This window comes from Prionailurus bengalensis, chromosome B1, assembly GCF_016509475.1.
Source record: "Prionailurus bengalensis isolate Pbe53 chromosome B1, Fcat_Pben_1.1_paternal_pri, whole genome shotgun sequence".
Lineage (NCBI taxonomy): Eukaryota > Metazoa > Chordata > Mammalia > Carnivora > Felidae > Prionailurus > Prionailurus bengalensis.
This window is the reverse complement of record NC_057344.1, coordinates 88,856,073-89,111,863: the sequence shown is the minus strand read 5'-3', so window position 1 is coordinate 89,111,863 and position 255,791 is coordinate 88,856,073. Positions and strand designations below refer to the sequence as shown.

At 35.7% G+C, this 255,791-nt stretch overlaps 1 long non-coding RNA gene and 1 pseudogene across 1 annotated transcript; both read right to left on the bottom strand.

The window, feature by feature from the left end:
• Positions 1-84,254: 84,254 nt before the first annotated feature.
• Positions 84,255-204,592, bottom strand: LOC122476122. The gene is made up of 4 exons (XR_006295395.1): positions 203,776-204,592; positions 165,820-165,914; positions 102,284-102,477; positions 84,255-86,144 (listed from the first exon to the last, which is right to left on the bottom strand). It is a non-coding gene; the product is annotated as an uncharacterized LOC122476122 (long non-coding RNA).
• On the bottom strand, positions 195,594-197,923 carry LOC122476112 (annotated as a pseudogene).
• Positions 204,593-255,791: the final 51,199 nt, after the last annotated feature.

Sequence of the window (255,791 nt, the reverse complement as noted above, 5' to 3'; positions counted from 1 at the left end):
CGAACTCATGGACCGCGAGATCGTGACCTGGCTGAAGTCGGACGCTTAACCGACTGCGCCACCCAGGCGCCCCTAATCTACTTTAAATTGTGCTTAGAACAGTTAGCATTCACCTAGAGTTAGGCAAATTAATCTAATGCAAAACTTATTTTATCAAATGTTGGTACGCCTGGGTGGCTCAGGTCGTTGAGCATCTAACCTCGCCTCAGGTCATGATCTCGTAGTTGGTGAGTTCGAGCCCCTCATTGGGCTCTGTGCTGACAGCTTGGAGCCTGGAGCCTGCTTCAGATTCTGTCTGTCTCTCTCTCTCTGCCCCTCCCCCACTCATGCTCTCTCTCTCTCTCTCTCTCTCTCTGTCAAAAATAAACAAACATCAAAAAAAAAATTAAGTATTGAATATCTCATGTAATCTGTTAAATACCATACTGAAAGTGAAACACATAGTGGGTATGGAAGCTTCTAAGTGTCCTGGTTGCTTACCATCATGATCACATGGCTGGCTGGGTTTTGCACTTCATTGCCACTGCCCAGCATCATGAGAAAGCACCAAATGTTACTAGCCCACAAAAATATCAAAATTTAAAATTTCTACTGAACGTGTATCATTTTTTCACCATAATAAAGTAAAAAAAATGCAAGTTGAACCATCATAAGTCATCGACCATGTGTATATGTATTTTTATTTTGCTAACCTCCAAATCACTTTTATCATTTATACTAGTTATTTTTTTTCTAAAGCAGAGTCTGACTTGTAGTAGATGTGATTTTGTACTATAAAACCAACATAAAGGTTTTTCTACGTATTCAAATAATCAAATAAATGTAAATGCTACATACTGCAATTACTTTTAAGTTTCCAAAAACCTCAAACTTACAGGTGACCTTTAAATTCTTCATTAAATAAATTATTTTTTTGTGAGTCTCACATGAAATTATTTGTTCTCAGTATGACAACTTCCTTTCTGTCACTAATACATGCATGAGCTAGTTTTCCCACAAGTGGAGAGATATAAAAACTTGTTCAAATATGATGTTACTCAGTAAGGGGTAATGTAAAATCTGAAAGTACCCTGTCTCTTTAGTCTTCCACTGTTATGTATTTCTTTAATTGAAAGACATTAAATAGAGCTTCAGCAGGGGAGAATGAAATAAAATAGTGATTCTTTTGCAATTGGTGGAAAACAGTATAATAACCATATATGAGTCTTACACAATTCTTTAGTATATTTCTTTTCAAAGGACATTCTCAGTGCATATTCACACTTTGATTTTGAATTGAGTTTCTGGATGTGAATCTTTAAATGACGTTCATCAAAGTGCAATCTGCCTCAATCTTTTCCAGTATGCTAGATAATTATATTAATTATCCCAGTATACTCTGAAAATGCTTTTATTAATATGACCTCTGTATATAACACTAATAATTTCATTTTTCTTTTATGTATTTATTTATTTTGAGAGAGAGAGAGAGAGGAGAGAGAGAGAGGAGAGAGTGGATGTACAAACATGAATGGTGGAAAGGGCAGAGAGAGAGAAGAGAGAGAATTGCAAGCAAGCTTGGCATACTGTCAGCACAAAGCCTGATGTGGGGCTTTGAACTCACGAACCATGAGATCATGACCTGAGCTGAAATCAAGAGTCAGACACTTAACTGATGGAGCCACTCAGGCTCCCTTAATTTCTCCTTTTCTAAAGAAGAAATTGTAGCATTTGGTGCCTAATGAAGAAATAAACATGATTTCAATTCTGCATGATATGAGAGACCTAAAATACAATCTCTTACTTCTATAAGTGGAATAAAACACTGCATTTTCTTAATCTTTAATATATTTTAAATTAATAATTAATTTTCATGCTATTAAAAACTCTTATATAACCTCTGAGGATATGACATTTATCAAATTGTGGTAATCCTCTATATTGAATGAGAAATTGCCTGTTAGACATTTCAGTCTTCACGGGATAAGAAAAATAGGGAAAGTTCTCTACCTGTGTCACTTGTTTTATTGGTACATCCTTTCCCTTATTTAAACCTAGTTCATGAAAACAGTGTTTCTTTTAACATAAATGTAAGCGAAATATATTCAATAAGCATAATAATAAAATGGAAAAAAAATCTAGGGTAGAAAAAATGATTTATGAATTTTGGTTCTCTCCCACTGTCAACAAAATATTAACTTTAAAACAGAAAATAATAGTTAAATTTCATATATATATGTATATATATATACATATATACATATATATACATATACATATATATATGTGTGTGTGTGTGTGTGTGTATAAACACACTGAATTGAGTAAGTGTACCTGTTTTAGATTCATGCATTGAAAATATCTTCCCAGAACCTAATCCATGGAGATGCAATAGTGAATGAGAGAAAAATCCTTTCCTTGCAGACCTCTTGTTCTAGTTAGGGAGAATAAAATAAACAAATATATTAGCATGTCAGTTATTGGCAAATGCAAAGAAGAAAAAGAATAAAATTTAAGAATATTATATCGGCTGGGGCACCTGGGTGGCTCAGTTGGCTAAAGCATCCAACTCTTGATTTCATAGTTTCATGATCTCACACCTCATGACATCGAGCCTCACATTGGGCTTTGCACTGAATGTGCAGAGCCTGTTTGGGATTCTCTCTCTGCCCCTCTCCCCTCTCAAAACAACTAAGTAAACATTAAAAAAAAATACTTCGTAGGGTCAAAACTTGTTAAATATTGTAAGGCCCTCAAAAATGTCCTTTTATCTTGTTTTCATTCTTATTCTCCTGTCAATAGTGAATCACTTTTTCACAATATATACTCAAAATCCTCTTTCTCTAGTTACTGTCTCCATAGAATTAGCTAATATAAGTTCTTGCTGATTGATTAGTCTACTGTACGTAGTAAAAGTTTGATACGATACTTTATCAAACAATTGATCAATTAACTATGCCATATGAAACAGAATGAAGAAAAGAAGTGATCATCTCAACTGAGGCAGAAAAAGCATTTGATAAAATTCAACACTATTTCATGATACTAATACTCAACAAATTGGGATTAAAATTATACTAACTGAACACAATAAAAGCCAAATATGAAAACCCAAAGCAAACATGATACTCAATGCTAAGCAATTGAATTTTTTTCCTCTAGGATCAGGAACAAGAGAAGGATTCCAGCTTTTACCACTATTCATCATAGCACTGAAAGTTCTAGCCAGGCCAATTAGTCTAAGATGAGAAATAAAATTGTCCAAATTAAAAAGGAAACAGTAAATTATTTCTGTTTGCAGATGATATGATCTTATACACACAAAATCCTAGGGTTTACAAACACACACACACACACACACACACACACACACATACACACACACAGAATTTAAAACTAAAAATTCAGTGAAGTATCATGATACAAAGTCAACACATAAAAATCAGTTCCATTGTTACTTACTAACAATGAACAATCCGTGAATGAATTTAGAAAGGCAATTCCATTTACAATAGTATTAAAGAGAATAAAACAGGAATTAGCCAAAGAGGTAAGAGATGCATAATTTAAAATACATTACTGAAAGAAATTAAAGACATAAAGAAATGGAAAAAAAAGCCATGTATATGCATTGTACAACTTAACACTGCTAAGATGTCAATATTGTCCAAAGATCAGTACAATCTCAATCAAAATCCCAACGAAATATTTTTCAGAGATAGAAAAACTCATCCTATAATTCACATGGAATCTCAAGAGACCTTGAATGGCCAGACAATCCTGAAAAAGAACAAAGCTAGAAGCTTCATACTTCCTGATTTCAAAATTTGCTACAAACCTGCAATAATCAAAACAATGTGTAGTACTGTTATAAAGATAGACATATAGACCAATGGGATGGAATAGGAGGCCCAGAAATAAACTTTCACATATATGGTCAAATGATATTTGAGAAGAATGCCAAGACCATTCACTGGGGATAGGATTAGTCTTTTCAACAAATGATCTGGGGAAATCTGGATATCTACACGGAAAACAATGAAATTGAATCATTACCTAACACAATATACAGTAACTAACTCAAAATTAGTCCATGATCTAAATGTAGCACCTAATATTATAAAATTATTAGAAGAAAACATAAGGCAAATTCTCATAACATTGGATTTGGCAATAATTTTTTAGAGATGATATCAAAGTAACTTTCAACGAAAGAAAAAATAGAGAAATTGGGCCTCATAATCATTAAAAAACTTTTGTGCATCAACGGACACTATCAACAGCATGAAAAAGAGACCATTGAATGGGAGAAAATATTTACAAATCATATATCTGATAAGATATTAATATTCAGAATAGAGAACACCTAAAACTCCACAGCAAAAAAACAAATAACCTATTCAAAAATAAGCAAAGGACTTAGACATTTCTCTTTAATAATCAAAGCAAATACTACTGTCCTAAAGATAGATATATAGACTAATGGAATAGAAAATAAATCCCAGAAAAGAACCCTTGCGTATATAGTCAAATTACTTTTGACAGGAGTGCCGAGGCCATTCATTGAGAATTGGATAGTCTTTTCAACATAATCTGTTGGTTATGAAGTGAAAAAATTGGAATTCTTGTTCACTATTAGTGGGAATGCAAAATGGCAAAAACCTTTGCAGAAAACAGTGTGGTGGGTCCTCAAAAAAAAAATTAAAAATAGGATTATTATTATATGATCCAGCAATTCTGCTTCTGGTTATATACCAAAAGATTGAAAACTGGGTCTCAAAAAAGATATTTATGCACTCATGTTCAACTACAACAGGTTAACCTTGAAAATGCTAAGTTAAATAAGCAAGTCACAAAAAGACAAATATGGCCTAATCTAAATACGTACATGATGTAATTAGAGCAGTCAAATCACAGAGACAGAAAGTGGAGGTGGTGGCCATCAGCTGGGGCATTGGGAGAATGGGGAGTTGCTTAATTGATACAGAATTTTAGGTTTGTAAGATAAAATGGTTCTGGAAATGGACGGTGGTGATAGTCGCAGAGCGATATGAAAGTACTTCATACCACTGAACTATACAGTTATAAATGGTATGATCATAAATGCTCTGTTAGTGTATTTCACCACAATAAAATAATTGAAAAATCATATATTGATTTGTGTATAAATATGGAACTCCACATCTAACTGTTGAAAAACATTTTGGCAGGAAATGAGATTTGGATAGAATTGTCAATAATGACCCTAAAATTAGCATTATTACTAGCAATTATTAGTAGCAATTATTTCTACTTATTGATGGAACAGAAAAATAGATTTCAATATAATTCTACGCATGACTTTACGCTTGACTTCCATATGAAAATAAATGGAAAACATATAATCAGACATATTTTAATAAAATACTATAAAAACTTAGAGAAATAATAACTGATGATAGCTTTGAATCAATTATTTCCATGTCTGACCATTTTTGTTATTAATGACTTGGACTAGAGCATATCAAATGATTATTTTAATGTTCAGAGTAATAAATAAAAACAGAAATGATATTGACTAGACTTATGGAATAGGTAGACATAAGTCTTTAGTTGATAATGCCAGAAACACATGTTATATTGTATAATATACTTGCAAACTTCAAATTCTTAATTCAAAAATGAATTAGAATGCACTACGTGATAGAGTCAAAGCAAACACTCAGGTGCTCCCCATGTCCAGTTCTTACATGCCACTGCTGGGAATTTTGGCATATCACTTCACCTCTATTTTGTAGATTCCCCACGTATTTGGTATTGGAGGTAATTTTCCATCTCTGTAGTCGGATTATAAACTTCCCTTGCCACTTCTTCCCAAATTGCACTATTCTGTCTGTCAAAAACATCTGGGCTGAGTAAGAAAATAATACTGCTCTATTAAAAAAAAAAAAAGGAATCTAGAAATGTGAACTATTTGATTACACTAAAATAGAAAGTTTAAACTAATCATTTGCTAATCTTCTCACATCTTCTTTGAAACAGCTTTTGATGAAAAGGTTAGCAGAAACATCAAATTTGTGGGTTCTGAATGGTTTGTTTGCTGGGAAAACATACACAGTATTTTCTAAATGTGTTGTTAAGTAAACTATGGTTGATTTCAGTGAAATTATTTTGGTTTCAAGAGGGATTCTGCATAAATACTCACAAACTGAACTAAATTCCTTTCAACATCAAACTACATTTGAGTTAGTTCAGTGTTAGCCATTTTTAAAATGTAAACAAAAAATTCTAAAATCACAGAATTTGGATCCAAAAATGTAAAATGTTCTTGTGTATCTAAATTGCTCATTGCCTTATGTTGCTGAGAAAGAACTGTTAAAAACTCATTTCCTCTAATGAGTTTCTTAGGATCAAGTGTAAATTAAAATGCACCAGAGATATAATGCTTATGCTCTTTTGGTTATGAAGTTATTTTCCCCACATATTGTCTGCCAGGCTTTGAAAAGCAGAGGTGCCTACTTTAAACTTTATGTTAACTGATGCCAAATAGAAGAGTGGCATATGCCTCTCAAAGCACTGGAGAAGATGAGCAAAATTTAAACATAAGTCACATAGCAAGAGATAGAAGAAAAAAAATAAATCCAAGAATAAAAAAGGAATAAATAAGAGAAACACAATTATTTACTTATTTATTCATTTATTTATTTATTTATTTTGGAGAGACAGAGACAGAGACAGAGTGCAAGCGGGGGAGGGGCAGAGAGAGGGAATCCAAAGTAGGCTCCAGGCTCTGAGCTGTCAGCACAAAGCCCAACGCGGAGCTCCAACCCACACACTGCGAGATCATGACCTGAGCCCAAGTCAGACACTTAACTGACTGAGCCACCCAAGTGCCCTAAGAAACACAATTATAAAGTCACTAATACCAAGTATGTAAATTACAACTGTAAAAATAAAAAAAAAAAAAATTTTGACTCCCCCTTTAAAATGGCACTATTGCATTGGATTTTGTAAAGATCTAAATATATGCTGCCTACAAAATATACACCTAAAACAACGGAGTTATGGGGTTCCTGGGTGGCTTAGGTGGTTAAGTGTCTGGCTTCGACTCAGGTCATGATCTCATGGTTTGTGAGTTCGAGCCCTACATGGGATCTCTGTTGCCAGCACAGAGCCTACTTTGGATTCTTTGTACCCACTCCTCTCTTTGCCCCTCCCCCATTGGCACTCTCTCTGTCTCTCTCAAAATAAATAAAATAATTTAAAAAAACGGAGATGTGTATTCAAAAAGAAAAGGATAAATACGCATAAACAAGAATAAGCATAGGTAGTAAAATTAATCTCAGCCAAAGCACAACTTAAGATAAAATCACCAGAGAGAATAAAGATGTCCATTTAATAAGGATAAAATTTATAATTCCCATTAAGTATATACTATTCATAAAATTGAAGTTAAATAACATAACCTGAAAATATATGAGGCAAAAGTGTATGGATCAAAGAATAGGATTTGTTGCAGGTTTTGTTCAATGCAAAGCAGATTTTGAAGTAATTTCGTGTTTAGAATATTTGTTAAGGAAGACCCTAGAAGGAAGGAAGAAAAAGCTGAAATAGGCAAAGAAGTCAAGTTAGATTCAGGCCTTACAGCTTCAGCCAGTACCATGGGGGCAGGGGAGAGGTTATGAAGTTGAAATAGCATTTAATAGTTGTCCCTATTAAGGTATTCTTTATACTCCCACCTCCACTACTCGATGGATCTGGGCTACCACCTCCGATCATGACAGGGTAAAATGGTTCTCTACAACTGAAGTAATTCCTGAACAGACTGTAGCTAACTGCCTTCTGCTGCCAACACTCCCTGAAGCTGTGGCAACAAACCCTTCCTTGAAGGGGGATCTTGGGTAGTATATCTGTGTGTCCTCCATGGTTTACTCCACTCAGATCCAATTCTACATATACATTCAGGAAACAGTTCTCTAAGACTGTTGAGTCTTTCTTCTTGAAGGGAACTTAGACAAGTAAGGAGGATGAACCACATCCCGCATGATGACAGCTCATTTCAGGGGGATGGTGATACTTATTTTCGCCCTACTCTACCATCCCTTTACCTTCCATTACCACCGCTGATGGCTTAGCTGATGGGCTGAACCAGATCTTCATCCCTGAGGGGTCTGGGACTCTGGCCACCATGTCATCCTCATGCCAATTGTACATTTACTATCAAAATTAGAGAAGGGATATTAGGCAGTACACAAGCAGATTGTCTCTGTACAGACATACTTCTCCCTGACTCCATTGATTTCTAGCAATTCTTCTTCTCCTAAGTATCACAATCAAACACCTGGGAAAATGGTCATTCTTCTTGGTGCCTGATGACTTGTGGACAAAAATGAGCCTCTGTTCAAGTGGTAGCCACAGCTCAACGGGGTTTTGTTGTGTTCCAGGCAAAAATGTCCCTCCTTTGGAAACTAGGACCTTTAATGCTGTGAAGACAAGAAGACAAATTTGTTAAGAAAGTTATTAGGACTGGTTATACTGATTACAATTAGGGTTACTACTGTTTTAATTACTTAATATGGAAGCCTGTATAATCTTCCTATTTGGTCTAAGAACTACATAAAGGTCTTTGTGAGAAGGTATATTGCATCCTGAAGAATGACTCTCTGTCCTTTTATTTATTTTATTATTTTTTAATGTTTATTTATTTTTGACAGAGAGAGAGAGAGAGAGAGAGAGAGAGAGAGAGACAGCGCATGAGTGGGGGAGGGGCAGAGAGAGAGGGAGACACAGAATCCAAAGCAGGCTCCAGGCTCTGAGCTGTCAGCACAGAGCCTGCCATGGGGCTTGAACTCACAGACCACGAGATCGTGACCTGAGCCAAAGTCAGACGCTCAACCAACTAAGCCACCCAGAAGCCCCTGACTTTCTTTCCTTTTAAATAATCATTTCAGAGGTGACAACTCAGCTGTGACTTCAGCATGCTTTCCTAATGCTGTATCAATGTGGCAACTTTCAGCTGGTGTGGTATATAATAAAGCCAGGGGATGCCGTTATTGTGGGGTAATTCACCATATTCTTCACTCTACAGTGACTTCTCTGGATAAACCCAATGATATGGGGGATCCCATGTCAGTGAATCAAATACTTCATGAGTCTTCAAAAACTGGTGGTAGTTGAAAAACTGAGTATAGAGAAGGCAAAATCATATCTGGAAATTGTATCTATTCCTATTGGAATAAATTTCTGAGCTTCCAGGTTGGAAGTAACCCCAAATGTCAACTTGGCACAGAATGGCTTATTGACCTCCTCAAAGAATGATGCTATTATAGGATTTTAGTATTGCTCTCTGTTGCTGAAAGTCTAAACATTTGGGGTGGCAGTAGCTAGAACAGTCTTGGCAGGTGAGGGCCCATGCTGTTAGGTTTGAGTATCATCTCCATATCTGCCACTGTGACCACTTTTTAAAATGTGTTTACCATGTCATGTCAGACATAGGATTGCTGATGACAAAAGATGACTGACTCCATTTAAGTATAATATACAAGCATCTTCACATCTCTTTTCTACCCCCATATGTCCATCTACATGACTTTGCCTTAAACAGCTGCATCCCTGGAGCACCTGGGTAACTCAGTCGGTTAAGCATCTGACTCTTGATTTTGGCTCAGGTCATGATTTCATTATTTGTGAGATTGAGCCCAGTGTTTGGTTCTGCACTGACAGTGTGGAGCCTGCTTGGGATTCTCTGTCTCCCTCTCTCTCTGCTCGTCCATGCTCACTCTCTCTCTTTTTCTCTCTCCCCAAAATAAATATTTAAAAAACAAAAAACAAAACATCTTTGCTTCTGACCTAACTGCTCTCTTTCCAGGCCCCCGCCAGACTATCTGCTACTAATAATGAGTTTTTATATATTCTAACCTTTAAGCGCTTCTTCCACACTAAATGAATGACTGCATGTGCAGCCTAAATCTCTACCCATTGGGATATACTTCCCTTGCTTCTGTCTTTCAAGGCCAACCCTGAATGAGCTTGTAGTGAAGTTGCTGATTATTTTTACCTTGCTCCCACATTTCAGCTAATTCGTGTATAAAACGAGATGGATCATTTTCCTCCTCAGTCAACTGGTTATGATGTGCCTTTTGTTTGGCCACAGGTAGGTATAAGCTAAGGAAATAGGGATAGATTACAGAGTCTGGGCTTCTTACACATGCAGTTTGCCCGGGCCTTCCAGTCTTGCTCATACTCAATGTTAGATGTAGATCTCCCACTTTTCAATGTATTATTCTTGGGCCCACCTAGACTTGATGGAGCTGACAGAACCCATTTCATGATGGACAATCCCAGAACCATAGTAAATCTGTATCCCATGACCAAGTGTTCTAAATTTCAAGAAGCCTAGCCGAAAAACAGAAGTTGTTTTCAAAACATGTATAATTCTCTACTTCAAGTGGCATTCCATTGTTCCCAAAGCATTGTGATTTCTGTGCTGGGGCAGGTCATAGATTCCCTATGACAACTTTATCAACCACTAATCTCTCTAATACAGTAGAATCTGTGAAATTCTAGGGACCTAGTTGAAGGGCTCTTGACTTTGCAACATGAATCTGATGCAGAAATTTTCCTACTCTGGGTCCCACTGTAAGCTTGTAGCCTTTTACTAACCTGGTTTATGATCAAGAACGATATGATAGAATATGCTGTCCCTAGAAACCAGATAAGCTTAATAAGAGTTATGCTTCATGATTTGGTGGAAAATGGTGTAGTTTTACTTTGGATGATAAGTTAAGTGTGCTCCTGACAACTAGACCTCTAAAAAGTTATTGATATGGAAGGTTCCTATGTCCTTTTTGGGTCTCCTACTAACCAAAATGTATGGTGTCTTTTCAAGGCTTCCAAATACTGGGTAATTCCTGCTTATCCATCCTGATTATATTATGTAATCAACGTAGTGGACAAATGTGAAAGTCTACAGGATGTTCAGAGATTCCAAACCTCTTTGAACCATGTTATGACATAATAGGAGATTTCACATAGCCTTGGAGCAAAAACATTAATGCAAACCATGTCTATTTCATACTAAAGCCAATTATTTCAGAGTCTTTTTTCAGACAGAAATTTTAAAAGATTATTTGCCACTTCAATGGATGCATATTATATACTTGTGGTTTTATTTACCTGCTTTAGCAAAGATACTGCTGCATCCAACATGGTAACTGCAACAGAGCCTACACCTAGAGTTTGCAATCACAAAGTTTGCATAAAGTCTAAAACCTTTCAAGATCTGTCTTGTTTTGGCAGGAGTCAGACTAGGAAATTAAATGGAGACATGATAGGGATTATCACCCTTGCCAGTCTTTTTTTATGTCTTTAAAGGTGGCCTTAATTTCTATAATACACCCTACTATGAAAGGTGATGTTATTTATGAATTACTCTTCTAGCTGGAGATAGAGAAGTTGATTCCCAAGGCTATCACTTAGCCTACTATGATAGCTCCTACCCCACAGGCCAAAGAACGAATGTGAGAGTTGTACCAACATCAAAGCATGTCTGTACCTATTATTCATTCAGGGGTCAGAGTAATTTGTAGATTCAATGCTATCACCAGGATTCACCTGGACTCCATTTATTACCTGCCTCTCATATGCTCTCACTCTAACCAACGGGTCATGACAATTCTTGGAGTAGCTGAGTATCAATGTCAACTCTGACCCTGTAATCCATAGTCTTCAAAATATTTGAGTAGTCCCTTTCATTCAGTGTGTATTTATTCAAGTAAATTAATACAGGCACCTTTGGGGAACAACTGGGGGAATCATTATTGTGCATATATGCTATGGTGTTGTAGGTTCTTTCTCCTGGGAATCTATTCTCTCTTTAAATTAGTGGATAATGAGGGGCGCCTGGGTGGCTCAGTCAGTTGAGTGTCCGACTTCAGCTCAGGTCATGATCTCACGGTTCATGGGTTCATGGGCCTGAGCCCAGCATCGGGCTCTGTGCTGACAGCTCAGAGCCTGGACCTGCTTCAGATTCTGTGTCTTCCTCTATCTCTCTTCCCCTCCCCTGCTCACACTCTGTCAATCTCTCTCAAAAAAATAAACAAACATTAAAATAATTTTTTAAATAAATAAATAAATTAGTGGATAATGGGACCAAAACTTCTTCAGATCTGGAAACTCAACAAGAAACCATGAATTTCTATTTTTGTGATAGCCCTTATTCTCCTGATCATGCCTCCTTGTTTTCTTCTGATAGTATAACTTGAGAAGCACCCCTTTTAGTTATTCTAGTTTTTGTTTGTTTGTTTTGGTTGGTTGGTTGTTATACATTATAGTTGCTGAATACCTCTGAAGCTGATAAATGAATAGAAACTGGAACATCATTGCATCTTTAATTCGTAATGCAAGAAGAGTGAAACTAGTCAGTGGCGTCACATAAAAATGTTACTTTGGAGGGTCAGAATTGTTCTGTGTGTTTCCAGCAGCATGGGAATTTGCTGGAGATGTCAGCATATGAGAACCATAGTTACGATTTCTCCAAAATATGTATATGTGTGTACTTAGAATCTGGCTAATATCTCTCAAAATAAATTTCTTCCTGCTTCTTTTTTAAATTTTTTCCCCTCTGAACCAGATATGAAAATCAAACAAATTGTTTGAATGCAAATAAGACATCTGAGGATCTTCCCTGAAAGGGAGGAGCATGTCACTGTGAGGAACGGAAAGCTTAAGCAACATGGTTAGTAAAGAAAGTTTTTCTTATTTCTACCATCAGGAACCACCTGTTAGTTCCCTCATTCCTTGGAAGACCTCTTTGTGTTCTCTCATGTGTCCGATTTCAGAAATGAATTTTTCTTTATCATTTATACCTTTGTCTGAATTTATATCAAGATGAACTCTTTCAAATTCAGTATTTTTTGCCTGAGCAATGCCAAACAGATTTAAGTTATCATAAAACATGTGATTATTGCAAACTGTTTCTCCTGATGATTCTTTATTCCAATTATCAGTTACTCTGGGCATATACTCCATAAGCTAATTTAATACATCTTATTTTTGTATGAAAGAGAAAGCTGTTTTTGTTATTGTCATTTTGTTGCACCCTAATCCCTCACAACTGGTCTATTTCCTGATCATCTGCTTTGTCACGTTGACAAATTGTAGTGCCTCAATAATTTTTATTATTGCTTTTATCTTCACTGTGCTCTCTTCTATGTATTTTTTTGTTTTAGTTTCTAAATTAACATTTTTGTGTATTCAGATTCATCCGGCCATCTAATGCTGATTTCCTGCTTATTTTCCATTTAAGTACTTCTCATTCAGATATTACTACATTTAGATTCATAAAGAAAGAAAACTCAGACTATTAACCATATATCATGAATCCAATTCACCCTTTAACTAATCTACATTGTTTTTAAACAAAATGAAACACAGAACTGTTGTTCAGATGTTTATCTTATGGGTTTTTCTAGATATATTAAATAAGTTGTATCAAATATCTATATAGATTCTAATATATTAGTGTCAACAATATATAAAGATTATATTGCCATTTTCTTAAGTCTTTGTGAAATTAAATTATATAAACTTTTTTTCCCCAGTTACCTGATTTTTTTTTCATTTTTTTTTTTTAACGTTTATTTATTTTTGGGACAGAGAGAGACAGAGCATGAACAGGGAAGGGGCAGAGAGAGAGGGAGACACAGAATCGGAAACAGGCTCCAGGCTCCGAGCCATCAGCCCAGAGCCTGACGCGGGGCTCGAACTCACGGCCCGCGAGATCGTGACCTGGCTGAAGTCGGACGCTTAACCGACAGCGCCACCCAGGCGCCCCACCTGATCCTTATTTAGTAAATTTCAAGTGATTATATAGCATTGTATTGGAAACTGGTGAAAGTAGATTTTATCTCTGGTTGTGCCATTAAATTGCTATGACCTTGTATAAACTACTTCCTGTGTATGAAAAAATAATTTTTAATTAGCCAAATGACTCAGCAGTCATATCCTATTCATTTCATATGAAGAGAATGCAAATGCCCCTCCAAAAGCGAATGCTAGTGAAAGTACTCTAGAAATATGCTATACTTTGATTTACAAATAGTGTTAACAAACTTTAAAAGCCAAACTCAGTGAGTATTCTATATTATGCTCATATTTAAATATATGTCGGTAGGGGCGCCTGGGTGGCTCAGTCGGTTAAGCATCTGACTTCAGCTCAGGTCACCATCTCACAGTCCATGAGTTCGAGCCCGCGTAGGGTTCTGTGCTGAAAGCTCAGAGCCTGGAAACTGCTTGGGATTCTGCGTGTCCCTCTCTCTCTGCCCCTCCCCTGCTCATGCTCTGTTTGTCTCTCTCTTAAATAAAAAACATTTAATAAATAAATAAATAAATAAATAAATGTTGGTGGCTGGAGACACCTTTTTATATAGTTTAAGTATTTTCCACAGTTGTTATCAACTAAAATCTAATCTCTAAGAGGACACCATGTTTAGTATCAATATAAGAAAAATTCTTGTTATATTAATTAGGTTTAAAAAAAGAGTGTTAGCAAATTTCTTATTCTTATTTTACCTACTCAGTAATAAGTGACACATTTGCCATTTGGTATCTTTCAAACCTTATTTGAAATATAGAGGAAATATACTTCAATCTACATTTCCACAGGGTGGGGGGAAACGGTAACCAATGAAAAATGTCTTGTTTCAAAAACCAGCACTTGTGTATGAATTATAACAATAATTGAATTTTAAGTTATGATTTATTTTTAGTGAAATCAGTTGTAAGAGAATATTTTCACTGGGGTAGACTGAGCATCAAGTACAGGCAAACTTTAACTGTAAGATATTTCCTCAATTCTGCACTTCGTCGTGAGAAACATTTTATTGTAATTATATAGAATTTATAATACAAATAAACTAAAAAATCACTACTCATTACACAATTGTATGTGTCTGTGTGTATGTTTGTGTTCATATTTTGACCGCTCTGGCTTGTTTTGGTTTATTTAGAGTAGTCAAACTGCATAAAATAATTATAGAATTACCCAGTATGATGGTCAGTTTTATGTGTCAACTTAATACCTGTCAAATACCAGGCTAGATGTTGCTGGAAGGATATTTTTATTTTTATTTTTTTTTTTAATTTTTTTTTTCAGCGTTTATTTATTTTTGGGACAGAGAGAGACAGAGCATGAACGGGGGAGGGGCAGAGAGAGAAGGAGACACAGAATCAGAAACAGGCTCCAGGCTCTGAGCCATCAGCCCAGAGCCCGACACGGGGCCCGAACTCACGGACCGCGAGATCGTGACCTGGCTGAAGTCCGACGCTTAACCGACTGCGCCACCCAGGCGCCCCTGGAAGGATATTTTTAGTTGTAAGTAATTGGCACACTTTATATAAAGCATATTGCCTTCCATAATTTGGACAGTTCTTATCTAATCAGTTGAATGTCTTTAGAGAAGAAAGACTTAAAGATTTAAGAGAAAAAGGAATTCTGTCTCCAGACTGCTTTTGGATTAGAGATTAAAGCATCAACTCTTTCCTGAGTCTTCAGTCTGTCAGTCTGTCCAACAAACTTTGGCCATGCTAGCCCCATAATAAAGTAAGCCAATCCCTTAAAATTAATTAGTCAATCGATCAGTCTCTCACTTATTCTCTCACACATGAGCACAGACACACACACGTGTGTGTGTGTGTGTGTGTGTGTGTGATGCATTTAGACACACACATACATTTCCTACTGATTCTGATTTTTTGGACTATAACTAATACACTAGTACACAGAAATCTGCTGGGAGAAGGGAGAGAGAGATTGAGGGAGGGAGGAAGAGAGAGACAGAATGAGAATGAACTATGGAGAAGCTATACTTGTTTAACTGATCTATTTCTTTGTAATAAGAAATAGCCACCATTCACAACTTACTCTACAGAGGAAAAACAGTTAACATGAGGACACAACTGATTATACAGTGTGTTTATAATATTGTAACCTGGAATTTTCATTTTAATAAATTTTATAGGACTAGTAATAGGCATTTAAAGAAATTTTCCAGCCAAAGTCAAAGGTATGAAAAGGGACAGTCCAATACATCAGGAAAGGAAAATAAATGTGTCACACCAGTTTTTTTTTTTTTCAAAACAAATAAACGGTAAGGTAAATAAAATACCCTCATGTCATGGCAGCAGGTAAATGCTGACTATGTTTTTCTAAAAATAAATATTCTGCACACATTGATAATTTATATTTTGGGGGGGTATGAACATCTGTTGTTTAATCATTGTTTTTACAGTAGAGCAAATGCAAAGCATATTTTACCTTAATTAACTCATTAAGGGGAAAATAGCCAAAAGCATAAGGCTTTGGAGAACAATGATTTTAACCACATCATAGGAATAGAAGAGTACCTTGTTCTCTTTATAGCTGTGTTATAGCTCCCCAAGTAATTCAATTACTGTATAGCATTGAACCATATCTGCAGAGTATTAAGTGTAGTTAAGCGTTCCAGTCTCTAGAGGTCTCTGCACATCACTTTTTCACTCACTGACATCCTTGCATACCATCAACTTTTCTAAAACAAGCACAACAGTGTGTCCACAGAACTACGGCTCTCCAATGAACTCAGACAAGTTCTTCACTCATGGTTTGGCCTCACCCTCATATACTGGAGGAGAAATAACAAGAATGTAAGAAAAGCCAAAAAGATTCCAGAAGAAAAAAAAATTACCTGTTATTTTGTTAATCTATACAAGAAAGATCTTTCCTTCTTCGTGTCATTATCTCAGGTGTCCCTAGTCTGGAATTGTTTCCGCTACTTTAAGTGTTTCTAAAAGTATAATAGCATTCCGTTATTCCTTTTAAGATTAGATACAGTATACAAAGATGAATTCAAATCAACAAATACTATTTGTTTATCCTATTAGGTGCTTTAGGATGGGAAAGACAAACAAATACCATATTCTTGCATACAATTCACAGAATGCAACATGGGTGCTGATTCCCACACTGAAAGATGACCTACCCTTTCAACACCCTCCTATCTTCCTGAAATAAAATCTCATGGCATCAGAACTTGAGACTTGTGTATAAATTAGCATCTGTCACTGTGACTGAAATCCTGAGAAAAATAGAGACTCCTCTTCAAGGCCTAAATTTTATTTTGCTGCGTCTCATTAACATATGTCAAGTTGGCCGGCCCCTCCTCCCTAGGAATCTGGTTCATGAGAAAGGTTATACCACTTTGTGTGGCTTGCAAAGCACAGCATATTTATCACTTGGGCGTGTATGCCAGCAGAAAACAAACAGAACATTTTGATGTAGTAATAAGAAAGAATCTCAGTCCATAGGAGATTTACCAAAGCTGGGATAAAGGGCTGCTTTATTGCGACGTACTATTCAGGACCTTTAGTATAGCATTATTTTCTATTTTGATCACATCCATTATTCATGACCAAATATTCCTTTGATTATTTAAAGCTTAGTATCTGCCAGACACTACGTATAACACCTATATTATCTCACTTAATCCTTATAGCAATGTGTAGAGTAAGTAGTATCATTAATCACTACATTTTGAAAATAAGGAAACTGGGGTGCCTGGGTAGCTCAGTTGGTTAAGTGTCTGACTCTTGGTTTCTGCTCAGGTCATGATCTCACAGTTCATGAGTTTGAGCCCCAAGTTGGGCTCTGTGCTTACGGCGAGAAGCCTGCTTGGGATTCTCTGTCTCCCTCTCTCTCTGCCTCAATCTCTCTCTCTCTCTCTCTCTCTCTCTCTCTCTCTCTCTCTCTCTTTCTCTCTCTAAGATAAATAAATTAAAAAATAGAATAAAACATTAAAAACTAAAAGTGAGGAAACTAAGGTGGTAGAAGCTAAGACATTTTCTCAAGGTTTTCTAAGTAAATGATGCTGATGAAATTCCAACCCATTCAATTTGTCTCCAAAACCTGCACTCTTAACCCTTATAAACTACAATCTTTCAAATACTAAACCCTAACACAAGTTACAAGAAGAAGAAATGGATCAACCCGTTGTATCATCTAAAGGAAACATTTTTCCAAGTTCATGTGCTTAGACCAGAGCAAAACAAACAAACAAAAATAGCAGTAAAAATAAAACCTCAGAAGTTTCTTTTTTTTTTTTTTTTTTTGGATTTTTTTTTTTTTCTGAAATTTATTGACAAATTGGTTTCCATACAACACCCAGTGCTCATCCCAAAAGGTGCCCTCCTCAATACCCATCACCCACCCTCTCCTCCCTCCCACCCCCCATCAACCCTCAGTTTGTTCTCAGTTTTTAACAGTCTCTTATGCTTTGGCTCTCTCCCATTCTAACCTCTTTTTTTTTTTTCCTTCCCCTCCCCCATGCGTTCCTGTGAAGTTTCTCAGGATCCACATAAGAGTGAAACCATATGGTATCTGTCTTTCTCTGTATGGCTTATTTCACTTAGCATCACACTCTCCAGTTCCATCCACGTTGCTACAAAAGGCCATATTTCATTTTTTCTCATTGCCACGTAATATTCCATTGTGTATATAAACCACAATTTCTTTATCCATTCATCAGTTGATGGACATTTAGGCTCTTTCCATAATTTGGCTATTGTTGAGAGTGCTGCTATGAACATTGGGGTACAAGTGGCCCTATGCATCAGTGCTCCTGTATCCCTTGGATAAATTCCTAGCAGTGCTATTGCTGGGTCATAGGGTAGGTCTATTTTTAATTTTCTGAGGAACCTCCACACTGCTTTCCAGAGCGGCTGCACCAATTTGCATTCCCACCAACAGTGCAACAGGGTTCCCGTTTCTCCACATCCTCTCCAGCATCTATAGTCTCCTGATTTGTTCATTTTGGCCACTCTGACTGGCGTGAGGTGATACCTGAGTGTGGTTTTGATTTGTATTTCCCTGATAAGGAGCGACGCTGAACATCTTTTCATGTGCCTGTTGGCCATCTGGATGTCTTCTTTAGAGAAGTGTCTATTCATGTTTTCTGCCCATTTCTTCACTGGGTTATTTGTTTTTCGGGTGTGGAGTTTGGTGAGCTCTTTATAGATTTTGGATACTAGCCCTTTGTCCGATATGTCATTTGCGAATATCTTTTCCCATTCCGTTGGTTGCCTTTTAGTTTTGTTGGTTGTTTCCTTTGCTGTGCAGAAGCTTTTTATCTTCATAAGGTCCCAGTAATTCACTTTTGCTTTTAATTCCCTTGCCTTTGGGGATGTGTCGAGTAAGAGATTGCTACGGCTGAGGTCAGAGAGGTCTTTTCCTGCTTTCTCCTCTAAGGTTTTGATGGTTTCCTGTCTCACATTGAGGTCCTTTATCCATTTTGAGTTTATTTTTGTGAATGGTGTGAGAAAGTGGTCTAGTTTCAAGCTTCTGCATGTTGCTGTCCAGTTCTCCCAGCACCATTTGTTAAAGAGGCTGTCTTTTTTCCATTGGATGTTCTTTCCTGCTTTGTCAAAGATGAGTTGGCCATACGTTTGTGGGTCTAGTTCTGGGGTTTCTATTCTATTCCATTGGTCTATGTGTCTGTTTTGGTGCCAATACCATGCTGTCTTGATGATGACAGCTTTGTAGTAGAGGCTAAAGTCTGGGATTGTGATGCCTCCTGCTTTGGTCTTCTTCTTCAAAATTCCTTTGGCTATTCGGGGCCTTTTGTGGTTCCATATGAATTTTAGGATTGCTTGTTCTAGTTTCAAGAAGAATGCTGGTGCAATTTTGATTGGGATTGCATTGAATGTGTAGATAGCTTTGGGTAGTATTGACATTTTGACAATATTTATTTTTCCAATCCATGAGCAGGGAATGTCTTTCCATTTCTTTAAATCTTCTTCAATTTCCTTCAGAAGCTTTCTATAGTTTTCAGCATACAGATCCTTTACATCTTTGGTTAGATTTATTCCTAGGTATTTTATGCTTCTTGGTGCAATTGTGAATGGGATCAGTTTCTTTATTTGTCTTTCTGTTGCTTCATTGTTAGTGTATAAGAATGCAACTGATTTCTGTACATTGATTTTGTATCCTGCAACTTTGCTGAATTCCTGTATCAGTTCTAGCAGACTTTTGGTGGAGTCTATCGGATTTTCCATGTATAATATCATGTCATCTGCAAAAAGCGAAAGCTTGACTTCATCTTTGCCAATTTTGATGCCTTTGATTTCCTTTTGTTGTCTGATTGCTGATGCTAGAACTTCCAGCACTATGTTAAACAGCAGCGGTGAGAGTGGGCATCCTTGTCGTGTTCCTGATCTCAGGGATAAAACCTCAGAAGTTTCTACATCACTAGCATCTCTGATAGAACAGTTAAATTACACTGTGCTGTTAAATATAGACTTCTCTCTGCCTAGATATAAATATTAAAGTAGCATTCATTTATTTCTTACATTTTTACTTCTTAGTCAAGAAGACATGTCACAGAAACACATATAATATACATAAAATTTTCTTGTGTTCAATGGAATGTCTAAGGTAAATAATCAAAGTATACCTATAATGTTGTTTATGTATTCCCAAAGAGACATTTTCACTGTGATTTTACACACTTTTACCTAATTTCCTTTCCTTTTATGCCATTCGAGAGATTAGGAGAGAGGGAGAAGGACAGGGGTAGAAAAAGAGAGAGAGAGAGAGAGAGAGAGAGAGAGAGAGAGAGAGGGAGAGGGAGAGGGTGGGAGGGAGGGAGATGTGGAACATCTATATTTATTTAACTTATCTTTTTTGGTTGCAGGAAATAATAATCAACATTCACAATTTAGGGTACAGAGTAAAAAACAGTTAAAATGTGGGAAAAAACTGATAATATTTGTAAACTGCGTTATATCAATATTTTATGGATATTAAAAGTGAAGGCATGAGTTTAACTGAAATTCAAATAAAAAATTTATCCCTTGCTTTTTGTGAGACATTTGGCAACTTCTCCAGTAGTCTGTTTCCTAGTCGTGTCATCTATAAAATGGGGAAAACAACAATACCTACTTGATTACACTGTGAGAATGAAATAAAATAAATCTTAGCAGAATGACAGGCCATAAATGTTAATTTTAATAATACTGTGTTGATGATGGTGGTGTTTTGTATCTAGTATTTATAATTAAGCTTCATATTTGTAATATAAATGATTGCCATAATCTCTCATTTCTTCCTATTCTCGTGATGGTATTGTGGATTCTCAGTAGATGACTTTACAACTATTTTAATAAAAAGAATGAGATCTCAAATGAGGAGATTGGAACCTGGCCTCATACCAGAGGCAAGCTTGATAATCCTTTCCAGTAGCTTTTATCTCTCATTTCTCTCCACATGTTGCTGTGACTTAATATAAACTTTAACATGTCCTTCTTGCTGGTGATTACTAACCTTAAAATCAATTCTGATCCTTCTGATGTATCAAAAACTCAACAGACAAAAATAATAAAATAATTTTCATCCACAAATCTTTTAAGTTAGCAATATCACTAGTCTTCCAGGTTCCAAACCCAAAAACACCCTGGAAATCATTTTACTGGTAACTCTCCTTAATTACTACATTTCCTTAATTACTACATTTATTAAATCCTCATAAAAATGTGCTTTTATTTTTTTTTTATTTTTTTATTTTGCAAATCAAAACCACAATGAATTATCACCTTATACTGTAAGAATGGCTGGAATAAAAACGGCAAGAAATAACGAGGGGTGGCATGGATGTGGAGAAAAAGGAACCATTGTGCTCTGCTGGTAGGAATGTAAATTGGTGCAACCATTGTGGAAAACAGTATGGAGATTCCTCAAAAACCTAAAATAGAACCACCATATGATTCAATAATTCCACTACTGGGTATTTACCCAAGGAAAACAAACATTGATTCAAACATATATATGCACCCCCCCATGTTTATTGCAGTATTATTTAGAATAGCCAAGTTATGGAAGGAATCCAAATGTCCACCAATAGATAAATGGATAAAGAAGAGATCACACACACACACACACACACACACACACACACGACTATTATTCAGCTATGAAAAGCGATGAGATCTTGCCATTTGCAACAATATGGATGGACCTATAGGATTATGCTAGGTGAAATAAGTCAGACAGAGAGAGACCAATACCGTATGATTTCACTTGTATATGGAATCTAAAAAACAAATGAATAAGCAAATAAAGAGCAGAGTAGGACTTGTAAATACAGAGAACAAACTGATGGTTGTCAAAGGTAGTGGGGAGGTAGGTGGGCCAAATGGGTGAAATGGAGTGGGAAATACAGGCTTCCAGTTATGGAACGAATAAATCATAGGAATAAAAAGTACAGCATAAGGAATATAGTCAGTTGCATTGGAATAGCCTTGTTTGGTGACAGATTAATACAGTGTAGATTAATCATTTTGTTGTACATCTGAAACAAATGTAACGTTATGCATCAACTATACTAAAAATGTTATTTTCTAATTGCAGTATCTTATTTCATTTTCTCCATACTAGCAAAACTAATCACATGCAGTTCATTATCCCCTCACACATACCTGTTGATACAAAGCCTTAATTTTTTAACAAATATTACTTAAAAACCTTGGGGCGCCTGGGTGGCTCAGTCAGTTGAGCGTCCAACTTCAGCTCAGGTCATGATCTCACAGTTTGTGAGTTCGAGCCCCGCATTGGGCTCTGTGCTGACAGTTCAGAGCCTGGAGCCTGCTTCGGATTCTGTGTCTCCCTCTCTCTCTGCCCCTCCCCCACTTGTGCTCTGTCTCTCTGTGTCTCTCAAAAATAAATAAAAATGTTAAAAAAATTTTTTTAATAAAAAAAATAAAAAATGAAAACCTGATAGCTAATCAATTGACTCTAGCTATTGGAAGCTATAAAGAAAAATACAATGTAAAAACTTAGTTCTTAGATACAAGGAGTTTAAAATCTAGGTAAAGAGACAAAAAAATCCAAATATACTAAACTACAAATAGAATAGAATTTTCAAAAAACACCACCACCATCACCACCACAAAAAGAGTGAATAAGGATAAGAAATAAGAGCTACTAAGTGGAAGCTCGTTCTAATTAAATCTGATGCAATTAGCAAAGGTTTTGATATTGGCCTTAAAATATAGGTAGAAGTTGCATGGGTATAATAATCAAAAACTTTCCTGGAAAAGAATGCCATATGTACTAAGATATGGTAGAAAAACCAGCCCCCCATGCTGTTTATCTATGGAATAGTATCTTTACCATTCTATTTTTTTTTTTAATTTTTTTTTCAACGTTTATTTATTTTTGGGACAGAGAGAGACAGAGCATGAATGGGGGAGGGGCAGAGAGAGAGGGAGACACAGAATCGGAAACAGGCTCTAGGCTCCAGGCTCCGAGCCATCAGCCCAGAGCCTGACGCGGGGCTCGAACTCACGGCCGCGAGATCGTGACCTGGCTGAAGTCGGACGCTTAACCGACTGCGCCACCCAGGCGCCCCAATTTACCATTCTATTTTTGAGCAGATTTGAAAGCAGAGGAACCTCTGGATAACTTTTCCACAAGGTCTCATGAATTGTTTTGGTATACTTAGATGACACAGATCAGAAAAAATGAAAGATCACACTAATACTTACAAAATGAAGTTCCACCTTACATTTAAAATAAGCTGATCATGAACACAGTTCCTGAAAATATATATTTGAGGAGAGATGGAGTTTCTTTATCAACTTAGAAGTTATAAAAAGAAAAACATAATCTGCCCAGTGTTTAAAATTTGCTGCAGAGTTGTCTTAACATGAAAGTTGATGCCATATTTATATATTTACAATATATGGGAACATTGAGACAGATTTCATCTAATACCTGCATAAATTTTCCTGAAAATACGCTAACATTTTAAGAAGAATGAAATCGCACGAAATGGTAGATGGTTGTATTCATTTGCCTTTTCTGTAACAATGAACTCCTGCACTGTCGTTCTTGTAAAGCCAGGATTTGAGAAACTGTATATGAAGTTCACATACCATTCTATTCTAATACTTGCCCATTATCTGACACCATATGGTATCTCAAACATCTCTGGCCTAATTTGAACAAAATATACTTAATGATCTCCACAAATGCTTTCAAATTTTTGTATTTTACCACCATCAAAAGGTATTTAAATAGGCGGCAATCAATCCTCAGTAAGATCTCAAGTTTCTACCATATTAGTCCTTATTTGTTTGACCTTGTTTATGTTCTTACTCCCCCATCCTTTGAAATCTAATCTTTAAATAACCCACTTAGACATCTCTGGTATTAATATTTCTCCCAGAAAATATGATTTTCTGTTCAGGCAAATTGGATTTCCAATGATATTATTAATCTTTCTACAATTTCCCAGACTTCTGGCTCTCATTTCTTCTTTTAATTTATAAACACTTGCATTTGTCTATGCCCTTGACATACTAAAACAGATGGAGTTTCTATCCTAAATCGTGAGCATTACTAAGCAAATGCAAGTGGCAGTTAGCTGTAACCTTGCAATCTTTATAAATATGCACCCACAAATAAATTTAAATATAATTTCTTCAGTTTACTACAGAAAATAAATGATTTGAGAAGACTAATTAGCTACATCAACCACTTCACGCACACACATGCCTAAATCATGCTAGTTGAAATACCCGGAGTTTTAAATTTCTAACAAAAGAACAGGAGAGGGTGGGGAAGAGATTAGTAAATGGGTAGATGATAGATAGACAACTATAGATAAAATAAAATTGAATTACATTTAAGTTTAGCTTCTTTTTCTATGTATTGACTCCATTTTCTTTTGTGTCTGAGATGACAGATAGTTTTTTCAAAACTAGCTTTCACTTTATTTCCAGTTGTGGCATGTTTAGTTGATGATGGTAGAACACAACACACACCAGTGTTCCACAGATTTTGAAAAGCACCCTGTCCTCAATTATCACAATAAATTAGACAATTAAACGAAATAATGCCCAGACACTTTGTATATTTTGAGATTTTAAAGGAATTTTTAGCAATTGATTTTATAAATATGTAAGATAGATTTACCCATTCCAAAATCTCAATAATTGTTTCATCAGAACCAATTTCACATTATTTTTATTTATTTACTTTTTTTTTCAGAAGGTGGAAATTTTATATGAAATCAACAAATTGCTGAATTACTCAAGGTTTTTTAAATTTGCTTTTTAAACTTCTCAATAATTGCTTTTGCCCTACCCTTAATAACTTTAGGTGCAGAAATGCAGCGTTTTCTGAACCCCCAATCCAGCTTCTCATAGGGAAGGGCTAAGTCATAGTTAATCTCCCACCCAACTCATATTTACCTTAATGGAAAGGAAGGAGGCTTATATTTTTAGTTTGGTATGCCATTATATATTAAGGTTAAAAACTAGTGTACGTTTGCAAAGGCAATGGTGGCTTAGGGTGATATTGTAAATATTGTAGATATTGTAAATTATAAATTGTATTGGATATTGTAAGTTAGCTTATTTACCTACTCAAGTTATCACTTTATTTCCAATTGTGGCATATTTAGTTGATGATGTTAGAACATAAGACACACCAGTGTTCACTGATTTTGAAAAGCACCTTGTCCCCAATTATCACAATACATTAGAGAATTAAAGGACACACTGTCATAGTTTTCAGAATTAAGAAATTCTGAATTTCTTATGTCATAAAGGAAGCCCAAGCCAGCCTAACAGGTAGCATTATCTTGAGGGATCACCACAGACTGTTGTGTGGTCCAGATTGCAAGTACAGGACATTTTCATAACGGACTCCTGAAGTATTATTCAGGATAAACTTCCAATTGTCTAGAAGGCTTGTGCAGGTCAATGCTGTAGCTATTAACCACACTGAGCACTTCCAATGTGGCAAGTCCACACTGGGGTATTCTGTAAGTGTAAAATACACAGCAGAAGTTGAAGATAGTACCAAAAAAGAAATAGAATGTAAAATGTATAACATTAATAATTTTATATTGATTAAACATTGAAATTATAATACATATTTTAGATATATCAGGTCAAGTAAAATTATTACAATTAATTTTATGCTTCTTTTTACTTTATTGTTATGGCTGCTAGAAATTTTGAAATTACATATGCGGCTCACATTTAGGGCTGGAATTCTATTTCAACTGGACAGTGATGGTCTAGACTATATGCTCTTTAAAGAGAGGGTCCACTCCAGTCTTGTTTTAATTTTTTTTTAACGTTTATTCATTTTAGAGAGAGTGAGAGAGAGAGAGAGTATGAGTAGGGGAGGGGCAGAGAGAGAGGGAGACACAGAATCCAAAGCAGGCTCCAGGCTCTGAGCTGTCAGCACAGAGCCTGATGTGGGGCTCGAACCCACAAACCGTGAGATCATGACCTGAGCTGAAGTCAACGCTTAATCAACGGAGCCACCCATGCGCCCCGACTCATGTCTTGTTTTAAATGATAGTATATAATATGAATTATTAATAAATGCGTTGAATACATTATTAGTGAATGCCAAACAAGCCTTACAATCAGGGTACCCTCTTCCCTGAACATTTCTGGAGACATCCTGAAAATCCTTTGTTCTTTTTTTCCTTTGCCTTTTTATTGCAAACTGTTATCCTTCTGTGTCCTTTTAGCATCAACCACGATTCGATTAATATTTCACGGTTATCCACTTTCAGATGTGTTAATATACAAATGCTCTCCTATTTTAAGCTCTAGTCCCTTGAATGGCTTAAAGTCTCCTTAATCTCCTAATCAATTAATTGCATTTTCTTCCTTAGCGTGATATGCTTGGATAGTCTCCTGTCAAATCAGCATCATCCGTAGCCTCTTCAAAGGCAAAAAGAACTACATTTCCCAGAATCTCTTTCTCTGTATAGTTCCAGATTCCAGGTTGGAATCAGTCAACAAAAGATGTTTTCTTGAGATTTGTAAGACAGAAAAGGCTTAGAAGATTGTTTTCCCAAGTCAGTTAAAGGATGATAAATGGGCAAAAGGATGTTCAAAGCTTCTTGTAAGTAAACTTTTCTTTAAGGAAAATAAATAAAACTGCAAATACAAAATTAATAGGGCCACTCCCACAGTAGGGCCCATGACAAGAAAAGAGTCCTAAAGTTCAAACTTTATTAACTTCGCTGTGAGTCCACCCCTGTGCCAGTTCTTTCTGTCACCAACGCTGATGGAAGAGCTCCTTCTTTACTGAATATATTTATTTTTAAATTAAGTTAAACTCTTTCTAGATATTTATTGCCTATATAATAACATAAGCAAGAGCTCAACTTATTATACACATTGTACACATTATATATTCCTAATGTATATAGGAACACACTTTTTCATGTGCTGATAAAATGAAAGCAGATGAAAAAAAATTGCCACTAAATTGCATCACTTTATATATCCATCTGCCAGAAGTGGGGTCCACAAAATTCTGATCATCTTCCTGTGGATATGGATGAACTCTGTGCTCCTAATACTCTTGTGTCCTCTGGATTCCACCTTATCTTGTTATATAAGAACAGTGATTCATGTTTCTTTTTTCCCTATGAGTAATTCTCATGAATGTTCAGATATGTCATTATTATTTATTATTTCTCTTCTAGATTAAAAAAAATCCCTTGACATCACTTTCTCCTTTCCCTTTATGTCAACTTCCTATGAAGTGTCACTTATACTGTCTCTATGTGACTTGCTCTTCTCTTGTTTTCTTTTGAGACCATTCTAATAGCTTCTATTAGCCATATGTTCACCAAAATTCTTGTGTGTGTGTGTGTGTGTGTGTGTGTGTGTGACTTCTTTACAAGTCATCAGGGACTATCAATATTGCTAAGTCTAATAGTAATTTATTTTCTGTCACCAACCTATTTGATGTGTATACATTGTTTCATCCCAGAGATTACTCCATTCTTCTTTAAACCCTTCCTTGACTTAACTGTTTTTGATCACTTCCAATCACACTACTGTCCTCAGTTTCCTCCAACATCACCAGCCACTCCTTTCGGTCTCTAGTCTTTCCTACCAGTTAATATTGGAATGTTCAAGGACTCAATTCTTACACACAGATACTCTCTCTCACTATATATATATATACACTATATATATAGTGTGTGTATAAATATATAATATATATATACTATATATATACATTATATATATACACTATATATATACATACATAGTATATATATATATATACACACACTATATATAGTCTTCTTGAGTGATATCGTCCAGCTCCAGTTAAATGGCATATCTATGCAGATAACTTCAAAATTTATAACTTTACCACAGACATTTTTCCTGAATTCCAGAAAGATATATATATATATATATATATATATATATATATATATAAACATATATGCCAACATTTATACCTACATACGTTCATAGTCAAGTAACAGACCAATTAAATTTAACATATTCCAAACTGAACTTCTCACCTTTACCAGATCCAATCTGCTCTTACTGCCTTTCCTGTTACACAAATGGCAATTTCATTCTTCTGGTTCATCAGGGCAACATTCTTAAATTCATCCTTGATACTTCTTTTTTTTCATATTTCACAGCAAATCTAGCAGCAAATCTTTCAAAACTAACAAGAACCCAACCACTTCTCATCACCTCTACACTAAAAGCCACCATCACCTCACCTGGACTATTGCCATATCTTAAAGCAATATTTTGCTTGGTCTAGAGTCGACCAACATCACAGCGTTCACAACCCATAATGATTCTGGTAGTATATAATTTAGTGCATGCTAAAAACTTGTTAACATCTTCCTGTATGATTTATTAAAGCCGAACGATCCTGCAATACTCTAAAAAGCTTTCAAAAATTGGATCCCAGTTAACCATTTTGCCTTCAATTTCTATTATTCTCTTCTTCCTTGTGTTCTTCCTCATCACAGGCAACATCTTCCTGAGCTGAACGGGCATGCCTTTGCCTGGAACTTTCCCCTGGAGATCTACAGATTCCATTTGACAATCCTCTCATGAATATCCACTTTTCACATTCAGACCTCCTTAAAAGTGTATGCGTCTGCAGCTTTACTGAGACTCAGAATTTAAATATCTTCAAAGCTATGACTTAACTTCAATGAAATAATAAAATGCTGTTTTAAGTGTTATTTGAAGCTTGCGGTTTTATAAAATTAGAATTCAAGGAGAAGAGTTGAAATGACAAAACTCTGTAAATTTTACATTTTACAAATATTGATGGAAATGAAATTTTAATGTTAGAGACTCAGTGTGTAGGGGGAAAGAAAGCATGTAGATTAATAATTGATGGGCATAATTTTGTTTTCCAAATACCCTTTCTATTGTTACCATATAATGCTGGAAAACTTCTGCAACTGTCAGATCAGTTGCCAGAATCCCAGAGTTTAGAAGAGAAAGTGTCTGTCTCCCCTTACTCATAAATCAGCACTGTCTTTATAAAAATAATGTTAATGAAAGACTAGCACAAAGCAAAACAAACAAAAAAAGAAACAAAACCACACACACAAACAGAGAAAGGCCATAGCAATGACAGATAAATAAAGGCCAAGAACAACTGACTAGTACAAGCCTCAAGTACTGTTAATACTATACTTCCTGAGTGCTTTTTCTTACCAGCAGAGTAAAGTGCACATGTATGAATAATGAGACATATTCAGTCAAACTGAGACACACAGTATGAATAATTCTTAGGTTGGAAGGAAAGGCCACTTGAAAATATTTTTGACTACGCAAATTAGTTGAGGCTTGAGGCTTGTAGGAAAATAATGGTATAATTTTCTCATAAGTATAGCTAATAAAAGAAGGATTAAGAAATACAAATGGCACCATAAGCTTAGCAGATCTCCATATAAATTAACTGATTCATGGGTAGAATTTCAGAATAAAACATGGAATAATTATTCTGATTCACATTCCCATGTTGCTTATTGAAGGTAGGGATAGGGGGGTGCTTGCTCAATGCAAGCATACATTAATAGAGGTGTTAAGAAAAGCTCTCATTTCCCTCAAGATGGAAGGATTCTGACATTATGTAATCAAAATAAAATCTGGTTTGTGATGAATAACCCAGAGTTTTATGCAGAGAATTCTTAATTACACTTCATAAAGCTTCTACATAAAACAGATCTTGCACGTTTTATAAAAATCTGGAAATGCAACTATATAATAAATTTATAAAACCCTAGATTTTTTTGAAATTTATTTTTGAGAGTTAGAGGCAGAGTGTGAGTGGGGGATGGGCAGAGAGAGAGGGAGACACAGAATCCAAAGCAGGCTCCAAGCTGCTCCAAGCTGAACTGTCAGCACAGAGTCCCACGTGGGGCTCGAAACCACAAACTGTGAGATGATGACCTGAGCCGAAGTTGGCTGCTCAACTGACTGAGCCATACAGGTGCCCCTAAAACCCTAGATTTTTAAGAATAGGGAGAGAAGTGAAATGACAAACACTATATTTTATTTTCGCTGGGCATATTATTTATTCAAGTGATACATGTTTTATTCTTCAATAAGTAAATACATACATATGGCAGAAATAAATACTTTAATCTTTATAAACTATCAGAAGCGTCTTCCACATTATTTACTCCCCTCATTTTCACTTTATCTTTCGCTATATTTTTATGATTAGAATCATTAGCATATACTTTTTTTTTCAGATACTGTCAGGTGTAGGACAACTGAGATCAGACATAAACAAAGAATAATTTATTGTTCCCCAGTGCTGATTAGCAAAAAACATAATAATGTATATTGTTCACCCCATTCCTTGACTTATTTTTCTTGAAATAAAAATTTAAGATGACAATGTGTTTTCCTTGAGCAAATATGTGGTGTCAAAATACATTTTGGGGGAAACAACAAGGGTCAGCAAAACCCTACTTATTTATTTATCTATTTATTTTATTTATGTATTATTTTTATTTTGAGAGAGAGAGAGTGGAAGTGTGTGAGTGTGAGCAGGGGAGGCGCAGAGAGAGAGGGAGAGAGAGAATCCAAGCAGGCTCTGCACTGTCAACACAGAGCCAATGTGGGGCTCGATCTCATGAACCATGAGATATCATGACTTGAGCTGAAATTAAGAGTCAGACAATTAATCAACTGAGCCATTCCGGTGTGCCAAACCCTATCGTTTTTTAAAAGTCAATATCTAAAGTTAGAATAGAAGTAAACTGTAAGAAACTTTTTTTCAAGTATCCATCCAGTCTAATTATTTGTTTATTATTTGTCTATAATTATTTGTTTATTATAATTATTATTATTTGCTTTTGAAAGTACACACCTAAATTTACAAAAGGCATTGCTCATAAGGCTACTTGTAGACTCAGAGTTTAGGGAAGGTTTTACTTTTCATGTTTGACCTAATCATAATTAATGCCTTCTAAGCAAGTCAAGAGCAATAGTCTATTACATAAAAATAATGTCAAATTGCCTTCAGTGACAGATACATAATCATAAGCAAAGGAAATATATGCTCCATGTTTTTTCAACATTTCAGATTTATACAGGGGGCTAACAAAGCACATAAAGTATAAAAATAAAGACCTACCACTGCATTAATATAGAACACTAAACAACGGTGGAGATCTAAAAATATGGGACAAATATTGAAAGTAAGATATTTCTGAACATTCATACTACCTGATTGAATTGGAATTTTAATTGAATGAGTGTCATCATGCAGTATACATCCAAAGTTTTACAATTTTACCTAAATCTAACCAGCAAACAAATTGTTGAGAATTTATTACATGCAAAGTCTTTATTAGTCAGTGACTCTGAGTCAATTTATGCCCTTGATTTATTCCCTAATGATCAGTCATGTGTAAAGTCATGAAATTCAGATTGAAAAAGAGCTACAGGAAAACAACCAGGTTATTATTGAAGGATAAGGGAGAAATTCATTTTATCTGGGGTTCTACCAAACTTTTATCTGGAATCACAGCCAATCCAGGTTTTGGCCAAACAGTGGAAGATCTTGAATACCAAGCACGGGATGATCAGGCTTTCTTCTGTGCGCAATAGGACACAATAAAGATTTGTTTGGGTTTGTTATAGGTTATTTGCTTTAAATATGTGAATGTAGAGGCAATGTGGAAAATGATGCAGAAAGACAAAAGAGAAAGTATATAGTTAATTCAGGAGATAATGAGGATCAAACCTGAAGCAACTGCATTAGGTATGGGAAGGAAGAAAGTAATTGGAGTTTCTCATTAGTCTAGTTAGTCTTTTATATTTCTCCTTCTGTATGTATATGCAACTCAATTGTTGATCAATCATCACTGATACCCTTCCTTACATGAACACCGATGGCTCTCAAAGCTACATATCTTTTTCTAAACCTCACCATCCCATGCCAGGCCCAACTGTGTGTTGGGTAGCCCTACATAAAAGTCCAATAGACCAAAGAATCCTCCAGATGGCTAAAATTTAACATCATCATATTTCTCACAATTTTCCCTCTCCTCTATTACCTGCATTTTATTCTTCAAAGAGAAACAAATTTCCCTATTCTCTGTATAATAATCTATCTATCCAATCAAAAGCTGAATATCATAAATCACTCCTCCATCATATTCACATATTTAAAAATTATCATTAGTGTTAAAATTAGGGAAGACTATTAAATAATTCACAAAGAGAAAAAAATAGTTATGCATCATCTCCAAATAAGTTCCATCGCCAAGTATAAACAAAGAAAATAACTATGATTAATTTCTAACTCCTTTTTGATAGCCTGGTCCAAAATATTTATAACTTTTGCATTACAAACTAAGCTTTATTGAGAATAACACTGCTTGAATTCCTAGTCATTAGCAGACAGTGTACTAGTTTTGATGAGCAAGCAATAAAAGATGAAAGTCAAGAAGCAAAGGAAAAATTATTAGTATAAATGAAAATAAAATAACAAATGAAAAAATGTGCATTTGCCCCATAAATTATCTACTACTTTTGATTTTTGTTGTAGGAACACAACATATATAAATTTGATATATGCTACATAATAGTGAAGGATGTCATCAACAAAACAAAGAAGCAACCTACTGAATGGGAGAAGATATTTATAAATCATACACTGATAAGAGATTAATATCCAAAATGTACAAAGAACTTAGGCAAACCTAATATTATAAAGCAAACCAACAAGCAACCTGATTAAAAAGTGATAAGAGAACTTGAGTAGAAATTTTTCCAAAAAAGGCATACGGATGGCCAACAGGCATATGAGAAGATGCTCAACATCACTCATGATCAGGGAAATGGAAATCAAACCCACAATGAGATACCACCTCACACGTGTCAGATTGGCTATTCACAAAAACACAAAAAATAACAAGTGTTGATGAGGGTGTACAGGAAAAGGAAACTTCCTACACTGCTGCTGAGGATATAAACTGCTGTAGCCACTGTGAAAAACAGCATAGAGGGTCCTCAAATAGTTAAAAATAGATCTACCATTTGTTCCAGCAATTCCACTTCTGGGTATTTATCCAAAGAAAACAAAAACACGTATTCAAAGAGATGTATGCACCTCTATGTTCTTTGCTGCATTATATACAATAGCCAAGATATGAGATCAAACTCAGTGTTCATTGATAGATAAATAGATAAAGATGTGGTATATACATACAATGAAGTATCACTTGGTCATAAAAAGAGAATGAAATCTTGACACTTGTGGCAACATGAATGGACCTAGAATGCATTATACTAAGTGAAATAGACAGAGAAAGACAAATACCATATGAATTTGCTTATATGTAGAAATTAAAAACAAAACAAAACAAATGAACGAACAAAACAAAACAGAACAGACACCATAGATACAAGAAACAAACAGTTGGTTACCAAAAGAAAGAGAGGTTGAGAGGTGGACAAAATAGGTGAAGGATATTGAGAGGTATACACATCCAAATATAAAATAAATAACTGATGGGAATTTAATGAACAGCATAGGAAATATAATCAATATTATTATAAGAACTTTGTGTGGTGACAGATGGTAGCTAGACATCATAAGGATCGATTCATAATGTCCCAAAAATATTGAATCACTATTACATGCGCCAGAAATAGTAGGAAAAATTGTATATCAATTATACTTCAATAAAAAATAAGAAAAAAGACAAAAAATGTAAAAAAATAGAAATAATTGTTAGCAGGAACATAGGTTTAACTCAGAAGGGTCTGCATTTCAAACTGTGTAAGAAAATAATGTTTGCCCTTTGATTTTTGCATCCATTCAAGCTAAAGCCAAAAATGTGGCCTGACAGTCTGGCTCACACTCTCTAAATAAATAATAAATAAATAAATAAATAAATAAATAAATAATAAAAGGCTTTTATGTGGAGGGAAAACGGATCTAGTTTCTATCACAACTTTTATAGATAATACATTCTATAAGCATTTAAGAATCAAAAATTTAAAAGTTGGACAAAAAAATCAGTATTAAAAATAATAATGTATTTATCTGATTCCAAGACTCACATTTTGACATTTCTTAGATCAGTGCACATCTTGAATTTTTTACTTTGCATTCAGCACAGTGTCTTCTTTATGAGATACTTTTTTTTTTTTTTAAGTTCTTAATGACCCAGTGCTCATCACAAGTGCACTCTTTAATCCTTTAATCCCCATCACCTATTTCGTCCATTGCCATACCCACTTCCCCTCTGGTACCTATCTGTTTTTCTCTGTAGTTAAGAGTCTGTTTCTTGATTTCTCTCTCTTTCTCTCTCTCTCTTTTCCCCTTTGCTCATTTGTGTTTTTTTTTTTTCTTATAGTATGAGATACTTTTTAAATGATGATGCATTTTACAATTCATGGTATCCTAAAAATCTAGAAAGCAGAATATTAGAAATTCCCTAAATAAATCTTGCCTTTTAAACAGTATATTCTTGAAATATTTCTATTATTTTATACATGTACTTAATTTATTATTTTCATTCTCAATGGAACACAAACTAGCTTAAGAACTGTGAATACAGTGAATCTTAAGATTCATCACCTGAAGCATGACAATCATTTCTAACTTTGCCTCAAAGAAATTCAGAGATGTAAGTTTCTTATCTATCCCATTATCCACTCATTTTATGAGTAATAACATAAAATGAGCTGAAATATTCAAATAATTGTACAAATCCTGCTGTATGAAGATAGCTAGCAGCAGTAGTGTCATTTCATGATTCAAAATAATCATTCATCAGCTAGAATATAAAGTCAAAACTTAGTGCAAAAATAACAAAGATTGTCAATGTTTAATTTATGAATATATATGCTGTATAGAATTTATCATATTGAAATGAATGTCAATGCATACAATTTTATTCCAATTCAACATTTTAGCCCATTGGTTAAAAGATTCATTGTTACATGGTAAATATACACTTAAAAGGTAAAAACTTTCTGGCAGTTTTTAAAATATTTATTTATTTTTGAGACAGAGAGAGACAGAGCATGAGCAGAGGAGGGTAGAGAGAGAGAGAGAGGGAGACACAGAATCCCAAATAGACTCCAGGCTCTGAGCTGTCAGCACAGAGCCTGACACGGCGCTCGAACTCACGAGCTGTGAGATCATGACCTGAGCTGAAGTCAGACACCTAATTGACTGAGCCACCCAGGTGCCCCAAAACTTTCTGGCATTTTGATTGGAATATTTATTATCTGACAAGTTCCTTTGTTCAAGTGCCATGTGATGATTTACTAATATTTTTGTATGCATGGAACACTTTGATTTGAGATTATTAGAGGCACATGTACATGGAAAATATTTACCACATGGAACAGCACAGACACCAATTATGTGCCAGCTCCATTTCTGCCAGCTGAGTATCAGCTCTGATAACAAGATGACAAATAAATATCTGCTTTATTATTAATTCTGACATTGACATTACTGAGGGCATATGCCATGGACCTAATATTTTTGTCTCACTCATAGGTTGAAACCTAATCCCCCATGTGATAGAATTTGGAGGTGGAGCCTTCAGGAGGTCCCTTCATGGATGCAATTAGTGCCCTATGTAAAAGATGCCAGAGAGCTCCCCTGCTGTGTGAGGGTACAGCAAAAAGATTATCATCTATGAATCAAGTAGCAGGTCCTCACCCAACACAGAATCAGCCAGCACCTTGATCTTGAACTTGCTAGCCTCTAGAGCTATGAGGAGTAAATTTCTATTGTTTATAAGTCACCCAATCTATGGTTATTTTTGTTACTACATTAGTTCCAACAAAGATAGCATGATATCTATGTTTTTTTTTCTTTAGAAATTAAGTCACTATTACTGTGTGAGCCTAAGCATAATTCCTTTCCAGTTGCAAAGTGAATTTAACATGGTTTCTTTATGATAGACATATAAGGAAACAGATATTGAGAAATTATGTGACTTCATGAATATCACAATTCTCCAAAAACAAAAGCAGACATGAAAACTAAATCTAATGAATTCAGGCCTAGTGCTCTTTCCATCTGTCTAAGAAAAGTAGTAGTTTAGTAGTAGCAATTATTTCTTAGGATTATGCACACTTTAGATCTCTAACACATAGAATCCTGTGTATCTATGATAACCTATACTTACTATGAAATGTTCGTTTCAAAAACACAGAGAGTGCAGTGGTTGATTTTTTAGACTCTGAAGTCAGATTGCCTGGATTTCAAATCCTCTCAATGCTACTTACTGTCTAGTATATATGATCTAGGTTAAATATTTATCAAGGCCTCCTTTTTCTCATCTGCAAAATGGGAACAGTCATCCCCACCTAACAGGGCTCTTATTAAAAAACAAGAAATGAGAAGCAGTTAGAAAAGTATCTTTCTTATAGAAAATGCTCAGAAATTCTGAGCTACTATGGATTACGATGGTGTTTTAAAACAGATGAGTGGGGGCGCCTGGGTGGCGCAGTCGGTTAAGCGTCCGACTTCAGCCAGGTCACGATCTCACGGTCTGTGAGTTCGAGCTCCGCGTCAGGCTCTGGGCTGATGGCTCAGAGCCTGGAGCCTGTTTCCGATTCTGTGTCTCCCTCTCTCTCTGCCCCTCCCCTGTTCATGCTCTGTCACTCTCTGTCCCAAAAATAAATAAACGTTGAAAAAAAAAACAAAAACAGAAGAGTGCATTGGCATTGAATATAGAATCCAGATTTGTGATATTTGTATTCGGAAAACTGAGTTAGACTGTTGGTTTTGCCACTTATTAGCAACATAAACTTGAGCAATTATTTTGCCTCTTGGGTATTGTTTTCCTTTTCCTTAAATCGGCAAAACAATGTCCTGCCACAACACTGGATTATTTTGGATATCAAATGAGTTAAGAATTATGACAGCATATGTAAACTATAAAGCTTTGTAAGATATAAAGTAAGAAACAAAAAGAAAATGGGAGAGCTACCATAGCCATAATTACTTCTAAGCAATCTAATGTGACCCACAAGTAATTTTTTAGGAGCTGCATGTTTGAGATGGCACTGTAAAATCTTTACCCCATTTGCCTAGCAATAACCACATAGTCCATTAACATCAATGCCAAGAATTTTTTTTAAAAAAAGCAAAGAGAAATATGTACAACCAGATTATCTTGCAAAGAAAACAAACACAATTTTTTTTAATGTTTATTTTTGAGAGAGAGAGAGAGAGAGGGAAAGGCAGAAAGGGAGAGACAGAGAGAAGGGGACAGAAGATCTGAAGCAGGCTCTATGCTGACCGCAGCAAGCCTGATGTGGGGCTTGAATTCACAAAGCCTGAGATCATGACCTGAGCCGAAGTCAGATGTTCAACCAACTGAGCCACCCAGATGCCCTGAAACACAATTTTATTTTTGTGTCGCCACACACTACAACTCCTTAAAATATATTCAGTTGGGTAGTTTTCACCTGTCCCTGAATGAAAGTCGTGGCAGACCCATGGCTTTTCCTTCATTCTTGGTAATAATTGTTCCTATCGTAAATCACATTTCAATTCCAATTTTGAAATTAGAATGGACAATGCCAGATATAAGTTAAAACTTAGAACTTCACTTAGAAATAATATTTTTCCTCTTCCCTAGCACCCACTTCAAACTAATCTTGTCAGGAAAAGAGAAATGGTCTTCTTTCCATTCTCGCCTTTCTCATTATTTCCTTAATTGCTTTTCATTGTCATTCATTGAGAGTCAACTCCAAGTCAGGAGAAGGAGGAGATATGATAGTGTTAGGATTCTTTCTTGGCTGAGTCACTTGGCTGGCCATCTCAAGCTGGGCCTGACAGGATAGATTTCTCCTGAATAGTACCTGCTGGGCTCCTTTCTCCCAAAGTTTCTTGGCTAGGAAGGTTGTATCTCTAGCTTTAATGGTCACTCACGACCTTTTCTTTAGCTCCTCTGTGTCCAGCAATGCATATGAAAGCTCTTTCAATTGAGGACTCCTTACTCATGAGGGGATCTAGGCAAGAGAAAGCAATGCAACCTCAAATCACCAGCTCTCTTCTTTGGAGTTCAAATATGGTCCATGTAAAACACTCAGCTACCCTTTGCTCGAGCAACCTAATACAGTAGACCTCTCAGAATGCACCCACACTCCCTGGCTCTGCTACCCAAGCCAGCCCTATAAGTTTCCCAGCTTGAATCCATCTCTGGGTCAAAGTCTGCTCCAGTCTTCATACTTTCATCAGGTACAAGTTTCTTCTTCTCTCCCAAATGCAACAAGTAGGTCAACATTTACCAAATAGTTCCATTGGCTAGTCCCTCACTAGGGGCTCATTCCCACGACTCTGAGACTCAGAGCAGGCAATCCTTCCCTGCAAAGAAAGCTTCTCCCTAATCCAGTTACCCCTCTTTTATATATTTGAGCTGGCTGTAGGTTCTTAAACCATTTTCTTTTTGGTCTTTATGAAAATGTCTGTTTCAGGGCGCCTAGGTGGTTCAGTCAGTTAAGCCTCCACTTTGGCTCAGGTTATGATCTCATGGCTCGTGAGTTCAAGCTCCACATCGGGCTGTCTGTTGTCAGCATAAAAGCTGCTTCAGACCCTCTGTCCCCCCCACTTTCTCTGCCCCTACCCCTCCCTCTCTCTCTCTCACTCTCTCTCTCTCTCTCTCTCTCTCTCTTTCTAAACAATAATAGAAAATGTCTGTTTCATGTTTGGTGTTGATATCTACTATTGTACTATAAACCTTGAGTCTTGTACATGTGGACACTCCTGCTAGAGCTGCTTGAAGGTGTTCTCATAGCTCTTCAGTATGAAAGGCTGTGTCCTACACGCAGTTTAGGCCATGTGCTTATCAAAGAAGCTCCCCCTGCAAAAAAAAAAAAAAAGTATGATGTGGTATCACATGAAGTCTGCTAAAAAGCAGAAATTATTGCAAGAACTAATTTTCTCACAAATGAAGTAGAGCTCAAAAGGTAGAAATTACAGCGGAGGTTTCCCAAGTGGATAGCAAAAAAATATGTATATTTTATTCATAAGTCAAACCTATGTGGCCAAATAAGCCTTAGAGTATCAACTGAGAGCTTGATTTTCTTCTCCAACCCTGGAAGATATGAATTGACATCTTCTTTCTTAGTGTTACCAAGAAGAATATTTTATAGTACTCCAATAAGCTATCATGATTTTAGAAAGATCTTACCAGTCAAATGCACTTGCCTTCATGCACTAATTTTGTTACTTTATCTTTTATCAGATGTTTTACAGAAAAATATGTGCAGGGCAGCATTAAGCAACAGTAATAACAATAAAATAACTATGCCTAGGAATGACCTGTACTTTCTGAATGTGTGTAAGACTTGGAGTAAATATCTCAGATTTCCTATCTTGGGCATGCATTAAAAAAATGGGATTTCTAAAAGGGAATGATGAATATGTGGACACAGAAAAGGTCTGATTAATCAGGATATGTTCTCAATTTTTCATATAAACACCTGAGGATTGAAAAAATACCTCCTCCTGTGTATGAATCATGAAGGTAGCATATGGCAAGGGATGTTTCTTGAAACCATGAAGCCTAACTCTGAAATTCAATGCCTTTCCAAGATTAAGAAATTACAGTAATTGTAGTAATGGTGGGGTCTTTAGCATGAGTCTAGGAAGATTTTTTTTTTCTAACACATCTGCTCATTTACACATCAAATAATAAGCAGCCTCCAAATTCTCTTCTGTAAAAAAAAAAAAAAAAAGAAAAGAAAAAAAATTGTAGCTATTAAAGAATGGTGGGAAAGGGATGCCTGGGTGGCTCAGTCAGTTAAGAGTCCAGCTCTTGATTTTGGCTCAGGTCATGATCTCATGGTTCGTGAGTTCAACCCCCCATCGGGCTGTACACTGATAGCACAGAGCCTGCTTGGTATTATCTCTTTCCATTTCTCTGCTCTTCCCCTGCTTGTTCTCTCTCTCTGTCTCAAAATAAATAAGTAAACTTAAAAAAAAAAAAGGAACTAATAAGAGACTGTGATTGCTTTAAGAACCTAGGTGCAATAATATATAGTAGGAAAGTTTCACAAAATTGAGTACAAGAAAAATAAGTCTTCTGCAAGAAGCTAGCTTTCATCCCAGTTTTTTCTAAAAATGATTACAAATCCCAGAAACATCAGAGATTGTGAATGGTGACCTGTATGAGCCCTTAAAACCACTGGGCTAATCCTGTCTCTACATGCACACCTATATTGGTGACAATAACATTGCACTGTGCTTGGGTAGGACCCAGTGCACATAGAAAGTGGAACATGCTTTTGCTCTTGTAGCTTGGCCATAGTTTTCTTGAAAAGAACCTCAATTGTTTCCTCTAACTGTATTTATGTCCCAAGTGCCACACCAGCCCCTCACCTGTCACTTCTACTTTTAATTACTTAACCCAAAAGTCATTTCAAGATCAAATGGGAGACTGAAAGTAAATAGCTTAATTCAGTGGTGATTGAATATTAGAGATGAATCTTGCAGAGAGAATGACTCCTAGAAGCTCTCTTTTCCTTAATAAGATCTCAGATTTCCACTAAAATTCCTTTCCAAATTTGAATTAGTCAACATAGAGACAATCAGAGCAGTCTTCATAAAGTGAGGAACTTCAACTACTTTTCAATTCGGCCTTCTTTTGATGCTGGTAAAACAGCAATGAAGAGATACAGAAAATGAGAGTGCAAAGTCCAGCTGAAACCAGAAGCAGCAAGCATTTGAGGTTTTTGTGTTTGCATTTGTTTGTTTGCACTTTTGTTTGGAATGTTTTGGTTTCTGAAAAAAAGGACAACATTTTCACTGTTTCTCAGTAAAAAGCACAAGGTAAAGGCAGAGAGAAATATCCACACAATCTTCACTAAAAGGCTGAAACAATAACTGAGATGATGCAGGGGCACCTGGGTGGCTCAGTTGGTTGAGCAGCCAACTCTTGGTTTCCGGTCAGGTCGCGATTTCACGGTTTTGTGAGTTTGAGCCCCACGTCAGGTTCTGTGCTGACAGAGTAGAGCCCGGTTGGAATTCTCTCCTTCTCTCTCTCTCTCTGTCCCTCCCCCATTTGCACTGTTTCTGTCTCTCTCAAAATAAATAAATAAACTTAATTAAAAAAAATAAGATGAGATCAAGCAGGACAAGGCAACAGAAGATACAGTAACAGGGCAAAGCAAACAGAGAAATTCAAGAACAACACCTGAAATTTGACTTCCTGGTTACATGTAACTAGAGAGTAATATTCATCTTTATCAAGAAAACAAAGCAGACAAAAGCACTGCATCATGTAGTTGGCCGTCTAAACCTATGTCTTAGCCTAAAATCATGTCATTTAACTAGAGTTTGCTTGGAGTTTTATTCAAGGGATTATTTACTTTTCATAGCAACCTTGATTAAAAGAAACAAAAATCATGATACAGAAACTCCCAAGAATCTGTAGAGACCTCCAATCATCCAAGTCCGGGGATTAGTTTGACTGGCTAACATAAGTAGTTCAGCCTTACCAACACATGCCCTCAGTCACAATTTAAACTTTTTCTTTGCTTTAAAAATATTTCTACTGAAGTATTGTGGTTCTTGCATGGGTGAAATAGCAAACAGCTGTGAAAAAATAATTGCATTCCTTTCAGAGTTTCAGACTTACTCTCGGCTTTGATCTTAAATGATCAAGCTTTTGTGGAGGACATGTGCAAATATTTTAGACCTAATATGGAATATCCAGTTTCTTCTTAAAAGAGAAGAGGAAATTAATGGATAACATTCTATACAATTATTTTGTAGTTTTTAAAATTAATGAAATAGCCAAGCAATACTTGTTGAAACTATTGTTACAAGGCAAGAGTGTATTACGGCCATAGATCCATGTTGATGATTAAATCTTGTGAAAATTTTAGATCTGCTTTCTGTTCTCAGAAGATGGAATTTTGACTCTTCTACATTATTTTCTTTATTTGTTAACATTATCTTGGTTCTTCCAAGACGAAGGTGAATGAGGTCAAGTTACTCTGGTTAACCCAGGTGATGAAATATTCTAAGTACACAGTATTGAATGAGGGAAAAAAAGGACAATGTCTCAGCAGGTCTCATGGAGAATTCAAACATCTGTCAGGATACACGAGTAACTTTGCCATTACTGTAATACAGCATATGTACCCTGGTTATTTTCTCCCTACTAAAGATTATGGACATTTATTACAAACACAAGTTCTATCATGAGCTGTGATTATGTCCCTTTATCAATTTTCAACTTAAGACACACATATTGGATATTATTCTAAGACCTTGCTTCTGACTGATTGATAGATAAGTGCCATTGGTTCATTCCCTATTTTCTCTCATAAGTTATAAACCTGAGGCATGGCATTTCTACACTGGAAGACATAGTGGCCTATTTTTTAAGAAAATGTAATTGTACATAGTTAATTGTTGTCACATGTGCTTTCTACCTAAGTTGGGGATGGTCTTATACCACCATAGTCTTCCAGTTATGAACACTGAGTAAATACTTTGCTTCAGTCCCTATGCTGCATACACTGAGTAAAAAAATAAATAAATAGATAAAAACAGAAAACAAATATCCCACCCTCAGAGAACTCAAAAGGACAGAGAAAAAGATATATAGGGAAAAGATTACAAATATATTATGGAAAGAGGAAATGCTAATAGAGATATGTACTAGGTAAAAAATTTGGGAACTGACATATGGAAATCTCATGGACAAAGAGATGGGGAGAGGCTGTGTAGGAAAGATTCCCAGGAGTGATAATATTTAGGGAAAGTGGGATGCAGGTAGGTGTAGGGGCTTCTGGTTGGTGTGGGAAACAATTGTCTTACAAATGATGAGCTCGAGGAAATTCAAATGGATTCTATGGCTGACAAGTAGGATACAAATGACAATACTGTGGAAGATGAATCTGAAACGTTGGGTAGAAGTGAGGTGTTGATGAACCTTTTGCCACATCAGAAGACTTCGATCTCTATCCTATAGGAATGGGGAATAACCATGATTTTAAACAGAGGCTGCACATTATTAAGTATATTGTTTGGCTTTACTTTAGTAACTATCTTACTCAAACCTAAACACTTGGTCTCATTAATTACTACTCTACTTACAGCCCTCTCCAGACACATAGGCATCCTATATTTGAGACCTGTTTCTAGTAATTTGCTTTGCTTGAAATTCTCACTCCATTTCTCTCTTTCAATCCAAGTCCTGTATATATTTTCAAGTCTAACCTAAGAGCATACCATAAATGTTATGCTTTTAGGTTTCATTCTGTCTCTGTGTCCCCAACATACTTTTTCTTTTAAAATAGTGATGATACTTGCACCTTGCAACATTGGGTGTTTTATTATAATTATATGCACTGTTTGTTTATTTAATTCTCATATGTGTCTGGAACAATTCCAGGCCTTCTAATCACAATCTTTGGTGAAATAACCATGGCATGTTTTGCTTTGTTTTGTTTTTAAATAAAATAATCACTGTTAATTCTGTTGAAAAATATCAAATTAAGGAGTCATTATGTAAGGATTTTTTCCCTTTATATAAATATACACATCAAGAACAAAGCCATTTTTAAAAACCTATGTATTCTAATTTTGGGGTTGTATATGTTTTCTCAGGCTCCCCACTAAACAGAGTACAAACTGCCAAGGACAGAGATCAATTTTACTTTTTTAACATTTTCATAACCCCTATTGAGTGTTGAGTATATATTAGTTTGTCTTACTTTATACTTTTTCACTTGACTTTTTCATTCTGAATAAATACTATTCATGCAGGACACATCAAAGGTTTTAAGGCAGTATTATCTTTAAGACTGAAAGATGTCTTACTTGAGTTGATCCACATCTGAATTACGACTAAAAACAATGGTGTCTATACTCCAAATGATGGACTGCATATAGTGACTTGTACAGTATGAAAGGGGGAAAATAGTAAATTTGGAGTAGAGGATCCTGACAAACAAAACTTCCTCAAGCAAGTGTTTAAGATCGACATCAACAGTCATAAATCATGTTGATAGTATGTGCCCTTGATATTACGTGATGAAAATGGCACTCTACTTTGCGGTCTTCCTCCCAATAACATATAACCCAGTTTTATCTTAAGGAAACTATCAAAGAAATCCCAGTAGTGGCTTCCTACAAAATATCTAACCAGTACTCTAAAAAACTGTCAAGGTCATCAAAAAATAGGAGAAGGCTGAGAAATTGCTACAATCAAGAGGAGGCTAAAACCACACCAAAACAAAATGTAATGTGGTATCTTGGATGGAATCTTGAAACAGAGAAAGGACATGAGGTTAAAACTAAAGTAAATGTATATAAAACATGGAATTTAATAGCAATGTATCAATATTGATTCATTATTTTAAACAATGCCCCATACTCACATAAGATATTAATAATAGAGGAAACGGTGTAGGCTATATGAGAACTCTACAGACTATGTTTTCAATTTTTTGTAAATCTAAAACCGTTCTAAATATGAAATCTATTAATAAAATACATAAAAATATGAAAAAACAGTCACAGACTAGAAGATATTTGCGATGCACGTAGCTAACAGTGAGCTAGAATCCAAAGAGTATCCAAAGTGTTAAACAGACAGGGAGAGTGGGAGAGGGAGAGAGAAGAGAATAGAAGAGGAGAAGAGAAGAAAGGGGGAGAGGAGAGGAGAGGAGTGGAGAGGAGAGGAGAGGAGAGGAGAGGAGGAGAAGAGAAATAGAGAAAGAGAACCTACCAACCAAGAAGGAAAAAAAATAATTAAAAAAAACTTAGGAAACATGAGGAAAATTTGCATTGAGTAAATTGTCGGCTCTCATGTATCCCAGTGGGATTGTATCTGGTGAAATCATTTTATAGAACAATTTGGCAATAGCAAGAAATTTTGCATGTGCTCTAACTCAATACTTAATAATTCTCTCTCACATGTGCATAGGAGCTATATAAATAAAATTTATTACAGCATTATTTATAATTCTTGGAAGCAACCCAAATGTCTTACTACTGTAGACAGCAAACACTGTGGTATATTTATAAAATAGAATATTATACCACAATTAAAACGAATGAAATCCAGTTACATGTCAATGAGAATAAATCAAGCCTCATCAATTAAAGTTACACAAACAGGAAAAGTAGCTTGAGACTACAATAAAATTGAGATACTTTGTGAAAGTTTAAGAATAGGAAAACAATATTATATTTTACTTTCATATACAAATGCACTATAGTTAGGAGAAAACATCAAATTCATAATTGTGATTAGCTCTGGAGAAGGGGAAAAGGAAGTAGAAAATGAAATTTGAGAAAAGTAAACAGGAGTATTTAGTTTGATGGATTTTTTTAATTTGTTTAACAAAAACTTCTGAAGTAAATATGACAAAGTTGTTATAATAAGTAAGAAAAACAAGCATAATAAAAGAAAATTACATATTGTGTAATTTTGTGTTTTATTGCTCACCATATTTCTGCATATATTAATATATCATCAAATTATAAACATTCATATTTTAAATTTGATAATAAATTTAAGTTTTTGTATAAAAACATACAAATTTTCTTAGTAGCTGATAGAGTTGATGCATTTTTCTCTTTTATCTTTCTTTTTTTAAGCTTTCTCTCTTTTTTATATTGAAGTATAATTAACATACAATGTTATATTAGTTTCAGGTATACAACATATTGAATCAGCAATGCTATATATTAATCATGCTCACCCAGATAAGAGTAGTCACTCTCTGTCACCATACAATATTATGACAGTATTATTGACTATATTCTCTATGATGTACTTTTCATCTCTGGGACTTATTTTATAATGGGAAGTTTGTGCCTTTTAATCCCTAGTATTTCACCTTCCCCAAACCCACCTCATCTCTGGCAATCACCAGTTTATTTTCTATATTTAAGAATCTGTCTTTGGTATTATGTTTATTTGTTTGTTCTGTTTTTCAGTTTTCACAAATAAGTGAAATCATACGGTATTTGTCTTTCTCTGCCTGACTTATTTCACTTTGCATAATACTGTCTAGGTCCATCTGTGCTGTCCCAAATGGCAAGATTCCATTCTTTTCTAGAGCTGAGTAATATTCCACTATATATATATATATATATATATATATATATATATATATCTCACAACTTTTTATTAAGTTTTTTATTTTAATTCCAGTACAGTGTTATATCAGTTTCAGGTGTACAATATAGTGATTCAACAATTTTATACATCATTACTCAATGCTCATTATGATAAGTGTACTTTTAATCCCCTTCACCTATTTCACCCATAAACTTACCCACTTCCCCTCTCCTTTACTTTATTTTAAATGAGTAGTCTGAGTGAAAGTTATTAGTTTTTATATAAAGCATTCCATCCAAGAAAAATAGAATACACATTTTCTTTAAGTACACATAGAAGAATCCTTGGTTAAATCACATAAAAAGAGACATAACAAATATTACAAATTTAAGAAGACTGAAGTCATGCCAAGTATATTTTCAACCACAGTGGTGCAAAATTATAGATAAAGAATAAAATAAAGCTGCAAAATCTACAATGCAATATTAAATAACACACTACTGCACAAGCAATAAGACAATAAGAAAAAAATGGCAAATAATAATATATCTCAAAACAAAAGAATAATAAAACATAATATTCAAAAACCTAGAGGATTCAAGGAAAGCAGGTTTTAGACAGAAATTTATCTGCAAATGTTTGTATTAAGAAAGATCAATAAATAACATTACACCACATGAAACTATTAAAAAAAAGAAAATTGAAATTTAGTAGAGAAGAAAATAACAAAGAAAAATCAGACATAAATATAATAGAGACTAGAATAAGCAATAACATAATCTTGAAAGTAATGACCTGTGTTTTCAGAAAAAAGAAATAAATAAAATTAGCAAAGCCTTAACTACATAACTAAGGGGGAAAAAAGAGAGAGACTCAAAAACCAAAATGAGAAATGGAAGACAGATAATTACAACAGATATCCACAAGAATACATAGTGTGATAACAGATTATTATAAACAATTATACACTAACAAATCAGATAACTTAGAAAATAAAACAGATAATTCCTAAAAATGCACAAGTTACCATGATTTAATCATGGATCTTGAATGCAAGAAATAGGAAACCTTCTTAGACCATAACAATAAGAGTTGAATTAAGAATCAAAAATCTCCCAGCACAGAAACGCCTAAGACCACACGGTGTCACTGGTGAATTCTACCAAACATTAACAAAAAATAATTAATGACAATCTTCATCAAAATCTTACAAATAATGGAATAGAAGGAAAATATTCAAAATCATTCCACGAGGCTAGTAGTACCCTCATAACAAAGCAGTATAAAAACAATGAAAGAACAAAAGAAAGTCTAATTTGTTCCATATAAGTTATTGCTACATCAACTTTCTTTTGACCTCCATTTACATGAAAATGTTTCTCCATCTCCTCACTTTCAATCTGCAGATTTAATTTGATTTAAAATGATTTAAAATTGATTCTTTAGATTTAAAATGATTCTCTTGTAGCAAACATATAGCAAAGCAATTTTCTCTGGACTCTATCTTAGTCAAGCCCACTGACCTTTATAACTCCAGGCTTTAAACCCCACTGATTGTAAGAACTCATGAAATGGAGTCCCTTTCATTTTGCAAGCCAATGGCTTTGGGGAAATGTTTTCCCTATGTATTCCCCTGTGTGCTCCTCTCTCTGGCCCTTCTCTTGAGACCACAGCTCCCTATGGACCATGGCACCTGGGATCTGCTTCTCCCTTAAATCTTGTCTCCACACTTCCTACCTTCTTTGAGGTGACCTCTTCTTTCTTCTTAGTTGTGGAGTTTGTACTGCCAGTCTTCAGGCCTATTTCTGGGGTATTTAGAATGATTTAATAGTTATCTAGCTGTGTTCATGGACGAGAAGAACCTACAGTCATTCTACTTTGCCTCCATCTTTCATAAATGTGAACATAGAGTAAGAAAAGTAGCAAGTACTAGAATTTAGTTCCTTTGGTTTCCTAAAATCTCTTTGAATTTAATATTAGATAAAGATATAATAAATATGGCAAGCTTAAGCTTCTTTTTTAACCTGATTAAAAACCTTTGGAGTGGTTCAATCAGTACAAGGAAAAAGTTTAATAAGGCGTTTTTATTTTTTCCATAGACCTATTTAATTTTAATTGTGCACTAATGTGTTGAATAACAAGATCTGGAACTTATGAAAACTAAATTTGAAGTTAGCTTGAAAGAAGCTTTTAACACATGAAATATATACTATAATAAATACATAGAATTTTTGAAGCAGTCACTTAAATCATTAATTTACACATGTGGAAATGTGTAAATATGGCTAGTATTACGTAGCATGACTATTATTCTTTGAACAACCATGAAACGATAGGTTCGAAAGAAAAGATACTTTGGTGATATGTTTAAGCCGATATCCTAATTTTTAACGAAATGAGCCCTATACACTTTGTGAGTGTTTGTGTTTTATTTTTCCTTCCAAGAAAATATTAAAGAAGATGAAAACCAATAGACCATTTCAATGTTAACTCTGGTTTGTGAAATATGAAAAAAAATAAACAAGGAATGAATGAAAACTCATTATTTTGTCAGATTTCTCTGACTTCTCTAGATTAGAGTTTTCACGATTGGATGTAGTTTAATAGCCAGATGAATGAGTGAATGTACTCTCCTCCTGAATCAATATAAACATAATACATAATGCGAACTTTAAGGACTTATTTCTGAATTTTAGGTAGGCTTAGTGGATTAATGTGTGGTGCTTAGTAAAATAGTTAACCCCATTCATTTTCAAGACCAAATAATACATCCTCAAATGTGAATAGCTTAATAAACATTTTATTTTTATTGATGAAAAAGTGAGTAGGAAAGTGTGTTCTATGTCAGTTTTCACTAGGAAAAATAAATTACTACAAAAAAGGGAGGGGTAATATTTTCAAAGAACATATTGAAACTATAGGGAAGGAAAACCTTTCCCTTCTTCCCTCTTATGTTCCTTTGCCTGCCTAATAATTACATTGAGAGAAGCCGGATTATCAGGAAAAAGACAAATTTCATTTATAAAACAAAGAGGTTTGGACTTGGGTAACTAGTGAAGAAGCAGCGAGGTTTGTTTATATAGCTCTCTCAGCCTTGAACTCCTATCTCTGGCAATAAGGGTGCCTTCTACTCTCCAAGTGCCTGAAGGATACTCTTCACATGGAGAATTTGTGTCCTTTTTTCAAGGGGATAAAGGTGGTTCAGAGTGTTCTTGCACTGGCTGTTTCTTAAGTAACTTTAATTCAAAATAATCAATATGCGTATTTTGGAGTGGTGTATTATGACCCTCCTCAGAACCATATAGACCTGAAAGATGAAGGATGTCTAAAATAAATTTTATGTATAGTGCAAGATGACAGAACAGCATGGAAGTTTTTTTGTATGTCTCCCGTCCTTGAAATACAGCCAGACCTAAAGCATCCTGCACACCTAGAAAACTGATCTGTGGATTAACACAACAATCTGTACAACCTGAACCACAGAATTCATCAGGTACACAGCACAGAGAGGTGAACTGAGGGAGAGAGAGCCATGGAGGGCAGGGAGCTGATTTTGTGTGTGGAGAGAGGACAGAGATGGGGTGGGGGGAGAATATGGGAAAAGCACCCCCCAAAGCAGCTGGAGAGAAAGTGAAAAATTGGAAACAACTGTAGGGACTGAACTAAAAAGGGAGAAAGGAGAAAGGAGAAGGTTTAAATTCCATTAAGACTATAAATAGGGGAAGCACACAGTCTGAAACTCTGTAGCACAATACCTACCAGAGCTCTGGTGTGAAGGATGAATCCCCAGGAGCAGAGTGGAATCCGGTAGTCTTCAGGACACGTGGGGAGAGGCAGTTCCACTGCTGGGAGGACACCTGGTAGAAGCTGTGTGGGTCCCCCAAAATCAAGGCCCCAGTGGACATGGGAGAACAACTACATTGGCTGGTGCTGGAAAAAGGTCATTAAGGGTGAAGCATAGTGCCAGATATGTGTTGTGATTTTCCTTAATCCCTGAAATGCTGCTGCTACACTATCTCATAAACTTTTTCTGGGGGTACTGGCATTTAGCCACAGTCTTTGGGCATCAGCAGCAGCACAGTCCTGCAAAAGTTCCTGGGTGTGGCCGGCACCTAACCATTGCTCGGTGAGACCCTCCTGCAGAGGGGAAGAACAGGCCAAAGCCACAGTCCCTCAGAAGTAAGTGGTCAGGAAAAACAGCTGCATCTGAGACAAAAATCAGGAGGGAGGTGCTGCCTGGAGCTTGGTCACAAACTGTGTAAAAACGGGGAGTGGACAGAAGCTGAAGACAAAGGATGGGTGCCTGATCATGATTGCTGATCGGAGAGAACAAACTTCCATTACTAGAGACTGGTAGCCAGGTGACGCCATTTTCTCCATTCCTGCACATGCGCATATGCACCTACGAGTGCCACAACAATTCACCCCCAGTAAGCTAAGCAGCACCATCTAATAGAGGATGGGGCTGCTACACTAAGCCCCGCCTAACCAGGCCAACCTTGCTCTTCAGGAACACAAGTCTCACTGCCTGCTTAGTTTATGGACTATAATGCACTTCATAGTTTGAATTCTAGGGGCAAATGAAGTAATTTCATGAGTATTTCAGTCTGTTTGCTGGTCCATCTATTCAATTTTCTTTCTTTTCTTTTCTATTTTTTTTTTTTTTTTTTCTTTTTTCTTTTTTCTCTTTTCCATTTTATTTCTTTTTCTTGAATACAGAGAAAAAATTCATTTTATTTTCAATTTTTATTAAAAATATTTTTCTTATTTTTTTCAGTTGTACTTTTTTACTTTTGTGTATTTTTTTTCAAATTTATTTTACTTCCATTATTTCATTTTAGTCTATTTCAGTGTATTCATTTTTGCAAATGATTTCTTTTTTTTTCTTCCCCATTTTTTCTCTAATCTATCAAGCCCCTTACAACACCCAGACCAAAACACACTTAGTACCTAGGATCATTTATTCAATTTTTTCTATGTGTGTGTTTTTTGATTTTTCAATTTTAATATTTTTTAAATTTTTTTAATTTTATTTTTTTTTTACCTCATTAATTCCTTTTCTCCCTTCAAAATGACAAAACGGAAGGAATTCAGCCCCAAAGAAAGAGATGGAAGAAACAACAGCCAGGAACTTAACCAACACAGATACAAGCAAGATGTCTGAACCAGAATTTACAATCACAATAATAAGAACACTAGCTGGAATAGAAAATAGTTTAGCATCCCTTTCTGCAGAGATAAAAGAAGTAAAAGCTAGTCAGGACAAAATAAAAAATGTTATAACTGAGCTGCAATCTCAAATGCATGCCACGGCAGCAAGGATTGATGAGGCAGAACAGAGAATCAGTGATACAGACGACCAACTTATGGAGAATAATGAAGCAGAGAGAAAGAGGGAGATTAAGGCAAAAGAGCACAATTTAAGAATTAGAGAAATCAGTGACTCATTAAAAAGGAACAACATCAGAATTATAGGAGTCCCAGAAGAGGAAGAAAGAGAAATAGGGGTAGAAGTGTTATGTGAGCAAATCATAACAGAAAACTTTCCTAACCTGGGGAAACACACAGACATCAAAATCGAGGAAGCACAGAGGACTCCCATTAGATTCAACAAAAACCGACCATCAATAAGGCATACCATAGTCAAATTCACAAAATACTCAGGCAAGGAGTGACTCATGGAAGCAGCAAGGGAAAAAAGTCCTTAACCTACAAGGGAAGACAGATCAGATCAGGTTTGCAGTAGACCTATCCACAGAAACTTGGCAGGCCAGAAAGGAAGGGCAGGATGTGTTCAATGTGCTGGATCAGAAAAATATGCAGCCAAGAATTCTTTACCCATCAAGGCTGTCATTCAGAAAAGAAGGAGAGATAAAAAGTTTCCGAGGAAAACAAAAATTAAAGCAGTTTGTGACCACTAAGCCAGCCCTGCAAGAAATTTTAAGGGGGACTCTCTGAGGGTAGAAAAGATGAAAACAAGCAAACAACAAATAAAGACCAAAAGCAACAAAGATAAGAAAGGACCAGAGAACACCACCAGAAACTCCAACTCTACAATCATCATAATGGCAATAAATTCATATCTTTCAGTACTCACTCTAAATATCAATGGACTAATTACTCCAATCAAAAGACATAGGGTAACAGAATGGATAAGAAAACAATATCCATCTATATGCTGTTTACAAGAGACCCACTTTAGACCTAAAGACACCTTCAGATTGAAAATAAGGGGATGGAGAACCATCTATTATGCTAATGGTTAACAAAAGAAAGCTGGTGTAGCCATACATATATCAGACACTCTAGACTTTAAAATAAAGACTGTATCAAGAGGGTCTATCCACCAAGAAGACCTAACAGTTATAAACGCTTATGGACCAAATGTGAGAGCACCCAAATATATAAATCAATTTATTGCAAACATAAACACATTGATGGTAATACCATAAGAATGGAGGACTTCAACACCCCACTCACAGCAGTGGACACATCATCCAAGCAAAAAATCAACAATGAAACAATGGATGTGAATGACACACTGGACCAGATGGAATTAACAGATATATTCAGAACATTCCATCCTAAAGCAGTGGAATACCCATTCTTCTCCAGTGCACATAGGGAACGTTCTCCAGAATAGACCACATACTGGGAAAAAAATCAGCCCTTAGCAAGTACAAAAGGATCATACCATGCATATTTTCAAATCAGAACTCTATGAAACTCAAAATCAACTACAAGAAAAAAATTTGAGGCGTTCCTGGGTGACTCAGTCAGTTAAGCGTGCGACTTCAGCTCAGGTCATGATCTCGCGATCTGTGAGTTCAAGCCCCGCGTCAGGCTCTGTGCTGACTGCTCAGAGCCTGGAGCCTGTTTCGGATTCTGTGTCTCCCTCTCTCTCTGACCCTCCCCCATTCATGCTCTGTCTCTCTCTGTCTCAAAAATAAATAAACGTTAAAAATTTTTTTTTAAAAATTGGAAAGGTAACAAATACTAGGAGACTAAAGAATGAATGGGCTAACCAACAAGTTAAAAAGGAAATTAAAAAGTTCATGTAGGCCAATGAAAATGATAACACCACAACCCAAAACCTCTGGGATTCAGGAAAGGTGGTCGTAAGAGGAAAGTACATAGCAATCCAGGTTTTCCTCAAGAAGGAAGAAAGGTTTCAGATACACAATCTAACCTCATGCCTTAAAGAGTTAGAAAAAAAAACATCAAATAAAACCCAAAACCAGAAGAAGACAGGCAATAATAAAGATTAGAGCAGAAATTAATGCTATGGAAATGAAATAAAAACAGTAGAACAAATCAATAAAACCAGAACCTGGTTCTTTGAAAGAATTAACAAAATTGATAAGCCCCTAGCCAGTTTGATCAAAAATAAAAAGGAAAGGACCTAAATAAATAAAATCAAGAATGAAAGAGGAGAAATCACAACCAATACAGCATAAATAAAAACAATAATAAGAGAATATTATGGACAATTATATGCCAATAAAATGGGCAATCTGGAAGAAATGGACAAATTCCAAGAAACACATACACTACCAAACTGAAACAGGAAGACATAGAAAATTTGAACAGACCTATTACCAGTAAAGAAATCGAATTAGTAATCAAAAATGTCCCCCAAAAAACAAGAGTCCAGGACCAGATGACTTTCCAGGGCAATACTACCAAACATTTAAAGAAGAGTTAACACCTATTCTCTTGAAGCTGTTCCAAAAGTAGAAATGGAAGGAAAACTTCCAAACTCTATGAAGCCAGCATTACCTTGATTCCAAAACCAGACAGAGACCCCACTAAAAAGGAGAACTATAGACAATTTCCCTGATGAACATGGATGTAAAAATCCTCAACAAGATATTAGCCAACCGGCTCCAACAATACATTAAAGAAATTATTCACCACGACCAAGTGGGACTTATACCTTGGATGCAGGTCTGGTTCAATATCCCCAAAACAACGTGATTCATCACATCAATAAAAGAAAGGACAAGAACCATATGATCCTCTCAATAGATGCAGAGAAAGCTTTTGACAAAATACAGCATCCTTTTTGATAAAAACCCTCAAAAAGTAGGGATAGAAGGAGAATAATCTTGAGATCAATAAAGCCATATATGTGTGACCCAACGCTAATATCATCCTCAATGGGGAAAAACTGAGAGCTTTCACCCTAAGGTCAGAAACAAGACAGGGATGTCCACTCTTGCCACTGTTATTCAACATAGTATTGGAAGTCTTAGCCTCTGCCATCAGACAACACAAAGAAATAAAAGCCTTCCAAATGAGCCAAGAGGAGGTCAAACTTTCACTCTTCACAGATGACATGATACTCTATATGGAAAACCCAAAAGATTCTACCAAAAAACTGCTAGAATTGATTCATGAATTCAGCAAAGCTGCAGGATATAAAATCAATGCACAGAAATCGGTTGCATTCCTATACATCAACAATGAAGCAACAAAAAGAGAAATCAAGGAATCAATCCCGTTTAAAGTTGCACCAAAAATGATAAATACCTAGGAATAAATCTAACCAAAGAGGTGAAAAATCTATACACTGAAAACTATAGAAAGCTAATGAAAGAAATTGAAGAAGACACAAAAAGGTGTAAAAATATTTAATGCTCCTGGATAGGAAGAGCAAATATTGTTAAAATGTCAATACTACCCAAAGCAATCTACATATTCAATGCAATCCCTATCAATATAAAACCAGCATTCTTCACAGAGCTAGAAAAAATAATCCTAAAATTTGTATGGAACCAGAAAAGACCCCGAATAACCACAGAAATCTCGAAAAAGAAAACCAAAGCAAGAGCATTACAATCCTGGACTTCAAGCTATACTACAAAGCTGTAATCATCAAGACAGTATGGTACTGGCCTAAAAACAGACATATCAATGAAATAGAATAGAGAACCCAGAAATGGACCCACAAATGTGTCTCCAACTAATCCTTGACAAAGCAGGAAGGAGTATCCAATGGAATAAAGACAGTCTCTTCATCAAGTGGTGCTGGGAAAACTAGACAGAGGCATGCAGAAAAATGATCCTGGACAACTTTCTTACACCATGCACAAAAATAAACTCAAAATGGATGAAAGACCTAAATGGAATACAGGAAGTCATCAAAATCCTAGAAGAGAAAGTAGGCAAAAACCTCTTTGATCTTGGTCGCAGCTATTTCTTACTCAACACATCTCCGTAGGCAAGGGAAACAAAAGCAAAAATGAACTACTGGGACCTCATCAAAATAAAAAGCTTCTGCACAGTGAAGGAAACAATCAGCAAAACTAAAAGGCAACCGACAAAATGGGGGAAGATATTTGCAAATGACATATCAGATAAAGGGTTAGTATACAAAATCTATAAAGAACTTAGCAAGCTCAACATCCAAAAAACAAATAATCCAGTGAAGAAATGGGCAAAAGACATGAATAGACACTTCTCCAAAGAAGACATCCAGATGGCCAACAGACACATGAAAAAATGCTCAACATCACTCATCATCAAGGAAATACAAATCAATACAAACCAAAATGAGATACCACCTCACATCTCTCAGAATGGCTAACATGAACAACAGATGTTGTCAAGGATGCGGAGAAAGAGGATCTCTTTTGCATTGCTGCTGGGATTGCAAGCTGGTGCAGCCACTCTAGAAAACAGTACAGAGGTTCCTCAAAAAACTAAAAATAGAACTACTCTACAACTCAGCAATTGCACTACTAGGCATTTATCCATGGAATACAGGTATGCTGTTTCGAAGGGGCACTTCATGTTTATAGCAGCACTATCAACAATAGCCAAAGTATGGAAAGAGCCCAAATGTCCAACGATGGATGAATGGATGAAGAAGATGTGGTGTATATATACAATGGAGTGTTACTTGGCAATCAAAAATAATAAAATCTTGCCATTTGCAACTACATGGATGGAACTAGATGGTATTATGCTAAGCGAAATTAGTCAGAGAAAGACAAGTATCATATGACTTCATTCATATGAGGACTTTAAGACACAGAACAGATGAACATAAGGGTGGGGAAGCAAAAATAATATAAAATCAGGGATGGGGACAAAACATAAGAGACTCTTAAATATGGAGAACAAAAAGAGCGTTATTGGAGGGGTTGTGGGAGGAAGAATGGGCTAAAATGGGTAAAAGCAGTAAGGAATCTACTCCTGAAATCATTGTTGCACTATAAGCTAACTAATTTGGATGTAAATTAAAGAAATGAAATGAAATGAAATGAAATGAAATGAAATGAAATGAAATGAAATGAATTTTATGTATCGCATGGAAATTTGGGTAATGGGGGAAAAAGTTCACTTTTATGAATTTTAACCTAGAGTTTTGTTATAGCAGTGACTCAGATCCTATGGATAGTGGCACCTGGGAGAACAGTTGATTCATTCATTGTTTCATTGAATATATATGATAAACAGCACAATTGTGTTGGTAAAGTTTTGACATTGAGCTGCTCATCTGTTTTTGTAGGAAACAGATAAAAACACAGTTTTCCACAACATTGCCTAGGGGAAGTGCAATATCCAGTCATGGAGAGACAAATTCCTGTAGAAACTGAAAGACCAGCAGAAAGTTTTCTGATGCTGAGACCTGCAGTACTGGTGAAAATGGCCAAGCGAAGACGTGTGTGTGTGTGTGTGTGTGTGTGTGTGTGTGTGTGTGTGTGTTTGAGTTGTGTGACAGAGAAAGAGTTGACCTGAGCTGCAAGTTTTCAAAAGTGAGCTATTTTCTTTATTGCTGAGGCACAGAATTATAGAGTAGGGTGAAAACTATTGTTAAGAGTCCATGAACCTATATATATGTGCCCCAACCACCCATAGAACAAACAATGTCTTTGGATCTTTTATATTTTCAAGTCTATATAATAAAATGTAAGTTTTAATGCTGAAATCAGAATTTCAAGTAGACACTAAAAGTTTAATGACTATGAGGGATAAGAACACATAATTTTGAAGGTAAGAATCTTTCTCTGTGTTGAAAATGTGGAGAATCTCTGATGGATAACATCAATATGGTAAATTTAAAAATGTACTGGAGGGGCGCCTGGGTGGCTCAGTCGGTTGGGCGTCTGACTTTGGCTCAGGTCATGATCTCGCGATTCATGAGTTCGAGCCCCACATTGGGCTCTGTGCTGACAGCTCAGAGCCTGGAGCCTGTTTCAGATTCTGTATCTCCCTCTCTCTGACCCTCCCCTGCTCATGCTCTGTCTCTCTCTGTCTTAAAAATAAATAAAAACATTAAAAAAAATTAAAAAAAATGTACTGGCAAATTTAAATTTAAATCTGATAAATTTAAAAATGTACTGTAGTATCATTAACCATTTTCCTAGGTTGTCTAAAAACCCCAACCATATCAAAGAACATGGTAATACATACTTTCACACAAATTGGGACCATTTTCTACAGGTTAAGAAGTCCAAATATGTTAGATGGATATGTTATATATGTTAATATGTATATATTAAATATGTTAATATGTATATATTAGTAACTGTATGATATCAACATAATGAACAGTATTCTTTGAAATTCATTTTTATTTTCATATTTATGGACAAAATTATATTCATAGGATCAATCACAGCAAAGATAACGTGAATAGAGCATGGTGGTGGATAAGGTAGCTAAAGAAGTGGAATTCAACATTTGTTTGGAAAAGATAAAAGAGCATAACCATCTCTGGTGACTGCAGAAGGTAGAAGACAAATATGTTTTGGATGAGAAACCTAACCTGAGAAACTTGGACCATCAGGGTGGGCTGATTTTAAAGAAAGATCCCTGCCTGAGTTCCTGACAAATAGATAACAGAAAGGAAAAGAAAAATTGAAATGTGAACCAAGTTTCTGAATATGAGGAGAACTGCAGGAGGCATTTCCATCACAAAGCCATGTGTAGCAGGACCACTGGGAGGTGAATTTCAGCATTTGGGACATGAAGTTAGAAGACACTGAAAGAGGAATGGCAGGTAAAAAGTATTGGTATAGATGGACTCCTTTGACAGCCTTACTCCCTCTCATTTTATTATTATTCTTTTCTTCTTCGGTGGATACCTTGGCCTGATTCACATGCTACCAGCTTTGCCTGCCTTTTCTCCGGGCTACTTGCTGCATGTTTCAGGACCACTTCAAAATAGTAAGCTTCAAACAATGGCTTTGGTGGGGCTAGTCTTGTAAGGGTTTTGTTGACACATATTGTAATCAGCTAAGCAATTTTAAGCCACACTGGGGGGAAAAAGTCATTGAGTACCCTGAAAAACTCCTTCCTGCATGGATCCTGCAGGGATCATAATAAAGAAGAGCATAGTGTTTTTTTTTTTCCTTTCTTTGAGTCAGTTTTGGGTGAGCAGTTGTTAAAAATTAAAAGTTCACAATTGAGAATCTTGGAGTGAATTGAAAGGCCCCTTCTCAGTCAAGAAGTAAGAACTAATCTGAAAGCCCATAGGGCCACTCATTATATACACATTTGCTTGTAGTACATCTTGGGAGACTTTACTTGCTATCCAGTGTAATAAAGTCAGAGATTATACAACATGCAATTGTGACTGACATGTGAAAATGTCTGCTGACCTCATTTTTGCAAGGTCCTAAATGACCCTTTTTAATGGTGTTTTCCTGATATATCTGGGGTCCCAGCTTTGCTCAGGATGCAGCACATCTCTTGTGATTACTGAAGCTAGTAATAAGCAAAATATTCCCAGGTGGAACCAGAGGTGCACATCTAATTGTTTGAGAAGTATATTCCTCTCTTTGGTATGATTTTAATCTCTACCTTCTATGCAAAATCAGATTTATTTTAGGAAATAATAAGGATGTGGATTGCTCTGTGATTTGCAGTTTTCAAATTTAGGGAAGACAGTGATACTTGCATAGCCAAAGGGAAGCAGTTTTGTCCTTCACATCCAGTATTATAAGTTGACATTTTTAAACATTATTTATAACCCCAAGATTTTTTAAAGTGACTTTTTCAGTTATTATAAGAATCGAAGATTATTTCTCCATTAAAAGACAATAGATTTATGCAGAAATATGGAGGGGCTGGATGAAAAGGAGGCCAGTCATTGCCAGGTAATTAAAGGACTGGTAGCACCAAACTATGCCAATTAGATGGGTTTATTTATATTTTTATTTTATTTTAGAGAGAGAGCAATCAGGGGAGGGGCAGAGAAAGAGGGAGACAGAAGATCTGAAGCAGGCTCCGCAGTGACAGCCACAAGCCCGATGCAGGGTTTGAACTCACAAACTGCGAGATCATGACCTGAACCTAAGTTGGACACTTAACCGACTGGGCCACACAGGTGCCCCTTGATTAGATGGATTTTAACATAATTTTGGAACATAAACATTGATAACTGGACAATTTTCATTTAAGTGTTGTATTTTAATAAGTGCAAAGAAAATAAATATCATTGAAGTTTGGTTATGAATATACTCATAAAATTTGTTACTGCTGTTGTCTTATAGAAAACTGAGACATATTTTTAATATCCAAGAGTTTAAGCATTCTCCAAATTGTCTTGGGTTTTTTGAGGTCTTTCTAAATGGTCTTTATCCATCAATCCGTGGCAAAGCTACACCTCTCAGTCTCAACCACATTTTCATCAGCTTGCAGGATGAAGTCATAACAGCCCTTGCATTGAAGAGTCTGGAGCAATAGTGACATCAATCCCATATTTCCTTCCAACTATTTTCATTGTTAAAAAAAATAGCTGAAGGTTAAAAGGTGGCCATGCAATCTCTGAAGAACTCCATGTTAACAGCAGAGCAGAGTGGCATGCCATTTATTAACTGTGAGCCATGTAAGCATCAATACTCAGGGGTGTTGATGTCAACTGGGCTAAAGAGAGCCAGGTACTGCAAAACTGAGAAGTCAAGGGGTGCCTGGCCTGGGTGGCTCAGTCAGTTAAGCATCTGGCTTGGGCTAAGGTCATGAATGTACAATATGCGAGTTTGAGCCCCACATCAGGCTCTGTGCTGACAGCTCAGAGTCTGGAGCCTGCTTTGGATTCTGTGTCTCCCTCTTTCTCTGTCCCTCCCCTGCTCATGCTCTCTCTTTCTCTCTCTCAAAAATGAACAAACACTTAAAAAAATAACTGAGAACTCAAATAAGAAAAATTTAAAGTAAAAGATGCATTCAGTTTTGTTCTCCCATCACTATTGCAGCCACTACTTTGCATTTATATAGGCCTTTTTACAGTATTTGGGATAATTTCATCATCATTAAGCAACACTATCAGACTTTTGTAACTTTAGTCCACCATTCTTGTTTAACTTCGGGATAGAATACTTTTCAAAACATCTTCACTCTTGGGGTGCCTGGGTGGCTAAGTTGATTAAGCCTCCAGCTTTGGCTCAGGTTATAATCTCACGGTTCGTGGGCTTGAGCCCCGCATCAGGCTCCGTGCAGACAGCTCAGAGCCTGAAGCCTGCTTCAGATTCTGTGTCTCCCTCTCTCTCTGCCCCTTCCCCATTCGTGCCCTGTCTGTCTCTCTCTCAAAAAACATTAAAAAAAAAAAAAAAACAAAAGCTTCACTCTTTTCAGTTTGCTTCTTTGTTGAAGGTTTTGGAAGGATATAGTAAGCAGACACAATAACAGGCGATTACAAATTAAAATAGCATACATACAGCAAATTATGCCCTTCACTTAAGAGTGAGAACTAGAAAACTTTATTTTTGGTGTTATAAAATTCTTCAACAACCTAGGAATTTTCCACTCAATGTTATGATATCATATAGAATGAATAATCCAGTTTTTATTCACTCAGAAGATTCAGCATAATGTATCAATTTGCTGTAACAGAAAAATATGATATCATTGCAATTGAGTTGCCCTGAGTTTGGAATAAGAATATTAAGAGTAACAGGAGACACTTTAACCAGAGTGATGGTTAGCTATGTTTATTCTGCAAGCCAGTGTGAAATTATTTCCTTTGGGATGTCTAGTATGTAACAAAGTTTGGTGGTTCTAATTTTTTCTGAGATGATTACTCATTTAATCGGTAATGATGGTTTGAAGAAGAATGTCTCATTTTGATTTGGACCGTCCCATATAAAGCAGAGTTCTAAACAGAAACATCTCAGCATTGCAGTCAGAACTCCAATCAAACAGTGTAGAAAGATTACTTTACACCAGCTTTATTCCTCAAATCCTTCATTCTTACCAATGTTTTTTCACATCAAAATCCATCTATATCAATATTATCGAAGGCTATGTTTTTAGGCATGTAAATGAGTGTAGAATTTTTATATTTTATGCCATATTACTAAAATTCTAGGAGATTGCAAAACTTTTGGATAGTTCTTGAAATTCAACATATTTTTTTTCTGAAACCCAACTTGAAAATTGTATATGTCATCACATTTTCTAGCTTTTGTACTCCAAAAGGTATTTATATCACTGTTAAAGTCAAAATTAAAAAGAAAAAAAAGATAGAAAAAAATCCCATTTATTAAGTACCTGTATATTCTTAATATTGTATTAAATATTGTATATATTTAAATGTTCAAATATAAATTATATATGCACAATTTAAATTATAATATATATGCATAATTTCAAATTTGATTCTCAGAAATATGTACTGAACTTAGTAAAACCTTTTCATCTTAGGCATAAAAAATTGCAGTTGAGAATGGCAAAATTATACAGCTGAGATCCTGAAGTATGAGTATTGTTTCTGCCTTTAATGTGAGAGAATAAAGGCTCAGAGAAGTTAAGTGACTTCCCCAAAATGTCATACAGGTTTAGAACTGAAATTAGAAGTCTCCATCCTACCACACCACCCTGCTTACAAGAAATAAGAAGGTAAGACTTTTCTTTATTGACAGCCAATTCTGAATCATTACTGCTTATCACAAAACTCTGTGAACTAAATGTCCTTTATCCTGTATTTTGTTTCATTTGCTTTTTTTTTTCTTTTCAAAGACGGACAGTGATATCTAGAAAAGTTAACTTACTTTACCTAAGGTCAAACAACCAAAACTTCAGATTTGTCTTCAATCCCTATTCTATACGCTTCTCAACTCACTCGATGCCTACTTCAGCAAATAGGACAACATCATGTATTTAGCATTCACTATTGAGGAAATACTGGTAATATGCTCAAATGTCAATTAACAAAACCTTAACATTTAGAGTCGCAAAGCACATGGCAGTGATTCACCTTTGTTGACTCTTTACAGGAGCTCAGAGAGAAGTGGATTGGGGAATTTTCTCATAGCCTTAATAATTTTTCAGAGAAAATGAGTCCTATTGGGTGTTTTGTTTTGTCTTTCCACTCTACAAAATAAACTGGTCAATATTTTGGTCAACTTATAACGGGAAACCATCAACAACCATATCTTTGGGTAGACAATGAACATATTTTCTCTATATAAGAAAATTCCATTCATATCATATCCCAATTATTATAAATCTATAAACAAAACATATATGAGCAAAAGTGAACAACAATAAAACCTATTAATTCCTTCTCTGAATACGTAATAGGTGCTTAATCGTCCTCATTCACACTCTATTTCATTCTAGGAGCAATACTTATGCGGGGAGAGCAAAGACTCATAACAATGATGTGAGGCATTGCAGCACCCCCAACTAAGTTTTACTCATCCCAAGTATAATTATATTCATCATTATTTTCCCTCTATGGAGGTTTTGTTGTATGATAATATTTGAAATTATATTTACACATACTTTTGTAGGCCAAACTATGTTGACCAAAATATTAAACAGGAATACTATACTTGCCATATATTCATCATCAATCGTCATTTATACAGGTTACAAAATACTTCCCCCATAATGGAAAGTCATTTTTCAGGCACAAGTAAAAATGCTTTTCAATTAACTTATTGCTGGTCAGGAGGTTTGAGGGTTATTCTCTAGCTCTCTGCTGGCATCCTCTATCTGAATTCTTTCTTCTACCTTCTTTAAAATTTTCTTGTTTCCAATCTGAACTTAATGATTTTGATACTGTGAGGACTTTCTGAATAAGTTAATGGCTATAAGGTTGAGAGAAACAATAAAGAAATGTGTAGTCATTCTGCCTGTTTACTAAGGGCAGGGATTTGAATCATCCTAAGAGTCATTCATTTAGCTATGGTACTAGACCACACAAAGTAGCTCGAATTACCAGCGTATTACTCGAAAAGTCTGACCTTTCAAGGTATTATAATTGTGGTTCAGTCTTCTATTTTTAGGATGTGTGCTCCTGCAGTTGTTTATAATTCCAAAATATGGATTTCTTAGAAAGAAAATCAAAAACCTTTCTCTCAAGTTTTTTTTTTTAAGTTAAAACAAGAAAAACAGAAGTATCTACATATTTTGATGTAGGTTTCTAAGTGTAAACTGTTAAATATTAGTCATGTTATAATTTACAATCATAATAATAATTACTATTTAAAGGCGTTGCTCAAAGGTTTTGCTTAGTGTTACAAAACTACTCTGTGAAACTTTGTGTGTGTATTTCTGTGCGTTTGTGTGTGTTGTATGTATGCAAAACTATATTATGGTACACATGCTCTTCGATATGCTCTTTTGCTTAACAGTGTATTATATTTTAGGTGTTTTATATGTGGTTTATTTTTTTTTAATTTTTTTTAACGTTTATTTATTTTTGAGACAGAGAGAGACAGAGCATGAACAGGGGAGGGTCAGAGAGAGGGAGACACAGAATCTGAAACAGGCCCCAGGCTCTGAGCTGTCAGCACAGAGCCCGACGCGGGGCTCGAACTCACGGACCATGAGATCATGACCTGAGCCGAAGTCGGACGCTTAACCGACTGAGCCACCCAGGCGCCCCTATATGTGGTTTATTATTCTGCCACAAACTTTTTTATGCCCACACAGCATTTTATCGTATGTATCAATGGCTTCTCCTGCATAAAAATCATTTGGGAGACTGCTTTAAAAATATAGGTTTTCGGGGTGCCTGGATGGCTCACTTGGTTAAGGGTCTGACTCTTGGTTTCAGCTCAGGTCATGATCTCATGGTTTGTGAGTTCGAGCCCCATGTCACGCTCTGAGCTGACAGAGCGGAGCCTGATTAGAACCTTCTCTCTCTCTGTCTCTGACTCTTCCAGGCTTGCTCTCTCACTCTCTCAAAAAATAAATTAAAAAAATAAATCAAAAGAATAGGTTTTCAAGCTTTGCAAGGTGGCAGTATCATAGCTGATGAGGTGTATCCAAGGCATAATTAATTGCTAATCAAAAGTATAGATTTTTGAGATCCACCTCCAGAAATGCTATTCATTTATTTTGAGTGAAATAGAAAAATCTATAGTTTTATCAAGCTCCTCAATTGATTTTGGTGGGCAGAATCTGAGGAGAACTCTTAGTATACTGGTACTGATGTGTTTTTAAATACATCTTTTATTTTCAGACACTTAAACTCTCCAGTTTTTCAAAACTGAAAACTATAATCTTTTGTACACATGACTGGCTGTTCTCCTGAGTTAATTTCTACAAGTGGAATTGTTACACTATTTACTAGGTATTGCTAAATATTACTTCTTTTTTCTGTTACATAATCTCCACCATGTATGCTCAGTGACTAAAATAAATGTAAGTTTATGTTAGTTACTTTTAAATAATATTTCAGAGAATTTTTACTGATGTTATATTTATATTTTTACTTTTACTCAGCATGATAGTTGACCGAATTTCAGTCCACTCAACAAAAAATTAACATTTTAAGATGATTCATACATTTATGTGTTGTTTTCTGTCATATACATCAAGTGTCTATAAAGTCAGCAATTTCTGACTATGTTGTTTACTGCTATATCTCCAACACCATAAACAGTGTCTGATACATGATAGATATTCAAATCTGTTTGCTAAACAGATTTATAAATTATTTTCCCATACATCCTATGAGTAAATTTAAGAAATTTAAGTCATTACCTCCTGGATTCTTCCTTCTCAAATCTCTTCTGTCCCATATTCAGTGAATTGGGAAATTCTGTTGCTTTTGTCCCAAACAACGGATTTTATCCTTCACAATGATTTCACCATTTCTACTTCATGTTTTGAGTCTCCTGAGCATTTGTTTTTTTGTCTGAACAAATTTCCTCAGTCTCTACTTCCAATGCCATCCCATGCTCTACTGTGTAAGCCTTCAAATCTGATACTGAATGGCTGCAGCTTCTTATCTAAGTCTTATTACCAGCTACCCTCTCCTATCCATACATAGTAGGAAGACTCATATCAAACTGTTAGATAGAAACTAGATATGAACAGTGTAAGAAATGCTCGAAGGAAAAGTCCCAAGTTCTAGAGGGGGGAATGACAGACACATAAGCTGGAGGCAAGGACAATGATAAATAGGCTACACATTAGAAGCAGGGTGGGGTGGGGGGGGGGGTTTGGGGAGGGAGAACAGCATCCTGATCTTGTGGCTTCCAAGACCTTGGGACTGACAGACAAAGAGTCACAGGTGCAAAAAATGGGCTCTCCTCTTCACCTCTGCCCCAGGGTAACCACTAGACTCAGCATAATGCATTTGCATTGCAGTTACAGCACCACCACCACCCCCAGCCTCCCCCCTGGCCCAGTGGAGAAAAGCTGCCATGATGTCCCAGTGCAAACCTTTCAAGGTCTAACACTCCACCTCCCAAACTCTGGGAGGGGTTTCCCAAATGATTGGAAACAGCCTCAGTTAGAGACCATCCCATTGTAGATCCTAGCCCCTCCCAGCCCAGAAAGACCCAATAACATCCGATTCCAAAACAACCTAGGGACAGGTTCCACCTAGTGGAATCTGCTCTCCCACCTTGAGAGTATACTTTCCCTCAAATAAACTGTTTTGTGCTTACTACTTTCCTTACTGCTATCTTTACTGGAGCATATATCTTCATGTAAATCTTTTCATGGGGAATCCAAGAATGGGGACCTCCATTCACATAATGCAGACTGTTCCACTGGTAGCAAAACTTCTCATGGAGAATTAACCATCTATTTCTCTGTCTTCAATTTCACTGAACTTTTCTTCTGCCATATGGACATTTCTATGAAGCCCAGTTAATGACATTATTTAATTTAATTTTTAATTTTTTTATTTTTTTCCATGATTTTCATTTCTCTATTTATATTTCTTTTCTATATATTCTTTTGATTGTATATTCTTTTAATTCAACCATATATTTATAACAGCTGATTTACAATGTCTTTATGCTAAATCTCAAACCTGGGGCATCTCATAGTTCTTTCTTTTTTAAAATTTTTTTAAAGTTTATTTATTTTTGAGAGAGAGAGAGAGAGAGAGAGAGAGAGAGAGAACCAGTGGGGGATGGGCAGAGAGAAAGGAACACAGAATCTGAAGCAGGCTTCATGTTCCTAGCTGTCAGCACCTGAGTCCGACTCACAAACCCTGAGTTTATGACCTGAGCTGAAGTCTGACGCTTAACTGACAGCCACCCAGGTGCCCCTCTTTGCTTTTTTTATTATTTTTTAAAGATTTATTTAAATTTTTGGAGAGTGCAAGTTGGGGAGGGGTGGGGAGAGGGGAACAGAGGATCTGAAGTGGACTCTTGTGCTGACAAGCTGACTGACAGCAGTGAGCCCCATGTGGAGCTTGAATTCACAATCTGGGAGATCACGACCTGAACCAAAATCCGAAATCAAACGCTCAACCGACTGCCCCACCCCACCCCGCTTTCTGTTTTTAAAAACGAAATAAAACAAACAAAACAAACAAAACTTATGGCTCTCATTTTTCAGTTTTCTGCATGCCTAATAATGTGTTAATTGTAGTGGACATTATTAATGATACATTATAAGGAATCTATATTATGTTGCTTCCTCCTGAAAATATGCAGGGTTTTTTTTCAAATAATCTTATATAATCTTGGTTTTATGTTTGTTGGATAACTTTGTGGAAAGTCCAATATGTTCCCCCAAAGTCCTGAAAATTGTCAGAACTTAATTTCAAATACCTTCAGGTTGTTTTAGCGTTGGTTTTAGGCTTTTTTTTTTAAGGGTGGCATATAGTAGGTCTTTTCTGGGGCTTGGATTTTACTCCTATGACTCGTGACCTTTCTTTTATATCAGATACATGCAGGAATGTTAATGAGGAGTTAAGATGGTCTCTCTACTCTTGCCTATCAGGACTAATGTCCCCAGGACTACTCGATCCCTAGTATTTCTGTTTACTTTTTAAAACTGTAGCATTTATTCTGTTGTAAGGTTCCTATAGTCTCACCCTGAAAATATGTAACACAGTTCTCACTCAATTTCTCATAGAAAGCCATACACAGCATTTAGGGTCTCCTCTATGCATGACTACTTTTTCTCCCGTGCTCAGATCCAACTGATTTGAACTCTGATTTCTACTTCCTTAGCTCAGTAAAGCCACTGTGTTTTTCTTAATTCCTAGTTTAATACTCTGTTGTTGAAAAACAGTCCTTATCCCTAGAGGCAGGGATACCATGGAACTCACTGCATAAGTTTCTATCTCTCAGGAATAAGTCTTAGATTCCCTATAGTCCAGTTTCTGAAAACAGTTGCTTCATGTTTTTTTCTCCAGTGTTATGGTTATACGGTGGAAGAGATAGTCTGGTACTCATTACTAGGTCATAATCATGTGAAGCCCTCAAAGAAGCTCATCATTACTTATTTTTATTTAATCATTTAATTTTGTAGCCCATAATAGTCTGTCAGTCAACATTTGCTGAAAAAGCGTGTGTGGGAATGTCTGAAAGGAATTTAATAGAAGCATGCTACAAAAACCTCTAAGATGCCATTTAAGATTTAAAAATTATGCACATAAACTCTTTAGTATCTCAATGAATTTCCTTCATTGCAATCATAAAATTCCATCGTTAGCCAATTAATTTTTCATATAGCTCGATGACTGAGGTACATAATTTGCTGATAGAGCAGCATAGATCATTATAGCAGCTTGTTTTTTCAACTAAATCATCTGAAACTATCTATTGATGATCCAGTATTACAGTTTAATAAATAAGATTCCTTGCTCCTTTTTGCATATTTTGCTGTTTCAGTAAATTGTTTAATTATTATGCTTGCCAAATTTTACTGACTAAGCTATATACTTTAGCCCTTGATTTTACATATTTTATTGTTCACATTACGTATTTCACAGACTTATCTCATGCATATTCTAGATTGTTGACAATGTTGTATACATTACCAATTATAAGGGTCAAGTTATCTATTGGATTTTGCTCATTTGCATAATATGTTAAGTGAGCTACATATTTAGTCAAAGTCTGACACCTGCAAAATAATATATATTATACAAATATATATTATTCATAAAGTTTATTAACTTATAGAAAAGTAGTCTTCCTTTCATGTCTTTTATCATTGTACTTTAATATTATTTTGTTTGAAATTATTATGAAAATAACTTCTTTATTTAATTGTATTAGGGTCAAAATTATAAGGGAAATAAATAAGCTGAAACATAAAATTCTAATATCTCAAATTATTTTTAATTATTTAGTGGAAAATTTATGTATTTTGTAGGAAACACGTTGTTTCTGTTATTTATAGAAACAAATCCTTTATAAAAAGGACTTGTTAGGTCTACTCTAATAAAATACCACTGACAAGTTAACTTAAAGAACAGAAATTTATTTTCTCATCGTTCTGGAGGCTACCTTCAAGATCAAGGTTTCAGCAGGTTTGGTGTCTCCCGAGGTCTCTTTACTTGGCTTTCAGATGGCCACGTTTTCTCTGAATACTCACATGTTCTTTCCTCAGTGTACACACAATTTTCGTGTTTCTCTCGGTGTCCTAATCTCTTATTATAAATACATCAATCAGATTGGATTAGGACTCATCCTAATCATCTCTTTTTAACTTATGACTTTAAAGGCCCTATCTCCAAAGCTAGTCACAGTCTACATTCTGATGCATTGGAGGTTGGAGTTTCAAATATAAATTTTGCAGACACAATTCAGTCCATAATACTAACTTTATGATTAGTTACATGATTTTAATATTTCTTATGTACTTCAGAAGAATAATAGAATATTATAAAAACTACTTGGCACGAGTTGTAATTATAGATCTTGTAACTATTGTTATATGGATCTATTTGATTATTCCATAACTATTCTCATTTTATAACATGCTATTTGACCCCACACCTAAAAAAAAATATTTAATGACATTTCAAAAGTGTTTTATATGTAAGTTGTATATTTTATACTATTTAATTCTTATATGAGTGAACTAAAAACCAAGAATGTTAAAGGTAGTTTATTTCAGTTACACCGTACTGGGAATCTCGTATAACTTTATATTCTAGAATTCCTCGAGGTTGTTTCACCTTCACTGTAAAATTAGTTAGAGGAATTTTGGGGAACCTAGTGGCTCAGTCAGTTAAGCCTCCAACTTCAGCTCAGGTCATGATTTCGTGGTTTGTGAGTTCGATCCTCGTGTCAAGCTCTGTGCTGGCAGCTCAGAGCCTGGAGCCTGCTTCAGATTCTGTGTTTCACTCTCTCTCTGCCCCTCCCCTGCTCACACACTCTCTCTATGCCTTTCAAAAATAAATAAACATATAAATAAATACATAAATAAATAAAGGTTTTTTTAGTTAGCTGAAAGAATTTTGATTGTTTGATTTTATAGCTTGAATACTTATATGAAACATTTGTATGTAATTATTTACATATTCCTTCCAAGATTTTAAGTATTAGATTTGAAATTAGAAACATGTTAAGAGAAAAATGTGTAAGGTGTGGAAAATACCTCAAGTTTTGGAATAATGAAAACTTGTCATTTTAATAATTATAGAACTCTTTAATAATGATAATAAGCGATAGAACTCTTAATGGTAGATTTTAAGATGTCATTTGAGATTCCCATGTACAGGTTTAAATCAATCCATGGAAATTATCTGCAAAATTAGGGTTTGTATATGTATGTTTGTTTTTTTCTTCTTTTTGGTGAGTCTCTAGAATTTATCCCATTAGCAAAAAGATTTGGAAAGAAGGATTAAATGCTCCTACCTAAATGTGAAGATAGCTTGTTTCTTTTATTTGAGGGTTATCAGGAAGCTGAAAATTTTGGGAAAAAATTGCTTATTGTAGTTAAATTTGGGGTTGGAGAGGAAGAAGAATAAAGGAAAGAGAGGGTGGTTGCTGCTGGGAAAGTAACAACCCTTCAAGGCCTACAAGTGAGCAGTGTCAACTTCCAAGGTCCTCAAATAAGGCCAATTTCTGGAAAGTGGCCTTATCTGAAGAATAATGAAATTTTCAAAATACAGTATAAATATCATGAACCTCAGGATCTTTGCACATGCTATCTTTACTTCCTAGAATATACTTCTCTCTTTGCATGACTAGATCCTTTTTATCTTTCAGGTCTAAGCATATATTTACCTTCTCAGAGATCTCTCATAGACCAAGTAGGGGCTTGACTCATTGGTCCAACTCTCTTATTATTTTGTATCACATATATGTTTAATTCATGATAGTTTCACAATGAATAACCATTTGTTTATATTCTTGTTTACTTACCAATTGAATGTGATGATAATTAGTACATATTGAGTAATAAGAAAATATTCTATTTTATGAGCATTTGCATCTAGGGTTAGCAAATGATATCTGCACTTGCAATCAATTATTTACAACATAACCTGAGATATCTTCCAAAGATATACATCTGATTTTTTCAGTGTCAGTGAAAACTATTTCAGACATTTTGACTAGGCTTTAGAATAAAGGAAAAGTCCTTGCCTTAGGATACAACACTTACAATTCATAGTCAGATGTTACAACTCTAAAAGTTGAGCCCGGCAGGGCACCTGGGTGGCTCAGTCCATTGAGCATCTGACTTTGGCTGGGTCAAGATCTCCCTGTTTATGGGTTTGAGCCCCATGGCGAGCGGGCTTTGTGCTGACAGTGCAGAGCCAGGAGCCAGCTTCAGGTTTTCTGTCTCCCTCTCTCTCTGCACCTCCTCTGCTCATTCTCTCTCTCTCTCTCTCTCTCTCTCTCAAAATTAAATAAATAATTAAAAAATTAAAATATTAAAGGCTGACTCCCCCAGAGAGCACTAGACCTCTTTTTCCTGTAACCTACCTGTTTATTCTCTGTACTCCAACTGCACCCTATGCATACCTCTAGGATAGCTTTTACTACACTGGAATTTTCTTGGAAAACACCCGTGCTTATTTGCATCTTGTTGCTCAGATCTGACACTTCTCATATAATAGTTACTTGTCATGGACTCTGAGGCTAAAGTTCTTTCTTGTCTAGCAAGAGACGGGACACAGGATTAAAAGGGAGAGATGGCTAATGGCCGGGAAAAGACAAGAGCCCAGAATAAGGGTCCTTGCCCCGTTCTTATTAGGATCAGAAGGCTTACAAACATGGAAATGGATGTGCACAAAGAGACAATAAATCTGTGAACATTAACTCATGGATGTGAGGGAAAGGGGGTCTTGAAGATATTCTGGATTAGGGGTTTGTGTTAATACAAAACAAAATCCTGGCACCTGGCGGCCAGGCAGAAGGTTGTTTACAGCAGACATGAGGCATGTGTCTGTTTATCTTAGTCTAGGGAATGAGACAGAGAGCAAGCAACCTCAGGGTTATCAAGGCACCTTTTCTTTTGCTAATCAGCTCCTCTCTGGACAGCTTCACCAGCAGCACAGCAGTCTATAGCTTGGACCAACTTGGTCCTTCCCTCCTATAAAAGCAGATTTCTGCTATTGTTATTTAATTGGGGCAAGTTTTTGCCCTGCATGCCTAATCTTCCTTACCTCATACACCTTTGTATTGGGGGCCTTCCCCCCTCTCTATTCTGGGGACTTTGCCCCTCCCTCTCGGTTCTGGGGGCCCTGGCCCCTTCCTACTTTATCTGGGGTCCTTGGCCCTCCCTACTTTATTCTGGGGGCCTTATCTTGTTTACCCAAGTTTGGGTGAGAGCATCTAAGGCTTTGTAATTCTTTATACCTTGGTAACCCATCGGCGTAAGTCCAGAGAATTTCTAAGCTTATTCCCCGCAGTTACTCAATCACTTTCTGAAAAACAGATGAATTACTTACACCTATATTTCAAATGTGCTTCAAATACAAATTAACCATCTCACCCCTCACAAATCAGCTTTTTTCCACTCTTGCTATATTAAGGGCATTCTCCTTATCACTTCGAATGGAAATTTTGGAGTCATTTGTAGCTGATTTTTATCTCTCAACCTCCATTCAAACAAAAAGACAATTATATTTCTAAACGATTTCTCTCATCATCTTATTCTTCTTATATCTATTTACACTTCTGTAGTGCTACACCATCTAATCCCCACTATGTCAGGTTGAAATAGATTTGAGAGTTGTGATCTTCATGTTAGTTTATATACTCCCAGGCTTATCACAAATAGCTTTATTTTACAGACCCTCCCCATATTCCCCACCTCCCACTCAATGTGTTTGCATTTGCTGACCTATTCTCCTCCACATCCATTTTATTAAATGTTTAAAAATCAGCTTCATTACTAAGCGCATGAAAATTATCTTTTTTTTCCCAGCTTAATCTTTTCAATTTAATCTCTCTCTTTAATTTAGAATTCTATAGTTCTCTGTTGTATCATTATTGCAATATATTTTGCTTTAGTTTAAGGGCTTTATTTTTTTCCAATTTTTTTCATACTTATACTTCCCCTTACAATGTTCTAATGTCATAAGGAAAGGAAATCCAGCATTTTTGTCTGTCTGCCTGTTGCCTTGTCCAGCATTGTTTGTTGCACATAGTAAGGTCTGAATAATGTTGCTCAAATAGATAAATGAGAATAGTTACCTCAGATCTGACATATAGTCCTTTGTAAGAAGAAAGAAATGAAGGGGCACCTGGGTGGCTCAGTCAGTTGAGAGTTGGACTTTGGCTCAGTTCATGATCTCACCATTCCCAAGTTCCAGCACCGTGTCTGGCTGTGTACTGACAGCTCTGAGCCTGGAGCCTGTTTCAGATTCTGTGTCTCCCTCTCACTCTCTTTCTACCCCTCCCCTAATCACATTCTGTCTCTCTCTCTCAAAAATAAATAAACATTATTTTTTTAAAGGAATGAAAACAGCAGCTATTTCTTTTTATATTTTTTTAAGTTTATTTATTTTGAGAGAGAGAGAGAGAGAGAGAGAGAGAACGCCAAGAAGGCAGAGTCCAAGGTCGGTCTTGATCTCACAAACTATGAGATCAAGACTTAACCGACTGAACCACAAAGGAGCCCCTGAAAACAGCAGCTATTCTTCTTCTAACATAAACCCACTCAATTATAAATATTTCCTGATCTTTATTTAAATAAAAGGCTTTAAATTATTGTCATGCAGATATGTATACTTTGGAACAAAAAATGTTAAGTCAAATAAAGTAATTCATTGCCAACATTTAAAACTGGTAGACTTTAATTTCTAAAGTCTTTTTAAAAGTAGGAAACATATCTGGCAGTACGGAGCAAATATTCATGTATAGCTGAAATTTGCTGGAGATGAGTGGCAACTGACCTATTTAGCAGAGGCTGCTGTGTTTCAGTTTTCCAGACTTCCAAATGACCTATTTACCTTAATTACATCTCTCTCTCTCTCTCTCTCTCTCTCTCTCTCTCTGGTTGGGGAGAGATGTCAGTTGGTATAAATATTTAATTGGAACCTTTTCTCTTATATCCTTGACCTATATGCTTTACTAATAAAGAATAAGATTTCAGGACTTGCGTTTAGAATCAGCGTTTAAATATATAAGTACACTGGCTATCCCACCCAACTGAACGGATGCAGAAAGAAATTGAAAACAGTGCATATAAGGAAGAAACAGAGAAAGCATGGAATAAGCAAAGAGCACGTGCTTATACATTGAAGAAGAAAAACAACAAACATCAAGAAAATGTCCCATACCCCAAACAAGAGACTTAACATACATTATCGCATTACTTAATCTTCACTATAACTGTCTAAGAAATATTCTCTAGCTCTTTCCATTGAAAAGACCTGGAACCAATAACACCGCCCTACCTCTACTGCTCAGGTCTCAATTCTAAATGCCATTTTCCACTAAAAGGAATTAGCGGTCTTTGGAGGAATGGCTGATTCCAAGGCTGGTGCAGGAAAATTTTCCACGCTAAACTGAAATGACTTGATCAGAAAAAGAGGGAGTGTTCAAAGAATGATTGTATGTAACACAGGACTCAGAAACCAGATTGAAGGGTTTCACTGTCTAAATATAAAGATATTTCAGTACCCAAACAAGTAATGAGAGTAGCATTGTATCATACTGAAAAAAATAGGGAAGGTTTAGTCCATATGGGTATCAATTTTGAAATTAACTATTTTAAAGCTCAATATGAAGCAGCATATTAGATGATTAGGTCCCAGCACCCAAAAATTTTTTTGAGTACAAGGGAGACTAATTGGATAAAAACCACAAATACCACTGTCATAGGATCATCAAAATTAATATCACCATAATGGTGAATATTGATATAGAACACCATTTAACAAATGCAGCATGTAGAACAAATGTTCCTTATGATATTCCTGTGGAATCTAATCAAAAGAGAACACTAGAAAACTCTAAATTACAAAATTTCCAGACAACAATCCTTGAAATTGTCAAGGTCTTAAAAGTCAAGGGAAAATTAAGATCCAGCTTTAAATTTAAGGAGACTGAAAAGATACGGAAACTAAATTCAACAGGTGATTTTAAACTGAACAATTTTGCTGTAAAGGACACTGTTGGGACAACTGGTGAAATTTAAAGAATTTGGGAAAAAAATGATAATTAAATAAAAATAATGACTTCTTGATTTTGATGGTTATACTGAAGTTTGACACAAAAATGTTATTGTTTGTAGAGCATCAGATTGGTAACTTACCTTCAAATGGTACAGGGAAATATACTCATTTCTGTTGTGCTTGAAAATTTTCTGTAAGTTCAAAATTATTTCAAATAATTTAAAAATATATTACATATATATTGCAAGCAAAAAATAATTCTTAGATTAAAATAACACACATATATCTTTATAGAAAGGAAGAATTTCTCTTTAATTGAAACAAAATCACTTGCTGATTTCACACTAGCAAACACAGAGCCATGACCATTGACTTTGTTCTTTCTCTTTCTGGTTTGGGATATAATATATATGAAAAGAGAAAAAAGCTAAGGATGTGTTAAGAGTATTTCTTTATATTTTTCCTAATTAAAAAAAAAATGTCACTTAGCTGGATCTCAGTGCAGAGATAGAAAAAAAAGACTATACTTAATTATTTCAAAACTGTTCTATTGTTTTATGTTGCACATGTGACTTCATATTTCACAATCCAAGCAAAAGACCTGTTCCATTGAAGTATCTCCCAGAAGTTTGTTCAGGAAACCAGACTTTTGAGAATGAACAGGTGGTTTGTCTTATACTTTTCAGAGCTGACAGAGTAAGCTGTGTTATCAGGAGGTAGCACAATACCTTGCAATTATAGGGAGCTAAAGTATTTTGTTGTTGAATCAAATAAATTGGTGCAAGTAAAGTGGCAAAAGGCAGACGATGATACAAGGCACAGTCATGAACTTTTCAGCCTGACATATATGAGTTTTACTACTCATTCTCCATCATATTTATATATGAAATCATGGGCCAGTTGACAAACCATTCTGAGTCTTGACTTCATGTTTGGCAAAGCGGAAATATAATATGTCACAGAGCTGTGTTGAGATTAAGTGATATTATAAATGTTAAAGCTGCTGGCACAAGACTGATTTGTTGCTTTTCCTTTTTAAATGGATATGAATTATTGATTAAATTTCATTTCAATAATCTATTTGACAAATAGACTATACTTCCTCATGAATTACTAGGCTCTGGATCGGTGGGATGCCAAAACTGAAGATTATGTGAAGTGTGTCAGATAAATTATATACAGAATCTTTCTTGGTACTGGTGATTCAAATGCAGGACCTCGATGGCCCCGCCAACTTTGTAATAGGATGGTGCTAAACAAAACTGACAGCTAAATGGGTGCCATGCCAGTGCCAAGAAACGTCATCGCTGCCTTGTCTTACTCTCAAGGAATATACAGCTGATCTTATTTTCCATGGATTCTGTATTTGGAAAATCACCTATCACTAACATTTGTAACCCCTAAATTAATACTTATGGTATTCGTGGTCGTTTGTGGCCATTCACAGCGCAGCAAAACCTTGGTCTCTCCCGCTGTGTATGTTCCCAGTTGAGATCAAATGAGGCGAAGCTCTCCCTTCTTGTTTGAACTCTTATATTGTAAACAATTGTCTTTTTCATGGTCAATTTGGTGCCACCTTTTTTCCTTATATTTTGTGCTTTCTCTTGATTGTTTTGCTATTCAAAATGGCTCCCAAGGATAGTGAAATATCCCTCTGCGTCACTCCTACACAGACACAGATCATTGGATTTAGGGCCTACTTGGATAATTCAGGATGATCTTCTCAAGATACTTAATTTAATTATAGCTATCAAAATTAATTCCAAAATAATGTAAAATCACAGTTTCAAGGCATTAGTAGATAACCTTTTAAGGACCATCATTCAACCCGTTATCCTATTTCCTGGGGCTCCATTCCATGTGCAAGATATATCCATCCCATCCCAATATCCCCAGAGGTCTCAATTTATAAACTATAAATTATAAACTATAATTTTATTATATTAAGTTAAACATGTATATAATAATTTCTAGATCAACTGCATAAAAATAAAGCTATGTAAACAGCTATATACAAAAAATACTATGTATATATTAAAATTGAATACTAAAAGAATTTTATCTTACCTTTAAGAAGTCAAGAAAAGGGAAAAGATCAAAATACGGGAGAAAAAATGTGAAAAAATATTAAAATTAAGAATTTAATCCAACATATCAATAACTACATTGAATGAAAATGGTCTTAATATATCAACTTAAAGACCAAGATTGTCAAATTGGATGAAATGTTAAAATTCAATTATATGTGGTCCAAAAGAAAGTTACTTCAAATATAACAACACACATGTATTAAAATTAAAGTATAAAAAATGTATACTATGTAAACACTAATCAAAAAAGCTGGAATGGCTCTATTCATATCAGACAAAGTAGACTTAAAAGCAAAACTATACAATGCAAGAGAATAAGAGGAAAATTACACACTTATATATAAATCTATTAGACAAGGTAACATGACAATCTTAAATTTGGATGCACCAAACAAGGTTTCAAAACACATGAAGCACTAAACTGAAATAACTGAAAGTAAACATATTCACAATTATAGTTGAGGACTTCAACATCCCTTCAGGAACTGATAGAACCACTAGACAAAATCAGTGAGTGTTTTATACTCACTTCGGGATGTAATGTCTATAGCATTGACACAAAAATGATGTAGGGAGAGTCCCATTTATCTGTCCCACACAGATAAATGTAAGTGTGTACAATTATGTGTGTATATAAATGTCTGTATTCAGATAGAAAGATAAAGATGAAGTAAGGAAGGAAAGAAGGAAAAAAGAAAACTATAAAAGAAAGGTTTCTGAAAGCATAACTAGTAAAATATTAAAAACTCTTAAGTCTAGAAAGTAGCATAATATTCATTTCATTCTCTATAAATTTTTTATTAGTTGAACTTTTTTTCTCAACGTTTTTTTATTTATTTTTGGGACAGAGAGAGACAGAGCATGAACGGGGGAGGGGCAGAGAGAGAGGGAGACACAGAATCAGAAACAGGCTCCAGGCTCTGAGCCATCAGCCCAGAGCCTGACGCGGGGCTCGAACTCCCGGACCGCGAGATCGTGACCTGGCTGAAGTCGGACGCTTAACCGACTGCGCCACCCAGGTGCCCCTTATGATAATCATATATTTACATAAATTAAGAATGGAGAGTAATGCTATTTCCAATTTGAAATGTATGACTGCTGAATTACCCTCTGATGACATTATTTGATAATACCATTCAAGTGTTGAAAGTATTTTCCTATCTTAAATTTCGAATAATAATTATTTTTGCAAAGAAAACAAAAAAATTATACTAAATGAACCTTTGAATGAAAAGATATATATATCACTCATATATTGCTTTATTCTCCCTCCTTGGAAATACATTTATTGATACAAAATTTACCATATAAGTTAAGTGTAGTATCAAGTGTTTTTCTGTAAAGCATTTCATCCAATATGAAACATAATAATCTTTAAACAGTATAGCATGGTTATTTTAAGCACTGGGTGTTTTTTTTTTCCTTGTTTCTACTTTTGTCAATTTCTACAGAAATGAAAGTTAAAAGTTATTCAGTTTCTGAAAAGTTTGTTTTACTGTTGCCCATGATCACTGAACTAGAATGCACGTTTGATTATCAATGAAGATAATGTCTATTGAATAATTAAAGGATATTAATCATGTCTTATGGACAAAAATGACTTGTTAGATCACAGGCCAAAAAGAGAAGGTAAAATACTAATTACACATAGGATATTTACATTATTAAACAGCTTAAGAATTTCCAAGAGATAATCATGTTTGCAAATAAGTCCAGTTAAGACCATTGTATGGCAGATACCATTTTTTTTAAAATAAGTACTTTTTATATTGAAATTTTATAAGATTTTCTCCCGAGTTAAAGTCGATCACGACGACATGGCTCATGTAACTATTATGAAAATCAAGACAAGGATTGTTCCATCACCTCAAATATCCCATATGCTACTATTTATAACCATAGAAACCCATCCCTTTCTTCAGACATGGCAACCACTAAAATGTCATGATTGATAGACTCTAATAAGTTTTGTATATATAAAATAAAAAAATTAGAGCAATACTAAATGAGTGATACACTCAAAAACGCTATAGATAAATATAATTCTAAAAAAAAAACATTTAAGCAATCCACTCTAAGGCAAAAAAAAATAGTAAGAAATGAACACAGAGAGAACTAAGGAAAAGCAGAAACAAAAAATATAAAAGCACACTTCAGCCCTAATATGTCACTAATTAAATTAAATGCAAATGGTCTAAATACATCATCTAAAAGAGACTGATTGTCAGAGTGGGTAAAAAACAACGATTAACCAACTTCATACTATTTGTAAGAAACTCATTTCAGTATATAACAGTAGAGGTAAATTGAAAATAAACAGGTATAAAGAGATACATTACACGTATACTACCAAAAGAAAACATGAGTGGCCATAATATTACCAGATAAACTGCAGAGCATAGAGAATTACCAGGAACAGAAAGTAGCATTACATACTGGTAAAAATAAGTCAATCAACTAAGAAGACATCGTGATCCTAAACATGTAAACATCAACCAGAAAATTTCAAAGCACTTAAAGCAAAAACCGAAAGAACTGAAAGAAGACATTTTTAAAATCCACAATTATGGTTAAGAACATCAAATCATCTCACTCAGGAATTACTTAATAGAATATCAACAAGAATATAAAAGAGTTGGACAACACTGCTAGCCAAGAGGATCTAACTTACATTTGTAGAACACTTAGCCCACCAATAGCAGAATTCAGTCTAGAAGTTCCACTGAAACAACTAATAAGATAGATCGCATCATGAATTCCAAAACACCACAGAAAACTTAAAAGAGTTGAAAACATACAGACTATAAATCTGAATATAATGAAATCAACTAAGCCATCAATAATAGAAGGGTAATGGAAAAATCTCCAAACACCTGGAAATTTAACAATAGACTTCTAAGTAATCTTTGGACCAAAGAGAAAGACTCAGTAGAAATGAAAGAAAAATTTAACTCAATAAAAATTTTAAAAAGTACAACCTGTCAAAATTAGTGATATGTAGTTACTGCAGTGCTGAGAAATGTATAGCACTGAATGTTTAAATTAGAAAGTAACAATGATATCAAATCAAGAATATAAGCTTCTACCTCTAAAAGCTAGGAAAAGAAGAGCAAGGCAAACCCATAGCAAGCATAAGAAAGGAAATAAGATAAATCAATAAAATTGAGAACAGAAAAATAAGAGTAAAAATTAATTAACTCAAATGGATCATGAGTCCAAATGGAAAAAATTGGCGAATGGGTAAAATGCAATTCATCCATACAATAAAATATTCCTCAGTGAAAAAAGAAACAACTACTAATAAATGGTACACTTATGATGGATCTCAATGGCCTTGCACTGAATGAACAAGCCAGTCTCAACATGTTACATATTGTTAAGATTTTTATACAGCATTCTTAAAATAACAAAATTAAATTACAGAGAACAGAGCAGTGATTCCTACCTAGGGTTAGGAGTATGATTATAAATGGGGAGGATAGGTGGGGCAGAGTGTCTTTGGTGAGGTAGAACCATTCTACATATTAGGTGTGAAGTTTATTATACAAACATTAACATATAAATCTAAACATATTTTAAAAGTTCATAGAATTCCTACACCAAAAGAGGCGCATGTCAACATTACTGAAATCTGAACAAAGTCTAAAGTTTATTTGATTGTATTGATCTAATGTCAATTCCTGGTTCTGGTAATTGTGCTAAGGTTATGTAAGATCTTTATCATTGGAGAAGTTGAGTAAAAAATACACAGGAACTCTCCGAACTGTTTTCTTCAACTTTTCAAAATAAAAATGATTCAACACACACACACACACACACACACACACACACCCCACCCATATGTGTGGATGCAAAGACCCACACACAAAATACTATATGCAGATGAAGGCAGATACTGGGATGATGCTTCTAGAAGCCAAAGATTATGAATCCCAAAGACTGTCAGCACACTACCAGAAAATAGGTGAGAGGCATGGAAAAGATTCTCTTTCACACCCCTCAGAAAGAAACAATTCTGCTGACACCTTGGCCTTGGACTTCTAGTCTCCAGAACTGGGAGACGATAAGTTTTCATTGTTCAAGCCACCCAGTTTGTGGTAATTTGTTAAGGCAGCCATAGCAAACTAATACAGACTGAATGAGACGTTTAGAATTTTAGAGTATATACCATATATTCCATGCAAAAAAAAACAAAAACCAAAAAACAACCTACACATGTATTTTCTGGTGATGGTAAAACAGAAAATCTTTTAATGATCTGTCTTTGTTTGGGCTACTGTATCAAAATACCATAGACTGGGTGGCTTACCCAACAGAAATGCATTTTCTCACAGTTTCAGTAGCAGGAAATCTGAAATCAGTGCCAACATGCTCAGGTTTTGGTGAAAGCTCTTCCTGGCTCTCAGATGATCACCTTCTTGATGTGTCTTCATGTGGCAGAGAGACCGAGAGAGAGCGGGACAGAGTGCATTCATATATCTTTTCATCATGACACTGATCTCAACATGAGGGTCCCAACCTCATGATCTCCATCTAAACCTGATTATCTCCCAGAGACCCCATCACCATATACCCTTACATTGTGGTTAGGACTTCAACATATGAATTTTGGTGGAATCCAAATATTCTGTGCATGGCAGGTCTAATAGGCACAATTGAGTTGAACAGGACTATGTAGAATATTGGAAGACTAAGCAACCGTTTATTAAACTGAAAGAATTTACTCAGCACCACATTAATCCCCAAGGAGATTTTAACAATGTGTGACAGCCATAAACTTGATTCGATCCTTGCTGCCAGGCCAGAATTAATTGGCTCTCATATCTCAACTACCTTCTCAAATATATGTCCTATTATTTAAAGTCCTGAAGCAGTTGACCTTTCCAGCCCTCAAGGCCTTTTCTTTCTTACTCTGTTCTCTCTTATTCCCGGAAATTCTTCCCTGAGCTCATCTTTTTCATGTAAAATCTTGACAAAAGTAGTCAAAAGCATCCAACACACACCACTAATGTCCACTTGTTACGTGATCTACTCCCTGAGTTACTGCTGGACAGTTTTACCGGATGTTTTGTCGCTATGTACCACACTCACCATTTTGCCAGCACTATTCTCCATCTACTACGGAGATAGCACATATTTAGAAATTTGTTAGAATAGGACCATAACTCTACCTACCAATGTTCATTCATATCAGTCAGCATAGGCTAAATTCTGCTGTGATAATATAACTCCCAAATCTTGGTGGCTTAACAATAACAACAAAAAGTTTAGTCTCGCACCTACTATATACAAAATGTAGTTGAGGTAAGGGTCTCAGCTTCCGACACTCACGGGCTGTGGCTAATAGAGGCCATTCTGTACCTGTAACATCTGGGACACTACATCTACTCAGGACAGTTTTTAAAGTCACCGTTAGATCCTAGAGCAAACACAAATCATATTCGGCATTTGTTTTCTATTTTCCACAGCACGAAGTAAATACTGGAGAGAATCACTGCTTGATTTAGCAATAAGAAAATAAAAATAAAATAAAAGATAAACGTTGAAATCACTCCCTCCCAAAATGAAATCTATACTTAAGTTGCTTATATAGTATTAGATGAAAATAATTGCCTACATTTTTCCAAGAGAGAGTGGAAACTTTACTGTTCCTATTTTTTCTGCTTTATTTAGACTAAATAAATATATTTAAAAAGTTTGTCATCAGTGGATAATAAAACCACACATTGATCATCTGTTATTTCCTGATATTACATACTATATAGATGCCCACAGGAATTATTCATATATGAAGGAAATAGAGGAGTATTACAACATGACTTCATAAGAGGAATAAAAAGAGAAATATATATAATATTCTCAAATTTCTAAAGACCTTAAATTATTACAAGTTCTGCTTGGTTTCTTAAGAAAATGGAGTACCTAGGGGCGCCTGGGTGGCGCAGTCGGTTGGGCATCCGACTTCAGCCAGGTCACGATCTCGCGATCCGTGAGTTCGAGCCCCGCGTCGGGCTCTGGGCTGATGGCTGAGAGCCTGGAGCCTGTTTCCGATTCTGTGTCTCCCTCTCTCTCTGCCCCTCCCCCATTCATGCTCTGTCTCTCTCTGTCCCAAAAATAAATAAATGTTGAAAAAAAAGAAAATGGAGTACCTATAGAAAGTATGTACTTAATCTGTAATTTCAGGTATGGTTAAACTTAAGGAAAAAATCACTAAGTAAATAAGGGTTATCCTTGAATCATCTTTTCTCATTTTCCTTTGCTGAATACTCTTCTCTCTTTCTGCCCCATCTGTCTAGATTTCCCAGAACTATGACTGCTTGTCCCAGATATAATGTTAGGTATTACTTCCCTGTAGTAAACTGTTGTTAACTTTCTTTCTTTCTTTTTTTAAATTTTATTTATTTTTGAGAGAGGAAGAGAGAGTGCGAAAGTGGGGGAGGAGCAGAGAAAGAGGGAGACTGAGGATCTGAAGCAGGCTCTGTGCTGGAAGCTCGGAACCCAATGCAGGGCTCGAACTCTTGGACCGTGAGATTATGACCTGAGCGGAAACCAAGAAACGTTCACTTAATGGATGGAGCCCCCCAGGCACTCCCACTGTTAACTTTCATTACTTCCACCAAAATATGCCCAGAAAAAAATTCATAAAATAAAAAAAATATTCATCACATAAATCCGTAAGAATGCAAACAATGACAATGTGATGGCTGTGGAGTTGTTTATGTATTAATTTAAGCAAAGACATTCTTATTATTAGAAGAAAATAAGTCATACACAAAATAAATAAATATATAAATAAGGTCTCTTAACCCAAATAAATCATCAGGAATTATGTGTAGAAAAGTAGGGCAGGCAATTTTGTCCAAGAAAGGCAGATGATAAGGAAACTGACTTTATTAAATACATATGTTTCAAATCCTGTGTTATGCTACTTTTATATAGATTCTCTCAATTCTGTATAGACATTGTCACCAAATAATAAAAGGGTAAGTAGAAGATTCGAAGTTTGTGTAACATAATTAACAGAGCTAACAAGTTGTATCAGTTGAAAAGTTTTTAAGCTTTTATTTCTATTTTGTCATGCTATCATTCAACTCCTTTAAAATCATGTTATATAGACAATTAAATAGAGGGCATTTTAGAGCAAGTAACCCAAGATTATATGTAGCAATACCCTCTTAAAACTCCAGCTAGTAGGAAAAATATTTTCATATAAAAATTCACATAAGAAAAGCTGAGAAAACATTGTATTCGTTTTCTGTTGCTGTACCAAATTACTAAGCATTTCATCACTTAAAACAACATGAATTTATTTTTCACAGTTTTGTAGATCAGAAGTCCCATGTCCTCAGCTGGTCTCTCTGCTCATGTCTGACAAGGCCAAAATCAAGGTTTCGCCAGAGCTGTATTCCTCTCTGGAGATCCAAGGGGAAAATCTGTTTCCAGTCTCATTCAAGTTGTTGGCATGCAGCATAGGTCCTGTTTACTTGCTGGCTGTCACCCCAGCCCCACCTTAACTCCCAGAGGCCTCCTTCCTGGTAATGGTATATCTCAAAGCCAGCAAGAACAGGTGGAATACTTCTCACAATGTTATATCTCTTCTGCCTCCGGTTCCTCTGAGGCATCTCTCTCTAATCTCAGCAGGGAAAGTGTGTGACTTTCAAGGGCTCCTGTGATTAGACTGGGGCCACCAGATAGCTAAGATAAGTCAACCCATCTCAAATCCCATTGTCTTAATCGCATCCGTGAAGTCCTTTTTTGACATATTACATGCAGTAGTCCTCCCCTTTCCACAATTTCAGTTACCCCATCAACCCTGGTCAGGAAGGAGATGATACTTGTGATGTGTTGTCAGAAGGTCAATAGTAGCTTAATGTTACCACACAATGCCAACATCATTTACCCTGCTTCATCTCATCATGGAGACATTTTATCATCACACATCATGACAAGAATAAGAAGGGGGAGTGAAGTACCTTAAGACATTTTGAAAGAGACCATATTCACTTAACTTTTATTAGTGCTATTTTTATGATTATTCTATTTTATTATTATTATTGTTAATCTCTTACTATGCCCAATTTATAAAGCAAACTTTATCACATGTGTGTATGTATAGGAAAAAACATAGTATATATATTGTTCAGTGGTATATACATAGTGTTTTCTGACAGGTACTATCAGTGGTTTCAGGCCTCCACTGGGGGTCTTGGAATGTATGTTCTGTCCATAAGGGGTATTATTCAGTCAAACAGAAACAATTTCATTAACAATCTAAAAGTCATAAAGTGGGAACAGGGAGGTTTTTTCACACTGAAAATAAAAAGCCATCATTTAGAATTACTTCAGTCCTCTCTTGGGGCACCTGGGTGGCTCAGTTGGTTAAGCATCTGACTTTGGCTCAGGTAATGATCTCACGATTCTTGAGTTCGAGCCCCTCGTCAGGCTCTGTGCTGACAGCTCTGAGCCTGGAGCCGACTTCAGATTCTGTGTCCCCCTCCCTTACTCACTCTCTGCCTCAAAAATAAACATTTAAAAAAAAGGATTATTTCAGTCCCTTCTGGATAATAACATAACATACTATTCTTGTTATCTTTGGATGATTCTTTTGAATTAGTTGTGATTACAACCTGAACTTATATAAGTGAATTCAAAAATAGTTTGGCAATTGCTAAAAATATTCAAAACAGACTTGGCTATATATTATTGCAATGAGTTCTTTAATTTGCTAATTTAAGGTCTGTGTCACAAATATTATAGAAGTTACTTTCTTTTCCTTCCAAATGTTTTAGCCCTGATTTTCCATCCAACCATTTAAAAGGTAACAATTTGATTAGCAGTGTATTATGATTTCATTAAATGTAAATATTAAACATAATTTCTTTTCAGTCTGCTTGAGAGATGCATATGTCATGAAAGTTATCCATCTTCATTCTATAAATAAAACAGAATAGCACAACTATAATAGAATAAATGCCAGAAGATGTTGCTTTCAAAAACAGTAGATTACTAATTGACCTTTTCTGCATTTACCATACTCTTTATCATTTCAGCAGTTAGCTATCTTTCTGACAAGTGAATTCCTTAAAAATGTGTATGACATTTAACTGGATAGAGTTATTTGTCATTGAATAATTTAATGTCATTTCTTATTGCTTCAATTTAAATGGTTGATCTAATTTTTATTTGCAATGTACCATTTAGATGACTCATATTATATTGGTTAATGTCTAAATACTTTAAAAATTTAGATGAATGTGCTTTTCACTTGTCAACATAATCAAATGGGGCATATGGGATTTAAATTAAACAGTTGATTATATCCCATGATAGAATCCATTTACTTTATCCTCTCCCTTCCATTCTGCTTATTCACATCTCCTCTACATCTTTTCAAGAGTCTATTTTATGTCTCCAGATCTACAATAATCTCATGAAATCATCATAGCTCCGTGATTGATGAGCTCCTTGCATTAACATCCCCGTTTTCTTCTTTTCTTTATTCTAAGGTCCAGGGTGTATGTTTACCTTCTCCTTTGATCTTCTGAATTCAAATTACACCTCCTTTCCTAGATTGCACTGAAAATTAATTTCAGTCTTCTTCATAAAAGCCTTACATAACGCTTTCTTTTTTATTACTTGCTTGCTACAATATTTGTGGTTCATTAACACTTATACCTATTAATAGGTCACCTATTTATATCTATTGGCTTCTAGCAACATTAACTTCAATACTTTTTAGTAGTTTTTCATATACTTTTCTGAAGATAACATGTATTTTATCACCTTTCTGATGTATATTCCATTAAATACAGTTTTGAAAATTGTAGATAAATTGCCACTGTACTGAATGAGAGAGATAAAGAAAGAGCGGAACTACTAAATAAATCTGATTAATCAGTTTTGTCCTACACAGAGAGTGATGTGGTGAATTACGTCTCTACTAAATGTGATACTAATTCATTTATTTCCTCTTTCCTACTTTGCTTGCATCTAATAACATTCAGGCTAAATATAATCTGTCATGGCTCCATTACATTCGTCTTGGAAGATTGGCTTTCCCTGGCCACTTACTACAACACATCATTGGTTGCTAACATGAGCTTTGTCTTCAATTCCCAAAGCTGACCTTCCATTTTGTCTTTCCTCAGTCTTCAGCCCATCTCTTAGTCTACGGCACAAATAATCATATCCTACATTCAGGAAGAATTTTATTCTGGTTTCTCCTCAGAATCTCTGTCGTTCAGCCTCTCATTTCTTTCTTTATATCAGTGAGGCTATATAGTCACATTTATTGAGAAAAATATTATTTTATAGGGCCTTATCTTCTTCTATAAAGGAATGGAAGTGGCTTGCACAAAAAATGTAAGTGTTTTATAAACCACAGATGCAAACAAATAGAAGTAGTCAGTTGGCTCACAGGGAAGATAAATTGCTAAGGTCAAGTTGCAAATTTATTTCTGATTTCCTGGAAGTCCATAGAAAAGAGTATATTCTATTAATTAGTAGCTATATAGTATAGTGGTTAAAAGTACACATTTGGTTTCCCAAAAATGTTCACTGATAGCCAATAAAGTTTTATCTTTTGTGTCATTAAAAACTCATGGTTGGGGCGCCTGGATGGCGCAGTCGGTTAAGCATCTGACTTCAGCCAGGTCACGATCTCGCGGTCCGTGAGTTCGAGCCCCGCGTCGGGCTCTGGGCTGATGGCTCAGAGCCTGGAGCCTGTTTCCGATTCTGTGTCTCCCTCTCTCTCTGCCCCTCCCCCGTTCATGATCTGTCTCTCTCTGTCCCAAAAATAAATAAAAAAACGTTGAAAAAAAAAATAAAAAAAAAAAACAAAACCAAAAAAAACAAAAATTCATGGACTTCGGTGGTGCCTGGGTGGCTCAGTCAGTTAAGCATCCAACTTTTTTTTTTTTTTTTTTTTTTTTTTTTTTTTTTTAGTATACTTGCTGCCGAAGCGAGCACAAGCGTCCAACTCTTGATATCTGCTCAGGTCATGATCTCATCGGGAGATCATGAGTTAGAGCTCTGCATCAACCTGTGTTTTGAACGTGGAACCTGCTTAAAAGTCTCTCTCTCCCTCGTCCTCTCCCTCTCTCGCGCTCTCTCACTTTCTCTCTTAAAAAAAAAAAAACCCTCATGGACTTTGTATATATGATTGGGTAAAATCCATTTCAGTAATTATTCATTTTTATTTTGCTATAATTATCCCATTTTAGGCTGGCAGGAATAACATAAAATTTGGCATTTCTTTATCTTTCCTTGGTAATTGGGGTTTTCTTTGCAAATTTTTGTGTCACATTTTGTTTTCTTTTTTGTAGACTCTCTTCACACATTAGGAATATTCAATCTTTTTGTACAATATGGACATATATTTTTCAGTTTATCAATTTTTACTTTTGCTTTTGTGTACTTTTCTTAGAATGTCATTTCCTGTAGTAATGCCTTTTAGCTTCTATATTGTCAAATTTATCCATCTTTTCTTTAATTCCTTTAGGGGGGATAAAATTATGGGTAGAAAAATTCTCCCTACTCTTAATAAAAGTTGTAAAAACTTTCACTTTGTTATTATTATTTTAATACTTATATATTTGTTTTTAAAACCCTGACCCATTTGAAATTTATCTCAACAGATTTGGTGAGTAATGTATACTATTTTATTTTTACCACGTGGCTACTTACTGCTTTCAAGACTATTTATTAGTGAAGCATTGGTCATAGCACCAGTTAGATAATAAGATCTAATAGGGTCTGAAACCTTTCTTAAAGGATGCACATATTTCTCTGAGTTGAGAACAATACATGAGATCAATTAACCTTTAGTTGGAATACATAGGTCTGGGAACCAAGAGGTAGACAAAATAGTTCTCCCAACCTATACTCAAAGACCCTTCACATTCATTTTTCCCTTGTTTTTAATTAAAAGTCTTTTAGTTTAGAGAGCTAGTCTAAGGGAGTGGTGTTTCTGTCCAGGTATACAATAGTTGTTCCATTTAGCTGCAAGTTAAGAGTGCCATCTAGTCATTTGGGCCCTTTGAGTCTCTGAGCCAAGGGTCAGAGAAGAGTTTGCTCTACTGGCTTGGGTGATCGATCCTTACTATCAAGAGGAGTTAGCGTTTCTGCTACATAATGGGGGGAAAGACATGTGTGAATTCTAGAGAATTCTTTAGGGTATCTTTTGGGATCTTATATCCAAGGTTAAAGTTGGTGAAAAGCTACATCAACTTAATACAGGCAGGAGTACTGAAGCCCAACCTTTTCAGGGATAATGTTTTTGACTTACCCTATCAAGCACAGATACCTGAGTTGACCTTTTAGATGAAAATAAAGGAAACTGTAATGGTCAGTGAAAGGAGGAAGACATAAATAATCATGGTAAGATTAGAAGAGCCTCTGCAATGTACAAGCCCCAGGGCCCTATTCAGGCACCACTCACACTGAACTCATATAAAAGGCACATACTTGGAGCACAAAACTAGTCATAGAACATAGTGTCAAAGGAAACTCCTAAACTATGATTTCACAACTTTTTTTAACATATATTTATTTTTGAGACAGAGAGAGACAGAGCATGAACGGGGGAGGGGCAGAGAGAGAGGGGGACACAGAATCGGAAGCAGGCTCCAGGCTCTAAGCCATCAGCCCAGAGCCCGACACGGGGCTCGAACTCACGGACCGTGAGATCATGACCCGGGCTGAAGTCAGACGCTTAACCAACTGAGCCACCCAGGCGCCCCATGATTTCACAACTTAAAAAGACTGTGATGGGGAACTTGGGTGGCTCAGTCGGTTGAGCGTTCGACTTCAGCTCAGGTCATGACCTCACAGTTCGTGTGTTTGAGCCCCACGTCAGGCTCTGTGCTGACAGATCAGAGTCTGGAGGCTGCTTCGGATTCTGTGTCTCCCTCTGTCTGCTCCTCCCCCACTCATGTTCTGTCTCTCTCTCAAAAATAAGTAAACATTAAAAATTTTTAAAAAGGACTATGATAACGACACACTTATTTCCTTTGTTCAATATGCCATGGCGGTGGCAATAAAATTTAAATTTATAAGCTACAAGACATCAGGTTGAAATTGTACCTGAACCAGAGGAAGAATGATCATCACCACATGATAAATGCATCTTTTGTAGGAGAGATGGTTGCACTATGTTAGGTAGGAGTATGTTAGTTATTCTTGCCATTTCTGCTGCCTCTGAAGTCTGTTTGTGGAGCTCACTAATGGGTAAATTGGGGCAGAACCTGGGGAATGTTTCCTTCAAAGACAACTCCAACTCCCAGTAAATATGCCTTCCAGCATTGCAAATTCTGGAATGCTCGTCACTATTTTTCCCCGATTCACATGCATCCAGGATCCTGGATATAATTCAGATTCCACAAATCAGGTACTCTTGTAGGGCATTTGGCTATGAAACACGGTGAAGCATGAGAACAGGATGTGAAGCATTGCTTTGCTGGCAAGGATGGTGGTAGAAGTGGCATGGTTTGCTCTCAACACATGTCAGGAGATTTCACACCTTCCTGCAGGGGTTGTGAAAGCTTTAACCACCTTACAGGGGAAGAGTGACACTGGCGCCTAAAAGCTATTTCTAGAAGCACAGGCTGTAGTCTACTATTCTGGCCTTCCAACAATTTCATGAGAGACCTAATATGTGACAATAAGTACTTGTAAACTTAAACTACTAATTGCAATTTCTGGTGTGTGCAACTAAATCCGAAGTGAAACTGATAATATTCTTATGAAATTTATACAGCCCTTGCTAAAACCAATTTCTTACAGAGATACTGTACCAAGCTTTGCAATTAAGCAAAGAAAGGAAATATCACCTATTGAATTCTAATTTTCAAAAAATAATAAAATATTGTAACTCTTAGTAACTGGTATCTATAAAGAACTGCAATATTCAATAGATGCCCATTGAAACAGTGCCATATTCACAATAAAAAATATTTTTATCAAAGCAAAGAATGATTATTTATATGGCATATTATTGTTATTTTTCTAGGTGTAATATACTGAATAAGGCTATGCAGCAAGATTTTTGTTATAACTTATTAGTGTCCTTTTTTCTTTCCCAAGGTCTTATGTTTACTCATTTCCCAAGCGGTCCCTAATTACTTGTTTCTCCCTCCGATTCCTAGTAGATATAACAGTTGATTGTATTATGACAACCTGGATAAACCTTGAGGGAATTATGCTAAGTGAAAAAAGTCCAACAGTGAAAGAACAAATACTGTATGTTTTCACTTATATGTGTAACTTGAACAAAAACAAAAACAAACCCAAGTGCATAGATGTAGAGAACAGATTGGTGGTTGCCTGGGGGGGAGGTGGAGATGGGTAAAATGACTAAGGGGGTCAAAAGGTGCAAACTTTCAGGTGTAAGATAATATGCCTTGGATACGTAATGTACAGCATGATGACTATAGTTAATAATACTGTATTGCATATTTGAAAGTTGCTAAGAGAGCAGAAAAGTTCCCATAAGAAAAAAATTCTGTGTGTATGGTGACAGATGTTAACCAGACTCATCGTGATGATTATTTCACAATATAGACGAATATCAAGTCATTATCTTGTACATGTGAAACTCATATAATGTTGTATGTCAATTATACCTCAATAAAAATAAAATAAAATAAAATAAAAACTTGGTTGTAAATTTGTACTATTTTCCCCTTAACTGTTATTTTATGAATTAGATTTTCCAAATGTAAAAAGCAAAATATTCTTATAAGGAAACACAAGATCAAGGAAACAAATGTCTCCTAAAATCATAGATCTTTGCCAGGTATTTATAATATGTTCTTTGTGCAAGGGGAACATTTTATACAGGCTGTAAAATGGTATTGTATATTAAAGACAACAACAACAACAAATACTTATTTGGGGGGAAATTGTTCATGCTTCCCAGAGATGATATTCAGACTCTATTCACGAGCACTAGCATTTATCCTAGGTACTAAGTGTTATATAAGTTATTATTTTGAATATTACCTTAATCTTTTCCAGCTATAACAGAACCTATCTGTTCCAGGACTGAATAAAACTCATTTAAAATGCAGACAGGATGGGGCACCTGGGTGGTTCAGTCGGTTAAGCCTCGGACTTCGGCTCAGGTCATGATCTCGCAGTTCGAGATCCACATCAGGCCCTGTGCCGACAGCTCACAGCCTGGAGCCTGCTTCGGATTGTATGTCTCCATCTCTCTCTGCCCCTTCCTCACTTGTTCTCTCTCTGTCTCTGTCTCTCTCTCTCTCTCAATAAAATAAACATTAATTTTTTTTAATAAAATGTGGACAGGAGGCCAGAAGGAGGAGCTCTCCCATCCTACCACTCTTGGTCAATTGCCAACTCCAAAAGGAAGAAACCTATTTTATTACTTCAGCAGGAAGAGGATAAAATTTCTCCTTGCCCAATAGGCTCAACCAATAAGAAAACACTGCAACTGAGCCAATGAGAAACTATCACCACCCTAACCTCTCATTTTCCTCCAATGGACTTTGTTCAAAGCAGCTCCTTCCAATCTCCTCCTTTTCTCTATAAAGCAGCATTCCTCTTTTTTGATCTCCTGACCTGCCTATGGTTTTCCATACTTTAGATGTCCTGAATTGCAACTATTCTGCTATTCTTGAATAGACCCATTTTGGTGGTAAAATAACTGGCTATTTTACTTTTAAGGTTGACACTGCTACCCATGCCAATGCAGCCTAGTATGGCTACTCTTTATGATGTCATTTTTAACAAACTCATACTCCGGAGAAACTTAAATTCTGGAGTTCTCAAATATGCAAAACATTTCAATAGGCAAGCCTTTGAGGAGCTTCTTTTCTATCTTTATATAGGCTAGTTTCAATCCTCCTCCAAGAGTTCACCCCCTTATTTACTCCATCAATTTCCAACAACTTAGTTCCCAATGCAGCTGCTGACCCCCCACCCAGCAACATAAACAAAATAATCTTTAGGTAATATTCAGTAAAGATATCACTGCTGAAATTATGCACCTCTGCTCTTGACAACACAAAGCAGTTCATGACACCATTTGCAAAGATTTTGGCCATTGTGTTCTGGTCACTAGCGAGCATGCTATACTCTCCAGTGCCCTAGAGGATATATTTTTATATGACATTTTGGGTGATGTAAACTCATGACATACCCAAACTGGCTGAACTTGTCAACACTTCTGGGCCTTGCCTAAGTCTCTTCGGGAATGTCATAGGTGTGGGCAGGTTATTGGCCTGTCTCAGGAACTGAGACCACCAGCCAATGACTTGCTGCACAGAGGGAAAGGAGGAGGATGATACTTTTCCTTTTACCTGAATTGCTATAGCTCTGGTTCTAGGACTGAATTTCCTTTGACCTGAATTGCTATAGCCCTGGTTCTAGGAGGGCAGGGTGCGTACGGAGGTGCATGTCAGCAACACGAACAATAGCAACAGTCATTGGGTCCAGAACAATGCCATGGATCTTGCCACAGATTCCCCTGAGACCCATTCTACTCTCAACTTATTTTTTTGCCTGATGAAAACACCATAGTAGAGAAAAGGTAAAGGGAATTTTAAAAGCTGCTAACTATATATACTGTGAAGTAAGTTTACTATATAACAGCCAGAATTTAATATCACACATTTCTACTTATTTCAACCTCAACATATCACCTCATATCACCTCAAGATGATGAGGATGCATACATATCATATCACCTCAACATGATGAGGAAAAAAAAGAAAAAAGAAAACACAAAACAAAAATCACCCTACAAATTATCCAAACCATATCTAGCAAGATTAGTAGAGTTATTCATATTGGTTTAATTTATATGCCCAAACCCAGAGGAATTCTCCAAAAATTGAGAACTTTTCAGAAACGTTTTCAAAAGGTATATTTTATTTTATTTTTTTTTAATTTTTTTTTCAACGTTTATTTATTTTTGGGACAGAGAGAGACAGAGCATGAACGGGGGAGGGGCAGAGAGAGAGGGAGACACAGAATCGGAAACAGGCTCCAGGCTCTGAGCCATCAGCCCAGAGCCTGACGCGGGGCTCGAACTCGCCGACCGCGAGATCGTGACCTGGCTGAAGCCGGACGCTTAACCAACTGCGCCACCCAGGCGCCCCCAAAAGGTATATTTTAAACTCAGGAAAATCTTTTAAAGTGTTTCCTCCTCCATCCACAATGCAAGATAATGCCTCAGGATTCTACCATGCTGGTTACACTTTAGTTTTTCCTCCATTAATCTCAAGGATTAAACAAGAGAAAAAACACTGAAGGCAGTGGACACACAAGTAGTCCAGAGAGTATTACTAGATTTACACTACATTTTGATGGACTTTTAGGGTGAAAGGTAAAAATCACAATTATTTTGAGCGAATGGTGAAAAGGCAACACTTAATGTGCAGACTTTGTCTTCCTCACCTCATCTCTGTGATTGTAGTCAAGCCATACACACACCTATGCTATATTGTTTACCTTTAATATGAGCTGAATACTCACACTGACTTCTCCAGAAGTGCTTTGGCGAATAATTAACAGAAAGGCCTCCCTGAAGATTAATGATGTGGCATAGGTTCCCAGCTAAAGCTACATAAACACTGCATAAAAGGAATGCATATAAATCTCTCATACATATTTTATACTGGACAACACAGCCATCTGGGAGGATGCAGGAGATTTATGGCTCCGGTGCCGCTGTTGTATGTAGTTCTCTCAGTGTTTTTCACATCTCAGTAGTTTTGTCTGGGAAGTTGTTTTAACCATAGTTTCTCATCCATTATCATTAGCAAATTTTTAAGCTATGACCTAAGTCATCTGCTTTAGCCATTTCTTACATCATTCACTCAAGTTGTGGACAAGTTTTTTTTTTTCTTCCTGCTTTGAAGTCTATCATGATAAAATTTATATAACGGCTTTAAGCTCAAGTGTTTTATTTATATTCATTCATTAATCTGCTCAGTACTCGGCATATTATTGTTTGTAGTGTTTTCCTGGTTTCAGAATTAGCAGATAGGTTTATAAAAATGTTACACTTAATAAATATTCTTAATAAAATAGAACTTTACCTCTTTATCTTGCCTTAAAGATTTTACCTTCTATAAATGGTTCAAGCACAATATTACTATTGGTTACTATTAAAAATAAGTCTGGTAATATTTTTTACACTGTATGTATTTTTCTCATTTTCCAAAGAATTTCTATACCCAGAAATGATAGAAATATTTAATGTGCATCTTACTAACTGATTCCTTTTATCACATCACTGCTAATGAAACTAAATGCTGAAAGAGATTGACTTAAGATAAATCTAGGAACTGGTGTGTAGCTGGTATGTAGTAAGGCCATTGCCAATCCCACTGAAAAAGACATGTATTAGGGATTTTATTATGGGTTGAAAGCATGCCAATTTTCTTATTTGTGTGTCTTTTTAATTTGAGAGGGAAAAGTAAGTGTATGGAAGCCTTTGAGATCTGAATGTAGTTGCGTAAATTGGAAGATATCATTTCACATGTCACCAAGGAATGACTCAACCAAAGGTCAATAATTGATTGTGTTACTCTATCCCAGATAGAACCAGACTTTGTGGAACAAAGATGAATATAAGATAATTCTTAATTTCAAGGGGTTCACGATCTGATAATTCATGTATCCAAATCTTATAACAAAATAGCTCAGTATCAAAAGAGATATGCAAGGAAAGAACTACACATTAGAGTATGATTTTATTTTTCTGTTCCTGTGGGGGAAATTGGGAAAAAAATTTAGACAAGACTTCAAATGACCTTGAAAGAAGAATTAGATTTTGGCAGAGAAAAAGCATTCCAGGTTGAAGAATCAGCATGAACATGAGCAGAAGATATTGTCTAGAAAGAAATTTGGTCATGGATATCTATTATAGTGCAAACTAAAAAACAAATGTGGATATATTTCTGCGAAAAATGTGCCTTTATCTTATTTCCTGAATTAAATTTTAAAAAAATTAAAAGTAACAAAAAGCCTACTGAGAAATGTAAGACTTTTCCCCTTATATTATAAGTCAAAGAATCCAGTCACAAGGTTCTTATATAGCTTTCCAAATATATTCTGTGTACATAAGTATATACATCATTAATTCCTGTTTTAACTTTAATAGTAGCATAAGACATATGATTACCCTTTGTGATTTTAAACATCTCTCTCTGAGATTGTTCTTGACTTACATTCTTCTTAAATCTATATAAAATGAAAGTTGAGTTGACTGGTGTTAGCCAAATAATGAGTTATAGTTTGACTGCAAGGATCTGTGGAATTGAATGTTTGACCAGAAAGTGGAGGCATCTTAGGTAGACTACCATTAAGTAGTGGTGGTAAAAGAGAGAGGCAAAATGAGACAATTGCTTGAAGAGCTATTTTAGAAGGGAGCAAATAATAATGGAACTAGATCTGTTTTTGTGGTAAAAAGATTTCTGTTTAATTCCAAATTCCAATGCTTACTAAGTCTACAAGTGTGGGATAATCACCTTTCTTGAGCTTCAGTTAGTACATTTGTACATTGGAGAATAATAATAAGTAATTCACAAAATCCTTGTAACGTTGAAATGAATGTTTATAGGGTATTTTATCATTATGTGCTAATTATCCACGGTTTGAAAACCAAATGCTATGTTATTGATGCCTCTTAACTATGTATGTGTTATACTGGGTGAGGTTTTATTTTTGTTTTACATATTCAATTATTCATTTAATAGTTTGAGTTATATAAAGTAGAATACAGTGATTAATCATTTCATTGGTGTAATCCTTGAGGCTGGAACAAGCAAACTCCAATATCAGTGGCCTCACCAACAGTGTTATTTTTCACTTATTAACCTAGTCCAGTGCAGCCCAATCTTCCTGGTTAGTGGATGGTTCGCTTACTTCCCCCTAGAGTGACTCAAAGACTCAGGTCCCTAACATCTGGTGACCTCCCAGTCCTACAGGCCTCAGAGTCCTCTGCAACCAGACAGTAGCAACTGTGGAAAAGCCTCATCTACTCCTTAAATGCTCTTGTCAGAAAGGGGTACTTATTATTTCTGTTCACATTTCACATGACTACACATGCATGTGTAAAGCTAGCTGCCTTTCAATGAAAATTCTGCGTTCTGGAAAGAGGACCATAAATTTTGGTCAATAGCTAGCAAATTCAGTCACATTAATCCAATATTGTCATTCACAAATGAGGAAACTTAATACCCAGCAATTGTGAATTCAACTGAGATGGCTATTGTTTTCTCATGGTGTCTCTTTGTTCTAATGGTATTTAGTAATTCAATAGGTAGGACTTCATTAAACTGTGAACAGTATGAAAGGAGAAAATGTTAGATTATTGTATGAGGCACACAATAATGTTGGTCAATATATTTACATTTAATTATGGGATATAGCACTTCATTTTTCCTTTTAAAATCATTATTTAGTATTAGAGATTTATTATAAAATATGGCATTGTTAAGAAGATCAATGATTTCGGTGCTGAGTCTTCATTTAGGAATTTGGCACCTTGGTTGCATACATCATGATAATGAAAAAGCATTATTCTGTTTTATGCTGCCTGCAGAATAAACAGTAGAAAAATGGGAACTGCCTGTGCTGCATGAACCAGTGTTTAACTGTGCAGAATACAATTGAAATGGAGGATGCTAAAAATTCTCAAAGCTGTATTTGCAAAACTTATTCCAAAGTTCTTCATTAATCAGCACAAATATTTTTCTAAGTATACATTTGAAGGCCTTTGCATCTACACTCAATTATTGAGGCAGCAGGAAAATTACATTCTTTGCATCTAAAGTATTACAAAGTTATTCAAAAAATACTCCATGAAGCTACTCAAAGAAGATGCTGTACTGTAGGAAAAATATCCCTCATGCGGATGTGTCAATTGTTGAAATTTCATCACTGTATCTAGTGGGATTTTTACCAAGAAGATGAAATTGTTTTATTTTTTATTTATTTTTTTAATTTTTTTTTAACGTTTATTTATTTTTGAGACAGAGAGAGACAGAGCATGAGCAGGGGAGGGTCAGAGAGAGAGGGAGACACAGAATCTGAAACAGGCTCCAGGCTCTGAGCTGTCAGCACAGAGTCCGACGCGGGGCTGGAACTCACGGACCGCGAGATCATGACCTGAGCTGAAGTTGGATGCTTAACCGACTGAGCCACCCAGGCGCCCCTGAAATTGTTTTAAAATCCTGATTGAATAAATGAAGGAATATTGTATTATATAAACAGAGATATTTATTCAGCTGACCACCAACTGAACACCTACTAGGTGCCAGGCACTGTTATGGATGTTCTGAATACTATGGATACAGCATGGGACAAAACACATGACTTACCCAGTTGCCCACTTTTCCTTTATTTTATAAACCTGGAACTCTTTCTTTTCTTCCTTTCTTTTTTCTTTGTATTTCTTTCTTTTTTCTTTCCCTTCCTTCTTTTCTTTTCTTTTCTTTTCTTTCTTTCTTTTTTTTTTTTTTTTTGAAAAAGTGTACCAACAAGCAGGGGAAGGGCAGAGGGAGAGGCAGAGAAAGAATCCTAAGCAAGCTACACACTGTCAGCACAGAGCCCAACGTGGGGCTTGATCCCACGGATTCTGAGATCATGACGTGAGCCAAAATCAAGAGTTGGATGCTTAACCGACTGAGCCGCCCAGGCACCCCTGGAACACTTCCTTTAAGCAACAAATTGAGAAATACTATACACAATCAGGAAGCTGCCTGTGAGGAATGAATTTGCTTGGGTTGCCTTTTGAACATCAGCACTTCCACTAGGTGTGGAGTAAAAATACAAGTGGACAAGATTAATTACAATAGCCAGCAATTCCAACAGAGGGATTGTACTAAATGGTGAGGACCAACGCTACCATACAGAGGCAGAGCCAGCAAAAGAAGAAGAAGCACATTTGTAAGAAAATGCCCCTGAACATACCGTGTTTCCAAGCACTAGGACTTTGAGAAATACTTACAGACTTTAAAAAAATAAGCCACCCAGTGCCTGGGTGGCTCAGTCGTTTAAGCGGCTGACTGCAGCTCAGGTCATGATCTCATGGTTTCTGAGTTCAAGTCTCACATGGGGTTCTGTGCTGACAGCTCAGAGCCTAGAGCCTGCTTCAGATTCTGTGTCTCCCTCTCTTTCTGCCCCTCTCCCACTTGTGCGTTCTCTCTCCCTTGAAAATATATAAGCATTAAAAAAATTTAAAAGAATAAGCCACTGTAAGTCTTTTGGTTATGAAAATGTACCAGTGGCCAAATATATAATCCTAAAATTATTTTTCTTTGAAGAAATTACCTTCTGGCATATGATGGGTAATATATTTAGAGGTTAATGAAGTTGATGCCAGGTTTCTGATAAGAATTTAGTCAAGACATGTGTTACATTTCTGGAAAGTAACCATGGCTTTTTGATTCATGACTTATACACATTTTGGTCATAATTAACAATTATTAGGCAATTTAAAAGTGAAAAATCCCTTAACAAACCTATTCTGGGGACAGGAGTCAGTTTTTAAAGTTGGTAACATAAGGGGCACCTGGGTGGCTCAGTCGGTTAAGTCTCTGACTTCAGCTCGGGTCATGAACTCGCGGTTTGTGAGTTTAAGCCCCGCATCGCGCTCTGTGCTGACAGCTCAGAGCCTGGAGCCTATTTCAGATTCTGTGTCTCCCTCTCTCTCTGCCCCTCCCCCATTCACGCTTTGTCTCTCTCTGTCTCCGAAAAATGAATAAACCTTAAAATAAATAAATACATAAATGTTTAAAAAGTTGGTAACATAAGGAGTCAATATATTTTAGTGATTGAAAGACATAGTTCGAAAGATAATAGAATTCCTATAAAGCTCATGATAAGTTAAGTGTAAAACACTTCTGACTATGTCTTGGCTTATACTTGATACACACAATAGAAAAATCTTCTATGAGTGAAAAGTTCATAAATATTTTTCATTCGTATGTTATGCTATTGCTTATACATTCCATTCCATTGCTTGCTGGTAAAGGGTAAGTTTATATACCTGTGTGGATAACAAAACACAAGTGCTATTTAATTATGAGATGATATTACACATATTGAAATATATCCATTTTGTCTGATTTGTGGGTCTATTTTAACAAGGACTTAGCATATTATGTTTGATTCTTACTTTTCTATATCAGCATCAACATTCTGCATCACTTGAAAACATCACTAATAAAAGAAAAAAGGGAAATACTATATGATTAATAGGTGATATAGTTTGCAATTTGTATCCTTTTTATTTAAAGTGTTATCCACAAATTAGCATGATCAACATCACCTGGGAGTGTATTCGAATCAGAATTTACATCTTCAAAGATCCCCAAATGACTGTATGACCATTATAATTTCAGAGGACTGTCTCGTCTATGTGATAACTTTCCTTCTGTTTCCTCAATGGTTTCAGGACCTGTATTTTGTTCACATTTTGAGTGGTCATGTTAACCATGATCCCTTCCTAGCCCTGGGCAAACAAAGGTTGATTAGACTAAGCCACACATGATCATTTAACTTCCTTTTCTCTGACTGTTTAAGTACAGGCATGCAATGCAACCTTAAAAAAAGCACTGTAGAAAACATTTGGGGGGCTTATAGAAAAAAATGTCATCACTCTCAAAAAGGTGTGCAAAACAAAAACATGTCTCCTTGTAGATTCTGGATATTTTCATTCCACAAATAACATCTGCAATGACCACAACCCTCTTGAGACCATTAGGAGAGGACAAAGGAAGAGCAGAGAAGTTGAGCTATAGTCTGTAACACCTAGATTTCTTTTATCCAGCCCAGGAAACCCTCTGCTTCAGTATGCTTGTCAAAGAGATGATAACCCCTTTCTTGATGACCTACTCTTATTTGGTCTCTGTTACTTATATGAACAGATATAGTAACTTAAACTAATCATTTGAGTCAATAGTTAGATTAACCACATTATTTGTCTTTAAATCTGCACCTACTAAATCCACGGATGGGATCACTTTTATGGATTTGTGGTAGTAAATTACAGACAGATAATGACGTCTTTCCAAAGGAATGGCAGGCTCTAGATCAGAAGAGTTACTTGAATTAAGATTGAAACAGAAATTCAACTTGGATTTTCCTATGTGGATTTTTCTGCTGTTTAAAGATTAAATTTATTAGTTTTCTGTATTCCATTCTATCAATTTGGAAAAAGAGCAAAACGGTAGCCCAATTTGGATCATGCTTTTTAAAGTTTTTAGTGATCTCCATAAATCATAATAATTTAATTATTGCCACGTATAACTTCCTACAAAAATCATTTGGGGAAAGCTCAGTTTATGAAAAAAAGCTAAGGCTTACCCTTTACTTTTACTGTACACAACTAAACAGCATTTTTCATTAGATATACATTTCTATTAGATGTGTATTCATTAGATATGTGTAATATAAATTCTACTAGACAGCACTGATCTACTATATTGTACAAGGCAAAGCTTTAAACATATATTTTATTCAGGAAAACTTCATAAATTTTCAACATACTAGGCCATTGCATTTTCACTTAGTGTTTATACTCATATCTCATTCCTTTGGTTAAAATAATGGCTACTTATAAAAGAGTGGCAGACGGTATTTTTCCAAAATTTGCTACAGGATTATTTCTGGTTCCAAACGTTATTTCAGAACATTGCCACTTTCTTTCAAGAGGCGCGGTTTATTTCCTCTTCCTTTGAACCTAAGTGTGCTTGTGACTGCTCCAACCAATAGACTATGGAGGAAATGATGCTCTGTAACTTTTTTTTAAAAAATTTTAATGGTTACTTATTTTTGAGAGAGACACAGAGTGTGAGCAAGGGAGGGGAAGAGAGAGGAAGACACAGAATTCGAAGCAGGCTCTGGGCTTCAGGCTGTCAGCACAGAGCCCAATGCGGGGCTCGAACTCACAAACTGTGAGATCCTGACCTGAGCCGAAGTCAGATGTTTAACCGACTGAGCCTCCCAGGTGCCCCTGCTCTGTAACCAGGTCAGTAAAAGGACATGACATCTGTTTGACCCTCTCTCTTTTTTACTCTGGGAACTCAACCACTTACTGTAAGAAAGTTCAGGCTACTGGAGAGGCCCCAGGTGGACCTTGGACAACAGCAAACATCAATTGCCAGAAAAGTGAGTGAGCCAGCCTTCAGCTAATTCTAGTCTTCACCTCAGCCTTCTTATAGTCTGATTGAAACATTTCAGTGTCCAGTCCCTTGGAGTGTGCCTTGACTGAACTCTTGACCCACAGAATCTGTGGATAAAATAAATGGATGTTTTATACCATTAACATTTGAAATTTTATAAATGAATTAAATGTATTCATTCAAATCTTAGAAAGAAATTTCATTCAATGTGTATGTTAAACTGAAACTTTGCTAATAGTAACTCAATTGGTCAATAGAGATTGGTTGGTCAGTAGATATCAGTGGATGTTAGGTGAAATCAGATTTGAATTCTGATTCTCTGTGTCCTGCTCAAATTACTTACACTCTCTGAGCTACCTTACCCGAAAACTAGAGATAACTCTTCTTTTTGCAGCATGTGATGAGATTATGATTAAATATAAAGCATATAACCTAATGCATAGAACATAGTAGATAATAAATAAATATGTTTGTTATTGTAGCATATGTTTTGTTTGGATAATTAGAAACTTTATATAAACGATAGTAATCATGAGCTTTTACTTGAGTGCTTATATTGTATTAGGTACTCAGCATGAAGCTTGGTATGTGTTGTCTCAAGTAGTAGTTAATTTATTTAACACATTACATCATTTTGCACATACTTGATTTATGTCTCAGAGACTCATACAGTTAATTGATTCAATGGGTAAGCATGTCTTTGTTCCAAATCCTGTGTCAGTTACTGTTAATAAAAATGAAATTGATAGGACCACCTTTACAATATAGATGAAAGATCAAAATACAGAATACTAATAGAAAATTGCTATATCTTTCACACAGACAAAAAAATTCCAGTTTAAAGAGTATATTTAAATGTTTAGTAATGTAAAAGAGTAGTACTAAATAATAGAACTCACATAATTTCAATGTGGTACAGCCAAGGGCTGCCTTGTGCAAAGAATATGTATTGCATATTCTGTAAACATTTGGGTATAACATATATAATCAAAAAACAATTGGTTGAGTTTCAGTGTGCTACGTGTATTAATATGAGCTCTATTGATAAAGATGAAAAATATTACACTAATGATTCATTATTTCTTGATTTCATATTTGAAAGTGTAAGCTGAGAAAACTAATCATAGGAGCACATGCGTTTTCAAAAACATGTAACCATCTGGAGTATCTTTAGCAGCAGAAGCCAATATTTGTGCTGTTATTTTCATTATAGGCCTTTCAATGAAACTCTCTCCAGACAAGCAAGAAGCCAAGAAAAGAAATTAGTGGCCATTCAAGGACATGGCTCAAAGACAATTCTATTCTATTAGTGTATGTGTAGCTTTTCTTAAAGCTGTGATAATTTCCCCCCCGAATGTGGTTTGTCCAAGAGCAACATCTCTTTAGACCACAAAATGGAGGGGGGGGGAAGGAAAGCTCCATGGTTCATTTAAACAGCCTTCTTAATGTCAGAGAATTTTTAGCTGAAGAAAGACATTGCCTTTATTGCTAGCTTATGTTGAATGAATAATTCAGAATGAAAGCAGTTGCAGCATAATGATAAAATTACATAAATCAGAGTGGCTGTTGGAGCCAAATATCTGCCGAAAAAAAAAATCACCATTTCCTACTCTTCTGTTTACTTAGATGGTTATTTTGTTTGTGCAGATGTTCCAAAAACTATCATTACATGTGTTTCTTTGTGATATTTATAACCTAATTGAATGCTTGCTCCAAGAAATTTTACTTCTCTATTCAAAGTATCCTTTAGACTGATTTGTTTCTTATTGTCCAGTGGAACCTGTACATTAATGACAGACAGAGTTCAAGGTAAATGACCATTTGAAAAGACCAGAATTGAGAGTGGGAAAAGGGAGGGAATTACTAATTATCAGATGCCCGTTTCACGCCAGGTGGCAGATGGTTTACTATTTTTTTCCCCTCACGACAGCTTTTTGAGTTACAACAATTATTCTGATATTTCAGATAAAAGTAGCTTAGTATAGCTTCTCATTGTATAAGATCACACAACTACAAAGTGGTGGAATCACATTTGAATAGTTGGACTCGAACTTCCTGCTTTATCCAATATATAAGAGAATAATAATTAAAGCATCAGTGGCTTCAAGACAAAATATTTGTTAAAAAGAAAAACAGAAATTACAGGGGCCCCTGGGTGGCTCAGTCTATTAAGCATACGACTCATGATTTCAGCTCAGGTCATGATCTCATGGTTCATGAGGTGGAGCCCTGTGTAGGGCTCTGCACTAACCATGAGGAGCCTTCTTGGTTTCTCTTCCTCTCTCCTCTCTCTCTCTCTGCCTCTCCCCTGCACGTGCTCCCTCTTTCTCAAAATAAATAAATAAACTTAAAAAAATCCCAGAAATTAGAAAGTTTTGAGGCCCAGAGTTTAAAAATAGGATGGACTATAGTACTCGGACAATTTAAGCAAATTTTATTTTAAAAGTCTTGACTTTTGGGGGCGCCAGCAACATGACTTTTTCCCTTATTAAGGCAGAGTCATATTTTAATACGTGGGTTTCTGGACTTACTTGCAACAGAAATCTTAGCCTGAAGCTCCCTGCTTGGAAACGGGCCTCTCCTCTGATGAGATTCATGCTAAACTCCACCACATGCCAAATCAACTTAAGAATAAAAAGTCCTATCTGCACAATTGTCTGAATAGCTTATTGATTCAGATTTTTTTTAAATAGTGAGTTCAGCAAAATCAGAAGGGCAACAAAACCAATCATTTCAGCCCAGATGGTTCATTCCCTAGCTGCATGCAGTCACAAATAGAAGAGAGAGCTATCTCCATCAACATAAGGCAGCACATTGTCACTTCCTGTACGCATTACCTATTTCCTTCCCGAGAGGGAAATCAATGCTGCCACTTTTTGCCCAGCATTGCTTTAAATATTCATAGAAATTTATTTTGGAGAAGGTAAATTTTGAGGCATAAATTTTAATATTCTAATTGCTTACCTATGAATTATTTGTGTTTTCTGAATAAAATAATCCTTAAAAATAAAAATATTATTTTAGCCACTGTTGGTTTTTATAATACATCAAGTTTTGTGCTGTGATTTTCTTTTCACAACTCTGTATCAAGGCAAATAATTGCATGAAATTATTGAAGCTTTCAGGTTAAAGGAGGGTATTAAAGTTCACCAGGGGCAACATCCACATGAGTGCATTAAACAAAGAATTATCTTGGAAATTATCTCCATTATATATTAATTCAACTTCTATATGGATGCTCCAAGTAAGAAGGTAATTTCTATCTATATAACAAACAGACCCTTTGGCTAATTTTTTGAAATTTTTAATTATTTCCTCATACTTCAATTCTTTCACCTGTATTTACCATTAAAGAGGTCTGTGTCTTCATTTAAATGCAAAAATACACTTGATTTTCTATAAGTTAAAAATAAGGGCACTTTATTGGAGTTGGAAAATTACCATATTTTTGACCTAATAAATAAAATATTGGCATAAGCCATTTTTATTTATCTATTACAGAGATTATTATTTTATGTAGAGAACCCTAACTGTAGAGACTACTTATAGTCTATTAGACATCTGTGTGACAAAGAGAAAGCTGGAAAATAAGAGACTATTAAGTTTTCACTTAATATATAACATTATTGTAGTTAAAACAGAACTAGACGAAATCATAATTACTGCATCTTCATAAATCTCAACCAATTATTTCATACTTAGCTAATATTGAGCAGAAGATGGAAATGACTTTCTGGTAGCTAACATTTTTTTTCAAGCCTCTGTTGTTAAATGTTGGTATATTTATCAATAATAACCTCTTAGCCCAATTCTACATTTTCACCATTAAAGTGTGTTCTCTCTATAATTGAAGTATATTTTATATCACCAGAGGTGCATTTCCATCTGTTATATCAATATAAAACATGAAGGAGCCATTATATAACTTGTTATTTTATACATCCTTGTCTTTTAAAAATGCATAGAAAATAAAGATTTGATGCTGTAAACTTGAGATGCAGTTGCCATGACAACCAAGAAGCACAACACTGCATACCACTATTCAAATGGGATTTGAATATCAGAAAGAATCTACTACATTATATATTAATAAGTTAGTCTTTTGTTTTGTTTTTAAATAGATGTATTTATTATCATTTTAGCACAAAAAGTTGGTTTAAGAAAAAGCATACAGATATGCAACAAATGAAATGTTCTAAGGAATTCCATGATTGTTCTAAAATTTATGATTTGCATAAATATGCCACAGTAGGAGATTTTCCTTTGTATAAAATAAAGATGTAAATGAATATAACATTCAGTGAATTAAACAGTTTTGCGATATCTTCCCTAATGTAAATTTCTCTCAGTGCACATGTCTAAATATAACCCCTCTGCAAATCTTCATGGGAACATTTCCAACTGTGCTTTGTTCTGTCCACTGGAGTATCCTAAGTACATCAATGTACTTCCAAACTGGAGGGCCCTGGGTGGTTCAGTCAGTTAAGCGTCTGATTCTTGATTTTGGCTCAAGTCATGATCTCAGGGTTTGTGGGTTCGAGCTCCGCATCAGGCTCTGTGCAGACAATGCAGAGCCTGTTTTGGAGTCTCTCTTCCTCTGTTTTTGCCCCTCCCCCACTCGCATGCACTCTCTCTCTCTCCTCTCTTAAAAAATAAACTATAAATATGTTTTAAAAATTATATATATAGACATATGTGTGTGTGTGTGTGTATATTTCCAAACTGAACTCACTAGCTTTCTCTAAACTTACATTCTAGCATATTCCCTGAATTTTGCTACCAGCAACACTATCTTCCCAATCACCCAGGCTCAAATATCAAAGTCATGTTTAACTTTTTCTTTTCTTTGTCAGCATTATTTATTTGATTAACTAATCCTATTGAGTCCACCAGAAGAATGATGATCCGGTGTTCCCCTAATTTAAATATTGGTTCAATATTTGTTTTGTACTGCCAGAAGAAAAATTAAATCTTCTATTAATGAGAGCTTACCTATTTTGATGTTAAACATGCATATTTCATAATGTAGGTCCTATTGTAGAAACAGAAATGGAAGCCAGAAGAGCAAAAGAGGTCAGAGGGGCAGGTGACAGCAAGACTGGAAAAGCATCTCTATTATACTGCTTGGTTTTATCTGAGGTTATGAACAAACAGTGAAGTTTTTCAGAAAAGAAATTACTTAAGAAAATTTTGGAGAAAATAATTCTTATGCAAATACAGAGAATGACTTAAAGGGAGAGATTAGTGGCAGAAAACCATCTAGAAATCTATTATAATTCAGAAAATAGACAATGAGGATACAAAATAGGGCATTGATAGTGGTATTTGAAAATACTTAATGAAGTGAAGACTTGTCTTGGCGCTTTAAAGCAAGAAAACACATAAAGAAAAGGAGAGAATTGTGTTTTAGATTTATCTTAAAGATAGTCAGAAATTTCATAGATAAATTGGGGAAATGTAGAGTTCTTGATACATAAAAGAGAAACACATAGTGAAAGAATTTAATTAATTTGTGGCACTGGTTTACACACAATAATATTATTTTTATAAATGAGAAACCTAAAAGAATAGGTAAACTGGAAAAGTAAAAATTTGCTTAGTATCTTTACGAAAGTCAGATTACAGGAAACTTTTCACAAAATTCATTTGCTAAATACACATCGTCTTATTTAGGATTCTGAACTATTTTAATGTAACACAATTTAATGAAATAAATAACTGGTAAACTAATTTCACTAGGCAGTTTTGATAAACTAATCTGAAATGATACTGGTAATATTCACACAAAAATAAGGGACTGTACAAAGGCAATATGTATTTTACTTATAATTTTAGATTAAACGTGGAATTTTGAACACAACTACAGTAGATGACATTTCAACGGTTTTTGAGATTAAATGAAGAATAACAAGGAAAGGAACAGAGAAAGCTGAATGCCAACTGATTACAGAAGAGGAAGATGGTACGAAGCAAGATAGTTCATATGGCAGAACTGAAAAGAAAATTGTTATAAGGATTATTTATGATAAGCCATGTTCTTCATTGCATTTCTCTAGGTAATATCTTTTCTCCCACTTCAGAAAATATGTTCTGCGGAAACCACGTTAGAAAGTCTCCAGCTCCAGGAACATTGGGCAGAGATGAAACAAAGGAGAACCTCCTTACCGGAAGCAGAAGAAGGAGAAATCACCTTAACAATACAGTGACTCCTAAGTGTCAAACGTATCTGGGCTGAGAACCTATACCATGTAGGAAGGAAACTTGATCATATTTTTCAGAATAAAAAGTAAATCACCTTGAGAATTATCTTTTTAAATTCAGATTTTGGAGTCTTCCAATGGAATGCCAGTTGCTCTGCCATGATTTCAAACACCGGCCCTCAGACTAGAGCTTCTAATTGTCTTTTCATCATTTCTAGAGGAGTAACAGATGGATGGAGTACTATTTCATATTTACATTTTGTATCTATGGAACGATAAATCACAAACTTCTAGCATGCCTCCAGGAGTAATTATATGTGACCTGGACCACTGAATGTAACACTCTCCGCCCCCCCTGGGTTAAATACTTTGAGCAAATTCTGAAAAAGTTATCCAGGACATGTTAGAAAGATCTTAGGTGATCCTACATTGTCTTCAAATAAAACAATTTTTTAAATATTGTATGTAATAAAATATCTTATCCCTTTTCAAAAACTCTTCTGAATTTCGTCTACAATAATAAAAATCACATGAACGTACTTATACTGTTTCTTATTTTTATAGCAGAAAATTAAGGCCTTAGACTTACCATAAAGCTACAGTAATCAAGATAGCATGGTACAGGCAAAAGAATAATCAGATATATTAACGAAAAAAGATTAGAGAGCTCAGAAATAGGCCACCATAAATAGAGTCAACTGATCTTGGACAAAGGAGCAAAAACAACACAATGGATCAAAGACAGTCCTCTCAACAAAAGGTGTTAGCACTGAACATTTATATGCAAAAACAATGAATTTGGACACAGACCTTACATACTTCATAAAAATGAATTCAAAATATATCATAGACCAAATGTGAAACACCTAACTATAAAACACCTACAAGATCACAAGGGAGAAAACTCAGATGACTTTGTGACTTTGGGTAGAGTGATGCCTTTTTCAGGAAACACTGAAGACATTACCGATGGAACAAAGAATTGATAATCTGAATGAACTGCCTTAAAATTAAAAACTGTTCTGTAATGACATCAAGAGAACGAGAACACAAGACACAAACTGGAAGGAAACGATTGCACAACACATCTGATAAGGGACTATTACCCAAAATATTCAAAGAGCGGTTAAAACTCAACAATGAGAAAAAAAGCCACCCTATTTAAAATATAGGCCAAAAACCTTAAGAGATACCTCACCGAAGAAGATATACAGATGCCAAATAAACATATAAAATGCTCTACATCGTACGTCATTAGGGAAATGCAAATAAAACAACAGTGAGATACACCTGTTAGGGCTGCCAAACTCTGAAACACTGACAATGCCAAACAGTGGTGAGGATGTGAAGCAAGAGGAAATATCACACATTGCTGGTGGGGATACGAAAAGATGCAGCCACTTTAGAAGGCAGTTTGGCAGGCTCTAACAAAATTAAACATACTCTTACCGCAAGATCCAGTAATTGCAATCCTTGGCACTTACCAAAAGAAGTTGAAAACCTATGTCCTCACAAAGACCTGTACATGGATATTTATAGCAGATTGATCCATAACTGTTAAAATTTGTAATCAAACAATACGCCCTTCAGGAGCTGAATGGGTAAACACTCCCAGATGATGGAACATTATTCAGCAGTGAAAAGAAATGTGCTATCAAGCCATGAAAAGACATGAGGAAACTTTAAGGGAATATTAGGAAGTGAAAGAAGGAAATTAAAAAAGGCTACAACACTATGTGACTCTAACTAGAGTCTAGAAAAGGCATTTTAGAAAAGGCAAAATTATAGAGACAATAAAAATACCAATGGTTGTTGTAGGGGAGGGGAGAGATGAATAGGCAGAGTACAGACGATTGTAGAACATTGAAACTACTCTGTATGATATTATCATTGTATATTTGTCCAAATCCACAGAAAGTATAACTCCAAGAGTGAACCCTAAGACAAACTATGGACTTCTGGTGAGTATGATGTGTCAGTGTAGGCTCATCTTTGATAATAAATGTACTATACTTGTAAGTGATATTGATAATGGGGAGGCTATGCAGGTACAGGGAGCATACGGAAAACCTCTATACTTTCAAGTTTCGTTGTAATGTAAAACTTCTCTAAAATATAGTCTTAAAAGAGAGAGGGGAAGATGGTGGAGGAGTACGAGCTCCTTAGGCTCACCTTGTCCCACAAATACAGATAGATAACTATCATATCATTCCAAGTACCACAGAAATTGACCTGAAGACTGGAAGAACAACCTCCACAACTAACAGTAAGGAAGAGGCCACATCAAAGAAGGTAGGAAATGCAGAGACATGGTTTGGGAGAGAAATGAATCACGGCCACCGTAGTGGGAAGGGAGCGACCATCCTAGAGAAGAGCAAGAGACAGGTTAGCACACAGGGGAGTTCACCGGGGAAATGAATCCCCGTAGCAACTGGCTTAGAAATTGAGTGGGGCTGAATTTCCTGTTCTTACAACCAGCAGGGCTTAAACCTTGATGTTCTAAAGATCAGAGGGCTTAGCTGAGGCATTAGGGTTACTCTTGGGGGAAAGGCAGAGCAAACATCTTACAGGCATATAAGTGTGGAAACAGTGATCTAAAGAGCAACTGGAGCACACAGTGGGGAGGTTATTTGCTCATCTCAGATCATGTCCCAGAGAAGAAGCATTCACAGAAAGACCCCTCCAGTTACAAAGAACTAGCAAGTGCCATTTCCCTCCCACTCCCCTCGGGGACACCTGTGGGAACCAGTGCAGCACTGACACTTGCTACCTAACTTGTTTACACCAAGCTCTGCACCCCACTCTCTGGTGAAACTGACCTTCTCAGTCACACTCACCTCAGTCCCAGCACAGTGTGTTCCCTTCCTGAGAAAACCAGTCCAAATCTCCACGCACACTGCATCTCCTGACCAGGAAGTTTTGCGGGGCCTTGCTCCCAGTGGTGCCAGTGACAGGTGTCATTTCACAAGTAGACAGAGCACACGTAGTTAAAATGCCACATTCAGATCAAGGACCAAACACTGCTACAACAGGCCTCTGCAGATGAGTGGCCTGAAGGATAAAGCAGCCAGAACACAAAAGCCAAGCACACGCAATACACGTTGGAAACATTCCCTGAAGCACAAGGACCTGGGGAATAAGAGATACTGCACTTCAAAGGCACTAAAGGATATCTTTTCATAAGGCCATTACCCTCAAGAACAGTAGACGCACTGACTTTCCTAACACAGAGAAACAGGCAGAGACCAGGTGACATGGGAAGACAGAGGAATTTGTCCAAATGAAAGAACAGAAAAAAAGCCATGGCCAAAGACCTAAGTGAAACAGATATAATTAATATGCCTGATAGAGAATTTAAAGTAATGATCATAAAGATACTCACTGGGCTTGAGAAAAGAGTGGACGACATCGATGAGACCCTTTACACAGGGATAAGGAATAATGCAGCAGAGATAAGGGCTCAATAAGCAAAATGAGAAACACACTGGTTGGAATGACGAGAAGGCTGAAAGAAACAAGAGAATGAACTAATGACCTAGAAGAGAGAGTAATGTAAAGTAATCAGGCTGAAAAAAAGAGAGAAAAAAAAATATTTAAAACGAGAATAGACTTAGGGAACTCAGTGACCACATCAAATGTAATGACATTTGCGTTATAGGAGTCCCAGAAGAAGAATAAGAGAGAAAAGGAGGCAGAAAATTTATCTGAAGAGATAGTAGCTGATAACTTCCCTAATCTGGGGTAGGAAACATATTCAGATCCAGGAGTCACAGAGAACCTCTGACAAAATCAGTAAGAGCAGACTGACACAAACACATATTACAATTAAATGGCAAAATATAGTGATAGATATAAAATTGTAAAAGCCACAACACAAAAGAAGACAGTCACACGCAAGCGAAACCCCATAAGGCTATTAGATTTTTCGGCAGAAACATTCTAAGCCAGAAGGGAGTAGCATGATTGATTTAAAGTGCTGAATGGGAAAAATCTGCAGCCAAGAATATTCTATCCAGGAAGGCTATCATTCAGATAAGAAGGAGAGACAAACACAAGCAAAAGGAAAGCATGACCATTAAACCAGCCCTGTAAGAAATATTAAAGGGAACTTTTAGCAAAAAGGAAAGACCAAAAGTGACTGTATGAAGGTATGAAACACAAAAGCAGGATGTAAAATAAGACACCAAAACTAAAATGTGGAGGGGGAGAGGAGTAAAGAATGGATTCAAACTTAAACAACCATCAACGTAATATAGACAGATATATGCAGGAGATTATACACGTATCTAATGGTAAACACAAATCAAAAAACTCTGATAAATATGCAAAGAATAAAGAGAAAGAAATCCAAATATATCACTGAAGAAAACCATGAAAAAGGGAAGACAAGAAAGAATTAGAGAAGAACTTCAGGAACAACCACAAAACAACTAATAAAATGAAAATAAATAACATTTCTCAATAATTACTTTGAACACAAATGGACCAAGTGCTCTAATCAAAAGACATAGGGTTGTCGGTGTCTCCTCTCTCCCTGCCCCTCTCTTACCCATGCTCTGTCTCTCTCCCTCTCTCTCTCTCAAAAATAAATACACTTAAAAAGAAAAAAGGGGGGTGCCTGGGTGGCTCAGTCAGTTAGGAGTCCGACTTCGGCTCAGGTCATTATCTCACAGTTTGTGCTCTGTGCTGATAGCTCACAGCCTGGGGCCTGCTTCAGACTCTGTGTCTCGCTCTCTCTCTGACCCTTTCTCCCACTCATGCTCTGTCTCTCTCTTTCTCAAAAATAAATATTTAAAAAAATTTATAAATAAATAAGCTTTAAAAAAAGCCTAGGGTGTCAAAATGGATAAAAAACACAATTCATCTATAGGCTTCTTACAAGAGATTCATTTTAGACCTAAAGACACTTGGAGATTGAAAGTGAGAGGATGGAGAAACATTCATCATGCAAATGGATGTCCAAAGAAAGCCAGAGAAGCAATTCTTATACATGACAAAATAGACTTTAAAACAAAGACCTGTAATAAGTGACAAAGAAGGACATTAGATAATAATAAAGGGGACAGTCCAACAAGAATATATAACAATTGTAAGTATTTATGCACCCAACATGGAAAAACTCAAATACATAAAATAGTTAATAATGAAAAAAAAGGAACTCTTTGAATAATACAAAAACAGTAGGGGACTTTAACACTCCACTTACATCAAGGGACAGATCATCAAAACAGAAAATAAACAAGGAAACGATCATTTTGAATAATGCACCAGACCAGAAAGATTTAACAGATATATTCAGAACATTCTAACCCCAAACAGCAAAATATGCATTCTTTACTCTTATTTTTTTAATGTTTATTTTATTTTTGAGAGAGAAAGAGAGCCTGAGTGGGGAGGTACAGAGAGAGAGGGGGATAGAGGATCTGAAGCAGGCTCTGTACTGACAGCACAGAGCCCAATGCAGGGCTCAAATTCATGAACCATGAGATCATGACCTGAGACAAGATCAAGAGTCAGGCACTTAACTGACCGAGCCACCCAGGGCACCCTACACATTTTTTTCAAATGCACATGAAATATTCTCCAGAATAGATCACATGTTAGGCCATAAAACAAGCATCAACAAATTAAAGATCAAAGTTATAGCATGCATCTTTTCTGACCACAACATTATGAAACTAGAAGTCAACCACAAGAAAAAAATTGGAAAGACCAGAAATACATGGAAGTTAAAGAACATGTTACTAAACAATGAATGGGTTAACTAGGAAATAAAAGAATAAATTGCAATATACATGAAAACAAATGAAATTGAAACATAATCGTCCAAAACCTTTGTGATGCAGCAAAAGAGTTTTTAAGAGGGAAGTATATAGCAATACAAGCCTATCTGAAGAAGAAAGAAGAATTTCGAGGCACCTGGGTGGCTCAGTAGGCTAAGCATCCAACTCTTGATTTTGGCTCAGGTCACAATTTTGCAGTTCATGAGTTTGAGTCATACATTGGACTCCACATCATGGAGCCTCCTTGGGATTCTCTCTCTCTCCCTCTCTCTTCCTATCCCCATCCTCTCTCTCTCTCTCTCTCTCTCTCTCTCTCTCTCAAAATAAATAAATAAATAAACTTTAAAAAGAAGCAAGGCAATTTTCAAATAAAGAACATAACCTTATACCTAAAGGAGCTAGAAAAAGAACAACAAACAGAACCTAAAACCAGCAGAAGGAAGGAAAGAATAAATATTAAATCAAAAATGACATAGAAACTAAAAAACAATACAACAGGTCATTGAAACCAGGAGCTGTTTTTTTTCTGAAAAAATAAATAAAATTGATAAATCTCTACCCAGGCTTATCAAAAGAAAGAGAGAGAGAGAGAGAGAGAGAGAGGGAGGGAGGGAGAAGGGAGGCTCGGGCTCTGCACTGACAGGGCAGAGCCTGCTTGGGATTCTTTCTCCCTTTCTCCCTGCCCTTTCCCTCTTCGTGCACACATTTACTCATGCTCTTTCCCTAAAATGAATAAACAAACTTAAAGAGAGAGAGAGAGAGAGAGAGAGAGAGAGAGAGAGAGAGAGAAAGGACTCAAACAAATAAAATCACAAGTGAGAGAAGAGAAATAACAACCAACACAACCCACAAAAACAAACACAATTACAAGAGAATATTATGAAAAACTATATGCCAATAAATTGGATGGATACTTTTCTAGAAACATATAGTCTACCAAAACTGAAATAGGAAGAGATAGAAAACTTGAACAGAACTATTACCAGCCAAGAAATTGAATCACTAATCAAAACCTCCCAATAAACCAAAGTCCATGACCAGATGGCTTCATAGGCAAATTCTACAAAACATTTAAAAAAGAGTTAATACCTATTATTCCCAAACTATTCCAAATAATAGATATTGTAGGAAAACTTTCAAATTCATTCTATAAAGCCAGCATCACTCTGACATCAAATCCGAATAGATGCCACAAAAAAAGAGAACTCTGATGAACATAGATGCAAAAATCCTCAACAATAACTAGCAAACCAAATCCAAAAATACATTAAAAAAAAACATTCACCATGACCTAGTGGAATTTTTCCTGGGTTGCAAGAGTGGTTCAATATTCACAAGCATGATACTTCACATCAATCAGACAATAAGAACCATATGATCATTTCAATAGATGCAGAAAAAGCATTTGACAATACAGTATCCATTCATGATAAAAACCCTCAACAAAGTAAGTTTAGAGAAAACATACCTACACATAATATGAAAAAAAAAAATGATAGCTAACATCATCTTTAATGGTGAAAATGTAAGAGCTTTTTCCCTAAGGTTAGGAACAAGGAAAAGATGCCCAGTCTCACCATCTTTATTCAACATAGTCCTGGGAGCCCTAGCTACAGCAATCAGGCAACAAAAAGAAATAAAAAGCATTCAGATCAGTAAAGAAGTCAAACTTTCACTATTTGCAGGAGACATTACACTATATGTAGAAAATTGGAAAGACTCCAGCAAAAAACTACCAGAAATGAATTCAGTAAAGTCACAGGATACAAAACCAATGTACAGAAATCTGCTGCATCTCTATGCATCAATAGTGAAGCAGCAGAAAGTGAAAAAAAATCCCACCTACAAATGCATCAAAAATAATAAGATACTTATGAATAAACCTAACCAAAGACGTGAAAGACCTGTACTCTGGAATTTATAAAACACAAAAGAAATTGAAGATGACACAAAGAAATGGAAAGATATTTCATACTCATAGGTTGGAAGAACAAATATTAAAATATCTATACTTCCCAAAGCAATCTAACATTCAATGTAATCCTTATCAAAATACCAATAGTATTTTTCAGAGAACTAGAACGAATAATCCTTAAATTTGTATGTAATCACTAAAGACACCCAAAAGCCAAAGCAATCTTGAAAAAAAAACTGGAGGAATATAGATTTTGGGGGGTTAGAAGGACTCTCCACTCACTTTTTTTCCTCTGGTTTCTTACCAAGGCCATGAAAGCTGTTTGGTTTTCAGTTCACTCTACTTCCTTTCTCACCACAATTGCCCATTGTTTACTAGTGTGATCAATCCTACTCTCTGTGCTAATTTCTACCTCAAATAGCTGTTGGCTTTCCACCGCTTTTGCCAGTGTCGCTCAAAATCCAATTCCTGAACCACCTGCAACATTATTACCTACGATGCTTGTTTAAAATGCAATTTCTGAATCCCAGCTTAGATGTGCTCAGATACTTGGAGGTATGGAACTCAAAAACTCATTTTTATTACAAAATATTTAATGTGCTTGAATTTTTTAAATTTATGCAAGAAATATATGCTATTTTCCTATTTCAAAAGACATACGTAAGAAACTGTTATGGTAATTATTCCTCTCTCTCAAGCTAAACAAAGGGAATAAGACTCCAGAAGATATAGACACTCTTATTTTTTTTTAAATGTGGTTATTTATTTATTTTTAGAGAGACAGAGACAGCACGAGTTGGGGAGGGGCACAGAGAGAAAATCTGAAGCAGGCTCCACGTTGCCAGTGCAGAGCCTAATGATGCAGGGCTTGAACCCACGAAGCTGTGAGACCATGACCTGAGCTGAAACCAAGAGCCCCACACTTAACTGACTGAGCCACCCAGGCACCCCTAGACACTTTCATTTTTTAACCAACATATTTTGTTTCAAAATGTTTAAAATTTTAAACAAGGAGATAATTCTTACATCCATCATTTTAGAAAACCATTGTTACTCCAACATTCTGTTGATGGTCATATTTGCCTTCCTGCCTAGTGTGTGCTCAATGTTACTATAAATATTGACTATTCATTTCCATAAGCCTCCAAAGTATCAATGTCATTGTAATACTGTTAAGATTCTCCCCGCCCCCCTTCATTTGCACTTGTGGTTCTCTCTGTCTGCAATGTCTATTCTTAAATTTCCACATGCCTTCTCCCCTACTTCAATTCAGATATCTATTCATCAAAAGTCACCTAATCACAAAGAACTTCCTGGACACAAAGTTTTCTAGATTCCCTTTAATCTGGGGTTCTCATATGACCACTTATGGAAAATGATCATGGAAAGGAAAATGACATTAGGGAGATGAGATTGTGTGGTGAAGTATTGTATTCTTCTGATAAAGCTGTGTTAAATCCCACCATTCTACATCCTAGATTAGTAGGCTAAAGGTAATTTGCCTCAAGAACATTTTTTTTTTCAAATGTGTAGCATCCAAGCTTGGTTTCATTTTCTTCTATAATACTGTAAACTTCTAAAATCTTCTGGTAAAACCCTTTAACGTGGATTTTCTAATTGATGACTAAAAACTTGACTTATAAAAGAGATAAGCTCATAAAACTCCATGTCCTTTCTACTCTATAACATTAATTATAATTTCTTATCAGTTTTAAATTTAATTCCCTTTTTAAAAAAATAAACTGCACCCCCCCCCCCTTACTCACAAGTGTGTCCTTAACCCTTTATACAGTTTTGGAAAATGAAAGTTTCTTATTTAGTGGCATGAATATATGAGTGAGTGAATGGATAAATGAAATGATTAGTAGTACTATATAAAACAGGTAAAGAATATGTAATTATTTATATATTCTTATATAAAGTATATATAGTATGTCAAAAGACATATATATAGTGAGATAAGGTCCACTACTGAGGGAAAAAAATATCTAAGAGTCATTTCTTTCTGTATGAAGTATGTATAATAATATTTTTTACCTCAAAGGCTTATCATAAGAATTAAACAAAATAATGTCTTTAAATCATTTATTAGAGTGTCTGTTATATAGCCACAATACAAATGTAACGATATCAGGACCTATACTTCTCAAGAGGCTAGAATTTTTTTTATCGATGTTAACAACATACAGAAGTACAGAGCAAAAGCACATTAACCAAATCTATAAATCACAGAAATTATGACCTTTGTTATCATTGTAACAATTATTGCTATTTTTATAGGAAAATGTCCAACCAAATGTAAGAGCTTGCAAATTATAAATAGATATATATCCTTATAACCTTTCCTTCTTTGAAAAAAGTGACAATGCCATAAAAATATGTATCAATACATGGCCATTCTAAAATTGTGTTTCAAGCTCCTAGCAGGTAAGCTTTTAATTCCTATTCTGGTTTATGAAATACACACCAGCATAAATAAGATATTTTGTTTCAGGCAACTAAATGTATATTATTTTTCTAAAATTTAACAAATCTGTAAAACTAATATTAGATTTGACTCATCAGAACTTAATGGAACAAATATATCTTAGCCATAAGACTGCAGGGTGATAATTATTGTTTTATTAAAACTACCTCTGATATCACTTTGGATATCTGAATATAATACTTACTATTATTGAAAGGCATTCCCCAAAATTGAGCCTTTTTTTCCTTAGTCATTAGATATGCATTCATTGCCTTAAAACTAGCTCTTTGAATAAAAAATTGTTGTGATACATTAAAATTATTCTGTGTCCATAAGCATGATATCATAGCAGTTGTAGTATTAACAATAATAATATCTACTATATGAATATTACCCACTATGTTCCAGAGATATTTTACATTCATTATCTTATTTAATCCTTGTAAAAATCCATGAATAATATATTACTATCCTCAGCTTACAAAAAGAGAAACTGAGGGTTAAAATAATGAAATCAATGGCCCCAGATCACACAGGATTTTGAATAACTAAAATTCAATTTTAGAAATGTCCCTAAATAAACTCAAAGGTTGTCAGGGTTTCAGCACATTTGATTTTTGTTGCAAACTTTAAAAAAAAATCTAGGGGCGCCTGGGTGGCTCAGTCGGTTAAGCAGCCGACTTTGGCTCAGGTCACGATCTCGCGGTCTGTGAGTTTGATCCCCGCGTCAGGCTCTGTGCTGACAGCTCAGAGCCTGGATCCTGTTTCAGATTCTGTGTCTCCCTCTCTCTGACCCTTCCCCGTTCATGCTTTGTCTCTCTCTGTCTCAAAAATAAATAAACATTAAAAAAATTTTTTAATAAAAAAAATGAAAAAAAATCTAGAGCATCCTTCAGAATAGGAATACCAATGTCTTTTCTACATATTAAAAGATACTATTTTTTAACATATGAGATTGGCCAGGATTCATATGCACTGTTTCAGAAAAAAGAAGCAGTTATTGTACTGCATTGCCAATGGAGTCTAAATTATTTACACTGCAATAGGTAACAATTTGGCAATTTGGCTTAGCAATGTTACTTTTAGTACAATATTTCATTGATTGCAAGATGCACATACTCTTACCATATTTTGTTGATTATAAGATATATTTTAAGATCTCTAAAATTGAAGTGTATCTTATAATTGATGGTGTATATTATTTATATGGTGGTGTTTTTCTCTTTCTTCATGATACCCAAAATTATGGCATATATTAGAATAAGCAGTTAAAATTTCATACAAAATTTAATAATATGTAGAAGAGCATATCAAAAAACACTGTATAAAAATAATACCATGATTGGGGCACCTGGGTGGCTCAGTCAGTTAGGCATCTGACTCTTGATTTAGGCTCAGACTGTGATCTCACAGTTGGTGAGATCAAGCTCCACATTGGGCTCTGCACTGACAACACAGAGCCTGCTTGGGATTTTCCTCTAGCTGCAAGTTTTACCTTTCAGGTACCCAAACACATATTTTAAAATATTATTTAAAACTATTGGGGTGCCTGAGTGTCTCAGTCAATTAAGTGTCCAACTTCAGCTCAGGTCATGATCTCATTTGTGGTGAGTTTGAGCCCCTCGTCAGGCTCTTGCTGACAACTCAGAGCCTGGACCCTGCTTTGGATTCTGTGTTTCCCTCGCTCTCTGCCCCTCCCCCACTCATGTGCTGTCTCTCTCTCTCTCTCTCTCTCTCTCTCTCTCAAAAGTAAATAAAAATTTTAAAATGTAAAAAAATACATTATTTGAAACTATTATATCCATAACAACATGCTTCTAATTTAAGCAATTCTAATTTTAAGAAGAAGAATTCTGGGGCGCCTGGGTGGTGCAGTCGGTTAAGCGTCCGACTTCAGCCAGGTCACGATCTCGCGGTCCGTGAGTTCGAGCCCCGCATCGGGCTCTGGGCTGATGGCTCAGAGCCTGGAGCCTGCTTCCAATTCTGTGTCCCCCTCTCTCTCTGCCCCTCCCCGCTCATGATCTGTCTCTCTCTGTCCCAAAAATAAATAAACGTTGAAAAAAAAAATTAAAAAAAAAAAAAAAAGAAGAATTCCTACTTCTTCAGGAGCCATGTAACAGTAATACAGCTCGAAATTAGAAAGGTGCAATTCTTATTGGATTACTGTTACATGGCTCCTGAAGAAGTAGGAATTCTTTCTCTTAAAAAAATCATTATTTATCTTCTTTTTTTTTCAGGTTTTCCTAAAGTTGACTTAACTATATGTTATATATAATATTTGTCCCATAATTATTTGGAATATTTTATTAAATATTGAATTGGGTTTTATTTGTTCAGTCAGTTAAGTATGATTATATTGTTTAACATAATTTCTACTTAGAAGAACAAAATACTTTCTGTTAAATTTTTCTTTTATGACTATGTACTTTGGAGACATACGTGTTTTTATTTCAACATTGACCAGTGTGGTATCAGTTATCCCTTAAATTATCCGGGATATGTTTTAGATCTTTGACTTTTATTGACTTTCTTTCAGATTTTTGAGGAACATCTATTTCATTTTTTCCTCTTGTTTTAAAAATTTACTTAAATTTGATATTTGGAAATTGTCCAGTGGTTTTCAAATTGCGGCTGTATATCTTACAAGAAAGCTATGCAGTAGAAATGGAAATCGCTTCTTGTCTTTCAGAAAGTGAAATACACAGAACTGAATGATCAGCAATAACTCAGGGCAAAGATTCTCAAGAGTTAATTGTGTAAAGGAGATTAACCCTAAACAGGCAACAGCAAACCTCTAGAGCCGGAAGCCCAGGAACACAGTCTTCATATAAACAAGGGGAAAAAATGGATGTTGTTGCACCACATGTTGCCTTCTACATCTATTGTTTGTGTAGCTGGAGCTTAAAAAGCCTTTGAGGACACATCCTGGAGTCGTTTACTAGACCCTACGAAGACAGAATCTTAGTTTATAGACTTATCTACACTTCTTCGTTGACACTTTATAGTATGTGCTCCAGTGGGCCATAAAAATGCTCAGCTCGTTGTAAAAAGACCCATCTCCTTCTTTAGGAGGTTTGTTTTACCTGGAGTTTTATATGACTATTGTGACTTTCCCCTTGTTCAGTGCTTTCCATTTCTGTTTTTCCTTTTGAGCCTTTTTGAAAAAATAGAATTTGGTGTCCTCGCATATCTTTAAATTTTTACTCTATCTTTCCACCAAAGAGTTGCAATGATAAAATTATGCTGAGGTTACTTATTTGAGAGCCTAGAAATATGTATAATATCTTAAAGTTTAAATGAAACTTGGAGAATCTTGCAGAAGTGACTTAGCACAAACAGAAAGCTATAATCACATGTTGAAATAAAAAATGCAAGGAAAATGTCATGCACTCCTCTGCTGTATTTAAGTGTAACTGTTCCACAGAAAATGAAGTGTTGGCATTAACATCATCAATGTGTTTATTCTTGTGAAGAGCGAACATCTTAATGCCATCCTGAATAAATAATGTGGTTTGTGCTGAATTGATCTCTGAAGAAAGTACAAGGAATGTAGCTAGAGGGGCCTCATTTACTCTGGTGAATAAACTCACATTCATGTGTGGGTGTCATATTTATATGCAGATGAACTGAACACCTGCAATCTTAAAAATAAACCATAAGCTACTTACAAACTTATCCTTGCATTTAGTGTACTAGTATATAAATATATGCTGAGGAAAAGCTATCTATTAGAAACTAATGTGTTGTAATTAATTTTTCTAGTGTACAAGATCATAGAATTACAGGATTCAGAAGAATTATACCATAAGGGTTTATGTATAAAATTTCCTTCATGTCTTCCTTAATTATTGATTTATATATAAATTCTACATTTTATGAGAATGCTACTGAACAAGTTTATGATACTAACTTTTCCCATTTCAAAAATTCCTCATGAACTTTAGTGTAACAGCCCAGAAAAAGGGCAGGACTAGCCCTCTAGGATCTTTGGATGCAATTCAAAATAGTCACCATCAGATGGTGATGGAAGTTTAGTAACCATGGGGATTTTTCTACCTTTGATCCTAAACAGAGAGAACTCTGGATTGAGAGGCATCCAAACTGTAAACAACCTATATATGACAAGACATGTTGTTTGGGCCTAAGACCTATCATTATTCATATATGGATTTGGTTATATTCAACCTCCAATATCTACATGAATTTGACGCTTAAGAAGATGTTAGCAAGTCAGAATTTCTCCTTCCCTTGTGTCTACATATCGATTTATATCTGCTAATTTACATCATCAGCTGTAGAGTCTTTTGAAATTAAAAGAGATTTGGATTCAACCCACAATAAAGCTATATCATATAAAATATTTTTGATGTGAACTAAACTGACCTTGGTTAAATAAACTACGATATAGAGTCCTGCTGTGATGACTGAAATTCTATCAAGAATAAGGAAGTCAAAGAGAAACAGTGATGTATCTAGTATCAGAACTAAATGCTATCTAGTCACTGGATCATCATTTTGGTGATGGTGCTGGTGGAGCTTTGAGGTGAATATCCGTGTCTTTCTGTTTGGGTCAGCCAGTCTATGAATTCAAAGGAATTCTTCATTAATAGCTATAATTTTGTCCCTATTCAATTTTGCTGTGGAAAGCTTCCTGACTGTGTGAAACACAGACCTATGGCTTTTCATCCTCTTACAGTAAAGCTAGCAATGGTGTGTGTTAACTGAGACACCTACAACATTTGTTGTTTTTTGGTTTGGTAAGGAGTTTGCCAGTGAGGAGGGCCAATGGCATCCAGTTGTACATTACAGGGGAGGCCGACATACAAGGGACAGTTAGTACTCATTTAGAGTGAGAACACCTTGGGCTCATTGGCCTTTAAGTTTCTGTGGAGGATCTCACTTACCAACCATATTCAAAGCTGGTGAACTGCTTTGTCTCACTGGCAGCAATGTTGGAGATTTTCAGAAATTTGAAGGCAGAAGACCCTGGTTAAGGCTGGCATCCCTACAGTGAGTCACTTGGAAGATAGCAGCATAAAGATAAATTTGGATTATTTTTTGTAGATGTAGCTTCTTTTACATCCATGAACATGAAACTTGAGGTGCAGAAGTTATTCATAAAAACAAATAATTATTAAAATATTCAAGTGGGGAATTTTTCTTTCTACAGCCCAAGTAGAACTGTACAGTAAAACCTGGGATTGCTAGTAACTTTTTCTGCGATGTTCCCTAAGAGGAGCAAACATTTCTAATAAATTTTAACACAACAAATGAGTCATGTCTTGCAATATGAGTAGTCCATGATGCCAAATGTTATCACAGTTGAGCCAATGGTTCTTCTTTTTCTTTCTCTCTCTCTCTGTCTCATTGTGGAATCGTGGGTGATTGTCTCCCATGCTCAGTATTAGGCCACAGTGTTTGGAAGAAATCAGCGATTTCTCAGAACATCAGAAGATGCCCACAACTGGTACTAGTGTATTTTTTGTCACTTCAAAGCACCTATGGACAGTCCTTTGCTTTTCCATAAAAGAGTAAGCTTAGGATTGCTTTGCTTCATTCTAGGTCAGGCTGCCTACAGATATAGACCCTTTCCTCTGCTGACTTATTGCCAGTAACATTAAATATGGTATGCGACAAGATTTTACTAATACTATACTATAGTCAACATCTGTGCAAGCATATACAATGGCCTCCATGCAGAAAACGGTTCCATTGAGCTAATAGATACCAGTGATTCCATTAGTGATAGCAAAAGTTGTCCTACACAATAACCTTCCACTCTCTGTCTCCCTTGCACCAGCCACGAAGGTTTTCATAGATAAGTACAGGTTGACTTACTTATTTTTCTTTATGTTTTGTATTTTATTTATTAATTTGTATTATATTACAGTATTATAATCATTTTACATGAATATTTTGGGTTCTGGAACAAATCATCTGATTTTCCATTATTTCTTATGCGAAATTCGGTTTCGTATAAAAGTGCTTTGGATTATAAACATGTTTCTGGAACAAATTATGCTCACAAACCAAGATTTTACTGTATTCTGTTTCTTAATTCTGAAGAACTAGTGAATGCTTAACTTGCAGATGGGTATTCCTTCCTGTTCATATCTAGGAATCCTTTTTGTTGTTTGAACTTAAAATTTGAATTTAAATGTTATTTGAATGAAGACCAACCTAAGTTGGTTGCAGTTGAAGTCTCCCACATCCTTTCCCTCTTCCTTCACTTCCCAAACATCAGTTGAAGGCCCTAATTTCCCTGCTAAGATCTCCCAAACTGAAAATCAGAATATTTTAACAATAAAGAAAGTATTGAATATTTACCTTTAAAATACCATTATAAATAAATAAATAAATAAATAAATAAATAAATGGGCATTTAATATAAATAAAATGTCATTACAATACTGCTACATCGAGCATATATGCTATAGATCTATCTAAAGAGCTAATAAAAATGCCACTTAGATGAGGAGCCAAGATTGCAGAACAGCATCAAAGTTTTTTGTGTGTCTCACATCCACAAAATACAGCCAGACCAACACTACACCATCCTGTACACCTAGAAAACTGACCTGAGGATTAGCACAACAATCTGCACAACCTGAACCACAGAATTCAGCAGGTACGCAGCATGGAGAGGTGAACTGGGGGAGAGAGAAGCCACAGAGGGCAGGGAGCTGCTCTTGTGTGTAGAGAGAGGACGGAGTTGGGGTTTGGGGGGGAGATTACAGGAAAAGAACACCCCATAAAAGCTGCTGGAGAGAAAGTAGAATAGTGTAAACAGCCACAGGGACTGAACTAAAAAGGGAGGAAGGAGAAAGGAGAGGGTTTAAATTCCATTAAGACATAAACAGGGGGAGCACAGAGTCTGAAACTCTGCAGCACAATATTTGGCGATACTCTGGTGGGAAGTGCGAATCCACAGCAGAGTGGAGTCCAGGGGTCTTCAGGCCACACGGGGAGAGGTGGTTCCCCTGCTGGGAGGACACCTGGTAGAGGCTGTGTGGGTTTCCCAAACGCAAGGCCCAAGTGGGCCCAGGAGAACAACCACATTGGCTGGTGCTGGAACAAGGTCTTTAAGGGTGAAGTCTCATGCCAGATGTGTGTTGTGATTTTCCATAATCCCTGAAATGCTGCTACTACACTATCTTGTGAATTTTTTCTGGGGCAGGCTGGCACCTGGCCACAGTTTCTGGATATTGGCAACAGCATGGACCCGCAAACATTCCTGGATGCAGCCAGCACCCAGCCATTGTTCAGTGATACCCTCCTGCAGGGGGGCAGAACGGGTCAAAGCCACAGTCCGTCAGAAGTAAGGGGTTGGGAAAAACAGTCGCATCTGAGACAAAACTCAGGAGGGAGGTGCTTCCTGGGGCTTCATCATGCATTGTGTAAAAGCGCAGAGTGGACAGAAGCTAAAGATAAAAGACAAGTGCATTATTGCTTATCAGGGAGAACAGAGTTTCAATACTAGAGACTGGGTAGATGGGTGATGCGATTTTCACCCTGCTCACATATGCACATAGGCACCTACCAGCACCACAACAATCCACCCCAGGAAGCTAAGCAGCACCATCTAGTGGAAAATGGAACATTCACACTAACCCACGCACAACTGGGCCAGCCTCGCTCTTCAGGAACACAAGTGTCTCTATCAGATTAGTTTAAGTACTGTAAAGAGCTTCATAGTTCGACTTCTAAGGAAAACAAAGTAATTTCAGTCATATTTTAGTCTGTTCGCCCATCTATCTATTCAGTTTTTCATTCTCTCTTTTTTTCTCTTTTCTTTTTTCTCTTCCTAATTGCTTTTCTTTTTATTGAATACAGAAGGAGAAAAAATTCATTTTTATTTTCAATTCTTATTAAAAATATCTTTCTTTAATTTTTTTCTAATAAAATTATTACTTTTCTGTATTTTTTTTCAAATTCTATTTTACCTTCATCATTTCATTTTACTCTACTTCAATGTATTCATTCTTGCAAATTTTCAAATGATTTCCTCTTTTTTTGTTCTTTCCCTGTTTTTCTCTAATCTATCAAGCCCTTTCAACACCTGACCAAAACATTTAGGATCTAGCATCATTTATTTGATTTGTATGTGTGTGTGTGTTTGTTTTTAACTGTTAATTTTAATATTTTTTTAAAAATATTGTTTTTTAATTTCATTTTTTATCTCATTAATTTATTTTCTCCCCTCAAAATGATGAAACAAAGGACTTCACCCCAAAGGAAAGAAAGAGCAGGAAGACACAACATCCAGGGACTTAATCAACACAGAAACAAGCAAGATGTCTGAATCAGAATTTAGAATCACGATAATAAGAATACTAGCTGGAGTCGAAAAAAGATTAGAATCCCTATTTGTGGAAATACAAGAAGCAAAAGCTAGTGAGGATGAAATTAAAAATGTTATAACTGAGCTGCGATCTCAAATGGAGTCATGGCAGCAAGGATGGGTGAGGCAGAACAGAGAATCAACAATACAGAGGACAAACTTACAGAGAATAATGAAGCAGAAAAAAAAAGGGAGATGACGGCAAAAGAGCACAATTTAAGAATAAGAGAAATCAGTGGCTCATTAAAAAGGTACAACATCAGAATCATAGCGGTCCCAGAAGAGGAAGAGAGAAAAACAGGGGTAGAAGGTTTATGTGAGCAAACCATAGTGGAAAATTTTCCTAAACTGGGGAAAGACACAGATAACAAAATCCAGGAAGCACAGAGGACTCCCATTAGATTAAACAAAAACCGACCATCAATAAGGCATACCATAGTCAAATTCACAAAATACTCAGGCAAGGAGAGAATCATGAAAGCAGCAGGGGAAAAAAGTCCATAACCTACAAGGAAGACAGATCAGGTTTGCAGCAGACCCAGCCACAGAAACTTGGCAGGCCAGAAAGGAGTGGCGGGATATATTCAATGTCCTGAATCAGAAAAAGATGCAGCCAGGATTTTTTTATCCAGCAAAGCTGTCTTTCAAAATATAAGGAAAGATAAAATGTTTCCCAGAAAAGCAAAAATTAAAGGAGTTTGTGACCACTAAACCAGCCCTAAAGGAATTTTGAGGGGGAATCTCTGAGGGGAGAAAAAATGAAAACAAACAAATAAATAAAGACAAAAGCAACAAAGACAAGAAAAGACCAGAGAAGATCACCAGAAACTCCAACTCTACAAACAAAATCATAGCAATAAATCAATATCTGTCAGCACTCACTCTAAACATCGTTGGACTCAATGATCCAATCAAAAGACACAGGGTAACAGAATGGATAAGAAAACAATCCATCTATATGTGGTTTACCAGAGACCCACCTTAGACTGAAAGACACCTTCAGATTGAAAGTAATGGGATGGAAAACCATCTATCATACTTATGGTCAACAAAAGAAAGCTGGAGTAGCCATACTTATATCAGACAATCTAGACTTTAATATAAAGACTATCAAGAGATGAAGAAGGGCATTATATCATAATGAAGGAGTCTACCCACCAAGAAGACCTAACAATTGTAAACATTTTTGCGCCAAATGTGGCAGTACCCAAGTATATAAATCAATTAATCACAAACATAAAGAAACTTATTGATAAAAATATCATAAGAGTAAGGGACTTCAACACCCTACTCACAGCAGTGGACAGATCATCTATAAAAAATCAACAAGAAAACAATGGGTTTGAATGACAGACTGGACCAGATGAACTTAACAGATATATTCAGAACATTTCATCCTAAAACAGTGGAATACACATTCTTCTCCAGTGCACATGGAACGTTCTCCAGAATAGACCACATACTGGGACACAAATCAGCCCTCAACAAGTACAAAAAGATTGAGATCATACCATGCATATTTTCAAACCACAAATCTGTGAAATTGAAATCAACCACAAGAAAATTTGGAAAGGTAACAAACATTTGGAGACTAAAGAACATCCTACTAAAGAAAGAATGGGCTAACCATGAAGTGAAAAGGAAATTAAAAAGTTCATGGAAGCCAATGGAAATGATAACCCCACAACCCAAAATCTCTGGGATGCAGGAAAGGCAGTTATAAGAGGAAAGTACATAGCAATCCAGGACTCCGTAAAGAAGGAAGAAAGATTTCAGATACACAACCTAGCCTTACACCTTAAAGAGCTAGAAAAAAAAAAAAAAAAACAGCAAATAAATCCCCAAAACAACAGAAGACAGGAAATAATAGAGATTAGAGCAGAAATTAATGCTATTGAAACCAAAAACAAACAAACAAACAAACAAACAAACAAAAAAACAGTAGAACAAAACAATGAAACCAGAAGCTGGTTCTTTGAAAGAATTAACAAAATTGATAAGCCCCTAGCCAGTCTGATCAAAAATAAAAAGAAAAGGACCCAAATAAATAAAATCAAGAATGAAAGAGGAGAGATCTCAACCAATACAGCAAAAATAAAAACAATAATAAAAGAATATTATGAGCAATTATATGCCAATAAAATGGGCAATCTGGAAGAAATGGACAAATTCCTAGAAATATATACACTACCAAAAGTGAAACAGGAAGACATAGAAAATTTGAACAGACCCATAACCAGTAAGGAAATCGAATTAGTAATCAAAAATATCCCCCCAAAACCAAGAGTCCAGGGCCAGATGGCTTTCCAGGGGAATTCTACCACACATTTAAAGAAGAGTTAACCCCTATTCTCTTGAAGCTGTTCCAAAAAATAGAAACGGAAGAAAAACTTCCAAATTCTTTCTAGGAAGTCAGCATTATCTTGATTCCAAAACCAGACTGAGACCCCATCAAAAAGGAGAACTATAGACCAATTTTCCTGATGAACATGAATGCAAAAATCCTCAACAAGATATTAACCAACCAGATCCAATAATACATTAAAAAAAATTATTCATCACAACCGAGTGGGATTTATACCTGGGATGCAGGGCTGGTTCGATATCCGCAAAACAATCAATGTGATTCATCACATCAATAAAAGAAAGGACAAGAACAGTATGATCCTCTCAATAGATGCGGAGAAACCATTTGACAAAATACAGCATCCTTTCTTGATCAAAACCCTCTAGAAATTAGGGATAGAAGGAGCATACCTCAAGATCATAAAAGCTATATATGAAAGACCCAACTCTAATATCATCCTCAATGGGGAAAACCTGAGAGCTTTCTCCCTAAGGTCAGGAACAAGACTGGGATGCCCACTCTCGCCACTATTATTCTACATAGTATTGGAAGTTTAGCCTCTTCAATCAGACAACACAAAGAAATAAAAGGCATCCAAATTGGCCAGGAGGAGGTCAAACTTTCACTCTTCACAGATGACATGATAGTCTATATGGAAAACCCAAAAGATTCCACCAAAAAAACTGCTAGAATTGATTAATGAATTCAGCAAAGTTGCATGATGCAAAATCAATGCGCAGAAATCGGTTGCATTCCTATACACTGACAATGAAGCAACAGAAAGAGAAATCAAGAAATCAATCCCACTTACAGTTGCACAAAATACGATAAAATACCTGGGAATAAATCTAACCAAAGAGGTGAAAAATCTATACACTGAAAACTATAGAAAGCTTATGAAAGAAATTGAACAGGACACAAAAAAATGGAAAAAAGTTTTAATGCTCCTGGATAGGAAGAACAAATATTTTAAAATGTTGACACTACCCAAAGCAATCTACATATTCAATGCAATCCCTATCAAAGTAACACCAGAATCTTCACAGAGCTAGAACAAACAATCCTAAAATTTGTATGGAACCAGAAAAAACAAAGATAGCCAAAGAAATCTTGAAAAAGAAAACCAAAGCAGGAGGCATCACATTCCCAGACTTCAAGCTGTACTACAAAGCTGTAATCATCAAGACAGTATAGTACTGGCACAAGAACAGACACTCAGGTCAATGGAACAGAATAGAGAACCCAGAAATGGACCCACAAATGTGTGGCCAACTAATCTTTGACAAAGCAGGAAAGACTATCCAATGGAATAAAGACAGTCTCTTCAGCAAGTGGTGCTGGGAATACTGGACAGTGACATGCAGAAGAATGAACCTGGCCCACTTTCTTACACCAGACACAAAAGTAAACTCAAAATGGAAGAAAGACCTCAATGCAAGACAGGAAGCCATCAAAATCCTCAAGGAGAAAAAGCAGGAAAAAACCTCTTTGACCTTGGCCGCAGCAACTTCTTAGTCAACACATCTCTGGAGGCAAGGGAAACAGAAGAAAAATGAACCTCTGGGACCTCATCAAAATAAAAAGCTTCTGCATAGCGAAGAAAACAATCAGCAAAACTAAAACGCAACTAACAGAATGGGAGAAGATATTTGCAAATGACATATCAGATAAAGGGTTAGTATCCAAAATCTATAAAGAACTTATCAAACTCACACCTAAAACACAAATAATCCAGTGAAGAAATGGGTAAAAGACATGAATAGACACTTCTCCAAAGAAGGCATCCAGATGGCCAACCGACACATGAAAAAACACTCAACATCACTCATCATCAGGGAAATACAAATCAAAACCACAATGAGATACCACCTCACACCTTTCAGAATGGCTAACATTAACAACCCAGGCAACAACAGATGTTGGCGAGGATGCGGAGAAAGAGGGTCTCTTTTGCATTGCTGGTGGGAATGCAAGCTGGTATAGCCACTCTGGAAAACAGTATGGAGGTTCCTCAAAAAATTAAAAATATAACCACCCTACCACCTGGCAATTACACTGCTAGGTATTTATCCAAGGTATACAGGTCTGCTCTTTCAAAGGGACACATGCACTCCAATGTTTTTAGCAGCACTATCAACAATAGCCAAAGTATGGAAAGAGCTCAAATATCTATCGATGGATGAATGGATAGTGAAGATATGATATATATACATATATACATATACATATACATATACATATATATACATATACAATGGTGTATTACTGGGCAATCAAAAATAATGAAATCTTACAATTTGCAATTACGTGGATGGAAATAGATGATATTATGCTAAGCAAAATTAGTCAGGGAAAGACAAATATCATATGACTTAACTCATATGAGGACTTTAAGACACAGAACAGATGAACATAAGATAAGGGAAGGGAAGCAAAAATAATATAAAACGGGGGGGGGGGGAACAAAACAGAAAAGACTCATAAATATGGAGAACAAACTGAGGGTTACTGGAGGAGTTGTGGGAGGGAGGATGGGCTAAATGGGTGAGGGGCATTAAGGAATCTACTCCTGAAATCATTGTTGCACTATATGCTAACTAATTTGGATGTAAATATAAAAAAATGAAATTAAAAAATATGAGGAATAAAAAAGAAGGAAAAAAAAGATAATGAACCTATTACCCCCCCATATGTCTGATGTTCTTTTGTGATTCCCATTTTTGTTTCTCCTACAACAGCCCCAATCACTGATTTAATTTCTGTCAATATAGATTCATGTGCACATTCTAGAAATTTTTCAAAAATAGAATTATAAAATATTATGTTGCTCCTTAAAGAAAAAAAAAAGAATTGTAACAATGATAATAAATGAAGAAATACCTCAGGGAAAAAATGCCACTAACATAAAGAAAGTATTAGGGATGGAAATGGACATGAAGAAGCAGAAATGAGATGATGTGGGCAAGAGGAGCTCGAACAAGACACAGCACAGTGCCAAACACTGCAGGTAAGAGAATTGGGAGAGAGAAATAAAATTTCACTAAATACTAAGATTCTAGTATTGAAAACGGGGCACCTGGGTGGCTCAATTGGTTAAGTGTTGGACTTCAGCTCAGGTCTTATTAATCTCACAGCTTATGAGTTCGAGCCCCACTTTGGGCTCCATGCTGGCCGTGCTGAGCCTGCTTGGGATTCTCACCCTGTCCTCTCTCTCTGCCCCTGTCCTGTTCGTACTTTTTCTCTCACTCAAAGTAAATTAAAAAAAAAAAAAAAAAGAAAGGGCTCTGAGCAGAATTGGTAGGCAAACCCATGAAGATAATTGATTTCAGGGGTGAAGTTAGAAAGTATAACTATATATGAAATATAGAAGAAATAATGTGTATATCTGTAGGGGCAAATTCCTTTGAACAAAATTAGAATTAAAATTAGTATATACTTATGTACTTATTTATAGAAACACATATAGATCACTAGAATTTTATAATGAGCATAATGTAATTTTATGTTATAAAGATGCTCTATAGAGACTGGTGAATATTAACTCCATTGTCTGAATATAAGTACTATTAAAAATAAAGGTGACAAGAGACAATAGGAATCACTGTCCATATATATAGAAAATAGAAGGAGATTCTTCATTTAGAAGATAGTCATATAATTAAAGGGTCAAAATGTATAAATTTAGTATGAAGATTCCTTTTAATATAGTGCCAAAGAACTTGGCCAGAAGTAGCGGTGCAAAGTTCACACCATTGAATACTGCCAAAACACCTTTTATACTACTGAATAATATATACTTTGGGTAATATATTTTTAAAGCTAAAGTTATTTTTTTAAAGTTTCAAAGTCAATTTTTGAGGGGACTATTGTATTCTGACTATATTAGCATTTTATTAAATTTCTGGTAAGCTTGAAAGATTTTTCTAATGCATATTGGTCATTTGTATTTCATTTTGATATGGCCTGCTATATATATATATATTTTTTTTTTCTGTTTAGATTGCCATATTTAGGTAATGTAGCAGACAATTAACCATTAAAGTTTAGCATCACTGTTTTTGGACACTGTTTTCACTTAGCAAAATGTCTTGTTATTCAGGCAACATGACTTGGAAGGAATCAACAAAATGATTGTTAAAATTACTATGCCTAAGAAATGAACAGTGACTCAGGAAAAAGTAGGGCAAAGAAAAGAGGAAAGAGAAGTAGGGAGAGAGGGAAGAAAAGCAGGACTAGGAGGCTCTAGCTTGAAGAAAAGGCAGGAAACAATTTTTCCAGTGTCAGGATGACCTAGACTCTTAAGGAGGAGGTTTCTCATATTCACAGCTTCTGTTGGTATGATGAATATCACTTCTATGAATCGAAAGAAAATAATATAAGCCCCTGGAAATTTGCATAATACTGGGGGCAGCATTGTCCTTACCATTAGAAGCAGGATTATAATTTTAATCTCTAACTAATTATATTTTTATCATAAAGAGTAACCTCAGTTTACCTCCAAGTTGGCATAGTAATTAAGGTGCTGGAATCTCACTGCTTTGGTTCATATCCTGGAGTCCACAATATCTAGCCTGATGAACTTAATCTCTCTAAAACTCATCTCACCTGTCAAATGCAGATAATATTGGTACCTACATGATAGGGCTCTTATGTGGATTTAGTGAAATAATCCTGGCAAAATCCTCAGCTCATGTCTGAAACAAAGTAAACACTCATTAAATGTCAACCATTATTTATATCTTTCTTTGCACACGTGTATATTGTACAACTGGGAACAAAGAATTTGTCACAGAATAGAATTTTGTATCCTCTATTTTTCACTAAACATTCTGTGTCTTTTCTATGTGCTTTAACATTTTTCCAAACTATAATTTTGATGTTATATGGATATACTTTATTTAATGTTACATAGTAAAAGCTAACTTACTTCTCCAATTTTATAATATATGTATATCTATAGATATACATATATTCCTGTATTATAAATTAAATTATATTTTAGTTTGTATTTGTTGAATAACTAATGTGATAAAACATTTTATCACTTATTGGCACTAGATTACTTGTTTTTTGAATTGGCTGTTCTCTGTTTTTGTTTTTTTCTAAGTTGGGGTTGGTATTTGATCAGCATTTTTAACATTACTGAAAAAGAAAATATATATTATGCACTAAACAAATAACTAACAGCTGCTCTTTTGTACTTAATCTGTTGACAATGTGAAGATTACCTGATTTCTGTTCTTTCCTTATTCATTTGTTTATGTTTGCTTATATTACAGAGGTTTCTATATATAGAAGTAAGGCAGCTTACTAGAATGTTAGCATTAAAATTAGAGATCTAATTAGAAGTTAGGACTAAGTCTAACATGCCTAACACATAGCATAGCAAATGCTTCCATATTTACTCAGGTTGGATCTAAACTCTGACAGTAGAATTGGGGAAAAAAAGTGTCTGATCAAGTAGGAAACTTGCAAACTGTATAAAGTAAAAAGAATACAGTTCTTGTGTATGAACACAAATATTAGAAAACAAATATTCTTTTGAAAAAATATATGCTCTATTTTTCTTCTTGTTTTACTTACAGACTATACATTCTGTTTTTTTAAAAAAAGGTTATTTATTTATTTTGAGAGAGACAAAGACAGTGCCAGTGGGGGAAGAGCAGAGAGAGAGAGAGAGAGAGAGAGAGAGAGAGACCAAGAATCCCAAGCAGGCTCGCACTGTCAGCGCAGAGCTTGATGCGGGGCTCAAATCCAGGAAATCATGAGGTCATGGCCCAAGCTGAAACTCAGAGTCAGCTGCTTAACTGACCTAGCAACCCAGGCACCTCTGTTTTGCTTTTTTTCTTATGTTTACTCTTCGTGTACTGCAATAGAATGTAAGCTCCACAAGAGTAGGTAACCTTAGTGTGCTCAGCAATGTATCGCAGGATTCTACAAAAATGTTCGACACAAAATTGTTGCGTAATACATACTTTTGAATGTGTTAATACAAATGAAAAAAAAAAGGCCACTGAACAAACATATGCACCAACTGAGCTAATGTTGTGATACCCATAAGCTATCAAATCATCTATCCTTTCCCTGCGGAAGAAATGACTTTCTTGAGTTATTTATTCCTATACAGCTGTTTATAATTTTACTACACATTATTATTATTCCTAAGCAGTAAATATGATACTGCTTTGTATACTTATCATTTATTTTGTTTGTTAAATTCATCTTTATTGATCATTTATTTTACTGGTCTACAACGATCCATCATATGAAAACGTCACTGTTGTGGACTGAATTATGTTCCCTAAAATTCATATGCCGAGGCCTTAATGTGACTTTATTCGAGGATAGAGCTTTCAAAGAAATAAAGTCACGTGAGGTCATAATATTTGGTGACTAATACAGTCACTATTTTTCTGTTTTCATGTTACCACACATTGGTATCAGATATGTTCTAAGTTTCACCACTAAGAACAACAGTAAAATTATCTTGCTTTTACTTGTTGTTGTGTATACAAACACAGAACTGTCTCTGGATCAGCAACCAAGAGGCGGGCTTGTACCTTAAAATTTGCTCTTCAATATTTACCCTATATCCATATTGTTCTATAATGTGATTATATCAGATATGCTCAACATGTCCTTAGGATTCCCTGTTGCGCCACATCTAAAACATTTAGTGTTGTTAGACTTTAACGGTTTCCCAATCTGATTAGTACTAAGTAATATCTCACTGTGATTTTTAAAAATGTTTTTAACGTTTATTTATTTTTGAGAGAGAGAGAGAAAGAGGGAGAGAGAAAGCATGAGTAGGGGAAGGGCAGAGTGACAGGGAGACATAGCATCCTAAGCAGGCTCCAGGCTCTGAGTTGAAGCAAAGAGTCTGACATGAAGCTCAAACCCACAAAGGGTGAGATCATGACCTGAGCTGAAGTTGGACGTTTAACTGACTGAGCCACTCAGGCACTCCTCATCGTGCTTTTAATTTGTATTTTCGTGATTACTCTTATGATTGCATAATTTTTCACAGGCTAGTGTTTATTTATGATCTCTCTTTGAACGTCCTTTTCGTTTGTCTATTTTGGTACTGTTGTCTTCCCTGATTGATTTGTCAAAGTTTCCTATCATGTAAATACTAATCAGGTCAAGACTATAATGCAAAGATTTTCTTTCTGTGACTCAGCTTTTGTATTTGAGGTGTCCTGTACAGAATAGATATTGTAGACTTTGTCATAATGACATATATTAATAACTACCTTTGTAGGGAATATAATCAATGTTGTTATATGTGTCAGATTATAGCTACACTTTGGTGAGCTTAGCATAAGATATAAACTTGTTGAATAAATATGTTGCACACCTGAAACTAGTGTTAACACTGTGTGTCAACTATCCCCCTACGAAAGTAAATAATTAAATACATGATATTATCCTAAAAATTACCTTTGTTGTTCGTGGTTTATACTTTTTCTTAAAAGAAACCTTTCATTACACCCAAAAATAGTCAAATTTATTGATAAAATTTGTTAAATTGTGATTTTAATTTAAGACTTCCATCTCCCTAGAGATTGTTTAAATACTGTATAAAATAGGGACACAATTTTATTTTTTTAATTTTCTAATCAAAATAAACAACATTTACGGTAAAGCTCGGATTTTCCCACAATTGTATATTTAGCATTTTTTGAAAATTAGAATTCATGTGTTGCTAATATTTAAGTGCAATTTATTTTTATACATTGATTTTGCATCAGAATTTGTACAGTATCCATTCATTGCACCCAATCAGTATTAATTTATTAATTTTCATAATTTGTCTATAGAGTCTGTTAGGTTTTCCATATTTATGACAATAAAGTTTGGAAATAATGAAATGTTTACTTGTTTTATTTATTATGAAATTTTTGTTGAAATCATAATTTATGAGTTAATACTGTGAATTCCATACTGGTCAACAGTGATTAAAAGCAACAAAAGACAACATTGTTTTCCAAAGGAAATTACATTCATAATTTTTTCTTCTTGCTAATTAATCCCCATTTTTCCTTCACTTTATTTCTCTAACCCCCTCCACCTCTGGCATCACTTCTCCTACTGACAACCCTGATTTTCCTTTTGGGGGTTCATTTGTTTCTGGAAAGTTGCCTCCATTTCTAGGACTAAATACAAGTAGAGCCAATAAGCGCACTCAATCTCCAGGAAGCAGTGATTGTGTCGCAGATAACATAAAATATATATGAGATTTCGTCTTCATTGACTAAATCATCTGGTGTTTATTGAATCCTTACTAGTGAGAGAAGATACAAAGATTAAAATTTTTTTTTTAAGTTTATTTATTTATTTTGAGAGAGACAGAGACAGAGTGAGTGGGAGAGGGGCAGAGAGAGAGAAAGAGAGACAATCCCAAGCAGGCTCTGTATTGTCAGCATAGAGCCTGGGTACAGGGCTCAAACTCATGAAACTGTGAGATCATGACCTGAGCCGAAACCAAGAGCTGGATGCTTAACCAACTGAGCCACCCAGACGCCCTAAAGAAACAGATTTTTACATCAAGATTTGCATAGAGGAATAAATAGCAATAGCAGAAGATGCCAAGTGAAATAGGAGCTCAGCAATTGAGGCTGTAAATGTTGCCTCAGTATTTCAGGACATTAGATAAATATGGGGTGAGGGGAGGATAAAACGTATACATGTTTTAAACATTAGAAACACTGAGAAGAAACCAAGAGGACACCTGTCTTAAAAATTCCCAAGCGGGGGCACCTGGTTGATTCATGCGTATAAGCACCACCCTTGACTTGGGGTCAGATCATGATCTCAGGGTGGGTGAGTTTGAGCCCTGCATCATGCCCTGTGCTGGCAGTGTGGAGCCTGCTTGAGATTCTCTCTCTCCCTCTCTCTCTGCCTCTCTCCTGCTTGCTCTGTCTTTCTCAAAATAAACATCTTAATGCCCTAGTGAAGAAACTAGAAGTTCATACATAAAGTTTAATATTTGTTACATCTTTAAGGCTCTGTATGTAGAGTGTGTGCTTAGGTTGATGTATAATTTGCATCTATGTGATTTTTGTTAAGGTGTTTTTTTTAATTAGTTATTCTCAATAACCTGTTTTGTTTATTTTAAAAATGAGTTGATACATTTCCTAATATATGACACAGTTCCTTCCCAGACAACTAGACCGAGTGAGCTATACTTGACCATTAAAAATAAAAATTTTCCTCTTGAATGGAAAAAAAATGCCCTAGCAACTCAACTGGAGACTTTTCAAAATCAATGATACAGGAAAGGAAGTTTCAACCTTGTTGACCTCTTACTGAAGAAAAATATATATAGCATGCTAAATGAGATGTTCTGGCAGTGGAATGAAAAAGGTATCAAGTTGCATGATTCCAAAATGTGATTTTCATTCATATTACTTTTACCAAACTTACTCTACTGGGCAACTATTCCAGATAATTCAAGGGACAGAATCTATAATCCTGGTTTCTAGCTGTCTTTTTGCAGGATTCTTGAATTAGCTTAATGAGCTACAGTTGCATGAACTACTGTTGTTTCTAAAAGCTGTGAAATGACTTTGTGGTATTTTTCCCCCCTCTGGAAAACAAAAAGACCTCAAGAAAAAGTTATACTATATGAAGTGAGATATCTTAACCCTGTAAACAATGTGCAGAAATGGCTCGAGATTATTGTAAGTATCACCTCTGAGTTGTTTATATGCCAGTTATAGTATTTTGTTTCCTTGGAATGAATGTGACAATGATTTATTTTCTTCAGTCTTTTCTTGGAATGTGCATTTTGTTGACAGTTTTTTTTTAACTCTTTTACTAATTATTTACAGCTTTATTGAGGTGTCATTGACAAAAAATTATTTGTGGAGAGTATCATCTCTATAATGCTTACAAAAAGGCAATAAGGCAAACATCCATGATCTTATGGATCAGCTTTATTAAATATTAATACTTTTGTCTTATTTGCTTGACTTTTTTTTGCCGAATATCAATTAACATTTATTGAACTCCTGCTATTAAAAGTCATATTTGGCTTTACTTCGGTTAAAATATTTCAACAAGTCTATAAGTGCATAAAACAAAAATATACAGCCTATATTTATCACAATATTATCTTTGTAACCATTACCCTAGCAAAGAAACAAAACATTAGCCAACAACAACATGCCCTTTTCTTGTTCTCTCCCATTACTAACCACCTCCTTTTTCCCTCCAAAATAATCACAATCTTGACAATGCCTATTAGGGATCTGGAGACGGTAGTAAAGCCAAATCAACTAAATAAAGTAATTGTAATTATATTTAACTGATGCTCTCAGAAAGTCAGTCCACCTCTAGCTTAAACTTGCTCTTTTATTCCAAACATTTCAGATACCAACCTAAATATGGTGGAGTTATCTGGGGCATCTTCCTCATGGAAATTCCTGGATTCCAATTTTTGTATCCTTAGTCCCACAAGATTGTCCAGTAGTTCTTGGAACATAAATCTCTTCCAGAATTAACAAATATCCCAAGGCTAAAGCAATCTCAAATTCCAAATTTAATTTGCTTGAATTGCATCTTTTCCAATGCTTGGTCTACCAATTCTTCACAGTCTTGCTAAATTGTCAATTCTTTCAAACATATGCTTATTCATGCTTTGTCCAGCTTTTCCAATTGTTTTTAGCAAGACTGTTGATCAAAATAACCAGTGTACCAATTCTGGAAGCTCAGGTCTCATCATTACTTTGTAATAAATAAATATTGTAAATACATTAAAATTCCTTGTGTTCTCCTCCCTGATCTCATTTTCCTTATTTCTGCTTTAACAGAAAACCACTATCCTGAATTTTAGTGCTTTTTATTCCCCTTACATTTTATAATTTTAGTTAATGTATGTGAGGCACTACAAAATACATACCATTATTTTGCATGTTTTTATATTTTTACATATGACACAATACTGAAAGTTCCATCCCAAAATTTTCTTACTTAAAAATATTTGTGAAATTTACCTTTGTTGATACATATAGTTCACTTCAATATTTTAAATGCTAAATAGTATTATTTGTAAACATATACTGAAAATATAGTAAGCTTCTGCTTTCAATGGACATTTAGGTCATATCAGATACTTACCCTTATACCCAATGCTCTAATAAATGTAAAAGCATGTAAAAACTTTCTCAGCGATTTAACTATGAATAGAAATGATGAGTCTTGGGATATGTACGTCTTCAACCTTACTAAATTTTGTTCAATTACTTTCCAAAATGATTGTTTAAATTCTCAGCAGCACAAAATCTGAATTCTCTGCTCTACATCCTTGAAATCACTTGGTGTTTTCAGAATGTTAGTATTTGATTTCCAATTTGACAACTACATATCTGATATTTACTTTGAATGGAGTACAATTTAGTACTCCATTTATTTTTTTTTATAAATGTATTGGTTTCCATAGTTTCTTCATTTCTGCATTTGTTGATATGATTTTACCAATTCTTCTACTAGTTTTTTTTCTTATTAGTTTATATGATCTAATATACTTGAAGCTTAAATTCTTCTTTGCCTTATATTTGTTTAATACATATTGTCTTTTAGTAGTCATTTGAATTTATATCCAATGCTGTCTTGTCTTAATATAGTCATATTTACTAATAACTTCATTTATAGTATGCATTTTAAAATTTAATAAATTTCTCACAGAATGTGTTAGAAAATAGTTTAGATTATACATCAGTAATAAAAATAATCCTTGATGATTTAGTGCTACAGTGGATACTTCACATTTATGTACAGTGCACTGTGAAATGCAAAGATATGGTGAATCTTTCTGTATGAATTGATCCTGTGATGTAAGTTGTTTATTGTAATTAAAATGACATCGTTCTTCTGTAACTATTTTAATGCACTGACAACTTAGGATCTCTTGACCAAAACACTTCATTATAAAAAAATGCATAAATTATTCCCTAAATTTCTCATAAAAAGCTCTTCACCTCGTATAAAATATTTTCAAACAAATTATGTACTTTAATGCTTTGGGAACTATCAAAAACTAATGATAGGCATTAGTTGGAGAAATTGAAGCTCCAATAACTTACCAACTTAGAATCTGCGATTCAGTTGTTAAGCGGTAGAGCAAAGATTCCATTAAATGTTTCCAGACTAGTCTTTCTAAAACATCATCAGAATGCTTGTTTCAATTATACAGAAGAGTGACTTGGGTTTGGGGGATATAGTGACTCAAGAAAAAATTTCTCATTTTTATAATTAAGCAGTAGGTAAGATTATGTTAAACATTTTTCTGATGGTGTTAGATGGCAGACACATAGACTACCCAAGATACTATTTAAAACAACAAAGCAGGGGGACCTGGGTGGCTCAGCTGCTTAAGCATCTACCTTGGGCTCTGGTCAGGATCTCACAGTTTGGGAGTTTGAGCCCCGCGTTGGGTTCCACGTTGACAGTGTACATACTGCTTGAGATTCTTTCTCTATGTCTCTCTGCCCCTCCCCCCTCACTCTTTCTCTGTCTCAAAAATAAATAAATAAATAAGCTTAAAATAGAAAAGAAATGTTAAAACAATAAAGTGTATTTCAATTGGAACCACACAAGTACAACTCTATGATCTTTAGCATACAAAAAAATTAAATATCCATCTGTCCCAACTAACTTGTCCTTGCTATGCTGAATCAAAGTCATGCCAATCACTGAGAAGATTTCTGCCTCTTCAAAGTGTATTAGCAGAGATACAAGCAGACTGTGAACTGAAAAACGGTTGAAAAAAATCAAAGTGGTTAGGCCTACACAGTACTGTTATTTACCTATATATCCTTGATTTTGAATTTCCCTTCCTACATGTAACACAAGCATGAAAAGCATGTGAATATTATTGTTTGTCCTGTTTCCATTCTAACAACAGGAACTCGTGATTTTTCTATGATGAGAAGCTATAAAATTGCATTTTAAAAACATACAAAAATAACTGGTATTACTACAGTTCATGAAATTTTACCAGGTTAAGTAGGAAACATATGAGCTATTACAATTTTTTTCCAGTGCATTTACAGTGGTTTCACTTACTTGTACGCCACTCAATGTTCAGCCACTTTTATTCATTATTTTAAAACAAACATATATATGTAATTGTTAAATAACAATATGGCAATGTAGGGCACCATGCACATTGTAAAGTTTTTTCCTATTCATCATTTCTCCAAAGTACCTGGCAGAAAAACAAGGCTCATTTGAATAGAAACTGTTTAAATAACCTCTAATGCAATATATTGCACTAGAGAGAAAGGATTGCATTAGTAGAAAGAATGATTCTAGATGTTTTCTGAAATCTATCTTTAAATAGAAAGCAGGTGGTTATGGAGTGGTTGAAAAAGCAACGAATCATACACCTGAATTGTGCCACTGACTTTGAAGACTAGCTCATTTCTAACTGTTGCCTGACCCTGGACAATTTTCTCTCTCTGATACCTAGCTTTCTCATAAGAACAGAATATATTTTTTACTCTTTTATTTATCCTTTATATTTTATAATTGAAAAATTTTTAGTCAGAAAGAGTTTTATAAAATGGTGTCAAAATAATAGTCTGAGGTCTACTAACACATACTGTTTCCTGAGCTTTGTACTCAACACAGATACTTTTTCAAAGATTAGAGAGAAAAAAATTCCGTCATCTCTTAAAATTCTTCAAAATCTGTAAAGAACAGGAGAACTTTCTTATAAGGTAAAAACTTATGAATATTTATTGCAAATTAAGCTCAATATATTTATATAGAATTATTTGTTTTGCATCTGGTGATATCTATTACCCATTTATTTTTCTCCTGAAAATTATATTCTAATTTTCCAGGTCATAGTGACCAAATGATAGAAGAGCTATTAGAACAGTTTAAGAATGTTGAATTTCATCTATGCAAAAAATGAGAAGCCAGGAAAAGATTAAAAAGTAGGAGAGTAACATGACTGAATTGAGTTTAGGGAACATCATTGGGGATAGCTATATGAAGGCTGCACCAAAAGGGCATGTATATTGTTGTAGGAAGCTCAGTGAAGAAGTTACCACGGTACTCCAGGAAAGAAAAGATGGCTGTCTGAAGCAAGGTGGTTGCCCCAGAGCTGGAAAGATGTGAACAGAATTGAAAACAATTCAGTTGTGCCCCCTCTCTTCATCCTGTGTTCTCTGATTGCAAAAATATCAGTGATTGACACATTTGGTTAAATCAAAGACCATCTTCTCAACCTACACCCTTCAGCATCACAAAAGGACTGGCTGTGAAATGATTCTCTTTTCCTCTGCCACCAATGTTAGCAATCTGTTGATAATGGTCAAAGATAGAGTCAGAAACTTATGCCTCTTCCATTAGAACTTTAAATAATCAGGTAGGATCTAGTGATCACAGCTCACAAGTGGCAAAGATAAAGAGCCTTAACATCTCAAAGATTATTTCACATCCTAGAAAGTGATACATGTTCAATTTCCTTAAATTTCAGAGTTTTTCTTTTCATCAAAGAATGAAGAAGAATGCATTCCTCATAAAATCACTGTTTAAATTTTTTTTTTTAATGTGAAACACGAAATCCTGGCTTAGCTTTTATGCTCAGTAAATGCCAATTCCTTTTTTTCCATCCTGACTCTTTCTTAGATAACAGCCAGAAGGTGAGAGGTGTCATGGGGCAATTATATAAAAATATATATTGGTAATCCACAAACATTTTATTAATGACAAAGATTAGAGGCTCTAAAGAACTATAACTTCTCAGATTGCCTTAGAAGAGTCCAAGTCTCGGGGCGCCTGAGTGGCTCAGTCGGTTAAGCATCCAACTTCAGCTCAGGTCTTGATCTGGCAAGTTCATAAATTCAAGCCCTGCATCAGGCTCTGTTCTGACAGCTCAGAGCTTGGAGCCTGTTTCGGATTCTGTGTCTCCCTCGCTCTATGCCCCTCCCCCACTCGCGCTTTGTCTCTGTCTTCAAAATAAACACTAAAATATATATATGTGTGTGTATATATATATATGTGTGTGTGTATATATATATATATACACACACACACACATATATATATATATACACACATATATATATGTATATATACACACACATATATATATATATATATATATATATATATATTTTAGAAGTGTCCAAGTCTAATTTATCATGCTGAATATATCTAGTTTCTTTGTTTTAAGCACATACAAAATTGATACTTTTTTCTCTTACAGTCTCAATATTTATCTAAGGAGTAGCTTTGCTATAGTGAGCATTTTATATATTAACTCCTGAAGTAAAATATTTCAACTTCTCTTCCCTGGGAGTTTTAAGACAAAATCCTGTTGAAAGGCTATGGAAATGGAAAGTTAAAACCTAATCTCCGTACACTGCCAAAAATCTGTGATTTTCAGACAAATCATCCAAAGTTTCATAAATGTGGTTCTTATTATTATTATACTCCATACTCAGGCAATTCTCAAAAAGTACAAGAAAAGATACTGACTTGACCACAGATCAGAGTAACTTTGGCAACACAATTTGAATTGTCACAGACAGAACGAAACCAGACAAGTACAGAAAAGTAGACAATGAGGTTGTCACTTTTAACCAGATGGCAAAGATTTGACACTCAGCGAATTAGAGCTACTGTAATAGTTTGCTTTCTCTGTCCCGTTTACCTCTCTGTTCCATTCAGAAGTAATCAGGTCACCTCCTTGTGGGATGTGGTGGTGGGACAGAGTTTCTATCTCACCCCACTGCTATTGTGATTAGGCATTTTATAAGTATAAAATAAGAGACCAGAATTATTTATGAGAAATTGGTAAGAAATTCTTCTTTATGTACCACACTACTCTCGAGACTCTTTGACACATCTTTTTGTGGTTTCTTCGTCTATTTTTGAGGGAGAGGGGTTACGAGGACACCTAACCGACTGAACCACCCAGGTGCCCCTCTGTTGCTTTTTTTTTTGTTTTCAAATCTTTTACTTTTCCCATCAAAATGATTAAAATGATTCTTAAAAAGGTCATCGGGGTTTAACAAAAGACTGTATGTCCTCCACATCTCTTCTTACTATGAAGTAGACGGACACTCGTTCTACGTAATGCCGAAGAGATGTTCAGGAGGGACTTGATATCTCCATCTCCTTCCGCCTTTCCCTCTCCCTCTTTTAAGACAATACCTTAAAGAGTGTAGGGTGCAGGATGTTTTAGGGCCAATGACTTTGTTGCAGTATAACACGTCACTCCTGTAAATTCACTCAGAATTCTAGGAATTAATAAAAACCCTAGTCTAGAACAATTATTAAGTGATGTCCTTTTACCCTGAATGTCGAGAAGAAAAAAAGGAAATTTCCAAACTGAAGTCATCCTCCCACAACACCTCTTAATGGCCACCTGGTTCTTTCTTGAGGGGTAGGATTATGTCCCTGTTATGCAGTCCCCATCCCCATGAATAATCTTACATTGGAGTGGAAAAAATGTTAAGAAGTACCACTAGGAACATAAAAGCAAAGAAACTAAATAAAATACTCAATTTACGTCTAATGAAAGCTAACAATGACCTTGAACAAGTCATTAAAACTCATCGTTAAGTCTCCCTACATCGGAAAATGAAGAAGTTTAACTCTGACCTCCAATATCCCTTCAAAATGTTATATCACTTAAATTATATCATTAAATTTCAGTATCTTATATAGCAGCTTCCTGAAATGGTTTTCTTTTCTTTGGCTGAAAATTCATACCAGGCCAGAATTTTATCACAGATCCTGGTATTTAATAGGGGTCAACCTCGAGTATGAGAAAAAAAGCATGGCATACAAAACTACAATTTAATGTTCAAATCAGACAGTTGCTTCACCCAGGGTGCGGTCCTTTCTCATTTTTCTCAGTCGAATTTGAAACTTTCACTTTTGTAGCTGAGGCCATTGGAAAATTATTTGAAACAGTAAAGGAGAGCACAAAGGAGCAAATTGGGTATTTATTAGTATACAAGGCCGTGTGCTAGACGAGAGCTCCCACAGCATCCCTGCCTCTGGCAACACCACCAATACCCAGGTTTATGTGATTGAGTTTGAATGGAACAGAAGATCACTTTCATTCCTCTGTTTCTTACTTGATTCTTATGAAAAAAATCAATAGTTCTTTTCTAAAAGTTACCGGAAACAGGACTGTGGATTATGATTAAAATATTTATAACAGGGCTTTTTGAAGGTCATAATCTTATTTTACGCTACGTGAATATCTATGAAAATCTTTCATTTTTATATCTGTCATATGAGAACACTTATCAGGGATAATATATGTTCCTTATACACTTGAAGTATAAGACTAGTTATATGATGATAAACTGTTCAGTAATGTGTATATTTTAACATTCGTGGATACATATATTATGATATAAGTGATATGAACGTAGTAAAAATTAATCCCATGGGCACCTGGATGGCTCAGTCCGCTAAGCTCAGATTTTGGCTCAGGTCAAGATCTGGCAGTCTGTGGATTCAGGCCCCACGTCAGGCTCTGGGTTCCATGCTGACAGCTCAGAGCCTGGATCCTGCTTTGGATTCTGTGTCTCCCTCTCTCTTTGCCCCTCCCCTACTCACGCTCTGTCTCTCTCTTTCTAAAAAATAAATAAACATAGGGGCGCCTGGGTGGCGCAGTCGGTTAAGCGTCCGACTTCAGCCAGGTCACGATCTCGCGGTCCGGGAGTTCGAGCCCCGCGTCAGGCTCTGGGCTGATGGCTTGGAGCCTGCAGCCTGTTTCCGATTCTGTGTCTCCCTCTCTCTCTGCCCCTCCCCCGTTCATGCTCTGTCTCTCTCTGTCCCAAAAATAAATAAAAAAAAAAAACGTTGAGAAAAAAAAAATAAATAAACATAAAAAAAAAACTTTAAAAGGGGCTCCTGGGTGGCTCAGTTGGTTAAGCGTCCGACTTCGGCTCAGGTCATGATCTCACAGTCCGTGGGTTCGAGCCCCGCATTGGGCTCTGTGCTGACAGCTCAGAGCCTGGAGCCTGTTTCAGATTCCGTGTCTCTCTCTTTCTCTGACCCTCCCCTGTTCATGCTCTCTCTCTCACTGTCTCAAAAATAAATAAATGTTAAAAAACTTAAAAAAAAACTTAAAAAAATTAATCCCATGTTGGCTTTAAAAAATAAAAATTCTTACATAGTTATGTTGGATAATTAAATTGTATGTTACTGGAAATGGAACATGGTGAAGAAAGTATTTTCCAGAAACATTTTTAGAAGGTGGAAATTTCTGAATTCCTGTGAGCTTTATACACATTTCCCACTAAGTATTTATATAGTTATAAACAATTTATTCTGAAACATACGTTGATCCACTATTAACACTCCTTCAAAATAACCCCTTTCATACGTATGCACGTGTAAGAGCAAGAAAGACTCATTTAAATTTTGACAGAGGACTGTTAAAAAAAAATATATCCTAATGATATATGCTTACACCAAGTTATAATGCAAACATTTCTAAATTTTCACAATGTTGCTAATGATTAAAAATAAGGTTTGTAAATAGCAAAGCGAAATATCTAGAGTTTACAAGACTATATTAAACATCATAACCCGTCTATAATTTTAATTTCCTTTTTAAAAAGTGGTATGTGACAAATAATTCTGCCATTATAAATAACCTTCTTTATGGAGTCATGCTAAATTATGCCATAAAGGTATTACTTGATATATTTGCTACATTTTTCTCTCTTTTGTTTTCAAAAAGATTTATAGCTATTTCTCTGTTTAACCAACAGATGTGAAGTGATTTCAGGATGATCTGTATCCATCAGAAGGTGCCACATGTTTCTCATTTAATTCCATTTCTATGGAAACCTGAAGATGCCTCATGCATCGTCTTTCAGTTTTCTGAAGAAAAATAACTTTCATTATTTTGGCATGAAACAGCCTTAGAATGCCCTATGTCAAGAATAATTAGAATTTCACTTTTCAGTGTCTCTCCTGCAGTATATTGACTGTCTAAAGGAGGCTTGCTGTCTGGTGTCTGATAAATGTGTTCTTGAGTGTATGAACTGAAGTGAATCTGAGCCAAACCAGTTAGAGCTGTCCATGTGAAAGTCTAGATAAAGGTGCAGAAATGTACATATTGAGATGTTCATTAATTTACTTCATGACTATTCCATCTATTAAACAGAGGTTACTTTGACAGTCCAGCTCAAATGCTATGTCTGTAAAGAATAATAAAATATATCCAACTGCATGGCTACAATGGAGTTTATGAATTTAGTTTTAACATTATTATCATTTAATGAAAGCAAAGCATCAGATTAGCACTGGTCCTAAAGACCTTTGCAAGCTTTAAGGGTGATAAAGGAAAGTTCTAATGAAATACTGGAAGAAAAGAACAGTAAAGAGGAGAGAACAATTATTTCATACAAAGTCAAACCAAACTCCTCCTCATTCCTGAACATTCTTTTCCCACATTTATCTACCATTTTACAAGCGATCTTTCTGCCTGGAAGACTGTGCCGTCTCTCCTCCCAGACAGAACCCAATCCTCTCATTTTCCCTTATAACATTGCAAGACTTCTGGAGGTTTTTCTCCCATAGCATTTCCCCCATAACTTAGTCATGATACTTATCACACTGCATGTTAATTTTGTATTTATTTTCTTGCCCCATTACACTTAAGCATTTTGAATACAGTGACATTTTGTTTTTCATATACATTCAACAGGTTTTGATATAGAGTTCATCCTCAACAGTGTTTAATGAATGAGTAAATGAATGAAAGAATGATTGAAAGAAGAAAAATATGATCAACACCATCTTTATCATACTGAACAGAATGAAAACTCTGTCTTCAGTGCCAGTGTCAGAATGGATAAAAAGAATTCCCCTGGTTCTGAATTCAAACATGGATGGCAACTTCTCAAGAAATTCCTCCCAGACCTTATTTTAATATTAGACTATATCTCTGTAAAAAAAAATTATTTCCCATTTTATTGTGTTACTTGAATTGTAAATTATAGCACTTACCTACATGGCAAACAAACAAACAAACAAACAAAATGCTGGACTTGTCTGAGCAATATAATTCTAATGGTTGTGAAGCATATAAAATATAACTGATAAGCCAAATTAAGTAGACAGTGATGAAAAAGGAAAGAATTTAATAGATGAATCTGTATATGAATATTGAAAAATAAAGAGCTTCTAAATGAAAGAGCTAAGAGTTTGGAGGAAACATGATAGAATGGACGAATACATGGAAAGTAAAATTTGTTTAAGAAATTCTTAAGGTGTAGTTGTGTTACAGCAAGGTGACAATAGGGAACACAAATATTAGCTATTCTCAATTAGCCAGACATAAATTATGAGGGCTTTGATGAAAATATTACCTGTTTAAGTAGAAAAAAAAGAATAAATTAACATATTTATTTGATAAAGAATAAGCAACGGTCAATGAGGGCATGAACACACGGGAAGTACATGAGAGGATAAGTCACAGTAACTCCAGGGCTGCTTTCTTCCAGTGCCACTTATTTTTTAGTGTTTATTTATTTATTTATTTATTTGAGAGAGAGAGCATGAACAGGGGAGAGGCAGAGAGAGAGAGAGAGAGAGAGAGAATCCCAAGCAGCCCTCTCGCTGTCAGCAAGGAGACCAATGCAGGCTCCGTCCCATGAACTGTGAGACCATGACATGAGTTGGAATAAAGAGTTGGACACTTAACCAGCTGAGCCACCCAGACGCCTCCCATTCCACATTTGAATAGAGATTGTTATTAAGATAGGATGATCCTGAATCAAGAATTTTCAAATGACATATTTCTGGCTTGCTAATTTTGAGGGAGAACTGACATACAAAATCGGAGATATCCCAATACAACTGAAATCCACAGGATCCAGACAGGATGAGAATATTTAAAGTATTTGAATATGGGAAGACTATAAAGGAGATTATAGAATGTAAAACACAATGCCTCAAGAATTAAATGTGGGGTCACGGAGTAAGACAACAAACAGAAAACCCCATAACTGGCAGAGAAAGAAGAAGATCAATAAATCACGAAAGCATGAACATACTTTTACAAAGAAATATCCAGGTAGATGAGCCAGACAAGTTTCAAATGTGCAGAGGAACTAATCCTGATGAGAAGAGACTGAGTGTAGTGGGTATGTCTAGGCCGTCAGAGGTAATTAGTGCTATAATGGTAAAGACAAAATTAAACACTAAGGAAAAAGAAGGAAGAGAGGAAATTGGAATTTGCTATGTGCTCAAAAGGGGCTTAGCTATTATACGTATTTGGTTCTCACAATTTTGTGAAGTGAGCATAGGTTAAGTAGAAGACTGATGGCCACACAATTACAACTGGGTCATCTTCTATTGCTGCACATGTAGAAATGGATGGCAGAAGTCAGGTTCTCTGTGGCTTTTCAAAATCTAATCATGAAATTAACAGAAATTAACATATAAGCTATTGAGAACTATCACAAGCCTAAACAAAGTTTTTGTTCTGGACTTTTTAATTTCGGAGAAAACCAAAACTTATGAATATATGAAGACAAAGAGACATTTGGTAACAGAATTCTGGGACAAGAAGAAGTAACGTTTTATTGTTCTCACAAAAATAGTTCCTGAAAACCTATAGTTATAGAACAGGGAAAACTTTGAAAAGACAGCAAAATGCAAAGGCATTGCAATTTAGACAGACAAAAAACTTTTATAGCAAGACATTCAAAATGCTACCTCATATCTAAGCATGGGCAAACTATATTGCTGAGGTATATGAGAAAGCCACCTCCATCAAGGATTTTATCCTTATACAAAAAAAAAAAAAAAAAAAAAAAGAAAACAACATAAAAATGAACAAGCAATTCATGGCTTTTGGTGATAAAGTAGATGAGTCTGAAAATTGTTCAAAACAGTACCAGCTAAGGTTAATGGGCTTGCTGGAAGGTTGGAAGTTAGGAAGTTGGCCAATTTTATAGAGGTATATTGTTAATGATATACCAGCTTTTTCTCCAGGGTTATGAGGTTTTGTGTGTGTGTGTGTGTATGTGTGCGTGTGTGTGTGTGTGTGTGTGTTTTGCCAACAGAATGTGTGCAACGGATGCCAACTTCCTTTATCTCACTGAGAACTTATCCAGAATAATTTTTTTTCATAGCTCACATCCTGATTGATAATCAAAACAAACCAAATTCAATTATATCGAAGTAGACAATGATTGGTAAAGCAAATGTTTGCATTTTGGAGCTTTGATAAACACTTTGAAAGTTAAGAAAATTTTACTTAGCACACAGGCTTTGCAAACAGTTTAAACCATAATTTCACCACTTACTATCTTGAAAGTTCAGTTCAGTAGATTTAAAATAAACATAATAATACCTACAGTGTAGAGTGGCTCTTAGACTTGAAAGGACTTGTAAATCTACTTGAATAGCACGGGTTACATAGTAGAAGTAGAAAAAAGGATGGTGAAAAAGCTCGAAAAGCAAATTGAAATGATATATATTAAAGTATATTTTTAAAAGGTAAATTGTGACTGTCATCTATATATAATATGATCACCATTTCACATATGTAGTTTAACTCCTTAATAATAAGAAAGCATGAAAAATGTTGTATCTGGTCAATGGATTATCCTAAAACCAGAGACATATATAACGAAATAGGCTGCTGAAATTATTATGTTTAATAGATAAAAGAATTTGATTATTCTACAGTTTATGGAAATCATTCATACCTTCCCTAGTCAAAATGCATCTGTATATATATATATATATGGACAAGAATTATATGCATCAGTATCATGTATCTACTACTTACAAAATTGTAACACAGCTCAAAAATAACAGAAGACAGAGATAAGTGGGATGTTTGCACTAACCAAGGCACCCAATAATAATTTTTGCCCACTTTCGTTTTCCATTTGTATTTATTTTTCTGACACTTTCCCCCCTCTTATGATCATCATAATATCAAAGAAAGCCATTATTGCTCAAGACAAAATAAACTGGTCTCATCAGGTTTGGTCTGGTCATTTACCTAAGTTCAGTAAGTGTTTTAACTAACCCTGTAGAATTTCTTTAGCGTTCTTTTGCAAATTAAATGCTGTAGAGTATTGAACAACCTACAAGGACAAAATTCATTTTTGTCCAAAAGAATCTAAGATCATAAAGAATTTCAGATCCTGCTTTTAAGTGTCTCTGTTTATTTGCTATATGGAGGATAGGAAAACAAACCCATGAAACTCTCTCCACAGATTTCAACCATAGTTCCTGTAAATTTGAGTGACTTCTCTTCCAGAGATCCTCAAAATTTCCTAGGGGTCCTGGCCTGCCAGGTATTTATCTCCCTTACCATCTAAAAGGCCCAATCCTGTAAAGCAGGTGTAAGGGAAGTTTTCCTAAAAGAATTGTGTAGGCACTGAGCCTGTCAATAAAACCAACATTGTTGTTCAAAATTATCTTGTCAGGCCTGAGTTAATGAACATCAGTTTTCAAATATGACACTGCAGGTATGGCTGTGATTATATAATTTGTCAATTATGTACTGGTGAAATGGAGAACAGATTCTTACAAATCTATCCTTTTTTGTCATGAAAAGTAAGGAGACTCGGTAAGATTTTAGGAATTCTAAGGGATCAATGAGAATCAGATATCATTTTAAAATGTCTTATTTCAATGTGTAAAAGCAGAGTTATTGAATTGTTGTGAGTTGTGCATCGCTTAAGAATAAACAAAAAGGACTTCCGTTTATACCTGGAAAATGGAACACTAAAACAACATCAACAATGTTGGAAATAAATAAACGCAAGGTAATTTTTCTCATCAGTTCATTCAGTCCTAGGTAATTAATTTTTGTTTTGCTGGATCCTGGGTTACCCATCCATTTGCAGATGACTGATGTCTGGACCAAAATAAGTGCTGGAAATCCTAACTCAGTTCACTGATAAGATCTAAAAGTCATCTAAGTGATGTCTGCACAGAGCCTATACTCACAAGTTTACTCTGTGTGTGTCTTAGCATCAATAGCCTGAAATGCCTGATACAGTTATTTTTCCACAAAACTCTGAAATGATCTTTCTTTCTTAAAAACACATTCCTTGGACTATAGCTTATATTAGAACTTTCAGGAAAACCTAATAGTAAGATAAAAACTATCTTTAGGTAAGGATTTATTCCTGTCTGTGGTTAGTTTATTTCTATAACCAACAGTACAGAAGAGAGAAAAATTCTCTATTGCATTATAGCATGTAACTATACCATAAGAGTTTTGATTAGTGCTTTCCCTGAGGATAAATTAGTATTATGGAAAGAAGCATATTAACAAATCCCCAGTCTTCCCGTAAAGTGTAACAGTTTAAAAAATATTTGTATTAATAACATCTTACCTATACAAACTTAGGGAAGGCTAAGCATATCTTCTGATCTGACAATTTTCTGTGTGACCCCTATAACAGTAACACATAAACATCCTAATGATTTCTAGCATCTCCCTTTATATGTATAGAGAAAGGACATATGCATGATTTTTCAGAAACTGTCTGGAAAATGTTTTAAAAAAATTAAGCGGATTTTTTACAAGTGTAGTGTAGATTTTGGCAAGGCAAAACCAAGAGTTGTCAGATATTAAGGCATTCAATTAGGATAGGGTGTTGGGTGCATGAGAAGCAACAGCTGGTTCTATATTTAATTTAATGACAAAACATTTTAAGGACAAATAGAAGATAAAATAATTGTAAAAAACTATAGCTCTTCCATAAATGCAGAAACTTTGGTCTTTTTCCCCCTCCTTTTTATTTTAAAGTAGATTCCTCCTTTTAAGTAATCTTCTTTAGAAGATCATAAATTCAACATAAGGCACAGAAAATTAATCTGATACAACACAGAATCTCCATCTAGGCAGACTGCATCGAATTGAAAAATAACCTCTCCTACTGTAGCTAAAGGCACTAATTAGAAACTATGAAAGTAAGCCCATCCAAATTGAGTGGACTTTGCTAAAATATTAATATATTTTATAGCTTTTTTTTTCTTTCCAAACACAGGTATTATAAGCCAAGGCAAATAAAATCCACTTTCCAAATGTTATCCTTCATTATGTTCCTTCATTTTCTAGAACCAATGGAGACTTTACTTTAGGACAGCGGTTTTCTCAGGGAATCTGCAAGGTCAAAATAATTTCATAACAATACTGATATTTCATTCATGTTTATGCTGTGTTCATTATTGCTATCTTCAAACGAACTGACGTGTTGAAAATGCCAGTTTCTAGTTCCAGTACAGTAAATGCAGATAGTCAACACACATAAGCAAAAGCTCTTTGGCGCCCACAAAAATATATAAGGTCTGATCAGAGACTAAGAAGCCTGAGAACTGCCATGGTAGGAAAAATCTACACTTTTTCTTTGATCAACAAAAGCACACACACAACTGTATTCCTTTGCCACCATTGCTCCTACTATATATAGGTTTATAACTTTCAACCAAAGTAACTACTATTTCACAGTAAAAGCAAGGTATGGGATTAATGAGAACTGTCTGTTTTACACAAGAATTTTTCAGATTAGCAATTACATATAGACACATAATAAAACTTTTTAAGGTCAAACACATCTTATTTACACAGTTATGGCTCAAGGCTATATGCAGCTTCTGTATAAAGTATTGAGGTAAAAGGCATATAAAATAAAAATGATGCTTAGTAACCATGCTTAGATAATCTATCTTTTTTAAAAATTATTTAGGTATGCAATGAGTATCCATTAATTAATAAGCATAAGACTGAGGTTTTAAATTATATAAAGATCTCAGAAAATTTCCTTTGAGCTGACATACTACAAAACACAATTACCATGGAAATAAAAAGTTAGACAAAATAATTACTCAATTTAGTTGAACAAATTTAAAGTATTTTTTTAATCTTAAACTATTTGAGACAAACTATTACCTTATTTGATCAGTATATTTGTAAGAGTTTAAGAAAACAAACCCAAGTAGAATGAAATATATAATTTTATTGTACTTAACAGTAATAAATCAGAGATAAGACATGGCTATATTTGTTTAAAACAAAAATTATTCAACTAGTCTTGTCAAAGGTTATCCTAATTATCTAGTGTCTTAGAACATTTCTGAGTTATTTTCTTTAAGAAGAAATTTTTTTTAAGTTTAGGACATATAAACTATTAACATTTTAATATTCTTACTTTCTGGAAATCTTCAGAATATTTAACTCACATAAATGCTTATATATTATCTCTATAAGCGAATCAGAGCAGAGTTCTTATAACTTAAGATATTTTATTATTTAATTCGTTCCTCTAGAGGAATCCTCCAGAGAGAGTAAAACATTTCACACTCACACAATGCAAAGTAAAATCCTTTCAGAATTACGGACAAAAAGACACATAGAATGCTTATGGCTTCAGATGTATAATTTCAGCCACCAGTCAAAAGTAAATATCAAAACACAGATATTAAAGAACCATTTTTCTTCCTGTGGGTACATACTTCTTAATTTACTTGAATTCAGATTTTTGAAAAGAAAAACAATAAAAAAAAGAATAACAAACTTTATTCTATGTCATCTCTCACCTAACGGAATAGATCTCTATAATCCATCTACAAAGATCACCAAAGTCAGATCATAAAACCAAATTCCCACTTATCATTGTTACATTGGAAGGTAAAATACACAAGTGAAACAAAAACCAAAATAAATCATAAAATCAGGAGAAGAGAATAAAATGAAGGAAATACGAAATCAACACAATTAAAGTTCTATTGCCACTTGGATTTCGCTCTGGGGCCAAGCAAAAAATCAGCAGACCAGCAGCATGAAATGTATTCCCCTGGCACCTACTCTGTCAGGCTACCCAACTGAGTTCTCCAGGGGGACTCCACAATTTTAAAGAATACTTTTTCTTAAAGGATGAAATCATGACAGTCATACATTAATGAGGGAACCAGTAAGATACTGCAAAACAGCTTGAGGGAGAATTGAGAGGCACATATTAAGTAATCAGGATTGTTGTAATAAACTTGGTCAATAGATAGATTGAAAACTGACTTCTTTGGGAGGGAGGAAAAGAAGATCAATAGTACCTCCACTAGAAAAAATTATTTTGCATGCCTATGAGAAAAATCATATCCATTGCTGTCAGTTATTTACAATTTAGAATGTTAACATAGCTCAAAGATACTGAAGGATGAACTAGACAGGACACCCAGTAATCTTTTTTGCAAATTTCAAAGTCATTCACAATTATTCCTGACTATATTATTGAGAATAATTGGCAAAATTGCTCATATTAAGTGAACTTCTGTCTAATTTCAGATAAAGAACAAATGAATTTAATCAGTGAAGTTCCCAACACAACCAATTATAGCTCAATGAAAAATTAATGAAATTTGTAAAACTGCACATATTCAGTTTAATGAAAAAGTGGATGTGGTAGGTAGGATGTAGTCAAGGAGAAACTTTCTTTCTACTAACTTCCTTTTTCAGAGCACTCTTTATACTGATTCTCTTCCTTAAGTCTAAAGAAAATTTCAGGAAGATCTCATAGATTTCTGGTTCTTTTCAGATAAAATAAATCCCTTCCAGTTTAACATCAAATCTTTAACTTCTCTTCAAGTCTACAACGGTCTCTCCTCAGCTGATGAGCAATCAAAGAAAAGGAAAAGCATAGTTGCTTTGTCCTGCCCCACACTGTGGATCTTTAGGGAACCCCCCAAGTTCAAAGCCAACAGAAGCAGGGAGAGAAGTGTCAGAAGGTCTCACTTGCCTGGGAAGGTTGTAATCCAATGTTAGCACCATTTGGGTTAATCGTATGCCAAAAGCTACCTCTTTCTCTTGTGAGACTTTCTTCACAGTTGCATAGCTTCCTAGAATTCCTAAAGTGGTTGATGTGTTCCTTCTCATATGTGGTCATTTATATCCCTATCATTCAAGTGTCATCTCCTTCGGCCATACTAGACTCCCAGTCTTTCCTCTGGGAGATACCCTACCCCTGGTTGGAAGTCCTCCTGGAAAGGGTGTCTGGGGCGCCTGGGTGGCTCAGTCAGTTAAGTGTCCAGCTCTTGATTTTGGCTCATACCATGATCTAATGGTTCCTGGGATCATGGAAAGTATCCTTTAGAGATGACTCACTGTTGCTTCTTTTGTTCAGTATTCTTCTCTAGTGCATGAAAAACAAAGGGCTGCTTGACAGCTAACAGAAGTGCAGATCTCTCTCCAAGTAGTACTTTTTGACCTTGTTAATCCCAGGAAACCACTCTGGCCTCTTGTATTTAGACTTTTCAGACTTCAATACAGACTTGGTTCACTTGGAGTCTATTCCTATTTTGTTTGAGATAAGGAGGAGGCACTGCCTCATCATAGGTTTGAGGAAACCCACAGTATATCAGCAACTCTACTTCTCTAAAGAAAACTTCCAATACAATGTCTTCAACTTTATACTGCATGTTTTCCCTTACTTTTATATAGACCACAGGTAATTTTTGGACTACTGCTGGCAGATATTCTTTCACAATATCTTAGAGTTTGCATAAACAGAAACTCCATTGAGGATTTCTTCCTATTCCATTTGCCTTCATGGGTTTCTGCTAACACTTAGGAAAAAAAAATGTTTAAATCACATTTAGCATTTGCTACATATATTTCCTCTTCACACATTATGATTTACAATGAATTATATTTTTGTAAAGTGCTAGAGTGTAAACTCTCTATATTTATTTTAGTTTACAAAATTTTAGGTTGCTTAAATTATTTAAGTACATTTATTTGGAATAAATACACTGTGAACATTCATTCATATGTCACCTTTTCAACGTGGTCTACGTTCAAGTTCTTATTTAAATTTAAACCATATCTATTTCCAGATCATACTTAGTTCATTCCTTTCTTAATCTTCCCTACAGCACTTGTTACAACATAACATACAAACCTAACTTTGCTGTATGTTGTCCTATTATTTTTGTTTATTTTATAGCTACACAGAAAAAAATAAGATGGCTATTTTCCAATACCCCAGTGAATACAATGATATACTGAAAATGGAGAACAGTCATCAGATTTAATAATACTTCAAATGTAGAAGTGACAGAACTTATTGATGTACTGGATGTGAGAGGCAAAGAAAAGAAATACATCAACTATGTGCTCTACTTTTTGAGCCAGAACAATCAGATATTTCTGTTGTTTGTATTTTTTGTTGTTGTTAATAATTTACTGAGCAGTTAAAAGGCTTAAAACATGTGTAAACTTTTGTGAATGATCAAGAGTTGCTGAGAAACCAGAAAATTAATGAAAAGCTTTGAAGGATGAGGCAAGAAGACTAAGAGACTAGGCCAAAGGCTAGAAGGAAACCAACCACACTGATGTCATTGGATGTGATGTTAAAAAAGAGGAAGTAGACAATTCAGTGAAATGCTGCTTAAAGTAGGACAAGAAAACACTGAGAAAATATTCATTGTATTTATAGATTATATATTATATATATTATATATTTTTATAGATTTATAGATTAGTAAGGACTACTCAGCTGGACTTGAAGGAAGGGATGAGGGTCAAATCCATCATGGAGAAGCAAATGTGAGGTGGGGAATCCAAAAAAAAAAAAAAGCATAGCAATTCAAGAAATTGGGATGGTGCCAGTGCAGAGAAGTAGAATATAACTGGAGGAGGGGAGTTCAGGTTAGAAGAAGGGATCCGAGGAGTATTTTGTTGTTGTCTTTAATGGAAGAAATGTGGCCATGCATATGTGTGTGTGTGTGTGTGTGTGTGTGTATACACACACACACACACACACACACAGAAATGGATCAGTGTAATTACAGAACATAAAAGAGAGAGAATACTTTTAAGTGTAGGTTTTCTGAGCAAATATATAATCTATGTACTTTTTAAGTAGAGCTATTGCCTGTAAACAAGTCAAGATATATCTTTAGTATAAGTAATATATGTATAATGATAATGATAGTTCTAATAGAAATCACATTGAGTGCTAACTCTGTAGGAAAACATTTTACCTCTTTTATCTTAATTACTTGTATCCTTAAAATCTATATAAAATAATTATTATTACTATTATTATATAATTTATAGTTGGAGAAATTGACTCTTAGAGAATTTTTTTAAGTTTATTTATTTATTTTGTGAGAGAGAGAGAGCATGGGGGAGGGGAAGAAAGAGGGGGAGACTCCCCCTTGGGAGAATCCCAAGCAGACTCCACACTGTCAGCACAGAGTCCAATGTGGGATTCAAACTCACGAAGTGTGAGATCATGACCTGAGCTGAAACCAAGAGCCAGATGCTTAACTTACTGAGCCACCCAAAGGCCCCAACTCTTAGAAGTTTAAAACATTTGTCTAAGATCACCCAGCTAGTAAGTACTTGGATCTGTGATTCAAATGTAACTTCTTGACTGCAAAGCAAAACTCTTTAAATCTTTGAAGTATAGTGTCAAGGAAAGGCAGGAAAGATAGAGGGACGTTTTCATCATCATAACCAAGTCTAGTGGATAATGATATATGACATGTGGAAAGAATAATTAGGAATTATGAAGTTTTATTTTCTCTCGTAATTATATTAGAAAGCTAAAAAATCAGTTGGTAGTTCATAATTACTCTAATTCAGATCATTTCTGGAACTTGATGAAAATGTGCTCCTTCGTTATGTAACAACTCTTCTCCAATGACTCTCTTGCTTCAATAAAGTTATTAGTTCCATAAATAGAAACATTTATATTGGTAAATATATTATGCATGCATATATATGATAATGCATCTGACTTCTTTTTTGATCATGTATAGGAATATAATAAAAGAATTACAATCACCAAGCAGATTTCTACAAACATTTTACTGGTTTAATAAAAACAGCCCATGAAATGTGTACCTTCCAACATTTCACCTGTTAAATTGCATAGAATGGAAGCAGTATCTAAGGGCCATTCTGCAAGCAACAAAAATTACCATATATACATATTAATATGCATGGGATTGATAAAGTGAGCCAGATTTGCATTCCATACATAAAACTGTCAACTCACATTTCCATGATAAATCATGAAAAGAATAAAGGGGTACTCAGGCATAGGAGCTCTGCATATATTTTCTGGGCTGGCAAAAGCATTATCTCTGTGTGTCTGATTCATTTGTTGTGCTAATTTTCAGGATACCTGAAACTTTACCAGAAAGTTAATGTGATAGATATACCTTAAAACTGTCATAGTGAAAAATAAATACTGCATGTTTCACAAATCTAAAGAATATGGGCCATGAAGTTTTAATTTTTTTATTTAAAAAGATGTTTACTTATTTATTTTGAGAGAGAGAGAGAGACAGAGAGAGAGAGAGAGAGAGAGAGAGAGAGAGCAGGGGAGGTGTAGAGAAAGGGAGAGAGAGAGAATCCCAAGCAGGATGCATGCTGTCAGCACAGAGCCTAATGTGGGGCTCGAACCCATGAACCGTGAGATCATGACCTGAGCCAAACCAGGAGTCTAATAACCAACTGAGCTACCTGGGTGTCCCAAGTTTTAAAATTCTTATTTCCTAATATAGTATAGATTTGGCAAAATCATTATCAAAGAATCAGATATTAAAGAGAAATATTTACTCTAAGCCTCAAAGTACTAAATGCACTACCTTAAGATAGAACATAAGCTTTTCTTATTATCTAATAGTACTATTATATGAGGTAAGAAGAAAACATGGTAATGCTTTCATGTTTTATATAGCTAGTTCCCATATAATAAATGACTATCTGTAAACAACACGTTGCCAAAGCACAGGTGCCTACTCAACACATACATAGGACATCTAACACAAATCCCATCAACAGTTCCTAACCTAAACTCCTTATATTTTCCTCCAAATCTGTCTACTGCAAACTTCCCTTGAATGTGTTCGCTCTTTACTACTTTCAAAGATACTCTGGGTTCTGAAATCATATCATTCTTCTTCTGCAATATCCCCCTAACTCGTCTATGATGTATATGTACATGGTGTAAATGTATAATGACATACATGTATCCTTATAATATCATACAAAGTATTTTCCCTGCTCTAAAAATCCTCTGCACTCCACCTATTCAACCCTCCCTTCCCCTAATCCCTGTAACCATTGATGTTTCTATTGTCTTCATAGTTTCATCTTTTCCAGAATGTCATACAGTTGGAATCATACAGTATATAAGCCTCTCTCGTTGGCTTCTTTCGCTTAGTAAAATGCACTTAAATTTCCTCCATGTCTTTTCACAGCTTAACAGCTCATTTCTTTTCAGTGCTAGATAGTATTCCATCGTTTGGATGTACAACAATTTATCCATCCATCTACTGAAGGACATTTTTTTTTGTTTCCTATTTTTAACAATTATGAATAAAGCTTTCATAAACATCTGTGTGCATGCTTTTGTATGGACATAAATACAATAGCTGGATCATATGGCAAGAGTATGTTTAGGTTTTTTGTTTGTTTTTTTAAGTTTATTTACTTTGAGAAGGAGACAGCGGGAATGGGGTGGGAGAGAGACGGAGGGAGACAGAGAATCCCAAGCAGGCTCTGCACTCTCCATGCAAAGCCCAATGAGAGGCTCAAACCCATGAAACTGTGAGATCATGACCCGAGCCGAAACCAAGAATCACTTAACCAACTGAGACACCCAGGAACCTCGGGTATGTTTAGTTTTGTAAGAAACAACCAAACTATCTTCCAAGGTAGCTATACTACCTTGCATTCCTATTATAAGTGAATGAAAATACTTGTTGCTCTACATTCTCACTACCATTTGGTGTTGTTAGTATTCTGGATTTTGGTCATTCTAGTAGGCGTGTAATGGTGTACCATTGTTGTTTTAATATGTATTCCCTGATGACATATAATTTTTCATATGTTTATTTATCACCTGTGCATCTTATTTGGTGATATGTCTGGTAAAATCTTTGGCCCATTTTTAAATAGAGTCGTTTGTTTCCTTATTGTTAAATTTTAAGAGTTCTTTGGATTTAAGAGTATTTTGGATAGCAGTTCTTTATTAATTGTGTTTCTTACAAATATTATCTCCCAGTATGTGGCTTGTCTTTTCATTATCTTGACATTGTCTTTTGCAGAGTTAAAGCTTTTAATTTTAATGAAATCCAATTTATCAATTATTTCTTTCATGGGTCATGCTTTTGGTGTTATATCTAAAAAGTCATCACCATATAAAAGATTATCCAGGTTTCCATCTATGTTATCTTTTGGAATTTTATAGTGTTACATTTTACATTTAGGCTTATGACCCATTTTGACTTAATATTTTGTATTATAAGGTCTGTGTCTACATTCATGTTTTGCATGTGGATGTTCAGTTGTTTAAGTACCATTTGTTGGAAAGAATTGTCTTTGCTCCATTGTATTGCCTCTTTCCTTTGTCCAAGATCAACTGACTATATTTATGAGCATGTATTTCTGGGCTCTCTATTCTGTTTCATTGATCTATGTGTCTATTCTTTTGACAATACCATACTATCTCGATAACTGTAGCTGAATAGTAAGTCTTCAAGTCAGGAAGAGTCAGTCTTCCAACTTCTGTTCTTCTCCTTCAATACTGTGTTGGCTATTCTGGGTCTTGCATCTCCATACTAACTTTGGAATCAGGAGCCTCCAGCAATTTGTCAATTACAGTTCAGGTTTACGTTCCCCAGCACTGGTTCTTGCAGCGGTTCTGTTTGAGCCACTCTGCTCTGGTAAGCCATGCCTCCCTATATTCATCTCTCTTTCTCTCCAGTTGGAGAACAGTGATTTGTCTTGTGATCTCTACTGTCTTATGGATCAAAGAAGAGTTGTTGATTTTTCAGTCTGTTCATATTTTTACTTGTTAGGGCAGAGTGGTGACTTCTAAGCTCCTTACATGTAGAACCAGAAACTGCCTTGATCTTTACTCCACTGTCTTATTACCAGCTTCTCTTGCTGGTCCTGGTCAATAGTACTACTGTCAGATATCCTGCAGTTTAACATTTTGATAACTGACTTGAAAATTTGCCTTTTCTATATAATAATTTTATTTTTATTGAATATTTTTTAATGTAATTTCACCTCTTACATACTTTTTACTTAAAAAAAGAAGTAAAAGTGGTGGAGAAAGGAGGGACAGACTTCCAGCTCCTTGCCAGATGCTTTCCCTTCCTAAGAAACCTTAGTAAAAATCGTAGTTGACAAAACACCTCAAGGGGATGAGAACAGGAAAAAGTTACTTTCCCAAGGATCTTGGTATTGGAGAAGCTGGGCATGGTTCCAGCCTCCCCCACTTATCTCTTTTGGCTCCAGTGTAACAAAATATCTTCCCCCAAACACAACTAGCCTGAAGGAGAAAGTTAGTTAACCCTTTGATCATCATGTCTTTAGACCAATGTAGAATACATTGAAATCACAGATCACTCCACTAATAGTGAAACTGCTTTGACATGTTAGGCAAACATTCATTCTCTGAATCTTCCTTACTGGTCATGTATCATGAATTTACTCATCATTCAAATAGAAATTTGAGGGTAAAACTGGTATATACATTTTAGCAAAAAAAAATTTATGCCACTTAAGCACTTCTGACTCTACACTCAAATGAATATGGTCCACGTATGAAATAATTTCTGAGATCCTGTACTCTGAAGATTATTTTATTAAAAAGTAAAAAAAAAAGTATGCCTGTATCATTATAATTTATATCATAGTAATTAGTTTCATAGGTCATCAAACTAAGTGTTCATGCTTCATTCAAAAAAAGTATAACCATAGATTAGATACTCACGCATATTAAAACACAGTTAATACAAATTTCAAGTTTTTTACAAAGCAGTATAATTAAAACAATATGTCACTGGCATAAAAATAGACACAGAGATCAATAGAATAAAAACCCAGAAATGAACCACAATTATGTAGTTAATTAATTAGCCTTTGAAAAGTGAGGAATGAATATACAATAGGAAGAAGTCTCTGTAACAAATGTTGTTGGGAAAACTAGACAGCAACAAGAGAAAGAATGAAACTGGACCATTTTCTTTCACCATACTTAAAAAACTCAAAAAGGGTTAACAACCTAAGTGTAAAACCTAAAACCATAAAAATCCTTGAAGAGAGCACAGGCAGTTATTTCTTTGACACTGGCCATAGCAACTTTTTTTCTAGATATGTCTCCTGAGAAAAAGGAAATAAAAGCAAAAACAAACTATTGGGAAAACATCAAAATAAAAATTTTCTACAGAGTGAAGGAAAACAATCACTAAAACTAAAAGGTAACCTACCAAATGAGAAATGGTATTTGCAAATGGCATATCTGATAAAGGTCTAGTATTTAAAATATATAAAAAACAGATACAAATCAACACCCAAAAAGCAAATAATCCAATTAAAAAATGGACAGAAGACATTAACAGACATGTCTCCAAAAAAGACATCTAGATGGCCAAGAGGCACATGAAAAGGTGCTCAACATCACTCATCATCAGGGAAATTCAAATCAAAACTACAATGAGGTCATACCTGTCAGAACAGTTAAATCAAAAACATAAGAAACAATAAATGGTGGCAAGGATGTGGAGAAAAAGGAACCCTTGTGCACTGTTGGTGGGAATGAAAACTGGTGCAGCCACTCTGGAAAATAGTATGGAGGTTCCTCAAAAATTAAAAATAGAACTACTCTATGATCCAATAATTGCACCAGTAGATATTTACTCCCAAAATTCAAAAGCATTTATTCAAAGGAATATATGCTCCCTTATGTTTATTGCACATTATTTCCAACAGCCATACTATAGAAGAAGCCCAAGTGTCCATCGATAGATGAATAAATAAATAAGAGGTGATATAAATACAATGGAATATTTTTCAGCCATAAAAAAGAATGAAATCTTGCCATTTGCAAAAACATGAATGGAGTCAGAGAGTAAAATTCTAAGTGAAAGAAGTTAGTCAGAGAAAGACAAATATCATGTGATTTCACTTATGTGTGGAATTTAAGAAATAAAACAAATATGCAAAGGAAAAAAATATATAGAGAGAGAGAGAGAGAAAGAGAAACAATAAACTGATTGTTACCAGAGGGATGGTGGGGAGAGATGGGTGAAATAGGTGATGAGGATTAAAGGGAACACTTATTATGATACAAAAAATGAAACAAAACAAAAGAATTTTTAAGAACACAGTTAATACTAATTTCCATACTTTAAATTTTCTGCCTTTTCTTCTCTCAAAGCGTGGTGCTTTGAGTTGAAAACAAACAACCTCTCACTCTAGCATATTTTTACTTATGCCAAACTTCTATTTTAGAGAGGATGGGGTTGAGGAGGTCCTCTGACCTACCAACATTTTTAACATTAACACCCCAAATATTTATGCACAAAAACATGAGAATCCACAATTTCAGTTGTTGTTTTGCTTACCTACCAGATTTCTGGTCTAGTGCTTCCCAGTTTCAATCTGTTGGAAACTTTCAGGCATCTCTACTTCTTTGGTTAAAGTCAATAGAGTCTAGAATCTAAAAGGAGAAATGAGAACTTTATCATTTTGGTGACTATTTTTAATCCAGCATGTAATTCTGTCACAAATCACGGGAAATAATGGTCATACGCTTTTGAAACAATCTTTCATCACTGGTAAATATTTATAAACTCTTTGTTTAGAATGATCTGGGTGCAATCTTAGCCTTCTAGTATCATTTTCTTTCCCAAGTTTTGTTGGTGCTGTTGTTCCTAATTTTTTCAAATCAAACTAATATTCAGATTCTAAGCCTTTGTGCTAATCTATATTCTGACACCAACCTTTGAGGTCGATGGCAAGATTGATGGAAAGATGTCAACTGACAAAGATAAATGATACACATCTTCTTAAATGGAAAAGTAACTGAAAAATTACCAAGACAACTATAAAAATAAGGAACCATGAAGCATCTTTCTAAGTCCTCAGTTTCCTATGAGAACATAGGTCTGCAGAAGATTCTTCCAGCCATAAGAAACTTGCCTTGCCATTATAAAAATAAATCTATCTTGGTTACTCTTCTGGAGAACTTGGCTACCTACTGGTATAAGTAACGAATACAAATAATTTCATTTCATTTTATGAACTTTTTTGGACACTGAATGAATTTGAATTATCAGTCTGCAAGGTAATCCAAGGCTTTATATATGCTTGAGTTAAGTTACTTGCTTGGGCATCCACAAGTGAGGTAAAACCTGGATTCAAAACGAGGTCACTCTCCTTACTCTACTATACTGCCTGTACATTGTCACAGACTCCTCCAGAACTGATTTCAGTTCATTAAGCTTTGAAGTTTTAGCTCAAATTATACAGATAGAGGAATAAAAGCAGATGCAGCCTTACTATGCCTTTAATAAAAGTCCATGACACAAATACTTTAAAATATAGGTATTTAAAATCCTTGTCTCTCCTTACCACATCATTTTCTCATGGACAAAGAAAATTATGCAACTAGTCACATTTTCTTATTTTGTTTTGGCTATCAGGAGATTCAAAGTCAAATTGGGGGACACAGTTTGTAATGCATGGGAAATTTGCCCTCATTTCATTTACATTTTCCTTGAAGCTGCAACATAACATTCTTTATTTAGTGCTGTTTCACAGGGGGAAAAAAATAATAACTATTATGTGGATAATCATAGTACAATAACTTATAATAATTGATTTTATTCTAACTCTTTTACATACAACATCTTATTTAATCCTCACATTTTCCTTCTGAGGTGTAAACCATTATTTTCCCAGTCAGTGGAAATAAAGAGATTTGAGGGCAACTTTATTTAAGGCTGTGACATAGAAGCTGTATCTAACTGGACATAATGTAGCCATATAAAGATCAGCCAGGCATATGGATTGTGGATAAGTAGAATTTTTTTGTATTGTTTAAATTCATATTTATTTATTTATTAATTTGTATTTAAATATGAAACACTTTGGCCTGAATTATCCAGTTAAACTATTTACATTGATCATATAAACTAGTAAGTATTGCCATATCCCTCAAGTTATTTCTATATATAAAGATTAAGTTATACTCTATTAATGTTTATTGAAAAATATGCAATTATATAAGGCAAATGATTTAAAATTGCTGGAACACATTACAAATTGTCTGAAGAATATTCTATATTTAATTTGAAATACTTTCATTATGACCCACGCCCTTTTACTATGATTTTAGTTTACTTTCCTATAAAAAAACACATATGTGTCATTTATTATTAATATTTTATATTGAGTATGATTTATTACATTCTCTTTTATTGGGTACATGTCAAGCACATCAGATTTTAATGCATTGGCTATCCTGAGCCATGGCACATAATTTAATTTTTATTCCACTAGTCATAAGTTTGGCAATATATTTGTGTCATGAAACTGTTTTCAATAAATATACTGAAATTAATTTGTATTGACATCAGTATTTAAGAGCAGTTGTGAAATATCTTATAACTATAGATCCATAACTAACAAAATTCAAAACCACTCTGTTTTGACAAATTTTTCCTTATTGGAAGTTTCTATAAACCAAATATTTATTGGGTACAAGGATTTTTTTTTTTATTTTTTGTGTTCTAGTATCATCTTAACTTGAAGACTGATATAAAAACAGCAGGAACTCCAGCCTCCTTCCACAAGATAATTAGAGACTGAAGGCTCCTGATAAGATGGACCAACTTAGTCAAAACTGTCTCAGCATATTCAACCAGGTTGAGGATGGGGATTGAGGTAATTTTTGCAAAAGAAAAAATCGTTTAGCCTTGTTTTTGGAAATATATGAAGATAGTATACTCAATTGATAACTTTAAATGGTATTTCTTTTTTTTAGTAGTATTGAGTTTGAAAATAAAAGTCATCTCTTTTTCTCTTTGTCATTTATCACCCGTTTTTTCTGTAACTTGAAGTCTAGAGTCTTAGAATTGATTTAAATCAAGTTTCTGTTGTGTAACTAAGTAAATGCAATTTGAAGGACATTAAATTACTTGGCTGAGAACGTGCACTACTTAGTGAAGAACATGTCTATGTATTAATTTAACAATAGTTTTAAACACCTATACACCAGAACCTGGCATGGGTATTGGAGGTAGTGTGGTAAAGGAAATAGTCTCTGCCTTTGTGAAGCTTCCAGTTTAGACAGGAAAAAGGAAACAACAATTAAATACTCTGGGATAAAGTTACATGGCGTTATTAGTAGTATGGAGAAAATAAACACGTAACTACTACTCCTAGAGCGGGTGACCTCAGACAGCTTGCAGGATCAGGCAAAGCTTCTGTGAGAAAATGGCCTCTTACCTAAGATATGGATTAGGAAGAGATCTTAACTACCAATTACCGATTTTGTGGTGCGTTTTTGTTAGGTTTTAACGTTGCAGACTCGCTGTAGTGCTCTTCCTTCCATCTGTCCTTATTTCTCAGTAGTATGTAAGTAAAATATTATTGTAAAACCAAAATAAAATATCTCCACACATCAAAATGGTGTAGAAAATAATGTCAAATTCTGGCAATGATGTAAGAAACTGGATCACTCATAAATTGCTAGTGGGAACGGATTGTAAAATGATACAGCCATACCAGAGAACCTTTAGCCAGATTCTTATAAAACTATTCACTAACCATATGATCCAGAAATTGCACTCTTGGGAATTTAGTTTATAGAATATGAATTCTCCTAGCAGCTTTATTAACAGCCCCAAACTGGAAATAGCCCAGATGTCCTTTAACAGGTGAATAATTAAGCAAACTATGATATGCCTACACCAATGTGATACTCCACACTAATAAGACAGAACACACTATTGAAATCTACATACATACTGAGTAAACCTAGCATCTAGATTTTAGTTTCTAATACCATTCTCCAATAAGAGGAAGCAGGGCTCTTTAAATAAATGGCCAATTCTACGACTGATGAAGTAAGTATAAAAGATGAGCCTGGAATATCTTGTATTGCCAGCAAATAAGGAATCAACAACAATAAGGAAGAAAATACACACACACAATAATGGTGGTATATGAAAAAGACACAAGAGCCAACCAAAGGAGGTCCCAATGACCCAAGCTGAAACAATTTAAACAAAATCAAACATTGTTGGAATATAAAGCATGAAACAAGTACCCATGAGTTTATAGTAAATAAGAAAATGAAAAATTAAAGGGGGAAGAAGAGACAAATCTCCAAAGAAAAAGCCTGTATAATTTATAACACACTTTCTCATCAAAGAGGTGGAGCATATTTCTCACTTCTTAAGGGTGGACTACACACAATGACTTCCCAAGAATACTGTTTGGAAAGTGAAAAAAAAAAAAACAGTTTTTCAGTGAAGAAACCTGACAAATACTATCTCAAATGATTAAGGTTAATATCAGCAGTGATAAGTCATATTGATAGCATGAACCCCTGATAACATGTGATGAAAATGGTACTTTATCTTTGTGATCTTCCCACCAGAACTCATAAATCCAGTCTGATCATGAGAACAAAACAAAACAAAACCCAGAAAACATCAGGGGCGCCTGGGTGGCTCAGTCAGTTGAGCATCTGACTTATGCTCAGGTCATGATCTCACAGCTCGTGGGGTTGAGTCCCGCATTGGGCTCTGTGCTGACAGCTCAGAGCCTGGAGCCTGCCTCTGATTCTGTGTCTCCCTCTCTCTCTGCCCCACCCCACTCATGCTCTGTGTCTCTTTCTCTCTCTCAAAAATAAATACACATTAAAAAAAATCAGACAAATCCAACTGAGGGACATTCTTCAAAATACCTGAACAGTACTCCTCAAAACTGCCAAGGTTATCAAAAAAAAATTTCTGAGAAACTGTCACAGCCAAGAGGATATTAAGGAGAATTGACAACTAAATGTAACGTGGTATTCTGGATAGAATCCTGGAACAGAAAAGGTGGATGATATTTATGTAAATACTGAGGATATATGAAAGAGCTTCTACTTTAATGAAAATGTATCAATATTATTTCATTAATTGTAATTATTGTGCTATATTAATGTAAGGTGTAAGGTGTTAATAATAGGAGAAACTGGGTACAGTCACATCAGGACCCTCTGAACCATCTTAACTCCCCTGTAAATCTCAAGTATCCTAAAAAATAAAAAGTTTATTATCAAAAAACAATAAAGAAAAAAATTTAAAGCTTGCACACATTCAACTTATGTAATATCCTTCAAATGATAATATTTTAAAAACAGAGAATAGTTAGTGGTTGTCAGAAATTATAAAGGAAGGAGGAAGAGAGGTAACTGTGGCCACAGAAGGGTATAATAAGCGATCCTTGTGATGGAATTGTTCTGTATGTTGGCTATGGTCTATGACTATAGTCATGTGATTCTATACATAAGATTGTGTAGAAATATACACAGACATGGGGCACTTGGGGGGCTCAGTTGGTTAAGGGTCTGACTCTGGATTTCAGTTCAGGTCATGATCTACCAGTTCGTGGGATGGGGCTCCGGGTCTGGCTCTGCATTGACAGCATGGAGCCTGCTTGGGATTCTCTCTCTCCCTCTCTCTACGTCCCTCCCCCACTCTCTAAACAAATAAACAAAACATTAAGAAAATAAATATACACATACAAATAAGTACATATAAAACCAATGAAAACTGAGCAATGTTGGTCGATTGTATAAATGCTGATTTCCTGGTTGTGATAGTATACTGTAATTATGTAAACTGTTATCATTGGAACAATAGGTGAAAAGTTGACAAAATATTTCTGTATTTATTATCTCTGAGAACTGCATGGGAATATATAATTATCTTAAAATAAAAAGTTTATTTTTAAAAAATGCTTATTTATTTATTTTGAGAAAGAGAGACAGCACAAACAGGGGATGGGCAAAGAGACAGGGAGAGAGAGAGAGAATCCCAAGCAAGTTCCATGCTCAGCACGGATCTCATGTAGACCTTGATCTCATGACTGTGACATCATCACCTGAGCGAAAATCAAGAGTCGGACTCTTACCAATTGAGTCACCCAGGAGCCCCTCATTAAAATATTTTATCTTATAATCATGTCAATATATTTAATGGTATACAATAGAAAAAGTAGGATAAGGACCCAAGGTTGTAAAAATCTTCATAGATAGAAAGGACATCACATGCAAAAAAACTTGTCATAGAAGAGATCATGTTGTAGTCACTGAACAAACAGAACAAAGAACCAATGTGGCTGGGGTTTCAGAGTCTAGGAGATGGGGATTCAATATGAGGTTGGTTGGAATAAATAGTGACCATATCTTGTTGAGCCTTTTAGGACACATCAAATTTATGCTCTAAATTTTAAGTGCCTTTGTAAGACATGAAAGTGTTAGAATTAAGCTTTTAGTAGATGTAGTCAAGGATAAGTTTATTTCTTAGAAATTCTATGATACTTAGAAATTAACTATTGTAAGATTAATTATATGTGTCTCTTGGCCAGATTCTCCCATATTTATAAGATAGATCCTTATCATCACTGGATGTTTGACCTTGAGCTACATATTTAGCCCTTGTAAACCTCAGTTTTTCACTAGTATTTACTCAGATGTGTCTACCTAATTGATCACCAAACTCTCTGAAGTATGCAATCAGGATCAAACAACATAAACCACGTGCAGCACTTAGCATATTGAACTTGACACATTAGTCACTAATTTCTGTTTCTCAGAGACTTAAGAATTATACAACAAATACAGATCAATTATATAAAATGTCTGAAAATAAACATGAAATAAAATTTAAAACACCAGTTATGGCACCCTGTGTCCCTAAACACCATTAAATGGCCATGCACCCGTTAAACTCAATTATAATGGAAAAGGGAGATAGTGAGGACAGCTAGGAGTCTGCCATATCAATTTTCCTCATTAATTTTAAGGGCTTACAACAACACTTTTCCATTGTTGTTTATCCAAAACAGAAAGGAACACAATAAATATTTGCTAAATAGATGGGTTAAATTAAAGGTAATATATAATGGCCTCCATTTTTCCTGTGAAGTAGCAGGTAAGATTTTCAACAGAGGAATGAGTGAGAGTGAAGGAGAGAGAAGATTTAAGAAACTGGTGAATCTTTGAGATAACAACTACAGAAATGTAAAATATCAGATACATCAAAAAGAATAAATGCTAAAAGGTGCTGAAGTTTCAGCTGAATGTTAGACCATACAAACACAACATCACAAATTGAATGCTTCTGTCTAATATGCCCTCCAGTTTTAGCTAAGATTAAACTCAGAGAAAGGTGTGGCCAAATTGAGCCAGCAATAAGGGCAAGCAGTACAAGAGTAGTGAGAATAGAAAGAACAAGACTTGTGGGTATTAGTTAAATAGTGTATTTGCAAGAAAAGGGGGTGGAATTGGGGTGGGGTAGTCTGTAGATGCTAAAAGAAACAGATGGAAACATGGAAAGTATTGATGTACAGGAAGGGTCAGTATATAGGGCTAAGATAGTGAAAGGATAGAATGTTGGGTTGCTGAAAAGGGTACACTCATATAGTTCTATACTTCATCTGTCTACATGGCAATGATTAGGTGCACTTTGTCCATTTTATCATCTTCATATATTATCAATTATTTTGCCCTGTCTCACCTATTACTAAATAAATAATTTGTATCTAGGTCAAATTATACATTTAGAGACAATTGGAATGAGCACAATAATCATTTAGGTGTGTATTTTGTATGTTTATTTAATTAATTGAAATTTTGAGAATATGTCTCACAATGTATAAATGTATTTGTATGGCACTATTTTATCACACATATAAATATGTAAAAAGATATACTGAGAACACCTAACATGATATCTTCATGGTTGTACAATAACAATGGATTTGAGATTAGTATCCAAGAGGTTGAAAGAACAGATGCCAGTAACGGATATTGGAGAACAACTGAGTTGGAGATATGGAATGATCAGTGAAATTTAACACTGCTATCTTTTTTTAATGTTTATTTATTTATTTTGAGAGGGTAGGGAAAGGCAGAAAGTGGAGAGAGAGAGAATCCCAAGCAGGCTCTTTACTATCAGCAGAGAGCCCAACGTGGGACTCAATCTTATGAACCTTGAGATCATGACCTGAGCCAAAATCAAGTCAGACACTTAACCGACTGAGCCACCCAGGTGCCCCAAAATTTAACACTGTTCCTAAATTTAATCTGACATATTTATTCTTTAATAAATAAAGAACATCTTCCAAAAGAAATTTTAAAAAAATATATGTAGAGGGCCTGCCTGGGCAATATCATAAACAAACAAAAATAAACAAAAAAATAAGTAAACACATGCCCCTGGGAAAATCATTTACCTTCTCTAAATCTCAATTTTCCCATTGTGAAATGAAAATAATTGGTTACTACTCGAGTAGGATTACTAGAATAACTTTTTTTGTAACACAAAATTATGTTCTATGTTATAGTCTATACAAATGCAAAGAATTATTTTTGTTACCAAAAAAGTAAGAGAATAAAAGGAATCAAAGTCTTTGAGATGCCAAGAACTGATGTTTCCTGCATCAGTCCTGAAGTATAGTATGACTTAAGCTGCTGTTCATTCAAGAAAGTAGCTAAGGTTACAGGAAGATGTCTTTAATCCTTTTTACTCTCACACCCCAAAATGACACAATTCTTTAAAACAAAATAAATCACTGATGAGCAACTCATCTCCAGAGGGAAAGGATAGAAAAAGCAATGAAGATGGGGCACCTGGGTGGCTCAGTCAGTTGAGTGTCTGACTTTGGCTCAGGTCATGATCTCACTGTCTGTGAGTTCCAGCCCCCAGTCGGGCTCTGTGCTGACAGCTCAGAGCCTGGAGCCTGCTTCGGATTCTGTGTCTCCCTCTCTCTCTAACCCTCCCCCGCTCATGCTCTGTCTCTCTCTGTCTCAAAAAAATAAGTAAAGGTTTTTTTTTTTTTTTTTCAAAAAAGAAAAAGCGAAGAAGCAACAGTGCCTGTGGAAGAAAGACTTAGATGGCATGGCCAGATAAGCCGCATATGAAACAAAAAAATTTGTTGGAAGAGATTCAGTCTGTCTTCCATCTTTTACACAGCTGGTCAAGGAATAAGCAACTTCTAAAACTATAATCACTGGCTGTTTTTACAGAACTCATATTAAAAGAGAAAGACTTTTCATGTGGCTAAATCCTTTTCAGACTTTCAATTCCAGATATGAGACATTGCTGTTTTTATTCTATTACTTTAACTCTTTATTTGTTTCTCTGAGATTAACTATTCTGTCTATAGGGATTTTTCATAAGAATGTATGTATAAAGAAATAGGTGTCACAAAGATGTAATTATGAAATTATACCCATTTCTTGGTATCTTTGGAAATGATGGTTAGAGCAAAAAAAGGCATAATAATAATTATCAGCATTTTTGGTACGTTTATATGAATAAATATATGAACAAAGTTGAATGGCGAAAGAGAAAAGATCTTAAGACAGTGTATATAAAAATGTGACAGTTTGAAAATTTTAAAAACTAATATCCAAAAGATAGTAGTTTATAAAAAATATAAATTATATATGTAAATTATATATATTTATATTATATAAATTATATATTATTATATAATTGTATGATACATTATATAAAAACACTATAATATGAAATATAATATAAATTATATAATATATAAAATATACTATAATATCTAATATAAAACAATAATATAGGGGCGCCTGGGTGGCGCAGTCGGTTAAGCGTCCGACTTCAGCCAGGTCACGGTCTCGCAGTCCGTGAGTTCGAGCCCCGCGTCAGGCTCTGGGCTGATGGCTCAGAGCCTGGAGCCTGTTTCCGGTTCTGTGTCTCCCTCTCTCTCTGCCCCTCCCCCGTTCATGCTCTGTCTCTCTCTGTCCCAGAAATAAATAAACGTTGAAAAAAAAATTTAAAAAAAAACAATAATATATATATTTTATAAATATATAATTATTAATAATATAACTATTATTAATGTATTATATAATGTAAATATATAAATAGTATATAAAATAATATTTTCTAAAATTTTTTGTTACTCAGCATTATTTTTTTCATTTTTTACTTGTAAAAAATAATTTTTGTCCAGCTAAATAATATACTATATGAGCAATCATTTCTTGCTATTACTTTATGATTATATTGTATATTACTACTGTCTGTTATTATTTTTTTATTTTTCATTTTACAGACACAGAGCACAAGCAAGTTAGAGGAGCAGAGGGAAAGAGAGAGAGAATCTTAAGCAGGCTCTACACTCACTGTAGAGCTCGATGTGTGGCTCGATCCAACAATCCTGGGATCATGACCTGAGCCAAAATCAAGAGTCAGTTGCTCAAGCAACTGAGCCAGCCAGGAACCCCTCCCCACCAACTGTTGTTATTGAAAAGAAAGACAGACATTGTCAATGAGTACCACTAAAGCATTTTTCTATAATGCATGTGCATACTTGTGTTTTTGTGAACTTGTTTATAATTGAAGTATCAAAATTATTTGAATGAGTTATATTCTAGAAATACTATCAGATATTTTTGCCATATCTTTTTTTTTCCTGTCCAAATTGTAGTTAAAAAGTACTAGTGCTTCTGATAAAAAAATTTCCCAGAGTAGCTATTCAAATGTAGCCAGCAGAGGTCTCTCTTAGACTCATCCAATCAAGACAATGTGTCCCTTTCTCCTCCTTGAGTTGGAACTCAACATGCAAAGCAACTTTGTTGAGGATACTAAAATTTAATGGCACTTGTTCCTTGAAGTACTATCAATGTAATTTAAGCAGGCTGCCAAATGTCAAGATGACCTAATTTCCAAACAAAGGAAAAGAAAAAAAAATGTTTCTTTTATCTTTAGAGAAATAACTGCCTGGTTCAAGAAGAAAAATACAAGACGTCGTGAGGCTGAATGGTTAAAAGTAATGGCACAAACAAAACAAAACAAAAGCTCTAATTCACATCTGTAAAGAAATAAATAGTTCTATCAAGGAAATCTATAACAAATGTGAATAATGTGTGCAGCATTGTGCAACATTAGTATACTCTGAATGAACTAAATTCAGATTTGTCAAAACATGAAAAAAAACACAAGGATTAAAATTGAAATTATAATCAGTTGTATGTACACACAACGTTGGTAAGCTGAAATTTAAAGACACATTTAATTCTTGATGTTTAATTTCTTCCCTTTATAAATGTCTCCAGTACTTTTTGTAGGCAAAGTAATTTACTCAATAAGCTCCCCTCGCACTTATGTCCTATTATGAACTGCTATCAAACTTAACAAATGAGGATTCACATTTTTAAAATTCTTGAAATCATATATAAGAGTTTTCAAAGTTTTATAAACTTTTTATATATCATTTTTCTTTAAGATTTATCTACTTTTTTGTTTTTATCACTGGTTATGAATCCTTTCAATTAACTTTTGAATATATAACTTTGAAACTGTCACCCAGTACATGAACATTTCCAGAAGTGGAAAATAGCAATTTTTGCTAATAAAAACACTCTAGGTATGTTAAAAGTGGCTCCGATCTTTTGATCTGAGTGTTAGAAGAGGTCATTGACAGGAGGTGACTGCTGGTTGACCCACAAGCTGGACTCAGGCCATCAGAGACTCTTTACCCACTTCCCTGCTCTTGGAATAAACATTCACACCACTGTTTCCCCCTTAGCATCTGTTTCAAAAATGTAGTCTTGAGAGCAGAATGTGGTGTTAGGACCATTTGGACTGTACAGGTGACTGAACCCCACTAAGACTCTATATAAACTTTTAAAATGTGACTGTGGATGCAAAGATCTTCTTGTCTTATATCCATTGAAGACAAGCCTAGTATGTAAATTCCTGTGTGTATTCAACTTGCCACTTCCCAGTCTGGAGTGTGGTCGTCTCCCTGCCTCCATGGATGGAGGCTAGTTTCAAATTTCACCTGGGGAATTCCTCAGGATGCAAACCAACACTGACTTCGATTATCTTATTTGCTGGTTTTAGTGGTCTTTTTTAATGATCTGCACAAACTGAGCTTATTGTCTCCTATAACTCTTCTATTTCTCAATAAAATGTCATACTCATTTCTCAGCTAAAATTTATTTCATTCAGCCCTGTCATCTGATGATCAAATTATTTATAAACATACTTGACACTTTATAAACTGAACGGGTAATATATACTCACAGAAAATGTTAAATAACATAGAAGTTGGCTTTCCTACCATTTCTGTCTGTCGTTTTTATTTTTTTTATTTAAAAAAATTTTTTAACATTTATTTATTTTTGAGACAGAGAGAGACAGAGCATGAATGGGGGGAGGGCCAGAGAGAGGGAGACACAGAATCTGAAGCAGGCTCCAGGCTCTGAGCTGTCAGCACAGAGCCTGATGTGGGGCTCGAACTCACGGTCGGTGAGATCGTGACCTGAGCGAAGTCGGACGCTCAACCGACTGAACCACCCAGGCACCCCTCTATCTGTCGTGTTTAGTTTCCCTACCCATAGACAAGTTTTGATACTAGTCCTTTTTTTTTTCTTTATAAAGGTATTAGATAAACTTTGAACCTTTAACTTCCTTTCAGATACACATTCTGTTCCTTATCCAGTACAGTACTCTAAGGCATTGAAGATGCCATATAAACTCCTTTTGATAGTATCATTCTTTTTCACTTTAATTCATAAGACTGAAAACAGGACAGCAGCTTTCTATCAAGTTTTCATCATGCCCTGGCTTAAATTCTCCTTGTGTGCTATGTTATGTCATACTATTCTGTTTCTTTTAGTCAATCAAAGATTATAATTGAGCACATATACTGTACCTAATACTCTTCTGTGCATGAGAATACAGCAGTGAAAACAGTAGAAATTAAATTAATTTAATTTAATTCAGCTAGATATCATGTAATCTAACAGGTGACTTCAGGTGCTTCGTACAGTTGAGTAGTCATATTCAGAGCTATTTAACATACATATTGAGACGTAGTTGCAAGAATTGTATTTGAATGACACTATTTCAATTCCCAGGAATAGCAACATCGTATTTCTGGACAAAATAATGCTCTTAAATGGGAGGATAAGAGCCCAGATGTCAGGGAAACTTCAGGGACTGACTTATAGATACAATGTGCAAGTCTGCGTGTGTGCACATGTGTTTGTGTGTGTGTGTGTGTGTGTGTGTGTGTGTAGTAGGCAGTGGATTGGTTACAAGGATACAAAATAAGGATCTATGAAACAAGACTAACCAACTTGATTGATTGAATGCTGGGAAGATAACCCGTTGTCCTCTTTCAATGATGTAAAATGAATTTCTTAATTTGACTCTGTCAAGGGCACACGAAACAAGGCCAGACCAATCCCTGACTGATTTTACCAATAAAGATACAATGAGTCACTTTCAGATTCAGAGACTTTATTCCTTACGTAGAGAAAAAAAAATGATTAGCTAAAGGAACCAGCTCCCCACAATCTTTGTACCAGCACCAGAAAGAATGGCACTGAAACCAAAGGAGCTGAATGGGCGTGAGACACCCTGTTGCTGAAGGGCTCATTCTCAACAGAGGCTAAGCAGCTTTATGTTTTGAAGTTTCATTCGGAGTGTGGAGTTCTGGAAGTCTAGTATCTCACCAGAACCCAGGAGGCGATAAGAAACTGTCTCATGTTAACCTCCGAGGGAATATGGGTGAAAGGCCTGAGTGGGATGCCTTGTGGATGCTCTCCACATGCCTTCTTATCGTCTTGTGTTCTGCTAGCATCATAAAGCATCCTGTCAGGACTCAGATTAGCTGGGGCTCAAATTTCTGCCTGTGTACCCCATATGGATACGTGCAAGTTTGCCAAGGTGCCACGTGGAATTCTCCTACAGCGACGGGACCAAAATCTGAGTCACTAAAAGCACTTAACATGCTTCTTTTTCATTTTTGTCTCCATAGATTTTCTAACGTGCTGTATGAGAAATTGGATCAACTACCATGGTTTATGTTCTCTCAGTTTTAAGCATCTTTCAGATGATCTAAAAGATAATGTATAAAATGACATTATTTCTAGCCAATCCATTTTATTAAATTTCATTGGCAACAGACTAACCTCACCCACTACTGGGAAATGTCCATTTCATCCTAGTGTAACTGAATACTAAGTGCTGCTTCAGTGATAACCTTTTCAGTTAGTCCAGTTGCGTATCAGTTATTCCTTCCCCACCATGTTATTTGTATTGCCATTACTCTGCCTCAAACACAATTCCTAACAATAGTTACAGAAAGCCCCAGCAAGTTTTTCTCTGTATAAATAATGTTTACATCGTCTGATGAGACAATATTTCATATTCTGCCTCTTATTAAGAATAAATAGCTTTACAGTGGTTAAAGTGTAACCCCAGAGTGGTTATTCATCATGGATTTTGGTGCCTGGTGGTCCAGAACTCACAGTGATACTTTTTTAAAAAAACTTTAAAACTAAATTAAATCTTGAACCCTGCAAAATTATACACAATGCATATGGTAAGGACACTTAATGGACTCTATCAGTTTGGTGCTAACAGCTATTTTCTCCTCATAAATTTTCTTCATAGGTTCCATCCATACTACCAACCAAAAGAAAAAAAAAAGAATTTAGAGGAGGGAACTAGAACAATATAAACATTTTATTTTTCTTCTAAAATCAGGACCATTCCCTATTGACTGATGGAGGGAGGGAAATAAGGTATATTTGACCAAAAAAGAAAAAAAAAATCACATTTCCTGCTTCACAAGAAAAAGGGGAGGGTGGTCAGAGAAAGAGAAAGAGGGAAGAAGAAGAAGGAAAAGAAAGGGAAGGAGAAGGAGAAAATATAACTAACACATTAGGAATAATCACTTGGATTTAATTAATAGACATTTTGCCATATTTAGACCTAATATTTGTTAAAGAACTAAAATATTACAAAAGAACTTGAAGGCTCTTGAATATCTTTACAATTTTATTTCTCACCTTTACTTCGCTGAAAGAAAATTATTTTATTTTTGCGATAATTCTACCCTTGCTTGAATAAATTTACCATGTAAGTATACATAAATTTTCTTTTTGTGTATTATTAACAAATGTATAATATATATTTTTATAATTATACAAAAACCATCAGTATAGTAAGTATTCAAAAGCTTCCTTCTATTTTTCTTCTTTATCAATGTTTTAGCTTGTCTTCGCTTTTTCATTTTTGTATACATTCAGGAAGAGTTTAATCAAATTCTGTGAAATAGAATGAATGGAATAGATTTTCTCGGCCAGAACTGGCATCTTTACAATGCTGAGGTTAGCCACCCACAAACACAATCTGTGTCTTCCCTCATTTAACATGTTTTTATTTATTTCTGTAAGTAGTTTTATGTTTTTCCCATAAATATATTACATTCGCCTTTTTCAATTTATTCCTGCGTAAAAGTATTTCTTACTATGGTTATTGATATTTTTTAACTTTATTTATTTTTAGAGAGAGAGAGAGTGCAGGGAGGGGCAGACAGACAGGGAGAGAGAGAGAATCCCAAGCAGCCTCCTCACTGTCTCCACAGAGCCCAATGTGGGGCTTGAGCTCATGGACCGTGAGATCATGACCTGAGCCAAAACCAAGAGTCATCCACTTAACTGACTGCACCACCAAGGTGCCACAATAGTTATTGATATTTTTAAATTAAATTTCCTTATTCTCTTTTCATTTTTGCTTTATTTTGTCAAAATTATACATATAGCGAACCTGAGTATTTTTAAGTTATCTCCAAACTCCTCCTAAACTCAAGCAAATCTACATGACAGGAAAAAAAATACTCATTACATCTTTTAAAAAGGAGGCACTAAGAGTCCCTACAAATCTCAGAGTAAACGTGAGGCTGACCAAACCACCAAAGCAGCAATGATATAATAGCAGCTGGGAGAGTGAAAATACAATATAAAAATAACCGTAAATCATGGAAATACTTCTCCTTTCCCCAAAAACCAGAAAAAAATTATTACCACTTAATATAATGTGTTTTACCTTGAGTGGAAACCTGAATAGATGCGATGAGAAATAACTAGTAAAACTGGGGAAATTGCTCACAGAGGATAATGGCAATGCAAAAACCTCTGAGCAGGTATACAAGATTGAATATTGCCACTTCAGCACATCCTCCTGAGAATTTCAGATACCAAGTTCATACTCTGTTGCAAAGGAAAATGGCTCACAGAGAACAAATATTAATTACAACATTGAAAATTAGTAATAGAGGGGGCACCTGCGTGGCTCAGTCTGTTAAGCATTAGCCTTTGGCTCAGGTCATGATCTCATGGTTCATGGGTTCGAGCCCCACGTCAGGCTCTGTGCTGACAGTTCAGAGCCTGGAGCTTGCTTCAGATTCTGTGTCCCTTTCTCTATCTGTCCCTCCCCTGATCACATTTTGTCTCCCTCTCTCTCTCAAAAATAAATAATACATTTTTAAAAATTAGAAAATGATGAGGACAAAAACAGTGGACCTTCCGTTCAAAGAAGGTATCACAGATAGCAAATGCTTGAAAAAACCATGAAACTTGAAAATGTGTTCCAGCTATTTGTTTTTCGGGAAAAGCCTCATGATTTAAACATAAGTACTTAAAAATAATAAATAGAACAAAATCTAACTCTATCCCCTTTATTATAAGAAAAAAAGATAAAAAATAAACCTTATGTTTGAATGAATAATGGAAAAACACCAGGAATTCACAATGACAAAGATGAACCAGTAATTTATATATACAGGTGGAGAAAATGTTTTTAAAACTATGCAATCATTGAAAGATTGACTAAGATGCAATCTGTAAAATATCAGAAATGTATGTGTAGAAGTTCTAGTTCAAGACGGTGACACGGGAAGATCCTGAACTCACCTCTTCCAACAGACTTACTTAGTCAATGGCTATACATAGAATAATTTTTTCCTTAAATGCTGACTGTTATGAGTACACAACAGGTAAATGAGAAGAAAACTATTGAAGTAGGTACACACACACACACAGACACACACACACACAGGGTTATTATTCAGCCATAAAAAAGGATGAGATCTTGTCATTTGTGACAACATGGATGGATCTCGAGGGCATTATACTAACTACAATAAATCAGATGTCTTTCTCTTAGATTTGTCTTATATATGGAATCTAATGACAAATAAAACACCAACCTCATAGGTACAGAAAACAGATTATTGGTTGCCAGAGGCAGGGGTAAGGGGTGAAAGAAATGAGTGAAAGGGGTCCAAAGATAAAAATGAATAAATAGACAAATAAATAAACAAAGAAGATATTGGTCAAGACCACTGGGAGATTTATTATAAAAGCTATTTAATAAGGGCGTCTCTTTCTAAACTAGAAATATAGCATTAAATTTAGCCCTCCTTGATTTCAAAAAAATTTTAGTGTACTTCATTGTAATCAGGGCTAAGGGTCATTAGGCAAATTAAACCTTAGGAAAATAAAAATAATAAAACAAAATTAATAAAAACAATGAAATAAAATGAGTGCATACCTACAATAAATATTTTTTTAAGAAGAAATATTTGTCTGGGTGACCAATAGTATACAACGAAACTTATCAGGTATTAGGAAAGAGATACTGGTGTGGCAAAGAGATGTCACAGAAAAAAAGAGTAAGGAACAAACAGAAGATGGAAAAAGAGGTTGTATAAAAATATTTGAGAAATGAGAAAAACAGAAGGGAGAGACGAAAGAGCATTTTAAAAGGTAAATGAAAATAAAGAGTAAATATATTTAAAAATCATAGGTGATAAAAAATTACAAGCAGTGGTAAAGGTGTAATAAGAGGGGACAGAGTTATAATCCCATTGAAACAACCAAAAAGCATAAAGAAAGAAAGAAAAAAGAAAGAAAGAAAAAAAAGAAAGAAAGAGGAAAAAGAGGGAGGGAGGGAGAGGAGGAAAGAAAGAAAGAAAGAAAGAAAGAAAGAAAGAAAGAAAGAAAGAAAGAAAGAAAAGAAAAAGATGTTTTAGCATATTTTAAAATGTATTTTACATTTTTTTTTAGAAACAGTGCATTAAATTATATTTTACCAGTAGTAAAATATGTGTGAGAAATATGTGAGAAAGCCTCTGGCCATTTTCATAAAGTTTTATCTGATGGAAAGAACTTACTGCTTTAATTTATGTTTCTTGATTAATAATGTTGAAAAATATGCATATTTTTGTCATTTATTTTCCTCCTTTTGTTTTTTTTTACTTATTTTTTCTGGTAGTGTGTCTTCTGTTTTTTAAATTAAGAATTTATGTTTTAGAGCAGTTTTAGATTGACAACATAACTGAAAAGAAAGTACAGAGATTTCTCATCCATCCTGCTCCCTGACACATACATAGTGTCCCTCATTATCAGTATCTCCACTAAACAATACAAGTTTTCTCAAGTCAATAAGCTGGGATCAACCTCTTCTGGTTTGTTTCTCCTCTTTCAGGTCTCACTCACTGTCTTTTGTTGTTTAATGTTCAGTGTCTGAAAAACTATCTTTTTAAGGCAGTGAAAGTACTCTGGAAACATAATGATGGGTAGATGTCATTATACATTCATCCAAATCCATAGAATGTACAACACGAGGAGTGATGCCTAAATGGAAACTGTGAACTTCAGGTGATTATGAGTAAAATACTCAGGAGAGTCTTGCCTCAGGAATGGGGAATAATTAGCCCAATACTTAGCACTGCTCTAGAACCACCAAAAACACACACACACACACACACACACACACACACACAAAAGCAAGACCCAAATGGATTCACTGATTCTAGCTAACTAAACTTCCTCCTGGAGCAAAGATCAAAAATGTTTACAGAAAATCAAAACTAGATAGTACCATTTGAATATAAAATTTGACATGTTCAGCATCCAATCGTAGAACCAGGCATGATAAGAAAAAGGAAAATATGACCTCTAATGAGGGGAAAAAACAATTATCACAAACTGACAGAGCTTGACACAAATGTTATGATCTGTGGAAAAGGACATTAAGCTGTATTATAACTGTATTACATGTGTTAAAAGAAAATAAACCCAAATTCTAGAGATAAAAACAATTTCCGAGATGAAAATATACACAGGGGGTGCCTGGGTGGCTCAGTCTGTTTAGCGCCCGACTCTTGTATTCAGCTCAGGTCATGATCTCGCAGTTCATGAGTTTGAGCCCCATGTAGGGCTCTGTGCTGATGGTACAGAGCCTGCTTGGGATCTCTCTCTCTCCCTCTCTCTCTGCCCCTCCTCCACACATGCATGTGCTTGCGTGCTCTCTTTCTCCCTCTCGCTAAATATAATAAACAATCTCAATAAATAAATAAATAATAAAAAAATATACACTGAATGAGATTAATGGAATATCATAGGTTGCAGTTGAAAAGATATGTCAATTTGAAGACAAAAATTAGTATGCAAAATGAAATATAAATAAATAAAAGTTATCTACAAAAATTCTATACTTGGCATTAACCTTCATATTGAAGATAATATGCTTTCACCTTAAGAATAGAACCAAAGCAAGAATATTTGCTTTTACCTTAAGATTAGAACCAAGGCTATGTTTATTTGCTTTTACTACTTCTATTCAACATAATCGTCTCTACACTCATTCAACACCCAGAAGTTTAAAGAGAAGGAGAAAAAGTCTTGTTTTGCTCCTGTTTTCAAAGAAGATACTGAAAATCTTTTTTTTTAATTTTTTTTTCAATGTTTATTTATTTTTGGGACATAGAGAGACAGAGCATGAACGGGGGAGGGGCAGAGAGAGAGGGAGACACAGAATGGGAAACAGGCTCCAGGCTCTGAGCCATCAGCCCAGAGCCCGACGCGGGGCTCGAACTCACGGACCGTGAGATCATGACCTGGCTGAAGTCGGATGCTTAACCGACTGCGCCACCCAGGTGCCCCTAGATACTGATAATCTTGAGAAACTTAACAGAAAACCTTGGGGGAAGGGAAGGCGGAAAAAAAAATAGTTACAAACAGAGAGGGAGGGAGGCAAACCATAAGAGACTCTTAAATACGGAGGGAGAACAAACTGAGGGTTGTTGGGGGGGGTTGGGGAGAGGGGAAAATGGATGAGCATTGAGAAAGGCACTTCGGATGAGCACTGGGTGTTATATGTAAACGATGAACCCCGGGAATCTACCCCAAAAAACAAAAGCACATTTTACACACTGTGCAAATTTATTTGACAATAAATTATATTAAAAAATTAAGATGCTGATATTATCTTATTAATAGTTATAAGGTTTGCTGGAGGTCACAAGTAGCTTCTAGCAAATTAAGGAGATCTTTCAATTACAAATTTTACATTCTTATCCTAAATGTTTAATATTATGATTTTTTTCTTATCTCACTTAAGGGTACTATATGTTCTCTCTTTTTTAATCTATTAATATAGTGAATACTAAATCATCATTTAGTATTGAGGTTTAACTCTCTTTTATCCTGAAATAAATTTTGAAAGAACACAATTAGTTTAATGTGTTAATATTTCACTTATGGTCTTGATTTTTTGTTCATCATTAAATAGAACCGAATTTTTATTTATTTATTTACATTCAAGTTAGTTAGCATACAATGTAGTATTGGTTTCAGGAGAAGAACCCATTGATTCATCACTTACATGTAACACCCAGTGCTCATCTCAACAAGTGCCCTCCGTAATGCCCATCACCCATTTATCCCATCCCCCACTCATTTCCTCTCCAGCAACCCTCAGTTTGATCTCCGTATTTAAGAGTCTTTTAGAGTTTGTCTCCTTCTCTGTTTTTATCTTATTTTTTTCTTGCCTTCCCCTATGTTCATCTGTTTTGTTTCTTAAATTCCACATATGAGCACAATCATATATTTGTCTTTCTCTGACTGACTTATTTTGCTTTGCATAATACACTTTATTTCCATCCATGTTGTTGCAAATGGCAAAATTTCATTCTTTTTGATCACTGAGTAGTATTCCATTGTATGTATATGTGTGTGTGTGTGTGTGTGTACCACTTCTTCTTTATTCATTCATCAATCAGTGGATATTTGGGCTCTTTCCATAATTTGGTTAATGTTGATAACACTGCTATAAACATTGGGGTGCATGTGCCCCTTCGAATCTGTATTTTTGTATCCCTTGGGTAAATACCTATTGGTACCATGGTTGGGTTGTAAGGTAGTTCTATTTTTAACTTTTTGAGAAACCTCAAAAGTGGTTTTCCAAAGTGGCTGCACCAGTTTGCATTCCCCCAACAGTGCAAAAGAGTTCCCCTTTCTCCACATCCTACCAACATGATGCTGATTATCTTTTCATGTGTCTCTAGCCAACTGGATGTCTTCTTTGGATAGTGTCTATTCATTTTTTTCAGCCCATTTCTTCACTGTAGTATTTGTTTTTTGGGTGTTGAGTTTGATAAGTTCTTTATAGATTTTGAATACTAACCCTTTATCCAATATGTCATTTGCAAATATCTCCTCCCATTGCGTTGGTTGCCTTTTAGTTTTGTTGATTGTGTCCTACACTGTGCAGAAGCTTTTTATTTTCATGAGGTCCCAATAGCTCACTTTTGCTTTTATTTCCCTAGCCTCCAGAGACATATCTAGTAAGAAGTTGCTCTCACCAGTGTCAAAGAGGTTACTGCTTGTTTTCTCCTCTAGGATTTTGATGGTTTCCTGTCTCGCATTTAGTTCTTTCATCCATTACAAATTTATTTTTGTATGTGGTATAAGAAAGTGGTCCAGGTTCATTCTTCTGCATGTCACTGTCCAGGTTTCCCAGCACCATTTGCTGAATGGACAATCCTTTTTCCAATGGATACTTCTTCCTGCTTTGTCGAAGATTAGTGGCCATACACTGGTGGGTCTATTTCTGTGCCCCCTATTCTGTTCCATTGATCTATATGTCTGTTTTTGTGCCGGTACCATAGTGTCTTGATTGCAGCTTTTTAATTCAGCCTGAAGTCCAGAATTGTGATGTCTCCAGCTTTGCTTTTCTTTTTCAACATTACTTTCACTATTCAGGGTCTTTTCTGGTTCCGTACAAATTTTAGGATTGTTTGTTCTAGCTCCGTGAAGAATGCTTGTGTTGTTTTGATAAGGATTGCATTGAATGTGTATATTGCTGTCGGTAATATAGACATTTTGACAATATTTGTTCTTCCAATCCATGAGCATGTGATTTTTTTTTCCATTTCATTATGTCTTTTTCAATTTCTTTCATAAGCTTTCTATAGTTTTCAGGGTACAGATCTTTTACCTCTTTGGATAGGTTTATTCCTAGGTGTTTTATAGTTTTTGGTGCAATTGCAAATGGGATCAGTTCTTGATTTCTCTCTCTTCTGCTTCATTTTTGATGTATAGAAATACAACTTATTTTTTATGTTGATTTTATATCCCTTGACTTTGTTGAATTCATGTATCAGTTCTAGCAGGTTTTTAGAGGGATCTTTCCAGGTTTTTCATATAGAGTATCATGTCATCTGCAAAGAGTGAAAGTTTGAATTCTTCTTTGTCAATTCGTATGCCTTTTATTTTTTAATGTTATTTGATTGCTGAGGCCAGGACTTCCAGTACTATGAACAACAGTGGTGAGAGTGGACATTCCCTGTCATGTTCCTGACCTTAGGGGTAATGTCAGGAACATGAACTTTTGTTTTTCCCCAATGAGAATGATACTAGATCTGAGCTTTTCGTATATGTTTTTTATGATGTTGAGGTATGTTACTTCTATCTCTACTTTCTTGAGGGTTTTTATCAAGAAAGGATGCTGTATTTTGTCAAATGTTTTCTCTGAGTCTTTGAAAGGATCATATGGGTCTTAGCCTTTCTTTTATTAATGTGGTATATCACAATGGTTGATTTGCAAGTATTGAACCAGCCCTGCAGCCCAGAATTCAATCTCACTTGATCATGGTGAAACATTCTTTTAATGTACTGTTGAATTCAATTTGCTAGTATCTTGTTGAGAATTTTTGCATCCACATTCATCAGGTTTATTGGCCTGTAATCCTCCTTTTTAGTACGGTATTTGTCTGGTTTTGGAATCCAGGTAATGCTGGCTTCATTGAATGAGTTTGGGAGCTTTTCTTCCATTTCTGTTTTGGAATAATTTGAGAATAGGTATTAACTCTTCTTTAAATGTCTGGTAGAATTCCCCTGGGAAGCCATCTGGCCCAGGACTCTTATTTGTTGGGAGATTTTATTTTACTAATTCAATTTCTTTGCTGGTTTTGGGCCTGTTCAAAGTTTCTGTTTCTTCCCATTGAGTTTTGGTAGTGTGTGAGTGTCTAAAAATTTGCCTATTTTTTCCAGATTGTCCAGTTTGTTGGCTTATTATATTTTATAGTATTCTTATAATTGTTTCTATTTCTGTGGTGTTGGTTGTAATTTCTCCTCTTTTAGGTTTTTTTTTTTTTCTATTTGGGTCTTCTTTCCTTTTTTTATGAGAAATGTGGCTAGGGTTCTTTTGTTCTTTCAAAAACTAGCATTTAGTTTCATTGATCTTCTACTGTTTATTTTTTGTTTGTTTGCTTATTTGTATGTTTGTTACTAAACTGCTTATTTCTGCTCTAATCTTTATTATTTCCTTTCTGCTGGCTTTAGAGTTTATTGGCTTCTGCTTTTCTAGCTCCTTTAGGAGTAAGGTTAGATTGTGTATTTGGATCATTCTTGCCTCTTAAGATAGGCCTGAATTTCAATGTGCTTTCCTCTTAGGACGCCATTGTTGCATCCCAAAGGGTTTGGACTGTCGTATGTTCATTTTCATTTGCTTCCATGTATATTTTTATTACTTCTTTAATTTCCTGGATAACCCATTCATTCTTTAATAGGATGTTCTTTAACCTCCATATATTTGAGAGCTTTCCACATTTTTTTCTTGTGGTTGACTTCAAGTTTCATAACATTATATTCTGAAAATATATATGGTATAATCTTGATCTTTTTGTACCTGTTGAGGGCTGATTTGTGACCCAGTGTATGATTTGTTCTAGAGAATGTTCCATGTGCACTCTAGAAAAATGTGTATTCTGCTGCTTTATGATGAAATGTTCTGAATATATCTGTTAAGTCCATCTGGTCCACTGTGTCATTCAAAGTCATTGTTTCCTTGTTGATTTTCTGCATACATGATATGTCCATTACTATAACGTCTCCTATCATTGTAGTATTATTATCAATGAGTTTCTTTATGTTTGTGATTAATTAATTGATTTATTTGTACCAAGTTGGGGGTAAAAATAATTATAATTGTTAGGTTTTCTTGAGATAGATCCCTTAATTGTGATATAATGCCCTTCTTCATCACTTGTTACAGTATTTCTTTTAAAATCTAGTTTGTCTGATATAAATATGGCTACTCTGGCTTTCTTTTGACCTCCATTAGCATGATAGATGGTTCCCCATCCCCTTGCAATCTTCGGGTGTGCTGACATTTAAAATGAGTCTCTTGTAGGCAGAATATAGACGGATTTGTTTGTTATCCGTTTTGATACCTTATGTCTTTTGATTGGGGCATTTAGTCCATTAAAAATTTTTTTTACATTTATTTATTTTTGAAAGACAGAGAGAGACAGACGTGAGCAGGAGAGGGCAGAGAGCAAGGGAGACACAGAATTTGAAGCAGGCTCCAGGCTCCGAGATGTCAGCACAGAGCCCAATGCAGGACTCCATCCCACGAACCGTGAGATCATGACCTGAGCTGAGGTCATATGCTTAACTGACTGAGCCACCCAGGTCCCCTGCATTTAGTCCATTTATATTGAGAGTGATTATTGAAAGATGCCATTGTGTTATCTGTGCATTGGTGATTCTGGTGATGTTCTCTGGTCTGCTGCTTTAGTCTTTTTTTTTTTTTTTTCCTGCACTACAGAATCCCCCTTAAAATTTCTTACAGGGCTGGTTTAGTGGTCACAAATTGTGTTAGGTTTTGTTGTTGTTGTTGTTTTTCCCCCTCTGGGAAAATCTTTATCTCTCCTTCTATTCTGAATATAGCCTTGCTGGATTAAGGATTCTTGGCTGCATATTTTTCCTATTCAGCACATTGAATATTCCCTGCCACTCCCTTCTGGCCTGACAAGATTCACTGGACAGATCTGCTACTAACCTTATGCGTCTACCTTGTTACTTTGTAGGTTAAGTACCTTTTGTCCCTAGCTGCTTTCAGAATTCTATCTTTATCCTTTTATTTTGCAAGTTTCACTAGGATACATTATGGTGTCAGTCTGATTGTTGTTGTTGTCGTTGTTGTTGTGGCTGTTTTCCCCAAGGAATTCTCTGTGACTCTTGGACTTGAATGACTGTTTTCTTTGCCAAATTAGGGAATTCTTAGCTATAATTTGTTCAAATAAGACTTCTGCCCCATTTTCTTGCTCTTCTTATTCTGGGAGTCTTATGATATGGATATTGTTTAATTTCATAGAAGCACTTAGTTCTCTAAGTATCCCTTCAGGATTTAGCAATTCCCTTTCCCTCTTTTTTTCAGTTTCATTATTTTCCATAATTTTATCTTCTAATTCACCTATTCTTTCTGCTGATTATTCAATCTTCACTGTCATTGTATCTAGTCCATTTTGCATCTCAGCTATAGCATTTTTTTAATTCATCCTGACTAGTTCTTCAGTGTTTGATCTCTGCAGCAAGGGTTTCTCCGGTGTCTTCTGTGCTTTTTTCAAGACCAGCTGGTAGTCTTATGACTATTGTTCTAAATTCTTGTTCATGTATAATATTGCTTATATCTGCTTTGAACAAGTCCTTGCCTGTGATTTCAAGAAGAAATCTTCTTGACCTTTCTTTTGGGGAGAATTCCTCCATCTTGTCATTTTGGTTAAGTTTCTGTCTTTTGCATGTTTTAAAAGCTTATTATGTTTCCTGCACCTGAGAGTACTGCTATATTAAAAAGTGATCATACACATCCAGGGCCTGGCACTCCAGGGAGTGTTTCTTGTGTGTGCTTTGTCGCAATCTGCTGTTGTGTTTTGGTTGCTCTGTCCCACTGGTCAGTCTGCTGCAGAGCTCCTCCTTGGTTGCAGTGGTGGAGTGTTTGAGCCTTTAACTAGGTGTGCTTTGATTTGTTTTTTGAGGTAACCCTGGGGGAAGAGAGGAGGGAGTAAAGCCTGATCCCAAAAGAATAGGAAAAGGAAAGGGGAAAAATAAATAAAAAGAGAATTAAAAAAACGAAAACAAACCCAAAACTATAAGGCTGATTTCAACGATTAAGAAAGTAAAAAAAAAAAAAATAGGAAAAAAAGCCAGGAAAAGAAAAAAGAAGGAAAAAGAAAATAATACAAAAGTCTTATCAACAAGAAAAAAAGAGAGAGAGAGAAAAGGAAATGAAAAACAAAATAAAACAAAAAAGAGAACAATGAGCTCAATTCCAAAAGAAAAAAAAAAGGAGAAAAAAAGAAAAAGAGAGTTTTCTCTTGGTTCCTGGGTGTTGGTTGTGCTGGTCTTCTGGAATAGAGGCAGGCTGTGTGGGCTCAGAGTCAGTCTTGCCCCTGTAAACCAGCAGTGGCAGGCATGGGGGAGGGGGGTGAGAGGGGGGAGGGCAGCGTTTAGTGTTAGCTGGTTCTGCCTTCACCAGGGGCTGCTATGTTGCTCTCTGAAGTCCCACCATGGTGGTGGTGGGGAAAATAGCACCACCCCAATATCTCATCCCTGGTCCAGGGATCACAACTCCTGCTATTCAGGCAGCCCTCACAGAATAGCAGGGGGAGTCAGCTCATCCTGCACCAAACCTCTCCTGCATTTTTTCTTTGGTGCGCAGCAGGGATTCAAAACCTGAAGTCTTAAAAGACACAGCACAGCACAGATCTTCTCCCCTTCTCCAACCTGCTGGTGAAAGGCATTTGGCTGGCACCTGCAGGGTCTTTTGTCCTTGACGAGGCAATAAACTTTCTTCCAAAAGTACTCCAGGAAGGGGATTATTCTTTCCCAGTGTGCCCCGGTGATCACTACAGCACAGTACACACTCCAATGCCAACTCCCACCTCCCCAGGAGTGCACACCATGGCTCTGCTCTGGTGAAAGTATCGCGCTTCCAAAACCTCAGTTGCAGCTCAAAAAGCTGTTTGCAAAAAAAGAACTGGGACACTCAGTACTTTTTACTCTCCGGTCCATGGTTAGGGTTTTTCTCTTGTGCTAAGCTGTGCCACACTACCTCAATCCCTTTCTCTTTCTCTCCTTTTTTTCTCTTCACAGAAAGGGTTCCCTCCTCTCAGTGGCTCTGGTGTTCCCTCCCTCCCCAGTTTACATTCACCCACCTCACACCTGCCATGCTGTCTCCTTCCAACTGTGGAGAACTTTCTGCCATTTGTAGACAAATTTCTTGGGTCTTCAAAGTGATCTGACCTCAATACAGCTGTGTTGAGGGACGAGGAAAGGCCAGAGTCCCCCTACTTCTTCACCATCTTGACTCATCCTCCCAGAACTGATTTTTTATACTTTGATATTGTCAGGATTTTAAAAAAATCAAGTTTATACATAAACTATGAGAGAAGTTGAGAGGTGTTCTTTGTCCTTTCACAAGCCATTGTAGGGATTCTCGACTCTTGGTGAGATGGAAACCTATTGGTATTCTATTATACAGAAATGAAGCATGAACAGAATCACACTTTTGACATGAAAATTCTGGTATGTTAAAAATACACTGCAATACCGGTAGAGACAAGGACGAAGAGCAGAAAAGTCACTTGGGAAACTATTGCAATAATCCAGATGAAAAATAATGGTGGCTCAGGTCAAAGATTTAGTCCTCAACAGTTAGAAAAGAGTTCCCACTAATTTTAGAAATTTTCTAAAACATCTGTAGATGGACCATGTGTGGAGGCAGTGGAATAAACATATTAGAAGCTCGGTTTTGAGTATAGTCAATTAGATACGTGTGTTAAGACATTCCAGGTGAAGATGTCAAAGGGGTAACTGTCTATATGAAGCTGGATTGCAGGGGAAAGAAGATTGCAGGTATATAATTGGGAAGCATTAACATATAAATGACATTTAAAGGTCACCAAGGGAATTAGCATAAATAGAAAAGAAAAGAAATCCAGATACTGATCCCCCGTAAGCCCAAACAGTGTGACTGAGAGTCAAGGAGGAAGCAGTTAAGGTGCATGAAAGAATTATATTTTTAGAAAGAAAGAAAAAAAAAGAGAGTATAATTTCCTCAAAGCTACAAATACGTCAAATGATGATAGTAGATCAAATAAAATAAAACAGAGAAATAACCATGGAAATCTGTTATTGGGATTCATCGGTGACCTTGAGAAGAGCCCATTTTGGTTGAGTGTTGGCAACGAAAGCCTGTAGGTGGAGGTTCAGTAGAGAATGGGAAAAGATAAATTGGAAAAAGTGAGTACAGACAAGGAGATAAGCGGACCAGTCCTGGAAGGGATGTAAAGTTAAGAAAGGTGTTTTTATCGTTGTTGTTATTTGTTTGTTTGTATGAAAGAAGTTCATGTCTATGTACTTAGGGAAGATTCCAGTAGAGAGGGAAAACTTGGTGACAAGAGAAAGGGAAAATTGCTGAGCAAAGACATTGTCTGTGATAGATGATGTGATCTAGTTCACAAGGTGAGAGGGTGAAGATGTGTGGCAGAGAAGGACAATATACAAGTTCAGATGCAGGTGGATTATTGGAAGTAGTGGTGGGGGCTTGTGGAAAGTCTCTTCTGATTGTCCCTATCTTCTCAGTGAACTAGGTGGCAAGGTCATTAACTGAGGTAGTAGGGAGTGGGCTGGAAATATGAGGGAAAAGAAGGGATGAAATACTTGTGGGGAAACTTCTGAGTATAAATGGAATAGTGAAATGTAATATTATTGTCAAGCAACTTGAAAGCACATAATCAAGTTTTATGATTAGAAATTTTAATTGAGAGCAGGCTATGGGTGTGAGGGTGTGGGGGGGGTGCGTGGGTGCGTGTGTGTTCTAGCCACATGTGGTGTACAAGTGTATATGTGGAATAACAAAAGGTTAGCAAGTCTTTCCATAATATAATGATGAAATCAGAGAAGGTTGAGAAGTTTGGAATTATAAGCTAGTAAAAGAGAATGAGGTCACGCTAGGTGTGAGGTACAGAGAAAATGTTAGGACCAATGTTTTGTAAGTGTTCTGGGTTGAACTGTGTCCCCCAAAAGATACGTTCAAGACCTAACCCCTGGTATCCATGAATGTGACCACATTTGGAAATAGTCTCTGCAGATGTAATCAAATTAAGATGCGGTCATGCTAGATTAGGGTGGCCCTAATGTAATAAGTGGTGACCTTATAAGAAAAGGAAATCTGAAACAGGCGCAGAGGTAAGACAGCCATGTGAAGACACAGGTGAAGAATGGCATTATGCTGCCACAAACTAAAAAGCACCAAGAAGCCTAGAAACCACCAAATCTAAAAAAGGCAAGGAAGGATGCCTCTGCATGGCCCTGCTGACCCTTGATTATGGACTTCTTAACTCTTGATTACGGTCTCCAGAATTGTGACAGAATAAATGCCTGTTGTTTGAAACCGCACAGTTCATGATAGGTTTTTATGTAGCAGCCCTGGTGAACTAACACAGTAAGTCAGAGCAACATCAAAGTTGTAGCCGAACCAGAGATATTTAGCCATGGAGACAGGAAGTGATGGCTGGACCGCTCAGGATGGAGTGCTTATCTATGGCAGAGTGGTAGATGGAATGTGAAGATCATTGGATAAGAGAACTTCAAGAAACTGAGATGCCAGGGAATTGCAAGGATTATCTTTGTGGATGTTAAAATCATCAAAAATGAAGCCAATAGTGACATTAGAGAGAGTGATGCAAATGTGGAAGTCCAAATATGACACTAACACTGGAAACTGATTTTAGGGTTTTAGAGGACAACAAAAAAGAGGGAAATGGGTAGAATCCTCTGATGACATAAGATTTAAAGCTGACATTATTTTGTATGTTTAGAAGCATCATTCAATTGGTAACAATATGTATTCTTCAAACTGAATTTGTGTGTAGCCTTATATTTGACATTTATCCATATAAATATATGTTCACCAATTTCTGCCGTGTAGTAGACCATTGAAAGCTACGCCAGATTATTTATCAATTCCCCTGTTAATAGATGTCTGTTTTTTCTAGTTCTTAATATTAAAAGCAAAACTCTCTTTCATTGTTTTTTTTTGTTTTTATCTTACTGCACCTGTAATTTTTGTGTCCATTATCTTATTATTTATTAATTTATTTATCTATCTATTTAGAGAAAAAAAGAAAAGCTTTAGTCAAAATCTTTACAATAAAATAATTATAATTACAAATGGAATGGAAATGAATAGTTTTCCAAGCAAATCTAATACACAAATATGCCATCTTTTAGAGTAAAATGCCAGTTTAACATTGTTAAACAGCTGTGTGAGACAATGGCTCTGCTTTGTGCGAAACACGATAAGCAAAATTAAGAAAAAACTCTGCAAAATTCTTTAGTTACTCAAGGAACTTGCCTAAAAAGAAAATAGTACAAGAAAAAAAAAGGAGTACATTCTAGTATTTGATTTGTATACAGAGGCTAGCATGACCAGCACTGATGTAAGCCTCATACCTGCTAAATAAATCTTTGGGTAGTTTCAGTGTGAACTTAATAGCTGAAGTCCTAGAAACTGTGCTTTTCTGCAGACACATGGCCAAAAGGGTAGATGTTATCATAAAGGTGCCTACAAAATCTTCACTAATGTGTTGAGCAGCACGACAGATATTTCAAATAAATTCTTTTTGACATTTTATTCTTTACATGAGGTCTAGTGAGGTCAAGGGAAAGTAGAATCAATGAGCAGCACAGTATGTAGACAACATCAGGACTGAGGCCGAGTTCTCACTTTAAATCGGGGTTACAAGCACAGAATCTATGCGAGAACTTTGTTATGAGACTTTCAAGATACTCCTCATGCTCTTCAGAGGCGTTGATATGACGAAATAATTCTCTCGGTGCATTGGGCAAGAATTGATTTCTAAAATTATGCAACATTACAAGGTCATCCAAGACATCTCTTTTTCATCAAGATAGAGTCTCCTTTTTTAGTATTCTTGTACACAAGATAAACTTCGCTATTTCCCTTGGTGACTCATCTAGGATACCCTTGGACATAAAGTAGTTTATTCCCTCCTCTGGGTTGCATTAAAGGTGAGGCTACCTTCATCCAGCCGCATATACAATTTTCTGAAAGCAAATCCTAGGGGAGGGTTCTTACTATACATGGAACAGTGACCCTAAGTGGATTGACACAACTCTCGCCAGAGAAGTTCATCATTTGCAAGGTCCTGCCAAACTCATGACCCTAGGCAGAAGTCCGTTGCATTCGGGTAGGACAAGAGGGTAAAGCTTAGCTCGGGGCCAACATTTCCAGATTAATGAATTTTTCCTGATCTTTAGCTTCCTGTGCCTTCAAAGGATGATATATATCAATGCCTCCTTGGACTTGTTTACGACGACCGGTGTTTGACGACCATCCTGCTCTGCTGTCTGCTGAAGTAGCTGGGCTCTCTATGGCCTTCCTGCTGTAGCTGCTGGTGTCCCACCACTCTCCACAGCCCCTCACCAATCTGCAAGCTGTTAGAAACAGGCTCACGTGACTCTGGAGGTGGGGAAGGTGGGGGGGCAAGCATGGAATCTGTAGGTCAGGCTATCAGGAAAGACAGGCTGGAACTCTCTGGAATGGGCTGAAACTGCCCTCCGCAAGCAAATTTCTTCTTTTGGGCCTGCCATTATTTTAAAATTGTGCCTCCTGTCTTTCTTGGCTGACCTGTCCTTTCTGAATTTTTTTTCTCTTTTATTAGCCTTTGCAAAAACCTGGATTTTTTTTAATATATATTCTTTGTTTTTTCTTTGTTTCCTAGAAGTGATAATTTATTATTATTTTTTTATTTTATCGTATTTATTTGCATATTTCTAGACGTTGTGGGAGCACTATTATGGATATTATTTCACTGTTTGATGTAGAATAAACACTTATGTCATTTATTCTGATTTTTCTCAATTTTTAAAAAAATTCACTTGAGATTTTAAATTTCTATGGTTTTTGCTACATTTCACAAGTATAGATATCCTCTCCATTCAGTTATTAATATTTTATAATTTCCAGTGAGTTATTCTTTGAATTCAGTTTTAACTAATAACATGGAGAATGTTACATACGCTTTCAATTGTATGTTTTGTTTTGCTTCTTGCATGCCCCTTTTTTCTTCTAAGCTTTAGGTCTTTTTTGTTGAGATTCATCTTCTACTAATTCCTTCAACAGTGTTAAAGCCTCTTATGCTTTTGTATACAAATATTTTTATTTCCTAGTCAGTCCTGAATCACAGACATTCAGGTAGAAGTATACAGTGTCTGCCTGATAAATTATTTTTTGCCATTAATGACTCCCTTTATCTGTATAAAAGTATATTAATTGCATATTAACATTATTATATGTGTAATACTTGGCTGATCCCTTCCCATTTCTTGAATTTTAAACTTTCTTAGTCATTATATTTTAGGTATGATTCTTTTAAATAAAATTTGTTACTTTATCAGACCTAACATTCTCTGTATTTAAAGAGGCAGATTTATATTTGGACATATTTCAATCAATTTGTTTTGTTTTGTAGATCTACTCATCATGTTTTCTTTGTTCTTTTTACTTTATTTTGACTTCTTTAAAACTGATACACATTTATCTATTTTCTTTTCCCCATTATAATTTCGGTTGTTATTTGTATTCCAAATTTTGTGTATGTGCATCTGACACTTTTTACCTCTTTCTAGAAATAGATCACTCTTCATTGTACAACTCAATGAATTTTCACAAAGTGAACATGTCCTTATAACCAGCCTCCAGATTAAGAAGCCAAAGATTCCAAACATTCCAGAAAATCCTTGGTGCTTCCTGCCAGTCACTATCTGTAGTTGCTTAGCTTTCTGTGTGGCATGTTAACCTAATTCCTTAGATTCATCCCCCAGTTAACAAATTCTCTGTTTAGCTCCAACTAATCTCTTTAATCTTTCTGTTGAGTTTTCAGTTCCATTATTGTACACGTACTATTCACAAGTTCTATTTTATTTTTTCACATTTGTTCTTTTCTTCCTTTATTAGCTCTTCGATTGTTTTAAGTCAATTAGCTCTTCGATAGTGTATATTTAATGGTATCCTGATTATTCTCCTATTTTAGCTTTTAACTTCAATTTCCATTTCTTGCAACTACTAACACCCTCATGGAGGCTCCCTTGTCATGTTTTAAAATTGAGTTTTATGAGTTAATTTTCATTTTCATCAACCTTTTTTTTTCACATGTCATCATATTCTTTCAGTTTCCTTGTTTCTGACAAGGTTATATAGATTTCAGTATTCTAGGGGAAATTTTAGGTGAATATTATCAATTTGAAAGCCGGGTTTAGACCTGTTTGGCCCCAAGCCTTTGATTTTTCCTAGCTGCCTTTATACCTTTTTACTCAAGACTGTAGACAGAACAGAAATTTTATGGCCACATCTTTGTTTGTGTATAGAGTTTTTCCAGTTCACTTTTAATGGATGGAGAATATCTATGAAAAGATTTTCAAGCAGTATTTTACACAGCCTGAGGCCATTTTTTTTTTTTTGGTCTTCCTGTGTAGATTAGAAGACTAGGCTTCAGCCTCTAAAGCCTAAATATACGGTCAAAATCTCTATGGGCTATAGGGCCATCAACACACACCATGTTAATTTTTATTATTCTTTGTACTCCTGAATCTTTCCTTTCATTCCTTTGTGTTTGACTAGATATTATTTTTTAGAGTGTTATTGTACATATAATCTCATCTTAGTAGCAGATAGGAAATTCTCTGAGTCAGCTTAGGGCATCGTGTTTTTAATAAAAGAAAGGAGTATAAACACTCGACTAACTTTTCCTATTAAAGACAGTAGGCGGCTGGACTCATCTGTGTCTCCTTTACTGTGCTTAATCCTCATGACCCCTATTCTCTTTTACACATTTCTCACTAGCCTCTGTTGTTACTCCCAAACAACCAGAGACCTAATCTCCTCACTCATATGCGGCAGTTCTTCCATTTCACTCCAAACACCAAAACTCTTTCCTGAACTTCAGTTTCATCAAATGTAATTCCCAGGAATAATTTCTCTAATTATAGACTTAGGAAAATCAATCTACCACTCTATTTTTAAAAATTAGTTTTTAAACCTTGATTTTTCAATAGCATATTGTAGAAAAGACACTCTCATTGTTAGAGAAAACAAAAACAAAAACAAAAAGCCCATGGGGCGCCTGGGTGGTTCAGTCGGTTGAGTGACCAACCTGGGCTCAGGTCATGATCTCATGGTTTGTGAGTTTGAGCCCCGCGTCGGGCTCTGTGCTGACAGCTCAGAGCCTGGAACCTGCTTCTGATGCTGTGTCTCCCTCTCTCTCTGCCCCTCCCCCACTCATGCTCTGTCTCTGTCTCAGAAATAAATAAACATAAAAATTAAGCAACAACAACAACAAAAGCCCACAAAAGACCTAACATGCTCTATAAGATTTATAACTCCAAGATAAGAAAGGACTGGGAAATCATGCACACAAAACTGTAAGGAGACATGAAACTATCATGAAAACCATGGTAACGCCACAATCCTTGATTAGCTGGAATAGCAGTTTGGTATACATCTTATACCATACGTAAAGCCATTAGTCAGCAGAGTGAAATCATTCCAATACTGATTAGAATGATTCAGTTTGATGCAAATTGAAATCATCCGATTTGCTGACTTCAGATTTTCATATTTACTTTCTTTTGCTCATATGTTCTCTAGAGTCAAAGAGTTTTCCTATATGATTTCTTCAAGTTATTTGGTTTAATGTTTCAAAACTATGATCATTAAAAGTGAGGCTTTTTGTCGCACAACATTGTGAATGTAATCAATGCTACTGAATTGTGCACCTCAGAAGGTTAATTTTATGTTATGTGAATTTCACCGTAATAAAAAAAAAAGTGGGATTTTTCTCACCACCAATGTTGACAGAGTAGAAACAATTAATTTCTACTTATGCACTGAATTCACTCCTGACTTAGTCCTTGCTTAAGTTCACACTTAAGCAAGAGGTGGAAATAAGACCTCTGAGAGACTGTGTCTGGGGTGCACATGTACTGGGGGTGTGACATGCACTGTGACTGGGGGTGTCTGGCATCCCCTCATTTTTGCACCCAATTTCCCGTTAATATGTAATTCTATTAATATGCACATTAATACGTACGCTACTACCTGATTTTCACCTGTGCAATTCCAGGAACAGCTCTAATGACAGTTTCCCTGTTTGACAAATACCTTAAGCTTTCTGCAGTATTAAAAGTGGAGGTAAAAAACTTCCTCTTGGGGCACATATTCATGTCGGTTAAGTGTCTGACTCTTGATTTCAGCTCAGGTCATGATCTCCAGGTTCATGAGTTCAGGCCCCACATGAGGCTCTGTGTGCAGTGTAGAGCCTGCTTAAGATTCTCTCCCCCTTGCTCTCATGCTCTCTCTCTCTCTCAAAAAAAAAAAAAAATGAAATGAATGAATGAATGAATGAATAAATAAATAAACCTCTGAATACTCTAAGAAAATTCAATTAATATAAACTCCATGAGACAAAGACCATATTAGCTATTTCACAAATATATTAATTGGATGAATTAATGAATCAAAAAGTGTATTTTACTTACATATTTGGCATCTGTATTTTTATTCAGTACATCAAAAATGTTATCTTTCCTATATTTCTAAGATAATGTTAAGACACTACTTACATATTTGTTCAATGGTTTGTATATGCAGCAGATAAATTTTGTGTTATAAAATAGTCTGTTCGTTCTTCCTTGCTTCTGTCAGTAATCCTGAACTGAGATACAGCCAAATTACTATTATTACTTCTTAGATGTATAAAAGCTCTCTTTAGACCAACGTCAATGTTTTTTATTCTAACATTACTTTTTTAAAAGGGAAATTACTACTGCCAAACTGACAGTTAAGGAAGGAAGAAATGTTGTAATCAGTTATGGGCATTACATTAAATAGTGAGTAATAATACTGTTTATTTGAAAAGAAACTATTTGCACCTGCATGCTTTCATTTGGCTGTATATAGATATCTTTTTAAAATTATGCGATGATTATAATATTTGCTCTATTAATAAAATATCCCACTTTTTGCAATTATAAAAGAGAATTCGGTATTTATTAATTCAGCTACACTTAGAATCAAATATTTTGTGCAACGTCATGACTTAGAAGATTTTCCCCAACTTCTGACCAACACTATGTGATAGTCAAGATAATGAAATTATAGCTCTACTCCCTTTTACACAGGATTTTAAGTTAGTATCAGTTTGTTTTGCCCTATTATTTTTATTGTGAAAGTTTAGCTTTATCATCAACTTATTTTACTTTTCCACTTCTTAGCCATTACTGGAACATAGTACATTTTATTATATATCTTTATATATATATATATCTTTATATATATATATATATATATATATAATAAGATATTATGTATCTTTATTATATTGTCATTGTCATTTTAATCAATCTCCCCCTTCTGCTAGTTTTATGCTCTAAGTTGATTCAAACATTCTGACTTTCAAGCCATTCTATTTTTATACTACTTTTCTGAATAAATTATTTGTACCTGTATTCTCTTCTTCCCCTGGGTCACTGAAATTAATTAAAAGAAAAGCAGACATGCTTTTAAGTATTCTTTCTTTAATTCAATCTATCTTGGCTAGAGGATATTTGGAGGCTGACAATTTGGGTCCAAGTTTCTGTAAAACAGTGAGTAAAGCTGGGCTCAGTCACCATAGCAACACCAAGAGAGAAGCATCCCCTCAGGAAGCGTGGCTCTAATTTTTCACTCCAGAAATTGGTTTATCCTCATACCATCAACTACCTTGACCAAGTCTTTGTAGAAACTCACTTTACTGTTGACACATTAAAGAGTGAATTCAGGATGACAATTGTTTAGAAGAATATAAATGCAAATATTATTTCACAATTTGGAATAAGAAAAAAATATAAGAAAAAAAGAAAAACATTAAAAATCAGTATCACTCTATTTTGGGGAGTCTTTATTTCCTCTTCACAGATATTCAGAAAAAAATTACTATCACTGAACTGTTTTACCCTGGATCTCCTACTCATTTAAAATTCCACAAAATGGGGCACCTGGATGGCTCAGTCAGTTAAGTGTCCAACTCTTGATTTCTGCTCAGGTTGTGAGTTCACAGTTCATAGGATTGGCCTTGCATGGGGTTCCCTGCTAACAGTACAAGGCCTACTTGAGATTCCCTTTCTCCCTCTCTATCTGCCCTTACCCCACTTGTGTGTGTGTGTGTGTGTGTGTGTGTGTACATGTGCATGCGTCCTCTGTCAAAAATAAAGTTTAAAATATAACATTTAAAAATATAATAACACAAAATGCCTCATTTTTTTTACCATTTTGCATGTAAATTAAGCAGAATGCTTCCCTATTGTACAAATGTACTATAAAGATATATGTTTACCTCATATCTCCGATGTTTCAATAGAATTTACTTTCTCTGTGACTTTGTAAGTGTCACCTTGGCAAACTTATGCCAACTGAGTTATTTTTATCAACAAGGGAGGACTTGTTTAGACATATAAATGGTTTTAAAAACATTAGTATAAAGTTACATTAATGTAAATTCAGGGAATAAGAATGGGTTCAAATTCTAGCTTCAGCATTTAGTACTTGCATGAGTTTTCCCAAATTATTTGACTTTCCTAAATCTAAGTTCCCACTGACTTCATGGGATGCCATCTGTTGTGCAGTTCAGAGCCCAGGAAGTCATATACGTGAGCCAAAGAAACGTTTCTGTTATTCTCTTGAATGTGACTGGTAATACCTCATTATTGTGTCTTTTTTTTGTGGTGGAAATGGATGGCTAAATTATGTAATTTATGTATTTACAAAAATGTCTTGAACCCCGTACCTTCCCAATGATTACGGAATGTTAGTGTTATCAGCTTTTATCCCTCATCTACTTTCGCTGCACAACTACTTTGAAAATACTTTAAACTCTATTATCCAATATTTCACAAGCTCTGATTAATCCATTACCTGCTGCCATGTATTTTATCTACCCTGTGTCAGAAGTAGCATCAAAATCTGTTATGCAACCCATACAAAATAAAACAAATTAGAAATCCGAAACATAACCTTTACACAGTAGTTTGTGAAAAATACTTTACTTTTGTGAGGAATAATTAACCATATTGCAATATCTGTGATCTGTAAACCTATGATTATTCACATGTTAACTTCATCTGACAATATCATTTCCGATAATACTGTATAGCTTCAATACCCTCTAGAACAGATTATATGAAGACACAACAGAAATCTACTAAGCATTACTTCATTGCTCTAAAATAATTCAGCATAATTAACACATAATTGCAATAATTAACTTACCCTTGTTCTGCCTCAGTCTCTTCTTGAGTGTTTTATGTTGGAGATGAAATGATATACTCCATAGAGAAAACTTTTTACTGAAAACAAATTTAATTTGAGGTCAAGAGAAGAAAGACGAAAGAAAAGGCACAGTGTAACTATTCGTGTGGAGTTGTCCAATGTCCTTTGTGCTTCTTAGTTGTCTTTCAAAAGGGTAAGATTGAAAGGAGGTTTGGGGATCATCTCTGATTTGTAGTATTTGTTCTGAATTGTCTGGAATTCTATTTGTTTTCTCGCCCAGTGCTGACATGGGGTTGATGGCTGTAAGTTTCTTGTCATTGTCCCCACAGGATCCTTTTCCTTATCAGCTCTTGGCAGATTGTGACCATTTAAGGAAAGACTTCTTTACTGGTTTATCAACCTTATTTTCATAGCTTCTCATTTCCAAATGTCAAAAAGTATTATGTACATTAAAAAAATGCACTCATCCATGCCAGGCAATTGTAAGTGGAATTGTATTTTAAGTGATACAGCAAACAAAAGTGACCTTGGTAAGTCTCACAGCTCGTCAGAAATATGACTATTTCTTCAATTTGAGTTTTATTTAAAGAACTCTAGAGCTAAGCTTAAGGGAGGTGGACTGTTTTTAGAAGAAAAAAACTAGAAAATGATAGCTTACGATTTTAAAGCCCATCAACTCACACTATTATAAAAACCCACCAAGCAGTGTGGGGGGACAGAAGAGCTAAACTGCACATAATAAACAGCAAAACAAAACCTTATAAGGGAGAATAGCAAAAGTCAGAAAGGAAAGAACCCAAACCCCAAACCTTGCAATGTTCCCTTTGACTCACTGCTAATCACAAACAATTCCAGTGATTTACTACCAAACAAGGCAAGAATTCAGGGTCCACATGTTGAGGATTTACTCTACGATGCAGCTTATGAAAACAGGGAACCAATTTGCCATCAGAAAAAAGTGTGCACTAACCAGAAATTTCTTGAGAAAATATTGCCAGATTGGGTAATAGCTTTGTGAATAAGCCTGGAAAGTAGAGGGCTTTATGGAGCTTAATAATCAAGACAGACTCTAGGACTTGAACAAAATGCCTTTTGTCTTCAGTCATTTGCATAACAGCAGTTTTTTATTTTAAAAGGTTTCATGCTGAAACTAGAAATGCTCTAAAAAGAGAAACAGTGAGAATCCCCATTTTGAAAACAAGCTGAGTAGGAGTGAAACTATCGCCAAGTGGTCTGGCTGCATCTCAGGATTGTTGTAAAAATAAGTTATGGTGAACTCAGGCCTGAGTCAAAGGCTATGGACACAGGGGTCAGGATAATGGCTGAGTACTGAGGAGCACATTCCATTCCCATTGCTATGAAAATAGAAAGCAAGTATGAAGAATGACGTTTTGGTGGGTGCAGAGAATTGCAGGCAGTTCCGTTACTGAGTGGAAGGTTTGCTTTTTCCTCCTGAAGAAAGGATACGTAAAATGGTGCACCTTTCCCTTCAGATTCATAAAGCATCAGACGTGTGCATATTACTAACAACATCATGATAATATCACTGCCCTATGCAATTGTTTTTTATGGAAATGAGTACCAACAATTAAAGTGGATCACTTCTTACAAGAATTAAAAACTTTACATCCTTGTAACATGTACTTTATAATACAGGAACTCCTTTAAACTTGAATAGACAAATTTTGCAAAAAAGTTTTAGCTTGCAGACCAAATATAATATGACTGCCAAATAATAAGCTTTAACACAAAATATAGCTTTTTAAATTCTCAAATTTAAAATTTTTAAACACTATTTTAGACATAGTTCATAACCAGTTGACTATCTCAAAATAGTAATTTTTATTTAATGTTGACATCGTGTTAAAGCCCATATTTTGCTATCGTCCACTGTATTTTCAACTTATTGGTAATTTTCTCCATCAGTCTTTGAGGTTAACTTTCATTGTTTTATGAAGGCAATTTAGCTGTCGATATAAATAAGAGAAAATATGCCTAGATCTCAATACTTGTATGCAAGCCATCAATTACTAATTTCCTACTTGGAAAAAAATCGTTATAAATAGTGTATCCTATTCTTACCCACTGGAGAATAATTTTCTAAACAAAGAATCTTGAAAATGATAACATTTTAAGACATAAAGAAGTTTAACTGAAATATTATCTGGTATAACTCCCACTGCATAGATAAGGAAACTGAACCTCAAATTACAGTAATTTTCCCATAGCACATAGTAACAAAATTAAGAGTCAGATTAATTCCCAGCAGATTATAAACTCTTTGAAGGAAGGGCACTTTTTTTTAACCTTTAAAATTTACAGAGCACATATTATAATGCCTTGCACATACAGTCACTAGGTAATATTTAATGAATACAATATATTTTAGAGATGTTTTTAGGCTGAAAATTGGGTATGATATATGTATGTTCGCAAAGTCAAGACTTAACATTTCATCTCACTGAAATTTAAATTTCTTAAGTGTTTGGGGTAATATATTTATTGTATGTGTCTCATAACAAAGCACAGTGCCCAGTATCTAGTAAACGTTAAGTGAAAAATAGCTCAGTGAATACAAAATATTACACATTTTATATATTGGTTGTAGTAATGAATAGTGATTAATTTTAATATTGAACATTCATATTAATAGTTGGATTAGTGACTATTAAATCCACCGAATATATATAAAATATATCTCATTTTAAAGAAAACAAGGGACACCTGGGAGGCTCTGGTAATTAGGCATCCGACTCTTGATTCCGGCTCACATCATGATCTCACAGTTTGTGTGACCGAGCCCCGTGTTGGGCTCTGCGGGGTCAGCTCAGAGGCAGAGTCTGTTTGGGATTCTCTCTCCTCCTCTCTCTGGCTTTCCCCATCACATTCTCTCTCCCTCTCTCTCTCTCAAAATAAATAAATATTTTTTTTAATAAGCAAACGACAAAACCAGATAACCAGATGTGATGGTCAGTTTATGCACCAGTTTAGCAAGGTTATCGCATCCAATTATTTAATCAAACTACTCTAGGTGTTGCTGTGCAGGCATTAGGTAAATGCGGCTCCCACCAAAAACCAGTTGGCTTTAAGTCAAGCTTACCCTGGATAGTACGAGTGGGTCTCATCCAGTCAGCTGAAGCCCTTAAAAGCAAAAACTGAGGTTTCTTAGAGAAATAGGAATTCCGCCGTAAGGCTGTGATGTGGAAACCCTGACTGTCTAGTTTGCCAGCCTGCCTAAAGGTTTCAAAAGTGCCAGTCCCCCCCAGTGATGCAAGCCTAGTCCTTAAATTACGCATAATATACATATATCTTGTCCGTTCTGTTGCTCTGGTGAACTCTGAGGGACACACAAGAATTATGAAATCAACTTGGGAAATATTTGGCACTTCCTGTTAACAGTTTTGTTAGAATATATTACTGTCATTCTCAACATTAGACAATTTAACCTATTTAAGGATACGTGATCAAAAGAAAACAGAAACAATTAAATATATTGCTGATTAGCTGTCTAAAAATATGTATTATCGATGCCTGGGTGTCTCAGTTGGTTAAACATCAGACTTCGGCTCAGATCACGGTCTCATGGTTCCTGAGTGAGCCTGGGCCCCACCTCCGGCCCTCTGCTGTCAGTGAAGAGCCCAGTTCAGAAAACTCTGTCTTCCTCTTTACCCCTCCCCACTCACTCCTGCATGCATGCACATGCATACACAAGTATGCTCTCGCTCTTTCTCTCTCTCTCTCTCAAAAATAAACTTTAAAAACATTTACATTGTCTTATTTATTCATTTTCTTCTCTCCTTAACGAAGCATTCAGAATCTTATCCAGGGCTTTCTATGATAGCTCATGATTTTCACAAAAATATTCAATTCTTTATAAGCAAATGTGGCTTAAATATTCCTACTCTGTGACCAGCTTTATATATCCAATCCCTTGAATACAATCACCTACTTCCCTACTGTATGGTTGAAACATGTCACAGAAAGGAAAACAATGTTTTATAATATTCTGCACAAATACTGAAACAAATGAACTGACTTATGTTACAAAAAGGAAGAAAGAAAGAAAGAAAGAAAGAAAGAAAAGAATATGTAAAAATCCAGACACCTGGTTTACCCTTGCTGAATATGTGTTTTGAAAAAGTTTAATTGAAACCATCTGTTGATGAATCATTCACTGTTGAATCATCTCAAGTATTTTTTTCTCCAATTTATACCAATGTTCCACAACATGCCTTTCAAAATTTCTGAATTACCTTTTTCGACCAAAACAAAGTCAACCCAAAAAGTACATATTGAAATTAATGAATCAGTGAAGGTTTTTTTCTGAAATTGAAATGATCGTGTGATTTTTCTTCATTGGTTTGTTTTCTGCACATGTTTTATTTTTTATTATTTTTAGCTTTATTGAAATATAATTATAATTGACACATAACCTTGTGTAAGTTACAGTGTATAACGTGTTAATTTCATACAATTATAAACTGCAAAACAATGAGTACTGTAGTATTATCTACCACCTCCATCACATCATATAGTTATCATTTCTTTTTCGGTGGTGAGAATCTTTAAGATCTATTCTCTTAGCAACATTCAAGTATATGATAGAGTATTATTAGCTATAAACACCCTACTATACATTAGATCCCCAACCTCATTAATCTTATAACTGGAAGTTTCTGCCCTTTGATTAATATCTCCCCATTTCTCTCACCCTCCAACCCCAGAAACCACAACTCTGCTCTCTTTCTCTGAGTTTGTCTTCTTTAGATTCCACATGTAAGTGACATCATATAGTATTTATCTTTTTCTGTCTGACTTGTCACTTAGCTTAATACACTCATAGTCTATCCAAGTTGTCCCATTGGTGGGATTTTCTTTTTTCTCATAGCTAATGGTATTTTATATATCATAATATAAATACATATACCACATTTTCTTTATCTATTCATCAATTGACAGACACTTAGATTGTTTCCATATCTTGACTATTATGAGTAAAGCTGCAGGGAACATGGGAGTATAGATATCTCTACAAGATTCTGGTTTCAGGGCATCTGGGTGGCTCAGTTGGTTGAATGGCCGACTCTTGATTTTGGCTCAGGTCATTATCTTACAGTTGTGGGGTGAGCCCTGTATTGGAGTTCATGGAGCCTGTTTGGGATTCTTTCTCGCCCTTTCTCTCTCTGCCAGCTCATGTGCATATGCTCGCTCTCTTTCTCTCTCTCTCTCTGTCTCTCTCTCAATAAGTAAATAAACATTTTTTTTTAATCCTGATTTCAGGGATGCCTGAGTGGCTCATTAGGTTGAGTGTCCAGCTTCACCTCAGGTCATAATCTCACAGTTTGTGGGTTTGAGCCCTGCGTTGGGCTCTATGCTGACAGCTCAGAGCCTGGAGCCTGCTTCAGATTCTGTGTCTTCCTCTCTCTCTGCCCCTCCCCTGCTCACACTCTGTCTCTCTCTCAAAAGTAAATAAACATTAAAAACAAATTTAATTCCTGATTTCAATTATTTTGAATACATACCCAGAAGTGGAATTGGTGGGTTATATGGTAGTTTATGATATTATAATGATTAAAATCCAGGTGTTTTAGAAGTAGGATTTCAATTATCTGAATCATAAGGAAGAGATAAAGATATGGAAATATCTTTCTAGGCCTCTTGAGGAGAGAGTGAGAGCTTGATCACATGACAGAAATGAAGAAAGGTATTTTAATATATTTCAAAACTGACGATGATTGAAGGACTTGGCAAAAAGCCAAAGGGAGAAAGTAAATAGAAGATGAACAAATAGAAGATGAAAGAATAGAAAGGGAATGATCAATGGAACAATGTGACCAAGGGAATGAAGGTGTGATGGGTTATCAGCAGCATAGCCTAGAAGGGTCATGGCTGGGGAACACAGGAAGATGTTTATTTGGAAAAGGGAAATGGCATTTCTTCCTTTGAAAAGAGAAAGGATTAGGGTGCCTGGGTGGCTCAGTTGGTTAAGTGTCTGACTTTGTTTCAGGTCATGATCTCATGGTTCATGAGTTCAAACCCCACATCGGACTCACTGCTGTCAGCGTGGAGCCTGATTCAGATCCTCTGTCCCCATCTCTCTGTCACTCTCCCACTCATGCTCTCTCCCTCCCTCTCTCAGTCTCAAAAATAAAATAAATAAATAGGTAGATAAATAAATAAATAAATAATAAAACATTAAAAAAATAAAATAGAAATGATTAGCAAATCATGAAAAATGTTCAAAGAAATTTTGACAGAGATGGGTACCAACACTAAAGAAGTCATAATAAATGGCTTTATTTGTAAGTTAGGAGGCAAACTTAACTCATTCTAATAGTGAGAGGGTCAGAATGGCCTTAGGACCTTCAGGGAAATGAAAATCTTACAGTATCTGCAATGAGAAATGTATAGGGATTTATTTATGTATGAATAGAAAGAACACCATTTAGCACAAAAAACCCAGCTGAGGTTAGACGCTATGAATTTTAATGAAATGCAGAAGCCTGACTAAATAATTTCTCTCAAATCTAGTAACAAAATGTGTCCACTATTTTCAATGATGCAAGAGGGAGAGGATTGGAGACTTAACAAGGTGATGGACTTTGGACATCCGTTAATGGGCACCTGAAATTTAAATATTTCTAAGATACTAATTGAATTCTGAAAGTAATAGGAGGTATTTACTATTCCCCAGAATCTAACATAATAGGGGAAAAAAAACAATTTTAACACTGTTTCCACTCATATGATCATCTTCAGTTGTAACTCAGTTATTTTATTTCTTTTTTGTATTTTCTTGGAATTTTTATTCCCTTTTCTCTCCTTTATTTTTTAATCTGTCTCCTTATTCCACCAGTTTACTATCTTTTTTCTTACAGCGTGCATTCTTTCTCTCATTCCTTTGCTAACTCCCCTAGAAATCTATTTCCTAGCTTTTATTTAAACAAATCTATATTTTCTCCATACTTAAAAAGATTAATTTTCTAAGGAAAAATAGACTTACAAAGTCATGATTTTAAAATTAAACAACAGGGGCGCCTGGGTGGCGCAGTGGGTTAAGCGTCCGACTTCAGCCAGGTCACCATCTCGCGGTCCGTGAGTTCGAGCCCCGCGTCAGGCTCTGGGCTGATGGCTCAGAGCCTGGAGCCTGTTTCCGATTCTGTGTCTCCCTCTCTCTCTGCCCCTCCCCCGTTCATGCTCTGTCTCTCTCTGTCCCAAAAATAAATAAACGTTGAAAAAAAAAATTAAAAAAAAAATAAAATTAAACAACAAAAATTAAATTATATTAAATGATACTCTTGACTATTATAATAATCTACCTATATAATGTTAATTTATAATCCATACTCAGGTTTTCCATATAATCCGATCAAAACTAAAAGCACATGCACAGGACAAATTATCAAAATAAGCAACTGGAATGAGCCTCCTTTTTTTTCATATTTGATTGTTACCTATCATTTTGTGATTTTTATCCACATGCGTTAAATTTTAGACCTTTTCAAACAAAAAAGAAAGCATTTTACTTGAAGTTTTCATTTCTAATTGCAACTACGGTTAGCAGTTCAGTTAACAAAATGACAAAAAAAATTCAGCCTTGCATGTGGGCAGAGAGAATTTCTTATGCCACGACATTTTACTAAATTTTTGAAACCCTACTATTGTCTAAAGCACGATGCATCTGATGGCAATGAGAATCTGTACCAGAACGATGTTAATACTTTGATTCACATTTTCAATTTAATTAAAATTCTTCCCTGTCTTTAGATTGTTTTCATTTATATCTGAAGTTAAATCCCTTTGTGTCCTCTGCCTGTGGGCCCAAGCTGATTTATGTAGCTGCACTTGTGACAGTTCAAAAACATGCTTAGAATAGTTTATTCCATTTTCACTGTTTTGATTTAAATACGTGCTTCAAACATCAAGGGCAATCACTTCCCAAGGCCTATAGGAAAATTGTACAAGGCTTCTTTCTAGTTTCGTCAGTAATTGTGGCAGTACTAGGCCGACTAACATGCCTGGTTTGAGGTCTACATTTAAAGGCATGTCTAAGCTGTTATAGCACAATTATAACTGGGAATGACATCAAACAAAGTTGAAAAGCATACCATGTGAGACATATTCTTCATAGAAATGAGAGCTCAGGCTTATAAAACCTTGCTAAAACTCTTGGACTTACACGTAAGTTTAGCTGAAATGAAGGTACAAATATATCACATAGTAGTTTATAAGTTGTATAGCCAATTCTTTTTTTTTTTAATCTTTTCTTAGAAGTTTTCATTTAAATCCCAATTAGTTAACATAGCACTGTATTAGTTCCAGGTGTACAATACAGTGATTCAACAGTTCCATAAACACCTGGTGCTCATCACAGCAAGTGCACCTCTTCATCCCCATCACCTATGTCACCTCCATCCCCCCACCCTGTCCCCTCTGGTAACCATCAGTTTTTTGTCTACAATCAATACTCTGTTTCTCGGTTTGCCTCTCTCTCTTTTATTGCCCTTTGCTCATTTGTTTGTTTGGTTTCTTAAATTCCACATATGAGTGAAATCATATGGTATTTGCAAAAAAGTTGAATAATCCAATGTATAGCCAATTTTGTTGGTAGTAGAGAAGATGAGTAGAGCATCACCCATAATTACAAGGCAAAGAATTTGAAGGGCACAAGAGAACAGTATTAAATATCATTCTCTTCATAAATCTCTGTGAAGAAGACATTTATTACTCAAAGTCAAATCATAATCCTTTTTTTAAATTTATTTATTTGAGACAGAGACAGTATGAATGGAGGAGGGGCAGAGAGAGAGGGAGAGAGAGAATCCCAAGCAGGTTCTGCACCATCAGCGGAGCGTCTAACTTGGTGCCCAAACTCACGAACAGTGAGGTCATGACTTGAAAAGCGATCAAGAGTCCACCGCTTAACCAACTACGCCACCCAGGTGCCCCCCCCTCTGTGAGTGTACTGTCAGTGCAGAGCCCAAGGAAAAGGCGTAATCACGAAATCGTGAGGTCATGATACAAGTCCGATACCAAGAGTCAGACGCTTAACTGACTGAGCCACCCAGGCGCCCCAAATCATAATCTTTATAATCAAGTATTTCTCCATCTTCAAAATATAAATATAAAAAATGTCCAAAGACTAATACATTTTTTTAATATGGAATATCTTAGGTGTTAATTTTTCCTGACATAGAATTCGATACTTCTATATTAAAATATATTTCTCTGTAGCCAATAATGTTGTGCTTAACTGTGGACTTGTCAACACACGCACGCATATACAGAGACGCATGAAACAAATGAGTAGTTTTAGAGAAATACCCTATATATTATATGGTGAATTTCCCAACATCAACGCCTACCTTTCTTTATTAAACCCATGTAGGGTTTCCCATGTGCCACTCTTCCAAGTACCTTATGGGTATAAACATATTTAATGCTCAAAATCATCCTAAAGTTATGCAGTATGAGTGCCACAATTTTACATATGAGGAAACTGAGGCACAGAGGGGTTGAGCAAATTGCCCAAGGTAGTGTCAGAGCAAGATTGTAGAAAGCTTCTAAGATGAGATTCAAACCCAAGCACTTTATGTAGTTTTCTTTAGCAGGGCTGTGTCCACCACTGCTAAAAGAAAGCAAATTTAGGGTTACGCTTGTCTACATTTTATCCACAGTTATCTATTTTAGAGACTGAGACATTCTCATCAAAGTGCCTAATGGTATCTACTTTTCTTCCTTGCTTTTTCCCCTCATTACTTTCTTTCCTTCCTCCTTTAATTTTTTCTCAGTGCTGATGAGGTGCCAGGCATAATTTCCAGTCTCTGAGGATGAAAAGCACTCAAAATGCTGAAAACAAACACAATGTGCATATAGGTATACAGACAAGTGTGGACTGCACATAGTTGCTCACATTATATGAAGATGCATGTGGGGTGGAAAGCCTTACCCATCCTAGATGCAGGGCTTTCCTAGATCTCCTGAAAGTGACCTCTAAAGTGGGCTTATGCAAATGTGGTCATAAGTAAATACCATGGGGGTGGATAGCAAAGGGCAGACGATACAAAGATGAGAAAACGTGAGCAGTTCTGGAAACTGCAAATAGTATGTTGTAAAACCAGAAAATTAAATAGGAATCAGAGCATTAAAAGACTAGTTGAGAAGGTAGGATTTTATTCTCCAGATTACCATATGACATTGAAAATTTTCAGTTAGGACAGTATCTAAACTCTGTGAGGTAATAAGATCATCCCAGAAAACACACCAGTTCCTGAGGAAATGTTTAATCATTCACTATGAAATTCTTTTTTTTTTTTTTTGAATGTTCATTTATTTTTGAAAGAAAGGGAGGCACACAAGCAGGGGAGGGGCAGAGAGAGAGGAAGACACAGAATCCAAAGCAGGCTTCAGGTTCTGAGCTGTCAGCACAGAGCCCAATGAGGGGCTTAAACCCAAGAACTGAGAGATCATGACCTGAGCTGAAGTCAGATGTTTAACCGACTGAGCCACCCAGGCTCCCTTCTCATGTGAAATTCTTAATGCCGGGCAACTTTACCAGAGCAGGAGGTTGAGGAGGAGACATACGTGACAAACACTGAAAAAATTGGTGATAAGTACATTTTAGGATGTCTATATGTTGAGGTAATTATGGGACATTCAGGTATCAGAGTAGAAGGATAGTTCCTATATAGGAACAGAATTTAAAGACAGGCCTAGAATGAAGGCAGATCTCTTGGAGTCTACAGCTTATGGAGGAGAGTTGAAATCATTAGAAATGGTGAGATATCTCAGAAAGAGTGCATACAAATTAGTGCAGATTAAATGTAAATAACAGAATGTACTTATTTAGAGTGGGCTTTGGGTGAGAAAGTCAGGAAGAAGACTGAAAAAAAGATTGGGTAGGCAGGAAGAAAACAAGAACAGCTAGGACCAGGGAAACCAAGAGAAGAGAGATCTTCAGAAGGATGGAGAGTTAAATGGTTTCAAATGATACAGCAATAATAAATAAGCGCAGAGGATGTAACAGGAACGTAGCAACAAAAATGTAATTAGCAACAAAGGCAAAAAGAGTTTTGGTGACTTGTTGGAGTCAAGGATGTAGCAACGCTAAGACACATCACTACTTTGATGAGCAAAGAGGAGCAGGAAAACCAAGTATCTACTTAAAAAAACAAACAAGGGGCGCCTGGGTGGCGCAGTCGGTTAAGCGTCCGACTTCAGCCAGGTCACGATCTCGCGGTCCGTGAGTTCGAGCCCCGTGTCAGGCTCTGGGCTGATGGCTCAGAGCCTGGAGCCTGTTTCCAATTCTGTGTCTCCCTCTCTCTCTGCCCCTCCCCCGTTCATGCTCTGTCTCTCTCTGTCGCAAAAATAAACAAACGTTGAAAAAAAAAATTAAAAAAAAAAAAAAACAAACAAAAAACAACGCACAAAAAAACAAAACAAAAAAACTTAGCCACGTAGTTCTGTGGCTTCCTAGCTCCAGTAGTCTGTTCTCCAGTCACATTCACCCGGTCCCGAAGAATCACAGCCACAACTGACACTTAGCATTAAGTGAAATTTCCTCACTCCCAACTGCAATGCAGTACCCCACAACCTTTCCCACACATTTTATCCAGCCCTCCACTCCTGCCCTCATTGCTTTTTGACATTGTGATGACCTTCCTCTATAAATCATAATCTCCCTATATAACTCAGTATGATCAACCTATTACATGATACTTCCTTCCACACCATAGGATCCTTTCCTCACTACATCAGTCAGACTCTTGGGGCTGCTTGTGACCCAAATCCAACTCTAAACAGATTCAGCATAAAAAGAAGTTTATTGGCTCATGTAACAGAAAAGCCCTATGGTACACTAGCTTTAGGCACAAAGGGATTCAGGTGATCAAACCATACTGTCATGAGCACATCTCTCCATGTCTTGGCTCTGCGTTCTTCTGTGCTGCAGTAATTCTCAGACAGATGTTCTTAATACATTGGTGAGGAGGATGGCTCCCCGAAGCTTCAGACCTACATACGTATTATGGCTTGTGTGATACTGTGATTTATAATAAGATATACACATTTGGTCTTCATCCACTATTCTAGGCAAAAAGCTCCAGAAACCTTGGAATTTTGTAACTGAGGAGAGCAAGAGCAACCAAAGTACCTTTTACGATGTTATGAGGTGATTTTTGGAAAGCACCTAAGGATAGGGGGTGTTGGTTAGGAGAACCAACTATGGGATTTGAAGATAGGAAATTTCAGTCCTGCCCCTTGACCTCTGGAGACAGAAGAGGGGCTAGACATTGAGTTCAATCATTGAGAGCCAATAATTTATTCAATCGTGCTTACATAATGAAATCGCCACAAAAACTCAAAAGGATGGGGTTTAGACAACTTCCTGGTTGGTGAACATGTGGAGGTTTGGGAAGAATGGCATGCTCAGAGAGGTCATGAGACTTCTGTGTTCTTTCCTCTTGCCTAATGCATCTCTTCTATCTGGCTGTTCCTGACTTAGACCTTTTTTATAATAAACTGGTAATCTAGTAAGTAAAATGTTCCTCTGAATTTTGTGAGGCACTGTAAATTAGTTGAACTCAGGGAGAAGGTTATTTGAATCTTTGATCTGTAGTCATTTGATCAGAAAAACATAATCTAGGGGCACCTGAGGCTCAGTTGGCTAAGCATCCGACTTTGGCTCAGGTCATGATCTCGCAGTCCCTGAGTTCAAGCCCAGTGTCAGGCCCTGTGCCAACAGCTCAGAGCCTGGAGCCTGCTTCGGATTCTGTGTCTCCCTCTGTCTCTGCCCCTCACCTGATCACACTCTGTCTCTCAAAAATGAAAAAATGTTTAAAAAAAAGTTAAAAAAAAAAAAGCATGATCTAGACTTGTGATTGGTATCTGAAGGGGGTACCAGGCAGTCTTTGTAGGATTGAACTCTTGACCTGTGGGACCTGATGCTATCTCTAAGTAGTGTCAGAATTCAGTTAATTAGTTGGACACCCAGCTGGTGTCGCAGAGAATCACTTGGTGGTGTGGGGAAACCCTCCCCCCACCCCACCCACACACATTGGAACTATGATCAGTATTGTAGCTTGCAGTTCAGAGGGTGGTGAGGGGTTCTTCATTAAGATTCTGATTGGCCCACTAGCCTATCCTTGAAGTTGGAGAAAAGTATCAGTCCCAGTAAAGCACATAGGATAAAAATGAGGGAAAGTGGCTTCTGAAGTTAAAGAAAATAATAATAATAATAATTTTTTAAAAAATAAAGAAAAAAAGGTCTGTTTAAAAAAACAATAATAATAAAAGTGGGGCAAAGGCACCTGGGGAGCTCAGTCAGTTAAGCACCTGACTGCTGATTTCAGTTCAGGTCATGATCTCATAGTTCATGGGTTTGAGCCGTGTTTTTCAGACTCCATGCTGATGGTGTGGAATCTGGTTGAGATTCTCTTTCCCTCTTTGTCTGCTCCTACCCCTCCCTGCTCTCTCCGTCTCTCTCTCTCTCTCTCTCTCTCTCTCTCTCTTTCTCCCTCTAAATAAATAAATAAACTTAAAAAAGTGGGGCAGAGGGATGCTATCTGGAAAATAAAACTAAATACAGCTAATGCCCACACCAAAACACTAAACCACAATTCCCTACATGCCTGTCCAATCCCTAAACGCGAGTTCTTCATTTCTTCAATATGGCATATTGGAAAATTCATAGGTTTGAATCAGACATAGCAGGTGGCAAGGATGAACTTGACAATCCATGTTCTGTCAGACTGGTCGTAAAACGTGTTGGCCTCCAATAACTCTGTGGAAACATATTTTGGCCTAGTGCTTAAGGCAATCATTCCTGGTCTCCCAAAGCTGTCCTCACGCCAGGGAGCGGCCGGCCTTCCCCCAAACCAGCAGTGACACGAGGCATTCTGCCGCTGCCTTGCCATCCATAAAGCTGGAACCATGAGACTTGGAATAAGCCCCCTGATGACACGGGGGGGGGGGGGGGAGGGTCGATTCTCTCACATACAATCCATCACCACAAGCACTGAATGGGCAGGAGAGAGCTGGAGCCAGGGTTTGACAAGGCCTGTTGTTACAATCCCTTCACAGTGATCAAAGCACGCAGTTTACAAAAACCCAGGACCCACTGTCATATTTGCTGTCCCAAAACATGAAGCCTGAACCTGCCAGAACACTACGCAGAGGCCTAGAGTAGACAGTAGGCAGTGAGGGATCCACACCCCTGTTCCTAAATTCTGCTTCTGAAGCCACCTTCAGAAGCTCTGCTCCCGCAAGCCTGGTAAGTATTTGGGTCTTAATTTGCCTTTGCTATATGGTAAAATACTTATTTCACATCAAAGTGATTATTTTTCCTTAAGACAATTATTTAATCGTAGCGTCTGACCACCCGTGTGCTTGATTACTGAGCAAATGATGATTTCATCAGAGCTTCGTGATCCACTGCCTTGTATATGTTAAAATTTCCTAAACTGACTCACATTCAGCTGATTTTCCAAGATCTTAGATAAAGAAAGCTTTCCAATGCTTAAATTTTACGTTTATATCTTAGATCACATCCCTTGCTGCGACAAAATACTCTTGTAGAAAACTATGACGGTTTTTTATTTCTTTTTAATTTATATTTATAAAATATGTTATTAATTACTATTAATATTGCTATTATGGGGGTGCTTGGGTGGCTCAGTCAGTTAAGCATCTTTCGGCTCAGGTCATGCTCTCATTTGTTAGTGAGTTCAAGCCCCGTTTTGGGCTCTGTGCTGGCAGCTCAGAGCCTGGAGCCTGCTTCAGATTCTCTGTCTCCCTCTCTCTCTGCCCCTCCCCCACTCATGCTCTGTCTGTCTCTCTTTCTCTTTCTCTCTCTCAAAAATAAACATTAAAAAATTATTATTATTATTATTATTATTGTAGCACTTGGAGAAAAGGCACAAAACATTAGCTACACTATAAATTATCACAGAGCAAAACCCATGTCACCAAAACCAAAGTCAGGAGATGTCACATGGCCAATAAAACAAGAAACCCCTATTCCTTTGACAATCATTAGGCTCTCCAACTACCCCACACTGGAAAACGTCTATCCAGAATTTTACAGTAATCATTTCCTTGTTTGTTTGTATGTATGTTTGTTTGTTCATAGCTTTGCCACCAAACCTTACACACCTAAACATTATATTTAATTTTTGCTCATTTTATTGTCGTTGCTATTGATATTGTTATTCTTTACGGAAATGGACTATAACACATTTTCTTTTCCTCAACACCTTCTATTTTTGACATGTCCATGTGGTTTCGAGTAGCTGTAATTAATTTACTTTCATTTCATTTATGTATCATAACCCAGGAGTGATGCCAAAGACCAATGATGCAGTGACATCTTCCTTTGCATTTGTTGGTGAACATGTATATGCATTCCTACTGGGTATACACCTAGGAATAAAATTTCCATGTCTATCTTCAACTTCAGTAGATAATATAAAATACTTTTCCCAAGGGGTTGTAACAGTTTTCACTCCCCTGTTGCCCCCACACCTTACCATTGTTATTGTCAGTCTCTTTAAAATGTAGCCATTCTGGGTGTGTACTGCCATTACATTGTGGTTGCAAACTGTACAGCCTTAGTTTCCATTCAGGTTGAAAACTTTATTATATTTATTGTGCACTTGGAGATTTCCCTATGGCATTCTCTCTCTCTCTCTCTCTCTCTCTCTCTCTCTTTTCTGATTGTTAGGAGTTTCTTATATACTCTTGATTGACTATCCTGTTAGTTATATATGTTGCAAATATCTTTGGTCCACATGCAACTTCTTCTTCACTCTGTTAATGGTCATTTTATAACCAACTCTGATAAAGATGAATGTTTTAGATTAAGAGTAGTACAAGGGAAATATATTTTAAGCACCAATTAACTAGTATATGAAACCATAAAAACTAGGCCTAGTTTATTTGCAACACATGTAACTAACAGGATTGTCAATCGGGAGTATCTAACTCTCCATGAGTTTCTATGTAACTATTTTTGAAGTAAATATACACACATAAATACACCCATATCATCGGAGATCACTGATTAAATACCAATTCCAAGGTCAAAAAATAAATATCATTAGCAATCCAGAAGCCTCTCTCTTACTCTCTTCCTTTTTTTTTTAATATAAGTCAACTTCTAACCTTTCTTCCTCTTTAAAGATAATTCCTACTTTGACTTCTAAAATCAAAGTATAGTTTTATGAGTTTTTGAATTTTGTCTACATAGAATCATTCTACGTATTCTTTTTTTGTGTGACTTTTTCTCACTCACTTTTATGTTTGTCAGATTTATCCATGTTATTACACGTAACAATAGCTTATCATTTTGTTGCCATATGGTTCTTCATTGTATGAAATATGTGCCATGTTTTATTTATTCTTTCTACTCTTGCTTTCCATTCAAATTATTTCCACTTTGAGGCTCCTGTAAATAATGCTGCTATGAGCGCTCATTATTCACGTACATCGCACACACACATGCACACTCATGAAATTCTGTTGAATATATACTTAGGATTGAAATTTTGGAGCTCTAGGTTATGCATACTCTAACTTTTGCTGAAAAGTCCAGATTCCCAAAATGATTATATCAGTATGTACTTCCTTCAACATTGCTTCCTGTGTTCCACATCCTGTTCAACACTTGGCATAAGCAGACTGATTCATTTTAGCTATCCTTATTGGTTTGCAGTGGTATCTACTTGTGATTTTAATTTTAATTTTCCAGATGAGGTTAAGCATATTTTTGTGAACTTTGTGATCATTTGGACATTCGCTTTTCTTAAAATAAATGTTAAGTTTATTTGTCCATTTTGGATGGATTTGCTCTTTTTTATTGGTTTGTGGGACCTATCTATTTACATTTTGGAGAGGAGACTTTTATTTTAATTTATTAAAATTTTTGCATTTTTATTTGAACATAAACTACAGGTATCTCTTTCCACTACCTTCATTTTCTTCATTTTTACTCTCTTAATAATGCCTTGTGATGAAAAGTCCTTAAATTTGATATGGTTCAATTAATTAATCATTTTCCTTATGTTTTATGTTTTAAATATTTTCTTTCAAAAAGCTTTCTTACCCATGACTGCATGATGATATTTTCCTGTGTTATCTTCCAGAAACATATTGCTCTGCCTTTTGTATGTTGATCTATAAAATGCCCAGAATTGACTTGCATGTGGCATGAAGTGCAAGTCAGGTTTCATTCTTTTCCAAATGAATATTGAACTGACCCACTATTATTTGATAAAAAATGTATCTATCTTTTCTGTTTTTTTTTATTACCTTTTTTTTTATAAATCAGTTATCCCATTGGCATCTGGCTTCCCTGTTCATATTGAAAAAAAATCAAGTACTAATCTAATTATTGGTGTTTGATGAATAATATATTTTTTTCATTTGCCTGTTTTTAAATGTATCTCTGTGTCTTTAACTTTCACCTTTATTACTATAATGTGTATGCATACATTTTTTTAAATTTTCCTATTGTGATTCTGTGTCTTTCTTCACTATTCAGAAATTTTGAGCCATTATCTTTTTAGATATTGATTCTGCCTCATTTTATCTCTCCTGTATCTCAGGTTATATACCTTTTAACCCATCTCACTGTATTCTCTGAGTTTCTTACTCTCTCTCCTGTATTATTCATTATTTTTTCTCTCTATGCTTCATATTGAATATCTTATTCTGATCAAACTTCCAGTTCACTAATTATTACTTCTCTGATTCTTATGTGCCATTAAATAAAATCGTTTCATACAATATATTATTTTATTCTTGTTTCAAAAAGAACTTGTTTTATTAACCTTCCATGTAATTTATTTTTATTATTTCCAGTTCTTTGGTAAATTCTTTATATTATTATTATTATTGTTGTTGTTGTTGTTGTTACTTTGACCTAGAGGAATAGAAGCTTGATTATTTAAAAGTCTGATAGAAAATTCTAATATCAGGCCCCTTTAGGTCTGTTTTAAATTTCTATTGTTTTTCTTGCTTCTCCTCCTGTTGACTTCCCTGTTCACATAACTGGTTGTTTTATACAGTGTGCCAAGATTCCTACATGAAAAATTGTTAAAAGTATTTCATTCCTATCATTATCTCATCTTCCTCCAAGGAAGATTGCTTCGGGCTGGTACTTGGAGAGTAGTAATCTTAGATCAGCTTTTTCCAGTTTCAAGGTGGTCTCTAACTATCTCAAACCAAAGTATAAAATATATGCACACCAGTTTTTTTCCCTTCACCCCCTTGGTATACCCTGATTTTTAACCTCGGTCACATTAGACTGCAGATGCTTTCAAATTACCACATAGGCTTTCAGCATCTTGTCTGTTTCTTCTGATATCAGCTAACCCCTCCAAGTGAAAAGTGTCTGTGGCTTTAGCTAATTTCTCTTGGTTATTTCCTCTCCATGATTTTCATCACATAATTCTTTGTTAGTTTATTGATTTCTGATGTTTTGAAGGAACAAAAAAAGTAAATATTTTCAATCTTTTCTGTTTACCTAATGATAAAGATTGACATAAATTTTCAAATTCACCATTATTGAAAGTAAAGAGTCTCTACTCTGGATTTTTTGGGGGTCATTATTATTTTTTCTTGGTATTGACATGTAATATTCTTCCTAGTAGAATATTAAACATCTTAAAAACTAAGAGCTTCTTCCAAATAAACTACCTTTAAAAAATAAATTAATACTAAATTTAATAAATAGTATGTACTCATAATCACTTTCTTATGACCCATTCACTTTCTCATCTGTTATAATATTGTTTTTGATATGGGGATGCCTGGGTGGCTTAGGTGATTAAGCATCTGAATCTTGTTTTTGGCTTAGGTCATGATCTCAAGATTTGTGGGATTGGATTGAGCCTGGCATCAGTCTCTGAGATGACAGCACAGAGCTTGCTTGGGATTCTCTCTCTCTCTCTCTCTCTCTCTCTCTGCCCCTCTCCTGTTCATGCTCACAGGTGTGTGCACTCTCTCTCAAAATAAATAAATATTTAAAAATATTTAAAAAATAAACAGTATTGGTTTTGATCTGTATACATTCAACAAATATTCTATACAGTACCTAACATTTAGTCACTCTACTTAAATCTACTTGATTTCTTACAGATAACTGAATTTGTATATATGTATATAATTTTTATTTATATTTATAAGATATATGATTATATATATAGTTTATAATAATTTATAACATATACAATTATATACATAATATTTTAAACATTTATTCATTTTTTTTGAGAGACAGACACAGAGTATGAGTGGGGGAGGGGCAGAGAGAAAGGGAGACACAGAATCTGACTCAGGCTCCAGGCTCTGAGCCGTCAGCACAGAGCCCAATGCGGGGCTCGGACACATGAACTGTGAGATCATGACCTGAGTTGAAGTCCGATGCTTAACCAACCCAGCCACCCAGATGCCCCCTGAGTATACATATTTTAATTGGTAATTCAAAACCCATTACAAACAACAAACCCCAATACACTCGCTCAGACTTACCCATTGAGTTATCAACAGCTTTAGCCCTTTGGGTAACAATTCTTTCCATCTTAATTTGCTTTATATGAATACTTATCATTTGCTTAATTTTTTACTTCCTTAATTCTTTTTCTTTTCCTGTGTTTTCTAACATTTTATTTATGGCCCCTTTGTGGTCTTTCTTTATAGTTTTGAAATACAAAATAATTATTAGTTGATGCTAGAAGAAGTCTTCTATTTCCTCTAAAATGCCCTGCAAGATGTTGTTCTTCTATGATAATTATCAGTGAAACACCTGCATAGTACTCTGCAGCTATATGTCTCTAACATGAACCATTTGTTTATGTTCGCTGTCTGCAATAACCAAGACTCAGAGTGTTCTGTTGTCATGGGGAAAAACTTCTTAGGTCTCTTTATGGAGCAGTTACTTTCTGATTGCATTCTAGGCTGAAAATAAATTTGTCACATTTTCTGTATTACCTTCTTCCAGAAAAAGAAGGAATTATTTCAGCATTTCATGCATACACAGTATTATATAGATCTGTAATTTCCCAACCTGATTGTTTTTCAAAATAGTGTTTTAAAAAAAAATACAGAACCCCATGGTGCCACCTAAACCTACTGAATCAGAATTCTTTAGGATAGAACTTAGCAACTTCTTGATGTAGTTTTGTTTTATTTGGTTTTTGACCTCCTTTGATAACTGTGATAACCAGCCAGGACGGCAATCTGCTACAGCGGCTGCTTATACTTCTCAAACCAAATCTTCTAGCCAAAAAACTTAACACTAGTTTTTAGCTATGTCTTATTACATCCTGATATAGCTGTACTTAAATCTATATTTTTACTAATTATTTTACAATTCTTAACCACCTAGGATTATCATACCAAACTTATCATTAACTTTGTTCTCTCCTGCCTTCATCTCCCATTTCTATCCAGTCTCCAAAACATATTGATTCTATTTCCACAATATTTCTCTCATCGATCTTTACGTTTCCAGTGTAACTACTCAAATTCGGCTCCCATTTCTCTTGCTAGGACTTTTTAAAGAGCCTATTCTCCCTGACTCTGAGATCAGTGCCACATAATCCATCCTATGCCCTAATCTCAAAAACCATAGCTTGACCTTAGTGTGTTTTTTTCAAACATTTTTAACAGTTTTTTTTTTCAGTGAAGAGTGAGTGTCCATAGACTGATTGGCATTTAAAATATATAATTATCTGCTCATGATGTACTATTTTAGCATTGTCTCTCTTTTTTTCCCTCTTCATACAACTACCTGTTAGTCTCATTATTTCCCTAAACATGCTCTGTACTCTTAGCTTTTATGCATTTGCTTAAACTATCTTTTATTTGATTTGTCCTTCCTCCTTCCCTATCTGTTCAAATATTATTCGTATGCCAAAATAAAGTTCAAATGCCACATTCTTCAAATCTTCCTTGATCTCAAATGGTTGCAATGATCCATTTGTCTTCACAATCTTATTACTTTGTGTTATAGATATTTTGCATGGAGCTTTTCTGCCTTCATTGTTTGTAAGCTCACTGAAAGTTGAAACTGTAAATTATTCAGCTTTCTTTGCTCCAGAATACCTGGCACAATGCCTTGCCCACGATGAAGGTGCAGTAATTTACGGAAAAAATTGATGGGTGCATGCGGAAATGGCTATACTGAGAATCATAAACTAGCAGTAAAATGACTATCCAGGCATCACTAAAATTTGCTTACAAGATTCTAATGGGAGAAATTGAGAGTAACAGAGCGACAAACATATTATTATTACCTAAGAATTATTTCACTTTGATGAGATGAATAAGTGATTATCTCTGCCTGAACATATAATGACAGAATATGTACAAAGCTCTACTTAGTAGTTATTTAAAATGAATTTGTTTCCATCATAATATTTAGAGGAGTGAATTGCCAATGTAAAATATTACATATTCCTGAGCAAGATGTTTTGTGTTTGTTTTTAAATAATTCTTATCTGGAAAATAACTATTTTTAAGATTAGGTAACAAATATATATATACATTTCTGAAAGAAAATTACCCAATACGTTGTCTACTGTTTTAGTCAAAAATAGGATTTTAACTTAGCACTCATTATGCAGACTACCAGCAACTTTCCCTTCAAAGTAGTTGTCATTTATTGAGGAAATGGAGCTTCTTTTCATTCATCTTAGACTATACTATGTCTTTGGCCTTTAGAGGTAGTAAAATACGTAATGCTATTTAAACAAAATTTTGATCCGCATATGTCAGAATATTAAAGGTTTATGTTTAAAGTACTCACCTTGATTTAAAAGTGGGCAGGATTTGTAAATTTAACATTTCCATTTGCAGCAGAGAATAAGAATTACTATGAACGTGTTCTACAAAGGAACTTCAGATAATATGTTATCTCTTCTTTAAAAAAAGGCAATCCATTGTTTATAGTTTAGAGTTAAAGACAAATTTTCAAATATTAGTTTAATGAATAAGTGACCTCTGAGGGCATTCACAGAATTCATATTCAGGTAGCTTGAAGCAAATGATTAGAATCTTAGCATTTTTCCTTGTTTCTTCCTTTCTGCTTATGCCTCTCTTAATATTGACCATCCTTGCTTTATAATTCTGCTCACTGTCATTCTTCCTCAGGCTGCCAGAAATGGGTAATGGACTATGATCATTCTTTTTTGAAGCCTTTGTAATGTTTTTTTTTCTCTCTTCATGTTATTAGTTTATTATTTGGTTTTGGAGATACTGTAATATCCCTTAAAAAACACCTATCGATTGCTGTGAAAATTCTGGCTCCTTTATCATGCTACCAAAGTTAATCCTTTCTCTGAAACAGAATAACCATAATCTATTGTGTTTTTTTTTCCTCTCCGTTTAAAACTGTTCCTGAACCTATAAAAAGAAGGTATGTAACAAAGCATCAGTCCTTGGCAAAAGATAAAGAAAGAGAGAGAGAGAGAGAGAGAGAGAGTAAAAACAGAGCATTGTATTTTTATTGTTATTTATTTCTGGCTTTTGACCTATATGCTATGTAGTTGCCTAGCATGAATTACATGACTATATAGAGTGATAGTTTTCATGTGCCTAAGACCAAGTAAGAATTTAGTCAACTGAAACTGGAAAGATAGATAACTCATTTTCTGTAGGAGGAAAGTAAGCCCAGGTTCTATTGTATATCAGAGGAGAAAAAAAAAAAAGGCTATCTCAAAATAGATTAAACACTGTAGAAAGAAGTTAGTGGATTATTCAGGTATAGTCTAGGATAAACATGGCTTTAAGCAGGGCTGGATCCAAAACACAAAGCATGCCATAGTACTCCAGGTCTTTCCATTCTTCTCTTTCCTATAATTAGGCTTCCTTAAAAAAATGTAATTGCAGCTTTAGACTCACATTGTCTTTATGATTTGTGATTCTAGAGAACATAGTGGGTGTTTTCTGAAGATACCAGCAACCCAGAGACAATTCTGTCTGGCTCAGCAAGAGATTCTGGGTCCCATGTTGACAATGTGGACAATGTGATTGACAGGTTGATCAAGTGGGGGGAGTCTTTCCAAGAGCAAATTCATGTGGAGTGACAAGTATCTAATATTGACTGTCGGTAAGCACCGATCAGCAACTTTAAAGATGCACTGGTAGGTAAACATTTGAGGAAAGAAGCACCAAAAATGGACCACCTGCTAAAATAATTGAAATACCCTAAAAGAGGACCAAAGTCTCATTGGAAAGAAGACTAAAAATATTGAGAATTAGACTTTGCCGTTAAGCACTAATTTGTTTGCTTTTCTGAGATGAAGCATCAGTGTCCTTGCATAATTAAATCTTTTTGACCAGGAAATAGTTTATGTTATTTCCTCCCAATATGCCCTTCTCCTTTGAGAAATAAGTCTTCTCATGTGTTTTCTATGATGTCTATTGCAATAAATAACTAAAAGGCTTGATACATCTTTCCTATCTACTTTTCTTTATTCAACTAACCTATCACTAATTGACTTCACTCCTGTCTTTTAAATATGTCTTGAAGGCATTATCATAACCCTACCTGTCATGACATTAATTTTAGGCTGTCAACATAGAGTACCTCCACTATTGACTTATCTCTAAAGCAGTCTTAGTGCCTACATGTTACCCTTCTTACACCTGGTAATGAGGGTGGCGGTGCTTAAAAACATATCTAATCAAGTTAATAGCTTACCTCAAATTAAATCTGTAGCTGCATAGATGGCTTCCATGAGCTACGTTCATGATATGGCACAGCTTTCATTGAAATAACTTCCCTGACTTGTCATCATGCTTTGGTGATATAGAAATACACGTACTTCTGTCATAATGTTACAGTATTAGGTATCTCCATGTATTGATTGCTCTAGTGCAAACAAAGTCCAATAACTACCCTTCAGTTCTACTTTATTATTATTATTATTATTATTGCATTTTCACGGAGTATTTTATCTGTTTACACACCTCACTCTCATTATTCACATAGGCTCTGTTTCTTAAAGGTGTAATCTATGACCTTCATACTCAAAATATTATTCCAAGGACCAGGAATATGAGGATCACCAAGGGGTTGTTAAGAAATGAAGAATTTTGTGCCTGCCACAGGCCTACTGAATCAGAATATGAATTTTAACAAAACCTTCAGGTAATTCAAATATACTTTAAATTTTGAGGAGCATTGACTTTTGATATATTCTTTGCCCAAGTGTCTAGCAAATAGGTACTTATACCTGGTAAATAGTAGATAATTTACACATTTTACATTTATTCGAATGTAAAGAAATTTATCTCATCGTGATGTGGTTTTTAAGTTTATTTATTTTGAGAGAGAGAGAAAGAGAGAAAGAGAGAGAGAATCCCAAGCAGGCTCCAAGCTGTCAGCACATAGAGCCCAAGTAGGGCTCAATCTTATAAACTGTGAGATCATAACCTGGGCTGAAATCAAGAGTTGGACACTTAACCGACTGAGCCACCCAGGTGGCCCACATCATGATTTTTTTTTTCTTTTTGAGCCTTGGAAAAAATCTTCATTCTTCTGAGAAGTATTATACTGAGGGCCTTGTCTCCTAAGAAGTTAAAGATCCTGTGATAATGTTTTATTCCCAGACTACAGATTTCATATTTGGCTATATCTCTTCCTTCAAATCCCAGAAAACTTCTTTTTGTTTCCTCTAAGTTCACCATTGCCCATAAAAGTGAAAACAGTGATGAGGAAAAAATGTAGGTGAGAATTCAAGCTGAGGCACAGTTTGCTGCAGGACGTTGACTGCATTATTTGGTGGTGCCCTCCCACAGGGAGTCCGGGTTTGGGCACGTGATTGCTTTACCTAATGGAATTGGTACACATTCAATGTGACCAGAGGCTCAGGCACTTCCATTTCCTTCTTCTTGCCCCTTGCCTTCATTATTGGAGCAAGGAGAAGAGCCCAGTAGGCCCAGTTTTTGGTACCAGTTGAGGCCTAGACATGACAGAAGGCTCAGTCAAGATCAAAAAAGCCAACTTGTAGCTGATGAACAGCAGACTGTAGATATGAATGAGTCCCTCTGATCCCAACTAGCCAACACTCACAACCATGAGCACAAATATTTATTGATATATTGTTGTATGTTACTGAGGTTTAGTGGTTGTTTGTTAATGTCACATCACTGAGGCACTAGATCACTGTTACAGCAATGGAATGTAGTTCAAGTACACTCAGTTTCAGTTGTGGTTCATTCACAACTTGAATCAGTTTTTAGGTACTTAAACTTAAAAAAACAACAGAAAGTATTCTCTATACTTAAATATCTTAGTTATAAATCTTTATTATAGGAATAAACATATGTTAATAAATATGATAAAGCTGCTTTCAAAAGATTTTGAATCTCTATAGGAACTTGTTTAGCATTTTATAATTTCTTCCCATTGTACCATCCATCTGTGGGTTCAGAAGGTCAAACAAGATCGCTTACATAAATTATTAGGTAAGAACTTAGGAGTTGCTGGCAAAAAATAAATAAACAAAGAAATAAATAAATACACACACACACATACACACACATACACCAAATACGTGTAACATACATATCATATATAATATATATTGTTGCATATACATATTACCTATATATAATATAGGTGTATATATTCAACATATATAGTCAGCATGCACATATATATAGAAAGAAATTTGTTAAAAAGTGGAAATGCTTCTAACAAAGGAAGGCCCGAAGGAACTTTTGTTATGTAGGCACCTTTCTTACTTTCTTCTTAGGTTCCCATAAGTTTTCATTGGGAAATCTATTCTTTAGATTATACTTTGGCTAATTAATCCCTTCTGTCTTTCAGATGGTTTAAATCATGTGTATTAAAAAACATAAATAAAGAGTCTGAGAAACCTAGTGACTCTGCTTGTGTCTTAATGATACCTAAGCAACAGAGCTAAAATATTTACAGAGTAAGGAGGAAATGATGAAGAGTACTTCTGAAAAAAATTATATATTAATTTACTCAAAGCACCATTGGCCAAGGTATATAGATGTGGCTGGTAGGTGGAATAGGCAGCAGCTGGGAGTTATCACTCAATGCTCACATCACCTGTGGAATGGGTTTATCACTGGTAGAGGTGAACCCTACAGATCTAGAGGAACAAATTTTTTTTGCTTTTGATACTTAACTGCTTGTAACTCTTTTATCTAGACGCAACCCAAAATATCACTGTTTGCTGTCCAGTCTGTATAAGTGAGATGTCATTAGAATGAACTAAATGAGTCTCTAAGTGATTTTCAAGGAAAATTCTATCACAATGCCTATGAATAATTGGCAGTGATTTCTTCTACCATATCCTTAGGTCATTCTATAATGTACAATATATATAGTTTGCATTTATCAATTCCTGCTTTGCCTGAGTCTACTATTTCCTCCAAATTTTTCCAAAATTCAATTATAGCAATTGCATCCTTCATCAGTAAGGAGTATAATCTTGTTTATATTAATGAAAGTAAAGTAAATTTTATTAATGTAGCTTATGTATTTTTAATTACAGAATTACAAAATGTTTCATTTATCTTCTGGATGCTTTTAATATTCCATTTTGTAAAATAAAATAATTATGGTTTATTTGTTTTTCTTTAATTGAATCTCCTAGCACATCTATGATGATGATTCAAGGAAGAAACATGAAAGTACTGTTTATGATGTTTGTTTTCTCTACATTTCTATAAACTAAGATTTCCATGCTACAAGATGCTTGCTAACAGTTTAAAGGAAAAATGTGAAGTGTAGCTTGATTTACTTTCTTCTTTAAAGTGTTCACTGTTTGCTAAAGACTATGTGACTTGTGGGGCGCCTGGGTGGCTCAGCCGGTTGAGCGTCCGACTTCAGCTCAGGTCATGGTCTCGCGATTTGTGAGTTCGAGTCCCGCCTCAGGCTCTGTGCTGACAGCTCGGAGCCTGGAGCCTGCTTCGATTCTGTGTCTCCTTCTCTCTCTGCCCCGCCCCCATTTGTACTCTGTCTCTCTCTGTCTATCAAAAATAAATAAATGTAATTTAAAAAATTAAAGAAAAAGACTATGTGACTTGTATGTAAGAAAGTAGAGGTTTCAAGACTATGTCAGCACGATCTAAAAGAAACAGAACTTACCAAATGACAATGACACAAAGCAATTATGGAATATGACCTATTATACTCTTATAAAGGGATTACTTCTAAATTAATCCATCTTTAATTCAAATCATGTGAGCATGTTATTAAAAGGTATGCTTTTAAAATTGTATAAAATTGAGTATTTCAGAATTGCTGTTTTGTATTAACGCAATGGTTGACATTTATTGTCCAATTTCAATTTTGAGAAAATTTCTAAGAATCAATATTTTATTTACTATTTTTGGAAATGTAACATCACCTTTGTTACTTTATCATTTAATATCCACTTATGTAGTTTTCATCCAGTGTTCAGAAGTTCTTAATATTCTGCCTACTTTAACAGCTGCAGAAAACCAACAGATTTCTGAGTCTATCTACTGAAAGCTGTAAGACAGACAATACCTTAATAGCATAAAAGTGCCACAATTCTCACTGAATCATTTGCTGTGCCTCTACTCAAGAATTGATCTATTTCATTACAAATTGTAAATGCTATTCAGCCAGATAAGTTTGATTATACAAGAACTATATTCTGATATGAAGAAAACTGGAAATCTGGAGAAATTAAAGACAAAAATCAACCCTCCAACCAAAGCAAACATACAAAAAAAAGATAAAACACACAAAAAAAATTAGGCTAAATATTAGAGTTGATTACCCACAGTATTTTTTCCCTTCTACAATGAATTTGCATGTATAAATTGGGTTATATTTTCTTTCTTCTTTTTAATATTTATTTCTTTATTTTGTGTGTGTGTGTGTGTGTGTGTGTGTGAGAGAGAGAGTGCTCTTTTTCCAGAGAGCATGCACAGGTGAGATGCGGGGGGGGGGGGGGGGGGGGGGGGGGGGGGGGGGGAGAGAAAATCCCAAGCAAGCTCTGCCCTGACATGGCGGGGGGCTTGAACTCAGAAACCATGAGATCATGACCTGAGCTGAAATCAAGAGTCAGACGCTTAACCAAGCTAGGCACCCAAAATCGGGTTATATTTTCATATGTATTTTTCCTTAATATGCTGATAATATAAACCAACTGAGTAGCACTGGGTATCCTTATAATGGAAAAAAAGACATTATATATGATTCCTGTTTTTTCTTTCAAATCTTTATCAATTATGAAAATTAAATCATTAATTTTGCAATATATTGTTAATCTTAGTTGCAAATAAGTAATAGACAACAAAAATATAGAGTATCAATTATGTCATTTAAGAAATCATTAATAACATTTATTGACTTTTATACCATGCATTATCGTTATAGAATTTGTTTCATCTTGTATCGTGTTTTGTAATTTCATAAATCAACAAGATAAATGTGAAAATAAAATTTTACATTTGGTCAAAATGAAAAGTGTGACTTTCCTAATTAAGAGTTGTTTTGAAAGAAAAGGCAAAAGTGCTAGTACACTAAGGAAATATTAAGGCTCAAGATAATCTGTCCAGAGTTTAAAAAGAAAAAAGTTGTTCACGGAATTTTCTTCATAACACGATGAACAAAATATAAAATCTCATGCAGCCTCCTGAGTCATACGAAGAATGTTAAAGGGTGAAAAAACTAAAATATTATCATACCATGATTTGGGGACATACTCCACAATGCCTACATCTTGGGGATAAAAATTGCAATGCTACTTTCAGACATGAATACAAACAAATTATTGAAATCAAGTTCAATGCTCGATTAGGACAAAAGAAGAGGGAGAAAACATTATCTTATGACTTAAAGATAAACAATCAAAAGACTGATGAAACAGGAAAAGAAAAAGCTTTTACAGGCCAACCACAGAAATCTCCTTGCCAATAATCCTCTATTATCCAAGCTGGAGATCATGAGTTAGAGTCCTCTTGCCAGTACAAAGATAAATTGTAGTCCAAGATTTCCATGCCAAGAAATACCCAGAGATGAAATCAAAAATATCCCAGGAGGTTAAAAGAAAAACAGTTTCAAAGTGTTTTCCTCTGAGCAGCTGGTGTCATCAAATGGTCAGGGAAGTCTCAGGCTGCCTGGTCGCTGTGACTTTCTCGTCGAGTTCACCTGCTTCACGGGTGGTGGAATCTGTATCCTTAATGCTGCTTGCTTAGACTTCAATATCTAAGGATGTATTCTGAATATCCTCGGTCTTCAAAAGAGGCATACTAAACTATTTTAACAATTTGTCAAACATCATTCTGCCATCATCTTGCGTAAAGCAATGTGTTCCAATTACTTGATTCCTTTTTTTTCAGATTTTTTTTTATCTTTTAGATTTATGTTTTCCCAAAGAAGAAAAAAATCTTCAACCTGTAAATTTAAATTTTCACTTGGCTAGAAGGCTATATTGCAGGATTAAGCAGTTTAAGTGATTCCAGATCAGGTAGGTAGATTTACATGGTAAAATGCAACATGGCCACCTATGATCTGGTAAGTAGAGTAATAATAACTACACATCTGATCTAGAATAAGCAAGTGTAAATTTATAAGGTACATCCTTAAGCATTATTACAGAGACAGAATAATGCTTGTATAGAAATAAATTCGACAGTTAGTGGAGATAAATGGATGTCAAAATGGAAACCATTTATTCAAGGAGTTAAGAACTCTTGTGTCATAGTATTTTGGTATTATACACATCTCTATAGTTAGTATTAACCAAGTGACCATGGACAAATTAACATCTCTAAGCCTTAAATTCCTCATATTTAAAATCAAGTTAATGACTGAGTCTGCTTTAGAGGATTGTTGAGAATGTTTGATAAGTTCATGTGGACTTAACACTCAGCACAATGCCTGTATATTACAGTTTTATACACAAATAGAAAATGTTTTATATCTATTCTATTTTACCATTTAGTGAGTGCCTAATATACTCCTGACAAAGAATTTTGTAATTTATTAAATTATTTCAAATCATTACAAAAGCCCCACAGGTTGATATAATTAACCCCATCAGATAGATGTGGAACTTTAGGATCAGGAAGAGTTTTATTGCTCAAATGTACATGGTTATCAACTCGTTCATGACAATAAGACCTATATATGTCTAATTGTTTTTGATTCCACAGGTATGATTAGAAGCAAGAGTTCTGACAGTAAAATACACCTCAATTATAAGTGACCTTTTCAGACCTGGTAGGAAACTAGTTGCAGATCTTATATCTTCTAAAGAATTCTGGAAGGACACCCGCCTCCTGCTTCCAAATATTATTCCTGTTTACATGACGCAAGAAATTTTGTACGGCAAAATGTGATTTTTCTAATTTAACCACTTGTTCTACAAATGCGCCTCTGTGTCAGTATACAGATATTCCCAGAGAGTGATGGGGTATAAGACATTGAGAGTGACTCCTACTGCACGTATTTTTTGTTTGTTTAAGAATTCTTCTCATGTTTTCATAGTTTCTAGAGAAGATTCATAGCAATGCAAACAATATTAAGTGCCTAAAACAGTGGAAAATAAGGTAAATTTCTAGTTTTGAAACGATACTCAATGTCTGGTTTTGTCTTTTAAAGCAACTTTGTATTACTCCAAATCCCCGTTGAGGCTCCATTTCCCGAATATGAAATACCTTAAATTTTATTATGGAGGCAGCCAAAAAACTCAGACTCAAACTGCTGAAGCAGCCTTGAAGTCCATCAATCTGTGTGCTTCCAAATAACTCTATAAAACCCTTTTTTATGAAAGAAATGGGAAGGATGCTTTCAAGAATGTTTTGGTAAACACCAGATTCGTCACCTCAAATAGTCCCGTCCCATAAGATCATCTCATCTATCATAATGTATATTTACATTTGTGATGAGGTAGGAAAAACCCTAGACCTGAAACAAAGAACATAGATACAGAAAGAGATTTTCTGAAAATGTCATAACACCCATTTCAAAATGGCTACCGTGAAGAGGCATCTGGGTAGCTCAGTCAGTTAAGCATTGGACTCTTGCTTTCAGTTCAGGTCATAATCACACCGTCATGAGACAGAGCCCCATGTTGGGCTCTGTGCGGAGCGTGGAGCCTTCTTAAGATTCTCTCTCTCTCTCTCTCTCTCTCTCCCTCCCTCTGCCCCTCTTCCTCATCCTCTCTCTCTCTCTATCTCAAAAACAAAACAAAACAAAATTGAAAATTAAAAAAAAAAGAAGTATTCACAATCAGATACTTTACCCCAACTTTTTGTTTAATCTTTTCCTTATATGGTAATTGCAGATTTTTGCTTGGAAGTCATTGCAATCATAATGGTTCCAATAAAGACGAAGTTTTAATAATATTCAGATGAAATCATAGTAAAATAAATAAACCAGAAAGTTTATTATCACTAAGCAATGGAAACAGATTTCAAAACTCCAGACAAAACTCTTAACGACAAGGGGAGAATTTCAACTATTTTTAAGTGTCAAAGCTGAGCTGTTGAGATGCCTGTTTCCTCCTTTACATCTTCTTGTCACAGTTGAAAATGAGGCAGAAAAATCTTAAAAGGCTCAAAACATTATACAAGTTAAGATTTTTCTGACTCCTGTTGGGACCATAGAAACCATCAAGCCATCATAGGACATTCTGTATAGAACAAGTAATGAGGTGAGAAGAGCTCCATTTCTATTTCCTCTGAGTGGGAAAACATGTGGAGCAGAAACTGGACAGACACAAAGTGAGCCATGAGCCACATGCCATTGTCTGAACTCTGAGGCAAGGAAGCATTACACATGCGCACATCTGCACAAGACCATATGCTTCCCAGATTTCTGCCTAAGAAGAAACTAATTCTTTACGATTCAGGGGAACACAACAGATTCCTTAGTACGGCTGCAGAATGTGAACCGTAGAGAAGAACCCACAGAGACTAAAATCACAATGCATTGCTGATAGCAATCGTCCATTTCACAACTAAAAACTCTTTGGAATATATTGATACTGCTTGAGACCAACCACTCTTTCTGCCCCCCCCCTGTATTTTTTTATTTCAGGTAGTATAACCCTATCTTGGGTTTCACAATTCTAAAGCACAGTGCCAAATGCCATGTGGTCTTAATAAAAATTAATCTGACTTTCAGCAGAAAAACCAAAGGAGAGGTTTTTTTTTTCTTTTAGATTCCTTTCTTAACAAATTTCTCTCCTAAATAGTTATAGCTATAAGTATCTGTTACTTAAAATGTATGTCACAGAATATTATGTAAATATCGTGTGTGTGTGTGTGTGTGTGTGTAGTATATAAATAGAACTCTTAGCCATTTAAAGTTCTTAAATACTGCCTCCTCTAAATAGCATAAGTCCTCAAAATTTACCTGCCTGGCTTGGATCTCAAAAATGTCTTGCCCATAGACCTATGTTCCAAGTGGGGACCGGAGCCTCTTCTGTCAAAACTACCAACACCCAGATGCCGTGATAAATTTACACCATCAATTTGTTTTCTCATAATTCAACTTTAAAATGATAAATATTTTTACAAATCAAACAACTGGTTTATCAAAAAAAAGTTGCCTAGGGATGACCCAAAAGACAGAAGGAGAGGTGCAGAATCTCTTGAAGCAACTTTCTCTAGAAATCTAAAGATTTCAAGAGTAGCACTAATTTTGTGTATTGAAATACAAGCCTTTGGGGGCGCCTGGGTGGCGCAGTCGGTTGAGTGTCCGACTTCAGCCAGGTCACGATCTCGCGGTCCGTGAGTTCGAGCCCCGCGTCAGGCTCTGGGCTGATGGCCCAGAGCCTGGAGCCTGTTTCCGATTCTGTGTCTGTCTCTCTCTGCCCCTCCCCCGTTCATGCTCTGTCTCTCTCTGTCCCAAAAATAAATAAACGTTGAAAAAAAAAATTAAAAAAAAAAAAAAAGAAATACAAGCCTTTGGAGCAAGATTTCTTTTAAATACAAAGATATGTGTCTTAAAGAATTTTTGGAAAATTCTAAGACATAAAAAAAAGAAAAACAAAACAAACAAACAAAAAAACCCAAAAAGCACAAGGGCACCTGGGTGGCTCAGTCAGTCAAGTGTCTGAGTCTTGGTTTCAGCTCAGGTCATGATCTTGCGGTTTCGTGAGTTAGAGTCCTGCATCGGGCTCTGTGCTGACAGCGTGAGGCCTGCATGGGATTCTCACTCTCCCTCTCTCTGCCCTTCCCCCACTTGCACTGTCTCTCTCTCTCACAATAAATCAACTTAAAAAAATAAAAATAAAATAAGAATAAAACATAAAAAAACAAAGTTAGAGGACATTAAATGAATTGCTAAAGTCAAATAATGTATTAGCGATAGAGCTAAACTTACAACTCTGCCTCAATGTCATGTACACCATCGAATGTAGGCATCTTTCTGATTTTGTTTTTTCTTAAATAAATTAAGAAGCAACCTAAGTATGTACCGCCTATGTTCTCCTATGCATTCAGTTTATTCTGATATATTTCAATCTAGGTTTAAAATAAAAGTTCAGAAACCAAGAAGAGGTAACCCAGTGCTTATAGCTATTGAATAAATACAGGGAACGCATAGAAAATAACATGTGTGTTTTAGCAACGTACATGTGAGCACCAGACTATAAATATTGATAAATTAATTTCACTTCTATATACCTGTGTCAATGATACTCCCTTTTATTTACCATTTTCAATGTCCAAACGAAAAAGGTACAGTCTTATAGAACAGTCTTGTAGAACTCAAATATTCCTGTTCTTAATTTAAATGTTTCAATATGGCAAATTTGTTCAGAGATCCAACTGTCTTTTCAAATATATCTCCATCATTAGCTTGTGTTTTCAGCACTCCTGTCGCATCTGTACATCGTGACAAGATGTCATTTCCAAACCCACCGTTTAGACGTATTTAAATAGGCTTTTAAAGCAATTGAGAACGGCCTCAATCGAGAAGCTTAAAGCAGAGGAACTAAAATAAAGTGATTTACAGTCAAGAATTATTTGCAAAAGTTTTTGAGTAAGATAAACTTCGAGAAGGCTGATGTTCAGTACATATTTTAAAGTTCTGGAGTATTTTGTCCAGCTAAAACTAAAGTACGCTGGCAAACTGGGAAGTCGGTTTACTTAAGCTTGAAAATTGCGTTTCATTCAAATTGGATACAGTAGTTCGGTAAAACAATGGGGCTTCTATTTTCTGCCACATGTTATTTTTTTGGAAAAACGTATACAAACGCTGTCATACGAGCAGCCTGTTTGCCGGCTCAGCGCAAGGTTTTATGTTTCTGAAAGGCCTCCACCCCCATCTCTTAATGCCGAAAATAAATCAATTTCATCTGTTGGTTGTTTTATTTCTAGGGTTTCTTTTCCCCCTGCTTCCTTTTAGGCCAGTTTCCACAAAGCCATATGGCAGCTGAGGGGAGGAAAGCAATGAGCTGTATTTTCAGATCTGAACAAAAGGGGCTGTGGTGTGAAAGCGGCCCATGAATGCATGAGACACAGTCACTTGGAGAAGGGCCCCAGCCCTGTCAGGGAGCGACCAAAGAGAAGGCTGATGGGGCTGCCGCTCCTTACACAGAGGACCTGTGAGTGCTTTCCTTGCTCCTATCGTCCACTTTCGTCTACCCCCACTTTTACCACATCCCTTTCCAGTTGATTTGGTGCCAAAACCCCATTAGCTTTATTAATGACATATGGTTGGAGGAAGTGAGTGGCAGGACAATAAAGGCACAAATTGAGCATTCTCTCTCTTCATTTCTGATATTTGTATCACAGGATGCCAGAATCCTAGCAAAGATTGTGGCCACCACGTTTCTTTAGAGCTCAAAATGCACCAGAGAAGAGAGTCCATAAAACATGATGACTTCTCTCTCCCTTTGTCCACTTGAACTCTTCTGTCCTCTAGCAGTAGAAAACAGGAGTGGTTGTCTAAACGTTTAAAAAAATAGAACATGTTCCTAAGCTTTACGTTTTTAAGTCTTAAGACATTTTGACATAGGGATTTGAAATTCTGATAGGCGAATGGTCAGAAATTCCTGATCTCACTGACACATGCGTACACAGACTTTCGAAACAGTTAAGCTTCAAACCTTTCTAGTCATGTAGAGCAATTGCACAGCAGACAAATAATTTTATCAACCACCATTTAGAATAACAAGTCAAGATGTACACGAAGGCAATGATGCAAAATTTCCAAAAGGAGTAAATAAATGCATACGCCGTTCCCATTCATACCAGTGCCTTACACAGAACTTTATATTCACGCTGGCAGGTGGTTAATAAGATGGAAAAACGTTAGGTACGCATAACACTTTTTCCCTCTAAAGGGAGGACATTGAAAGAGAGGCAAGGGAGATGTGAAGGATCGCTCCTACCCATACATGTGAGTATCCCCTTAATTTCCATTGCTTTAAAATCATGGCTGAATTGGAATGTAGAACTGCAACCACTTCTAATCCTGCCCAGTAGGATTCTTTACTGAATTCTCTACTCAGTAATTGAATATTATAATTATTATTGAAAGAAGTAATAGGCGTTTAAATATTTAGTTTGTAAGGGAATTAGAAGCATGGAGGAAGAGGTTAATGGACAATTAATTAACTACCATTAGAAAAAATATTGACGGCTGAGGGCAGGGAGAACTAGCAGTCCTGGGACCTGAGCAACAATAATGATGATCTAAATACAATGGCTCATCATGGTACGTGCTTCGAAGTGATGATATATCTATATCTGTAAATCTAAATCTGTGTCATCTATTTGAATTTTGCTAGCACCCCACTCACAGGTACCAAAGTACCAAAGTCTGCTCAGACAATCCTAAAACAACATTAATTCTTTTTTTTTTAATTTTTATTTATTTTTGAGAGAGACAAGGCACGAGCAGGGAAGGGACATAGAGAGGGGGAGACACAGAATCCGAAGCAGGCTCCAGGCTCTGAGCTGTCAGCACAGAGCCCGACATAGGGCTCGAACCCACAAACTGTGAGATCATGACCTGAGCCAAAGTCAAACCCACCAAACCACCCAGGTGCCCCTCAACAACATTAATTCTAACTTCACGCACAAATCTGCTGTTTATCAAGGACAGCTCATTCCTATTCCATTCAGGGTCAGCTAGGGAGGTTTGAAGGCAGGGCTGGAATCATCTGAAGATGCACTCACTCGGATAGTAGAGGTTGATGCTACCTCTTGGCCGAGACTTCAGCGGGATCTGGGGGTCGGACTGGACCACCTTCACCTGGCCAAATCCATGTAGCTGTTTGGCTTCTGCACAACATGGTAGCTCTTTTCCAGAATCAAGAATCCCAAAAGGATGAAGCAGAAAAGCAGAAGCTTTATTTCCTCTTAAAATTTAGTCACAAAAGTCATATATTGTCAGATTTGCATTAGCTGAGCCTCACCAAATGCAAGAGAAGCCATAAAATCTACCTCTCCATTGTACAAAGAGCATTTAAGATAGAATATATTGGTGGGAACATCTTCAGAAATTATTATCTGTCACAATAGCGTTTCTTTAGTGTGAGAAAATAAATCTGTGTTATTAGATGATGCCGTCACAGCCAAATTCTTCTAGCATGGGCATTTTCTGTTATGATACATATTGTACATGTCTTTGTTTCCATGTTTAAAATGTGTCCTCTACTAGACTGGAAACTGCAGTAGGGGAGAGGTTATGTCTTTTGTGCTCACTGTCTTGTTCACAGTAGCCGTTAATTTTAATAAGAATCTGTGGAAATGCACCCTGAAGCACTTGAGAGAAAGCTAAGAGTTTTGGGAGTTCAATGCCTTTCACTGTGGTTTACTACAGGGTTCCATGTTGCAATACATTGACTCACAGGAACCAGGACAGAGACTCCTGGGCCTGATCCACTCCTAAACCTTGAAGGTGGGCCTCTCTCTCAGGAATTATAAATAATTCCTCTGTGTGTGTGTGTGTGTGTGTGTGTGTTAGCAAAGACTCTGAAAACAAACAACCAAAAAATGCGCACAGTTTCTTGGCAATAACTTTCTAAGGATATTTTATTGGCAAGTTCAGTCTGCTCTATAAGTTCCTAATGAAAGCAATTTTGGGGTAACCATGAACTTGTACAGTAGAGCAAATTGGAAGAGGTAAGAATGATTTAAATTTAGGTAGGATGGTATGGAAATGTTTGAACTTTACACAAAAGGCCATGAGAAACAATGTCAATGTGGAAACCTGTCAAATAATATGCCCACAAAGCATTAGAAATAACAACAACAACAACAGTAACGTCATTAGCAGTTTTACATTCATTAGTAACAAGACAAACTGTTACTATAATTACTAGATGTGTTGTTTAAAGTAGTTTTTTTTTAAATGAGTTCATGCATTGGACTGCATAATGTTTACCCTATTTCTTCTGAAGTATAAATTCAATGATGGGAAAAAAGTGAACATGAAACTTTTTTCTTCCCTTATGACACGTGCGATTACCTCACTCTCTAAAGAATTTATGTTGCAAATACTGGATTTATAGCAACACCTCAGATAATTACAGTTTCAGGGGTATTGAGCAGAGAAAGAATTGCTGACTGTCCACACAATGCCCTCTTTTATTCAATATTAGTCTTGGAAGAATGTGACGATGTAGGTTAACTATGTTTATGTTGTCCTTAAGGAGAAAAAGTTTATATTTTTTAAGAGGGTAATATTCTTTTAACAAGCTAAACCAACTTGTAAGAAAGAAATAAAGCCTTATAAAAATCAGAATAAATGTCTTCAAACCACTATGTTATTTGAAACACTGTTTTACATGGTACATTCATTTTTGTCTTACCATCGCATAACTCTGCAAATAGCTATTGAATTCAAGCTGTCTCAAGGGTAAAAGCATAAGCTGAATGTTTCTGTTGGATTTAGCTGAGCTCAAGGAACGTCTGGATTTGTTGGTCATGGCATTCCCTCTTAAACCCTCAAGTGTCTGTTTGAACCCAGTTATACTAGAGCAATTCAACAATTCAGGGTTTTCTTTTACGTGTAAAAACATCTGTTTACTTGGCTTATGTTTAGATGAATATAAGCCTATTACCATTTACTGGGAAAAAAAAAGACAAGATGGTATATACCTTTTGTACCTAGCAATCCTTATTCCATGCTCCAATATTTTAGTAAATTGTAGGATATAGTTTAATTCTCTTTGCTTTGGACTATTTCTAGTAGCAAATAGTCAATCAGAAAACAGATTTCAAACCCAATCTTGATAAAAATATTTTTAAAAAACACTATTTGTTATTGATATGGGTAAGGGCAAATATATTGTTCGGAAAATTAGCATTGTTACATCCACTTGTTTACAGATCTTTGTAAAACTCAAAGGGACAGAGAGGAAACAGATTATAAAATAATTTATTAGATCGGCCTATTTCTGTTTACTCACAGGTTGTGCTACAACCACATACCTATATAAACAGAAGAATGGAATATCAACCAATAGGGTAGGTTAAAAAGGAGGGAGATACAATTTATTTATTTTGTTTCCTCTGCTGCTTCTCCTATTTTAGAAATTCCATGGTTTGACCTTTCCAAAGTATGTGAAAGAAAGCAAGCAGAAAAGGACTGGAAAGTACTCACTTCACTTATATTGCTACAGTGTTATAGCTGGACTTCAAATATATCTAAAAAAAATTAGCCAGTCAGCATTATTACAATGTTGAGGTAGAGATATTTTGTGCAATCTGAATGCAAAAATAAGACAAGTCTTGAACTTGTGCGTAATAGTGCGTATTAGAGATAAACTCCTCCTCACTTGAGGGTTCTGCAAACACCATGTCTGCATAAACAAAGAATGTAATTCACAAGATGAAGCAATTTTTCTCCTAGATCATTTTTTTTTTGTGGAGGGGGGTGGTGTTGTTGTTGCTGTTGTTTTGAAATTCTCTAACCCTGCAGATAGCTGGACTACAGTCCTCACTGGGTGGGTGCAAGACATTTCATGCCTTGTCATTTTGCCACTCCTTGCTTATCCCTTGGGCATCTGGTAGTTTGATAAGATTTAGCCCAAGGTATTTTCACCCTTTCAGTTGTCTCCCTTTGACAGACTCAAAATTGACCCTTTTCTGGTTATTTTCCTTGACTGAACGCATTTGGAGCGTGTATACTCAAACATTCTTTTTTTTTTTTTTTGCAATAAAATCTGTGGGTGCATAATGATTTTCTTCCTATGCAACCATTACACCTTCCTCCTATTTGTGTGGCCTCACTTCTGGCTCTTGAGTCCCCGGGGAACATATATCAAGCTCTCCTCTTGGTCACTTTGAAGACTTCTTTCCACTTGAAGGGACAAGTGGGCCCTTCAAGTTGAAGGGGCCCTTCATATCAAGGGCTGGGGAGGGGGGGAGGTTGTACTCAGGGAACAAAAATTCTCCCCATTTAAAATCCTCTTCTCACATTTAACAAGGCTACTCTCTGCCTCGTAGTCTCTTCCATAGGCTATTAGAGATAAAAACCACTTTATTCTCCTCAATATTGTCTAGACACTTCTGTTGAGACCAGAAGTAAAATGATGGTCTTATAATCCTCTTGCATAATTATACCTACCTACCATATTTATACTCTGATGTAAGTTAGCAGTTCTGGATATCCACTGAAGGAAAGTGATTTGTCCAAAATAATAAGACACGAGATTGCATTGCTGCACTCACAACAATAGGGGGATTTTTCCAAGTCTTAAGTACACAAGTGTTTTTATTGGAACATGGAAGGCAGATTCACATTCATTGGACAGGGAAACTAATATTTCTTGACTATATGGCAAATCCTGTGATAGGCACATCAACACAGATAATTTAATTATATTTAATTATATCGTACCAACAATAAAGGACATAGTTAATATTTTTTCTCATTTTACAAAAGAAGTACACACATAGAAAGCTAATTTTTATTCTCAGAGTAAGTTATTAAGTAACAGGGCAAAATCGTTGTATCTAATGCTTGCTGTGTCAAAGATACCTTGCTGCTTCTTCACAGATTAGGAAGTTTTTCTTCACTATTACTATAGTTTTAGAAACTTGAATGAGTTCTTTGGTCTAAATATACGTGCCCCATTAAACATTGTACATTTTCTCTAAAGTCTATATTATGTGTCTACTTTGGCTATGACGTTGCTAACATGCATATGCTTGGAATTTTCAGCAATAAATGCTATAGTGATTTTGGAGATCATAGAGCAAGGAAAATAGGGAAAAGAAAAAGAAAAAAGAAGGAAAAAACCCAGATCACAATATTGCTAAATTATGTATTTTGGGTTAATCGAAAATAATTGTGCCAAAAATGTTCCTAGGGGCTAAGGAAGCAATCAGTTGCTGATATAATCACAGGGGTATGTTAAGCAGTGACCACAATGAAAAGAATAGGAGTGAGGAGACAAGGTTCCTACATCATAGGCCTTGTGATCAACAGTGGATCCTTAGCAATGTTTTAGTAGTTAGAAAAACCTTCAATTTAAGAAATTACTAATTGTTTCTTGTTTATTTTGCTTAATTGACATCTTGAGTCATAAGGAGCAAAGACAGATGTGAGTGAAATGACTAGATTGAGTTTACATTTCACATACACACAAAAAAATTGTATTTATCTTGTGATTCCTTTTGCCTCACTATTATTGCATGGTCTGAATGTGTCCCTTCATCCGTATATTGAAAGTCTAATGCCCAGTGTGGAAGGTATTAGGAGGTGGGACCTTTCAGAGGCGATTAGACCAGGAGGGTGGAACCCTCATGAATGGGATTAATGTCCTATATTATGACAGAGGTCCCACAGAGCTTCTTAGCCCCTTCTACCATAAAGGTGCAAGGATAAATCAGCAACTCAGAAGAGGGACCTCTTATGACAATGTGGCACCCCGATCTCAGACTTCCAGGCTCCAGGGCTGTGAGAAATAAATTTGTTATTTATAAACTACCCAGTCTATAATATTTTGTTTTAGCAGCCTGAACAGACTAAGCCAGTTAAAAAACAAACAAACAAACAAACAAACAAACAAAACCAAAACAAAGCAAAACAAAAAAACAAAACACTGCATTTTAAAATATGAAACTGTGGGCAGAAACTTCAATTTCTCTTTATTTTTCATAATATTTTTGTCAGTTTTGTATGTAAAGGACACACTTCCTTGTTTAGGGTCAAATGTAGCCTTTGATCCTCAAGTCTTGCCTACAGCAATGTCACCTAGATATACTTACTTAAAATGTAATTGTACTTGGTTAAGAAATAAATTGCTAAGTTATAAGTGGACTATAGTGACTTTTAGGTTGATGATTGACCCCAATAACTTATTCTAGATTGACACCTGATCAATTTAGTGTTTCCAAAGAAATGTTATGTTTAAAATTTCGTCCCTCAAGATAAAGCTTTCACAAAAGAAAATAGCCTGTGTTCCTTTCATCATTTGGATTAGCCAGGGAAGAGGGAGGTATTACTGTGAACTGACATGCAAGTGAAGTTCATTGCTGATGTGAGTAATAACTATTGTCTAAGAGCTATCTAGAGAAAAAAAAAATGAAATGGTGCAATTCACAGGGGTTTAAGTTTCTGTTGAAAAAAATAATAAAACCCTCTTCCAATGTATTTCTCTTCCTCTATGTCCTAATTTCATAAACCATGATCAAAATTGCAAGTTTGGCATCTTAAGTCTCGGTGCCTGTAACAATTTTTTTCCCAGGTAGTAACAGATTCATTTCTGCTAAAATTCTATTACTCTAAACAATTTCTCTCAAGGATTGTAACAATTCTTCTGAAAACAGATCAGCAGCTTTCAGGGTAATCTTACTTCATCTAACTGGAACAAGGTCCACTTCTGGTAAATCCTGCAACTGGATGTGACAGGAATAGAAAACTCTATTTCAGTACCTTGCAGAGTATGATGAAAGGCATTTGGAAGGTGGTTTGGATTGTTTTTTTGCTTTGTTTTCCTTTTGGTCTTTCTCTTAGAATTAACTTTTCTTCCATTTTATTTTTAGTAATGCTTTAAAATGACAGCTCTGAAATTTTAAGCAGAAATAAAATGAAGGAAAATAATGAAGTTATCTTTCAAATGTTAATTGAACATATAAAACAATATAAACAAAGGGCTTTTAGAAATATTTTAAAATTATTACTTTAAAATGGGTTCAGAAATAAAGAATTCTATATACAGATATACTCATTCACAAGCTATAGACACACATGTACACACTCAAAAGCTAGGACTGAAAATGCTAAAATTGAAAAGAAAAAAACTTTATCTGAATGTAAATCTGAGAAGGAAAAGAGAGAGAGGAGAATAGGGGAAAAAAAACACAAAAAGGACAGAGAGGGCAGCAGAGAAAGAAGAGACAAATGAGCTAAAATCATTTCAGTTGTATTTACTGTAACAGTCTACAACAGGTTGATAAAGTTATTTAAAGCTTAATTTAGTCAAAGAAGTTAATTTAAAGAAAGTTCAATTGAAAGTTTAAAGGAAAACAACCTTGTGAAGAACATCTATTCCTCAAGATAGTTAAATTGCAGAGAGGTATTAATTATCACTTTACAAAGAATCTAAATGACTTTCCCCAGGAGATAGAGCCAAAAAGTGATATAACCAGGTCTGTGGCAAATTAAAAAAAAAAAAAAAAAGAAGAAGAAAAAAAAAGAGAGCAAGAAGAAAAGAGGAAAAAAGAATCTAACAACCAAAATATCTGTTGATTGACAAAGTGGTAGCCCACATTAATAGGAAAGGATAAGAACCATATGATCCTGTCAATAGATACAGAAAAAGCATTTGACAAAATACAGCACCCTTTCTTAATAAAAACCCTCAAGAAAGTCAGGATAGAAGGAACATACCTTAACATCATAAAAGCCATATATGAACGGCCCACAGCCAATATTATCCTCAAAGGAGAAAAACTGAGAGCTTTCTCTGTGAGATCGGGAACATGACAGGATGTCCACTCTCACCACTATTGTTTAGCATACTGTTGGAAATCCTAGCATCAGCAATCAGACAAAAAAAAAAAAAAGAAAGAAAGAAAGAAAGAAAGAAAGAAAGAAAAAGAAAAGGCATCCAAATCAGTGAGGAATAGGTCAAACTTCCACTCTTCGCAGATGACATGATATTTTACATGGAAAACCAGAAAGACTCCACAAAAAACTGCTAGAGCTGATACATGAATTCAGCAAAGTCGCAGGATATATAATCAATGCACAGAAATTGTTTGCATTTCTATACACCAACAATGAAGCAACAGAAAGAGATATCAAGGAATCGATCCCATATATAATTGCATGAAGAACCATGAAATACCTAGGAAATAAACCTAACTAAATAAGTAACAAGATATGAATGCTTAAAACTATAGAAAGCTTATGAAAGAAATTGAAGAAGCCTCAAATAAATGGAAAAACATTCCATACTCATAGGTTGGAAGAACACATATTGTTAAAATGTTGGTACTACCCAAAGCAATCTACACATTCAATGCAATTCCAATCAAAATAGCACCAACATTCTTCACAGAGCTGGAACAAACTATCCTAAAATTTGTATGGAACCAGAAAAGACTCCGCATAGCCAAAGTAATCTTGAAAAAGAAAACGAAAGCTGGAGACATTACAATCCTGGACTTTAACTTGTACTGCAAAGCTGTAATCATCAAGACAGTATGGTATTGGCACCAAAACAGACACATATACCAATGGAATAGAATAGAGAACCCAGAATTGGACCCACAATATATGACCAACTAATCTTTGACAAAGCAGGAAAGAGTATCCAGTGGGCAAAAGACAGAAAATGGTGCTGGGAGAAATGGACAGTAACATGCAGAACTATGAACCTGGACCACCTTCTTACACCATACACAAAAATAAATTTCAAATGGATGCAATATCTCAATGTGAGACAGGAAACCATCAAAATCCTAGAAGAGAAAACAGGTAGCAATCTCTTTGACCTCAGCTGCAGCAACTTCTTACTTGACATGTCCACGAAGGCAAGGGAAATAAAAGCAAAAATGAACTATTAGGACCTCATCAAGATAAGAAGCTTCTGCACTGGGGCGCCTGGGTGGCGCAGTCGGTTAAGCGTCCGACTTCAGCCAGGTCACGATCTCGCGGTCCGGGAGTTTGAGCCCCACGTCAGGCTCTGGGCTGATGGCTCAGAGCCTGGAGCCTGTTTCAGATTCTGTGTCTCCCTCTCTCTCTGCCCCTCCCCCGTTCATGCTCTGTCTCTCTCTGTCCCAAAAATAAATAAACGTTGAAAAAAAAAATTAAAAAAAAAAAAAGAAGCTTCTGCACTGCAAGGGAAACAATCAACAAAATTAAAAGGCAGCTGATGGCATGGGAGAAGATATTTGCAAATGACATATCAGATAAAGGGTTAGTATCAAAAATCTCTAAAGAACTTACAAAACTCAAAACCTGAAAAACAAATAATCCAGTGGTTATTGCTTTCCAAAGAAGACATTTGGATGGCTAGCAGACACATGAAAAGATGCTCAACATCGCTGATCATTAAGGGAATACAAATTAAAATCACATTGAGATACCACCTCACACTGGTCAGAGTGGCTAAATTAGCAACTCCAGAAACAACAGATGTTGGTGAGGATGTGGAGAAAGGGAAACCTTTTTGCACTGTTGGTGGGAATGCAAACTGGTGCAGCCACTCTGGAAAATAGTATGGAGTATTGCACTACTAGGAATTTATCCAAGGGATACAGGAGTGCTGACTTAAAGGGACACATGTAGGGGTGCCTGGGTGGCTCAGTTGAGTGACCAACTTTGGCTCAGGTCATGATCTCAAGGTTCATGAGTTTGAGACCTGCGTTGGGCTCTGTGCTGACAGCTCAGAGCCTGGAGCCTGCTGCGGATTCTGTGTCTCCCTCTCTCTCTGTGTCTCTCCCGCTCGTATTCTGTCTCTCTGTCTCAGAAATAAATAAAGATTAAAATAAATTTTAAAGGGACACATGCACTCCAATGTTTTTAGCAGCACTATCAGCAATAGCCAAAATACAGAAAAAGCCCATGTGTCCATCAACTGATGAGTGGATAAAGACATGGTATATATATGTATGTGCACACATATATATGTACACACACACACACACACACACACACACACACAGGAATATTACTCAGCGATCAAAAAGAATAAAATCTTTCATTTGCAACAACATGAATGGAACAGGAGGATATTATGCTAAGCCAAATAAGTCAATCAGAGAAAGATGGGCATCATATGATTTCACTCATATGTAGAATTTGAAAAAGTCAACAGATGACCATAGGGGAAGGGAAGGAAAAATAAAATAAAAACAGGGAAATTGGCAAACCATAAAGGACTCTTATATGCAGAAAACAAACTGAGGGCTAATGGGGGCAGTGGGTTGGGGAGGTGGGGAAAATGGGGGATGGGCAGTGAGGAGGGCGCTTGTTGGGATGAGCACTGGGTGTTGTATGTAAATGATGAATCATGGTAATCTATTCCTGAAGTCAAGACTACACTGTATGTAAGCTAACTTCAGAATAAATAAATATATACATACATACATACATACATACAGTTTCCATTAATTGAAATTGATATCAGCTTTCTAATGTTAAAAGTTCTTTTTTTTTTGTAACGATTATTTTTTGAAAGAGAGAGAGACAGAGCATGAATGGGGCATGGGCAGAGAGAGAGGGAGACACAGAATCCCTAAGCAGGTTCCAGGCTCTGAGCTGTCAGCACAGAGCCTGACATGGGGCTCAAACTCACAATCTGCAACATCATGACCTGAGCTGAAGTCAGATGCTTAATAATGTTTAACAGTTCTTAAAAAAAAAATTCTTTCAGAATGAATTTAAAATAATTCATTACAGTGTTCATAATAATCTTTGTAAGGATTACAGAACAGTGTATAACCAGGTATATGGGGAGGATTTTTATGCCTTTCTCCCATCCCCTTTCTTCTCTTCCCTCTCCCTTTTTTTTTCTTTTTGCCTGTGTCCTTCTTTTCTTCCTCTTATTCCTCCTCATAACAACTACCATTTATTTAGTATGGTAGCTTTACCAATGTTTCTGTCCAATGCTGAGTGTTTACATATTATATCTGGTCCCATCTCCAAAGCTAGTCTCATTGTAACTTTTACTATTCACTTACAAAGACATCAAGACTCAGTTTGGAGAACAGCTAACCCTAGTGCCTTATTCTTTTTTTTTAAGTTTATTTATTTATTTTGAGAGAGACAGAGACAGCATGAGTGAGAGAGGGGCAGAGAGTTGGGGGGAGAGAGAGAGAATCCCAAGCAGGTTCCATGCTTCTAGCACAGAACCCGATGTGGGGCTCAAACCCACAAAGCCGTGAGACCATAACCTGAGCCCAAACCCAAGAAATGTATAGTTAACTCACTGAACTACCCAGGTGCCCTGCTCCCCCAGTACTGTACTCTTTATGCTACACATTGTATTACAATATTTTGCAACTCCACTGAACAGTTGCAAAGAAGTCAATACATATAGTGTGCCAAAATAAACAAATATTGATTTATTCTTTTCCTTTTTTTTTTTTTAACTCTAAGAGTTAGAGCTTGGGTTGGTTAGTACGTATGGCTAGGACTTTACAAGGTAAGAGTAGAAAGTATAGGATGTTCCCTACACCTGTCAACAATCTAGGGTTTTAGAAGTCAGAGTGAGCAAATACCATTTTGAATTCTGCAGACTGTTTAAGAATTGTCATTTAATCATTCCTACCAACTTGAAAGAGGGTGAATAAGGACGACAGTGGTTTGAAAGACTAACAAAAAGTGCCCCTCTTTGATGATTTGATTAGAATAGTTGTGCTACATTAAAAAGCAATATTTTTATACTAATTAGCTCCACACTGTATTAAATTAAAATAAAAGTGAGAAATCCGGGGATATTTGGACAATCAATCTGAATAATTCTTGCTTTCAAATTGGGAGTTTTGAAAAATTCCCATTAGAACATTAAATATTTTCACATTGTACAGAATTAAAGATTAAATATATATATATATATGTGTGTGTGTGTGTGTATATTTATATATACATATATGTTTAGTTTCTGTCTTCAAAGTTTTACACTAGTTGCAAAGATGTTAACTTCCAAAAAGTTTAATGTTATAAAAATAGCCAATTAGCGACATATGGCAAAAATACTTAAAGAGGCAATATAAGGCCAATTAAACAAAATAGGCATAAAATAACTCAGGAATTAAAGATATCACTGGGAACTATGTAAATTTTCTGCTTTGTATCATTTGTAAAAGGACAGATAGCCTGGGAGTGGAAGAAAGATATCAGAGAATACTGCAGAGAGAAAAATGGCTGTGTTAAAGTAGAGCCCTATGTAATGACAGACTTGCAAACAGCTGGAAATCTGAACCAGGTCAGAAAACAATCTAGGCACCCGCTTTCCCTCTTTAAACCATGGACCAAGTTTATGGAAGATAGCCCCAAACCAAGAGGTCATAAAATAAGAGAACAGAGAGAAACAGAAGATTGAAAATTTCCAGAGATGAAACTAACACAGTATTTCAAAGAAGGCATAAAGCCAGGAACCAGAGGAGGGCATTAACCCCTAATTTAGGCAAGAAAAAGTTATAATAGCCAACATGCAAAACTCAGGGAATATACGGACAGTTTCAATTAATCAGAATATTCAAAATGCTTCAAGTACCAGGCAAATACACAGGATTCAGAAATACACAAATAGCAGATGCTGAAGTAGACTAGGAGAAAAAGAAACCTAATAAGTAATCAGGATAAGAGACCAAAGCACTGGGAAGAATTAGAATTAGCACTTGGAATTTTAAATAATTTCCATCTCAAAGATTTGATTCCTCTTGGGGAAAGAGACAATCCCTGGGTGAAGACAGGTTCGTGCTTATCGGATCCGAATATAACAAAACAAAACAAACAAACAAACAAACAAACATAGAGATTAGCAAGTGGGCAACAGTGGGATCTGTGAAAATATGGGTCAGAGCTTGTTAGATGTCAGCAAAAGCACACAGACAAAAGGTAAATGCAAATACCAACGAGTTAACTTCTATTATAAACAGACTACAAAATGTATATTGCTTAAATGCAATAGAAGTTTCTTTCTCACATAATGGTAATTGGGAGTGTCATCCTCCACACAGGAACTCAAGCTGACAGAGTTGCTGCCATTTTCAACACATGGCTTCCCAAAGGGTCATCTGCACTCCAAAGGGGAGAAAAGCATTCTGGACTTTAGCAATCAAGACAATGCTCTTCCCAAATCTCTGAATGCAGGGAGCAAAACTGACTGATGGTTGCAGCTGTTGTACTCTGAAATCGAACACTACATTTGTGCAGAAGTCACACTTCCCACCGTCCATGACTGGGCATGGCAGAAATACTAAAGCAGGCCTGCTCTGGGAGACTCACACTTCTCTGATGTGCAGATTTGGCTATCTGCCTTGCTGAAAATCTCTAAGAATTGCACAGTAGTCTAAGACTTTCCCTACACAAAGTTCCTTCCTTCCCCCTCTCCTCCATGGGGATCAGACCTGTATCAAGGACTGAGCCCCCTCCCACGCTGTTCTGGCTTTCCATTTCCCCTCAGATGATTTTCTTCAGTAAATGACTTGCATGTCTAAACCTTTCTAATATATTTTTCTGAGAGGACCCAAACAAATGGAAGCAGTGCCAGAAAGCAGGCAGTAAAAAGGGGTCTGGGACTAAGTCACTCACTGTCAGGCAAGGAGGTTGCTATTCTGAAGAACGGGGGCACAGATAGTTGCTTGCACATGGTACACTTGAATCACTAATGATTTCACGGAGGTGACCTATGAAAATATCCCTGTGGAAGGAAATTCTTTTACAGATTTAATAATTCAGGCATTTGAAAAATATTAGAGCAACAATGCTCAGAAGGCATGGAAGCTGATTACTGAAAAGTTGGATTATTGCCTTGCGGAAGGATAATGTGACATTCAGGCCTTAAAGCTACAGTGTGAGAGCCACAGGGCTCTGAGGTAGCTTTCAGACAGCCTCTTACTCTGCAATGAAAGAACAAACAGAGCAAAGCATCCAACAGAAGACTGCACAATTGGAGTTTCACAGTTCCGGACGTGCTTACATGCCCAGCTACGGTGGGTGTGCCATTCTAAAATCACGGCTTTCATTGGAATGCTGGAACATAAGCTGAGGGTTCCTGAATGGACTCCTCTGAAGGTGGTGTCTATGCAGATATTTTTGTCCTAAATCCTCCGAGTTCACAGTTTGTGTACTTTTCCGTAGTAAGAGCGAGCTCCTTGCCGGAAGACGCTAAAGAGGTTCATCTCCTATGAGGACTCAAGAGCTTCTCTCAGGAACTCCTTTCAACAACTCTTCCAGCTACTAAGTCAATCACAGGGGTTAAATCACAGGATTATTGGGCTGGGGAAATGCCAGGTCAAGAAGGGAGGAAAGGAATTATACATTGAAGGAAACATAACAATTATTGGCATACCAGTAACATGAGCCAAGGACTGTCTTCAGGATTTTAAGGGAAGTTGATCAAGCAGAGTAGTATATATCACTGGATAGGCAATATTTTATTGACTTGAAATATTAGTAATATTTCAAAATTGGGGCACATTCTAAAAGATATAGTGAATTATCACCCTAGCAAGGACCCCATGGAATGGGACATGTTACTCCTCCAGTGATTCAGATAGGCCTAAAAGGGGGCTGTGACCAATGCTGAGCAAAGAGAACATGCTCAAGCTGTCTAGACTGACAGTAGAGAAGGGAATAAGGAGACCAAGTAAAGTGGCATGCTGGAATAGATTATTATGTGAGGCCAAGAGAATCACCAGGTCAGGTTTTATGTGAGATCCCCAGGACATACCATTTTCCAAGGCCATCAGGAACGTCTGGTGACAGGGGAGCCAGCGCCACAGGAAAAGTTCAATATCAGCCCTTGTCTGCAGTCACAGAGCCGGCCCTTTAATATCCCTGATGATGTTGTTCCATGAAGTAAACAGAGCTCAGATGGTAGAGCTTAACTGTTAGAAATCAAGAGGCAAATTATTATATACTTACAAGGCTGGAGGAACAGCAGAAAAGGATTGCCCAGCAGGATGTTTGGAGATAGCTCATCAACAATAATATCCCAAGGGGCAAATAGGCTGGTAGTCAGTAAGGATGTTGTTTGACTTTCACAACCAGAAAAAGGGGAAGAATGAAGAAACAGGAGAATGAAGGCAGTTGTCCCAACAGGAAGGCATCATGACTTGCTCAATTCTCAACCTTGAACCAATTTTCATATCCAGAACTTATTAACTAAAGAAGTGGCCAGGTGTCAAGAGGGAAGGATTCTGCCATACTCTGGCAAGTGCACACTATAATGATTACTGCAGTCCTTCCCCAGGAGGACCTACATACCCAAACATTTCCAGGATCAGTGAGCACAGGGTCTGAGTTGACACTGATATACACAGTTACCTAAATTGCTACCAAGACTCCCTTTACAGTAGGTGATTACAGGTGCTAGGTAATAAATGGAGCCAATGATAAAGTTTACTTTAAAATGAGACTGCTGACCCCATAGACCCCATCTAGTGGTAATTTCACCAGATCCCAAGTACATAATTGGAGTTGATATGGTTAGCAGTTGAAAATAATCCCCACATTGGTCGGACCTATGGAGTAAGAGATTTTATAGTAGGCAAGACCAAGTGGAAATTTCTGTCACCTCTTTCCTGATAGCCAAAACTTTATTTTTTTAGATAGTAATGTTTATTTATTTTGAGAGAGACAGAGACAGAGACAGAGACAGAGCACGAGTTGGGGAGGGTCAGAGAGAGAGGGAGACACAGAATCCAAAGCGGGCTCCAAGCTCCGAGCTGTCAGCACAGAGCCCAACACGGGGCTCAAACTCACAGACTGCGAAATCATAATCTGAGCAGAGGTTGGATGCTTAACCGACTGAGCCACTCAGGTGCCCCTTGACAGCCAAAATTTTAAATCAAAAGAGCCTTTTATCAAGGGATGGGGGATAATGGAAATGATGATGATGATGATGATGATGATTAAAGTAATAAGGGATGCAGCGGTAGTGGTCATTATCATCTCTGTTTAATTCACTAATCTGATCCCTGCAGAAACCAGGTAGATTCTGAAAAATATATGTAGACTATCACAGGCTTAACCAAATCCAATCACAACAACTACTTGTATATATCATTGCTAGAGTAGATTAATAAGACCTCAGCTACATGCTCTTGAGCCGATAATCAAGTAAGTAGATTTTTTCAAATCCAATCAGTTTAGAAGATCATAAAAAGTTTACATTCACTGGAAAGGGCAATAATACTCAATTTAAAATTTCTTCTCAGGACTAAATTCATGATCATTCCCTGTGCTATAATATACTACAAAGAAATTGGACCAACTAGATGTCCTTAAGAACACTATGCTGATTCATAACATTTAGGACTTGATGCTGATTAGGCAGAAGAAGCAAAAGGTGACTAGAATTGTGGAGGCATTGGTAATATACATGCTCTCCAGAGGTAGTAAATAAACCCTACATTTATCAAGGAAACTTCTTTTCTAGGAAGATTTTAGAGTTCTTAAAATCAGGATATACCAAGATCTTTCCTCAAAATAAAAAACAAATAATTGCTTCCTGCATCCTCTACTATAAATAAGCATAGTGTCTGGTGGGTCATTTGGGGTTTTGGAAAGCAAACATATTCTACACCTAGGACCATTGCTTTGTTTCATAATCCTTGTGTCATGGAAAGCTAACTTTGGATCAGGCCTGGAGCAGGAAAGAGTTCTGCAACAGGGCCAGACTGCAATGCAAGTTACCCTGTCATTTGGTAGTCATAATAAGGTAGACTGTATGCTATTGGAGATGGGAAAAGTTGGAAGATGGATCTAATGGCAGACCCTAGTGGAAGGATTGTAGTGTGGACATTGGGATTCAGGAGCAAGACCATGCCATCTAAAGCAGAGAAGTATATGCCTTTTATTAAAGAGCCTCTGGCATGTCACTAAGAGTGAGAATTCTTGGGCCATG